This window comes from Phaethon aethereus (assembly GCF_964289735.1).
Source record: "Phaethon aethereus genome assembly, chromosome: 11".
NCBI classification, from domain to species: Eukaryota; Metazoa; Chordata; class Aves; order Phaethontiformes; family Phaethontidae; genus Phaethon; species Phaethon aethereus.
Genome location: NC_138587.1, coordinates 6704252 through 6992609, shown reverse-complemented (window position 1 = coordinate 6992609; position 288358 = coordinate 6704252). Strand labels below are relative to the sequence as shown.

Genomic DNA, 288358 nt, shown 5'->3' with positions numbered 1-288358 from the left:
GTAAAAATAACATTAGAATATGCTTACTCGCTTCCACGTTTATACAGATACAATATTAATCACATGTTGCTTTGTGCCTTTCATCCACAAATAAACTCAGTGGACTGAACAGGCCAAGCTATCTTAGGTAAAGATAAATTTAAAAGAAAAATCTTAATGTATTTGATCAACACACGATTAGGTGAAATTAAGTTTGTGGTTTTTTTTCCCTGATAATGAGAAAGACAAAATCTATTCCCTTGAAAGGAAAGATTATAATTTAATGATTTGTTCTTTCCAGAAGAGATCAACTCCCAGTAGCCCCCACTGCTGACCAGACTGACCTACAAGAAGGTGAGCATTTACATTGAGTTAGTTAACACAGAATTACTTAGTGTATCTTTGTCATGGTGACATCAAATTTTCTAACACAGACAGGAATTTATGCTGTTTTTTTAAGTGGCTTAAGAGATGTAGGCACTCAGCTCAAATTAATTAAATTTGCAGAAAGATGTGGTTTATATTCTTATTTCTGTTGGCACTGTAGTGTACTGTAGAAACCATCTGTGGGTGAAGATCATCTTCTACTGGGTATTATGGTTATGATTTGCAAAGGCAGGGACCTCTCTGAGGTGTTTGCAACCTAAGTATCATCTCTAATCTAAATATAATACATTGTGAGGTCTGACGTGAATCTGCTGTAGAACTATTTTCTCTTTCTGTGCCTCTGCTCTCATCTTCTGCCTGTCTGGTTTATGTAACTTCTGCACCCTGCTGCAGGAATTAACCTTTATGGTATGTCGACACACTAACTAGGAAAAAGGGGTGTTAATCTCAGTGGGGGCCTTCGGACAGTATCATCTTGCAAATAAGAATTTAATCTGTAACATGCCTGACCCTGTTGTTATCAATGCTTCTATGCATCCAAAGAAAAACTAATAACAAAGGGAAACAGACTCAGTTGTTGTATAAGAGATGTGAATACTTAAATAGCTGCTTGCTCTCTTTCTTATTTTTAAGACTTAAAGGTTCATGGTTTTTTTCCCCTGCCTATGTTAAATGAAAACATCTTTACTTGATATTCATCATTCTACAATGGCCATTTCATCACCTAGACAACATGAATAAAAGTTATTATTCTTACTCATTAGTCACTCAGTCAGGGAAAAGAGAAAAATTGAACGTTTTAGAACATTTTACTTTTCTGTCATTTTAGAGTAAATGACACTCCTAAATGATGGCCAGTCAAACCTACAGAATCTATTAGTAACTTGATAATAAGTGTGAAGGGATGCTGAGACCCAAAGGAGTCTTAAAGTGGCATTTATCAGGCATGTCACATCATTGCTACTGGTAATAAAAGCATTTTTGTTTTATGCTGCAGCGTCTATAGAGAATAATATTTTTTGTGCTATAGCCAAAAGTGATATTGCTACATTCATCACACTGTTTGATATGAAATAGCCTAAAAGCACTGGAAATTGTCTGTCATTATTTGTTTCTTCCTTTTTTGTGCTAATCAAGGAGCCTGCTACAGTGGTGGGAAAAGTTTTCCTTGTCTTCAAATTAAGGCACACAGACATACAACAATTGTAAGATTTCTCCATGTCCTGGAGTGTCCTCCACGACACTCCATCAGGAATCTAACCCTTTGCTTCTAACACTGTCTTAAAGTTTTGATGTCCTTTCAAGAAGAATATTTATGATGAACTCTTATCATTTTCATTTTGTCTCTCCTTCTGAAAGTAAGGCTCAGTGTGTTTAGTTTACTATTCAGTTTTTCCTGTTAAAACCTTCATTGGCTGTGGTGAAAATTCTGTGCGTTTGGGGACTTCAAGATGATGAATTTTGATGTTAGCTTCCAAGTGTTAAAAATCACAAAGTAATCAGTTGCCTGCAAAAGTGAGAAAATTATTTGGTTTTCCCTCTTTATTCAGTCTTTTAAATAAGATAATTTAAACAAGGACAGGTCACAAAGTGCAACTATGAAGGTCTCTGTGTTATAGTACCGTTGTGGAAACTCCTGGTGAAGCGATAGTGTATACTGCTGAAAGTAGTTTTACCTGCTGGCATAGGTACTGATGATACAAAATAAACTCTTTTGGTGGGGATTTTTGATGTAATTTTTTTTCAGGCCTGAAAGACACAGTGAGACCAAGCTAAACTTTTGAGTGTAGTCTTGGCTGGTGGCACCATGCAAAACTACTGCTGAGTCATGAACTCAGTCCGTGACTATGATGGGTTCTGTTCTTAAAAAACAAAAAATACTGGTAGCAGTAATGAAATGTTAAAAGTGAAAAAAACTAACAACCCCAAAACCCACAAAATACCCTAGAAGAGTCTTTCTTCTTTTCAGCTGACTTCCTTGGTAGGAAAAAGACCCATTAGTTAGTTTTGATTGATGGGTCAACCCATCATGGCCTTGTGCTCTGTGTCCCCTATACAGCTGCTGCAAATTTGCATGGGAAAGCTTGTGCAATTTCCTATGGAAATGTAAGGCTAAGATAGGCAAATGTATTACAGGAGCTCACTTAATAGCAGAGAGGAGACAGAGCACATTTATCATATTGAATTCTTTCCCACTGATATTCATCATTTGCATGTAAAAATGCCATCTGATTTTCTCCCTCATAAACCCGGTGTGATGTTTTCCTTTTTTCCTGTTGTTGTTATTTTGGTTTGGATTTAAATCTGTCACTTTTGAAAACTTATGCTTTTCAAGCCCTGCTGCAGTCTGGAAGTAGAAACAAATGGGATTCTGAAGGACTGGGGAAGTTAAAATACTCTTTGTTGAGTGTGCTTGTGCAGCACGATGGATTTTATAATTACTCAAGCCTGTTCCTGGTGGTGGGGTTGCTCTTTGAAGCTAAGTTCTGCCCTGACCATTTTTTTCAAACTACAGAGTTTGTCATATTGACTGACTCTGTTAAGATCTGGCATGTCTTATTAACACTCTTCAGCAAAGCAACACACTCTTTGTCTGAAACATATAGTCAGGCAGGACTCTTTGAACAGCTAGAGCAACCTTTGCACTTTGTGGGGACACGATGGTGCCAATATTGTGAATAGCTCTCTGCACTTCCTTCACATTAATCTTAGTCTGTCTTTATAATATGCAGACATATCAGGTGACTTCATGGGACATTCAGTCCAGTAAGAGTATGATGCCATGACAACTTAATTCAAGTTTTTAGAAGTTCATGAAGCCGGATAATAAAAAGAGGCATACCATGCATAAATGTAGAGAAGCACCACAAATGCAGAAATGCTAGACCATTAGTACGGATGGCCACATTTAAACTGGGCGAACAGCTGATGCCATCCTTTTCCTCACTTCTTATGTGATTATTGATGGTTCTTTGCACAGCAATTAAGGACTTGCAGATGAAACAAGGTCAAATATATCACACAGTATGGTGATATAGTATGACTATATATACTAACATATATAGTTAGAGTATGGTGCTAAAGAATGGCTCTAAACAAATAAACTAATCTGTAAATAACACTAATTTATTGAATTTAAGAACTCTCTCTATGAAGCTGTTTAGCCTTCCAGAAGATATGACATGCCTCTAACTACTGGTGAAATATTCAATGGTTGCAACACCCTGCGGACCACACTGAGAAATCATAGAATAGTTTGGGTTGGAAGGGACCTTTAAAGGTCATCTAGTCCAACCCCTCTGCAGTGAGCAGGGACATCTTCAACTAGCTCAGGTTGCTCAGAGCCCCATCAAACCTGACCTTGAATGTTTCCAGGGATGGGGCATCTGCCACCTCTCTGGGCAACCTGTGCCAGGGTTTCACCATCCTCATTGGGAAAAATTTCTTCCTTATATCTAGTCTGAATCTACATTCTTTTAGTTTAAAACCATTACCCCTTGACCTATTGCAACAGGTCCTATTAAAAAGTCTGTCCCCATCTTTCTTATGAGCCCCCTTTAAGTATTGAAAGGCTGATATAAGGTGTCCCTGGAACCTTCTTCAGGCTAAACAACCCCAACCCTCTCAGTCTGACCTCAGAGGAGAGGTGTTCCATCTCTCTGATCATTTTATGAATGCCTTCATGAATAAACACTCACATCACCTTGCTCAGACTTAATATCTTCTATGTTCCTTTTCCCCAACAGCATTTCTTTCTGAAGCTGTTCTGGCAGAGAACAGTTTGTGTGGCCTTAGGGTGACTCTTGTGGGTTCTGTTTTCTGCCAGTGGCTGTTTTCCTAACCGTTCCCTACCCCTTACTCTGGTAGTATTTGATGATTTATTTCTGAAAAGGTAATGCATACACTAGCAGACAGTTCTGCAATAATCATGTCTCAGCAGTTGTCTTTGGTCACCAGTAATGAGAAGAAAGGAACGAGCTCAAGAAAATGGTCTAATTAGTTCCTGTAGATCAGAACACTTCTCAGATGAAATAAGCCATGTGTCTTCACAGACCTAATGTCATTGCACTGAAATGTGGGCTTTTTTGAGGAACGAAATTGCAGTATGTTTTAAGGGACAAACCAGAAAAATGTTATTATGCAAAACAAACAAACTGCACTAGACTGAGGAGAGGAAGTTCAAGGTTTGTATCTGAAAATCTCAAAATCAAATATGTTTGTATTTATGTATTTATATTATTATGTATTTATAGCTCACATTTAGTTTGTCACACTCTGTGCTCTATGGGTATTTTCAGACTGGGTTTCTTATGTTGTTAGCAAAAATTTTCCTTTTGTTTTTTCAGTCCTCAGTTTCTCTCTTGCTGGTTTCAAACATCACTCCGTCTCTTACTGGATTTGAAATAAGCAAAATGACCCACTTTTGCTTTTATTAGTATTTGCATGCAAAGCTAGAGATATTTGCAAAGAATCCATGAATTTATTCTATAAGAAAATGTGGCTCTTATTGTGAGCAAAGACAACTTTTCTATGTTAGCACAGTGAAATTTCACCAGGAGCAAGCCACAGATGTGTTTCACTAAGACAGCTTGCCATTTGTTAGTGGAAACACTTTGCAGCTTCTAAAATGTTTCTTCTTTTGGGAGAGTAAGGTAGGTGTGTGAATTGCTGACATCCATTGCATACACATATCTGCCATATATATGCACTCACTCTAACTTACCTACCTGTACCCTCTTTAAAGAGAAGAAAAGCAGAATAATGACATTTTTCTGCCCAGCTATTTCTTGGAATACGTTTACCACCTAGCTTCAGGGCTGTATCCCCTACCTCTTGCCATAAAAATGAGTTGTGCGTCAAACTAAAGGTCCATCTAGGCCAATATGTTGTCTCCAACAGTTGTCAAATATGATTCTCCTCTCTAAACTCTTGCCAAACTCCAGACATTCTTAGTATGGGTACTAAGTTCTTTTTAAACCTTGGTGGATTTTGATTCCATGAACTTTTCTGTCTTCCCTCAAACCACCCTACACTAGCATCCACAATACTCTCTGACAAAAGATTTCACAGACTGGATGCCTATTGCAGGAAGTACCATTTAGCTTTCTTCTAAGCCTGGCTCAGAATTGCATATTTCCCTTTTTTTTTAACCTAATTTGAAAATAGCTCTAGCATAGCATCATAGCATTTCTATGACCTCTTTCCTTCTTTCCCCCTTCTGATAGTATCAAGCTCTTTGTACTGCTCTTACCTTCTCAACTCCAACCTCCTCCAAGTATTCTCCATGGAATTAGTAACCAATTGCCTGTGAACATAAGATCTTCCAAAGTGTATCTTGCTTATGAGGTTCTCTCCTTTAGCTCTAATAGGACATAAGTATTTAAGTAAGGTATGTGAAGCCTATGTCTTTGAGGGTTGTCATTTCACTAGGACATGACAAATAAGATCAACTTGTTCCAGGCCAGTTTGATTTTTTTCTGCCACTGAATGCATAGGAATTAACTTCTTATCAGCCATTCAAAGACTATCCTGAGGCATTTCAGAAAAATGCATTGGAATGACTCAGCAGTAATAAAATATTCCAGGCTCAGATGCAAAGTCAAATACAAGAGCATTTCAGGTTTAGCTAAAGTCTTGGAAAGAGCATCCTAGCTTAGGAGCTGAACCAGGCTACCGGTAGTGTATATTCAATTACTAAGGTCTAATGCTTTTCCGGCTGACTCTGGTAGTATGTCTGACATTGCTTTGAGCACACACAATATTTTGTGACACTTGTAAGGCCAAAACAACATATTTTGCTGTTGTACATCTTTGTAAATACCGATGAACTACTCTAGAATAATTCATGTGGTGTTACCAACTTCCTACATTCCTCTCTCCATTTAAAGGACCTATCCTTGGTTATTAACCTATGGACACTCTGAACCCTAAGGATTTTGGAAGCTTGTCACGCACATGAATGTGAAGTATGCAGGACTAGAAGTATTTAGCTGTCAAAAGGGCCAGAGGAGCAGTTAGCTAGCAGGAGTGCACATGGACGCTGGAAAGACATTCACATAATGGTTAGGAAAGGAGAGAAAAACCAGAAGTGGGGAGTTGACTGCCTGAAAAGAAAAAGCATAAAAGTATATATGAAAGCCCTTAGCATCACAGAAATCACATTGTCAGAGCCACTAGAGGAAAGATATAGATGTGAACTTTCATTTATGCTTAGCACTCAGTGAATTCTTTGGATTCCTAGGTGTTATGAAAAATACAAACAAGAAGCTTAACTCTCACACACAATATAACCAACAGAGGGAAAGTCACAATGCTCACTGTAAAATAGAGAAGCTTAAAATTTCTGTTGAAGTTATTTTTCATGGTCACTTGAGTAAGAGAGAAAAGCAGTCAGGAAGCGTCTGAAAGGCAGCAAGCCTATCTTGTTTCCACCTCTGTCTACAACGTAGGTGTTTCCTCTTCAGTGAACCAGTGGAAGGAGCCTGGTACTCCTCTGTCTGATCTTTCCTGACTCAGATGACATTCCTAAGGTCTTTCATAGTTTGGATTCCATGGGGATTGGAGGGGGAAGGAAAGTTCAGGGACTCAACATGTTCCATCAACAAGTTTAATCGAATTTAATATCCAAACAAAAAATGAAACCAGGTCTATTCTGTATGTAAGAATTGTAAATATTGTCCTTTTGTGATCAATGGGAAATACTTTTTCTGATACTTGGCTGAACGTTTTGCTGCTTCTGTTTAGTTAGTCTGGTTATCTGCCCCTGAGAATGGCTTATAAAGTTCAGACATAGCAATCTTATTTCATGCAGGCAAGTGGACACTCTCTGGATCTGGACAAATATCTGAATTCTTAAATTCTTCATTCTTGTGAAACTTTATGTAAGAACTGATACCCTAAATAGTTCAGGTAATGTAGAGTTAAAGCTGTAAGAAAGCTAGAAGGAGTATTTCTAAGTCCTTAATTTATTACTGGATGTTTATAACTACAAGGCAATGTTTCCTAAATAAATGGGAATGAAGGCTATCACTTACAGTTCATCAGTCTATACTGATAATGTATCACTGTATTTATTATCCAGCCTTACAGAGAGCATTCAATTAATTTGGTAGAGGGTAGAGCCAGATGCACTGTCTTCCGTTAGAGTTGTGATTTTTAAAAAGTCATTCATCTTTAAAAAGAATACTGAATGTTTTTGCATGTTCACCAGTTTGCTGCAGTCTTGTATTACTTGTGAAACTTAAGTGATGGCATTTCTGGGACAATCCTGCATGCAAGAAACTCAGCATTTCCATCTTCTAGAAGAGGCACATCCAAATGGTGACATTAACAATGATGCATAAAACAGCAATGATAAAGTAGGCGTTACATTTCCTAGTCCAACTCTGAGTGATTATGCTTTGAGAGGCACCTAGAATTCCACAGTTGTTTCTATAGAATCTGTGTATTTGTGTATACAGTCTGTGTGTATGTAGTTCCAAATCAAAGCTGATGAAGGTGGGAGGAATACAGAAAGATGGAAGACTAATGTTTGCAGGAAAAGAGCTGAAAAAAGGAGAATTTCACTTATCTGGACAGCTGGATTGCTGTGGAAGGCAATATTTGATGGAAGACCCATGCAAATGTCAGGCAACAAAGCAATACCTTCTGACAGCTATCAGAGATCTAACAGAAAGATGCCTCTGAAAAGTAAAGTAAAGTTCTACAGCAGCAACATCTTCAGTGTTTTCTGTAGACTGGAGATGTGGCAGGTAAGACAGAGTAGAAATTGGATGCTTTGGTGCAACATTTCTAAAATGTCTGGAACTAGAGAGCAGAGAGGGGAATTGTTAAGCAGATTTTTTGCAGATCTACCAACCAGATATTTGAGCCAGACATTATACAGCAAAAAGAGATACAATTTCTAGTGAATTCATTGCTTTTCCATATCACTCAAAGCTTGAATAAGCAAGATGTCAACTGTAGCTCACAGGGACAGTGAAGAAAATGGAAGACAAGACTATGACAGGTTGGGGTGTTAGGACTGAATACAGAAAGGGACATATCATGTGAGCTGAATATGAATAGAGTCCAGGCAACTGAGATGCAAACATCTCACCTCCCAGTCTCTCTGCACAAAGGAACTTAAGTAGTCAAAATCATCTGATACTGCAAAAAAGTGCCCTGTTATTACACAATGGTTTGAAGAGGTACGGTGTTATGACCTTTCTGCTTGGGAAGACTGATACAGATATAGTAGCTCAAGTAACCACTGTTTCCACGGCTGCAGTCATTCTTATATCAAAAATTAATCAAGATTCGTGCTTATTTTTCTGGATAACAGTTTATATTGTAGTGGGAAGGCCTGTGTAAATTAATTATGCTTCAAAGCCCTTATCTCCTTGTTTAGTCAATTCTCCTAGGTAAATAACTGATGATATAATGTAGTGCCTGCAGCTTACAGAGTATCAGACACCCTGCTTTGCTAATTGTAGGAAGAGGGCAGTGTTTCTTTCAGAATCACAGAATCACTAGGTTAGAAAGGACCTTCAAGATCATCAAGTCCAACCATTAATCCAGCACCACTATGTTCCCTAAACCATGTCTTGAAGTGCCACATCCACACATTTTTTGAACACTTCCAGAGATGGCGACTCCACCACCTCCCTGGGCAGCCTGTTCCAATGCCTGACCACCCTCTCAGTGAAGAAATATTTCCTAACATCCAATCTAAACCTCCCCTGGCGCAACTTGAGGCCATTTCCTCTTGTCCTATCACTAGTTACTTGGGAGAAGAGGTCAACACCCTCGTTGCCACAACCCCCTTTCAGGTAGTTGTAGAGAGCGATGAGGGCTCCCCTCAGCCTCCTCTTCTCCAGACTGAACACCCCCAGTTCCCCCAGCCGCTCCTCATAAGACTTGTGCTCCAGACCCCTCACCAGCTTCGTTGCCCTTCTCTGGACACGCTCCAGCACCTCAACATCCTTCTTGTAGTGAGGGGCCCAAAACTGAACACAGTATTCAAGTATTCAAGGTGTGGCCTCACCAGTGCCGAGTACAGGGGCACGATCACTTCCCTACTCCTGCTGGCCACACTATTGCTGATACAGGCCAGGATGCTGTTGGCCTTCTTGGCCACCTGGCCACACTGCCGGCTCATATTCAGCCAGCTGTCAACCAGCACCCCCAGGTCCCTTTCCACCGGGCTGCTCTCCAGCCACTCCTCCCCAAGCCTGTAGCGTTGCATGGGGTTGTTGTGGCCGAAGTGCAGGACCCGGCACTTGGCCTTATTAAACCTCATACAGTTGACCTCTGCCCATTGATCCAGCCTGTCCAGATCCCTCTGCAGAGCCCTCCTACCCTCCAGCAGATCAACACTTCCACCCAACTTGGTGTCATCTGCAAACTTACTGAGGGAGCACTCAATTCCCTCATCCAGATCATCTATAAAGATATTGAACAAGACCAGCCCCAGAACCGAGCCCTGGGGAACACCGCTTGTGACCGGCCACCAGCCGGATTTAACGCCGTTCACCACAACTCTCTGGGCTCGGCCATCCAGCCAGTTCCTCACTCAGCGAAGAGTAAACCTGTCTAAGCCATGAGCCACCAGTTTCTCCAGGAGAATGCTGTGGGAGACGCTGTCAAAGGCTTTACTAAAGTCCAGGTAGACAACATCCACAGCCTTTCCCTGATCCACTAGGTGGGTCACCTGGTCATAGAAGGAGATCAGGTTGGTCAAGCAGGACCTGCCTTTCATGAACCCATGCTGGCTGGGCCTGATCCCTTGGTTGTCCTGCAGATGCCCTGTGAGCACTCTCAAGACCAACTGCTCCATAGTCTTCCCCGGTACGGAGGTCAGGCTGACAGGCCTGTAGTTCCCAGGATCCTCCTTCCGGCCTTTCTTGTAGATGGGCATCACATTGGCAAGCCTCCAGTTTTCTGGGACCTCCCCTGTTAACCAGGACTGGTGATAAATGATGGAGAGTGGCTTGGCAAGCTCCTTCACCAGCTCTCTCAGTACTCTTGGGTGGATCCCATCAGGCCCCATAGACTTGTGGGTGTCCAGGTGGTTTAACAGGTTCTTAACTGCTTCCTCCTGGATTATGAGGAGTATATTGTGCTCTCCATCCCCATCTTCCAGCTCAGGGGGCTGAATACCCTGTGGATGCCTGGACTGACCTGGACTTCAGCTCAGAGGTTGTTTTTTTAAGAAAGGAAGGGGCAGTATGAGTGAAGTATGTAAGATGTTAATCTGGAGGAGGATTTATATCACATGTAGACATGCTTCAGATGGAATAAGAGAGAAATTCTCAGTCTTGCCCACACAGGGAAATACCAGGACCATAGTTTTAAGGGAGGAAGCATGTATCTAGCTTATGTGCATTTCCTGGTATTTTAATTTTATAGCTACATAAATTTCTGTGTGCTTTGTAGGTAACTGTTTGCATCTACCCATCTGATTAACCCTTGGACAACTTTTACCTACAAATGCAGCCAAAAGGATAATTATTTAGAGCAGCACTTTGCATTAATACTGTCTGCCGCTTAGCGATGAGTGGGTATTGTGTAGACACTAAGATATAGGTCAGGCTATACTACTAGATTATGTCAGATTTTAGGAATTCAGGGATATAGTCTCAAAGTGTGTGAGTATTTGAAAAACTGACTCTAAGTATAGTTCTGCCTCCCATCTCAGTTTCCATCACTTGTCATCCAGGGTATTTTGTAATATGAAAGTCTGTCTGATATTCAATTTTTTTTTTTCATTTTACTCTTGAACCTCTTCTCCTTTGAAAAACAGTGTTAAGCAGATGTTACTGGGTAGCTTTTCTGTCAGGTAAGCTACCATGTTATTTATAACAATTTATCCTGCCCCCCTGTCCATCTAAATCTTAAAGATCACTGTTAAATAGCATATTTTTATAACATAAAATAGGAATGATTGCTCTCTGGCCAAGTGGAACTGAAATAAGATCCCACAGTTTGTGATAATAGCTTCATAGTGTGTCCTGAGGGCTGCTGAGCCACTGCAGTTCTATTGATTTCAAGATATTGCATACAAGTTCTTAAAATGTGTTATTAAATAGGATTTTCTCCTGTTATTTGTTATAAGTAGAATGTGAAACACCCCACAGAAAGTCACAGTGGAAGGACAGCTAAGGAGGGAGGCGAGTATGACTTGAGTCACTATAATACTGATGATGCCCACTTTAGTCTAATGGAACCAGGTTTGTGCAAAACACAGACATAGCAGTTCACAGGTGGACTTCTCAAATTTATTGTATGCCAAGTTCAGACACTTTCTTGAGATTTTTAATCCTGCAATTTAAGGGAAATGAATTTCAGCCACTGGCTTTTGCATTGCTTTCTAATAACTGTAAAATTGCCCAGGTTCTTTGGAAATTGCCCAAGGATCATGAACTACAACAAACCTTTGGAAAATATTGTTATAAGTTCCAGATGCTCTTAGGATTGTTTCCAACAGCCTTCAGTGATAAAGCCTGGAAAATTTCCAAAGCTGGTAAATGCATCTAATTCCCCCCAGGTCCAATAGCTACTACAACCTCCCTTGGAGCCTTGAACCGTAAGCACACTGCTTTTGTTGGGTAACTCAGACTTTCCTTCAGCAGATGATCAGAATGTAATCATGTTAGCAGTGAATTTTAGATTAAAGGAATCCCAAAAATACTACCAATCACTTTAAGTTTATGAACCACATCTCTCAGAAATGAACCTGAGTAACAGGAATTGTGTAAGAGTCAGATAATCCTTCCAGCTGCAGGGAACTCTGCTAGCAATTGTTTTAAGCTGTTATAGGGGGATGAAAGCACTGCTTTAGCTGTCAGACAGTAATAATGGGGTTTTCTCATACACAGCACTTTTTTGTTTTCTTTTATCTGGCCATCACGTGATCAACTGTGTATTTTAATCAGATGCTGTAAAGGTTTACCTCAGTTTTTCCTCTTACTACTTTTCAGCCCAGAGGCGTTTTATTTCATTTACTTCCATTCCCTAACACTTCCCTATTATGTATATCCCATTACGATGATCACTGTTGTTTTGAATGGTTCTTGATCTGAAGGATAATGCAATTACTTTAGCCATATGAGTTTCAGCCTTGATGGGGTACGGAGCAGGACTGCTATTTTGTATAATAGTAGGCTTCATATATTAAATCCTTTCCTTTGACCTTTACCATAGAGCATTCAAAACTAATAGCTGTAAAAATACTTGTCCGTGGGCCCATGACTGACTGTATTCTAGTTGTAACAGCTAACCAAGCCCACCTGCCCAGCCAAGGAATAGCTGGGGACACTAATATAGACTCTGACAGCTAAATCCAATTGGGCTATCTGTTGGGAAAACCAGGAGCATACCTGTTCAGCTTCAGAGCTCAGCTAAGCTGTAACTGCCAGTCTGAGGTTTTTCTCACTGGATGGGGCAACCTAGGCGTTGCAGCTTGGTATGTGTACAAGTCCAAAGCAGCCAGCAGAGGCTTCAGCAATCATCTGGAGGGTTAAAATTGGATTGCAGCCTAAACCTTCCAGCTCTCTGCCTGATCCTGGTTGACATGTGCTTTCATTCTATTTGCAGGGAGACCAGAACACCTTATGAAAGACTCCTAAAACTATTCCATTTCCAAGTCAGTGTATTAGGTGAACCAATCTCAGGTTATCGAATAGACCAAACAGAAAACTACTGAGTCTGATGGTTCCTCACAAGCCATACAGTTACCCTCACAATGGTGACGTCTACCATCCATGTGCTAGGTGAAAAGCTGGGGGCAGTGACCTCTTGGTTAGGCAGAACACAACCCATCCTGTCACGTGGGGCACAGTCCTGTGATTTACATTGACAGTTTAGGGGCTTGAGCATCCATGTAGACAAACTTCCAAATTTATAATCCATAAGGGATCTTTTTCAGATCATGGGTTATGATCAGTTTCCTTCTAAAGAATTTTATCTCTGTGGATCTCATGAGATTGTGGAGAGGTTTTCTTACTTCAGTGCCTTTTCTCACAGAAACTTCAGGACAATAAGATGATGTGTCTCTAGTCTCATCCAGATGCTATTTTAATCTCTCCTTATAGGAAAATTCTAAAAATCACTAAATGTTAGGAAATGATGAAAACTTAATTCTGTTAGCATAAGTTTTTAGGAATTTTTATTTTCACTGCTTCCAATAGCTTATTGGTACTTGGATTATTAGGCTGCGAAGCTGTGTATTCTGCTTGGGGTTTAGGTTTTAAATACAGACAGGCTTCAAAATGGAGTGTTAGACTGCATCAACAATGTTTTTCATCACACAAACTCTAAATTTTGTGTGTAAAAGTATTTATTTTTTCTTGCAATTTTTCTTCAGTGTTTGTGGTGACTGTAATGTCACCATCTGTTCAAGAAGAAAGAGAATAAGGTGCCAACTCAGATGTGTCAGAGAGATTAAAGCCCTGTAATGTTCCCAAATTTCATATTATGATAAATCTACTTGGTTTCATTTAATATATGTCTATACTGGTTATTTTTTATAGTCAGAATGCGCAACTATAAGACTCATACGTGAGAAGCTCAAGACTGCCTGGATACTTCGGGTGAAATCTTGGCTCCAGAGAAGTTGAAAGCAGGTTTCTTTTCTGACTTCAGGTTGCAATGTTTCTGAAGTTGGCTCTAAAAATTACCTGCTTGTTTTGGGCCTGCTTAATAAAACACTCCAGCTCAGAATGAACATTGCCTTAGCAGATCAAGTTGTGGTAGCTCTAGTCCTGCATTTCAGCTGTAGTAATCATCAACCTTTGATGCTTCATTATGAGTGATGCTTCTGTTTTACCCTTGTCTGAGACAGTCTGTCAGAGATGGGATTATACTACGTGTAAGGTCTTACACCTTGGCACATGCAGTTTTCAAGTCCAAGTGTTGTGACTAAACAATTAACTGTACACACTTGTTTCATCTAGTGACTTTTGGGTGGGTGCTGACCCCTTTGAAAAATTAATCATAGACAATATTTTTCTGCAATAACTGTTTCTATTATTAAAATACTTATAATGGGAATTATTTAAATAGGTCTCTTTATGTAAAGGGATATTTGCCAAGCAGATTGCACAGGAAGCAATGATTATGAGATCTGTATGCAAGCTGCTTATTTCTGTAAAAATACCCAACAGGACCGATGTCCCCTTTGGAAACACTCAAACCAAACTGGAACCTGTGGGGGGACCAAATCCAACTATGTTTTGACAGGATCCTTTTCTGGCATTCAGATCCATTAATCTATACAATCTGCTAGTTTCTAAACTCTTCATGCAGTGTCCAAAGCACATATGAGATTTCTTCTGCCATGAAGAATCCTCTCCTCTGACAGTGAGGATTAGCTGAATGCATTCGTTTGCCAAGGCCCAGAGTTTGTCAGAATGTTAAATTTCAAATGACAGAAAAGAATGAAACTGTGGTAATGGTGATACTTGCATCAACAGAGCGTGCTATAATCTCTGTGCATCTTGGGAGGTTCTCAAAGACCTCTGGCTTCAAAGCCTTATTAGGATCTTTCCTATTCTGCCCCTAATAGAGTTTCAACCTGCACACTGTGATGTTAAATATATTGTCCTGCCAGCATGGAGCTAGTGCAGCTCCTGCAAGTTCAGAAGTAACTGTAGACATCAGAACAGGGCCTGAAGGTCTAACTGAGGAACTGTTCAGCCTTGCAGATATTTTTAGTTGGATGAACATCTCACTTACTTAGTGTAACTTTTAGAAATACTTTTAAGGAGATTTACATAATAGTTCACTTTTGTGTGCAGAAGGAATATTTCTGGAGATTAATGTTGCAGAAGTTATAAGCAATTCCTGTACTGAGTAACTAACAGTGACAGCCAGTGAAAAGTTTAGTGTTCTGATTATTCCAAGACTCTTCCCAGAAGTGTTTTCTTAACTTGTCTTCTGAATGTGGCCATTGTTGGATAGAAGGATCAGATGTACTATAGGAAAGCCTATTCTTTGACATGACCAAATAGAAGTTGAAAAGACACAAGAAAAGAAATAGGCTTCCACATCTAATGGAGATAAGTAAAATATTTGACAGTAAGCACCTCTCTAGAAGTTATCGTATGTTGTCATTCTCCTTCAATAAACAGTTTGAATTTAAGGTTTGAATTCAAGAAAGGTTTGACAAAATTGCCAAGCACTGAATAATATGGAGATTTGACTCAAGCATAGCTAGGTAATAAATCTGATTAATTTCACTCTAACATAAACCAGCCATCAGGTTCCTAAATGCAAATAAATGCAGTAATTTTCCTTCAGGCAACTAGGCTGATTTGTGAGAGTGCTATCTGGGTAACAAATCGATTTATCTTGATAGCAAGTACATGGTATTGAAATAGTTCCTCATTTTGTGTATATAGCAGATTCAGGAGCTAGTCTGTGTACATGTCAGATACCTGACATGTATCCTGGGATCAACCATTAGTTGCAGAAATAGTTATGTTTTAGAACAATCTGTCTCACTTTGGAGAAGAATCAGTGCAACTGAAATGATCATTCTTTCTAGCTGGATGATCGGGTTAGCATGGTCCTCATGAAAGGCAGGAGGTGGGATTAAAATAGCTTGTGCAGTTTGGAGGGCAGGAATGCTCCTGAGATACTGCATCATGACTCCTCTATTAAAACGAGCAAACAAAGAAAAAAACTCTACAGTAGCAATGCTAATAAAGTGCAAATCCATGTGAGTTGTGGTATTTAAAGTTCAATCTGAAATATAAAGCATGCTTTGATAGCTTACATTACATGTAATACTTCAAGTCCAGATACTTTAGTATCTCTTCAAAAAGAAAGTAGGAGATGATGATCTTCGAAATCCCTAAGGCTACTTTTTATTGAGCATTTTTAACCAAGAGCTTAATCAGTACAAGGAAATGGGTGAAAAAGGCTTTAGGCATATATAAGACAACCCAAAACTCAGAGTGACAAATCTCGTGCAATGGAGAGGATCAGATGATACATACAACACTGTCAAAATCCTTTTTTACACTGAATGAAATAGAAGCCTCTGGGCATGTGAACTCAAGCATGTGAAGAAGCGAGCAAATGTTTCTAGAGCAGTTTAGTTTTTTCATAACCTGTTGAGTTTATTCTTTTAGTTCACTTTAGAGTAGGATACATACAACTGTCCCATGCAAAATAATGGGTGCTTAAAAAGTGTAAAGTAATTATAGAGAAGACAAGATCTGAGGTCAGATCTCTACATTTTAAAATAGTTTTGTCTTCTGTCACGCTGTCAAATATGTCTCTATTAGTGGTTGGAACCTAAAACAAGAAGGACCAAATATAAAGTATAATGGTGTAAGCCAATTGTTCATTGATGTAAAAAGTGGGGAATTAATGTTTGACTCCTGTGAGCTGACTGGCGTATGTCTGGAAGTATAAGATTTAATTAAACAGATGGTAGCATATATTACTGCTTTAGAAATTAATCATTATAAATGTTCTAGGTCCTTTAAAAGAACGACTAGAGCATCTGGCTATCCACACTGAAACGGTGTACACCCACCTGACAGAAATCCATCTCCATAACACAGACAATACTTGTGTTTATGTTAATTACTCTGCATCTTTATGCTTCAGTTGAATGGAGAAGTGGTGGCACATTCTTTTAAATAAGGCAGATCCATTCTGAACTTAGACTACATTCAGATTCTATTTACTGTTGAATTTTAACACCAACAAAAAGCATGAAGCAAAAAACCTGAACCTTAACCCACTAGTTTTTCAGAAGTCTGGAGATGAAATTTGGTGTGAACTTTTAGACTAGGAAGAGGCAAAGTGCCTTTGCCTGTTGTGGGAGTACTTTTCTTCATCAGATCAGTTAGGAACTCCATCACTGTAATCTTGGGCAAGTGCACTAACATTAGTCCTAACATGTTCTAGCTGACATGCTCACCAACTCATTTTAAAATAGCTCACATGCTACACATACGTGTGATCCAACTTTATCAGCAATCAATGAACAGAAAAGCTGCCTGTCTGAAGCCCTCTACTTTTCATGTATGTCATCCCAACACTCGTGACCACAGACCAGGTGTCTTAGGAGTATTCCTTATGCAGGTGCTTGGCAAGTGCCCAACAACTTGCCCTAGTTTTTCTGAGGGGACATGGCATGAACTCAGGAGGAATTTGCTAATGCCAGTCAGCCCTTTCTGGTGGGTACCTTTCCATGGATGGTTATGAGCATGGTGATTTATTTGCTTCAAATAGATATTATTTTTTTTTAGTCCTCTATATTTATCCATGTTCTGTCATTTAGTTCCATCTGCTGTACATGGGAAATTGAGTCTTTATTTTAGAATCCAGTTCTGCAAGCTGCTGTCAGCATGAGGCTTTCAGAGATTCACAGTGCTTAAAGCGGAGAGGACCCTCGTTTCTAGTCTCTAAAGTGCATGCCTCTTAACTTAATTCATTTGTGTTCTCCAATTGCACATTGCTGGCTGATTTCCAAAGTATATAGCAATCATGCAGGAGATGTTTGGTGCCTTGCAGGATGGGGAGATTCCCATGCAGCTCTCTGAGGTTCCTCATCTTAGGAACTTTTCAATCATGCTCAAAGAAATAAGACATAAGACCAGCTTGAGGCTGAATGATAGCCATCAGGTCAGTAGCTGATGTTGCAAAACAAGTACTGTAGGCTTAACTGATAACCTAACTATATAGGTTTCTATACATGTTTTCATTTGCTGAAAGTCACATTAAGAGTCAAAGATACTCGGACAAGCCAGGTTGCTCTGTTTCTCTTGTTCAGCAGATAAATGGATTAATACTCTCTATCATTTTCATGTGACTCTGAAAGGCTTACAGAAATAAACTTACTTTAGAGGATTACCTTCTAGTTTCTGTGCATTTATAAATGCCATCTGTTCATATCTGAGAGCTGGGTGTTATGGTAACCTGAGTCTTTTAAACTTGAGCTAATTGCAGTGTACATGCCCATACTCATGGAGCACATATGCATGTGGGTGCGTAACGCTGGCATGAGGAAGGCGACAGGGAAAATCCAGAGTGCAGGAAACCTTTGAATGGATCTTGCCTGCCACAGTGGTCCGGTTGGAAGCAAGGACATCCTCTCCTCCAGGAGCCCAAGAAGCAAGGAAGGTTACTTGTTATACTACAACATGCCCAGAGGCCAAGCAACAAGGGCTTTTCTCTTTCGACAGCATAAATCAAACTGTGCGGAAAAGATGAGGGCAGGGTGGAAGTCTCTATGCTGCAATTTTCTCTTTCGTATAAACTTTGAGATATCTTATGGGTGATTCAATGCGAAGGTGAACCTGTTCAGTTCATTCCATCTGCACAAAGAAAATCTCATGATTACTGTGACCATCGAGTGAATTTGAATCATCATGCCCACAATTCCATATGCATTTACTGAACGTCTTAGGTTATTCTTCATAGAAAGTAATTTGGCATATGTACACAATATTTTCTCAAATGACTTTTGCTCTTAAAAATGTATTTCAGAATGTGGCCATGTAGATCTAATAAAAGTTAATAAAACAATTCCACAAAGTTAGACAGGTACACAGCCTCATTCCCCGTAGTTGTGTTGTATTAACTAGTATCCTGCTACTGCTTTCCTGCTCTGTGCATCCATTAATTATGGATCAATTATTCAATTCTTTAGGAACTCAGGTGATGCCTGGGCTACTGAGTTGTGAAATTAAAGCAATGCCACAGTGAACAGGAAAGAACATGCATTTACTTCAGAACCATCATCCTATGATACTGATATTCCTAGGACAAAAGCATTTTTCTTCGATCAATAATGAAGCCAATTCATATGAATGTCCTTTTCCCCGCACTGCTTCTAACTCTTCTAGCATAACGTTTATCAAGACATTCCTTCTGAGTAACAATCTTTGCACATTTTTTAATGGCACAATCAAAATCTGAAAGCCAAATGCCTGTTCTCACTATAGATACAATTCACTGTGCTCTGCATTTTTCCTAAATAAAGCACAGCACAATTACCAAAAGAACACCTGCTTTACAAAGTGAACCTTGTAGTTGAGTAAAATTTAGCCACTGAGAATCAGCTCAACAAGTAAATTATTAATTTGCTATTTGACATGCTGGAAAAAGTATCAAGCCAAAATGAGAGCAGCGGCTTCTCGGTTGCTGGGACCAGGAGGAGCAGCACTTTCCAACACATTCCTCATTTTGCACTCAGTCTCTTGCTTATGATTTCACTTAGATTCCTGTAATATTTTGCTGGTTAAGTCAGTTCCTCTTTACCTTTGGGGAGTGAAATGTCTGATGACAAGTCTTTTGTTAGTAAAAATTGTTTGCTTTTGAAAAATGTTCTCTAGTGTAAGAACCTGAATAAAATCAAACCCAAATATTTATACAAAATAAAAATACGCTGACAAAGATAATGGTCTGTTTTTCATTGCCTTACACTTTGTTCAGTTATCTACATCAATCAAATTAAGCAATTAAGCAAATTACATGAAAAAATCTATCACTTTACAGCTTTTTTGCATGGGGCAGAAAGGGAAATTAAGCTACTAATGTTTTCAAATATCTGTCATTTTGCTAAAGTGCCAAGTCTTTAAAGAGTACTGTACTCAATGCCCAGCCTCTCTGGCATCTACTGCCGTATTGTAAATTATGTTTAACACTGCAGTGCGAGGCCATGTTCGTATATATAGGTGGGAGGGGTCTGCATATACGTCTCCATCGGCACTGAGACTGGTGGCTATCTTACCAATTTGTTGCATTTACCCTGAGCCTGTGATGTATGACAGACCACACAGATTGCCGCTGCCATGAGCACAGGGTACAACTGCGTCTCCTAGGAGCGCTTGCAAGTACAGCTGGTGTCATTAACCCTGGGAAGTGTGGCACTGATGTCTATGCTGCTGAGAACCAACCTGCTGGTGTCAGAATTCTTTAAAACCTCAGGACAACGGCTGCAAACCAGTTTGTGCCAAGATCTCCTCCAGTTCCATTACAAAATGCCGCTTCTCTGCGCTGTAGCAAAGGGTCCTTCACACCCCCCTCCCTGAGACTGCCTTGGTCATCTCAGCCAAATGCTACTTAGAGCCCCCAAAATTGAAAGTCCAGCCTTCCTCTATAGCTAGTGAAAAAAAAGTTAAGGGCTTCTGATTCATTCATGACACCGAAGATAGATACCTGATGTTGAGTGGGTTAAACACCTCTTAACTCTCTAAATCTTCTAGATGAACACATTTCATGTTCGGCTCTTGCCAAATATTTGAGCCTTCAAAAAAGTTTTTTAGTGCTCAATCTCTGACGTATAGTTTAAACTTATGACCCAGAAGGCCAGGCTTAAAAAAAAAAGTTGATTTTCTTTTTTTCCTGCTAGGTTGCCTGGAATTCTAACTTGAATAAAGCAGAGTTGTGGACTGAAAGACACATTTGTGATTCAAGCTTAATTAGAAATAAAAATTATTTTTGGACTTTCTGTTTTGTCTTGGTTTGTTTTCTTTTTCCAGAGAAGAAACCATGACCTTCTGTGATGGGAAAGGTTGTCTTCTTTCATGTGGTCTGTGAAGGTGTGAGGTGTATAAAATGAAAGCTCAAAGTCTTTCTTTCCTTCCTTTTTTAGGTGTTAGCATTTTAAATGGCAAGAAATCTTACTTCAGGGTAGTCACATAGCAATGATTTTTGGATCATGTAAGGAGACTACAATATTGTGCTCTTTTGACTGGGCTTGTACACTTAATACTTCCAGAGGTTCTTAGTGAGCAAGAAGCAACAATGTGTACTAGGAATTCAGAGCAACTTTTTGGCATGCATGATTTATCATTGAGTTACAATGTAGAGAAATTTTTAATGGGAAATCTTCAACCTTTGAAAAAGCTGTGTTGGAACATTGTTTGTTAATTTAGAAATGAAAGGGTGAAGCTTCCCTTAGTTTCTTTTGAAAGCTTCAGCCTACATATATTTGCCAGTTTCTTCCAAAAAATACTTCTCAGGTGTAATAGCTGCCAAAGGATGGTGACATGGTGCACTGCTCTCGTGGTTATCCATTCATTGACAAACTGCCTGCTTTTGGCACAAGATTTATATGGCCATTGAAAGAGAGAAAATTCAGTACCTGCAGACTAGACAGGAGCATCATAATGTACTATTTCTCCATCTAATGGAAATGTCAGCTTCCCTGGTCACTCTTTTTTCTGCCCATGAAATTCTGTGCCTTTGAAGGGCAGGTGTGTTTTATATAGGATGAATCTAATGAAAAGGGCTCTTTGTTGCCTCCTGAGGGAATATTTTTTGTCTCCGTGTGTGGAGCTCTCTAGAGAGGGACACACCTGGAGGGGATCTGAGCATTTATTCATTCCTGTGGCCTGGCTGGAAGGAGCACCAGGAGCTCAAGTCCAGTCCCCTTCAGGTTTCAAACCCACATCTTCCTGAGATGAATACAGACATCTTCAATGTACCTGTGCGATCCCATGGATGAGTTTGCCCAAATCCACTCCCAAACCTGGAATTCATCTTGCAGCACTGACACTGTAGAATCACCTTTGATGTGAAGTTGATTGTTCAGGAGCCAGGAGCTGCAGTCTTAGAAAGGCTGCACCTCTGGACCTCAGTTCAGCAGTCCTTTTAATGGAGCCAATAATATCATGTTTAAAAAGCAGCTAGAACAATTTAGATAAGTTATTTAATAGAAAGTATTATTAATAGACTTATTCTGACAGCCAAACAGGGATTACACTTTTCATTGCTATGTATTAAATGAGTTTTTCCCTTTTTCACGATGAGCTGAAATAGTGTTAGTAACCATGACAAACGTGTTTCCTGATGGCTTTTTCCTTTCTTTCTAACTTCAGAATACATCACTTCAGGGACTCTGTATCATTTACGGAATTGCCTCTTTTTGCCTCTCCCTACTGCCTGCTTTGTCAGCAGCCTGGGATCCAGCCGGTGACATTTTTCACTCCTTGTCTCAGAGGCACATGGTGCTAAGTCCTGCCCAGATGCTCTTGCATGCCTTTCTGTAAAGTCTAATGATAGAGCTGTTCAACTAAGCGATACTCATAGCAAGACGAGCAGATCTTGAGAAGGAAAATCAGACAAAAACCAGGCTTGCCTCAGATGTTGAAAACAGTTGGGGAAGAACTTGATTTCCATTTAAAGGGCACTTCTGCTTTGCCAGTTCTGAAATGCAACGTGTGGTAATAAGAGATGATTAGGCGGCACAATAGCCTGAATATAGTCACTGAAGCAGTGTAAAATTAAAAAAGGTTTCTTCTTATAAGGTGTGATGTAATGATTTCTGTCACGCTTTACAGCTGTAAATGAAAATAGCAATTCATTATATACCAAAACTAAGCAAATAGTTGAGGCTGCAGGTAGTACATAAGTAATAAAACCAAAGCCAATCTAAGGACCTGGAGGCTGACTGCATTTTCTACTTTATTTATTAGTTTTGATCTAGACCAGAATAGGCTAGACTAGAAATAACCATCCACCTGCTCTGAGCACCCTGCCAATTATTTCAATCTACAAAACCAGAATGCAATATGAACAGCTCACTGCTTCTAGCAAAGTGCAATACCCACTCAGATATTCCTACTCCTCCTTTTCCACCAGTACTTTAATTCATTTCTCTCTCTCCCAGTGCCAGGTCACATAGATGAATATTGCAAGCACTGCTGATATAACAAACTATTCTTTTCTTTTTGTCATTTTTCAATGAAAAGTAGGGAATGTTGCCTAAAGAGCAATGAAAATGCTTTGCAGTGTCTGTTTTTAGAAGCAGGTTTGTAAATTATTAGGCTTTTGTTCCTTGTTCTGACTTTTCTTAAGAGGCTGCTTTTTCTCTTCTTTTCTGTGCTTAGCTACTTTATGTAATATTTTGACCTAACAACTTCCTCTCTTTGCTCCATTCTACCTTTTAACTTACTAAAACTCGAGAGGATGAGTAGCAATATTGCTTTTAGTAGGAGAAAAATATATGGAAACCTACCAATGTTCTAGCTGTTTAACCATCATGTCTTTATTTATTTTAATCTCACTAGAGGTTAAATTCAAGTGTAAATCATATATTATTCAAAAAGGATTAACACCTTAACAGTTAACATCCTTAACAATGAGTTTAACAGGCGTTGCTGTTGTTTAGATATAGACCGAGAAAACATTTTCCCAGACACGTAAGAGCGATTCTGTGAATGTTAAAACAGTAGTTGTGAAGCCATAGATGAAATCTTAGCACCCTGGAAATCAATGGCAGAACTTCCTAGAGTGCCAGCACCTAGAATTTCAAACAAAGTAAGTGACCAAATCCTTTTGCAAATCTCAAATCAGTCACAGGCAATGTCATCTCAACATACAGGTGGGTTTGGGTCTCTTACCTCACTGTAAATCCAGAATTACACTGCAAAGTAATGCCACGGCAGTGAGAGGAGGCTTTAGCAAAGGACTGCTGAAAGAATTTAAGAGACTCAGATGCCTGTGTCCATGATTACTCCTTCCACTCCTGCTACAAATATTATTGGTTCACCCACATCTGACTCCTCACAACTGTGTGTAAGGCTGCAGACACACATTCTCTTCTGGAGCATCTGTACTACTTAAAGAGGTTATGCCCCCATTCCACATCCATCTATCTCCTCTCCCTCTTGTGCTCTCTTTAGTTTTCACGAGTCAGCTGGTACCCTCCAAGTCTTCCAGCTGTCTGTCCAAATATCACTGCTATTAGCAATAGCCACTGAAGTCTGGGTCACAAAATACGAATTCTTTCACTGAAAGAGAAAAACAATATTTTCCCTTTTCCAAAAATGGAAGATAAGTGGAAAGGATGAGATGTATTTTTTTCAGCCCAAAGTCCGAGATGAAAGGTGGATTCTCATTAGCTTTACCTTGTAGTTTCCTTCATTTCTGATATAACAGAAAAACCAGCATGGTTGAACGTATGTTGCATTTCAGATCTGCTCTCAGTTATGCTGCAGGGGAACTCACCTCTTCTCCAGTGGATGCACAGGATCCCCAGGGATAAGAGTCTCTGTATACCTTCTCCTCTCTCCCCCACTCCAGTATGCATCCCTTAGGCTTTGGTACAACATATGTCATATAAGCTCTGAGCTGAAACTTGATGTATGTATTTTTTGCTGTTTCATTTCAGGAGACGTGTTAGCTTGGTACATAGGTAAATCTGAGGGTGATTACACCAGATGAAATATTAATAAAAACTCCTCCCTCCCACTTCTACCATATCTTTGGTGACTCTTGGCATCCAGACGAACCAGGTAAGTGAATTTCTGAGCTGCAACAGATGCTGCCGCTTCCCTTCTGGTCCCTCATCAGCCCCTGCTGTAACTCCCAAAGCCCGGCTGGCTGCTCCCAGCGATCTTGGTCTCTGTGGGTGCTGCAGGCGGCTGGTGCCCTGCTGTGCACGGCTCCTTCCTGCTGGCCACAGGCTGTATTCCCTGAAACCTCCCTCCTGGTCCAGCTTAGTTGCTCCCTCAATCAGGAACAATGTTCCCCTTCCCAAATGGCCACCTGACAATGGCAATGCTCTTTCAAAGGATCTTACTGCACAGACTGAGAATAAACAGATGCTATCACTCACAGGAAAAGTGAAAGCCTTTGCTTAAGCAAAAGGTGCCGTACAGCCTACCTAATATTAATAAAATTGTTTTTAAAGCCTAATTCAGAGAGAGATTTGATACACAACTTGCCTTATGTGTTTTATAAAAAGCTGGAAAAGTGCTTCTGCATTTCTAGACTGTTTCATTCCATTGTTTTAGTACCAGCAAACAGTGATGCATTGTTCCCAAGTACCTTTGTTTGTATGCAAACCCATATTTGAAATGGCATCAAGATCTCCTTTAAATACCCTGGCAAATAAAAGGAGATGAAATCCAATTTATGGATGCGGATTCTAAAATTCCATATTCAATGCCCTTTAAATATTGCAATCCTATGTTCTTCAGATTCCTTACAGATATATTATCAGGCTTAGAACTGAGTAAAGGTGAACTTTATTAAATAAGTTCATTACAATGGTATTTCATAGGTGTGGGCTGGCGATTAATGGATTGTAAATTTATACTTTAAGACTAGAAGAACATGATCATATAAATAGTCTTATTCAAGTTAACAGGGCTGTTCTTTGAAGAAAAAATGCTATTCAGCAGAACACTAAAATGTATGCATAGCTCTAAGCATATGTTTAAGTTCAAATGAAGTCAATCTATTTGGTTTTAAGAGGGCTTGACTGTGCTTAGGTTCCTTGAAACATTTATATTAATTTATAGGGTGGCTGCTGCAGTAGCCTTGGGATGTCATTAATGTTTTACAAGCAATAGTCTTTCTAAGCACTCATGACCATTAGCTAAGAGAACTACTATTAGTTGGCAGCCAGGTTAAGTCCTAAAAATCTCTGTCATCTGATATGTTTATTAAACTTTCATATGTATTGTACAGATGCAAAGAAGAGAATTTAACTGCATACCAGTTGCTGAAGACTAGTCCCTACTGACAAGTGTTGTAGGTAAAAAGTTGCCAGAGTGCGGTTCAAGAGTGCCTGTAAGAAAAGGATTTGCTATTTCTAATTTTTTTGCCTAAATATTCAGAAAAAAAATGGTGGATTTGCTCTGGAAGTAATTTTCCTTGGGTTAATTTGGACTCTTCCTCCCCTCATAGCCTGTAAGAGTACCTTACGGAAGAATGGGAAAGAAATCTCTATGGCCATACTTCCCTGCATGTGGGCACAGCACAGGATGATGTAGGATCATCGCTGACACAGCAGCCGCTTCCAGGTATCTCCCTTACAGCAAAAGGCTGCGCTGTATGAGGGTCGTTTGAAGGCCCAAGTTAATTTATTATATTTCTGTAACAAAGGCATATAATGTCTTATTCCAAGAAACTGATACAAACCAGGAACATTGTACATTATTAATCAATAGTATAGAGTTTGAGTGTATTTTTTGCTCTATACACGTTAGGACACTGTATATACAAGGAAACTTTTATCCAAATCTAAATCTCAAGGTCATTATCATAGGTAATCTATCAAGAAATGCAAAACAGACAGCACGCTTAATCCCCCTGCTTCTTAAGTGTATCTGTGGTTTACTTGGCAGCATAAAGTAATCACATGATCCTCAGAGCATCATTTCCCTGACTGAGAGGAATCATCCCATAATTTTTTTTCTCCGCTTGATTTCCAAAATATTTTTTAGAAGAGACTCAAAGTCTTTCTGTATCTGCTGCCACCACTCTCTCCAAAACTGAAAAGTACTGCTACTGTCCCATTGGTGTCCATAGTCCAGTTAATACCTTAAATCAGACCAAAACAGACTGACTTTCCTGTACTAAGGAGTTTCATTGACATCAAAGAAGTGTTAATAGTTCCTTTGGCCTTATGATCCTTTTATCTAAAGTAAGAATAATGAATAAAAGAACAGTAGCGATGATGATTGATGAAATCTGGCCCCTTTATATTTGAGCAAACCTTCTTGGATGTCATTTTACATGACCGAGATTTGTCATACTTTTGGTAATGACCAGGTACATTCATAAAACTAGAGAGAGAGGGAGTCTAAGCATATAACGCAGGAGTCTTTCCTTGCTGTTTCTCATCTGCAGCCTGGACTCTGCTATATAACGCTTGGTTCCTGTTGTCTTGAATAACAACATTCTCATTTGCATGCATGGGCTAATAATCTGACTTCTTTTAAGATAAGTCTTACACTGAAATGCACAAAAGTACCTGATTCATATCACCATGCTTTACGCTGGACACAAAATGGTGCAATTCAGAAAGCAGTCAGTAGTGCCTTTTTTAAGGCCAGGCATAGATACTCATGAATTGAAAATAGCAAAAGTCCTCATCTTCCTGTTGGTATTGAGATCCAGTACAATGGGTAAATGTTGATTAAATGTCAGATACACTACACCGGGCAGTGCTTTAATCAGTTGCTTTTATGTATTCCAAAAATAGATGCATACTTTGAATTAAAAGCTGGGGGGGGAAAAAAAACCAGGCAGTAGTGCTCTAGTCAGTAGGTTGTAGAGAAATACCAGAAGTCTCATTCAAACATTTTCAAGCTTTTGTACGGCAAAGCTATGCAGGGCTTAGAAAAATATAATTTCAGAAATGTAGGCTTTTCACATGGCTGTTCTGCTCCACTGAATGCCATAAATATGATATTTATAAAGTTTTGTGTTTGTCATTCAGGGATCCAATATAAAACCTATTAAGTTTATAATTAGAAATATATTCTGTTCCCTTCTCCCAATTCCAGCCTGTACTCTGGAAGCCAAGGTGCAAACTTTCTATCACATGCATTGAAAATAAAAATGAAGGCTTTGTGCCAAATTAGGCCCAAAGTAACACCTCAACTTCAGCTTCTTTCTGTCTGCACAAGACTAAAACTTGTTAAACAGTTCAGGTGATGATGGTTCAAAGGAGATAACTTCCATTCCATTCTTACCTCTGATCTGGTTCTCAGGAGCTGAGAACAATCAAAATAATTTCTGTCATCATAGTCAGCAGGATACAGCAACTGGTGTATGAAAAGGACACAGGGCACAAAAACAGGTCGTGTTCTTATATGTTCTTTTCCAACTGGAACCTCAGTTTGACTTGTAGTGGATACCCTTTTTTCCCCATACAGAAAATTCTCACCGAGCTGGTGTAAGGGAGCTGTGAGCAAATTATCCTCCGGATATTAATGTTTGGTTGCACCTAGAAAGGTGGAAAGTAGCTGTAATCCACTAGCAGCTGACCGGTGAACAGAGCTGGCTAGTATTGATCCTTAAAAACCACTGGTATACAAAAATTAGGCAAGTGTGATTTCCATTCCTTTGATCAAGCAATAGTGCATACACATGCTCATTACTGTCAAAGTTCAGAGTTGGTCTAAATAATTTTCCAACAAAAGGATGTAGATACTTGTTTTGGAAGATCTCCTAGCTTAATGTTTGTTACTTTACTTCTTACCGGATCATTTGAACAACATTTGGGAATCAATTGACTGAGTTTTTTTAAGTTAAAGTTTACAGAAATGATGTAAGGTTGGCTTATGAGTCTTCTGAACATTCTTATAAATTTCTTTTGTTTTCAGTTCTTCCTTGAATTAAAAATAAAGTTCCCATGAATGGAAATTTCCTCTGAGAGTTGGCGTTTAGAGAAGCATTTCTCTGGTAGCAGCTTAGCATGGATGTTAAGAAATAACAGAAACTTTTTAAATTATAGAACTAATTATCTACATGCAGCTGATCAAACACTTTGCACTCCTAGCTGTGAGCACAACTCACCACATCTGTCGGCCTCTCCCTGGGAAAGTCTACACTGCAGTTGCTGCTGTGAATGTTATGGAGTGGAGACACACCAAAGGCAGCATTAAACTAACAAGCCTTGGATTTGTTATCATGATAGCACAAAGCTTAGTGGTGGCTTTTTGCCTGGAGTCTTACCCAGTCACTTGCTGGGTGTTAGAGACAACAGAGAGTTTGGGGGTGCCACAGAGCTGAGCAGCTGCCACTGCTCTCAGCTAAGGCTAGTACTGCTCTGTCCTTCACAATCTCTGTCCTCTACTGTTTGGTTGTTGGTTTTTTTAAAGTTACTTTAGTTATACAAAAAGCTCACTGGAGCTACAGATTGCACTTAATGTTCTTAGAGGACAAAGGGATGACAATGAATTGGCACGACATCAAATAGGAAAAGAGTCCAAGCAGTCTATGAGGTAAATTACTCCTCTATGAAAAAGTTGAGTATCCTTGGGTTGTAGTTAAGTGAAAGAAGAAATTTGTTGAAACAGGCACAGTGTTCTCTTGAGTACATTATATTGTGACTATTATTTAGTATTCAAAATAACCTTTTCTCACTTAGATCATGAGGACTCATAGAGTTGCAGAATATACGCACTATTAATGTACAATGCACTCATCCTTGCCTATCACATGGATGGACTGTATGAATAGTCTTTCATACAGTCTTTTAGACTACATGAATAATCTTCCTGCAAACATGGAGATTGCCACATGCAGGAGTGGAAACACTGTCATCCATATGCCTTGGAAAACCCTCCACTCGTATCTTCTTTGCAGTCACTAACTTGTGCTGTAAGTCCAGCTTTAACTATGCATAATAATAACAATAGAAAGGCATGTGATGTTCCGTTTCATGTTTATGTATAATGGCAGTACTAGGAAGCTGTATGATATGCTGTATTCTCTTTGCAAGCAGAAGTGAAGAAGCAGTTGAATCCTTTTTGTTCAGACTCATGCCGTTTTTCAGCTTTCAGGATCAGCAGTTGTCAGCCCATTGTTCAAAAATCCCTTGTACTGGTTCTGTTCACGGTGCCTAAAGAGCTTGCTTTCTCTGACTAACAAAAAAACTTCTTTTTATTATTATTTTTTCCTCCACTGAATGAGAGAATAAGGCCAAGCAATTTTTGATTTAACCTTCTGCTGCTGAGTTTTCAAATTTTAAAGTGTTAACAAAAGGAACTGCATGTTTTCAGTGTTGAAAGCTCTGGCACAAATTTATAAAAATCAAACACAGGCCGAGAATAGCAGGCTAGAGATATGTGACTCTCTTTAACTGCTGGTCTCCTATAATAGAAATTGAACTTTCTCAAGAAAGCAAGCTGTAAAAAAGAGACTGTTTTACCAAGTCTTAGTCTGTATCCATTTTTGATAGATTTAGTTAACTTACAAGGGAACAACAGTATTGACATACATCATGCCAGCTGAATGAGATATTTTTGTTTCCTGGGTTACATACTGAAGCCATGTCATTTGTTCTGATTTTTTTCTGTCCCTGCTAACACACTCTGTTCCTGTATTTTATGATTAGATGTTCACACTCTGAACTACCCCAGAGATACAGATTACATTTTTTGGTGAGCGAACAGAATTTCAAACAGCCTACATGAAACTCTCACTTTTGTTCCTATTTGCGTAATTGTTTGGACTAGAAGTATAATTAGATGAGTAAAATTATTATCCTAAGGAGCCTCTAAATGTGATAAACAGTTTTTGGTGGGAAGACTTCTGGTTCCATAGTTTTCCTCAGCTGATGCCACACGTGAGAAAGAGTTGCCCCCAAAGGAGAAAACTAATGAGATTAGTTAAATTTGGGTGTTGGCTCAGTGGGTTTTTCCTAAGAATTAATCACTGCTTGATCTTGTGCCTTTCGAGTCTCCCTCCTGGTAGGACAATGAATATTAAGGAAAGGAACCTTTAGGTCTTTCGAGTCTTCAGTAAAGCTGAATACAGCTGCCTGCTGAGGCACCTCACAATGCAGACCCAGGTCTGGGATTTTAAGATTCAGATCTGTTAAGGTTCAGAGCATGACCAGAAAACCAAAACTGTATGGACAATGTCACCACTGCTTTTATTTACAGCTTGTTTGGCGAGAAGAGTTTGGGTCAGGTTTGTCAAGAAGGTTTGATGTGAACAAAGCTTTTACAACAGAGCTGTTGTCCTTTTCTTCCATTCTCTTTTATTCTATTTCCTACATGTGTAGGGAGCAGTCGTCTATGTGGGCAAAATCTGCTCTCATTGCGGTTTGCTGACACCCCATCAAATCTGTGTGCACAAGGCACAAGCACTTGTGTGATTCATGCTGGTGTGGCTCAGGATGCTGATTTGAGCTTACTGCTCACTGCTCCCTTCCTGGGAAAGCCATCGCTTGTTATTTAGGCAGGGAGTTGATAGTGTTGATAGCAGCTCAGGGCAGCTTTGCTCCCAGTCCAGTGCCAGAAAACAGATGTGTGATGTGCCATATCCTTAACAGATGGACATGCCATATGCCATTAAAAGCAGTTATCCAACTTTCTCTCACATTGTGGGTGAACAGCTCTTCTCTCTTTTGCATCAAAGCCTTAACAGGCAAAAAAAGTGTTAGTTCCTAGGAGAGGTCAGTAACTCAAAGGAATGTTTCCCAGGTGTCTTCCAGAGTTTCTCAGTGCTGAACAGTTGTGTGCCTTTCAAGGATCTGTCTACCTGAGAGTTTGCTGTGCCCGTATTCCCAGCTGTGGGAGGCATCTTCTCTGATTCACAGTCCTGGGATTACGCTAATGCATGTCCAAGTCTGAGCTAATTTACTTTGCTCTTCCTAAGGCAGGCTTGGGGCTGGGCTAACATGGTTACGGGGCATCTGGAATGACTTGGCATACAAGAGGAGCAAGCTCCCATCTCCACAGAGCAGAGGCAGGACTTGTAGAAATAAATGTGGGTGTATAACTGAACTCCGGCTTCCTTACAGGAAGGAGTAGAAAGTTGCACAATAGGCTAAGAACAGCTACACACATAATTTATGTGCTGGTTAGGTGTCTAGGTTAGGTGGGACACTTCCAGGCCATGTTCCATGAGAACATAGGTACTGAACCACTCCTGTGTCTTAGGCTTACACCTAGTTATGGACCCATGAGTGATGCTATGGCATTGTCTGCTTAAGTGGTTTGGTGGACCATTATATAGGTTCTTTTTGATATTCATGAGGAAAAATTGTCATACCGCTAGTCACTTGTGGCCTTAACAAGAAAGCTGAGATCATCCAGGTTTTATCATTTTAGGGTATGAACTGTATCACATAAACAACTAAACCCATTTTGATGAATGGCTGAAAATGTTTATAATGGTAAAAAGTTGCAAATATACTGAGAAACATTTTTTTTGTAAAATAATTTGCGCTTAGAAGACTAGCCTCCTACAAGAAGCATAGAGTTTTACTGGAAGTGTGCCAAAGCAAGACTGTTTCGAAGCTGACTGGCATATTGGTTTTGGTTTCCTTCTCACTATAAATTTGATTCATTCAGATGAATGACTGGGCTTTGGGCTGGTTGATATTTTGGGTGGAGATGGTACAGTATGGGAGTTGAGAGGAAAATATTTGGGTAAAGTCTTCATAGATAAAGTCTTCTTAGACCCAAGCCAGCTCCTGAGCGTGGTTGTTTTTCTGTCCCAGGTTATTGAGAGCCCTGAAATGCAGGAGGGTTACAATGAATGGTTTTGATTTGCAGAGTCTACAGAATAATGTGAGACAATGGCCACAATAAAACCTATATAGATTAAATAATGCAGAATCAATACATGAGCGGAAGTGTGTGACCGGGGTTGCTATGGCATCACCCTTATTTAATAAAGGAATAAATAAAGGAATGGAAATCTCCATAAATGGTCTCAGCACGAATTAGATCTGTTCATAACAGCGCTAATATATGCAGTAGCATTTTTGAAAAATTAATTATCTTCCTCCATAAACAAGAAATTTTTTTTTTGATCATACTTAAAATTACTTTAATTTGTCTAAATATATGCCAATTCCAGTTGAACTGTCCCTGAAGCTTCACTTGGGGAGTAGGGAAGTTATGAATAGAGATATCTGTACAAGTGTTTTGTTCAAATGCCTTCTGCTGGTTTGTTCTGAAAGTGTAAGAGGATAGGCATAAATACACCCCAAAACGCCGTTCCTTGGAGAATATGGAACCTAAATCTGCAAGAACTTAAGCCCTTAATTTTATTACTTGACAGAGAAGGGACAGTAACAGGATTTACTCAGTGTGGCAGCCTACTTGTGAATCCCGAACTGGCCCCCAGGCCAGGATGCCCCTGAGCTCGAAACCCCACACTTGGGTTTCAGCTGGATTTGCCAGACCACATCCTCACGTGTTTAAAATCAGGGTGTCCAAGGAATTAACAGGATTACACAATTTGGGTGTGGAGAGATGAAAGGGCAAGCAAGTTATATTCAATGAATAATTAATCTATGAAGTTAAGATCTGGTTTTGCTTGTCAAACATTGATTTTCTCATTTAGCCTTACTAGGACTTGATAATATCACACACATTTAAATAGTTTTGCTTGATCTGTAACTTTCAGGGTATGTTGCTTAATTATGTGTCGTTAATGATATGGTATAGTTCTTCATCTTGACAGTGCTGAAGTTGTGCATCACATCTTTTAGGTGTTCAGATATGAAATTTATTGAGAACAAGTATTTTCCCAGTAACATGTCTTATTGGTAAAATCTGAATTGTTCTAACAAACAATTCCATGCGAATGAATACCACAGGGGCATATTATGACAAAAGGTAATATAAAGAAAATTTGGATGAAACTTCTTTGAATGTTTTTTCTTCCATTTAAAGGTTGAGTGGAGCTTTCTTTGTGCTTGAGCATTTGTTATCCCGTAAACACCCACCGCATCTCCTACTGTTCCTGGAGAGTGTGTCAACCTTTAAACAAACAATTTAAAGCTAACTTAACTTTCCTGAGGAACAGTCTGATGCCCACTAGTTATCACATTCCAGGGTACTTGGTGAATAAATTATCTTTTTCCTCCCTAGCATGAAACAGTCCTAATTTGTGGAAATGCATTTGCCACTCACAAATATCCCTCAAAAAATGCGTGCAAACAAAATTATATTTGTAATGTGCAAAAAGACTGCACTCGCTGGAGTCACAGGCAGGTTTGTACTTCAACAACAAAAAGTAAACACCAAATGACTAATGATTAATGTTTGCTTAGGAGAAAATATCATTGTTTGCTTGCAAATTCAGGCATTTTTATAGGCTTGATTTAAAGCCTGCCAGTAACCTGAAAGTCTCTCACCTCATGCAGGCCAGGCAGCTGAAGAACACATCTTTCCCCAGATTTTTGTAGAAAGAGAAAACAATTTATGGGGATATTTAATAACAGTCAAAAGTAACAGGTATAGACAAGCAAAATAAAGATCATTTGAATAACTTCAGCTCTCTTGCTGTTTGTCTCAGTTACAACACAGGAAAGTAGAGCAAATAGGTAAGAAAACACTTCACCTTGTGAGCTGTGGGCCTGTGTAGCATCCTGGTTATGAAGGGCACTGCACTTCCAGTTACTTAGAGTCAGTGAGTTGTTGAAGTTAATTAAAAGTATAAATAATTTGCAACGAGAGTATGAATGGGACTGGGGAAATTATTTGTCCACATATTGATTGCAAGTGCATTTTTCAAACACCTTATGATGTTATAAATCCCACAGGTAGTAAAAAAAATTGGGCCAGATCATTAGCTGAAAACTCAGTACCGTTTACATAGAATTCAGAAGTGCTGAACAGTTTTGCCTGACTGTAGCTCTGCTCTGTAAATCAGCAATCGAAATTTGGCAGCTATTTCATTCTCAATAATAAACTATACTTGAAAATGCTTGTACTTACTCTCTTCTGTGGATTTGCACAGATACACTTCTCTTTCACGTCGCTCTTCAGCCAAAATGTATTTTGAAATTTAATGAGAAGCTAAAAGACGCTTATTAAGTTATTAATTACTTCACTGCAAAAAGCTGCATTTTCGCCTTTTAACGAGAAGCTATTTAAACACCTTTTGGCCAAAAATATACAGTAGGAAAGGTTACAGCCACCCTGATTCACAAGGGGATTTTACACGTGCCGCAGGTAGGGACAAACAACTGTATTCACTATAATATCACTTCATGCAACTTTCTCTTGCCACCACTCAGGCCTTAATATACTTAGAAGGTTGCTCTTCTAATTTGAACTGTGTGAGACTTTGGCTGGAGGCTACTTCTGTGTCCCAGTGATAAAAGAAGACATAAAACAACCTAGTGCCTGATCATTCTCCCTGGCTGTCAGTGAATCATGTTTAATAGCATCTCCATTGCAGTTTTGGCCAATTTGCTTGCAATGGCATCCTTTTCCATGGGCTTACTGCTCAGCAGGCCCCGAAGCAATCTATGAATAACTTCCCAACAGATGCTGTTTATGAATTGAAGCAAATGGCTTCCCTGTTTCTCTTTTTTCTCACTTCAATAATTTTCAGTTACATTACGATGAATATTTATAGTCCTATAGCAGTGCATAAAAATGGGAACACGCAGACCTGTGCATTGTTTCATACGTGAGTGCTGTTCTAATGGGTTTTGGCTCAATGGTTTTAATAATGTTCTGTTGATGGACTGAAAAGAGAATGCAAATTGTAGATCAGTCACTTCCATTCACTGTTTTAGCAGACTGGGCATTGATGGAAGACTATATTAGGAGCGTGTAGAGTGTACCTGATCTTCTGGAAATAATAAACCCCCTGCAATACCTCCCTGCTCGCGTTTATTTCCAATGAGTAATCCCAACTAACTGCATTGTTAAATGCAGGATCTTAGACTACTGCAGCCAGTCCTTACTGGGTTTGTCAGGCTCTGGCTAAAATGTCATGTGATTTACAATAAAATGAATGTTTATTGGCAGAAGCAGCCAATGTTACAAGTACGTAATTTCTTCAAATTAAGTTGGAAAGTGCAAAGGAGAAACTCATCTGTGATCAGCCATCTTTCCTTAACAGAACAGTGCAAAATTCTTGTTCAATGCTAAATAGGCCCCTTTACAACATTTTCTAATTCTGTAACAGTTCTTCAGCGTTGTTTTGCCAAGAAAAGTGGTTAGATTTACAACTGTAGATGTTTATTACATTTTTTCCAAGGCAACTGTTTTTGGTACTGCTTCATTCATCTCCAAACGTCTGATCTACTTGTCATTTCTATTAAACAAAAGAGAGGCTAAAGAAATAATGCTCTTACTATCACAGTAATTTCAAGATTAATAAACCCCTCTAACTTGCTAGATACACTTGTACAAACATATTGTCTATAAATATGTACTAGATACAAGCATGCATATTTAAATACAGAATATGTCAAATTATTGCATTTTCCATTGTGCTATAATAAATTCATTTATACAATAAAAATAATTGGAAATATGAATGACCACACACATTATTGACACTACATATGTTTAACACAGCATTTTATTCCCCGGTACAGAAGTTGGAAACAGGAAACAATCTGAACAATTTCTTGTATCCTAATATGATGGCACTCATGTGGATTACAGCTTTTAAAAATCCATTGTAAGTGGGGCACACTAAATAAATATGACTGTTGTGCGTAGGAAACTCAGACCATGTGATTTCATCACTTTTGGCTTCCCATAAATGAATAAAAAGCATATACCATGTTAACTTCTATTATCAATTGCTGTCTCAGGAAAGTAAGCTGAGACATGCACTGTGTCCTGAGTTCTAGGCAATTAAGTAGCAAAATAATATAATTACAGCCATACCAACCTACACTTCTAGAAGCATTTCTTTAACATTCTGAAATCCCTTCTAAAAGGCACGTATTGTGGAAGGTTGGCATTTCTAATTGACAGGATAATTTGACATTTGAAATTGTGTATTTGTTCCATTTTCCATCAAATGAATAACTTGAAGAGTTGTCATGTTAGAGGATGAAGGTGGCCAGATTCGGGCATCAGGGTCAGGCCTGGCTCCCTGTGTTGGGAGCTGCTGGTGGTGGGCCCAGACCTCTGGCTGTTTGGAGAATTTGGCTCTACCTTCTCTCTCCATCTCTTGACCCACTCTTCTTCCTCTCTAGCCTGTGCCATCTGCTACAATTTCTTTATAAGTTCTTGGCACTTCTTTTCTGCTTCTTTTGAACCAGAAGAGTGCAATGTACTGGTGTCTTTCTCACATCTTTGCTGACGGTTTTTTTGGTCTCCTCTAAGCAGTCCTACATACAGTATAGAATCATAAACAAGTCCTTCCCTTGAGACTAGATTTAATTAAGAAAGGTACCAGAACCACAGTAATTGAAAGGCCTAATTTGAATTTTTCTGTATCTTTTAAGAATGAAAAAAATGCATTAAAATGTTGACTAGATAGTCACAAAAATGTCTTATTCCTGTCAATCACACACAGTGCTTTTTTATTTAATTATTCCATATAATTTATCTTTACAGTTCCCTCTATAACTCATTTCCACAGCTCCTTGCTTCTTGGATGGGTTATTGATCTAATGTGTACAGAGGAGTTTTTTTTAAAGGCAGTCTTTTAATAATAATCTCCTACGCACAAAATCAAGGAGCTTTTTAATGTAAGCAGTAGTAGAAATTTGATCAATGCAAGCATTACAGCATTAGGCCGTAAATTAATTGTTTCAGCTTACGCTTTAGGCAACTTTGACATCACTTCAGTTCTGCTCTTTTCAGAGTTTTATCATGTAGGAAACATTATCTTCATAAATCACTGTCAGCTAAGACATTTTACTGGAGACATAAAGTAACTGGTCTGAACGATTTTCCAGTGGAAGTTGGGGACTGAACTAGATACTGGCCTAGTTTTCAGCCCATGATAATGGTTTAGTATCTCAAAAATCCCCAGGGAAAGCAGTGAAAAAACTCCACCCAAAACATTTGACAAGAAGTTTATAATGTGTTACAGAAGCTTCCCTCATAAATTGCCGTCAAGACACAGAGATTAGCTATGCTTAATAGGAAGATTGGGCCTATATCTAAGAATTTTTTTCTTTAATTCACCATACAAATTCCTGCTGAGGAATATTGCTATCAGTTAAGTTCTAATTTAAAAAAAAATGGTGGTTGTTTTTTCAACCAGTGGACTAAGATCAAAAGTGTAGAGCCAATACTCCCTCCTCATTAACCTCAATCAGGGGTGGTAAGTAGATGCTTTCTCAGATTAATCGTCAAAAATTGATTTTTTAAAAGAAACACCTGAAGTAACATCTAGACAGTGAACTGTGGGGGTCAAGCATGAGCACAGTTCGGATCACACACTGGTCAGCTTCCCACTGGTCCTCGGGGACCGTCGCTGCGTCGCTGCCGGCTGCGAATACCCTCAGTAACAGGAATAATGGAGCAGGCAGTGGGCCCTAAGAGGTGCGAGGGAAATGGGTGAAACGGGTGTCCTTTCCAGGAGGAAGAGATATGTCTATAAATGCACATGTAATCCTTCGAAGGGATGTAATGATTTGCATGTAGTTGTCAACAACTTTCTGCACATTTAAACAATTCTAATGCTTAGTGTTTCTAATGAGTTATTACTGTGGACCTTCAATCTACCATGTGCTGAGCAGGCTATAAATACTGCTCCTATATAAATTATTAATTAAATCAACATCTTTTATCACTTCCTTGCCTGACATAAACTATGATGAGCTGAAAATCCTACAAATGCTTTTAAGCATTTCCCCCTCCCCTCCGCCCCAGTATACACGAAGGAAATATTTGCTTTTATAGAACAGTGGAAGTGCTTTTTCTGTGGCTAGAATAAATTTCCTCAGTCTTTCTATAGTGGATACTAATAACCAAACTGGCTTTGTTATTACCTAACAAAAGGCTAACATGCTTTAACTTTAAAAAATCATATCTTTCCTATCATCCTTTTCATCTCAGCCTTATTTTCTGCTATAGTTAATTATTTTTCTCATAGACAAAGTAAAGCCCATTAGTACTAACAAGGGAGATTCAGATTAAGGGCTCACATAGGCTTGGATCGTAATGTTAACGTTAGTGCGTGAGCAGAAATGTATCCATTTAGGATTAAAAATTAATCACCAAAAATGTTTTAGGCGCATGATTCATAGTCTAACCAAAATACCAGAGTGTTTATTTGATTACATAGAAAAGACAGATGTCTTTATCTTAAGCCTATGGGTATTGCACTGGAAAATGAAAAGGAGTGTGTCTTTAACAAAGTTAAATTTGAACCATCACATGTGATAATTTCATTTCTTTTTTTTCTTCTTTCTTTGCCTTTCTCGGTGTGACATGACTCAGACATAAATAGCAGGATAATATCACAGATGTTCCTTTACACCAATCACTGGTTATTGCTTACCCAAATGATGTTTTAATACAAACATGCAACTGCTCCTTCTGTTTTATTGCTGTCAAAATTTTGTTTCAAATTTAATAAATGGAGAAGTGTGAGCAGATGTGTCATTGACAGTTTGCTTTCTTCACTGGGCTGCATGGCAAGCTAGAGGATGTTAGTCACATCTGCATTTTTAGAATATTTAATCCTGTGCCTTTCCCGCCCTGTCTGGCGCTCCTCAGGTGGCTGTTTGGGCCGTGCAAACGGGCCACGGCTGCGCGGCAGATCTGGAAAGCTATCGCAAACTCGGAGCCGTACCAGCAGTCAGCACCCATCGCTAGCTCCTGCCACCTCACGTACCCCACCGGCTTCTTGGAGAGCACTGGCTAAACCCCCTTTTCCGGCCACAGATTGTCCCTGAAAACTTATCGATGATTGCGTTTATCTCAGGTTTTCCCAGTGTTGGATGTAGCACCGTAGCATCCTTAACTGCTGCATGACTTTAGTTTTGGTCCCAGCTGTGGTCTGGTAAAGCCCATGATAAAGCTGGCCGCCAAAATCAGGTCAATGGGAGTCTGCAGCCTCTGGGATGCCTGGGTCACCAGCAAAAGGGCTTTTCTTGTCAGGTGGAGGTGTTTCAGGGCATATTGCGGTATGGCGAAATTTGGGCAGGAAAGTCAGCTAGCAAGAATCCCCTGATCTATTGAAATGGGTAGCTTATGATTCTGGGAACCAGGCAGAGAGGAATCCCAAGGAAGAAACTATTGTAGTATAACAACAGCTGAGACCATAAACCACTGCGAAATAAATATAGTTTATAAACATAAAGTGAAAAAATAGTCTCTCACCTACCGTTTTTATGTGATTTATGTCTTTAATTTATTTAAATCAGTGACCCGTCAAATGCAGACACAAAATTAGAAATTCAGCAAAAATTTCAACTGCCATAAGAAAATATTGAGTTTTTATTTGCTCTCCTCCTGCAGCTGCCTCTCCACGTTACATGAATTTATCTCAAAATGAAGCACAATGAGGAATCATCTTACCAGAATATTATCGATCAGTGATTTGGGTGCCAGGCTCAATGCACTGTAAACACAGATGTGAAAGAGAAAATTTACTCCCTCTCACCCCCAAATTTTCCAGACAGTAGTTGATTTCAGATATATAAATCTGTAAGCCTTTCATAGCAGTTTTGTGACAAAATATATGCCACATATTACTTATGGGATTTTTCAGTAAACCAAGAATGAGTCAGTATCTTGTATTAGTCAGATGGTTGTGGTCTGAAAGCTGCTGATGTCTGTGTCACATGGCCCAAAGGGGTCCACACACAGCAGGTCTGGTCTCTAAGGCACTGAAGTGAAGGGTTTTCTTTTTTTCTTTTCCCTTTTTTTCCCATTGGTTACAGTGGGATTTGGTTCAAACTCAATAAATTCAACGACAAGTACCAGACCTTCAGCAGGTATAAATTTCACACATTTGCTTCAAAAGCAGTCGCTGCCTTTCACGGTGGGAATTTTCTTTCTATCCTGGGTATACACAATTTGCAATTGCTGAAGTTGGAAGAGTCCAAATCTGTAACTTTGAAAAAGATACTGAGATTTTCCATGTGTTACTGGTGGCTGTACTCTGAACAGTTCTTTTCTCCTCCTTTTTGCTGTCTTTGGTGTTGACTAGTAAAATGATTATTTGTACAGAAATTTTCCAGAAATATGTGACCGAATTATGACCGCGGCATTTATGAAAAACGTGGTCCATGTATCAGGATAAGGCCAAACATTCACAGCATGAGATTTTCTTTAGCCAGATGTGCTTGATATTCTTTTAGGAAATCAATGTTTGTAACAGTCTGTCCCTCCCTGCCAAAATAATCCAACCCTTTTTCAATATTTGCCAGGAAAGCTACACCAATATATCAATCTTTAATTATAGAAAACCATGCCTGAGCACAGGAAAAAGGGAGGGTTTCAATTCTCTCCAAGACATTGATTTCTTTTGTATGTTCTGAAAAGTCAATCAACCTTCTTGCCGCTGCAGTAGCCACTTATTCAGAATATAGATGGTGGAGGAAGGAAGGGCTGATGGGGCAGAGTGTGCATATGGATGTTCATGTCTTCAGTGAAGCCCCTCTATAAATGGGTGCCTCAGTGAAGAGCCAGTTCACTTTTGCAGGTTGGAATTGTACAAGCATTACTTGGAAAAGCTCTTTTGTCTTCCATAGAAGGGGGTTAGTTCAAATCATGAGCATATTTATTCCTTAGGAAGATATCTTTAGGATTAGGCTCTTTGAAGTGCAGTAAAGACAAGTTACACTTTCTAAAGGCTATGACATTATATGTAGAAGCTCTTTCTGAAGTTTGGTTATTTAAATTATTTTAGAAATAGTTTTTGTTAATAAATTGAGCCATAAAGATGAGATAATGGCATTCAAATATTTGTTCTTGTTCCACAATGATTATGTTATTACATTATCTATGTCAAGGAAAAGCTCTCATGTTCATGCTGCAAATTTTCTGCAAGTGATTATAGCTACGCTCAGCTCTTTGCAAAGATAGAGGCTTCTCAAAGGCCCATCAAACTCTGCTCTGCACTATTCTGTGACGGTCACAGAAATTTCTCTCTCAGCATGATAGGACAAGATAATAGAATGAAACTGTGATGATTTCTGCAAGATAAGGACCAGTAACTGCTACCTGTTGTACCCTACCATACTATATGGCATGTGAGTGGTACCCTGCTATTGTAGGTATATCTGTGCAATCTCAGTCTAGAGATATGTGCTATAGCCACTAAGCATGGACCTTGGCAGGTACATGTTACTTCTCATATGTAAGCCACACTGATAGCCACAGGAGATAGAAAAGGCAGGCTAGTTTGTCAGTTATGCCAAAAGATAACCCAGAAGTATTTAACCCAGGTTCTAGCATGAGTTTGAGAACCTTTATGGGTGTAAGATGGGATACTGGAAAACAGACTCTACCCTATCCTTATCCAGAGGGTGATCAAGTAGTGGCTTGCAAGTCCATTGCCTTGACCTCAGGTTTTTTTCTTTATTGTCTCAGAAGCTTTTCAGAATTTCCCTTCTGAACATAGAATCATAGAATCATTTAGGTTGGAAAAGACCTTTAAGGTCATCGAGTCCAACTGTTAACCTAACACTGCCAAGTCCACCTAAATCATTCCCTACGTGCCACATCTACATGTCTTTTAAATACCTTCAGGGATGGCGACTCAACTACTTCCCTGGGCAACCCGTTCCAATGCCTGGCAACCATTTCCATTTGAAGAATTTTTGAACCATTTTGAAGAAATTTTTCCTAATATCCAACCTCTACCTCCCCTGGTGCAACTTGAGGCCCTTCCTCTTGTCCTATCACTTGTTACTCGGGAAGAGAGACCGACACCCACCTCACTAAAACCTCCTTTCAGGAAGTTGTAGAGAGCGATAAGGTCTCCCCTGAGCTTCCTTTTCTCCAGGCTAAACATCCCCAGTTCCCTCAGCCGCTCCTCATCAGACTTGTGCTCTGGACCCTTCACCAGCTTCGTTGCCCTTCTCTGGACACGCTCCAGTACTATTCCCAGGCTTTCTGCCTGCATGCTCCTGCTCTAGTGCCTGGTGTCATGCTGCTGTGCTGACAGCTCCTTCTACAGCTCTGATAGTGACGGACGACCAGCATGGCATGCAGCTGTGTCTCTGCAATTGTTATAGCCAAGTTTAGGTGCAGATTTAATCTGTATCAGGCACAGACACTCCCTGCATTTGTGTCTCATTAATAGGATCCTCTTATAGACAGCATATGCCTTGTTTTGCTGAGTCCTGGGAAGATAGATGATCCATGATAATACAGATCCATCAATACAAGAGAGAGGGTTCCATGATATATGATCTACTCTTGGTAAAATCAAGCCCCACTCAAACTTTCTAAAGGAATAAGAATGAGTAGAATGATTCTATACCAGACCAGCTCTTCACATTTTCAGCTGTTATGCTTTTGACTTAGTACTGGAGCTGAATTTACAGTATCATCAAACCACAGCTCCAACAGGAGTCCATAATTCTCTTTCCAGTGTCATCTCTATTGACCTCAAAATGAGACTCGCTTTTGCCATACTCCGTGGATTATGGAGCCCTCTAATGTCAAGAAGCTGCACTGGGTGAAACATGTCTTCCACAGCTCAGCTCCTCACCTTTGATCTTGTTCACGTTGTGGATACTGGCAGTTTCATTATACTATCTTGAAACACAGGATTATATACTCTACGAATGAAAGACATGTATTATGTATACTAACTCTACATACAGACTTCCGAGTTGTGCTCCTGTTTATACTCTGATAACTGCTGACTCCAGTGACACCTAACTAATCAGGCCAGAACTCAGCATTGTATCTTTAAGAAACTGGTATTTTTCTTATTGTAGATATTTTTACTGCAGCGGTGACGTACACCATTCCATCAAGTACTGACTGGAAAATGAGGTAAATAAGCACTCTATGTTGCATGACAATTTTCTTTGCAGAATAGATAAAAAACAAATTTCTGGAAGAAGCCAGCAAGTTAAAGTTAGAAATTAAATCCTGCCAAGCCCTTGAAGTTGGGAAAAATACAGTGTTACCAAAAAAGCAGAAAAACATGAAGAGAGCGCCATGTCACTGAACCTCAAACATTGTCCAATTGACAAAAGCAAAAGAAAGCTGTATTAATAGTAGAGAGTTTAGCATGTAACAATGAGAAAATCTGTAATAATGGCTTGAAAAGCCAGTCTAATTTTCCATGACGCTACATAAGCCTAGTAATACTCATTAGTGTCTACATGAATTTGTTAAACCTTCTCAGTATTGAGAAAACATGACTTTCGATTTGTGTTTGTTTGCATCTAAAACTTTCATATGCTATAGCTTCTATGGGAGTGACAGTATCTTATATTTGAGGATTAAGAAAACACACTCTATACTCCATACCTCAATAAGAGCAGCTAAATAGTGTAACCTACTGCATTTCTAAAAGGAATCAAATGGACAGGTCCCTGCCCTTTTAAGTAAGCAATCTGGCTTGTAAGAGAAGCATTCTGAATTTTCATAATTGAATGAAAAATTAGATCAATGCAAGTGAGACTATGAGTTGATGCAGCTTGATTGTAACAACGGGGTCATTAATAGTTATTAATGATAACTGGGATAAACTGTCAGATATCATCCATGTGTAAATAGGTAGACATGAACAAATGATTAATAAATGTGTCTTAAAGAAAAAGAATCCTTGGGTGAGACTTTGGTGAACCTGCAAGCTAGGAGAGTAGATACAATAAAATACAGAAGCAAGGGATTTGTTTTACTTTTGGATATACCATATTTGAATAAGGCACCCCGCATCGCAGAACAGCCCGCCATGGAGACAGCGGTGTTACGGATTTTAGAAGTAAGTTGCATTGAAATGCCCCTTTTGTCTCAGAAGCCTATATTCACCCCTGACTAATTTCATTATGCTGCTCAAGCTGACATACTGATTAAAAGAAAGTCATTCCATTTACTGCTCCTTTTAATCATTAGGTAAACATAATAGGGAGTGCTTGGTACGTTTGGTAAATATGAAGCAGATCAGTTATTACTCCTGAGGTGCTGACAGCACTATCATACCGGATTATCTCCTGTGTTATCAGCACCCCATTCTGCTATATAGCAACTTCCTGAAATTGCAACATCATAAACAAGAGGCCTTTGGGTATTTGCTTTTCTCTCTTTCAAATATACATAATCGCTCAGCAATACCAGAATGGTTAAATTATCCTTAGAGCCAAATAACTGTGAATTAGATTTCTTTCTTAACTACATCAATCCCCCATGCACCACTGGTATCTGTGGAACTCATACTCAAAAAGATCTTCTCTGCTGGGGCCATGTTCTGCCACCCATTTCCAGACTGAGGTGGATCTAAAGCATAAAACCTCCTCAATAGCTCATGCTACTGTGCACAGAGTACACGCTTCTCCAGATGAAGAGATGGCCGAGTCTTCCCACACTGATGTTCTTTTGATGGCTGTCAAAGAACCTTCTCTGATGTCAGTGCTGTCACCCCTTACTGAAGAGTGACATTTTCAGCTTGCGTGTATGACACTGTTTTCAAGGCAGGTGAAGGCATTGCAACAGCAGGGTGGGATTTTGCAGAGCGCTGATACAGGTCTAGCTCTTCTAAAGCAATGGGAGCTTTACTATTTTTTTCCATGAGAGTGGAATTGGAGTACAGATTTCCAAACCTCTTCTGTGCAAAAAATGCAGAACATATTTTAAAGTTTAAGCATGTTGTAATGAGGGCTAATCTAAGCCAAGCTGGAGCACTCATGGGCCTCCTTCCTTTTATCTCGGTTTTGGCCATGGAGAACCACTCCTTTTCTTGCACTTGCACTGACACCATCTGACCTGAAAACCCAGGAAAAGCAATGGACAGGGTGCTGTGCAACCTTGCTATGCTGCCTTGCAGGGGCACCACACAGCAGGGTATGTGTCTAAGTCATGGTTGACGCTACTAAAAGGATGTTCTGTCATTTGGCAAGAAACAGCCTCCAAAGGTCCCTCGGGTACGACTTTTGGAAAGCTCTAACTTTGCAAATTAATATTTTTCAGGAAGTTCCTGTCATTTTTATTATTACAATCACTATTACTTTTATTGGCATTTTTGCCCATAATTGCTCATGCATTTTCACAGAGCAAGGGTAAAATTGCAACCCAATTAATTTTTCCAATTCTACTTTCACACCTCTGAAAAGCAAAAAATTCAGAAGTTGTCACCAGTCTGCCTATTATTTTGTTTGCTGTTTCCCTCCTGAACACTGGCATCAAGATGAGCTTATATTTGATACCTTGTTGTCATTTCTCTTTGTTTTCTGTTTGCAAGACGCTGATGGCTCATCGCAAATTGGAGCGTGCTCCCAGCATGTCAGCTGTCTGGACAAACTGCAGGAGCACGTTAGCTGGGAATAAAACCTCCCAAGACTCAGGTTTAATACTGCTTGCATGGCTTTCCCTCTTGAGTTTCCAATCACTCTGACTTCAGATAAGTGTTTTACAGGTTCCTACATTCAGAGCATTGTAGACGAAAGTATTTGTTCATTCTTCCATCAGCTACTTCCAGAAGCAGCCTTACAACAGTCGGTAAAGGGGAGGCATTTTACTGGTCTGATTCCCTTAAAGCAGCAACACCTTGAAAGACTGCAGGACAATTGTAGATGCTGTGATTTTTTTGCTATCATCCTTCCTAGCTTGTGTATTCCAGTTTAATACATCCTCACAGCTGTGGTATTCCGTGGGCATAATTAATATTTTGCCTTCTGAATGCAGTAAGATTCATTTGCTCATCTGTTTAGAGGCTGAGCCAGGAAGCATTTTTTCTCACCTGGTAACATCTTAATGTTCTTGGGGAACACCAACCTATTCGTTAAAATTTTGTTCAAATAACACCTCAGCCAAAACTGCTGTAACTCTTTTCACATGAATCTTTCCAATGGCCTTGTTTTAAGCATGAATTATCTTCAGGAGCTGTTGTATTTACTTATTTGTTTATTATTAAGAACATTGCAGATTGAGAAAAATAAAGGCAAGCAGGCAAACCTGCAGACTGCTGAGCTGAGAGACTCATATCCTAATAACAACATACAGTGAGGGGTAGAGTCCGTTTTTAGAATAAAAGTTTGGCCATGAACAATGACAAAACTCTCATTGTCTTCAGGAAGATCAGCATTTCTCCCGTGTCTGTCTCATAAGAGCAGAGGTTCTCCTTCTGTGACTGCACCTTGTTTCTAAATTAGTCACCATCAACACTTTCTCTGATTTCAATCGCGTTATGAACTTCATCTGTTTTTTCCCTTCCGCAAAAAAATTAGTCTTCTTAAAACAAACTATGAATTCTACAGAAACATTCTGGTTTAGACAAATTTGTCATCGAGTAACTAGGTATTTTTTGTCAAAAAGACAGTAAGATCATGACACTGATTTTACACTGGTGCTGAGAAAATTTACCCTTCAGGCCCATGTCTGAGTCTCCTGTTTGCTTGATTCATTGCAGATTTTTCGCTTATCAGGTGAGTAGTTTGACCATTTGATTTTATTGTTGGTTTCTTTCCAGATGCCAGAAGGACTGAGTATTTAAATATATATCTGAAGTTCAGCAGGAAATTGAAAATTGATTCTCTACAACAGTTATCTGAGATATGGTTCAAGTCCTTGCTTCAAGTTAGTCAGAGCAAAGAGCTAAAGCAGTCTCAGCAGAATGCCAGCTTGGCAGATATTCTGCAGTGATTTCTGTTGCATCTTTGAAGAGAAATTCAGAAATTAAGCTTTTTTTAAGCAAGTCTCCTGTTTACTCTTGGCTTTACTAAGTAAGCATGGAGGGTAAGAAGAGAACAAAAAAGATTTTTCATTACTTGCGTAATATGTGGGCCCCTTTTAGTGAAGACGTGGGTGATGAATAGTCAAATACGGTGATGATCTGATTACGACTCCTTATGACTTTCTTTAGCTGTGCTGGGGCATGGCCACAGGCTCTGCTCGCAGCTCAGCCTCCCGATGCTAGATCTCATACACGCAGGTACAAAGGAGGTGGCTTCTGCCCAAAGTACTATCCCACAGACTGCGGTACGAGTTAGTGGGTTGGGCAGGACAAAAAGATGGGAGGACAGAAGATGAGAGAACATGGCTGGAGCTTGGATAGCCACGGAGACAGACACCTGGTGTGTGGATGGCCGTCCTACATGCACACATCCACTGCTGACTGGTGTTGAAGACTTGTGGCTTGACCTCTGCCATGAAACTGAATTTAGCCTCCTTTAGTTTTCCAAACGGGCCCCAAGGCTGCTGGGTACAGCTGAAGCAGAGGAGACCACTCCTGTAAAGCTAAGTGCTAATGGAAAAGTAAGTGGCAGGACATAAAGTCATGTCTTTACTAATGCTTCTATGAATTCGATACGCTAACAGAGATGTACTGGCTCAAAATGGTAACCTTTGTCATTCGGAGTCGTATAGAAATGAATGGTTAAAACAGCATTTGGGTGTAGAGTTTAGTGATTTTTTTCTCGGCAAAATCAATGAAATTAATCTTAGGCAAAGCATTTGCAAGAATGTAAAAGTGACTTAGACACTTGTCTGCCTAAGCTTAAGCTTGCTTCAGCAGCACCTCCGGTGGCAGCCTGTCAAACGTTACGTGGACTCCAGAAGCTGTGATACGCGACAGCTCAATGCCCCTCGTGCTCTGGCAGGAGAGTGAGTGCAATTACGATTCACTATAACGGACCAGTTTTAGTTCAATACAGGTTGATTTGGGTTCTGTACATTTTTGTTTAAAATGCATTTCCACACAAATGGATCTAGTGTGTTCAATCTTTATAAATAATAATTCCACCAAAATTCTGTAAGAAATAAATTCCTCTCAAAAATCTACTGGAATTAAAAATAAATCAGCAGATTCTCTGTTCAGCAACAGCAATAAATCCTTCCTCTATCACAGCATACACTGTTTACATTTGCCTAGGGGCTCTAAAACATTATGAGACGAAATTATTTTCCTGTTCCTTGGTGTCTGGCTGCCATAGAATTTAAGTGTTTCATGAATTTAATTGTGAAGAGAACAGTTTAACATTTTTCAGCCCCCTGTGGGGAAATGGAAGGAGGAGCCAACTGGATATTATACGGCCTGGAAAATTATTCATATTTAAAATTCAGCTATGATGACTGTATCAGGTGAGATTCAGAAGGCCAGCAAATGACCCCATGTCCATTAAAGACCCATGCAAACTGCCAGAAGAAGGCTTTGATATCATAAGTAGGGCCTAGCCTTCTGCTTGCGGTAGAATTTCATTCCAGGTTGCATAAATATCTTTATTTATGCAACATTAAGCCAATTTTCAGCATTTTCCTGAAAATCTATTAGTTGCTTTCAGGCTCTCTGAAAGGTATTGTATTTCATTGCATGAGAATTCATCTGTCATACTTTGGAGAGAGAGTGTATATCTCTAGCAACTAACAGCTTGTAAAAAGGCAGTTGCAGTCTTTTGCTGGAGCATAGATAGAAGACACAAAAACGACTACCGTTGCTTTGATGTAAAAAGAATACTTTTTTTCAATGGAAAAATTGTCCTGGCTTACCTCGATCACTGAAATCAAGGAAAACATATAGCATAAGCCTACCAAACCATTTTTGTACAATTTAGGGAATGAGAGAGGATTGCTGTACAACCTGGGAAAAAAGCAAAACTACTAGTTGTGCCTCCTTTAAGCATACATCCCTTTATATTTTCATTTTCCAATCTCTATTTGCTTTTCTTGGTCCTCTTTTATTCATTTTCATGCTTTGCAAGCAATATGGGAAGGATATCTGTGCCATTGTGTATGCTCACTTATTCTGACTTCTCTGTTCGGTGCACAGAAGTCAGGGTGTGACATGAACAACAATTTGATGTACAGAGCCTACAATACCAAAAAAATCTAGTATTTTATTCAGAAGCAAATGACAACAAAGTCTTTGAAAACCTGAGAAGAAGGTGGGGTAGTAAAAGGGATGTGTGGGAGTAGAAGAATATTAAAAAAGGATCAAAGCAGATAAATTTCAACTGGCACATGATAACATACTCCTCAGTTTCCTAGAGTTAAATTTGTAGCTTCCAATATATTTTAGTGATGGATCCCGCATAGCAAACTTAACCTAAGTTATCCCTTATAAATTTATTTCCTAACAAAACAAAAAAAAAGGAATTAAATATAATCATAAATTTTGCTAATGTGCTTGATAGTGAAGCAAAATCAGCAGTAAGACAAAGAGTACCGCTGACAACCTCAGTGAAGAACAAAATCAGTCAAGTATAATGTCCATCATTCTTTATTTACTATGATAATTAGATCCCAACATTCTGCACTGTGATGTGGATGGCTTGCTTTGCTCAAGATGTTACCCAGAGTATTTCTTTGGGTGTTGTCTTCTTCCCTTGCCACCAGCTGAATACACCTGCTTTTAGTATACGTACACTGCAAATGAGTGCTGCGAAAGTTCCCGATCGGCCCAGCACTCTCTACGTGCATACTAGATGACATGGAGACAAACGGATCTGCTTCCAGGGACACCACCGCATAAAGCATCGCTTTGGTTCATTAAAGCTAATGCCTGGATACACGTTCAATAAATGTTCTTTATTACTGCATATTAGCAGTGGTGTGAATGGGTCTCTTGAACTTTGTAACTACAATCAGGGTTAAGAATGACAAAATCTGAGTGTTGGGAATTGGAAGAAATAAAAGAGTAAATCTGAAAACAGAACAGATCGGAGACTGGAGCATTCCTGCATCTCTCCTAGGGTGGAACTGTGCATTAGCAGATGGCAGCCTAAAAACAATATGTGCTGAGAGAGCTCGAGATGTATGGCAAGATTTTCAACACCTACGCAAACGTTCAAAAGAGTATTGTCTGTCAGGGGTGGTGTAGGAATTTACAAGTTGCTTTGGTGTGGATTTCTGAAGCTATTATCTACGAATGATTAGCTATGAGATGTTGGAGGCGAATTCAAGGCAAATTTTTACAAAATGGAATACGAGAAGTAGTCACAATATTAATCCGTATGTTTTGATGTGAGCATTGTACAACTTATATAAAACAGCCCAGACCCTTCTTATTGGTAGATCATGTAGCTAGGTTGCTTGTGAGAGGCAGCAGAAAATTGCAACTGAAGAGCAAATCGTGATCTTGCCATCTGCCTGGAAGAAATTATTATATAGGGTTTGCTGTCAATCAACCAACCTGTTTTGAAGCAAAGGCAGAACAGTGTGTGATTTTTTTCCATGCTCATTTCATGCACTAATTCCTTACTCAGAAATGAACTGTTTCCAGCACTAGTCCAGCACGCAGGGCTCTGGCTGCAGCTCTCTGCCCCACCCTGCAAACAAGTAGATGAGGTGTGGGAGAGAGTGCTTGGGGTGTTTTTCTTAAATAATGACAAAGCCCGTAGCTGGGACAAGGAATTAAGTGTTAAGGTATTGTTTAGTAAAGCGATGGCAACAAGGAAGTATTGGCTGCTGTATATCACATATTCATGCTGATTCTCACTTTTTTTGTTCCACTGGAAGAACTTTCCCCAGTCTCTCATTTCTGCCTCTTTAAGGAAAGTGTTGCTTTCTAATTTTTTCGTTTGGTTGGGCTTTTTTTTAATGAACATAATCTAAGTCAGAAATTCTCCCTGTCTGCCTGCTTTATCTTTTAAAGAATTTTCCTACAAACTCTAGGCTATAGTATTGCGCACTACTGTATTTCATCCATAACCACATTTCCTTACATAGCACCTCTAATCTGAGGATCTCCAGGCATGCTCAAATAGGTGTGTGGAAGCCACACCGTGCTCTGCAGATTCCAGGGCATTTTAGAAGTAATAAACTGAAATATAATTTAAGATCACATAGTGAATCCATTATAAGAATTCAGACTGCAGGGTGCAAGGAGCAAAGAAATCTCTCAATTTATTAATGTTTTTCCACCACTGCCTTTCTTGGTGATAAAGTGGAAGCAAATACACAGGTTTAGCAAATGAGCTATTTGGTCAATCCCCTAGTGTAATATAAGAGCTGAGATTTCCTCTGCAGCTGGGGCTGATGCAGAATTAGTAGACTTTAAAGAGCCATTTTCAGGGTAGCACCTGGAGTTACAAAGACCAGCAGTGTAATACAGCAGGGCTGAATTGTCTCCTTGCATTTTCCTTTTGGAGAGGTACCAGCCAAAGCTTTCTTTTGAAAATAAGATATTTCTGAGCACAGGTGCTGGGTTGTGCCAGGATGTGCATTTGATGTGTGCTGGAGCACCCAGGCATACCTGGATGCCTGAAGGCATTTCAGAGCCAGGAGAGGCTTTAAGCTCGTAGCAGAGCCCCGTGCAGTGTTCCCTAGCACATCGCACAACTATCCTGGCGTATTTCCCAAATCGGCCTGGTTGTGCCTTGTCACTGGGATTTACACTAAGCAAAAAATATTTTGCACTTGGTAGTTTTTTGAGCCTTTAGGCAAGCTCATCCTTGTGTCAGGTTGTGGACCCTTTAAGGGCTCAGGTGGTTTGAGCTTCTAAAAGTTCCCAGTCTGTGGAAGGAGGTGAAAAGAGTAGGGTGGGATGATGGAGGTGTCTGCTCTAGAAGTGGGGGGGGCAGCAGCTAAATATTTACAGAAAGAAGGGTTTTAGTTGTGGGTGGGGGGTAGAAAAGAGTGAAGTCTGCCTGTGAGCTCAGACCCCTTTTTTCAAGCTTGGTGCTTGGCAACTAGGCTTTTGGGGCTGGAGGAGTGGGTTCCTGCTTGTGTTCATGATTTGGGCTTTCATGGTGTGTTGGGGAAGCTCTTCCTCTTCCCAGTGATGTTTGGGAGGGGAGTTGGTAGCCAGGAAAGAGTTGATGTATTTTTGAGCTCTGGTCTGTGTGAGAACCTTTCTGCTATGGCTCCTGGCTGCTTTTTCTACTGGTTTCCCTATGCCAAGAGAAGGTGGGAGACTGGGCTGACTGGACTGGGGAGAGTCTGCCACAGCACAGCTGGTAAGGAGGTGGGGTGTTGAGCTGGGGGTGATTTGCTGTAATGTTATAGGGAGAAATTTGTTTCCTACATAGCCCCATTCCTGGGCTGCTATCTGAAATATGTGAACTTTGACAGAAGAGGCTTACTTTAGCTGCTGTTGAAGTCTCCTTTTTTTTATTACTTGGGGATAATGGAGAACTATTGTTTGTTAAGTTTAACTGAAAGGTAGGAACATAGCAAGCCTAGAGGGAGTGAAGAGAGCCCAGTGACCATGTCCGAACTCACTGTAGTGAATTTGCTTCCCTGAGTGTCTCAATTGCTTTGCTTCTGTTGGATTTATTTTATTTATGTTGTGAATATTGAGAACACTTGTACCTTCATGTAAAAATTTACTTTTCAGCAGCAAATGTAAATGCTAAATCTGTGCCTGAGGGCTGATATTTGACATAACTGATAAATCAAATGCTGAGTGTCCTCTCTGACTATAGATATACTAATTTTCTGTTCATGCACTCTGGCCCATGAGTTGTCTGCTGTAGATGGGTCTTGCATGTAATGTGGTTTCAGCTGGTCTGGAAAGGCAACTGCAGACTGACAATAGTAATAGGTTGTTATGAAACTAGGAATATTTCAATGGTATTTCATTCAATGGGCTCAACTAGGCTAATATAAGAATGTACGGGCTGAAGTCTCTTGAGTTTGTGTTATGCAGAAGTTGAGAATCAATGAGAAGAGGAGATTCAGGATTTTCAGATCGGGATGATCTCTTCAGCTAATGTATAGCTGATAAAGGATAACAGTATCGCTACTTGACAAGAACACCATGACCGCCATCACTCTAGGGTTGTTTTAACTTAGATTTCTTTGCTTTTTGGTATCTCTGAACTGGAACTGAATAAACAGTTTGTCTCCATTATATGAAGTTTATGTTTACTTGCAGTGATATCCCGAGCAGAGTAATGTTTTTATGGATATATTTTAAATATATTAAGTGCTATTGAAATTTTGGTTAATGATGATAATGTACTATACAGATAATTTGTCTTGTTAATCCTTAGCAAGTACTGATCTTATTGGCTAATGGCACGTTATAGATAAGGGTCGAGATTTTTTTGTGCATTGTCCTACATACTTTAAAAATAACTAGGACACAAACTTTTTGATATAAACTCCCTTGACAAATATAGATGTATTCTTTTTTCTTTCTCTCCTTTCTTAGGCATGGAAAAACTGTAAGAAGCAGAATCGTTGCCTCCCAAACACAGTAATTGTGAAGACTAGACATCCCTTTAACAAAGAATAGCAGCACCTTTAAGGTAGGCTGGGAAAAATAACTGTGAAAGTCTTTCCTTTTGTGCTCTGCTCTCACTTCTCCCTGCTTTTGTCAATATTCAGACTTGTTATTTAATTCTTCATTGTTTTCTGGTACAAGCTACTTATGGCGCTCTTGTGGTTTGTTTGGGTTTTTGTTGGTTTTTTCCCCCTATGGCTTTGGCTATGTCATCTTGCTGGTTGGATCTTCCCTGTTCATTTGGGGGTGGGGGATGGCTGACGAAACTGCTGCTTCTGCCAAGCAAGGTTGGTGTGGCTGAGGTAGCAAGGAGAGAGGTATTGCAGCAACGTGGCGTGTGATAAGAGGGTAGGAAGGAGCCACCAGGTTTCTGGACGCCAAGCGCAGCAAGTAGCACTTCTTCGCTGAGTGTGTTGTGCTGTTCCCTGGTGTCGCTGTGTCCGTGGCCAGTCCCCTATACCTATGTAGCTGCATCTATGCTGGGAACAGAGCAAATTTCCCAGTACCCTGTGCTTGAGGTGAGACAATAACTATCCAAAGCAGCCCCTGGGCTCCCATGGGAAATGTTTTCCCTGAGCATGTTGTTTAGCTCTGCTTCTTTAGGCTTTTGGTGTGTACAGTCTTTGTGTTTGGCCAGCAGAGGCTGTGGTCACAGCCAGACGGGTTGCCAAAACTTTCTTTGTTCTTTCCTCGTGAAAAATCGTGTAGCTTTCTGGCTGAGCTTTTCATGGTCAGCATGGTTGCCTGTAGGAAAATCAGTGCATCTTCTCTTGCCACTGGAAAAGGTAAAGGAGATAAAAGCTTGACAATATAGACTAAAGGATTTAATGCTGTCGCAGAAGACATTGAAAGTAAAGGTAATAGATTCATTTCAGTCACTGAGGCTGGACCAGACCTCCTTCAAGAAAGGAAGAAAATTGATGGGCACTGAGAAAAGGAACTGTCAGGGCAGGGAGGGTTTTCCTGGGAACATATCAGAAGTGCTAGAAAGGAAGTGGGGCACCACTGTGAGCATCTGGCTGAGCACAGGGGATGTGCCTGTAAAATGCCAAGCAGTGCTACACTCGTGTGCATCGAACATGGCATATACATGTTTGTCTGGGAAAAGCTGTGTCCACAGCTGGTGTCTAGGAAGCCCATAGGTCTTGTGCTCTCCCTGTGCCAGAAGAATCCTACTTCAGTATTTGTGCTGCCTCTTCCACTGGGGAAAGAAACCAAGAGCTAGAAACACACAGGGAAGCTTAGGGCCCTGGATGAAGGTTTCTTCTTGGCTGGTTTTTACTCTGGGCTTTGTGGTTGCTGTTCAGGCTATTGCATGTAGGACAGATCAATCTTCACACAGTCAGCTGCTGGTTTTCCATATGGGCTGGTTTTCAAAGGACAACAAAGTGCATGAGGAGGCTAAGGGGCCAAGGAAAACTTCTGCTCTGCCAGATTTAAAAAAAAAAGTTTCCATAAATGTTGTGGACATTAGATGAAAGAGTCAGTAATTTGGCTTTCAGGGGAGGTAAGGTAAAAACATGCTGTTAGACTACACTTGGCTCACCTGGGGTAGGAACATGTAGGTACGGAGGAGCTGCAATGTGCACTGCCTATTGCCCAGGCAGCAAACAAGACTGAATTTGGGTCTATAGGAAGGATCTTTGTAGGGTGAGTGGAAGCAGCTGGGAGGGATGGAGAACATGGTCTGTGAAAAGCAAAGCTTCATTGTCCTAGGAGCACTAGAACTAATGAGCTTTGCATTTCAAAGGTGGCAAGCCTTCTTCAGACTCTAAAAATACATGCCTGGGATTTGTTGTGTTAAGTCTCTACATGGGGAAAAGGTGTGGGGGGGGAGGAGGAGGAGAGAGGCAGAGGAGGCAGCATGCAGAAAGCAGAGGCCAGAGGCCTTTATTTGGGTACAAGTACCAATCTGCTGTCTGCATGGGTCTGCTTGACTTGCATACGCTCTCCTTTTCTGTGTGCACAGAAAATTGTGATAAATAGAGGTTCAGGCAGTGCCGAGCATTTATTTTTATTTGCCTATTTTTGTCATTTACTTGGCATCTCTAGATGAATGGTGGAACCAGGAGGGAAAAGGCTATTCTCCTTTTGAATACAACCCTCGTGTGTGTGAGGCAGCCTGTCTCAAAGGCAGTTTGGTGCCTGCTGACACCTTGCAACCTACCTTCACCTTGGAAATATCACACCAGTGTAATGGTCTCCTTCTGGCAACACTGCCAGCAACCCCATGGCATCTTTCAGTCAGAGCTGTGGCTAGGCAGTTTTCCATGCTCTTGACTAATATAGCTCAGGTCCTGGTCTCTGTCCTTTCTTCCTTTTGCCATCAGGTATCAGAGTGGAGGTGGAAGGACTTCCTTTTAACACTTCACCTCCCAGTGGCCCCATATAGACCATGTAACCCAAAGGCTGTCTGCCCCTCTGCAGACCCTGGATCCATCCTGCCCCAGTGCTGGAGGGAGCTGCCATAGCACAGGATGGTTGGCACAACCTTTTGCCCTATTTATCCTCTTTCTAGAGACAAACTACCCTTTCCACCTTCCATTTTGATGGCAAAGGATTTTGTAATGTGCAGACTGTTCAGCAGTGTCTTATTTTTCCTTCCTATTTTTCTTCCCAATGTGTTAGTTTTAGTAGCCCCATATTCAACACACGGGCCTGTGGGCACATGTAAAGTGTCATCCCCTTCCTGTCAAAGCCAGGGACTCCTGAAGTGAGGAACCTAGCCGAAGCATCAGGTGAAGATGACACTGTGCCTAGCTCAAAGCAGGGTAAGAGGAGCTGTTTCATGTCTTGTTGGTCCACTGAAAGTTAAAATTGGCAGCAAAGACATCAAAGCAGGTGTGAAGATGCTTCTGCAAGATTTGCCAAGGACCCCTCTGTTCCTGCCTGGGAGCCAGGGTAGGGAAGAGACTGCAAGCACAGCCTGTTTAATATTCTCTTCTGTCCCTCTGATCTGCCCCCCACCCTGCAGAAGCAACATGTCCCATGTTTCTACAGAGCTTGTCCTGAGCAATAGCAGCATCTGTCAGGGGTTACTGTGGCATTAGCCTCATGGAGCTGGGAGTTAGCAGTGCTTGGCAGAGTGACAGTTCCGCTGTACCTTACATAAATCTGTGTCTTGCATAAATCTGTCTCTGCCTACTCTGCCAAGATGCGTGGTCACAATTTGTCTGATTCCTCCTGCTGTCCACAAGGCCTTTCAGTTTCCTAGAAGATTTTATTTGCTTCTTGAGACCCCTCTCCCTCTTGCTTCACACCTCCCCACTCTATACTCTTACCCTTGTAGTTTCCCTGTGAGCCATAGGGGGAATATTTCTTGTTAAATGGCTGTTATTTTAAAATAAATTCCCATCACCTGTCCCTCTCAGGTACTGTAGAAAGCTCCCCATATTCACCTGGAAAAAGAGAAGGTCTTGAGCTTCTTTGGCTCAAGCCAAAACCAGCAAACTGCAGCAGCCTGCTGCCCACCACTACCTGCTATGGGCAGGTGATCCCAGGTCCTGGTTCCTTCCTCATCAGTACTTAATGGTGCTTGGTGTGCCTTAGTCGCTTCTCTCTTGGACACTTCTATACCCTTCTGAGGCCAGAAAGCAGCAGCAACTGCCCCAGTTCTTGGCCTTCTTCCAGCATCTAAGGAAATTCTTGGGGAAAACAAGAAAACCTTTATCAAACCCTAGCCATACTTGTGCCATGTGTTTTCATACAAAGCACCTGAAGATGTTGACCTCTTGGAAGCATCTCTGGTCACCACAAGGCTTGTCCTGAGCCACCCTCTCCTCCCCAGCACTGCTCAAGGACCTGATGGGAGCCATACTGCAGTGGTGGTCTGTGGTGTGGGGAGGGTCCATTGCCGGTGCTCTCCTGTGTCGCTTTGTCAGCCCCTCCCCAATTACTTTATTGTTTCAAGGCCATAATAAAGAGCTGCTCTGAGCACTGTGGCTGAGACCAGCATAATGTTCCTGTCAATCAGCATCTCCAAAGGGGTGTATGGTCTGTCAAGTAAACTCATCGCACATCTTGCTGAGAGGCTCCACTGAAATATGCCCTTGGGTGCTGAGGAGGAGGTACTTGAGAGTGAGGGTACTTACTACTGTTATTATTTACTATCATTTGGTGTCTGGAGCTGGTAAGCAGTGAAGGTAGTACACTTTCCTACTACAAGTTATTAAAAACAGGGGAAAAAAACCCACCATTCCACATTGTGGTGTAGCATGCACCCATGGCTCTTAAAATGGAAGTTTCTGGTTTGTCTCCAATCCTTTTTGTAGGCAGAAGTGAGAGCTGTAATGTAAGTGAATGGTATGTATTAAGTCTATACAATGGATCTTTAAAAAATAATTACATATGGTACAAGGGGGAAACCACTCCACTCCTGTAAATGGCCACTTAAGATATGGACAATAAATAAATAACTGTAATAAATAATCTGGTGCATCTGAGAGATAGCATTTAGGAGGAGTAAATCAGAGCTCTTTCCCCATTGTCTGCCGAGATGCATCGGAAACGGAGTTGGAAGGAGAGATTTCACTGAGTTGTGGCAAGGTGTCGGAAAGCCCGTGGGAGTGTGTAGGAGTCTCCTGCCCTCCCCTGACTCTCCCGTGGGTTTTGTTACACTTCCCCTGCACCACCCCTCCCCGTTCACAAGCCTGTGCTGCTCTCCTGTGACATGGAAGAGACCCCCTTAAGTCTCACTTGCCTCTTGCGAATAAATGCAAGAACAACGCCTGGGGAGTAAAGCCTCTGCCGGCACAATTAACGCATCTCCCAGATTGCTCATTGGGTACTGCCAGCGCTTCGCCTCTCCGACGGCTCTGCCTTTCCACCAGCTCTCTTCCACCCTCCTCTGCCCATTCATACTTGTTCCTCGCAGATGAAACCAGCTGCTCTTCTGCTCTGTGCAAAGTCTGAGTGCCGGTATTTAAATGCAGCTCCCGTTGCTAAGCCTCGGCAACTAGCGGGGTGCCTGGCTGGGGTTTGCAGCCAAGGGCTGTGTCGCTTTAAGGCATGTGATACTTTCCCGAGCAGGGATGTATTGAAATAGGCTACGGTACTTACAGCATCGTATAGCAGTGTACGTACAGCTGCCTTACTCGGCACTGCCCGCGCTGGAGTGAGGCTGCTCTGTCGTTAAACATAAACTGCTCCTCATCCTTAAGTATCCTGGAAGCTCAAGATCACTTCAAAGGTCTCATCAAGCAGAAGGTGATGCTAGGAGATGATTTAAAGGTGAAAATGAGAAGGTTTCCACCCCTCAAACCTTGGCCACTTTTCTGACGGCAGAGTCTGAGACCTCAGATGTCTTCTTTACTCTGGGAACAGGATTTGTAACGACAGAGACTTTTTTTCTTCTTTTAATCCTGATAAAGAAGATTATTGGGAAGCTATTAAAAATCCTTTATTGTGATACAGATGGATTTTAAAAAGTGTTAGATCTTTCCAATGAACACTAATAGAGTGCTCTGCTCTTGGTTGGATTACTCAGGTAAGGAGCTTCTTTAGGATTTAAGATTCAGAAAGCAGATCTGAATGAAATAATAAGTGGAGGAATACTCACTGCTGTGTTTCTTACTAATGATAAGATGATCTGTGTGTAAAAGTGTGTATGTGACAGCAGTTTGCTGACAAACAAGTGCATGAAGAAATGTTTGTAAGAAATGCTGGGTTTTGAGCAGAGGTAGTTGGGAATAATGTAGTTTGAGAAAGGTTTTTATATATTAAAAAAAAAAAAGGAGGGGTGGGGGGGAAGCAGAGCGCTAATAATAAAGCCTGAGTGGGTTAAGTCAGTCTGCTGTCCATGTGGTTAAGAATATGATGCACAAGGAAAGACACAGGAGCATTTTAACAGGCTGTAGAAGTTTGGCTTTGCTTTGCTGTTTGGCTAGGATTTTTAAAGTTCAGTGTAAATAACCTGAATATCTGGAATATCCCTCTGTGGGAGTCGCCTTTCTCTCTTACCTCATTGTATAAAAAGCATGGGACCACCAAATATGACAAGAAGGCATTAATTCCTGAAGATACGAGAAACCTACTGGGAGCTCCCTGATCTGAGGGGATTGACTTTATTTTGCAAGATAAATAGGTCTAAAAAGAAAAAAGAAAAAGTACACTGTATACTGCAAAGTAAACACCCAGAAATGAAATTAATTATATGCTAAGCAATGCATCAAACGGTACAGAGAAAAGAGCCTTATGCTGATCAAAATAATGTTTTGGTATTTTCTATTAATTATACTTGTCAGTTTATGTGGTTCTTTTCAGCCAATTAGACTTAAAAACCTTCCCCAAAACTGTCTGCTGCTTTTAAAATAACGGCAAAAAAAATCTTATATATTTTGCATATATTGCGTATATATTGTATATATGCATATATATATGCATATATTTTGTTACCACTGTATTTCGCTATTTTAATACTGTTAATTTTCCTACTGCAGTACTCCTCTTGATATATCACACACAGACTTTTTATTTTTGTTTAAGGACATGATTTTTCTATGTGAGATTTAATCCTTCAAAGTCTTTCTTTCTCTGTGAAAATTATGTTCAGCTTATTGGATTATTAGATAGAAAAAGGCGTCGTGTCATAGGCACTCTCTTTATTCAGCCAGAAGTTTGATTAATTTGGCAATATGAAATGCAGCAGAAGGTGTTGTTAAGGGAACTGGACGATGTGTAGCGTAGCTGAGCCTTGCAAACCTCCCGATCCTTGCAGGCATTGAGACAGAGCTGTTGAAGTTAAAAAGTCAGAGAGAAATTTAGCCAGTTAGTGCAATAATGAATACAAGTGTGAAAAATCACAGTTGTCTATATTGGATGGCCAAGTATGCTACTATTGGGAGACAAAGAAATTGGTTTTTCCCTTTGGAATAGGAATCTTTTTAAATTTTTTACACAATCTGCTTTGTGAAAATATCAGATCTTCTTTAGAGTACAGATGAAATTCAGCCCGGCCATGCTCCAGTCACTTTACATGCACAGGTTTGACAAAAGGAAGCTGATTTCATCTGGGTATTAGAACATAATTCTGAGAAACAATTTTCTTTGTTTCACGGACAGCATCATGATTAAAAATTAATGCTCACAAAAGTCAAAACCAATAAACTGTTACCTTCTGGGTCAGTATTAGCCTTCCAGTCTTGGGGCTGGAGTATTTCTGAAATGCATCTCAGCTATCTGATGATGATGTATGCCTATCTGTGATGTGTTTAAAGTAGTTTTGATACTGTCTGGACATCATGGGTTTTTTTTAGCTGGCTGTGTGATTATTTGTTAATTTTTTTAACTCCCTTGTAAATTCAACTATGGACCAGTGTGGGAATATTTTCCAACCTTCTGTTTACATTGGTTTTGTTTTTTTGGTCCTCAGATCATTACAGTTTCATTTTTTACCACTGAATTATTAAAGTTATCTAAGCTCCTGTGTTGACATCTTGTTACCTCAACTGTCCTTTTTGGACATGACCTTTGTTGTACGACAATTGCATCCTGCAGGGGGGAATAATAACCCAGAGACAAAAAACATTTAGTAAAAAAGAAAAAAAACCTAAAAACTCTGTTTATTGGAAGCTGACTATTCTGTGTGCTGTAAGGCAATGGATAATAATGTCTGTCTAATATTTTGTTTAGAGAATGGCAGTGGTCTCTGCAATGTCCTGGGTCCTGTATTTGTGGATAAGTGCCTGTGCAATGCTGCTCTGTCAGGGGTCCCTCCATCACACTTTCCAGCAGCATCACCTGCACAGACCAGGTAGGACCAAGATCAGCTGTGGGATGCCATAACATTGCAGGCTTTCTGCCCATGCTTATGTCTGTCTTGATAAATGATTGAATAATCGTAAAATCCATTTTTATCGTTTAACTTTTATGAGTTGCTTACCTTTATATTGCACAGCATCTTTTTTTAGATCAGTCTAACACGTGTTGTGGTTTGCCAATCTGATGTTGGAATATTTGTCCTTTAACATTGTCTTCTAGCAACTTCCCGACACAGGAATCCCCTTTTGAGTAACTGTTTAGTTTCTCTGTCTTTAGTTCTATCTCCCCTTCTCCCCATTTCATGCAGTTCTGGAGTGGGTGTATAACTCGGGAAGACATCATGACAGGATGAGTTTGGGTAACTTTGCAGTTATCTGACCCAAACTGAACACGGGTTTGTTTCTTAAAATACTGGTGTCAAATCTCACTCATAGTCACTTGCGTTTACTGGAGGTCGGGTGTCTGCCTTAGAATAACTGTCTCTCGTTTATCCCAAGGTTCTCAAGTATACCTCTGAAAATTGATGGGGTTGCAAAAGTGCACCCCAGAGGAGAATTTGGGACTGTCTTTCAAAGGAGTTAAATGCCTGTAAAATCAGAATAAATCCCACAGGTTAGAGGTGGAGAATGCAGCTCACTTGGACTGTTGTCATCCACAGAGAATGCATATTAGTAGTTTTATTGTGTTTTTATTAATAGAAATAGATTGCATAACTTTTTCAACTGTTAATTGTGCTTTGAAGAATATGTGCTGTGTTAAAAATTGAGGAGTTGGCATATTCTAGCACAGTCTTATCGTCTGGTTAAATTAGATCGGCCAAGAATGTCGCTTCACAAATTTGGATCCAAAGAAAAGTGGGAGAGGTTTTAAGAGCTTTAGAAATGAAAGATGAAAATGTTAACTCAGTGATGAATCATTTAATAATGTGGGAACTATACTTCAATGTTCTTTAATCTAATGGCATACCTTCAAAGATGGATGGTCTTGAACTGCAGGTCTTTAGCAACCTGAACAACTCAAAGTTTTCCCAGCTACTTTCCTTCTCCAAAAGTCCTGGATATTGGCATTGTCTTGCTTTCTTGTAATAAAACATGCACAGTATGAAGGAATAGACCTAAGTCTTTGATAGACCAGCTCTCTGTAGCTACGTTAGAACATCAGATTAACTAATAGTCTTATGTTTACTAGCTGGCACTGGAAGTTTGAAAGTATTTGAAGTTTGTGTGCCGCGGTTCTTACTTGGGAGTTGCAGAGAAATGAACAAAATATTTATTACAATGCAATTGTAAGTAATGCTGCTGGTTATTTGAGTCTGTCCCCCAGTGAAGGAAATAGGGGAAAGCAGCCTGGCTAAACAGAAAGGTAAAAGGAAAATGTAATCTCGTTTTGTAAAATCAGTTGAAACAAGTGACATTATGAGAAAAAATGAGAGCTGGGCAGATTCAGAGCTCTGCAACATTTGCCTAAGCTTGAAAAATCACCTTTTTTATGAAGCAAGAACAGCAAGACACCGAATGCATACCAAGTGTTGGGGAAATGTGAAAAATGACAAAATCTTTCACTCGGAGATGTGATACAGATAGAGTGAAGGTTTTACAGCTGCCTCCTCACCTACTTAGGCTCACAGGAGGGAAAGCTTGGCTGTTTCTTCCTCGGGCAGCTTCTCCGCACCCTACGTGAATAAGATTGATGGTGTTCTGATCCCAGGCAGCCAATTTCAGTCTCTCAAGAAATAATCCACTACATTGACAGATGAGTGGAATTTGACATGATGTTCACCTCTTATTCAGATTGTGCTGCACCTGGGAAGTACCAGCTAGTGAGCATCCTTTAGGGAAACTGTTAGAGATTTTGGACAATTTCTGCTGTCACAACAGAAAATCATGATAGTGTTTTTTATAAGGCCGTGAATTTGCAGTCTGCCAGCTGAATGTGAAAGGTTGTACATAAAAGGGATGGAAATATGTTAACTAGCAAACTGAGTGATTTTAATGTATTCAACTGCAGTCCCTGAGCACACCCTATTTTTCATATTTATAATATTAGGAATGCGTCATTTACTTTAGTTAGTCACTGTGTAAGTAAGATTAAAACATTCAACCAAATAAAAGTGAATAAAAAATGGATGCAGATGAGCCAGTGCCTAATTTCAGTAATTTAATATTTGGTATATGAAATTTCAACTTATTGAATCATGGCAAATATAGCTGTAATCAATAGCATGCTCAGCATACCTTTTCTTTCAGTTCGTGACCTACCATAGATAATGACACGCGCTAAAATAAGAGAATTTGAGCTGTTCAGCTCCATCGTGGGGCTACTTTGGTACAAGATAATTAAAAAGGCAGGTTCCACCCTGTCTTGTGCTTCTCATAATTGATGAATAGAAGAGCCTCACTGAGCACAGGAAGGTGCAGGTAAAAGATAAAATCCTCATGGAGTGTATTTAGCATAATAAACTTGAACCGAACTGAGTGGATTAGCGCAGTGAATATACCCATCTGCACTACTGCGGTTAATCCAGTTTTGAAACCCTGGAAATCAAGGGCAATATATGAAAAGGTTAGTTTATCATCAGAGATTTCTGAGCTTGTTCTTTTTACATTTTTTTCCTGAAACTTTCTTAAGCAAGTGTCTGAATGAGTTGAAATACATTTCTACACACTGAGCAATCACAAAAGTTTAAAGCTTCCTTTCAGTGTAGTATAATTTTTCAGTTTTATAATTCAGTACTTTATTCAGTTAGGTGACTTAGCAGAAGGTACGAACCTGAAAACAAATGTGATAAACCGCTTTACGTGACAGTATTTGTAATTGACTGTGCCTTTATTTTCTGTGAAATGTTGGCAGGTGGGCACAGATAGCAAGGGCGTAGTAAATATTGCTTGAATATAAGATGGATGATGCTGTATTATTTGTACCTGTTCATGAATTTTTTCTTGTCTTATTAACACAACAAAAAGTTTGAATGTGGCTGTTAAGCACCCGTAAGTATTGGTGGCTGTTCCTTTTGATTCTGGTAGGTGAGGTGGGCAGGGTAGACTTTCAGGTTTCTTTGGGATCTGGAGGAGACCTTTGGAGTAAGCTGGCTGAACACCATTGCAGTATAATTCCCCTTGGGTAATACACGTGGCTTTCTGCAGGTTTTTATGACTATATTTCATTTTCATGAAAACTATGTTAGGCAAAGGACGTGTGAAAGCATTCACAGGAAATAACTTTGTGGAAACACATCTCCCTTTTTTCAAGCACGTCATTTCTGTCTAATTTAATAAGAAACGGCAGTAATGAGAAGAATTCCACATTGGCCATTTTTGGCTCCGTGATACACACAAGTTGTAAAGGCGTTGAGTTGGCCCGAGGATTAGAGTGGACAGGTTGTGATTTGCAGAGTTAGCCGAGTGCCTGTGACAGTCCGTTGATCATCTGATTGACAGGATTGACCTCACCCAGAGGTAGGAAGTAGATGCTGGCATTTGGCAAGACAGCAAGACATTAACAAAGCAAAGGGTTCAAGTTTAAAAGATGAAAAATAAACACTCCTCCCTCAATCATGCAATTCTTAGTAAATTTTCTGGCTTTGTTCCATAAATGAGGGATGTTTTGCTCCTGGTGAGGACCACCAGGTAGTACTGGATCGCAGTGGACAATGCTGACCACATGTTGCTTAAAAATACAGGAAAGCACATTGGATTCACCTGTAAGTTCTTGCAAAATAATTAGGTACACATTAAGGATGCTAGAGTAGTCTTGCATATAGTGTAAAGACGTGAGGCAGACACAAGCAGAAACATGTACCCACTGTAGCAATGCTGACATTTGCAAATATGTTAATTAAAAATAGGCCTGTTGAGAGGAGAAATCATGGACTGAATCAAGGCTGGAATTGTGTGTCTACTAAACATGAAGTACCTTTTATTGTGACAGTAGTTAATGATGTGCCCATTAAAAATCATCTCAAGAAGTGATTTCCTATTCCTCTTACTACGAGGAGGAAAATCAGTCTCAAAGCAATTCTACACAAACAAGCAATATCAACCTAAGGATGCTCTGAGCATGTTTCTCAGTAGACAGCATTTTGCAGAAACTTGAGTCTGTGGCTGTGAGCAAAAAATTTCTTAGTTCTGATCTTGGCTTTCCCACTGATTTTTTTTTTTTTAATAGCCTTGGGGGAAACCACATACTTTCACAATTCAAAAAGTCTGTTATTTTCAGATGCCCCATATATGTGGCTGTTCAGTTCAAAACAGGCTGGGAATAATGTTAGTCTGAATCTAACTCCTCAGGAAAAAGTAAATAAAATACATATCTTTACTTTGCAGAGCAGCTGAGTTTTGGAAGATTAATTCTACAGGATTTTTACTCTTGATATCAATAGAAGCAAGTGTTGGACTAGGTAATTAATATATGAATGTATACAGTTTCTGTAATTAGCAAGAATTGTATTCCATTAATCATACTGCGTAAATGCAAACTGGTGGCTTCAGTGCATGATGTCCCAATTGCCATGCAATAACTTAGCTAGTATCCAGTAGATCACGTCATGGACATGAAAAATGACAACTGGTGTTTCTTGCTGTGTTAATTAAAATCACAGAATAGTTTGGGTTGGCAGGGACCTTCAAAGCTCACCGAATCCATCCCCCCTGCCATGGGCAGGGACATCGTCAACTAGAGCAGATTGCTCAGACAACCTGAGCTGGAATGTTTCCAGGGGTGGGGCTTCTACCACCTCTCTGGGCAACCGGGGCCAGGGTTTCACCACCCTTGTAAAAAAGATTTTCTTCCCTATATCTAGATTTTCTTCCCTATATCTAGTCTGATCTCCCTTCTTTTAGTTTAAAACCATTACCCCTTGTCCTGTCGCTTCAGGCCCTGCTAAAAAGTCTGTCTCCATCTTTCTTATGAGCCCCTGTTTAAGTACTGAAAGGCTGCAATAAGGTCTCTCTGGACACCTTAAAGAACAAATTTATAAGCTCTGAGGCCTGATTCAGATCTTTTACACCAGTAAATGCACAGGAGGCACCATATATACCCTGGTTTGTTCATGATCAGAAAAACCTGCTCACAACAAGATATTCCAGTCACTCACTGGAAATCATCTCTCGTGGTAATGGAAAGGTGTATATACTGCTGGCCTTCACAGGCTGGTCTTCAAAATGTGAAACTACCAAGTAAAGAAATCCAGGCTGGAAGTACTTACTCTGTTCCTGGTCACATACAACATATATTTGGGTGTATGTGGACAAACATTTGCATGTATTTTGTGTAGGCAGAGACCAGATGTAATGAAATGAACACTTAAGGACGAGGTAGGATTGCCAGCAGCATGATGGCCGTGCATTGCCTGCTGCGCCTGTGGGATGCCCTTGTTTACAGCAGTAGACTTTGTTGGAAGTATTGTACCCTGGGACTTTTTTTTCTGAAAAATCAAACCTCCAAACAAGAAACAATGTGGCCGCAGGGTGTGTTTGCAGCCAGAGCGTTGGTGATGTGGTGGTTTTTTCTGGGGTGTGTAAGCCGTTACTTCAGTGGGCTCCTGCCTTTCAGGTAAAGGGGAAAGCGTGGGTGGGCATTGCCAAGGAGCAACGGGTACCCCATGGAGGGGTGAAGGGAAGAGGAGACCTCCTTCACCACAGAAGGGCACGCAGCCCTGAGGCCCGCGGCTCGGTTGCGGGCGGGGGAAAGCTGTCACCAGCCATGCTGCCGCACGTGACGCCTTGTGACTTCTGGCCTGGGGAGGCAGAGCAGCCTGGGGGGAGCAGGTGCTGCAGCTCGATGGGCTGTGAAGAGCAGCATGGCCGAGGTGCGCCGCGGGGCACTGAGCAGGCCGCTGTGCCCGGCACAGCTCTGCGGGAGCTGCCCGAAGCATGGCTGCGTTCCCTGCAGTCGCCCCTGCCACACACCTTGTGTTAAAGAGCAATGGCAAGGTGCTAACGGTGGTATTTTGGGGAAAGGACGTGCTTCTTGCATGTGTGCTTTGTGCTGGTGGTGTCTGCGCTCCATTTTGGTCCCTGCTCTGCCCTTCCTCCCAGCCGTGTTCCTATCCCCAGCCCATGCCAGGTCAGCTCTCCTTCGGGCCCGTCAGCAGGCAGCCATGCAGGCAGGAGCAAAGCATGTCCCTCTTTGCTTGGCAGAAGCTTCTCTGGGGAAACGAGGACTGCAAAGCACCTCGTGTGATGACCCCGGAGGACATTTTCTCTTCCCGCACCTGTGTGCTGAGCCTTCATCTCCCAGTGCAGCCTTGGGGCCTTGGTGAGTCATGAAGGGACCTCTCCGTGCACTGCGCTGCTTGTAGCTCGCTGTCGTGGTATTCAAGGCTGAGAATTCATAGCATGGTGGTGAAGTCCCAAGGAAAATTTGGCACATACAAATATAAACCGCAAAGGCAAACTATGCTGCTCTGCGCTGAATTATTTCTGCTGATAACATCAGAAATCAGCCTTTAATGATTAGCCTACTTTAGTCCAAGGCTCATTTATATTTTAAAATGCAATATCCAAGTGCATTTCCTCATAAGATAGATGCGTTTTCTCCCATTAAGTTTCATATTGTTTTATCCTATCCTGCCTATAATCTTTGTATTTCCTTCTGAATGTTTTCTTTTCTACTCTGCTGTGAAATCAACCTTTGCTGTGAGCAAGATTTATTTTCCTGATGGGATTCAGCATCTTTGCTATTTCCAGATGCTCTGTACAGAACAGTTCTCTCCAGCTAAACTTTTTTTTTTTGCATGGGAGCAGTGCTAGGGATTTCTTTTCATTGTGCTCTAGGCAGGGACCACGAGGACTGCAGCACAGTTGGACTCAATGAGACTCAGTCAATGAGACACAGTGGGGAATTGGGGGTATAAATTAAGCTGAATGAAGTTACAAAGCCCCATGTACATATCTGTGACTTGCATTTCTATGCTCTATTTAGAAAATTGTTATCTGGCATCTCTCTCTTGCCTTCTGTATTGCTTTCGGAACAACAGTTTTCCCCTTTTCCTTCGCCGTGGGTGCAGAAACCAGTCCTGCCTTTCTCGAAAGGTCACTTCAGTGCCAGCAGGTGCAGGATCACTGTTGCTATCATATGGTAATCAAAAATCGTGCCGCAGTACTCCCTTGTAGTCCTTATTTCACTTTGAGGGAACAGGAACGGCTTTGCTCAGGAACTGAGTTGATGGCAAGAATGGAGGACCTTACCAGTTTTTGGATGATGTGAAAGATGGTGATGATCTCAAGGATGATGATTTCTTGAGAATCACCAAGTGGAACACATGGCTGTTATCGGGGATGGCTGAATTTCCTTCTACCAGGGTGCTCTCATTGTGGTGCCTTGTCTTTGAGGTACAAGCAATCTGGGAACATATTGATCTACACTAGCAGCTCCCACTGACAGTCACATGTGCTGGGTGCTTTTAAAACTATGCATAAGTATTTCTCCTAGGAGCTGTGAACTTGTATTTGTATATCATGCACCTTACATTCACTAAACGAATAGGCAATTAAAAAGCTGCTTAAATGAGGATCCTTGTTCCTTCATGACTAGAGGAGCTGCTGGTTCAGGTTAAAATATGCATTTAATCCATCTTCATGCATGAATCAAAACTTCTGTTGGATTAATTTTGTTTTCTGTAGATGACAAATCTGAATCAAGAGCCTTCATTGTGAATCAGGTGAACACAGTGAGCAAAAATCACTTCTGAAGTTGTGTGCATCTGAAAGTTATATTGATTGAGAACTTGATAGGAAAACTCCTGTGAGCATGCATGTCAGTTTATTGGAAAGTTGGGAACTTGGAATTGTGATTTCCTATGCTGTAAATAATGTTAGCAGCCAACAGACTCTATAGATCAGCCGGAGAGCAGGCAAGAGCCTCAGGATGTTAATGGTACACACTCTGATAAAACTTTATTATCTTTTTTTAGTGTCCTTATTAATGCTTTTCAAAAATGCTGTTAAATATTTCTGGCAAGCAAAGCATCAGTTTAACTTCATTGTATTGTTAAGGATTTATTAATTATAATCTTTTCTTGCAGAGTCTGTTTATATTTGATGATGACATTAATTGGTTGCCAAAACAAACTAGAGTTAATTGTGTTTAAGTGGCTGGGAGCAAGCAAGGACAGTTTATTTGGAAAATCATTTTCATTGATTTATATGTTTATTTTTTAAAAGAACATGAATAAATTAAACCTATTGTTTAGCACCTTTCCCTTATGTGCTGCCCAGAAATCATCAATAACACAGTTATGACTTTGAACAGATTCAAGGATGGAAAAGTATCTGTATTTTATACATATGTATTATTTTTTTTGCCTGTCCAAGCCTATTAAGAAGTAAATGTTCTCATTCTGAATTTAAATAAAACCTAAAACCAAATAGAAATGAGATCAAGCAACGCTGAAACTAACAGTAGTGTTCAGAACAATGCTTTCTGGAAAAAGCATTTCAGAGGAAAACTTACCTTCCTTTCGAATTTAGCTAAAGGTGTTTTGGATAAGGAAGCTATGGTAAAATACACTAAAATATTCATAGGTAAATATTTTCTATAGTAACGATATTAATATATAGTTATATTGTATTTCTATGACATAGTGATTGCTCTATTTTCTCTCATGCGTTTTAAAAATGGCTGATTTTACGGTTCAGAAGCTTTTGAACACCAGCATATTTCATGTTCTAATGGTAAAATCATAACTAAGTGGAGCGTTCTGAGGACTTAATATTTTTTGAGGAATCAGTTTCCTAAGTTGAAACTCTTAATTTAAATTTTAAAAAAAGTTTGGTATTGTTGTGCATTCCTTTCTGCCTTGATATTCCTCATTGAAAAAAAAATTTGCGTAAGATTTCTCTGTTATCCCAGCAGCTACCTAAGAGAAGTTGTCATCGTGTTAAATGAATAAATCCTGTCTGTAAGCATATATTCAGACATACCAGCAGCTGCCTCTCCCAAATGAAATGAAGCCCTCACTGACATCAAATCCAATGCCAACGCAAACACAAATGGGGTCTTCTGTGTTCTTCTAGCTGGTACCATCTCGTTTGATTTGCAGCAGCACTGAACTTAAAGGAGGTCTAGTGTTTCCAGAAGTTGCCTTTTTCCCCCAAATCTCTTCTGTTTTAATAAAGTGTATTTCCCTTATCTAAAAATCTTGCTTATATCATAAGCTTTAGGGCTACGCAAACTCTGTTTGTTGTGAATATCATTGACTCGTGAAGTTCCTCTTCTTGGTTACTTGCATGGGATGCTTTCAGATTTGGGTGGTCAGTCAGCCAGGAGTCACTATTGTGCATTAAAACAAAAACTCAAGAGGTGATTTGAAGTTAAAAGTTGGTTTTGAGTTTGTAATTGGTTTCAGTGTGCCAGGGCAGGATCTGACATGGAATGATTATTTCTACGCCAGTTCCCACATCTGTAGTATAATTATGTCCTAGTAATATCCTATTTTTGTGATGTTTTAAAACGCAGCTTCCCCCCCGCCCCAAGGTAATTAGAAACTGTCTTTCCATGGCTGAAACCTTTGTGCTTTCTCCATTAAGTCAGCCACCCGGGTGGTGTTTATCTTAACCTTGTTTTGAGTTTCTCCAACAAATAGATGACTCCTTTAGTTCTAATTTATTTTCTCTTGGTATTTCTATTATCTCTTTCCAGTAGGCAGGCAAGGAAATCAGATGTGCATCAAATGAAACCATTTGTCATGGATTAGTGCATGCAAATGCCTTGATGACAGCAACAGACAAAAGCCGTCGAGTGTCTGAATGCTAACTTTGGAAAGGAAAATTAACAGGGCCAAACCACCGGTGATAGCAGTCTGGTAACGAGATCATTCAATGCCTAAGAGCAAAGCGACACTCTTCTGTCCCCTCCCTTGCCTTTTTTTTCCTCTTAATGAACTCTTAAGACATTTTGGGGTAATGCACAGTGACCCCTGCTAAGTGGAGAGGTGTCCATGGCAGCTCCCGGCTTCCCAGGGCTACTTGATGTCAGGATCTTCCCTTTGTGTATTAAAACCCATCTGCACCCACAGCAGAGGAAAGGGATGGGACTCACAGCCAGGCAAAAGTAGAGAAGACCATTAGTCTGCATACCCCAGTTTGTCACAGCACGCTGGGAGTCAGAAGAGCTGCCAGGCAGGATACTTAAGTGAATCATGTCAAGGTGGAATATATCCTCCTCAGTGTCTTGGTTGGAAATGTTTTGCATTTCCCTTTTCCCCGGGGACAAAATTGGTAATTGTTTAATGCTGATCTCCTACTGTTGATAACGCACTGAACTGAATGAGCTGACAGCAGTTATTAGATATTTATCTCATGCTTGTGATTGTTACTCCAGTTTCTTTATGAGCCTGGTTGGACTCTCTTGAGTCCTAAAAGGTAAGTGTGGGCTCTGCCAAGTTCCCCACTCAAAGGGTGGTGTGAGGAAGAGCTGAGATGCACTTATGGGAAGGGAATTTTGAGATGCCCTGAATGGGAGCAGGCCGTGGACAACAAACATCCTGTGCACATTTGCACATTGTATTTCCATTCCTCCCAAACCACCTTTAGGAGAGCACCAGACACAGAGGCTGTAGTTTAGTGAAAGGACCACAACGGAGCCAGATTACCTGCTCTCTTTAGGTTTTCACTCCATTTCAATCTTCACCCCCTCACCCCGGCTTACTTTATTTCTAAATCTGTCTCACTTTGTTTAAAAATCAGTTTCCTTTATTTTCTTTTAAATCTTTAGCTGTTATAGCTCTCACTTATAGAAAAGGCTATCTGAACCTCCTCCTCTTAAAGTCAATGCACCTTGATGTGGTGTTTGCGCAACAAAATGCCACTTGATTTCATTCCAATTAGAACACTACCCACGTTTTTATGAAATAAATTGTTTCAAACATTGCTATTTGGAAAGAATCAAAATGGAGCTATTTGATCAAAAGATTTGAAATATTAAAATACATTTTCCACTTTCTGATATTGACTCAATATTTTAAGTGTTTTCTAACAAAAAATAGGGAGAATACAGATTATAACTTTTTTTCATCCATAGAAAAATTATTTCTGTTGCTCAGAATTTTCCAATGGGAAAAATTTCACAGGTACTTTGTGCCTGTGTCTCCAGCAGACTGTATGCAAGGCAATATGCTGTCATAGTGGTTTCTATGTGTGTTTTTTTTGTTTCCCCCATCTGCCCTTATGCTTTGTTTTTTGTGTATTTGTACTGGAACCAGATATTCACCCTTTATACACCCAAAGTTTCTTCCTGTTTTGATGCTGTATTTTAGTCAAGACATCTTGTTGAGGCCATGATGTTACCACAGCATAAGCATGTTGGTCAGACTTAGTGAGGCAGGCTCTGGAAAGCAAACTCTTGACAGAGCAGGACCAGTTCTGAAAATGAACTGGTGATAAAAATAGGTGCAAATGAAAAGAGGGATTTCTGCTTTCAGTGTGAATCATTTGATGGTTTCTCCTAGTAAAGCAGTTCCTTAACTTTTTAGATTTTATTTGAATTAGCTTTGAGCTACCTGGTGCTGTACGGTGTTTTGTGATGATGTACCTCCTATGAGCAGTGTGGTATTAAAGCGGTTCTTTCATACCAGTCATACTCCTCTGAGGTTCAGGCTATGCAAGTCCCCCCTAAACCCTGTTCTTAAGTAAATTGAATTATTTGCTTATGTTCTCTTTTTTGTTGTTGTTTGTTTTCTAGTCTATCAAAGGAAAAGGTGTAACCTATAGTGTCTAGAGATGAAAACAAACTACAAAACAGAATCACGTTTTTACTGAAGTCCTTCTGGTGAAGACTGTATGTCTTTAATATGCTGCTCCCTACATCTGAGGGGCTGTGCTCTTTAACGAGTGAAAAGAGATTATCCCTTAGTCCTGACAGAATCTATAAATCAAAGTCTGTTAAGGGAAATTCATAGAGTTTAAAATTTAAACCTGCTTTTAAATGTAGCTATAACAAAATAATTTCCTCTGTATAATAGATGTGCATTGTATGAATTAGTACCTAAAATTTCAGAGGTCCTACTGTAAGCTGTGTCCTGTCTGCTTTTAAAGAAGTGCTTTAATGTCTGGGTTTCATATAGGAACCAAGCAAAGATATGAACAAAATTCAAATATGTCTTTGTCAGGAAGGATTAATTCCATATTCTGGTAGCACATACAGATCTCAGAACATCAATATTTGCTTAAAAGGAGCATAGTTTTACAGGACAGCCAACCAACACCTGCCTTTCTGTTTGGTTCTTTTCTTTATCTTTATACCCAACCAAGGAACAGTCGATCCCCCTGCGCAGTCTGTGCACAGCATCCAGCAGTGGAATAGATCATCTGAGGAAACTGAGAGATCTCCATCATGAGCATATTCAGGGCAGCTGAGACATGAATAAGTGAGGTTTTGTTATTCTGCTCCTCATGTAGCCTCCTCAAGTGAGGCTGGTGGCAGCCAGACACTGTCTTCCCAGCTGGTATCCAGAGCAGGCATCCCGTCCCTAGTGCTCTGTCCTTGGCATGGTTTGGTGTGCAAGTACAAGTGTTGCTGTGAGCCGGGTGATGGATCATGGAGGCTCTTAGCTCCCTCTTTTCATGAAATCAAGTGCTTTACTGTAAGCCAACTTCACGCTGGCTTAAACTTTCACGGTGGTTAAGCTATAATCTATCAGACTTCCCCAGCTGTGAGGTGTAAAAAGCCTTCACGTTCACTTACTGTTACTCAATTGACAAACAAGTTGTACCGTTGTAGTGAATTTTTCCCCGGTGTCCACGCTCTCAGCTGAACCACAGGCTCAGCGCATGCAGACAGGCAGTGCGGCTTTTTCTTCAGATGTGGAACTTCCCACTTTTTACTTAATCGCTCCCTTTAAAAGATGATAAGGTTGGGCTTGTCTTTGGACAAAAAGGCTTCCGCTTTAAGTGTGTTTCTCATTTGAAGGCTACGCATCCCACCAGAGTTTTGTGCGATATTTCCAATTGCACAGGCAGCGTAACATTGATTCTGCATAACTCAACGTAATTTTTGTAACACGTCTGACTTGCAAATCTTGTTAACCGCATGCTGTTATCTCAACACACTTGCAGGCCAGCTACAGCAGCATAAAAACTTGTAAGATAAATCATGTCTTTTTTTTTTAATAGGGGGGAAAAAAATTCAGACTATTTTATTTGCTACAGTTGGAAAAAACCTAATCTCTTGATTGCTTCTAAAGACACAGATTGCTCTGGGGAAAGACTTAGATCAGTCCCAAAAGAGGACTGTGCTGTGGGGGCTCCTAGATGGAAAATCACCTGTAAACGATGTCTTGTTTGGTCCAGCCAAAAAGGCGAGGGGGGGCGGCTTGGTAGGGCTAGGATGCTGTTAGGGTCCTGCATGTCCTTCCCCACTGATGGCCCTTTTTTGGCTGCTGCTGTTGAATTTTCAGCCAACTGCAGGTTTTGCTTCTCACTCACTGGAATCTAGAAAACCTCCAAGCTGGGGAAAGGTCATCTCCGTTATTTACCTCTTTTTTGGCAACATAGAAGCTCAGAGGTCTTATAGCTACATACCGGTATTATTATGTTTCCTGGCAGGATTTCCTGCTGTCATAGAGCACAGCAGTAATCCTGTGTCCCAGCTCATGTTGGGGCCACCTGGTTGGACTGGGGAGTCCTGGCAAAGTATCTTGTTCCACAGGATCCTTTTCCTCTCATGCGATGAAAAGGCAACTGAACTTCAGCTGATGTCCCCTGCCTGGCTTGCAGAGGGTAGGCCTTGAGAATCAAACTAGGTCTTGATTCCATCCGTATTGCTGAATTAATGTGAAGACTGCAAATTTTAACCTCTTGTGGTTATAAACTTCTATGTGCTTGAGGAATTGTAGCAAATTTTCTTTTCTATTGTGACAATTGTTTGTTTATTTTTGTAGGCTGAAGGAATGCAGGGTAACATTCTGCATTTTGCAGAGCAGTGTTTCTTTTGTTGTGTGACTAAAGCAGTGTAAATAATTGAATCTTTTCTATTTGACAGCCAAAGCAAGATATCAAGTGTTGGTTTGGTGCAGTATTTACATTTTGAAATTAGTTTAGAACAATTTGATTGTTTTTCTTGCTAACTGGAAAAGAAAAAAAACAAAACCTGGAACAATTTTTTGTATTTCTAAACACTGAAAGAAAAGCAAGGAAAAGGCCAGATTATAAATTAATTTTAAAAGTATAGAGAAGGTACTGCTTCTTTCCTTAAATAGATGTAAATCAGAGTCTCTCTAATCAGAAGCTATGTTCTGCTGTAGAGGTTGAGTCTTCATCTTCTCTCTCCTGAAAGTAGAGTTGTGGTGTCAAGATAATGCTGGTAGGAACTTCCAATACCTCTTGAGTTTTCCATTTTGAATAGGTAATTAGGTAATCCAGAGAGCAAAGATGGGACACCAGGATTTTTCTCTCTCACTTGTTATGAGAGGGCAAAAAAACCCAGTCCGTTGCTCACAGTCTCCATGGCTAATGTGTTTTATATAAGGTTGAATGGGCTTTGAGATATGCCCTACCCCTGCCAAAAAGCGAGGAGGTGGAAGGGGCAGTGCTAAACTCCCTGCCACTAAAACTGAGTGCATGGCACTGCTCTGAGCTGGTGGGGGCTCTTGGATGCTGGTGGCAAATGTTGGTCATTGAGAATTAAATGCATGGGAAAAGGAGGTTTTAACAAACAAAGCACTGGTATTTTAAAAATACCTTGTCACAAAATTTAACCTCTGGGAAGGGCATACTTTGGAGGGTTTTCCTTTTCTTTCTTTCAGAAGAAAGCTGAACCACTGCCTGCTAACTCAGCGTGGTGCAGTGGGTGTAGATTTCTGCCGCCTTCTGCAGTATTTGAACATGGGCTTGAACTGTGGCTTCTGTCTCTTTCTGTTTGCATTTTGGAGGAGGCCAAGGCTGCACCCAGCCACAGCAGAGCACTACTCATGGCTCTGTTCATCCATTCAGAAAGCAGCAGGAGCCCCCAGGGACAGAAAACAGAGCTTTGACAAACTGATGTTTGTCTGCGGCGCTATTGAGGTGTTTTGCTGACTTCTCAGTCATCTCAAGATCTTTTTCTAATTTAATGAGCCAATTTCACTCGTCAAGGTGACATCCATGTCAGAGACCAATACTCCTCCTCCTTTAATATACATCTGTAGCAGTTATTTTGCTGTCCTTGAAGAAACACAGACTGGAATATCACTTCATTTTGAAAGATGTTTGTATGGTGTGTTTTTTTTAACTGAGGCTTAGTATTAGAAATGTGTTTCTTTATCGAAGTGATAGCATCTGCTTTTGTCATTTTTATGTAAATTCAGCTCTGCTTTGCAAAGCACCACTGTTCTCTTCCAGAGAAAATGTTGTAGTCTGTCAACAGTGAAGCTCTGTCTGTGGACTCTAAGATTAATCATTGAATCCAGCTGTTGTTTAAACTGTACCTGCTTGTGCTTTTTTCGTGACATGCTCTTGGGATGATGGTGGGGATTGTGGTGGGATTCATAAGTGGCCATATTGTATTTTAAGTAAGAGTACTTACAGTAAATGAGTTAGGGATCATGTACTAGAGCAGAACCTTAGAGAAATATATAGGCTTGTCAAAAAAAAAAAACAAACTTCTGGTAGGAACACACCAGTTTTCACAGGATCCAAATTTTGGTAAAACAGAGCAAAAGAGAGGTTGAGATCTTATCAACAATATGATCAGGTGGTTCAGACATTTCCCTGGAAGCTGATTCAGATGAAGGACTTGAATTTCAGTCTTTCCCAGAGTGTTGAGTTTGGCTGAATTTTCCCTTTCCTGGGAAGAAAGTCTGATTCAACCAGTGAGCCACTTGTTCAGCACACAGGGAGCTGACAGTGTGGCCTGGCAGCAGCATAAAGACCACGGGTTGTTTTTCAGCAGCACACAGCACAAACCTCTTTCCAAAGCCTCCTGATTTTTGTGTGTGATGTCTTTTCATGTTGTTACGCAGATCAGTTGTCTATCTGTAGCTGTCAAATCTTGCAGAGCCCCAACTTTCTGCCAGCAGAAATAGAATGGGGTGTAAAACACTTAAGATTGGTTTTGATGGCCCTTCATGTGGAATAGAAAATGTAGATTCATTTCATAGCTGACAAAGAGCTGATTATTTATGTTTCTTAGAAAACAACTAAGAATGTCTGAGAATCTTTTTGTAATATTATGGATGCTTTCCTCGTATATTCACATCGTTCTTTTTGAATCATGACAAACTGAGATTAAACAACGAACATCCCCTGAGATCTGTCATTTTTTTCAATGATTTACATAGGATGGTATCCATAAATTTTGAAAGAAGCTACCAGATACTGTGAATGAACAAGTACTTTATTTGTGATGTAGTTTTGAGAAACATCAAATTAATTGTATCTGCAGAAGATAATAGTGCCATCCCATAAAAAAGCTGCTTAACACTTTCAGGACGCTAAGCCATGAGGCAAAGGTGCTAATTTTTTATTTATTTTTAATATAAACCCATGAGTTTTTATGCTGGATTATTTCAGTGCCTGCCTATCTCTCTTCTCTTTACTTTTACTGTGTCATCAAAGTGTCAAAAGAACAAAAATCTACCTCTTGTAACAGGAAAAGGATGAAGATTTTCCATCTTGTTCTGGTGCTTCGAGTACTTTGACATCTGTAATGTAACTATTCCTCAGTAAATAATTCATCCAGTTTTGAACACCCTCTTTTGTCTGAAGCATCTCTCTTCTGTAACGGGAAGTTTTGGAAAGATGCTACAAGAAAAGAAGGCTTAACTTTGTTCTGCTCCAAAGCCTTCTTATTTATTGCTACTATTATTTTATATATTTCCTTTCATTACTCCTTCAGGAGGATGCAGAAAGGTGGCAATGTATCATCTCCCAAAACTGAGAATGTGTGGATACAGATATAGCCAGACATGTCTAACTTTTTTGTTCTCCCTGGTGCAGGCATATTTGCACACAAGCCTCTGTACGTTACCTCATCTTGTAGGGCAGAGACCCATTTTTAGTGTACAGAGCTGAATTCTTCACTCATTTTCTTCACAGAACATTGTCCTTTGCTCTTCCCTTATTTCTCATCTTCTCAAAATAGTCCATAGTGGGGATGTGAGCAGCAAGGTCTTAGTCACTCTCGTGGATAACTAAGTGCTAGATGTTTCCCATCAGCCAACGAGGTCTTGCAGTCAGTTATTCAGATAGTCACAAGGGTTTGGGGTTTGGCTGTGTTTCTGCTGGGTCTTGATGAAGACTGAAATGTTTTGAGTTTTGCTATGGCTGAGAGCATCTTTCCTTGTTGTGCAAGTGCCAGTCTGGAACGAGATGCTTCCCCCAGGACCATGGTTCGTCATGGGCCAAAGTAGCAGCAGGAACAGCAGAAGGGGCAGCAGAAAATCCCTATGTTGCATTGCCCAGGGGAAATGAATGTTGCTGCCTTCTTCAGACTTCTTTTTCTTCCCCACAGAGAGCATTTTTTCAGCACCCCTAATAGCAGTAGAGACATCTGTTTGCAGCCGTAGAAGCAAGATGTGCCAAGAGCTGCCCCGGGCAGGGCAGCAGCAGCAGCAAAGCCGCTGCAATGCAGGAAGCTCAGCACACACCAATTCTCTGTGTTTCTCATCCACGCACTCCCCAGGCCAGTCCAGCTTCGCCCGTCCTCAGGGCACAGCACTGTCAGGCTTGAAGTGGTGCTGGCGAGCTGTTGTCCTGGTGGAGTGGACGTTGTGCATGTCTCCTGCCACCGCAAGGCAAAGACCCGGCTGACCCGGGGGAAGCAAATGTGCCATCGCAGGCACAGGGTTTCTGTCATTCTCTTCAGTTTATACGTGCTTGTGATTTGCTCTTTTTAATTCCTGTCAGTGAAAACATTCAGAAATATCACTCCACGGATTGAAAATACTTATCAAATTCCCTGCTTTTTCATTGTTTGTTTTGTTATCTGCCTACCCCCACCCAAAAAAAAGAAGATACCCCCTTCTAATTTACTTCTTTTATAAATCTCTACCTTCTATGCTCTGGTGGCCACAGTTAGGCAGACCTCAGCACTTAGATGGATTGTGTTTTCTAAATGAAGTACTTAAAATCATAAAGGATAAATGTATGAAACCTGGCAACAATATCAATTATCCTGCCTTTCTTCTTCTCTAGAAACATTTTTGTTATTACAGTTTGAATTACGATTGCGGTAACAAATTCTAAAGTATATGTGTCAACTCAAGTGCAGAAAGTGCCCAAAGTGTCATTAAGTTGGCCATAGCTGTTTCTGTCAATGTTTAATATTCAGGTAAGTGTAAACAAAGCCATGGTAAATCGGTGGAAGGTAGTGCTGTATGTGTACACATCCATACCTTTATTGTAAGCCCACTCATCTCCCGCTTTACATTCCCCACATTCATATGGATTTCTTGGAGGTTTCAGGCACTATATGCTACTGTATGTGTGGTGAGATTCAGAAGCTTCAAATCCATAAAATCAATCCATTTGGTGATCTTCTGGTAAATAACACCTGAGAGTTTATATATAGTTTGTTCAGCTTTGTGATAGATCATAATTTGGATTTAGAGCAGAGACGTAAATACCATCCCCTCTGGTATTACTTTCTGGCAGCACCAGTGAGTTATGCTGGAGTCCAGCAGCGAGGGGATGCTACGATCTCCTTGGGGAGGGACCAGTGCTCCCGTGGCTGCCTGGCTGCCCTGTGCTGCCGCTGCCTTTTGAGATGGGGTATAAAGATCTGGTAGTTAGCAGAGAGTAGGGATCTGAGGTAGTTACAGGTTTTCTTTACAATAAGCTTGCCGAACATTTTGGTTACATCACACTTCTTCTGGCAGTGATAGAGATATTAATTAGCATTTTTATTGCATAATAATCTATAGCCTGAAAATGTCAAATTGTGAGCACGTTTGTAGATTAGGTTTAACTTTCAGTGCTTTTCCAGGAATTTATATATAGTTATGTATTATATAGATATATATACATATGTATTATGTAGATATTCTTTATTGGCAATATTAAATCATTGTAATTGGAGAGCTATACATCTGTTCTTTATCCATTTTTTTCCCTGCCACCAGAAACAGGGAGACATTACAGCATCTCACCCAACTGTCAGTATTTGAAGATATTTTCTCTTTTAAAGTCTTTTATACAGTTATATAATATGGGGGAGTGGAGGATATAAAGGTTTCATCAGTATGCTTTTCTGTAACTTAGTTTATATTTATTATTTTTTCAGGGAGGGAAACTTCCACACCTATGAGGAGAAAAAGAGGTAGACTATGACACATTGTTCTTAATGGCAGCAATGAAAGTGTTCTGTGATTTGGGATGTTAGGGCAAGTCTGTTGGGAAATGGATTAGTAGGCCAGGAGAGGGTATTGTGATCAAAGTGCATAGTAAATTAATTTACCTCACACTCCTGCAATTTATCATATAGATATAACCTCTACACCTGAAAAGATACACGAGTATGGATGCAATATTGCTCTAGTGCTTATATCTTATTCCAGAACCTAAATTATTTAACGCTCCTGCTTTAACCTTATTGAAATATTAAAACCCTGCAATCCCTTAGGTTTGCTTTTGTTACAACTGTAACATTACACTTTTGTGTCATTATGACACCGGTTTATAATTACAGCCTAGACAGGTCTTTGGCCATTTCAATAGAAAGCAAAACTGGTTTTGACTGGTAAATGCTAAACAATTTCATCATGAACAAGAACATGCGTTATAAAGAAGGAGGAATTACAGATTCACTGACATCAGGAGCCCTTTTTAAAAGAACTTTTTCATTTGCTCACCCTTGCAACTTTTGGCTTGCAGTCAATTCCAATCTATATAACAGTTCTGAGTGATTTTTCAAGTTGCAGTAGTTATGCTTCACAGTTAGACTTGGCTGGTAAACAGTTCATTAAAAATATCTACTTCAAAGCAAGATGAAACAATTCTTTCAGATGTTTTGATGGAGAATGGAACCCAATAAAGATCCATCTATTGTTGAAGGGCCTCTAGGTTGGGGTGCAGTGATGCAGTGAAGTTGAGCATGGGAAATGCATAGTTATGTCCTGGCCTGAATCATGGGGGCTAAGAATTCTCCTTTGCTATTCATGGTCCAGGAAAGTGCCCTGACAAGGCTGATCTGCTCTGTCTGCCTTTGACCAAAAACTGCCTTGTTCCTGAACAACTCTTTCCCATCAAAATCATTGCCAAGTGGCTCTCCTTCTCAAAAAGTTTCAGCTGTACAGAATGTGTGTTGTCAGATTACAAAAAAATTTCCTTAAAAAAAAAGTCCCAATTAGCTATAGTCACTGTGCTTAATTCAATTAAGCTAAGCTGATCCCTGCTGCTCGTGGAGCTGGCAAGCAGAGTGTTGCAGAGGAGAGGGTTTGCTCCTCTACTGCTGTCCCATGTCTTCTTTTGAATGATTGCTTGGCTCCTGTCTGCAGAGCCACCGACTTCTTTAGTTGGAATCCCTTTATTGCCTGGGTTCCTCTAACTAGTTACTTCTCTCCAGGTCTTTTAAAAATTTGATAATTGGTGTCTATAGCTGTCTGTTTCCCCTAAAGTCTGAAACCATTTTATGTACAGCTTTATCCAAGTGCACAATCATCTAAATTAACTCTAATTACAGTTTCTGAGACTCCCATGAATTGTTAATTTTCTGAAAAGTTTTCTTGATGGTTATTTATGGGTGGAGGTCCTGAATATCACTGTATTAATCTTTTTTGATTACTAAAACCTCATAACTCAGATTTCGTCTTCCTAAAGTATTTTTTGTTTAATTTGCTTTTACTGCTAGATCTAACATACGTTCTGCTGTAGTAAATCACCTGCTAACAAGACCACATCTTTTAAAATCAGTTTAGACTTACTTGTGACTATGGTCACACTTCCATGTGAGGAAAAATGTTTACCTGGAAACACAGAAAATTTGGATAAAAACCGTAGTTATTCAGACAGTTTACCTGAAATCTCTGAAGTTAAATATAAACCTCTGAATTTTTTGAGACTTTGAGACCAACATGGGTGGGTTTGACCATCCTTTGCTTAGTTTTTTTCTGTATGTTTCTTTAGCATAGAATTATTAGTGTTTCTTGGAGGGTTTTTTGGTTTATTTAAGTTGTAGGACTCAGAGCTGTTACCTTCAGTATGAAAATGCCACACACACCAGACATTGGAGTGGATATGCTGAGGGTGCTCTTTGCATCTGGCAGTGATGTAAGATCAGCCCAGGCTGTTGTAGCTTGGCCACACAGAATAAGACAGATTCGATCAGCTGCAGGGAAATGTGCAGGAGAACAAGCTAAACCATGAGGGTGGCAATGTTTCCGAAAGCTTGTTGAATTGTGAGGTGGTGCAAACATTAGAACTCAAAAACTGGCAAGAAAAAGGTGATGGAAGAAGTTGCTACTCTTACAGAGAAGGAGGAAATCTTTCCAAAACAGGCAGTTGGCTCTCAGTTGAGTTTTCATCATAGTGTTACTCCATCAGCAGAATGTAGGCACAAAGTAAGACCATACCAATTCAATGGCATTTTATGAGCATTGCCCAAATGATTTGGGGCAGTAGAGAGATATTTTCTAGGGTTATCTATAAAATCAACTTTAGATCCTCTTACAAAATGAGTTTCCCTGATGGCTCATGTGAGGGATTTCAAACGAGCTAACTGATCCATCACAGAAAGGAGTAAATGGTTAATCAAGACATTTAGTCTTAACCAGTGCAAAATGAATATCTTGCACTGAAGTAGAAAATTTGTCATGACAACTTTTCTTCAGGTCCACAAGAGTAAGTGGTATACAACTAGCTCTGCAGGTGACAAAGAAGTGTTTGGATAGTCAAAGGGGAAGAAAGAGGCAGCAATCTTCTTAAATAAGAGGGGGCCAAATCTACAGAACCACTTTGCAAAGTGTTATTCTAATAAAAAAATCAAAAATATGCTGGGATTCAAAAAACATATTAGTGACATAGATGATTAATAAAACCATTGGTAGGTATATTTGGATAGGATTTTTTAGCTTATAATCTTCATTTTAACAGTATGAGCTTGCTATTCACCTGTTAACTTCAAGTCTCTGGGGCAAATCCTATTCATGCCTGCACTAAAATCCGCGCCTGTCTCCCTGACGTCCATGACATCTGGCTTTTAAGTCTGATGCAATATAACTAGAACCAAATTCTTCTCTCATGGCTAAACAAGACTCATTGTTGCATCAGATATCACTTTTCAGATTCCACTATGAGTAAGTCCATCCTGCCTGTAACATGAGTGTCATCTTCAGTTCCTCAGCTTGTCATCCTGGCCACCTCCTAATCATGATGCAGGAGCTGTCTAAGATGCAATCATTCAAATCTATATGTGAAGCCAGAATTCTTGATAAGGCTCAAAACAGATGTCCTAGCTGCAGTCTATACTAGCTCCAGAGCCAATATAGCTGCATCAGGACATACTAGCTTGAACTGACGCTACATTCATTTCGTACCCTGCGTCCCTAGCTGGGCTAGTGTCTGAGTTGCTCCAGCATCATGCATGCATTGATTGCAAATCTACCTTCTCTGCTTGGGTGTTCAGTGTAGACTAGTTTTAAGCTATTATGTCAGTTTAGGTGCTTATTAGACCAAAATTCAATGTTTTAAAGTTTATCAAAGATTACCTTAATTACACAAATATGTTTGTGCTATCTGTTTCTCAGATTTTTTAATAAACTAACAATTATCAACAACAATTATTAAAAGGTGTAGCTAAAATTTAATATTGATTGAACCACTTATGCATGTGAGTATGTATAAGATGGAGCGCCCCTAGCTTATTAATCTGAACCACACTATGCTGCTCTGAAAGAAGGAAGATGTTATTAAAAGTGAAGTGTATGTGTATAGCCAAGCTATTGCCTTACAAACTGTGGTGATAAACCTTAGGCTTAGGTAGTCTTGAAAATATCCCCTATAGAGAAGTGCATGCATTTGTTCATAATAAGTCAGAGACTTAGAACAGGATTTCTGCTGGTGTTTGTGGCCCATGCCCTGGCAGCAGTCAGCAACACTTAATTAGCATCTAAACCCAATGTCAGGGCCTCAAGGGTGACCTTCAGTAGAGGGCAGCAATCAGACAATTTTAATTTCCTAATTACTGAGTGGGGCTGATGGATGCATGGCGACATCAATTCCACAAAAATTATTCTTGTTCCTCTTGGGTTCCTCAGACTCCTTTGCTTGTATTGATTGCATCCTTGCCCTGAAGAATGTATAGACAGTGTGAAAGAAAGCTGTTTTGTCTTGAGGTGCTGCAAGATCAACACTGTCATAGTATACATAGTGATTTAAATGTGATATTCCAAACAGAGGGTGAGATACTGTGTTCATTTCCACTGAAATAATATTTATTAATAGCTGTGTTGTGTTTTTAAGGAAATAAATGTGGAACAAGGAATTCCCTCACAGTTGAGGGGTTTAAAATTCTCCAGTTAATAGTATGCATAATACCATCAGTAATACTGACTAAACACAACTCTCCAAAAAGGAGAAGCTAACATATTTAAATGTCCAGAGGTGCTCACTACTTCAGTAGCTCAGCTACTAGTTTATACATAGAGCGTGCTGACAAAGTACCCCTTATCCACAGAGAGCTGCTTCCTAAACAAAGTGGCTTAGGTCTGGTGTAGGGCAGGCAGGTTCTGGGTTTCAGACCTTGCTGCCAGCTGGTGCTATGGGTCAGTGACCTCATGTTGGATTCAGAGGCCACACAACAAATTATTTCTTTGGCAGCACTGGGATACGGGGTCCTGATTTCCCCTCTGGCTTTTCTACACCTCTTGGTAGGATAGCTCAAGCTTCAGCAGTGACCTAGAATGAAGTAATTACCATGCATAAAGGTACATGGATTTACTGGAGCAAAATACTAGTAAGTATGCCATATAGAAATTACACCACTTTTAAAGTTATCCATCTAAATCAGTTTTGTATGTGAAATGCTTTTCACCAGTTTTGCATTATAAAGAATAGTAAATAACTGCTTGGACTTTCCATGTCACTTGCTATTTTTCATGCTTTCCTGTGTCTCTCCCCTTTATTTGTTCCTTCTGGAAATGAAGTGTTTAAATCTGTTTAGTGCCCTTGATTCCCTTTGGTCCTTCTGCTGGTGTGTGTCTCTCTCCTGTTTTTCCCACTTTACCTTTTAACTATATTCCTTCTCTATTAATTTTGTCCTAACCTATTATTTTTCTAGCTCTCAAATTGTCTGATATTACAGCTGAACTATCATTTTTTTCCAACCTGACATTGTTTACTTTAGAAATATCTTAGAGAAGGTACAGCTAACTCTTATGACTTGAAGTGGAATTGCATCTGTTCTGTTAAGTCTTGTATAATTTAATGATCTTTTTCACCTCTTTAAAAAAAAAAAAACAACCCTGAAAAAAATCAATTGAAATGCAGTTGAGCAAATGCAAATAACAATTAATGTTGGCCTTCAAAGTGAAGCAGGGGAAGTTAGTGCTGGTATTCCCTCCAGAGCCCCAGTGCTATTTTTCATCCCTTGATAATACCAACAAAGTGGAAGCAGCTTGGGCAGATTTGTGTGGGGAGGTGTAAAAGTTGTGGGAGTGTGGAAATAGCAAAATAAATTTATCTTCATCCCACTACAATGTGTCATTGCAGCTGTTTATTTCAGTAGTTTTTCCACATAAAATACTGAAACAGAGCCAGCTTCTCTGCTGCCTCAAACTGGCTGCGGTATATGGATATTTTCAGGTAACGGGCCAGTGAGCAACAACAGGCCTGAGCGCTGCCGGTATTGCCACATGTGCCTTGGGCTCGGTGCGGGTCCTGCTGCTTCATCACTTCACAAAAAAAACACTGCCAGGAGCTGTGCCTGTAAACAGCAAAAACTGCAAAGCCCTCTGAGGAACTTGAGGTTTGAAGATGCTCTTGCCTCACAGACTTGGAAACCAGCATCCTGTAATTTTTTTTCCCCATGTCCCCATTCCTGAGGGGAGCAGCGGGACAAATGCTGAAAAGGGTTCCCCTGTTCCCCAGCTACCTTCTCCCCCTCACCGGGAAAGCGCCGCAGTGAGTCACTTCTTTTAAAAACAAGAGGTGACTCTAGGAGCGTTGGTGCTGCTGCTGACGGTGTGTGGGGTGAGCAACGAGCACCCCGATGAGCCGGCATCCCTGCCTTCGCAGGGCTCTGTAATTTTGGCTTTGATGTAAATTCAAGCCATTAGCTCTTTCCCAGGCCTCCTGTGGCACCTGTGAGTTGTTGCATTGGAAAGCGACCTCACCATCTGCTCCCAACTCCATTGTACCTGGCCAGAGACAGACTTTTAGCTGAGGTGTGACCGGGAAGAAAGGGGAGAAGAGACTTTGGACAATTAAATAAGGATTCTTTGGTATTTATTAAAATATAGTAACTATCAAATTTAAATAGAAAAATAGCTGTTGCAAATGCTAATTTTTCTAAAGTTCAGCTGCTGCTAAATGAGATTCTGGTGCTCCTATACTTAGAAATGCTTAACATAAATTATGACCTAATTAACATTTGCATGGTAATCTAGACTTCCTACAGCTTATTCTGCTAATTAACACATGACAAATGATCAAGAATTAATATTTCATTGAAACATAACTTGTCCGAAAAAGCCCATTAATGCTGTAGAGAACATCTCATTCCCTTATAGTTTTATACCTGAAAAGCGTTCTGTTACAGTTAAGATTGTTATATAATTTTTGTCATTAAAATTATTTGTTATTAGAAAAATTACTGTAGTAAGGATGACTGCAGGTGTTTCAAGTTTTTCTCAGGTCTACTTAAAAATAAATGAATATCCTGACATGATCAACTGGGCTAATTAGGGTTTGGGGTAGTTTGGATTCTTCTGTAATACCCCACTGGACTTCAGTCAACTTCAAACAGGTTGAAAGAAGTGCAAAACCCATGTGCTGTTCTTCTGTTCTTGTTTATTTGTAATGCGATAGTACCGAAGGGTAATATCCGTTCTGTGTCATGCAGTGTTGTGAGCAGATCTGCAGGTTAGCTCCAAGCAGGCCAGTATCAGCACAGAGCACAGCGCAGTGGCATGCGGAGATACCAGCTTGGGTCTTTAGCTGCTGTTGCCACATTCGCTCTGCGTTTCATGTTTTCCCCTTTTCAATGCTGCAAAACATCCTTGTGCTTATTGCTGCCACAGTGGGGCCAGACTTCCAGCAACCTCAGTGGGACCCAGATCCTTCTCCTTGCCTTTCCTGGGGAGATGGCTCACCTCTTTGCATGATATGAAGATCTGAGCTCCCACTTAAGGGTTTCTCGTCTTAAATGGATGACAAAGTATGGCTAAAACAAGAAAGCTTACTCTTCAGAAAAAATACTTTCTTTAGATGCACAGGAAAAGGAAAAGAGCCTGAAGATTTCAGTAAATGTTTATAGGCTAAGGATAATTAACACTTAAATAATAATTAACTGCTAACTCATATAACCAAGAAACTGAAGTTTTAAATCAGGTTGTAATTAGGGTTACATGATCAATGCAGCACAAAAATCCAAAGAGCTAATTCCTTGAGTTCAAAGTCATTAAGTACTGGCCATTTCCTGCCATTTTTTTTCAAACGTTTATATTTCTGAGCACCGCTCTACCCAAAATTTGAATACAGATGTGTCTCCTTGGGCTGAAACAGTAAGTCTGATTAACCTTAAAAGAACAAAATTAAAAATAATCAAATGAAAACAGATTATTTTCTTCTGCTTGTATTTCTATGCAAATAATACTACTTAAAGCAATAGGTATCCTTTTGCAGGAATGTAAGTCTCATCTTCGTTCTTTGGTCATCTGACACCTCTACAGACACCATTTGCTTCATTTCTTTTAGATAATATATCATCATTTGTTCACTAAGCAATAAATCCTTAGGGATTAATCAGTCAAAATGCCTATTGGTTTCAGAAGGAATCTCAACTGCTTGCAAAATACAGTATCTGTTCTCGAAGGAAAGAGCAGAAAACATGCACATATTAGACTAACATTTGCTTTGTTTTAAAGTCAAATTAATTTTGCCTTGCCTGAAGCCGAGAAGGAACTTAATCATATATATAGAGTTTGTAATAAATCCTGCTTGACATATGGTATTTCCCTATGAGCTTCCGAAAAGGAGGTGGACGCAGCAGATACTTTGTTCAGGGACAAAGGCCTGGTATTTTCTCGAGCACCAGTTGAACTCCGACATTTTGTATTTGCTTTTGTACTCTATTTGTGTGTGCTTTTCTTGGAAAGAGCTCGGAACTCAATTTTGTTGCACATGGTTGCTTGGCACTGCTCTTGGATGCAAGCGCAATGCAGAAATATGTATCTGAAAAATCTGTTTCATAGATTGCCAGACAGCTTGTCTCCAATGTATAAGGTCAATGTCTAAGGTTTCAGCTTTATGACTATCATCTTATAAAAACTTGAATACTCATCTAATTATAAATTACTCATAACATTTTTAATTCAATCCAGAGAGGTAAAGATCTGTGGGTCTATATGTTATCAGTTCTGAGGTTATGAACATCTATCTTAACAGTTCAACGTGCTTAAACTTCTTCAAATTAAGAGTGCATTTCTCAGAACTATGATTATGAGGAATCATGACTGTTCAGGTTGGGGAGTCTATTTTCTCCCCCACCAAATGAAAAACACAGTGCAAGACTATCAAGGGTTTTGGAAAAAAGGGAAATAACTAGGTTTGTTTCTGAATAGTGGTATTATGGAGCATATCAGCCCAACTATCAAATAAGTAGTGAAATGCTGAGAATTCTTGTGCAGTAAATCTCCAGTTGCATTTTTAGGAGAGGCCTTAGTGAGTACTGGTGAGTACTTCTGAGTACCCATTGTGTAATTAACCATTATTGCTCTAATATTGTAATGATATGAGTGTTATCAGAGTCGTATGTTTGAATTTCTGGTAAGGGTAACTATTAGAAGAGTTTTTTTTGTCCAGAAATGGGAGTGCAGATAGAAATTTGTGATATTGATGTGCCAACAGTGATATATTTTACAACTGAGTGTGAAGCATATAATCCTTTTGAAGGTCTCTTTCTTGTTTAAGAATTTTTTTCTTTGTTCTAGGGTTTTTTTATGTTTTGACATTGATGCCCACAATACTAAGAGAACTGCGTGAAAAATCCTTCAGAAATCTAGCAGTTTTTACATTCTTTTGTTCTACATTAGATACTCCAACACATTTGACCCTTAAAAAAGGCTTCCTTTAAGGCACTGGGACTCAGCAGGACTTGTTACATATGTCCGCATTATGCAGGTGGCATCAGGGCATTTGCCCTCTACCATACAGCTGGAGGAGAAAAGTAGTAACATGAAATTTCATGTCATATACTTCAACTGTATGTGGCCTTTCAATGCTCCCAAAACCCTGATGTGCATAAATTTGCCCCCGCCCCCAAACTTCATGAGAAAAAATAGAAGGTTTCTAGCATAGGACTTGGTTTTAGTTCAAAATATAGTACCATGTTGTATGCTTTCTTTGACTAATAAAGCAACTGACTCCCTTGAGTTTGGAGAATCTTTGAGTCTACTCTAAAACTACAGGTTTGCTACTGTTTCTGCAGGAGAATCCTGTTAAATTTCTGTTTCTCTGAAATCCCAAGGTCTTCTTGGGATCTTGAACTTGCAACAGTCTCTGAACCTTCATGATTTGCAGACTTAAATGATGTTTTAGTGTTTCCCTAGAAGAAGTGGCACCTGAAGCAGGATGTAACTTGGATGCGCCATCCTTCTGAGCCCCAGGCTGCCCTGGATGCAGAAGCATGTTGATGCTGATGATGTTCCAAAGGCCCAAAAAATTCCCTATTCAGATGCTACATTTTGGATAAAAGCACATTTATCCAGGCTTGTGTTGCACCATGTAATTCAAGCAATCTGATTCATGCAACAGAGTGACACTGAAAGCCAGCGGCTCACTTCTTATAAAGTAGTTTCCTTTTGAATTACTAAGAAAACATCTCAAATGTCTTTGATCTATGACAAAAGGTCAAAAGTTTGAGTTGCTGGGGATACTGCATACCACCCATGGATCTGGGGATGGCAGAAGTGTCAGTCAGGCTTCTGACTGTTTTGCAGTAAGAGCAGTTTCATGTCTCCAGTGGTCCTACATCCTCCAAACGTGGAGCTCTCTCACGCTTGTATCCTTCAGCTTCTTTGAACTTCTGAAGGATGATGGTAACTTGGCCTACTGACTGAAATGAAACATTAATAATTAGCTCTTGGCTTATATGGTTATTTTAAAGCAAACAGACTCTGGTTCATATAGGTTGCTCAGCTCTTTTATTCCAGAGTTTGGGGATCAAGTATCTTGGCACAATTTTCTTTCTTTTACACAATGAACAGCAATCATTTCCGCATTTTGTTATATCCTAGCTCTGTTAGATCTGAATGTAAAAACACAGCCCTAGATGCTTCAGAAGAGGTTTTACTTCTTTCTAGTTGTTTGAAGCAAAACCCATTTGCAAATAAACAGTAAGTCACTAACTGTGTTCTTTATGAAACTCTGGTCAGTGCTGTAAGGAAGGAACTGCTCTTCCAATTTGGCTGTCTAAATGCAATTAAATGCTGCTAGATTTGCCATAACAAACTGCTAAATTGTCACTGTCCTCTACTGAGAGAGACACCTCAAGTTATTGAGGGCACTGTTCATTTCCTCCTCGCAGATAAGGGATCTGTCCGGCTGTCAAGTGTCAGTCGTTGTCAGGCGATGCTGCTGTGTGCCTGGACTTCAGAGCGTGCAGCGCGGTTAGTGCTTGGATGGCATTTTTACTTAGTCTTTGGCTTGGGTTTGTCGTTTTGGGAGTGCATTTGCATTGTCAGCTTCCCAAAGAATGACTTCAGGTTGTAAAGGGTGGGGGTGATTGCTCAGGCAAAGAGCAGGGTGGAAGCAGTCTTTTGAACAGGTAAAAATTTGGGTTGGGATATTTTGCAGCACAGGGCACAGCTCAGTTCCCTGGCTGTGGTGAAGGAACAAGCCGTGGTTTTATTGCTTTGGGTCTGGCTGCATGAGCTCGTAATCACAACATTGTTTTGTTTCCTCCACTCAACCCCTTGCTTTATTCTGAATATCTCCGTTTACACAGACCATTGCAGTCACAGTGAAGGTTAAACTGCGGGAAAGAAAAAAATGTCATATTTTTTGAGTTAGCAGCAAATTCATCATGTGATAGGCTTTTATTGCTGAGAATAGAGGCTGTACTACTTGAATTTAGCCTGTCTCTAACACTGAACTCTATTACTCTAAGCTATTTTACCTTTTTGCTTCTTGTTTCCCTTTTGAAATGGAAAGAGTCCACCAGAGGGTGTTTTCAGCATTAATTAGTTGGCATAATTTGAGATGCTGAAGAAACTCATGATAGTTCAGACACTTTATTTTGGGTTACTGCCTCTCGTTGATTGATGTTGCTTTTTCCTCACATACTAATTTAGTGGGGAAAAAACAAGTCCATTTTCAGTTCAACGTTAGACTGACACTTCTTTCTGTCTTCTCCTGTCCAAAGCATCTGGGGCTCATGGAAACGGCTGCCTGTGTGCCAGGCCGCTACCAAGCAAAAGTGGCTGTGCACTGATGCACACATACATTTTTTTCTGACATGTTTAGCTATATTGATGTTAGAAGGCAATATTTTTGGCCCCTGGAGCTGGTATTTACATTTAGAGCTGTACTGTCAGTTTGCTGTTTGGTTTGGAGATGTGAGGTTGTCCGTCCGTAGACCCAGCATGAGTGTCGGAGAGCCCTTCAGCTCTTCACGAATGCAAAGGGATTGCTTTGTGGTGAGTCATCCAGTCATATAATCAAAATGTTTATAGCGTCTGTGTCTTGGCAGGGCCGTTGCAGTGCCCCAAACACAAATTCCATCAAACAGATTGTTGCAGAGCAGCCATGTGTATTAACTCTATTTATCAGATAATTAATTTTGGTAGCAGAGAGACGGGATGACCATAATTTACAATGCAATTCGGGGCCACGTGCAAGAAAGAACAATGCTGTAGTACTGTGGGCTGCAAACAGGAATTTTAAGTATGCCTTAATATTTCAATTAATATACTAAATGCATTAGGTAACCTTCTAACCAGAAGGTTGTCCTTATGGTAAGTTTAGCTCATGTCCTGCTTCTGGCAGGACAGGACTAATTTCCTTTTGCGAGTGTCTATTTGGTAAAGGGTGGGGTTTGTTGTTTTGTTTGGTTTTGTTGGGGTTTTTTTTACATTTAATATTGCATAATACTCAAGAAGAAATATTATTAATTCTCTGGCAGTAATTGTATTTTAATAGTTGTAACCAATATGATGTTTATAGGCCAGCAAAAAGATCTGAAAATTATTTTAAGCCACAAACCCTGATTAGATGAGGAAGTGTGGAATTAAATTGTTCCAGACAGGGCCTGAACCCTATAAATGTATAATCAGCCCCCGTGCTAATTCCTGGATGCATTTTGTTGCCGAGTGTCCTACCAGGGCCTTCTGGATGACTTTACCTCTCTCTGCCTGCTCCTTGCAGACATCATCTGTATCTTCTCCGGAGCATATGGAGTGCTTCTGCCTTCTGCCCCTTAGCAGCCGCGCGGATCCGAGGCACTTGGGCAGGAAGCGCGTTTATCCTGGCTCTCTCTTCAGTCCCTTAGTACTGTCAGACTCTGAGTACTCCCGTTTGACAAAATGTGTACAACATGCAAAACTTGATCTAGTTTTTCATCATTGGGATGACTTCTGTTTATCAGTAGCTCAATAATTATTGATACTACATTTCCTAATATCTTTTAAAATTTGTTCTCCCTACTTGCAGTTTTCCTTAATTTTCTACACTATCTAGCTAGAGGGGAGAGAACCAAACCAAGCATTCAGGTTTATTTTCCAGTTCAGGATCCCTTTTGCTCCTGCAAGCAAAGTGCAGGTTGCACTGCAAGCACTAGATAAAAGGCTCGTTTTACCTCATCACCAAATGAAGCCTTCTTGCTCACTTTTTTTCTCTGTTACACTGCGTTTGGTGTTGTTCCCTTTGCAGCATTTGTAACAAGTTCCAGTCTGATGGCCTCCTGCAATCCTCTCAGCAACGCTTGCAAGTGCTGTTTTGTTATAGCAGAAGAGGGATTGGGCAAAATTTCCTGTACTGCTGCATGACTCTTCAGAACTGCCAGTGACTTTGGAATATGCTGCATTGTTAGTTTGCCTTTTATTTTATCTTGGTTACCTGCGATCAGTTGCACTGACTGTTGTGAACAGCCAAGATGAGGCAAGGCTTATGCTGGTTGATGTTTTAGCACCAAGAAGTTGACTGTGCTTTAAGACATGACCTGGGAAGAGCAGCTGAGCGGGATGCTCTGGGCTGGCAGGTGCTGTAGCCCAGGCTCACAGAGCGTCCCAGCTGGCTTTTGCCTCTTCCCCTCTGTGGATGGTGTATGAGTGTCCACTGCTGCTCTCTTCCAACAGGATATCAGGACTTTGACTGGTTAAAATGTGGGATTTTAATTTTTTATTTGAAATGGGTTTTGTTTTCCTGGTTTTTTTTTAATTCTATTTATTAATTTTGCAGTACTTTTTTTACAAGTGAGTAGTGGTTCAATATTTCAACTCATTTTTCATGTTGTATCTTCTTTCATGTTGTTTTGCAAATCATTATTGCCTTTCATTGATCAAATCACAGTACCCTTTATCTAGAGCAAAGTGTCTACTTTAGACACAATGAGGGGTAAGCTTGACACTTGTACAAAAAATCATACATTAAGGCACGACAATAGTAAAGTAGTGCAGGATGTTACTACCATCACGTTTGAAAACGTGAGAATAGTAGGAACCACGCAAATTGTACAATATATCAAATTATTTTAATACTCAAATGAAATTTAGGGATTTTTTTTTAAAATACCTAATTGGAATACATTATATTTCACAATATCTTTGCTGAAGTTTATATTGAAGTCAATAGAATCTATAGAAAAACATTCCCCCCCCCCCCATTTTTTTGACAAAGACCAGCACTTGGATCCAATACCCTACAAAGAAACAACATATCATAAGGGGGAAAGGCCCTACATGTCACCCAGGTCCTTACCAGAAACTCCAGAAGACTGGTGCTAAACACACTTTTTATTCTTGCTAGCCTCTTTCTCAATTAGCCTCTATTGTGGGAGAGAGGAAAAGAAGACATATTCTTTCCTAAAGCTCTTTTGGATTTCCAATCATGACGAGACAGTCAAGTCTTTCTATACTAGAGAAGTGGGAGGTAGATGTCAACCTAAATAGATTAGATTAATTATTAACGTGCATGTTTTTGAGATTGATGATAATTGGTTGAAGACAACAAATCTATTTTCATAAGTAGTGTGCCTCTAGACACAGCACCAAACTGAGGGTTCCTCAGTTTGGAGGGAAGAAGATTGAGCGGGTCATGGACATGGCTTACCAAATCACAAGGGCAGGATAAACAGCCAGTGTGGAGCCGTTCACCATGGTCTTAAAAATTACAGCTATGGGCAACCCAGCAAATGAGCAGAAAACTAATTTTAAAAGGACATTTGTCCTCTTGAATGTCCCCAGTGCTGGGCTGTCGGTGCTAGGAGGATGAGGGGATGGGGTGGCACAAAGTGTCAGAAGCTCCTATGCTCCCCTGAACAGCACCTGATTGCCGCTGTGGGAGAGGGAATGTTGACCCACAGGGCAATTCCTGTGCTAATATGTTATTGAAACAGTCCTGAGCCTTTTCTTGTTTTCCTGCCTTGGCCATATATTCTGGGAAGGGAGAAGGGCATATGAATTTGAGCTGAGAGGGTGCTTTGGCTGTTTTCTGAACTCCTAGGAAAGTACCATTGTAATGATAATTTGGAGGGGAAAAAAATCCTGTCTCAGTTTTCCATCTCTTCTCATGTACTCCCTTGCTAACAGCAGCCACACTGACTCAGCTCTGGTCATCACCAGAAGCCAGGTTGCTACTTTTGAAGAACTGAATGACATTTCAATGATATGGACAAATACTTTTGAGATTATTTTGCAATGTGCTTAGCTTGTTTCCAGAGCTACTTATTCTCAGATTATCCAATATAAAAGATTAATCTTCTGTTTAGCTTTCAGATCCTCTCAGTGTATCTTATGTCCAAGCTTTCTGCAAGGTTTGCAGCTTTTTAGGGTGTAATACTAACATGGCAAATACATGCATAATGTATTAAACCTGTTCATGAACAAATACTGCATGGTATTTACCAACATTTGCTTTGTACCCAAGCCAGTCTTGTCAACTCAATTAATATTGATCTTGCAGCCTGATTTCTACCATTCCCATTAGGTTTTTTGAACCATTGCCCTTAATTTTGTCCTTTGGAGCCATAAGAATGACAGAAGTGATGCTCTTAGGTTGCTGTTTGGAGAGCTGATGGTGACAGAGGCAGCTTTCAATTCAGGTTCCCAGGAATCTTCAAGTGTGTGACTGATATTCCCATATTATTTTCATGTCAGGTCAATTCCATAAAAAAGGAGCAACTAATCAAAAAAACTCCATCACCCCCAAAAGGCAAAGAGTGTACAATGGAAGCATTAACAGTTGGTACAGCAGACACCTCTGCTGCCTTTTAGAGCTTCTTATTGAAGAAACAACATGGAAACAGCTTTATGCTCTGATCAGAAACATGGAGGTTAAAATTTAATGCAGTTGAACACTATCCCACTTACAGGGTTCTTAGGAATTTTATCTGCAGCCTGCAGAATGAGGAGGGTCTCCTTGACAAGACACCCACTGAATCCCAAGGCTGCATTTACTGACTCAGAGGTGGGATTCTCTGATGTTTGTTTGCACACATTTTCCAGTTTGGCACTTGTGGCTTTAAGAACCGTATGAAATATTTATGTGTTGTGCAAATGGCGCTGCTTAGTTACTATTGGATACCTGTTGTGGTACAAGGCTTGAATCAGAATTGCACAGTCTGAATCACAAGATGCAAAACGAACCCTGAAAACAACCCCATTTTGTTCAAAGAAGCTGATCCTTTAGTTTGAGGCTGAAGGAAATTCTTAATTCTGTCCTTTTCCAGAGGGATTGTGTTCTTGTCTGGATTTGCTGTATCAGGAGAGAGTGCTTGGCAACATGTTTTGTGAGAACAGTAAAAACACATCTTGGCTGGTGTATTATATATTCTTAGATCTACTCCACAGGGAAGAGCAGGTCGAAAGGACCATCCTGCTGGCTTTTAGCCAAGTGTCTCACAATGTGCTTATCAGTTAACTGATGAAGAACCACACTCTGCAAGATGCAAGATTTTTTTTTTTATGGAGGGGTGATTACCTTCATTTTCCTCTGGGTACTGAAACTACTGAGCATCTCGGATGTTCAGTGCTTTACAGGACTGTCTCTAAAAGTGACATAAGTATACTAGGGCTAATTTTAGGGGCAAAGACCCACGGAGAGGGGCTAAAAATCATGACACTGAGATGATAATCTCAGCCCTGCAGCTGTCCTACAGCACCTGCTTAACTTCTTGGTCTTCTGTGGAGACTGGAAACAGGGTCACAGCTACAGGCATGTATGTAGGTACCTAAAGATGCGGAAAAATGCTACCAAAAATCTTTCTGAATGTGTTTTCCCTTTTATTAAATGTTCTACTGTTGTGAATCTGGCCTTTGAGTTGTGGCTCTTTCCTAAGCCTTTCCAAGCCCTGCCTAAAATCTGGTTTTGTTATTTTGAGTTAAATTTTTGAGTTATGTTTTTTCTTTGGAAGGTTTTTTGGTGGTGGGTTTTTTTTTGTTGTTCTGTTGGTTTGGTTTGGGTTTTTTTGTAACATTGTGAATTATTTCCTGCCAAATCTGGGGTGTTGTTTTTTTTCTTTGGAGCCTTCCAAGGTCGCACAGGCTCATTGTAGTGTGATAGATACGTACAACTGCTGTTGCCACTTGCTCATTCAGGGATGAAGGGACCTTTAATAATGATAAATGGTTAATAATACCAACCTTTAATGACTACTACCTGGAATTAAAAATCTCCTGAAAGCTTTTACATGCTTTCAAATTGTAGTCATTTAGTGCTTCTGTACTTCTACGTGCTAGAAATCTAGCAACTAGCCCCTTTGTGCCTGGAAGATTCAGAACCACAGTTGTCTGACTTCAAAGTCATTAGTCAGAATGAAAATACCAAGATTGCTAGAGCGCTCCTAAGCATTTGCTTAAAGATTTATTTTCATTTATATTGCTCAGTGATTCTAATCTTTGTTTCAATTTTAATAACATGTTGATAATAAGATACCTGAGCATGGTTATAAACCAAAATTGAGGTATATGCACATTTAATAGGTAGATCCTATCTCTTTATCTGATGCAGAAATATTTCTGTGGCTATTAGTTGTGTATACAAAGTAATACTCCTGCATAGTTTGCAAAACTGATTAATGCATGGTGTTACAATGCACATTTTTGGTCATCCTCTCTACAGTCTGTTCACAGAGTTCTTTGTTGTGGGATAATGCTGGATAGGCTCAGCCTCTTTTACCTTAGATGCCATATTTAAATCAAGATACCCTGGAAAAGCTCTCTGGTATCTCTGTCAGTGTGGAACAGGAGGTGGAATCTGTCTGACCAGGGCTGCAATGGAGTAGCAGATGGAAACAGGGTCCCTCTTGCCCAAATGAGAGGTTGTTCTGTCAGGCTTCAAAGAGTCATATGTTATCTACCCTAAAATAAACCACTGGTGTATGGAAAGTTTGGTGCAAAATCATTTTCTGAAATCTTTCAGGTGGGTGTAAATATACCCCTGGTACTAATTTAGACCGGGTATTCAGCTGAAGCAAAAGAGAAAATTATCACAACTTTTAAACACTCTAAATTTTTTTTTCATGTTCAAGTATATTGCTTGTAGTAGTATGGATTAAGGTACTCTAAGGAGTTCACAGACATTACTTTAGGATGACCTTCATAAATTCCTTGGGAGTTTACTATCTGCAATGGAGTCATCCCCAGTGAGTGCCAATTAAATATTTATACCACAACATAATATTGCACAGATACAGTGGTCACCATTAACATTTCAGAATTTGTTTACAGATGCTACATTCTCACCACAGTTATTTGCTAATTCAGGCATATGCACAAACAAATGGTACCTCAAATAACTCTGACTGTTGGAGGAAATACTGAATTTTTAATTGTGAGCACTGTATATACGTGTGGCATGTATTGTTATTCTTAAATAATTGGGCCCAAAATCCCCAACTGAGAATAGCAATCCATTGTACAAACTTGTATAGGAATGTGGCCAAGTATCATTGCAACAGAAGAGAGCTTTCAGAAGCTTTTCAGCATTCAGAAGACCTTCAAAGATTGTTGGGTTAATGAAGACATCTGCTAATTGAAGGTAAACTGAGGGCATTCATTCACAGATTGTGTCAGAGTGTAGGACGTGAGTTTAGGTAACAGCATCGTTTCTCCAGTCATGTTAAAACAGAAATAATGCAAAGTGGAAAAAGTTACTTTAAAGCTGGTAAGTGATGTGTCCTTACGTTGTTTCTTCTCACTTTGGATTCAGAGTTAAATGCAATTCACAGTCTAGTGCCTGTAGTGGAAATGATGTTTCTTTTAAGTTGCAGTGATTCCCGTGCTTAAAGGGTACAGCTTAATAAAATGCCACTTCTCTTTGAAATGTCTCTTGTCAAAACTAAACACTTTGGAAATTTTCAAACAAACATCAGATGAACTCACTCTAATTGGCACTAGTGTGTTGAATATAAAGTATTTTACTTTTGTAGGATTTGTTTCACTCTACATTCATTTCAAGATACGTGGTTATTCTGCACGTTGAAAATGTTTGGTGGCAAGAAAAATAAGTGGCCAATGGAGAGATCATATCCAGCCTAGTGATGAGCAAGTTGTGGATATACAGGTCTCATCTATTTTGACTGTGTTTTAGTCCTCCCCCCAGATTTCTTAACAACACGGTCATGGTATCGCTCACAGTGCCTCCTCTTGAGTTTCTCTTTTGTCAGTGGGACTGCCTCCATCTCTTATTGTTGCGAGCAAGAAGCTTTGTGTATCTCCTGTCCATATGTCTACCTGCAAAGATACATGCCAGCTCAGTGTTAAGACTAAATTGCCTTTGGTTTAATAATTCATGTATTTAAGTACCTGCTATTATGTCTGGCTATATGGCTTCTGGGTGAGAGCTGGGCCACAGTGGAAGAGCTCTGGTCTATCTACACTGTCCAGACAGGTATGCCCTTAAGGGGGCACGGAGTATGGCAAGACTGGTAAAGGGAGATAGGGTGTGGCTGAGAAAGGGCTAAAAAAAATCATAGCGGAAAGAAAAGCAAAATAAATCAAACCAACACATAGAGAAGTGAAAAGATGACATAAGAACTGAAATTAAAATAAATTTCTGTAAAGTATTACACATGGAATATCCCTACTATCTAGTCAAAGAAGGAAGCAGGGTTTCAAGGAAGGCCAGTACTGATCTTGAAAAGGAGAAACAAAAAGAAAAACCCTGTCTCCTGAAAAGGAAAGCCATGCCATGGCATGAACACCTTCAAATATTTCCTCTGTTGTAACTCAGGGGTGAGACCATCTGCCCCTTCAGAATATAATTCAGAAGATTTTTTTTTTTTTTTTTTTTTTGGTCTGGGAGGGGATGGAGGGTAATATCAGGGAGCAACACAGTAAATTAAATGAGTGCTGTGTATGGAATAGTTAGGGTTGTCTCTTGATTTCTGCTTCAGCTTGAAATTAAGCTAAACTTCAAAGGCATTCATGCTTAGTGGTGCAAGTCACCTCCCAGAAAAATGATAGGTATTGTTTTGGGGTGGGTGTGTTTATTGGGTTTTTTTGTTTGTTTGTTTGTTTTTAAGAGCTTACTAGCCAGGCCATACAATGTATTTCTACAAAGAAGATGGCCCAGTAGAAATCACTTGTTAAAAAGATTTGGCCGCATAGCAATCAGATTTGACTTAGCCAACACATCAGGAGTTGGAAAATAAATTTCATGGCTCATCTTGATGGCTGTTGGTGGTTTTCTGCACCAGAGTGATAACAGGCATGGAGGTTGCATTGACGTGGGCACTGTACATCACCCAGAGATGCGCGGCATTGCAGTGGTTTTCTCTTTGGTGCCTGATAAATCCCAATTCACTTCATGGGTTATGCAACAGGAGTGAAAATTTTCCCTGTTGTGCAAAGGACGGTTTTGGGTTCTGTTTTTTTCTCGCAAATATTTTAGCTGAAAATGAGCATAGTATGTGTGTCCTAACTCCGCTCCAAATAGGGAGAATTGTTGTAGAATTAAGCCATTTCAATACTGCTGGATAACTAGTCTTCTTTCACAAATGATGCTTATGTTATCTTTTCACGAAGAAGGTCTCTCTCTGCATGCTCACCTCTAGCTGCTCTTTTCCTCCCGTGCCGTTTGTAGCCCTCAGTTCCAGCCTTGCTTCAAAGAGCTGTTGAGAGCAGGTACCTTCATGGAGGCACACAGCCTCTCGCGCGGGCAGGCAAAGAGCTGAGCTGGGAGGTGGTTCTTTCCAAATTGAAGATGCTTTGCTCATGACAGGTGAATTTAAGCTTTTTTTTAAAATAAAACTTAACTGGAAGGACTGCAGGCCAGTTTCTAGATCCCATCTCAGACTTGTCACTGATCTGCTCCCAAAGCAAGACCTGCTTTTTCACTCTTCCTCCCCGATATGCAGTACAAACAGAGCACCTCAGCCACATGCTCTCCCTTTCCCAGGAGTATGTCTCTTTAGGGACACACAAAATATGAAGAAACACTACCCCCGTCGCTGAAGGTATACCACAGGCCCCAGGAAGGATGCAATCCTCGTAGCTGTGCATTTGCCAGCTTTAGTCAGGCTGACATGGGGAAGGTGTAGCATTAAGTTTCAGCGCTGTCCCCTCTGCTCCTGGGTGTGCATTTTTGTTGCTGACCTGTGTCACTGTGCTGTCAGGGTGAAAGCCGCGCTCTGCCCCGGGTGCAGAAATGCACCTCGGGAGAACAGGGCTCTCTGTAAGAACCAGACGTGCTAAAGCTGAATGAATTTCATTCCTGTGCAATTAATCACTCGGTTCTCTGAGAATAATAAAAATTACGTGCAGTTGCATTAAAAAAACCTCCTCCTGACAGTGCTGTTTAGAAATAAGTCAGCTTCTGAAATTAATGTTTGAAGTCTCTGGTTGGGAAACCTGCCTTTTCAGAGCTCTTTTCTTGCTAGAAGACAAAATCAAAAGCTGGCATCTTAACCTCCTACTAATTTGCTTCTAGTCAGTCAAATGATGAGTTTAGCTCAATTCTTCTTCCTAGTAACTGGCAGCATAAGTTAACATCTACCTTTTCTCCCTACACAGACCCAGAACCACACAAATGCCTTCTGACTAGGTGTATGTATATTAACAATATAGCTTCTTAGTCTGTTATCTAAAAAATAGCAGTAAAATCTGTTGCTTGTGGAGTTTCAGCATATTTAGTTTAAAAAACTTGAGCAGTAAGCATCTGGGGTTACAAGCTTCTGGAAGTTTTGTTTCAGTACAAGGGGTTGTTTTTGGAAAAATTGTTATGGAAAAGTGACATTTTCTTCAGCAGTTTTACTCCTGAGATGTAACCTGAATCACCTCTGCTGAAGGTGGTCACAAAATAAATTTATGCAGTTCAAAGTCAGACATGGCCTTTCCTGTACATCCATTAGGAATGGGGCAGAAATGCTTCTTGCAGTCTCATCTCTCCAAATAAGCATGCCTGGAGTGGACAGGATTACAGGAATATTAGGAAGGGCAATCAATTTAATACTGGTGCTATGAAAGAAGTCAAGTACTCGGGATGCCTTTCAGCTCAGAAGCTGAGTTTGTGGGGTTTGAATTTAGGAGGTTTCTCAGGCTGTTCCTGCCTGGGAATCATGAACTGGTGACGTGGAAGCCCAAAACAAGAGTAACTTTCATTTATCAGAGATTTGAAATGAGTTTGTTTGTCCTCTCTTTGCATTTCTGGGTGTTTTAGAGGGCCTAGGGAGAGGCAGATACACAGCAGAATAATTAGTTTGTGGTGCATAAAGCATCCACATGGTGAAAGGAGGCAAATGAGTGCCTTGGGGAGGATGTGGGATGCACCTGAATTAGCCTGGCTGCCCAAGGTGAGCGATACAGCTGACCCTGGCCTGGCATCGGGGTATTAACCACCCATCGTTGAGAAGAGAGCAGGGAGTCACACTGCAATTTGCTACAGTAAATCACCCAGTAAACAAGAAGCAAGCAGGTGAGCAGGATTTACACAGTGCTGATATGTCATCCTTTTACACGAATAGGCACTTAAGACGTTTGGTGCAGTTATGTCTTGTTCTCCTGGGAGGCTGGAGTCATTTTTTGTGGGGGTAGTTTAGTTCAGCTCCGAGGAGGTTTGTCTGTGCTCTTTGTTTTATGGCACAGTGAAAGCTGCTGATCTACGTTAGCCTGTCTTTGCTCACAAGTGCTTGCTGTTGAGCTGCATGATACCTCTGTTTCCCCAGCAACTCCATTAATCCATGTAAATCTCTCTTTAAAAGTAACTTTTGCTGTCTACCTTAAGATAGGGAAGTGTAGGGGAATTACAAAATCAATATGCAAAACAAACACCAACTAAATTTAGAGAGATCTCTGCCAAAAAAATGCATGTTTGTGTTCCTTATCTAAGACAGATTTATTTTTTGCATTGTTCACTTTTTTCTTCCTGCATCTATTCCTTTATCCAGCATATCAAGTGTAGGAAAAAATGCCAAAGCTACTGAGGTGTGAATTTATGCATATGTTTTTGTGTGTGATGGGTCCATGTTTTTTTCTTCATCTATCTATTTCTTAGAAGTAGATCCCAGTTTGTGCAGTCTAGAAACTGTATGGTACATTTATATATTTAGGAGATACAGCGAATACCTTGAATTCTGTATGGCTTGACACAGCACTGGATGGAGACACAATCCCAAAGTCCAGCCAGGATGATTTACCTAGTTACAACCATTACATTAGAAATAGGGATGTCTGAATCTATTTTATTAGTGAGTAACTAGAGTATAAGAATCGCAGTTCTGGGAAACGGTGATATTTGGTGGATGCACAGTTAAGTGCTGTGCCTCTGTCTCTGGTTTAGAAAACATTGGGATTGAGATGAGAGGAGTTTCCCTTACAGGGCTGAACTTCCACAGTCTGCCCAGTTTGATTCCTTAGCACTCTAAATAAACACCCCAGGATGCTGGCAGAGCCTTGAAATTTCTTTGGAACTTGAGAAAATATGAAAAATAATGGGAAATAATAGGCATTAGTCTTTAATCAATTGGCACAAATCCTTACAAATCAAATCCTTTCCCTTTCCAGACTGTGTGACAAAGCCTCTTGGGTTGCAGGAGCTCTTCCAGTCCAGACCTTCATGATGGCTCAACCAGAACCAGGCTCTGAAGATGCACAAGATGCCTCCTTGTGCTGAGTAGATCCCGGGCCTTGTGTTGTCCATGTTTGTTTCCCAGACACTGGAGAGTGATGGCCAGCGCTCTGCCTCACACCCTGCCCCAGAGCCAGTGGCATTTTCAAAACTTTTCCAACGTCAACCACCACCGCTCTGTGTTTTACAGGCACTTCCAAGAAAACAGTGTGGGATGAGCTGAACTGATCTCCCTAAGAGGCAAAGCTGGGCTGTGTTGTCTCTGTATCCCCTGTCTGCTTGTAGGAGATGAAAATTGAACTTGCAGTAGTGTATCAATCCTGAGAAAGCTGTGCACAAGCCTCATGCCTGTAGTCTGCATGGGAAACAATTTCACCCTATGTTTCTTCATAGCCCAAGGCTGACAGCTCCATGCCTTCCCTGAGCCATGAGGATTCAAAGGAAAAAGTAAGATAAAATAGCTTTGATTTTTATATTTTTGCTACCACCACCAAACAGCATATAATTAGCCTTTCTTTTACATATTAAAGCTAGTCTGATGATGCAATACCCATTATAACTCTAAAAGCTTAATCTTCAACAGAGAAGAAAAAAAAACCCAAAACACAACCCAAAGGAGGATCATATGCCTGGAAATTAGCATAGGGTTTTTTCCTCTTTAGAGGAATGTCTGAGCGCATGGATGCTGAGAGGATGTGACTCACACAGAATGAGAATGAGTTATTCTTCAGCCTCTTGATATAGTGCCTGGGATATCAAATCAAGTCCAAGTCCTGATTTGAAACTCCCTTGGAGGACCAATTTTTAATTGGATGTGAACTACCTTTAATGATGGAAGGATACCACTTTTGGTGTTATATTTATGGGAAAAAATGAAAAAGCAATTTTATACCAGCAATAACATACTCCAGGGCATGCAGTTGTAATCAAGTAGACATATTTCCTGACTGCTGGATTCACAGCTGAAGCATAGTGTATAGAGTATATAGGCTACACATTGCATTTCACAGCTCAGTCCTGTTCATGCTGCTATCGGTATTTTATACAGATATCTTCCATCTCAGAACAGGAGTATTTTTGCTATATTTATACTAAGGAAAGACTAGACCTCCCTCAAATTTCCTCTTTTCACTGCATGTGAAGAATGGATAACTGACTGGCCTTCAGTTCTTTTCCCCTTCCATCAGACACAATTTTTTAACATACAGGCTGCACATTTCATCTTTGCATACCCTCATTACCTCCCTCGTTAGTACAGCGTGGAGGTCTTGGCACCATCCCCCTGGGAATGGGGTCACGTGTTTGTGACTTATACCTGTGCACCTCCTCTACTTAGTGGTTTTACTATGTAATGTTTTGTTTTAGCTTTCAGTGCTAAGGATGCAAGCTTTTAGAAGATGCCACCTTCCATCCTGTACTGTGTTAGAGTGCAGGCCACGCAATCTTTCCACCCACTAGTTGTAATCAACGTATAACGTTTGTCACATAACTCATGGGTAATTGTTACTCTTTCTTAGAAATCAGATTGTGCTGTTGGGTTTTTTTTCCTCCTAACCAGCTGAAGAATGGCTTATACAAAACAGTTAGGACCCCCCTTTTTATTGGTCATGACAAGCATCAATTTGAATTGCAGAACACTGCTTTTGAAATGAAAAAAAAACCACTTGGCCTCTGCCTTGTACTTTTTCCTTTATTCAGAAATCATCAACAAACAACTACCTGTCTATTTAAACAACCTTTCATTCTAGTAACTTAGTTATTTATCTACCAAAACATCCTTGTTTAACATTAACAGAAGTGTTTTGTTTTGCAGAGTCTCAGTGTGTTCTTTCTACCCGTTGCTGCTGTTCTACCAAGGAACCCTCATACTAGTTGATTTTCTGTCTTTGTTTTTGCAATATAAGTGAGTTTAATATTCTGCCCTATGCCTTTTGTGCCCTGGATGTCCTTACAGAGTTGTTATAGAGTAGCTAGGGCAGACTACATTTATAATTTGCTTCTCAGTAATTTTCCTGTGAGGACAAGCCCTTAACAATTATTTTTGAGCTAAAGGTCTTGGAAACTTCATTTGACTATCCAACATGCAAAGACCTGATCTCAGTGTTGACTGCATCCATGCAGTATACATTTTCCATCTCACTTGCTCCTTTGGAAGGGAACTGTGGCCCACAGAGTGCCTGGGTGTTTTTATTTGGTTGATTTATGCAATATGCATGTTCCTCTGAGTTTGTTTGACTCAAGTGAATGTTCTTGAAAAGATGTTGAAGGATCTCAAATTTCTGTTTCAACCTGGCAAAGCTCAGCATCCTGCACACATGAGCCTATTTCTCCCTACAAGCATTTCTTTTTTCCCCACACAATGAAGTCCTAAAACATGGGTTTCAATCCACACAAATCATATGCTGGCATGTGCTGCAGAAATAATGAAGCTCAGTTGTGTCAGGAGAGGGCAGTGCTGTGTGCGCTAGTGCCTACCAGGTGGGCTCTCCGAAGCATCATGGCCATGTCAGAGAAGCACTCTATTGTTTATCCTGGTTATTTGGAGAAACTAGATATACTACTATGCTGATAGAGGTATTTCAATTCTAGTCTTATCAGTTTGGTGGGCACTGGGTGCCATGGCTTCACACCTTAATGGGGGTATTCAATTGGGATTCAGGCTATCCGTGAAGGACTTTAATCTTTCTGGGGATAGTGGTGTAGAAAACAGAAGACTAACCTGATTTCCTTACAGTGGAAGCTAAAGGGACTGTTGCATCTTTCTGTCCTGGATGGGATTCTCTGATCAGATCTTTCTGTACAGGACCCTTGCACCACATGCAGACCTGACTAGGAAAGACCGGGCTGGGACTAGAATCCTCATCTGCGCCATTGAGGGGGACAGAGAGCAACCTTTGTGTGTGCAGACGCTTGTAGCCTTGAGTTTCTTCAGTCTCATAACCACTGTGAAACTCTTCTCTAGACAATAGGACTCTTGAATCCTATTTCATCTTGGCCACAAAGGAAAACTTCTAACAAATTTCATTATTTCCTCACTGAGAGTTGAGTAGACCTCATGTTAATTGTGACAGTGCTTCAAATTTTCCATTAGTATATGCTGTATCATTCTTTCATGCCAGTAATTCTTTGTTCAGTCTGCCTCACTGCAGGAATATATTAAGAATCCTTATAGCTCAGATTTAGACATGCTTAGGCATGATGATTTTTCATTTATTGCTGTAAAATGAACATTGCAGAGCAAGCACAAGGCTAACCATTTAAAACCAAGTGTCTTATTAATCACCTTTTGTTTATTTAATTTAATAAGTAGCTTTTGATAGCTGTGAGAGTCTGGTTGTATATTTAATTTAAGCAGCACTTACTGCTTGGAACACACACAACTTCAGCCTTCCTGATACTTCACTCCTATATGGAGACCTTTGGATCTCAGAAAGTTTGTTTCATCTTTTCTTCTTTTTCTTTTGAAAATACAGTAAGTGTTTTCTCATTAAGATGCCAGGGAGTCCACTTTTTGGGGATGAAAGTTTTACACTGCTTTCTTTTTAATTTTGGGAGGTGTGTGTAGGCACACAAAAGCCAGGCAGCTGCTTGCCTTTTGGCATCAAAACCCAGAGAAGCAAGTGCTAGAACCTCCTGTCTTTGAATCCTGTCTGATACTTTGGGAAGTTATCAAACCTTCTTATCATCCTCCTCTCCCTCCTGACAAAAATGAGGATTATCACATCTACCTCTTGAATAAGTCCCAAATTATTTCAAAAACAGCACTGTATGAGGTGAGGACCAGAATCCACCCTAAGATGTCTCTGTGTCTCTGTCAAGGAACTCTAGTTGCAACAGTCCATGGCTTTTATCATATATTTGTTCTTAAAGCCATTTAAAATGCTTCCTAACATGCAACATACTGTGTTCCTGTGCCTGGTGCTGCAAACCTTGTCTCCTTTAGGGATTTGGGGTCCAGGAGATGATTGTCACTCTGGTCCCACTCCTCAAAATTCCCCAGGACAGAAATCAGAGACCTGGAGGGTAACAGGGCTCTGGGAAGCCTTTCTCTAGTTTCATTTGCATTTCATGTAATCATTACTTATTTATTAAGTATTTAATCTGGTTTTATTTTTCTGAACTAGAAGAATGCCATGTGGGTTTCTGTCTTCCATTAGTTTGATCATGTCATATTAACAGGATAGGTTTGCATGTACAGCCTGTAGCTCCAAGTGGCCTTGGGCATTTTTTTCATGAATCCAGTAGCTGAAGCTGGACTTTGCTGTATCAAGTGAAAACTCAAGAATTCACCTTAATATCCAGTGCAACTTGATTCAGTAAGATCCTGATAAACGGAGGACAAAATAGTACTGAAGCAAATTTACCTATATGTAAGTTCTAGGATATTCTATTTCAAGCAAAAAAAAGGATATAAACCCCCCCCTTCTGTTACCCATGATAGTCATATTTGTGCATTTTTTGCAACACTAGATTGACATAAAGACCATGTATTAAATTGACTATATGTATGTCTAATTCTATTCACTGTGCTGTGGGCTACAATACTATGTTTTGAAAGACTACTCAGGATTAAATTTCCTATTCAGGATTAAATTTCTAACTTCACAACTCCTTGCATAAATTATTTAAATACTATGGGGCTGGGGTGGGGAAGGGAGTTTCAGAAAAGCAGATAATTGTAATTGTCTTTGTGAAATATATATTGGCAATATTAATGTTTAACTATTTGATAAACCCTTTGAAAAAAGGTACTGTCTGCTGCAATCGTCAGATCCTAATGCAAGTCTGTTCCCATAATTTTTTTTCGTCCTTCCAGGAACAGGCACTCATATAGCATTCTTGTTACTCAGCTCCCTCTATTCCCAGATTTCCAAAGAAAAAGAGCACTGTGCTCAGGAGCAATGTAATGTTCCTTTATCCAATAATAGTGGGACTTTGACCCATGTTTCCAAACACGATCTGAAAAAAAGACCTTAAACACTAATGTTGGAGACTCAGCTGTGAAGAGGGCTGTTACGTGGAAGCAGTCATGGAAAGTTATTTTCATATGTCCATCAGCTACAAGAATAGGCCATCTCTCAACTATTATGCTTGTAGGGCCTATGTGGACATCTAAAACATATTTCTCCTGCAAATAATGTCAAAAGGTCTATAGGCTAATTATCTCTGAGCTTTAAAGTTCCTTGAGGAGGCATAAGCACAAAACCAAATGCTGCTGTGTGCATTAGACACAGCAAGTACAGCTGTAATCTTTTCAGCACAGAAAATGCTGAAGTGGAAAGCTAGCCCACTGCCAAGCCTTGGGTACCTTGGCTTTCCCAAAAAAACAGTGGCCATCTGCAAATTAACATGAGATGGCTCTGCACTCTAATGGAATTGCTGATACGCAGGAGGATCAACAAGTACTCTTTGACAGAAGAAATCCTTGACAAAAGATGTCAGAAATAGTCCCTGGGGAGGGGGGAGAACAATCAAAAGCTCAGGTTGGAGGAGGAGTTAGCTTTGTACAGCAAAAGGCAACACCAAGCTCTCTGCATGGGATAACAGGCGAGAACTGATCTGGAGAAGAATTAGGGCCTGTTATCCTTTAGTGATCTGAAGTGATAAAGGGCAGTGGAGGCTGAGGAAAGATACTACTTTTAAGTTAGAAATGAGTCATTTGAGGAATAAGTTGGCTTTTTTTTTTTATTTAAATGCTTTTCTCTACGTCTCTATTAGCTAGGTATCAGCTCTGAGAAATGTGCTGTTTGAGCTTCTGGGAATTTGTCGGCAGTATTTCAAGTTTGTTTGTCTATCAGTTTTATAGACTTGTCAGCAGAAAATCATGGGAGAATGCAAAGCGGGAAATCTTTAATTGTGTGTAACTTATCAGTTTGTTTCCATGCGCATTTCTCAATAATCTTATTGCCACAACACTAAATGCATGTACGCATATTATTTTCATTGTGTCTGTTCATTGAACAGCTATGTTATAAATAGAAAAGTGCTTTCCTAAATGCCATCTTGCTAGCATTGTAGTGTCACGTCTCTGGCACTCTCAGTTATGCCAAGAGGAGTATTTACTACTGCCAGTTCCCCAAAGTTGTAGGCTGCCTGTTTCCTGCATCGGGCTTTTTTTACCCCAGATCTGTATAGAATTCCCATGAGAGCTTCCCATATCCTCTGCACCTTTTCAGCCCATGCCTGCTGTTGCTGAACGCTTGCTATGCAAAACTGCCATGCAAATCAAATCACCTTTCCTCCTCCAGTGAGACTTCCCCAGTAGGACACCAAGTGCTGCTCCAGGCTAGGTCCCTCCCTCGTTGCTTTTCTTCTTGTCCATCCTTTGCCTTTTTTATTTCTTGTACTCTTCCAAAAGTTTTTCCCTTTCTCTTCTAGACATCTCACTGCTGTTTCTCTTTCCCTGATCACCTTGTCCCTTTCCTTTCCCCTATTCCCATCCCTTACTGTCCTCTTAAAGGCAAACCCTTGTGTTTCACCTACTCTGGCTCTCCCTCTCCCCTGGTGTGTGTTATCCCAGTGATAACCATCCTCCTTTCCTTACCTTCTCCTCCTTTTTCCTGTCACTCTAGTTTCTTTTCAGGGCAGTGGCTGACAAACAGGTTTACACTGCTTTACCCAAACTAGATGAAATGGATGTGCAGCTATTTCTGTTCTTAGCAGCTTATTTCAGTTTACATCAAAACTGCTCTTACACTCTACCATGGTGGAAACGACACAGAAGGTTCTTCAGCTTTTTTTTAGTGCTGAAGAGGCTACCTGAGGTGTTCTGCTGGCTGATCCCTGATGTACCTTGAGTAACCAGATGTAGGAGCATGTAGGCAGTCTGCGAGGGCCGTGCTTCAGTTCACAGCCCCTCCGTTATCTGCTGCTTCTTCCACTGGTTTGTTTGCTGTTGAAAGAAGCACTTGTCTTCTGATTCAGCTATCTGCCTTGGTCTTGCCACGCTTTTTCTCTTCTATCTTTAAATGGGATTTGCACCATCTGGACCCTTCCCCTCTTAGTGGACAGGATTTGTAATTATCGTGATGGGTTTTCTCATTGGTTTTCTCATTATTTCCTTCTTTCAGCAAGAGCATGGAATCAGCAGAGCAGCTGCCTCTGAGTCACCCTCCTCAGCACCTCTTCTGCCCCATCTTTTCTGCCTTGATTTGTGTGCTTGAGCTGGGATGGCTTCCTCAGTGTCTGGGCAAACCTTATAACATTTTATAAAAATAGTAGTTAATAAGAATAATACTGTTAGTTCCTCCTTGCTATGGTTTGATTTCCTTTGTTTTAAGCATAGCTCATTAAGACTGTATTTCATTTTTTTATCTCTTATTATCTATTAGTTTTCAGCTTAGATACAATCCTTCTGCTGATTTTCTTTAACCTCGATGGCCTGTTGCAGCTCTGTTACTGTCTTTCTAAGTCTCTGGGTACTGCTGAGGGCTCCTGTCTGACAGCAGCCAGGCCTTTAACATGCTACAATCGTATATATCAGCCTGATTTACCTGATTTTTATTGCTGTCGATGGAATGCAATGTCTTAATTTGTAATGATAAAATATACATTTGTACCCCCGGCCTCGTCTTTGCCTTGTCTAGCTCAAGCCAACGATGTTATTTCTCACATCACTCAGTTTGACATAGAGGGCAACTGTTGTTTTGTCTATAACTCTGGTTGTGAGAAGAATATAGAAGACACCTGTAGGACATTTGCTCATTTGCAGAGGGATGGATTACCCCAGCCAGCCACTTGCAGAATCCGATGAATGGGCTTGATGCCTCCTTCAGCACTAAGTATTTACTGCTTCACTGAGCTGGTCTACTAATCTAACTGCACTGAGGGCTTTAAAATAAGTATCATTGCCTTCAGCTTAATTAATTAAATTTTCTAATTGTGCTCCCTCTTCACTGCTGTACAAGGTAATAACTGGTGCTTTAATTTGGGTAATTCAAGAAAAAATAATCCTGTTCTTATTACTGGGTTGTGGGTTTTGCTTGTTTATTTAAGGTTTCCCTCAACATAATACCCATAACGTTAAATTGCTTAACACTGTGGGGAAGCATCTGCCATATACAACACAGGAAAGATGCCGAGAGTCCTGGGTGACGTGGCTGCTGGGTCAGGGCCTGGCTTCCTAACAGCCCTACGGTTGGTAATGTTAGATTTCATACCTGCTGGGAACCCCTGTACCACACACTCCTTTTAGGATTAGATTGCAGGATGAGGACCACGGGTTATTTAAGCCTGATCCAAATTTGTAATGACTGTATTGTTCCTCTGAAATGGGTATTGGAGGAGAGAAATAGACCCATCTGGGTGTGTTATGATCATAGGGTATGTACCACAATCCAATCCTTGTGTCTGTTTAATAGAAGAAAACACAGCAGAAAGATCCATTTGAATGGTTTTAAGATCATCATCTCTCTAAGCGTTGTCCTTATTTTCCAGAGACGTTTGATAAATGGTAATTGCTGCTTTGGGAACAGGCCATTGAGAGTTTGTGGCTATTTGGCAGTGACTGGAGTAAAGAGGCTTAAGGGCTTTTCCATATGGGGAAATTTTCTGGTGTAATTACACCAGTGTAACTTTACAGCTCTAATGGTACCAGCATAAACACCCCATGTTTTCCAGGATGAGGGTTACTTTCTTGTTTATTGTGCTTCCACCATGACGTGCTTTGGGTAAAAGGGAGCAAACTTTGGGGGGGGTATGTTCACCCTTACCAGAGCGCTGGAGCTCAGGCTGTGCCAGGTCCCAGCAAGCTGTCCACAAAGGGGCATCCCATCATCTGCCATACCCATAGCCACACAGATTTATGTCCCAGCACCACAGTAAAATTAGGAAGGCTGTGTTTCACAGACCAGTGGGATTATTTTGTCCATCGGCTGTGCTTCAGCCAGCTGTGTGGTAGCTGTTAGCCCACTACTCTGCAGAATAATAGAAAGGAGCTATCTAGCAGGGACGTGTCTCTTTTGGTACCACAGATTCTGAAAAGGGATGGAGCAATATGTGCTTTCAGCAAGATGATATTATAGTGTATTTATGGAACAACCAAGGCATGGTAGTCTTTTGAGAAATGTAAAAGCAGCACACTTGGTGAGTGTTGCCTTTGGGGCTGGGAGGAGAATACTCCCAGACTCAGAGCTTTGCTTTGAGGCTGGGTAAGTTAAGGAGTAGAAGAGGCAATGCAGGTGGAGTTAATTAATTTGCTGGAGTTTCTGTGTGAGGTACAGTTAAAAGCATTAGGAGTCTTTGTGTAACCACCATTATTTGAAGAGACAAAACTAATTTTGGAGTTATGTGTATTCAAGACAAAGAAACGTTGCCTCTTTCTGCAAGTCAGCATCAATAGTCAGCTGTAACCTGCCTAAAAATGTTTCTCTTTGGATTTGCAATTATTATTTTTGATTAAATAAAAAAGAGGGACCTCATTTTGTTTTAAGTACACAGTCTGCAATAGTTCTGAAAGTATGGGAAAGAGCATACTACGCACTTAAAAATTACTGCTCATTAATTAACTTCTTCGATCCGAAGAGTGAAGACATCCCACCTTTGCTACAAGGTGGCTTGTAGAGTCATCTTTAGAAAAAAGACTTTTGCTGAAAAAGCTTATCCCCTCTGCTGTGTTACGCAAACTTTTTTTTTTATTTAGTAAGAGTGAAGTATGGGTTCTTTTTCTTTTCCTGACTTGCTAAAAATGTGTGATAACAAGTTGACTTCAGTGGGAGTTTTGGACGGGTAAAAGCTGAAGGATCAATCCCCATATTGTATGTGAATTTGCCCTAGTAATTATTCTGCAGTTGAACAGCTTCTCCATGGCAACTGCTTCAAATAAGTCTTCTGTCTTCACCTATTTTTAAAAAAGGACTTATTAGGATGTATGTTTTAAATTTTTTTCACCCTAAAAGGGGAGACAGGAAAAGAATCAGACAGAAGCAGAAGCGTACAGGATTTGGCCAAAGACTCCTTTTCTTCCACTCTCATCCCTACCTTTTTGCTGTCACAGGAGGGGGAAAAGAAAAAAGCATATACAGTTAAAAATAAATTCACTACCTTGTCTTTCCACGTCCCCTTCCTGAGCCTCTGAGACATTATGATGCTGACTTGATCAATCATCCCACATCCACCCCAACAGTTCCTTAACACAAACTTTTTTCTTCCCTCTTTTTTTTCCAGGCACAGCCTGCTTTCAATTTGGCAATTAGTTGTCCTACTTCTCCTGTCCTCACATTTGCATTCTTGTCAGATGGCTCAGCTGAAGGTCAGGGCCTGTTAGCTGCTTGCTTTGTTTTACACCCTTGTACTAAAAAGTAAAGCAAGCAAAATATTCTGTGGTTGGATGCTCTATTTCATATTGCACTCATCTCACGGATCATTGGTGATGCCTCCACATGCAGTTCTACTCCTAAAAAAGAGACTTTTCTAATTTTCTCTAGAGACTAGAAAACACATCTGTTGTCAGCAATACAATAGTCAGGAAAAGCATCCAATTATTTTAGACTTAATTTTCTATTTTTATTTTAGTACAGCAACTGTGCTTTCTAACAAACTCTAAGAGCAAGGGTTTCATAAAAAAATCAGTGGTTTTCTGTTGTTGGAGGTCACTATCTTCTGAAATAATATATCCTTTTGCAAGGTCTTTTTCCTCTATTCATTTTCAAATATTGGGTTATTGTTGTATGGGAGACATGGTGCCACATTATGCTGTGCCCCATTTTAAAGGCTAATAGGGTAAAATGGAGCCTTCTCCTTTCTGCTGAACACATGAATATGGAAACTCTGGCAGATAAGTTAACCTGTCCCAATGACATGATTTTTGAAACACTGCTGACAGTTTTGCTGGCAGGTTTTCACACATGATTTTTTAAACTGATATATAAAGCCATGTTACATTTGTGTCACCTGAAAATCCATGTAATGTGGCATACAAAAGATATTCTCTAATTGGTTTCAGCAGAACTACATCCCATGTGAGAGCTATTTTGTCATTTTTAAGGTTGCCTCTGAAAGTTTTTGCAGGTTATGTCTAATTTTAAAATCACTGCTCTTTCTTGTGGAGATCCTCAAATGGTGATGATTTTTAGCAAATCCGGGATGACTGATGCTAGCCCTGAGTTTTGCCTTCTGTAGTTTCTCACCCCTCTGGTTATATGCTAGTCTCATCCTCCCTGCGACACACGTTGCTTTTGGAGATCCGGTCTATATTATGACCCAATAAAGAGTTTTATCTGCAGGACTAAGATGGCAACAAACCGTGGCAGAAGGTGGGTAGAGTTTGCTGGAGGATGAGAACATAATAAACCAGCTTTCTCATTTAACATGATTTATCACCATACCCTGAGCCATAATACTCACACGTGTCAGCAGGTGCTGCTCAGTTTTCTTCTTTCCTTTGCAACTCTCAGTGTCAAAGGGGGGTCATCAAAAAGAGGTTCATCAGGCAGCACCCATAAGTTTGCCAGTACACTACAAAGCATTTTCTTTTGCTGTTTTCTGACAAAGTAGAGAGAGTGGTTAATAAAGCTAAACTAGTATTTTTCAGTCAAAACATCGACAGCCATTTTGCAAATGCCATTTTAGCTCTGCCATCTTGGGAAACAGCTTAATAATTAACATCACAGTGGAGATTTTAACTGCCTGCCAGTTCTGACTATCACCAAAACAACACACAAACTCACTAAACATAGCTGCGGTACCTCAGGTGGGCTGGACATCAGGCACTGAAGAGCAGCTGTCACGTTTGATATGGTGCCATCAGATGGAAGAAACTCTAACTGAATCTTAAGCAGGATGCATCTATTACGTTTTCTTGATATATATTTGGCTTGAACAGTTACAACACCAATTTGATTGTCTTTTGCCATTAAAAAATTATGCCAGCAATTAAAAAATGAAATAAACATAACTAGCAGGGAAAAATCTAAGATTTCTTTTTTTTCAATATGTCTTTGCTGTAATAGTGATGAAATGGTATACTGTCATTCAGGTTGGGAGAATAATTTGACTCTAAAAGGCTGTGAGAGACAATTTCTTGTTACCCTTCGTTCTGCACTACCTGTTCTGTCACTTACTCTAACAGCAGAGTAATTAATTCCAAAGAGCTCTCTTTGAAAAACAAATAGCCCTGGCTTCCTGCTGAAAATGATAGATATCACTCTACAGGGAGAATAAAAAATCAACAATAGTTGATTACAGAAATTTGGACCATTCTATTTAATTGATAAGTATCCAAATTCTCCAAGTACTGTCCGATTAGTGAATTCATATGTATACTTAATGGTTAAAAACAGGTGTGATTCAGTACCATTCATCACTGGCTGTACCAGTCTTTTGGCCAACAACCAGAAATTACGGGGGATTCCTGGCAATGTTAGCCCTATTACTAAACTTTTAACAATAATAATAAAAAAAAAAAAAAGGCAAAAAAACCCAAACCTAACCTCTACATTTTATGGCTTAATATGGTTCCACAGACCAAACTGAAATGCTTACTGGTGTCTTGTGGACCACCAGAGAAGGCTGGGACAGCAGGTGGGATCCTTGCTGTGGTCCATGGAACGCTGTTGCTGAGAGTGCAGGATTTCCACAGTAATGCTATAGGACCAGTTTCCCCACATGGCAAAGAGAAAAACTTTTTTGCAGCAGCAATAAAATGACTGATGCTGTTGTTTTTTATTACAGCTAGGTCTTAAAACATCCATTTATCCTGTTCATCCATCCCATGCAAACTTTAGACAAAGTGACATCTTCTCCATGAGTCTTCTGAGCTTGCTTCTCTCCCTGAGGTGAGGTTCCTTCAGTGCTTGTATTTTCCTCAGGATACTCATCTCTTTGCTTGTGTAAGTGGGATAGTGAATGAAGTACTCTTTGGTGGGGAATTCAGCAAGTTTATTGCTTCATTTATTGCTGGATTTGGATTTTGAGCAAAGAGTGAAGCAGAGGGACCGCACATTGAATGCTGAAGGGAAGAATAAACATTGAACTGTCTGCATCTCTGGCTGAATGACATACTGATTTGGGCAGGGTCCTGAGGAGCAGGTGGCATGGAGTTATGTACCACTCGTGCACAGGATTGATGTTGTAGGATTAGACCTGACAACAGATTGTATCCTGCTTTCTAAGGACTTTGCAACTTTAGCATTCTTCTCAGTCATTTTGTGTCATTATTGCTTATGAAAGAATATCTTTAGAGACCTTCTGGCAACTTTCCTGGCATAAATCCTTCTAGTCAAAACCTTTTCCACCTGAACTAGAACTTGTGCCCCACTGTATTGTGGGAATTATGCTTCCTGATTTCAGCTGACCCCAGGATGTGGCTATCCAAATGATGAATAAATGATTGGGAAGATTATGGAGCGGTTGGTCTTGAGAGTGCTCACAGGGCATCTGCAGGACAACCAAAGGATCAGGCCCAGCCAGCATGGGTTCATGAAAGGCAGGTCCTGCTTGACCAACCTGATCTCCTTCTATGACCAGGTGACCTGCCTAGTGGATGAGGGAAAGGCTGTGGACATTGTCTACCTGGACTTTAGTAAAGTCTTTGACAGCGTCTCCCACAGCATTCTCCTGGAGAAACTGGCAGCTCATGGCTTAGACAGGTTTACTCTTCGCTGGGTGAGGAACTGGCTGGATGGCCGAGCCCAGAGAGTTGTGGTGAACGGCGTTAAATCCGGCTGGTGGCCGGTCACAAGCGGTGTTCCCCAGGGCTCGGTTCTGGGGCCGGTCTTATTCAATATCTTTATTGACGATCTGGATGAGGGAATTGAGTGCTCCCTCAGTAAGTTTGCAGATGACACCAAGTTGGGTGGGAGTGTTGATCTGCTGGAGGGTAGGAGGGCTCTGCAGAGGGATCTGGACAGGCTGGATCGATGGGCAGAGGCCAACTGTATGAGGTTTAATAAGGCCAAGTGCAGGGTCCTGCACTTTGGCCACAACAACCCCATGCAACGCTACAGGCTTGGGGAGGAGTGGCTGGAGAGCAGCCCGCGGAAAGGGACCTGGGGGTGCTGGTTGACAGCCGGCTGAACATGAGTCAGCAGTGTGCCCAGGTGGCCAAGAAGGCCAACAGCGTCCTGGCCTGTATCAGGAATAGCGTGGCCAGCAGGAGTAGGGAAGTGATTGTGCCCCTGTACTCGGCACTGGTGAGGCCGCACCTTGAATACTGTGTTCAGTTTTGGGCCCCTCACTACAAGAAGGATGTTGAGGTGCTGGAGCGTGTCCAGAGAAGGGCAACGAAGCTAGTGAGGGGTCTGGAGCACAAGTCTTATGAGGAGCGGCTGAGGGAACTGGGGTTGTTTAGTCTGGAGAAGAGGAGGCTGAGAGGAGACCTTATCGCTCTCTACAACTACCTGAAAGGGGGTTGTGGCGACGAGGGTGTTGGTCTCTTCTCCCAAGTAACTAGTGATAGGACGAGAGGAAATGGCCTCAAGTTGCGCCAGGGGAGGTTTAGATTGGATATTAGGAAAAATTTCTTCACTGAGAGGGTGGTCAGGCATTGGAACAGGCTGCCCAGGGAGGTGGTGGAGTCGCCATCTCTGGAAGTGTTCAAAAAAACGTGTGGATGTGGCGCTTCAGGACATGGTTTAGGGGACATGGTGGTGCTGGATTAATGGTTGGACTTGATGATCTTAAAGGTCCTTTCCAACCTAGTGATTCTGTGATTCTGTGATTGTGTGGCAAATTAAGACCCAGGGCAAAAGGGAGACGGAGAACAGGGCATAATTTCCATGGTTGTGGGTCAAATGAGGAAAGGTTGTTGTATCTACCTTGCTCTCAGATAATAACATACACTGCCTGTTCTATAGGTTTCTGTAGGTTGGTTTTTCTTTCCTTCCCCTTAAAGCTTTCCATATTTGAAACATACAGCTACTTGAAAGGTGGTATTATTTAAGATAATATGGCAAGTACATCTCTGTCAGTTGGTCAACTAGCAAGAGGTGTCATAAACAAGGTGGCTAAAAGCATTTTCGTACTATACCATGTCATCTTGCTGTCACAATTAACATCCAGCAAATCAGGTATTAGGTGTCTCTTCAGATCAGAGCATCCCAGCTCTTATTACAAATTAATGATACCAGGGCACCAACCTAGATGGGAAAAACTAGTTTATCACGAGTCCAGCTTACAGTTTTGAGTGTTAAAAAAAAAAGTGAAAGCAGGGCTTTGTGTTAATATCTTCTAAACTTAAAAATGCCTGTTAGATGTGGTAAACCTAACACGTACTCCTGTCAAATTACATTTCTGGCTATGGGAAGGTACAGGAGTAGATTAAAGCTTAATGTTTTTCTCAAGGTATGTTTTTTAATCTACATCACAATGTAAGTGCAAGGTCTGCTGTCTACACATGTTTTGTTATATTTGAATCCTATGTCCAGATTTAGATAGCACATGAGTGAAATTCTGTCATTCATTAAGCAGTTAAAACTGATCCTAATTTTCAAGTGTCTATTAGAAAGCGAAAGGAGTCATGGCATTTATCTTGCAGACTCATGCTTTTGAGATATAAATGTATAGGTAATATCTAGTAAAGAAATTTTACTTGCTGGGCTGGAGTTTCAGGTCATGCTGAATTTATGCTTCTGCAATCTTTGTTGAGGGAAAGAGCCTTTGCTTATATCTTTGAAAGGATGTGAGATAATGGACTTTTACACCAAGACATTTGTACTTCCAGAAAACCTTTTACTGACCAAGAACAATGCACAGGCACTCCTGTGCTTGGATAAAATTAATTGGTGAAGGGGCATGCTACATTTAGTGAAAATGAAAAAAACAATGTTTTGATAACTTTAGGGACTTCCCTCTTTCCTAAAAATGACCACGTGAGCTGAGGAAGGTATACCATTATGTTGGTACATTGAAATAAGTCTCAGAGAAATATATTAGCAGGCAGGCAGTGTAGTTGTGGATGTGCGCTAAATTACATGGCTGTGATTATAGATATGGAGGAGAAATCCATGAGGTGAATTCCACATGTATCTGTGCATGCAAGTAAAAATAGCAAAAGGAATAGTGTATGCTGTGAAGTCAGAGTTGAAAAATAGTCCCACAAGCTGCCTCCTTTTTAGTTAATGAAGACAGAGGAATCTTTGTAACATACAGAAAATCAGGACTCTCTAATGTGTTGATTATCCTCCCATTAAACATTATCCTGGATGTAGAAATGGAATATAAGTTAACTTTATAGGGGAAATATTGACTAGACAGGCTGCTAACATAGAGATTGATTTTATTATTTAGGAAGGCAGAATATTAGGATACATGAGTGTTTCTTTTTTTAACCAAGATGCTATGCTGTCAGTGGTGAAATATTACTGCAGGAGAGTTTTCTTTTTATACACAGTGGTAAGAAGTATGGCTTCCTTTCTCGGCACTTCAGCCACAGATGCTATCAGCTAGACCATCTGTGGTGACAGATTTGTGTTATATCACTTAAATTCTAAGCGAAGCTGGTAAAGCCTCCTACTGCAGGATATAAGTAGCTCCTGCTAGGGCTGGGATGTATTACGATTCTGTCTTTCTTTGGGGGGCAGAGGAGTGGGAGGATTGCGTGGACAGAGGCTCACAATAGCTTTCAATCATGTCTTCACCAAGTCTTGAAATGTTGCTGTGGATCTTCTGGGGCAATGTTCACGTGAAGCTCCTTCCTCTGTGTCCCCACAGGGGCTAGATCTGAACTCTTCTTGTTCACTGTGAGTCACCAGCAAACCTAACCGATCTGTGGAGGTCAAGGAGTACACTAAATCTAACCTCAGAGGAAGTCTGTGTAGGTGGTACATACCAGGCTCTTATGTGTTCCATATCTCCTCCAGAGGAATGACTCTGCAGAAAGGGCAATGTCTCCTCAAGGTTACATTGTCTTAAAGATGGTGACATTTTGGGTCACGGTGGGCTGCTTCCTGCCCAGTTGTAATTTTTTCCTCCTCCTAATCTTTAAAATGTTCTTAATTGGTATTCTGGGATTTCCCAGAGGATGACAAGCTTTGATGAACATTGCTGTTAGCAAGTGCCCATGGTGCCCATGAATACCATTTGAACACTGCTAGGCCTGAAATCATTACACCACACAGGGAAAGCTGGCCACACCAGAGACAATTTTTCAGCCATGCAAGAAAGAGATGTTGATGGCATGTAGTTTCACACAGCATTTCTGTGCAGTGAGGCATGGTACAAATAGGTGTTTTGGCAAAAACATTGCAGAAAGCTTTGCTGAGCCAAGGATGGAAACCTTTAGTGTTCACACCTGTGACAGTCCAGTTGAAGTTATTCAGACATGTATATAGACTGGAAAGATAGTCTTTTCATGTCTCCATAAGCATAAAAGAAATGTAGTTTTAGAGAAACAATTTTTGCTGCTAAGAACATTGCAATATCCTTGTTCTACATTCAGAATCGGTGGGCGATACTCAGATACCAAATGAGCACAATAGGATTTAGCAGCATGAAAGCTCTCCAAGTGTCTTGTGCTGAGAATTACAGGTTCCTTATCCCACAGTGTTATCCACTCATTCCTCATCTCAAATTCTAACAGGTAACAACAAAGCTAAAGGAGTTGAGCACCTTTGTGGGAGTCGGCATTTCAATCTCAAGTTCCCCACCTACAAAACAGAGAGATCATCCATTTGGTTATATAAAGAAGTGTCCATGTCTTCTATCAGTAATAGAACCCATAAAACAACCAAAAATAAAACTATGGCATTTTACAAAATCTAAGTGGTAACAAACACCTACTTGTCAGTGTAAATTTGCAAAATTGTCCTTCCGTTCTTTTAAAATAATATCCTACTGATAACTTATACTTTAAATCCAGAAAAGAGACTTTCAAACAGATGATCTCAGGAAATTGTTTTTATCTTTGTCTTTGGAAATTTAGGCTTGCTACACCTCACCCACAATAATTTTGCAAAAGGAAATCATAGCAGTGGTTTTCTGGGTACTGTTCCTGCATGCAGTGGAGCCCGCTAAAATTTTCCAGCTAGTAAGATAAATACTGAGAGAGTCATAAAATGTACAGCTCTTTTTTGTGAAGTCAAGCATTCCTGAAGGATAAATCAGTAGTCGGTTAAGTCCCTAGTTGGAAGACGTAGCTTACATCTTGTAGCTTATTGGCATCTTAGGTGTTACTACCTCTTTTCTTAATCTGTCTCCTTTTTATTCTTTCCTTTATCTTTCCTCCCTTCTTTCATTGCTCTGATCATTTGGACCCTAGCTTTATTAAGATTTAGAGTAATGCACCCAGAATAGCTGTATTGATTGCAGTGGTTACTGTATGTATGGCATCTGTGGTTGCCATATGGCCTCTGAGCAAAATCTCCACTCAAGTTTTCTTCTTCCTTCTTCAAAAAGTCCCGAGACAGGGCAGAGAGCATAAGAAGAGGTTGCTGAGCCTGTAGGCTTTTTTTTTACCATGCTTCTTTTAGGCATGGTAACAGAGAGGGCATGCAAAGCATGGGTCATGCTCTGATTTTCCCAGCTGGCTTGTTAGCCCAACCCCTGCAGAGCTGGCCCAGGCGTGTGCTGTCAGGAGGGTAGGCAGGCAGCAGGTTTGCTATTGAACGTGGCTCAACACTACACCTGAGGAGAAGGGACTGCATGTGAAGTTACGCAGGTTTCACGCTGCTCCTGCACGAGGCTTTACCAGTGCACCACAACCCCTACCTAAAGCTCTCCTGTGTTACTGTTTCAGGGAACGCAGTCATCACTGCATAGAGTAGGAAACAACCTTGCCCTTGACCCAACACCCTGAAAACCACCTCTGAATAACACTGGAAGAACCAACCTCTTGTCTATTTTAGGCACCGGCTTCTTGGCAAAATCTGTTGGGACTTGGTGCTGAAATACTTCGGAGGATTTGAATAAAACTGCTTAGTATAATAGAAAGATAAGATCAGCCGGTGCTCCATCGAGAAACATTTGAAATTAATTCTTTTTCCTTTTTGATTTCCAGAAAATATTTTTTGTTTTTAAAAATGTGAACTTGCTATCATCCAATTTAAAGCAAAATGAAACCACCAACAAAGACTGCTCTGTTTATTTATTTTTTTTTTAACATATCAAAAGTATTGCCTACAAAGGCTGTGTATTATTAAAAAAGAGAAGAAACGTGATTAGTTTTACTTCAGGTATCCCTTTAACTAGGCTTTTTTCTTTTCCAGGCATTTGTCAGGAGGGTTTGTTGTATGTATACGCATGGTAGGATTAAGCTAAACTGAGACACAGCAGATTTATTCATTTAACAGGTTTTCTTGTTTATCGGGGGGGTGGGATGCAGTCTTCAATATAATTAACTTGTTGCTTGCTAGCTCTCTGCCCTGCTGCCCTCCACGCGAGGTGAGGGAGCTTTGTGGTGTCTTCACAATACCTTGGATCTCTAGAAACACACAACAATGTGACAAAGTCAAGTCAGGCTTCCCGGTCCATGCTTTTGGGGAGTCTTTCTATGAAGACCTTGAGTTCCTGAGCACTTTCTTGATGCCATCATCCAAAATCCTGCCTTGGCAGAGGTTCCCGGGTGTCTGTGTTTGTCTAGTTCTCTGGCCGTTAGAAGTGTGCAGCATGGTGGGGTGTGGTCCATGGGGACTTGCAGGAGGTCTGTCTGAGTTTGTCTCCAAAACTGAACAGAGTTCTGTACTGAACACTCAGCTGCCAACATGCACACAAATGTATTTTCTCCCCAATAATTCTTCATATAGCTAAAGCAATCAATACTGGAATCTAGCTGTCCCTGATCCCCGTATCCAGTGTGCTGTTGAATAGACAGTATGTAGCCCTGGTAATATATTGCTATATGGGGATTGTTGCAAACAACTGGAGAAACAGGATGTTGAACCATGGACTCTTGTAAATTGGAAGGCATCATCTAGTCTAGATGCCTATGGGCGTCATCTAAACTGCTGCACGTAGCAGGACAGGTAGAGCAGACTTCTCAGGAGCGTCTCCAGTCGAGGTCTGATAACACATGCTGTGTGAGGTCCTAACGAGGTCTGTGGGTGAAATTAAAAATAAATGTAGACAGGGGTTACTGCAATAGAAAAGGTCCTGCCAAAAAAAGAAGAGATCATCACTATGCTGCTTGTAAAAGGGGAGACAGAAGAAAACCCAAATCTTTGGCACAAATTCTGCTCTCTGTTGTGTCCTTGTCATGTCCTTGAAGCCAGAAAATCCACCCACTGGGTAACTCTGTTCGGAACCCAGTTCTGCAGCAGAGACATAATGATTCTTCTGTAAGGAAGAATACTTTATTAACAATAGGTTTAAGTTATGTCAACTATCAGCCATTCATGAACTTTTATTGACGGTTAAATAGAACCTGAATGATTTGGGTTGGGGCTGCCATTCAGGGGTGCTTTTGCTTTCAGGTCTATCTTAACCTGAAAGCATGTAATTTGTTTCATTTGTGGTGCTGCGTAAGAAATGAACCTAGGTCTCTAGTGCTCAAAGGCAAATGCAGTAATCATCTGCATGACTTGATTCCTTATTCTAGTAATATGAAAATTGTCAATTATGGATGAATTATGGGTGCTACTGATACCTGTAATTTGGTTTTGCAGTTTTGTAAACATATGCAGCTGCATTTAATTGTATTTTACTAGTCATGTAATTCATTAAGGTGCACCTGCAGTCACCTAAGATACAGATATTAATGAACTGAAAAGCTGTATTTCATTGTCTACTACTTATATTGGTATTTCTTGCAACTGTTTTTAATCAAGTATCTGAGATACTGGCATTAAAAAAAAAATAAATGATTGTGAAATAAACAGACAACATAACTAGCTACTATATTTTAACTTACTGAAAGTACTTGCTTAATAATTAATTTAAATAATTGCTTTTCCATGCAAAGACAGACTTTCCTCCAAGACTGAAGGAAAGCTGTAGAATTGATTTTTGCAATATTGTGGCAAAGATGAATCATTAGATAACTGATTCCAGAGATGTGAGCTGCTGAACCCCTACTCTGTATTTCCATGCTTGAGTGGTGATAGATGTTGTTCAGCTCTGCCTGAATATAGTACCTTTACCTTTCATCTTCCAGTCCAATCTCTTGGAGAAGTTATCTTCAGATTTGGGAATACGTTTTTAAAATAGACATTATATTTTGCACAAATATGTGTTTAATATGTGTGGCCTGTTCCTCCTCTTCTGCTTCTAGTTATTCATATTATTTTAATTAAAATAAAACCCAAGTTGTTTTATTAGCCATATAACCAGTCCTTGGTTCAGTGCATTTTGCAGAATGTACAGGTAGAGCACTGAGAATCAGATCATACAGGTCATACCCTGGATTTCTCTTTTTCCCTTCTTTCAGCATGTATCATTTTGCCTATGATTATCAGGGGGGAAAAAATGGTGTTCTGGCAGAAGGCTGTGGCTTCAGCAGGTCTGAGATAAACTCTGGCTTCATAGGGAATCATAACAACTTTGCTGCACAGGATAACGATGGAAAAGAAGGCGACACAGGGAGCTTCAGTTACTGTCTGTGTCCCTGGGAACATTGCTCTGTGGCTGCTGTCTGTATGGAAGCACACGGAGAAGAGTGATGAGCCCATTATCTGCAAGCTGCTGAGGGGAAACTCAAACCTTTCCATCAGCACAGGAGACATACTCTGATCTCCTCTCAGTGTTGGTGTCTGCCTGCTCCTGCGCTCTGTATCAGCTACCTCTTGTCGCTGATGAAGTACGACAGTCAGGTACTGTCTTCCCATAGTTACTTTCTCCTTGAACAGAGTTTCAGTCCTCCTTTTTCCCTCTACCCTACCTCAAAGGGTTGTCCCCAGTCAATCACACTGTTACACATGTGAAAGAAGCCACACCACTAAAGTTTAATAGCATAGCAGCTAAACAGAATAAAATTATTGAGTCTGAGAAAGGAGTTGCTTATCATAGTTTACAAATGTTGTAGTTCCCATCCCTGAATCAAAGGTATTGTGTTTGTTGAGGAAAAAGCCTCTTTTCCTTGAAGGACTTGTTGTTTGTTTGTTTGGTTGGTTGGTTGGTTGGTTGGGGATCTTTCCTGGAAACAACATTCACTTGTTGTATATTCCATTTTCAGTGAAATATTTTTTGTCAGGAAAGTTTTCCCAGCTCTGGCTATTAGAATACACTTTCTGCCTTGCATAAAGTTGGTCCTCTGCCCTGTAATGTAGGTCCTGGGACAAAAATAGAATAAATCCTTTCCATACATCTTGACATTTTTAAGGATGTGCAAAAATTTTTGTTGCAGGTTGGGAGGGAAGGGTGTTAATTCAGTATTTCAGGCGTTTCTGTGATCTGAGTGAGTATGATGATATTATGCTAAGAAATGTTTTCTGGCCTTATCATGAGATTCTGTGATAGATGCTTTTGCAGTAGCAATATTTGTCACAAGGTGGACTAATCCCATCGCTCAGATGATGTACTTCGTGGCTTGGCACCATTTAATTGCACAGTGATGGTTATTGACGGAGAAAGCTAAATATTCTTCAGCCTATTTAGGTTATTAAGTGATACCAAGCATCACACCTCCATTTCTGGAGGTTTTTTACAGATAGTTTCCAGTTAGGAAAACATCAAACAAGAAGAGGAATTGGAATCTGAATAGCAGGACTTGAATAAGGGGACGTGGGCTCCTCAGATGGAAGAAGCAGATATCAGGACGGATGCCTTCAATTAGAAAGAATTAAGGATTAATAGTGTAAATAACTTCCAAAAAACCACAGGATTTGCTGGAATGAATAGTCTTGATTATGTCTGTCCTGACATCTGTGCAAGTGTTGGAGTGTCCAATTGTTGGAACAAAGTACTCATGTTGTTCTTTTGCTGGAGTCTGAAAACAGATGAAAAAGTTAATTGTGTGTTTCTTCTGTTTCTTTGTAATGCTTATTAAAAACATTCCAGACAGCTGAAGAAGAAAGTAAAGAAAAAAGAAAAAGGAACTGCCATTGTTGGGGGGAGGACTGGGAGATGAGAAAAGGTGTATGGGAATTTATTGTCCATCAGATTAGGATGGTATTATTCACCAGGGGAGTACTGTTCAGAAATCTGAGTTAATATGGCAACTTGTTTGTTTTATGATTCTGTTCTACTCACTGTATTGAAATGAGGTATTAAAAAGCAACTTAAATGCAGAAAAATGTTAACAGTAGGCTACATTTTGAAATCACTTTATTCAAGCTGTTCTTTCCAAGGAAGTATAGAACGAATGAAGCATAGTTCCATTAAATGAATGTGTTGGTTAAGTCATTTTAAAGTCCTCTTTCTGCGTAATATCAGGATTTGTAAGGATAATTTGTAAGGGGCCCAAATCCCACAAACTGGTTCATCTACTAGGCCTTGCATTTAAGCCAGTTCCAGTTAGGGTCATTTTCTTCCTTAGACTCAGATGAAATCTCCTCCAAAGCTTGGCTTTCGCTGGCCTTTGAAGTTCTTTGCACTACTGACATCTTAACCACTTCACTGCGCAAGGGAACAAGATTTAGCCCTTATCTCTGCCTATACACATCATTTGAAGTTGTCTTTAAATGAGATGTTCTTCCAAGCCACATAGGTACCTAGATTAGAAGTAAAATATCTTTACTCATTAAATGGTTCTTTGTCTTGCTGCAAGTCATGCAGTGTTGGAGAATGGCTCAATTAGTTTTGAGTTTGCAAACCTATTGATTTTCTGCTCCTTTCCCCTCTGTCAAGTAACGGACACTAGTTATGACAGCACCTATCTCTATGAGAAAGTTCCACATGCAGCAACAAACTTCAGAAATTAATGGGTTTATGACAAACTCACAAACTTGTATGATTATGTTTACTTTCATCATTGATTTGCATACAGTCTGAAGTGTTAGAAGAGAGCAGAGGTGTGTCTAACTCTCAGTTGACCAGTAAGTGCCATATATAATTGATTCTCTTGTGCCAAGTGGAAATTGAAGTTTCTTGGCTCAAAAAAAAGTACCTATTTCTGGAGTTTGCTACCATCTAAAACACTTCTGTTTATGCTCATGATTGCTATTGCTACATGGTATTGTTTTTTGCTGTTGCTTTCTAAGCACGCTGAACTAACGGCCTTTAGTTTATAACTTTAATGCTTGTTTGTATAATTGGTTCTTGCTACATTGAACATTTACTGTTATATCTCAGGTCTTTTATTGCTGAACTCCACTCAAACTCTTCAATGATGTAGGCTTATCCAGACCACAGAATTGCTCGATACACAATATGGGTAATTCAGTGTTTGTTTTCCTGCAATACATATCAAGAATAGTTATCCTAAACTCAGTTTGTCTTGAATAAGGACAGAACTATGATTATTTTTGGCATCAACAGAAGGCCAAGGGGTACAAAAATAGAATAATGTTCTCTTTTTTAACAGTATTGGCAATTTCAGATCCTATAAGACAAGCCTTTTGCTAACTTTCAGCTTCCTGCTATCTGTTGATGATTTCTGAAAGGCTCTCAGAGCAGAACTTGCAGTATGAAACACACAATGGCTGTGTATTAAACACAGCTTTAATTTGAAAATAAGTGTGGGATAATTTGTAGTTTAATTGGTTTGTGGCTTCATCTGTCTAGAGAAGGTAGGAAGAGAGTCTATAAACCACCCTGCATTCTGCAGCTTGCTTAAACCTCCACTCGCAGTGAGTAGACAAGGAGATGGTAGGTAGCTCCAAGAGCTAGATAACACCTTGGCTCAGACCTCCCACTCACTGGGTCAAAATAGCTGAGCCAGCACCTGCGTGCGGGGAGGTAATAATTTTGTCCTGTTATAGGTCAGTGTTAAATCACTACCCTTTCCCTCCCACAGGGAGTAGGTGACTGTGATTCAGAGATACATCTCTGAGTCAGGTGGCCTCCTGGGGCTCCTCGTGGGATGTTCACTCTCGGTTTAGCTTGCAACAAATGCAGAAGAATCGATGCTCACCAAAACTTTGCTGGAGGGGGCTAATTGCCTCCAGTTTGAGAAAGAGGTGTAAGGAACTGTTTTGCCTTTTGGTTCCTTCTATCCAGTATCCCATCAGTCCTTTGGTGATAAAGAAAGGTTTAACATCTCAAATTTGAAATTTTACATCCACTATTTCCAACTATTTGTTTTCTGACGTACATATTATAATGCATAGGAATGCAATCGTAGCAAAGACGGTGTGCCTGCAGTGATGTCGTGTCTTCTCATGCCTGCATTTGAAAAGGCAACACTACTAAAGATAAAGGAGGAATCTGAAATAGCTGAGGTAGTAGGAATTTTCTGGCAAATGACTTTCCAAAGGAAAATATTGTTCTTCCTAAATCTGAAAATGCCCATCGTGAAAAATGTCAGCTTAATGCAAATTAATGTGGAAAAGAAAATTGGAAGTGTTCTCAGGTGTATCCCTGAAGGCTCTCCTGAAGGACCATAATGTTACTGTCACTGCCTGTCTGCTGGAGGGAAGGGAATGTGCAAGAATTTTTCCCCAGGGCAACAATTTCAGCCACGCTTAAATGGAGTTTTTATCTTTTTATGGAAACTCTTACTGGGGAGCACAGCAAATTATGTTTCTTTATAGTTTAGGATAATTTTTTTAATTTTAATTTTTTTTTTTTTTTTTTTTAACCAATAAAATGAATCTCTACTTTCTGGCCAACTAAGCACCCTGGCCAAAACAGAAAAGTCTGGTCAACAACTTTGTTCTGAATGTGTCATGGGTTATTCTGTTACCTCCTGGTTTCCAAATTCTTTTTTCTAGTATAGGAGCAAATGTTCAGGCATGAGCAGAAGTGCCATGATTGTAGTACTGCAACAGGAGCGTGCTGTAGGGTTGTTTCTTGACACAATCTGTTTCTGAGATTCTTAAAAAAGATAATGACATACTCTTGTTTCTGACCACTTCTGCTCCAAGACTAGCAAACTTGCAGGAATAAGATGACGCATTTAGAATCCACCCAAATAGCCAAGAAATTTCTTCTTTCTCCTCTACTGGGCCCAGTTATTCACTAACTGTTCCTAGACAGTCAGCGCCTGTCTCACTTAAAGGGAGCAGCAATATTATTTAATGTAAATATATTACAAGTGAACACTTCATTAGCTAAAATTAAACTGTACTCAAAAACCTTCCTTTGGCAGGAGTGAAAGCAAATGAAAAAACAGGAGAGATTCATGATTTTGATATGTCTTAACAGTAAGTGACTCGGACTCGCATAAGGTACCTTTTATTCCTTCTTTTGTGCACTCATGTCATGACAGATACTCGCATCTTGTTCCCTCTGTAAAGCAGCAGCAGTACTTGTGAAAAGGCTGTCATCAGTGCCAGAGAGAGAGAAATGCTGCCTGAAGTGTCAGTGGAAGTTTTTCCGCTCCACAAGTGTCCTTGTCTTGATTTTTTAGGAGCCGCCTACTGAATTAAAGTAGTATCTCAGCTACTATGGCATTCAAACAAAACTGACTATAACTATCTCTGCCAGCCTCCAGTATAGTGTAGTTTTTCACTGGAAATGTTTGTTCAACCAGTATCTCCTGGCTGTCCCCAAGCACCGCTGAATAATGTCTCTGCAGAGGAAGGGCTGTTCACCAGAGCAACACTTGCCTGCAGAGCTGGAAATGTAGTCTCTCTTTCCCTTGCTCTTAAAGACTCTTGGTGAGAATTGTGGTCACCTCCATCTCCTAGTATCTCAAAAAGGATGGCTTGCACCTCTGAAAGGATCTGATCACTGACGAGTGGCTGTACTGTTGGCTGCTGCTAGTGTTGGTGTGGGAAACCAGGGGTGGTCCCACAGCTGTTGTTGCACGACTGCTGATTTCCCAAACAATTGCTCAGGGAATCCATGCAACCCCCTTGCAGATGATTTGTCAGGTGTTTCCTACTGTCCTTACCCAAGGAAATTATTTTTATGCTCTTCCGTTACCTCTGAATGAATCCTGTAGTTCTAATCTTAAAATTCAGATTGAACATTAGACTAAATTTTAATGGTAATATAATTGTTTCATATGAGATAATTCCACTTCATAAAAGGTGCCTTCTGATGGTCTGGAAATAATGCTATAAAACAGAAAGACACCAGAAACACTTATGGATCACCATCTCTAGAATTGTGTTATCTAAAAAATACTTGAAGTGCCTTTCTGCTGTACACTGCGTCCAGAATCAAAATGAGGAAAGACAAATTTTTAAGATAAATTGGTTTGTGAAAAATTTATGTGCACTTTACTAGTGCAGGCAGGATGTAATCTGTTTTGTATTGAATCTGCTTGGAAAAAAAACCCACAATGATAATGAGATTTTTTAAAGGCACTTTTAAATTCATGCTGGCAAAAGACAAATAGTCATGACTTTTAATTTCTATAAACTTAACAGCTGGGGACAAAATAAAGTGTTATTAACTTAAGGGGTGTAAGGAAGTTGCTTTTGTTTCAAGGACGAAATTAGTTATTCTGTTCTCAGTGTTATTCATCTAAGCCGTCTGTCTGATCTTTCTGCTGGTACAACCGGGTCAGTGAGTGGTTTTATTTATGCTGCTTTTACTGTTAGTAGTGAGAAAAGGGTCCGCAAATATCTCCTGTGATGTCTGTGTTCCCGATCCTTGGTAATGCCCGTAAAAACATTGGTTATGAAGGAACTATGCTTCAGGGACAAGTTGCTCTGCTACTAAATGGGATACTCCTCGTATTTAAAACATAAAATGTATTACCAAATAGTGAGGAGCTTCTTAACTTCATTTTATTGTTTGGAAAAATATTATCTCTTCTATCATGACAGCCATTAATGATAAAGATACTTCTCCTTGTCAAACTGAGTTCTTACACTAATTTTAAGTGCATTAAGTGCAATTTACTGTTATCAGAAGATAAATAACAGTTATTTTTCTTTATCACCATAAGTCTTATATTACAACTAAGAAGTAATCTGTTGGGTTTTTTTTATTTTATTTTGATTATAAATGTGATGATAATTCAAAGGCCAACTACAGTTTCTTGGTTTGGTATTCTTACATGCCTGCTGTTTCTTTTGCCTGTTGAACTCAACCCCATTTATATAAGTAATTTATTTTTACTGTGAACGTGTATGTTTGCCACCTGTAGACTCCTCCTGTATTTTCCCAGACTTCACCATAGAAGTTGTAGAGTATATTGTATTAACAGTAAACCACAAGTTCATGTTTACATACTGAGGGGTTTCCCTTGAGTCCCAAGTCTCTACTAACTTATTTGTCATAGAGGTGAAGGGCACAACCTCTGTGTTTAGGAAATCAATATCAGTTGCCATTTCCATTAAGGAGCCTTGGCTGAAGTTGCTCTATCTCGCATATTACACTGCTGTCAGTATAAGCTTTTGTTTGCTCATGGCCTGAAACTAAACATGGAGACAGAACAGAAAAGGGATTTTTTTTTTTTTTTTTCTCAAATAAACCTGTCCTCTCTGTAGAATTGGGAAAGACTGATCTGACGATGGCTTGAGCGAAGAGGGGATACAGAAGAATTAGTGTGAGTAAATGTTATAAATGGTGTACTTACACATGCTCAGCTAAACCAAAACGGTGGAACAAAGTATAGTTTGACCTAGTGTAGAAAAAATGAGCAGAAGTGCCAAAAAACTCCCCACAAAAACCCCAAAGATCCCTGCGCAGGGAAGATTTCTTAGGACATTATAGGAGTAGCAGACTAACAGCTCTCTTCAATAGTTGCTGAATAGCATCTGATGGTATTCCAGTATTCCGGGGCATCCTGAAGAATGACCAATGTTTGAAATAGCTGTAGGTGGAGCAGGAGCGATAAGCCATGTGCCAGTTTGGAGCAAATCTATTGTTGCCATTGTTTAGCTATCAAATTATGGCTTGCCCCAAGGGCTGATCTGGGCTACAGCCCTTTATTGGTACCCGGACTACTGTCCTTCTTCATCACTTCTGATCACCAAGACGTGTTTTCTTGCTGCTTACCTTTGAAGTGCAGCAATGCACACAAGTGCACCAGCATGATGATGTCATTACAAAATGAACTTACATCACTGTAAATTCTGGGGAGAAAGTGGACTGAAGCCAACCAAAAAATACTCTTCAACTCAGCATGTGAAATTACAAAACACATCTTTCATGATTTCGTATTGGCACATCCCATTTGGCACTACCCATTTCCTCTAGGCAAGTGTGTCATTTAAAAGAGATTAAACTGCACATGATAAACTCCCCTTCTCCTCTCGGGGTGCTACTCAAAGCTTACCTGCTTAGTACCCTCTTCCCTCACTGTGACATCAACTTGGTTAGACCCTGAGGTGTATGTGGTAGGACTAGAGAGATGCTCAGTGTGTGGGAGCACCATCAGCAGTGCTCCTCAGGACTGTGCCGAAGCACTAGGGCTGCAGGAGCCCAGTCCATGTGTGCTTGTCTGGAGCATCCAGCACCCAGTTAATAACACAAAAAGATTTGTCCCCCAAGGCAGTGCTAAATTCACAACAACCGCAGTGGTGTGGAAGTGAACTAGTGGAAAATTTGCTAGCCCTGCTTGTGTTTTATCATATTTCCACCTGAAGGAGAGCCACTGTGCTATTTCTAGGTCTTAGGCACTCAGTGTATTTCAAATACTTTACTTTTAAATACTGATGGCCAGCAGAATAATGCCAGTGCTGAATGCTGTACTTACAGACAGGATAATGTTAAGAAAGATACATTTCTATCAAAATTATTAAAGGGGCATCTGATAGCAGTGTTTCAGTTAAGGCTTATTAAACACTCTCCATTTTATCCTCCATTTCCAAGGATTTATAATTTTGCTATAAAAATTCATTCAACCTTGAAACTTGGCACCCATGGTTTCATTCCAGAAGATATTTTTAAAGATACAAAAGCAGAAATATCCTTATTCTGGCAATAGCTTAAATGGATATTAATTTTCAATCCTGCTGCACAGCACATTGGAAAGTTGAAAAAAATGCTAAAAATCACTGCTAAAAAAAACCAACCCAAAAAACCTTTACAGGAATATAGCTTGGATTATCCAATGAAGTCTTCATTTCTTGAATGTGGTCTGGTACATTTTGATGGTCGTTGTCCAGTTTCGGAGAGAGCTGCTGAGGTGCAGATACCTCTGCACTGTACTTCTTACAGGAGCTGGAGCCACATGCTCCTTCTAAGGAGGGCTTTATAGACAGGGAGGATGCCCAAGTCCAGGCAGTGTAAAACCAATGTGAACTAACAATTTAAGCAAAAGAACGTTAGCTTTGAAGGGTTGGAAGTCCTGTATCACATGAACGTCTGGGAGTTTTATAAGGTTGGCAATGGGTACAGTTGCACTGAGTTGGAGTGCTGTGGAGAATTACTGGAAAAAACTTTCTAATTGTTAAGTCTTGGAACAAATTGCTTAGGGTCATTGTAGAGTCTCCATCACCAGACCTCGAACTGGACAGGCTGGGCTAGGCATGTGTCAGTAACATCTCGGGTACAGTTAATTCTGCCTTACAGCCAGAGGAGAGACAGACTCTCTCACATGCCCTCTGGACCATTTTTCAGTCATTTTACGTCATAAAATTTGCTATACACTTTGTCATTGGTGCTGCTTATTCCTCTCCCCATTTCACCAGGTGAGTGCTTTACAGTTATCTTAAATGGGTCCTTATTTCTTAATGCAGAGCAAAGTTTTATGTTCTCAGTAGAGGTCTCCATTTTCCTGTCCTTTTTACCTAACATATCTGAGCCTGGTCTCTTCTTGATTTCATTGGCATTTAAACTTCTTGACATCTTTAGCCTCAAGGATGCTCTGAGCTGTAACGACTCCGTGCTGAAACTGTTGTTCTGGAGTTATAGGTGATGCACGATTGGTTGGCTGCTTCCTGCACTAAAGAAATCAAGCAGCGTGTAGCTTCTCCCATTAAAAATTAACGCTCTGCAGTAGGCAGTAAAGACCTTTAAATGTTTTGTTGTTAAGGAGCAAATAATGGAAAAAGATCACCTTTTTGTTAAAGAATAAAGGATGCTTCAAGTTGGGAGCTTTGTCTTGTTACGTGGCTATTGCCTCCTTGAATCAACCACTGGAGAACGGTGGCCAGAAATCCATGATCATCCATGTGGGTTGCTCGGGTTTTATTCCACCATTCATAACAACACTGCTTCTACCTGAAATGGCCAATGCGTGTATGCAGTATGTTAAGAGATGGATAAGTACCTATGTGATTTGATAGTACTTTGGGCATCCTTTCATATACCTTGTGTGCATGTAAAGCTTCACACGGCTGCAGATGGCTAATTTGAGAAGAGGCCTGTGGGAAATTTGGCACAGAGTGCATTTGCTGATGCAAATAACAATAATTCATGTGGGAAAGAATGAAAGGATCATTTAAAACGGAGCACTGATTCCAAAAGTTCCCAGACATCCGTGCATATCCTGGGTTAAGCGGCTAAGCTCGTGGTGGGGGAACTGGGGATTTGGTAATTGGAGTTATGTGAAGATGAATTGTGGAGTGTCAATGTTCATGTCTATTTTACACACTGTTTGCAATGGGAGATTTGCCTGGTGCATGGGTCTCTTGTTGCCCTGTTGTAGCTGTCTCAAGCTGTTCTTCACTCTGCAAAACAGCGATGACTTGAAGCCTGAGAAATGTCCAGAGAGTGGGATGCAGTGATTAGAGCAGACCTGTGGAAAACAGGCACGTTTCCTCTGTCTGCCTGAAATGGAATAATGTTTTTGGCAAGGACCACAGTGAAATGAGAGGGGGCATTCTGTCCCGCCAACTGTCGCTGCTCACGTCCACCTCCCCTATGCTTATGTGGTACATTGGCCTTCTTTCACTTACACCATCTAAATGCTAAATAGCAAGGCTGCTGCATGTCTGTAACTATGCAGCACACTCTTATTTACACTCCATACTGCTATCACATGAGAAAGAAAAATAGTTAGTAAGTAACTGAAGATTTAGGAGAACTGTGAAGCACTGCCATGTAACTAAGAGGAAAAAATACAATGTTTTAAGAATGAAGTGTTTGTCTGGAGAAGCTCTCAAGAGCTAATATAAAATTAAGTCTATCTATTTAACAGGGTTGCAGCAATGGGGTCCTTCAGCTCATCTGGGATGTGACAGGGGCTTTGCAGTGTATAAAAGCTGGTGTTTACCATCTCTGTCTAATTGGGAGTAATTGCAGTAAACTAGTGGTATAATAAAGACTACTTAGAATAAATGCTACTAATGACAGTAACACGTGTTAGCATTAATATGATGATTATTGGGTATTGGTGGGTAATTGCTAGTTTTAATTTAAATTTCACAAAAGAAATGATCCATTGTCAACAACCCACTTGTCCAATACAATGCAAAGATAGTTAGCTAAGAAAGTCAACTATGTTCAGACTCCCCTGGTTGCTTGACCCATGTTGCACCTCCTCCTCCTGTGTGTCCACAGCCTCCAACCCGCGTCCTCTATGGAAAGAAAAGAGCAATGTCACTTTGACACAGATCCACAGGGTTTAGATGAACTTTCTATTTCCTCAGTTAATTACCAACATAATCTCTAGATAATCTCTTCTCAAGTCTATGAAGATTGGCTGCCTTTGAATTCAGAGGACACTTGGTCTTTTTGGATCATAGCCATAGATTAAACTTCTTCAAAGTGGAGATAGTTGTACTTTCCCTCCGTTGATTGAGACACGCTGCTGAACACTTCTGAAGTTGAATAACCCCTGCAGAAACGCAAACAAGTGCTGGCCTCTCTGTGTCCTCCCAGCTCAGAGGTTCCAAATCCCATTATAACTCATTTCTGTGCAGGCAGTCAATTATAGCCTTGTTGTTCAATGTGTAAGAGGATTGTCCAGTTACGCTAGGATGCTTTATCAATAGGAAATCACACATTATGAAAGAGCTATTTCCACCAGATTTGCAAAATTGTGTCCATAATTGTATTGTTATGCATTGTTATTGCATAACCCTAAGGAGGGGAATTTTCTAATTATGTTTTCTTATCTATCCTCATTATGACGGAGTTCTAACACCTCCCATGAAAGGAGCATTCTCACATCTGCAGAGGTACCACTGTCATTTGCACACATCTGCTATCTTCGGTCCCAGGCATTTTGGCATGCTCTGCAGCGAACATCTGCCTACAAAAATACTCACAAGGTTTGTCTGATGTCACCTCTGGGAGTTTTGCAGGTCAGAGAACTTTCAGAGGAAAACTAAACATTTTCCGGGGGGGCCGGGGCGGCGGGGCAAACTTATTTAAATGAACAAATTTACCCTATCCTGCATGCTTTCCTTCTGTATCACCCACATCACCCCTCCAATTCTGTGCAGGTATAGATTATCTAAGGAGACATTCGCCTACTGCATGTTATATGGCTGGGAGTGCAGACTCTCAGGAACCAACTTGGTTTCTTGTGAACCACAGAAAACGTTCAAGCTTGTGCTAGGCTGTCCCTCAGTAGCCTTTAAGACCATTCCTGGCCCTGTCCTTCTAGCTACGCACTTCTGATCTTAATGGGCTCACTAAAAAAATGATGAGATCTGACAGCATAAATCCATTTTTTGTTACTATCAGAGAATAAAAATAGTAATTTTTAAAAAACATTTAGTAATTCATGAGACAGCAAGAGAATCAAAAGTTAATATATGCTTTCCTGTAGGGCATAATTTTAAATTAAATTCTGCTTTTGAATGGGCCTTACAATTCCAAACTATTTCACATCAAAAAAATGCAGATACCTCATGTTAGTGGGGTTTGTCTCTGGTTTAAGATCCGATCTCTAGCAGCAAGTCTGTCATTTAATTTGCTGATGTTTATTTACAAACGAAACCCAACCTGTATCTGAATGTAACTCAGTAAATGTGTGTGTGGTTTCAACACAAGGTATGACCCATTGTTCGGATAGCCATACAGTAATTTCCCGTGAGCTCAGAGGAAATCATTGCATCTCCCAGTGGAAATCCAGCACCATTTTTCATTGCACTTGAAATTTCTTCACTTGCGAGTATTGCATTTCTCCTGTATCCCAGACACACACAGTCATTCCAGCTTCTGGTAACAAGTTTTTGATCAGGTTTTCTTTGTACTCTCAGCTTTTGAAAGTTCACCAGTGGGGTAAATTTCCCTTTCATCTTCATGTAGCCTTCTCCTCCCCGTTTTCTCTGAAAACATCTGAAATTGGTAAGGAAGAATGTTGCAGTGCAAACACAATTTGCTTGTTTAGCTTGAAATTGTAAATCCTCTTTTTTTAAATTCTGCCTACAGTGAAAGAAAGGAGAAAAAAAATAATTTTTTTTTATCTTGTGACATTAAAATCTGGAATCTCTACTTAGGAAGAATAAGACAGCTCTTTCGTTCACCAGCTGTACATGTTTTTACAAATGTCAGGCTTAGTTTTGAATGAATGAATGCATGCAAATATAACCGCATACTTAAATATGGTGTCATAAAGGCATCTGAAAAGACAGAGTTGGGGTTGACACTCTGGGGGGAGGGAACAGTGCAAGATTCACTTCTGCCCCATCTAGGCCTGATATTTTGAATGTTATCTGCAAAATGCAACAGCTGAAGCATTTGCTAATCAAATCCTGCGCTCTCCCAAAGTGCTATAGATGTTACTATGGCTAAAATGCTTATGGCTGTGTGAAATGTAGAGAAGTGGATGAGAAATTGCTTTTAAAGAATGACAGTGATTTTGGTTTAAGACATAGGAAGCTCGGATTTGGCTTACCGTGACATAAATAGAAAATGGACTTAAATGCAACCTCTGAAGCCACGGACCTAACAGCCAGCAACATGTGTGTTATGAAATGGTGGAAAGGTTGACTGCATGCTGCCATGGGATGGAGCCATCATCCCTCGGCCACGTTGAGCCAGCACAGCCCTGCCCGTGTGCCCCAGCTCACTCTTACCATGCAGCTCTGGTTTCAGCTTGGCCAGTGCCTTGTCCAACTGCACGATGGAAACTACTCCAGCATGACTTTCCTGTACAAAATGCTTAGAAAAACTATAAGCAGTTAGGCTACCCTTTGCTCGTGTCCCCCCTTCCCTACCACTGCCATGGAGCATCAATTTTCTGCAGTTTGGGAGAGTCTGTATGAAACACTGTTTCAGTAACTTGCTGCTGGTAGAACTGTATTTGCTCTCTTCTCCTGCCATGCCATTTATTTTTCTAAGGCTATGAACAGCATCCAAAAATCCTGTGAGCTGGACCTATCCTATTAAGGACTGTTCTTTCTGAGTCCAGAAAGAATAAAGGCTGTAGCAAGGAAAGGGCTTTCAACTCAGGCAGATGAGCTCTGCTGGCACTGGGGCAGCCAGGTGAAATGCCACCAGATAAAACCCTAATCCAGAGTAAGGTGTAAAGCCAGTTGCTTCAGGCAGGCATGTCAGCTGCCTTTTTGTTTTCCGAAATGAGGACTGTGAGTAATCTTGAGGTTGCCATCTCATGAGAGTGTCAAGAGTGGAATTAGTAAGATTTTGGAAAGCAGTGAGTGCGTATGGAGGTATAAATTTTTTTAATTATTTCTTGTGTTTAGCTTGTTGAATGTAAAACCTCCCAGCTCCTATCTGCTTTGCTACGCTAATCACAGTTTAAAATAGAGCTTATGTTTTACATCTACCTATGCATGTGTGTGTGTACACTGAACACTTTAAATATATGAATTACCTCCATTTGGTGGTTAATAAATTCTTAAGGTAGAAAGGACCCTCCTGAATTTCCAGGTCAAACGTGATCAGTACCTGTAACATTGTAAGGTGAGCCAGATCCCAGCTCGTGTAAACTGGTAGAGTCTCAATGAAACCAAAAGAGCAGTTTAGATCAGAATCAACTGAGAATTCAGCCTGTTTAATAAGCAAGTTTCAGAAATAAACTCTTTAACCATTTTACTGTTATAATATTTACTGTGGCAGCATAGTTTCAGGCAGGAAAAATAAGCAGCTCCCAAACTTGCTAAAAACATAGAAAAGACTTGAGCACTGCTAAAAGGTGTTATTTTTACTGAATGTGGTTTATTACTGGCATAATTAGCATAAAATAGAAAGCAGTTCATGATTGTAGTATTGTTCATACTTCTGTAATTAAGATTGTATCAGTATTTCAAGGACATAATACCCAGTTACAAAAATGCATGCAATTATTAGTTCCTTGGGAAGTAGATCTTTCGCCAATTTTCATGGAGAAAACACTGCTTTGGTTGGTGACCAGGTAGAGGAGTCCAAAGAAAGTGATTCTGGGTTCCAGCATGGCCTCAGGTGTGTGGCATTCCTCACGCAATTAAAGCCTAATGTGGAAGTGATGCCTTAACGGACTTAACTGGCAGAAATGCAAATGTTAGACCGACTTAGTATGTTCCACTTTTACAATGTATTAATTGCTGTAAATATGCAAAGGTATGCAATTAAAAGAGCAAATTAGTATTTCTAATTAGGATGGAATGGTAGCACATTTCATCAAAGTAGGACACAGTGTGCTACCTAGCTGTGTATATGTTTTTGCCAATTAGTCAACAAGGAATTCTCATATGAACAATTGAGCCTTATACAATTGGAAAATGAGCACTGAAGAACCAAAGTCCAAAACCAACATTTATATTACCCTGTAACACAACAGCGTGCTTTTGGCCTTCTTTGCATCTTGGGAAAGGGATAATTCATTGACAAAACCTGCACCTGGGTGTGGGCATGTGGCCTCCTCCTTGCTATCTGCACTGCAGCGTGCTGGTGGGACCTCCTGGCAGAGCCGTGGGGACAGAGCAATGCACGTGGGATGGGGAAACCAGGTGCCCAAGCAGCACAGGGGCAGAGCGCCTTTCTAACCCCTTGCATTTGTTCATTCGGATGTGTCTGTCAGCGTGCTGAGCACCGTGGCGAGTGGCCACGGTACATCGCAGCAGAGCCTGGCTCTCCTGGCAGTCCCAGCAGTGTTACAACTACCCTATTCACAGGGGCAGAATACCACTCAAACGTATTACTTGCACTTTCCTAGAAAGCATTTAGAAACAAGTCCAAGCTGGGAATATAATGGAAATGTAACTCTTGGCTAAAATAATTTTGATCCGATCTCCACCGTAGCGCTGCATCTTTGTGGATGCACGTGTGGGAGAGGGGCAGTTCCATGGGGCGGCTACGCATGGTACGTGCCAGGGCTGCATGGCCGCTTGCAGCGTGGCAAGTAACCTGCGGGAAGGCCGGGCTAGCTGAGCACACCATGCCAGGAGTACACCCTCAGACACAGATACCAAATTCATGTGCTGAACCTCACGTGGTGAGGAAGCAAACCAAAGTCCCAGTGAACACACCACATTTTGGACGAGGGGCACTCAGAGCAGGTGGAATTCCTCTTAGTTGATGCCATGCGGCACACACACTCCCATGGGAGGATTTGTGTTTGAAGATTAAAGAAATTAATTATTTGGAAATTTTGAGACTAGATCCCTTGGTTTTTTCCTCAGTTTAGTGGGATAGGATTAGAAGGGGAATAACTTCTGTTCTTAACTAACATCTTTGGGGGAAGCTGTATGGAAAAGGATGCTACCGATACAAATTGGAGCCACAAATATATTAGCCCAGATGTCAGTTCATACTGATGTGGGGTTTGCTGGAAGAAGAGTTTAGTCTGCCTGGCATGGGGAGCTAAAAATCTGAAACTGCTTTGAAAAGCCCTTGAAGGGGCAGCAGAGCATGAGAAGGATGAGGAAAGCAGTAGACACGCAGCAAAGATCCCAACCCAAGCGCTCAGTGGAGCTGCTCAGAACAAGAATGTACCTCTAGTTTTCGTAATGTTTTACTGGGTTTGGGGCTGCTCTTCCTTTGCTTTTGGATAAAGTTTCCTTGTGTTTGTGATAATTTAGAATCTGTGCTATGGATTCAATAAGTTTAGGGGGTTAATTTGGGGGAAAGAAGACCCATTTCTCCTTTATATAATTATACAAATACACTTAGATAGAGGTTGTACTTAAAGAACTGACAATCTCTGTGACAGTTGAAGTAGAACATTCTGGCGTTGCAGAATAAAATAATTCATACTGTACCAGGCAGCCTCCTGCCCTGAGCCCTGACCCCTCAACAGATATTCTTCCCATAACCTCCTGAAATATTCCCAGAGCCTTTTTCATGGTGAAAGGTACCTTGCTTAGTGCTTCTCCTATGCTCAGAAGGCACTGGCCTGTAGCTATAAATAATTACTGACTACTCACACTGCCTAGCACAAAGTTCGGATTTGCACTTTCATTCAGATACCTCTGCGCCTGTTCGCGCTTGCTGTATGTGGGTAGAAGTTGTATTTTCTACAGCCACCCCATTCGCTCCAAGTTGAAGTGATTATGTCATCTGGTTGAGATGCTCAGACAGGGAATTAAGTTGGGGGCTTTTTTGATGGTGGGGTTTGTTGGGTTTTTTTCTTTCTTTCTTCTTCTTCTTTTCCTGAGGAAAGTTTTTAAAACCTTGTTCTTTCCAAAAGAAAGGAGGGAGTTAGTCACCTAACTCCAGGTCATTGGCATGTGAGTGTTTAACTCCCTTGTGCTCCATTGTGAAACACAACCAAAAGACCAAGGTGTGCCCTACAACTGCCTTTGACAGCTTTCCTCAGGAATTAGGGACATCCCTTGGCACCCAGGTGAGGCAGGGGTGGGGATGAGCAGACAAAGGTGGGGAACATCTACAGGTCTCAGTCCTGAACACCTCCAAGTCCTGTCAGCTGCCACAAGGTAGGACATAGCCCTTCATGCCATCTTTGCAGGAGGTCAAGCCTGTGGTGGCCCAGCCATAAGGGATCCTCTCTGCTGGGCTTTGCTGAAGGAAGTGTCCCTCCAGGCTGGCCTCCATTGAGGGTGTGCTAACTGATGGCACTTGTGTATAAATTTTTACACATGCCCATGGGATTGCACCTGTTTCCTTTTAAAGGACCAGTTATATCTGGTAATGGCAACAAATGCCTCTTGCGTCATGGCTGCGTCTGATGTGTTGATAACTGCACTCACAGATGATGCTTCTGTGGAGCGAACAGTTTTCTCCAGGTTTCGACAAACTTCAAGGAGTTTTGCATCTGGTTACTTGCATGTTGTTATTTTGACAGATCTCCTACCCAAAATGCTCTGCATCATTCAACCTTGCTAGATATTGAGCTTCATATTTTGAGTGGGGGTAACTTTCCTGATGTATTGAAGGTGTTTAGTACTTTCATTTGACCTTAGCTTTAACTTGATCATATTTGTCACTGGAAAGAAAGGTGATTAGGAAGATATATGGCACTCTATACTGATTGCAGACAGCAGTTATGCAGCACTGTCAGAGTGGGCAATTGCTGATAGAACTGTTTCAAGTTTAGTACAGTTTGGATCTCAGGCTCACATCTCTGTCAGCTCTATTTGAATATCTCCTAGCACAATTTCAATATTTACTTCATGCAGAACAGAGAACATCTGGGATTTATGCGGCTGCTCACAGGAGTAAAGAAAAAAAAAAAAAAGAGGAGATTCTGGGGTTTTGCCTACAAAAGCTTCAACTTTCTGAGCAAAGCTAAATGGTGTTTGGCAGAGTTATAGTAGAAAATTAGAATGAAAATGGTATAAAGGCTCCTGTTAGTACCAAAAGAACTTGTATTTCTGCAGAATTTGGCATAGCAACATCATGCATTCCCAGAACTCTCCCCCTGTATTCGAAAATAATGAAGTGAAAACAAATTGGGTTTGCAGAGTGCATTATATGTGCCAGCAGGCTTGTTTGTGTGTGTCCGAGATAAATGTGCATGTGCCTGTGTGTATGTGGGGTAATTGTTATCTGCTAAGTGGTGCGTGTGATCCCTCTCCCTCCACGAATTCACATCACCACTGTATCCTGCAAATAACAAAGAAATACTGGGTACTACCATTTGTATGTCTAGACGTAGTTTCCATGTAGAGGCTAATACTAGCTAAGAATTAAGTGGTCTTCTCTTCCTGCTACTTTTGAGGCATTTGGGAATATTTTTAATCCCTTTTGCTTTTAATTGCTGTTATCCTTGCTTCATCCTCTCCCTTGTTGCCACTTAGTCCTTGCTGAACTAAAGAAATGGCTTTTACACAATGTTCTGTAACTATTGAGATCTTTGATTATAAAAGGTACATGCTGTTTCCACTGCCTTGTGTAACTGTAATTTGCACAGGGAAGTAATGATGAAGATTGCAGTGAGGGAGTGGCTGGAGCCGTAGAAAATCCACTGACATGAAAGTGCTACTCTGCTTTGCACTGGGTGAGGATCTGTGTCTCTTCTGTCCTCTCAAAGGTGGTTATTTTTGTCTAGAAAATAGGGCTTCCCTACAGTGTCAGGGCTTTGTTATCCCAGAGAAAATCAGCTGAATTTCAGGACGGCACAGTATCTTCCCAGATATTTGATGCTGTGATAATATACACTCTATTGACACCCTGCATTAGAGCTGAAGCTTTGCACTCAGTATATTAAGAGCCTAATGTGCTGCAATAATTGCACAACAAGTCCACTTCTGCGCTGCTTTTCTTTATTCCATGAATCCTGATTCCTTACCTAGCTCAGAAAAAATTATTAGTGTTGGGCTATGCCTGAACCAGCTAATCTGTGTGAGGTAAAGCTGAGCAATGCAAGAGTTCTTGCAACAAGTCACAGCACCTTGCTGCTAACTTGGAACTGCTGATGATACGAATTTCCAAATTCTACTATCTACCCCATCTCCCATATACATTATGTACTTAAAGGTACACATAGAATCACAGAGTCATTAAGGTTGGAAAAGACCTTTAAGATCATCAAGTCCAACCATCAACCCAACACCACCATGCCCACTAAACTGTGTCCTGAAGTGCCACGTCCACACGTTTTTTGAACACGTCCAGTGATGGTGACTCCACCACCTCCCTGGGCAGCCTGTTCCAATGTCTGACCACTCTCTCAGTAAAGAAATTTTTCCTAATATTCAGTTTTAAACTTCCCCTGGCACAACTTGAGACCATTTCCTCTTGTTCTATCCCACTAGTTACTTGGGAGAAGAGACCAACACCCACCTCACTACAACCTCCTTTCAGGTAGTTGTAGAGAGTGATAAGGTCTTCCCTCAGCCTCCTCTTCTCCAGACTGAACAATGTCTCAAATTTTCTCTATTTGTTTTCTTTTTCAATCCTATAAATTTTTCTAAGTAAATTTTGGCTTGTATACTAAAAATTTTTACAGCTACAGAGTAATCTGTATATCCAGAATTCCTGTGTGTCTTACTGGTATGTGTCAAGGTCAGGGGCACTGCAAGTATGCAGTAAGTCAAACTATCCCTTTAGATGTTGACAATACGGTGTATGCACTGTATATTTATCGCTAACCCATAAAGCAAGCCCTGGTCTTCATGAAATATTTGGATTTACTTTGTATGTCTGGAAAGTCAGTCATATATGAAAGTGCTAGATCTACTGCACATGCACAGAGCATCTTTATTGTACATACACATTAGTAGCAATGTTTCCCTGGGGCATCTGTGCATATGCAAGACATGCATAGGGTAATGGTCGCAGAGCAGGAATCTTGGTCTTGCAGGAAAGCTTCCTTGGAGCATACGGCCTGTGGCTCCATGGTATGGGGGATGCCCATGCTGGCCCCTCTTTCAGAGTGGTCCTTCCTGAAAGAAGACCAGCCACATCTCCAAATGGACTGATCAACAAAAGGTGATAAAATATTTGTTGCTGGGGCAGGGGGGTGTGTGTGTGGAGAAAAAAGTATGTAACTTAATGAGAAAAAGGTATATAATCACAAAGGAAAATTACTTCTGCTCTGGAGTTTTCTAGAAATGCATCATTATACTTAGGAGTTATCTAACATTTCTGTAATTGCTATGCAACTGTGTCTTACATTGCAGTGGAGTAATTCTGCATGTGTAGGTGCATATAATATAGAGCAATCTCAAAGGAGTGATAAAAGTCTAAACTCTAAGCACTGGCATATATCAGTTGAGTGTTGTCCCTTCCACATAGTCCTCTCCTCCGTTCCTAATAACTCTGACACATTTTTTTTTTTTTTTTGACACATTTCTCTGTAAGCATAATGGTAAGATGTACCTCCCTACACAAATCTTGGTTTGTACAGACTTCCATACTTGGACTTCAACATTAATTTTATCTTAAGATAGTTTCAGGTTGTCACTGTGCCTATTCTAGATATATTATTTCCATATCATTTTTCAATGGATGTGGTGGTATTTATTCATACACAAATAAAGCCAATAAAGCACATATCTAGTGCATATTTTATTACTAATGTAACATTTACAGCATTTTATTGTTAACATAAAATAATGGTACATGTACAAAAAGCAAATGTTTCAGCATAAATCATGCTAAATCTTCAGCCAGCATGACCATCTCATATAATGTTTCCATTTATCCATCAATATGTCAACATGCCTTGATGCATCAGATGTAAATTATCATCTAAGGTATCTTTAACTCCTCAAAATGTCATCCATTGAACTAAGCTTATTCAAGTTCACCTTTTCACTTTTTTCCTGAGATGCTCACTGTCCATCAAGTATGTGAAGGAGGTCAGAGGTTAATGAATCTTAATTAGACTTCATTATGTGGTAATATAGCACCTCAAGTGCCTAATTATGCCCTGGTACTGAAGAGCAATGTCATCATGTAAGGATGTAACGAACTAGAAGCCATGCATTATCATGCACTGTAGCACTTCATGACTTGTTATGGTTCTCTGCATTGTCTCCAGTGAGGTATAAAGCTTGGTGCATACTAATACAGTCAAATTTCAGTTTTGAAAAGTATTTAAAACACATTTTTAAGTATGAATACTTCTGATTGATTAATGCTGTAAGGCAAGCCCAATGCTATATAACTTCTAGCATTACTATAATCTGTTTTAATTCATCACTTGTGATGCTAGAAGAGAAATTGTATTCCTTTGCAGCAGGTAGGGCAAATCAAACTGAAAAAAAAATCCTTCACTCCCAAATTTTACATTGTTAATTTGCCACATATTAATTTTCATGTATCATTTGAGAGCAAACAAAGAATTAAAGTAGTTCATTCAGTAATAAAACTGATTTATTCAGAGTTGTAATTAGGCTATATTATTTTCAGTTACCCTTTGGAGGATCGGAGGCCATGAGCAGAAAATGATTGTACTACTGTTTCATATGTCAAAAAGTCTGCTGATACACTCGCTTTTAGCAAAAATGCATGTAAGATACTAGTGAAGTTAGCAGGGCATTGAAGGATCCAAATACACTGAAGCAGTAATGTATTTTAGGTACATTGTAACTGTCGCTGTGCATAAATATATTTCTTTTTCCCAAAGTTTCATGTTCTGCATCAGTTACATTTTGCTAGTTCTTTAACAGTTGTCATTTATATAATCACTTTGTCCTCTTATTTAAAAGAGGAGCCATGAACAATGTCTGGTTGCTAGAAACCATATTCTATTAATGAAAGTTGTAGTAGAGAACTTGCAAACAGCTCTTCCCAGAGCTGTGTAAATAATTGATAGATCTGTTTGCTACTCTGGGTTTGATATTTTGTTTGGCTTTTGGGTTGGGGTAAGGTTTTTTTTATTTGAGTCATTCTGGAACAAAATATTTTTTCTTTAAAAAAAAAATAAGTCTGAATTTAGGTTACCTAAAGCATTTTGTTTGAATAAAAATGATGCTTTCTATTTCTAAGGATTTTAAGCTTCTTTAATTGTGGTTTTGTTGGGTTTTTTTAAGTATTCTGGTATTTTTTAGAATCACTAAACTAGATTTTAATGTGAAACAAAAGAAATCAAAAATTTTCCTTTTGAAAATATTAAATGACTACTTCACATTTAAAAAAATAAATCCCTCTTTTGGCCAAAGGAGGACTTTCATGGACTTCACCTCAGAAAGGCAATTTTCTTTGTGTAAACTATTCACTTTTCAATTTTTCATTTATTGGGTCATTCATTTTTCATTATTCTTTTTCTTTCCACCTTCAGAGATTTTTTTTTTCCCCGCCCCAGGGGAAAACCCAAACATTTTAACTCCTAACATTATCTGTTTGGGCTAAATCTTGCTTAACAGTATGTGTTGTCATTTGCAAGAAGAAAACAAATTCAGCCCAAAAGGTGAGAAACAGCAGGGCCACTCTACACATCACTGCAGAGAGAGATAACTTTTGTTTGGCTTAAGACATGTGCTGATTTTTGCTGGTATTGCAAATGGCAGCTGATTTAAAATTGTTTCATAAAGAAATGGTTTTCAGTTAGCGAAAGAGCACCTTCATTTCTAAGCTGAAACTGATAATTTTCTTGTGGACTTTCAGTTGTTAGGAAAGGAAACCGAGTTACACGCTGCTGCCTGTACCGTCAGGTATCCTGCTTTGAAACCAATAACTGAGTTCAAGAGACTCAAAAGGGTGTTAAACATCAATAACCTTTCCTCAGCGAGAACTAATCAGTTCCATCTCTCTAGCTTTTGGGATAAAATGAGACTGCCTGATTGCTGCAGGATTTATAATATTTATAGCTGCGTTTTATAGTCTGTGTTTCCTTCTCTCTTTGTTTCCATCTCTTGTTCCCTTTATTTACATAGGATTCACCTAAGCTGAATGTAACACTACAAATTGGTTCAAGCAACCGGCCTGTAGGACATTACCTGCCTTAGGAAAGGTCTAGTGGTTTCACTCAAGAACAGAGTCATGTATCTATCTTTGTTTCTTATTTTCAGTTTATAAGAAGAGCCCGTGGAGCTAAATGACCACTGGGGAGACCCTTTGGACACGGCAGTGACCAAGTACTCTGTAGTGCTCATATCTCCTGGGAGCCTGGGCTGCAGTGAGGGCAGACCTCTCCGGCATTCACAGTATTTATGGTCAGATGCTTAGGGATGGTGGGCAATGCAGATTTCTGCTATCACTAAATATAAGCTGTGTCTGCTTTTCTTCTTCCCGGGATCCGTTCTGAGTTAAATGCAGCAGTGAGCAATGCCAGGTAGCAAGCCTTCCTTTTGCTGTGTTCTTACAGCCCATAACGCAGTGGGACCCTGGTCTTGATTAGGCTGTCGCAGCACTCTTGTAACGACGTGTCTATTTTTCATTGTATCAACTGATAACTTAGTTCAGATAAATGATTACATGAAGAAAAAAAAAAAACACCAAAAAATCCCCAGGCATATGTGGTGTATGAAAGCAAATCTCAGCCCCTATTAATTTTTAGGCCGTTAAAAAACACTTTCCTAGAGCATTACGCATTATTATTATTGTCCCTAAAATGTGAAATATAACACAAAAAAACAGTGGCAGCGAGGGATATATTTGCTGTATGCTCAGGTAGGGTTCATCTGGTGGAGTTCTATCACATTCTGAGAGATTTATGGCAGTTCAATGAGAAGTACAACACTCGTGCATGTGTGCTCCATACCCACGGGGACGATCCAGGTTTCAGGAAACACAATGAGCATTCCAGCAACAATCACAATTCAGGACAACAGTGTCTTTGCTCTGGGTATCAGTGGCAACATCTAATTATAAAGAAGAAAATGTCAGTGCTTTCCCTTTATTACTAGCATTGTGGCTGCATTAAATCTAACTTTATTTGACAAGGACTACTCAAAATTATCTCCTACAGAAATGTGCTATCAGACAGCAAGAGTATATCTTTGTCAAAACAGCAAGTAGTAGCTGCTGTTAAGCAATTTTGCAAATATGGTACCTTCAGGCACATATACTATATTTCATTCTGCATTTACTGATATGACAATTAACCTTCAGTGTCAAGATAAAAAAGATTATGGATGCAAATATGGCTATTTCTTTTCTTCCAGATGATTGTATCTGATCACAGCCAGACACTAGTTCTCAGAGTGATGAGTTTAAATATGTTTTACTTTTTTCTTAATGAAAAAATGGAAATTGACAGCAGAGTATTTAACTGCTGAGATTCATATGCTCACTTTATGTATATATGAAATGTAATTCAAGTGGCTGCAAACATTGACTAATCCAAGAATTCAAGCTTATTTGAGTTTTCTGTAGAGCAGCTTAGATTAGATCAAGTTGAGTTCTTCTGAGTTGCATATTACAATGTCATAAAAAGACTAAACGAATTCACACCAAATGCAAGCTGGGCTCCTGCTCTCAGCAAAGAACAGAATCAGGATTTGCATCTTCTCTCACCGACAGCAAACCTCCCTTTTGATTATTGGAGGAGTTTTGACAGATTGTCTCACTCTGAAGCAGCAACATAACATGAAAAAGTCTTATTATGGAGTCAGTCCTTATACGTGGATTTTCTTATTGCAATTTTCTAAATATGAGGTATTCTTCAGTTTTGCAGCCTGGAGGTGGCTTAAACTTCTCCATGAAGTTCAGTGACAAATTTTTCATAACGATATTCTGGAAAACTAGCTGGAATTATAAAAACATATAGTTAAAATTAGTCACTTCAGACTCATCTATCATGCAGTTTGGCCCTGAGGAGCTCTTCTGAGGTACCAGCCCAGCCTGAGCTTGAGTTGGTGCTTTGGTTGAACCCAGTGGACTCATTCCCAAGTGTGCCAGGGAAGGGCAGAGCCCCAGCTCTCTCTTGCCATCCTGCTCGTGATGGTGGAGACAGCAGAAATTGTTGTGGAAAATGGGCAGTCTTGAGTACAGTCTTTGTAATCAGAGACCTTTTCCATTGTATCTACACCAAAAACCTAATTGCATTATTTTTGCAGCTTATTACGAGGAAAACAGTCATAACAATGGAAGGAGCACATGTGATAGAGATGGAGTCAGGAGCTAAGTAAAGAGAACAGTAAGTGTTGCTGAGATTATGCTATTGGCAAAAGAGCCGGATGCAGTCAAAAATCCAGCAGATCAGTTCCGTAAGATGGAATTCACTGAAAGATGCTAGGCAGTAATCAGAAAATTGTGTTCCAACCACAACAAAAACTGAAAAGAAAATGACGAGATGGCCACAGCAGGTATACTTTATACTGCTGGTGCCTGTGAGAACTGCCAGAGAACATTAGAGACATGTGGTAGCAGAGCATTTGAGTATAAAAGGAGCATAAAGTTGCCTTGGCATTCACATCCAATTTAAAAGAAAAGCACTGCTCGGATACATAGAAAATATATGTCTTCCAAATATTTCATATGGAGATTGTGGTGTTTATTCTGTTCCAATCAAGAGGACATTCATGGAAGAAACCAGTAAACAGCAGGCTTGAACAAATGCTTTCCCAGCTCCCAAGTAGGAATTATTTTTAATCATAGGATATAAAGCATACATTGGAGTAAACCCCTGATCGGTCTTTTGCTGTCATGTGAGTTGTTCTGTTGATTTCAATGGAGCTATTAAAGATAAGCATGTGCTTAAGTGCTTGGCTGGATTGAATGAGGGTATGTTATTTTTGCAAAGATACCTGACAAAATCTGCACTCATTTGCAGCTTAACTCCCATTTCATAGTTTTGCCCTTGAAGTAACATTAATTCACTGAGAATAAGAAAAGAAGTCATAGACCCAAACTGCACCAAAATAGAGGAAGACTGTTTTCCCCGCAGAGATTTCAACAACGTGCAGTGACCTCCAACAACTCTAATTAAAGAGAAAATGCACGCAGAAGAAAACAGTACAAAGATATAGCTAGGGCTAATAATTTAGTTCAGCATCAGAAGTCAGAAAATCAGTGTGCTTCATGAAAAGCAACTGTCAGTCCTTGGCCAAGGACTACAAAACGTGCTGTGATGCACTGAAACATTAGGAGAAAAAAAAAAAGAAATTTTTCCTGACTTATTAAAACTGGACACATAGTTCATATTCCTTTTAACTACCTAAGGGAATTAATTAATGAGGGAAAAAAACCCCACAAAACCGAAGTCCACCAGGAAGTTAATTACAGGTATCTGCTTTCCAGATCACCTGCTGCTTTGGCTGTTTCTGTCCAGGACTGCCATCGTTAGCTGCTGCTGACCTCACCTTGCAAGGCAGTTGTACAGACTTGCATAAAATTCAGGATGGTGTAACCCTGCGTGGCATTCCCCTGAGCTGGCTTTCCAGTGACTAATCCAGGGTGGGTGATTATCAGGGAGCAGCCACCTTTCCTTTTGCATTAGCTGCAAACCTACAGAATTTCCACCTCCGTTAACAGACACAGGGCTAATGGACTTCTCCTCTGCTACGGGGTTTCATTGTGTCTCTGTGCCTCCAGCTGCTGCTTTCATTGATTGCACCTCAGTCCTCTTTGGAGACTCCTCACTTCCCCCACAGAGGGATGGAAAGGCCGGAGCTGGCTGAGGGACACTGCAGGTGTTTCATCCTGACCTCTGCTTATCAGATCTGCTCAGGTGCAGCCACAAAAAGCCATAGAAGCAACGTGTCTGTCTTGACTTCATTGGCAAATGGTGTCTTCTGCTGTTGAGGTTTTTTTCACCTTGAGCCAACATCATTCAAGAAAGTGGTAGGGCATGCAAATATAGACTGCTTTGTCAGTTTTTCTCCAATTTTCAGGAATTTTTTTTACCCCAAACTCTACTCTGTATTTAGATATTGATTGTTGGAAACTTCTGTGATGTGTAGTGATGATCAGGACATAGCGCTCTGTCCAGGATGTCTAAAAGTCACACGAATTCAAAGAAGAAAGGAAACAGCAGTCAGCAGCTCATGCACTAGCACCTTTCCTGCTTTGGCCCAGTGCAAACACTCCTGCGGGTGGAGAGATGTTTGTTTGGATAGGAGGGGATGGGTACTGCCAAATTATGGAATTAAATTGTAAGTAACTAAGTTGGCCAAATTATCTGTGGTTACTGCCTGAAAGTTACTATTGAATTCAAGGCATGTTTGTTTGTTTGTTGGCAGCTCTCAGTGGAGATACCCTTTCTAGGCATTATCGTAACTGATAGCATCACTTCAGTGGTGTCAGCTGAAGTGATATTTCTCCTTCCTTCACCTTATTGAGGCCCCTTCAGGCCCTGGATTCCTGGATTTAGTTGTGTGAAAGGATCAGGTATGTAGGAAGGAAAGGAAGATAGGTGTAGGAACCAAAACCACTACAAAATCAAGTGTAAAATAAAGATCAGTTCATGCAGAATTGGAGCCTGCACGTAGCAGAACTGTCTAGTCGAGGCTAAGCCAGTATGGAAGTTTAAAGATATACTATAAAAAAAAAAAAAAGGCTGAATCTTAGGCTTTTATCTACATATTGCATTGCTTAGCTACAGATACACATGACTACAAAGGCTCTAGTATGAATTGGACTTGATCGTTTTCTTACAAGGATGCTTAACATATGTAATTTTGGAAATGCAGATAGCTTGATTACAGAAAAGTAGTTGGAGAGACCTACTGAGAATTAGAGCAGGTAACAGCACCAGTAAGATTTGCTGTACTCTTCATTTTATTTACAATGCAAGGTAAATTTGTTTTATTTGAATGTCTCACTCCCATACAAAGTATTACTACAAATACTGTGGCTGAAACTGAATAGCCAATAAAGTCCTTGAAGTATTTTTTGACATTTTAATCTATGTGTGTTGATTACATTTTACAAATTAAAACATCAAAGAAATACTTTTATTTCTTCTGACTAAACCACCAAACTGTGTTTTAATGTAAAATTTCAGTTCTAGTTCCAAGCAATTTAGTAGAAGTTTTACCAGTGTAAGGATTCAAAATTGAGCTCACTGATTGCAGACTGTCGCTTGTCTGGTAGGCACAATGATCTCGGAGAACGTCTTCTGGCTGTTAGCGTGACATCTGTAGTAGTACAACCCTATTTCTTGTTTAAGTGTGTTTCATCTAAACTGTATCATTTAGCAAATAAAAACCACTTAGTAAGATACAGTAGGTGGGTGCTGAAATTGGCCTATTAAAGATGCTTTAACAAATGGCATAATGAAATTCTCTGCAGCTGAGACACTACGCTTAATATGACTCAGAATAGATAAAGCAAATGGTGACTAAGAGTAAAAGCACTTTATAGGAGATAATTATCATTTAAGTAAGGTACTTTGCAGATATGAGGAATTTCTGCAATACATTTCTCTTTCTGCCAGCGTTAAAGGTAGTTTCCTCTCAGTAGTGACTCAGTGTGGAGCAATTAGTTTCACAACTTGAGAGTTTAAAATGTAGTTTGGACTCAGACTCTTCATTTTGTGATGTTTTGAAATAGGCTGTGTATTTATGAATGATTTTCCCCTGAGTCTTTATTAACTAACAACCACAAGTCCCCCTTATCTTCCAATAAAAACTCCTGTGAGTAGTAGATTTTCTTGTTGCCTGTGCAGTATTTTCATGTGCTGCAAGAAGCTATGCTTTACAGACAGATGCCCCAGTAAAATTCAGGCTGACTAAGAAGCCATATGATTTAGGGTCAGATTTCAAGTACAGGTTGGACCAATCCCTTTTTTTGATTACATATAATAGTTGAATGAGTGTACTAGGTCTGGCTTGGTTGTAAGTATGTGTTTGTGTTATAAATATGTATTTGTTCCCACTGTTTATAAGGATGATCTCAATAGCCTTGTAGCATCAGCTTGATAGCTCTTTCAGTCACACGGAGACCGTTGTCAATTCTGTATCAGCCAGGTTTTCATTTCCAGAATCAAATTCATTCTAATTTTGCCAATTTTCCCTCTCTGCTGTGTGTTCAGATCAATGACTCTGAAGTTATCCTTGTGGATTGGTGACTGCTTAACTTTATCTGTAGGTCATAGTAAACTAAAGTTTAAGAGAAAGGCTGTGTCTGGATCATACATGGTCAAGATCCAAAGCCTGGCCTAATCCAAAGCCCAGTGAAGTGTCAGAAATGCCTCATGAGCTGTTCTTCACAGTCTTTTGAAGTCATGGTTTTCTTCTGGGCAGAGGGACTACTCCTGGGTAGGGCTCCTGGCAGAACAAGCTTCCCCAGATGTGGTGGAAGAGGTTGACACACACAAATGATTTTACCTGCTTAAGATGTCTTCTGAGATACATGATTTCTGAGGCACTTTTTAAGTCTGTGACTAACTTGATTAATTAGTTTGCTGCAATACATGTTATTAATGAGCAGTTAGGAAGCCTTTCCACTTCATCTCAAAGCACTTTTATTTTGCCAGACGTTATTTTTGTTTAATGTGCAATGTAGTCAGCAACAGGTTGCAGTGCCCCACACAAGGTTTTTATAAGTGTTGCTGTCTATTTTAGTAGGTAGTATAGTTATTGTAAGGTTTACTGTTCGCAACACTTCTGAAACAAATGGCTTTTCAGTGTCCATATTATTTTATCGTATCAGTAAAAAAGCTATTACATCAATATGGAACAAGTTTTACGTGACACAGCAGAGAAACAGTATTCATCTCCTGTACCGTTACATTCTCATTTTGAATTAGCAGAGGTGTGACTGAGAACCATTTCTAAAAAACCATTGTGCCATAGATTGCCGTATGAGGAATGTCCTGGTAAGTTGCAGTTATAGGGAGGCTAAGTGAACTCTACTTTTAGATGAGTTCCCTTCTTTACATACCTTTCTCCATCTGTGATGCTGCAGAGTAGAACATGACCATGATGTTTAGATACTGGCCAGGTGGCCCACAGAAGTCCTGCAGTAGCCCCTTGCACATTTGATTTAATTTCTCTCGGGGTGAATCCCATAGCAAGGTCACTCAGGGATCCCTTACGCACCACTTTCCCATGCAACTTGTATAGTTTTGTACCGCTGCCTGTGACATGTCTTGCCTGTGGCTTTGCACCTTGAAAGGGCTCCATGGCTTGCTTAGTGTTTCAGGTTAAGATTAAATTTAGGGTTAGGCAAATGTTTTTCATGGATTAAGTTATTCACACACAAGGGATGGAGCTATTCCAAAACTCCTCGCTGAGAGGTTAAAATCAAATCTGCTGAATAAAATATTTCAGGCTAAATCCAACTGGGGGCTTGGGCTATCAGCACACAAGGAAAACTTCTGCATTTAAATGAGAGCAGAAGGCAGCATGAGGAGGAGGGCAGGGGCTGCCCTGCCGTGCAGGCTGCCTGGGTAAGCATCCCTCGGACCTCACTCCACGGAGCAGCCCATGCTGCTCTTCACATGCTTGGTTGACGATGCCTGCGCAGGTTCTGCCCTCGTGCAGATGTCCACAAAACCTGCCAGTCTTCCCTCATTTTCAGTTTGCGCTGCACTGTACCTCCAGAGCCAACTGTGCCCCGGTTCATGTTGGGACATCTGATTTGCCCTCCACACGGTAGCACTTCGCACTTGTCTTCAGTGAATTTCATTTTCTCCATCTCAGTCCGTTCCTTCAATTAATCAAGATCTTTTTTCTAAGCCTCTTCCTGAGAGACTTGCCCACCTCTCCCGGCCTCCTCATGTGCGTGTTTCAGCAGCGGGCTCTCTTTTCTAATTACTCACTGTGTAAAAAGCAGTACCGTCACCGCTGATAAAGAATGGTAATAATTTCTTTGCAGCCTGCAGAATTTAACGAGTGTTGCACTTCTGCTCTAGAAGGCTATAAACAGGCTTAAAAATCTCCAGCAAGTGCATGATTATTTATTTAAATGGAGTGGGTTTATCGATTCCTGTGGAATCCAATTGATTTCATCCCTGTTAAAACCCAGGTGACTAAAGAATGTAGCCTCTTTGATAAATTAATAATTGAATATAATGAATTATTAATCACGGTTCTTGTTCTGCCTTTGGTGACACAAGGTGCAAAGATCCCAATTAATTGCCCCCCCATTTCATTCAATGAGCAGTTTCCACACCAAATTCAGGTCTGTTCTAAATCTAGAAGAGGAATAATATTTGATATGCTGTTGGTCCATTTAGTTTGTAGAATGAACTATCTCTTTGCAGTGTTTGAGGCTTACTGAAGTTATTTCAGGTTTTTTTTAACATACATCTCTCCTGTTTTTCAGCAGCAACTCCTGTATTCCACAAGTGTGAGTTTCACTACATGCATGCTACCATTGCGTGTGAAGGTGTGCATTCATTCACCTCCAAATTATGGATAAAAATTACAAGCATCCTAAAACAATCATTAAAATTATAAATCAGGTATTTATGTGGCACAAATAGCTGTGTGAAAAAAAAGTAGCCTGAAAATCAGGTCTTGAACATTGTGTAGGCCAGTGAGTGGAAGTCATCTATGGTACAAGAAGAATTGGTTTAAGGAAGCCCTGCCCGTGTAACAGGAGAAGTCAGCCAAATGCACTGCACTCTGCTTCCATTTCAACATCACTATTTGCTCTGAAGACCCCATTTACTGCAGCTGCACACATCACTTTTTCCTCATGATCTTGACTTATCTTCTGATTGACCTAACGGGGAGAGCTCAATATATTTTCTGGGAGATGGGATTACAGACAGCACTGAACAAATGATCGCTCCTTCTCTTATCCTGGCCTTGGGTATCTGGTGGCTCACAGGCCTAGTGACCAGCAAAAGCTGCTGCTCAGTGTCATCTCCTTGCCCTAGGGAGTGGCAGCCCTCCTAAGTGTCCTTGATTTTGCCAAAGGATTTTTAAGTAGAACTACCTCATGCCTAAGATTCTTTTTTTTCCCTGAATTATTTTAAACCAAGATATTCTCTAAAAGGATTTATAACTTACCATTAGAAATCCTCTTCATTGCTTTTTAGCCCCTTAGGATTTTGTCAGGATTACTAACGGGATTTTTATCACTAGGGAAATATGACTTCAGACGTTATATCTTAAAAAAATAAATCTGAAGCATAGACTGTCAATGAAGCAGCCAACACATTTATATTCTTAACCAGAGTACCTTGTCTTGTAAACCAGAGGATTCTTTAGCAATGTGTTTAATTTTTTATGTGTCAGAATAAAGCAAATTTCTGGCTGAGGAAAGCCATCTGTAAGGATGACAGCTTGACCATCCTGGTTTACTATTTTGCTAACATGTGTCTGCCATATAGGTTTTAAATACTTCACCATGTTTTGCTGCAGCTGCATTCTTACTCGTTCTGGTCCCATACCTAAATATATTCTTACGCCTAGCTTTGCTCAGCAATTCACTCGGGATTACAAGCATGGACCTAAGTAAATCAAACAGCCTTTCAGGTGTTTTCCTGCATCAAGGCCTCTCTTCTTGTGTATAGAGGATGAGTAAAGAAGGAATTAGGGACATTAGTTCCTGCTATGCTGGACCCAAGAGGCACCGTAGGGTAAAAAGCATTCAAACTCTCCTCTACGTTTATCTCTGGGTGTACAGATCATGCAATACTCAGGGGGTAAAAACTTGAGTGGGCTTGACTACAAAAGTGAATTGTATATACAACTATATTTAATGGCTTTTCTGTACAGGCTTCTTTGTCATGACTTAAAGTTGTTATAATCATCCAACCTAGAGGAAGGATGATCAGCAGGTTTTTGCAGTCGCAGCTTACTGCATATCCATTGTGAACTCCCTGAGCGAGCCATGGAGGCAGTTCACCACCAGCATTTATGTGGAGACCTGTTCATGACTTTGTTACGTCTCCATGCTATGTCAATAGCTGGGGAATGGGAATCAAATTAAGAGGGAAATGGGCCTGAGGAAACGTTGCATTGCAGAAGAAAGTGTGTTGACCTTAGATAGGGCCTTCAGGGATGCAAGAGCTGAAATCCAGGTGAAATCAGATTTTACTTCAAAAAAATGCTTCCTGATGACCAGATTCCTTTCATTGTTTGACAAATGAAGCAAGAAAAAAAATACAGTTCCTTTCTTCTCCCTTTGAAACTGCCCTCACAAGGTATGAAGAAGAGCCTTGTGTCTTCACCAGGCTCTTTCTGCCTCCGTTCCCCCCAGTGCAGACTGTTAGTCTGGAGTAGGAAAGACTGAACCGCTGTGGTAGCAGCGTGGTTCCAGGTCAGAGCTGGGGCAGGCCCTTAAAACTCTCTGTTTCTGAAAGTATTTTTCCGAGTCTTGATTTTCCCCAGGAGGTAGGCTCCCACGGTCTCTGCTCCAGGTTCACTGAGACTCTGCACGTTCTCGTTGTAAACTGGTTAAAAAAATTGTCTAAGTAATTGCTTTATTTAGAAAAATCCTGCAGGTTTTTTTTCTGTTGTTTGTCTGGGTTTGGGTGTGTTTTTTCTGTTCAGTAAAGAGGATTTATTGGTAAATAAGCTAGCCATCCAGAGGCTGACTGACACTGAGTTAATTGGTTAAAATGCATGACACTACAGAGGTTAGTGTGTCACAAATCCTTTACAGCCAGTAGCACTGGGTTTTTTTAATGTGAAAGTTTATTTAAAATTGTGTGTCTGGGGATGTACTGTCAAGGCTATTTTAATTTCATATTGACTATAATTATTTAAATGACCTCTAATCTATTATATCTTAGAAAGTCTAAAATGCAATAATAGGAATGAAACCCTGTGAGTACAACCTTACTAGCCACTTACAGGATTACTCTTAGCAGTTCCCCAGTGCTTTGGGAGGTGGGGATGGACAGACCTTTCAGAGATATTTTCCATTTTGATTTCTAAAAACTTTCTGGATCACTTAACAACAAATTTAGATTCATTAACAACACGTGCAAAATGGAGATTCCTGGGAATGACAGAAAATCCAAGCAATAATAAGCATGATCCATTCAGATCCAAGTGCCGAGGGCTTTGTCAAGCCGTGACCATATGATGTTTGTGAGCTGCATGCTCATCTTCTGTTTATAGCAGTATTTAGGATGTTCTCCAGCTCATCTTCACTTGCCTTAAGAATATGAAGAGGTTTTGCAAAAAATGCTTACAATAAAATACTATATAATTCTTAAAGTGATGAGTACAAGCCTCACAACTGCAGCTCTATGCTGTTTACAGCAGAAGTGATCTGTTTACATATTTATAGCAGGGCAGGTAGTGACCAACGTCTGGGGACTGGGGAGCAGCTTGCCTCAGCAGGCACTGCCAGCACAGAGCCGCTCGTCCCCGCTCCCCCGCCTCGCCCAGCCCAGGGCACCTTTGTCCCTCCATGAACTGCACGTTCTGCTTCTGCACCGCTAAATTATGTAATTCAAAAATCATGCAATAGGATTAAATGCCTATGATCTTTAAAAAGAAGTCTGTGTCAGGTAACTTTTATTTCCATCCTTGGCTTTGACCCTTCAGGCTTTAATCAGCTTTCATTTTCTAGCTCATCTTTGAACCCGCAAAGGCGCTCTTGTCAAAGGCGAGATATTGTATCTAATCACTCGATTTCAAGAGCTGGGCTTTAAAATCAAAAGACCAGATATTCAAGTTCATGGTAAGGACAGGAAAAGTCATCCTTAAACCAGAAGTTAGCAGGACTTCTTTCTTCCTCTTCCGTGCTGTCCTGCGCCGCGGCGCAGCCCCGCGGCTGGTGCCAGCTCTCGGCAGCACACCCGCGCGGGGTGGGTGCATGGCAGCTCCTTTCCTGAGTCAAATTTCACAAATACTGAATTTGGCAGCTCGCCTCGTGCACGTGGTTTGTTTTAGCAGGGGAGCGAACAGTTTAATTGCTCAGATTCCAGGCCCCGACCCCAACTCACCTTAATTAATTAATTAGATATCAGCACAGGTCATCAAGCCTGTAGGTGAGAAGAGGAAAAAGCTTCTATTTTGAGGCCTGCTCTAGGACCTTTTTGTTTGTCTTTGCCAGAGGAGGGGAGTGGGAAGAGTGCCTTTTATTGCTGTTAAAAGAAGACCTGGCGTGGCTCAGGTGAGGGCAGTGTGAGCAGCAGCGGGCATGACTTTGGACTCTCCTACAGCCCCCATCATACAGGAGTCCGTGTGGCTCCTGTCACCTCAGGGAGGCTGATGTCCACACCCAAACTTATCTGCTCATCAGCTGAACTGATTTTTTAGAAACTAAACACACATCAAGGCAGAAGGGCTGCAGCTGGAATGGATGTTACATACTGTCTCGTGCACGGGTTGGTGGTAGGCTGTCCATCGGGGCTGGCTTGCTACGGGGCAGACTTAACCCCAGGTAGGGGATTGTAAGTCCCTCTGGACAGTGAGGAGGAAGAGGTCCATCTGGTAGGCAATTCAGGAGACAGGTCCAACTGGACAGAAACCTCCTCTCTTGCTCACAACAAGTGCCTGAGCTGCCCTCCGGGGAGCAGCAGCTTGTGCGAGGGTGTCAGTGGATGCCAAGAGGGAGGTGGAGCCGTTGCAGCAATTGCTCCCATACAGCTTGGGGTGGATGTAACTCAGCAGGACACGGGCTTGTTTGTCTGCAGGCTCAGATTTGGGACATAAAAGCTTCCTTTGGGAAGGGAAACACAGGTCCTCTGAATAATTCATGTTTTTTCCTTAATTATTCAATAATAGGTGCCCATTCTTTGGTATTGAGATCCCTGATAAAATGCAAATAGTGTATTATGTCTTTAAATCTCATTTTCAGGAGTAGTTTAAGGCCAAATTTTCAAGGTTATAAAAGCATCTTAAGATAGAGATAGCAATTTTCAAGACCAGTAATTAAGCCGGGCTTCTAAATCCCTAGGAGCACAACCTCTGTAGGCATTTTGTAAATGTATCTTTGGGCACCTAATGACCTTGGCATCTTTCTCAAGAACAGAGAACAGAGGGAGTTAGGATGACTTCCTATGGCTAAATTGCAGCAGAAGCCTTTGTTAAGCAGGAAACTCAAAAAAGGTCTTTTAGCATGTTTATTTTGTTAGTTGCTCTCTTATGATACAGCAGAAAAGACAGGTCATGTAAAAACCTGAAGTGACAACTAATGTTGTCATTTTGAGGGTGAAAAAATAAGTAATGCCATGTTTTTCTTCTAGTTCATTTAAACTTTTATGTCTGAGACTATGGTACTAACATTATGTGGCATCATTAGAATAGCTTTGCTTAAAATAACTTTACCCTACCTATTTCTTAGAAAGTCTGAAATGCAACTAACAAATACTAAATCTTTTAAGCACAGTCTTCCCAGCGGCACAACACTGCTACTTGTTTTGGCAGATCCCCAGCACGGCTGGGAGTCCTCTCTTTGCTTTCTGTCCTCAAAATGTTTTCTGGATCAGAGATTTTGACAAGTAGTGAGTGTGGGAGTGTCATGTTTGACAACTCCAAATCATTAGGAAGAAGTTGAACTGGAGTAAATCAGCATTCCTGCACTGACCATGGTAATGTTATATTTGTTTTGGTTATCTGGGATCCTGATCCGTTTAAGAAAAGATGAAATTTAGATGAATGTTTTAAAGTGTTAATTTAGGGCTTTTGTATATAAACAATCTCTTTTGTAATGAAATATTGCTTTTGTTTACAGATTTATACATGTGCATCTTTATTTTATAGTCAATTAAATTCATAACAAGCTATATCAACTTGATAGAATGATTTAATAAATAATAAAAAGTAGTGGAATTTGTGATGCTTTGATTTCCATTAGACTGGAGTCTGAGCACCCCGCTGCTATGCTCCGGCCTGCCAGCTGCCTTGCAGAGGAGAAAACCCTGTCCCCTCTCTGCCTTTTGGGGACAGGGAGCGGGGAACTCTCTGTATTCCCGGGTCCAGCACGGTGAGCTGGCTCCCTCCCAGGAGAAGCATGGCCATGTCAGCAGGCACTGGAAGCAGAGTTAATTCTGCTGGTTGGCCTCAGCCGGGGGATCAATGCGTTGGATATTATCTATAAAACAGACTTGCCCTAAGGCTAGAGTCTTCAAATGTATTTAGGAACCTAACTATGCAAGTGATTTCCTGATCGACTTGCCCAAGATCACAGATGAGGACTGTGACCAAATGCTGTAACGCCTTCTAGTCCCCAGAAAGAGAGAGTGCATTTCTGAAATGGCAAAGTGTGTTGGACTATGTTAGGATTCTGGGAAAAGAAAAATACTTAATTTGCAAAAGAGAACAAGAAGAATTCACATAACCCTGACATGAAGATTATCTAGCCCCTCTGAGTGTGTGCTAACCATACCTCACTCCAACTTCTGATATTATAAACTTGGAGACAATCACTTACAAATAAACTAAAGAACACTAATTATTTACAGAAATTGTATGGTAAGTAACTGTGCACAACAAAGATACTTGCTTAAATGGTAATCTGCTTGTGGATGATTCACGAATAGGAAAAATACAATACTTATGGCAAATTATTCACTACTGTGAAGTGATTTGATGATGAAATGCTGATTCTTGCCAGATATTTATAGAGCTGTGTCCAAACTTATTAAATATTTCAAGAAAGAGCCACAAGAATATTGCATAGCATAGTTAGTGTTTGTGCATAAAACTCTGGTAATGATTGCATAGCATGAAGATTTGGCTCAAGAAAATCAGCCGATACTCTGCACCAATATTAGGTTTTCTTTACATAAATTTCAGATCAGAACAGCACTGCCTTCCTAACTTTACCTTGTATGTGGAAACGAGAGGAAAGCAAGTGAAATGACAAATCTCATTGTTTGCTAGGCTCTTGCTTCAGAAGTCCCTTTCACAAACATCAGCTTTTGCAATAGATTTTTATGGTGCCCAGATAAACAGCAGTGATTCCTGATAGTTGAATTGCCCTGTGTGTTACCTGACAGCTGTCAATCAATCACTGCTGAAATTTACTTCTTTGTTACATGTGTTTTATAAAAAATATAGATCATTCACACAACCTAAGTTGACTTCATTAGCATAATGACAATACTGTAGCACTTCTAGAGGAAAAAAAAGCATCTTAAGGGAAGTTTAACCTGCCTTACAGCCCAGTTTCTGAATAGAATGGGAGTTTTGTAACCAAAGGTTTGGTTATAAGCTTGGGAAGTGGGCCTGTGTGAACCTCATGTACAAGGTGAAGTGCAGGGTACTGCCCCTGGGTCAGTACAGGCTGGGGGGTGAAGGGATGGAGAGCAGCCCTTGTGAGAAGGACTTGGAGGCACTGGTGGATGAAAAGCTGGACATGAGCCCGTAATGTGCACTCGCAGCCCAGAAGGCCAACCGTGTCCTGGGATGCATCCAAGGGAGAGTGACCAGCAGGTCAAGGGAGGGGATTCTGCCCCTCTACTTTGCCCTGGTGAGACCCCACCTGGAGTCCTGCATCCAGCTCTGGAGCCCTCAGCACAGGACAGACATGGACCTGTTGGAGCGGGTCCACAGAAGGCCGTAAAAAATGAAAAAATGATCAGAGGGCTGAAGCACCTCTTCTATGAAGAAAGGCAGAGAGAGTTGGTGTTGTTCAGCCTGGAGAAGGCTCCAGGGAGACCTTACTGCAGCCTTCCAGTACTTAAAGGGGTCTTCTAAGAAAAATGGGGACAGACTTTTGAGCAGGGCCTGTTGCTGTAGGACAAGGGGTAATGGTTTTAAACTAAACAAGGACAGATTCAGACTAGATATAAGGAAGACATTTTTCACAATGAGTGTAATGAATCCCTGGCCCAGGTTGCCCAGGGAGGTGGCAGATGCCCCATCCCTGGCAACATTCCAGGTCATCTTGGACGAGGCTCTGAGCAACCTGATCTAGTTGAAGATGTCCCTGCTGATTGCAGAGGGGTTGGACTAGATGGCCTTAAAAGGTCCCTTCCAACCCAGACTGCTCTGTTAATTGAATCTAAGTTCCTAAATCTCTAAACTGATAGTGGAAATAGTACAGGGAATAGAGAAGTGATTACTTCATGTGGATGGTTATTGTCATTTGAATCTGAGTAGGATGCTTGTGAGATACATGCCAACAGAGGCTAGCTTCTTAGTTTGAGCACTTCACCTTCTTACTGTCCAACTTAGTCTTGATTAAGAAGGTTATGGCTTTTGTCTCCATTTTACTTCATTCACCTGGGAAGTTTGCAGAGGAGGCTTGCCTTGACTCAGCATTTATACTTACATGATTCAGTTAATGTTATCAGGATGTTCAGAACTAATACTACATCATGTGGGCTATATATGTTTATTGTTACTAGATAAGTCAGCAGCACTAAGGCAGTAAAAACAACAATGCTGTTCATACCAAAGCCCTGTTCAGGTCAGTAACCATGTAGTCTTCAACTTTAGAGTTCCTCAGATTTCAGCTTGCGTGAATTGGTGTGTGGTAAAGCTGTTTTTTTAAGGCTTTAAATACATTGACCAAAATGTTTGTGACTTTATATATTGCAGTGAATACAGAGCTGTGCTGATTTTTTCCAGTGTTGTGGTTTAACCCCAGCCAGTAACTAAGCCCCACACAGCCACTCGCTCACTCCACCCCTGGCGGCATGGGGGAGAGAATTGGAAGAGTAAAAGTGAGAAAACTCTTTGGTTGAGATAAAGAGAGATTAATAGGTAAAGCAAAAACAGCGTGCACAAGCAAAGCAGAACAAGGAATTCATTCACTGTTTCCCATCAGCAGGGGTGAACCAGGCCATCTGCAGGAAAGCAGGGCTCCATCACACACGTAATGGTTATTTGGGAAGATAAAAAGCTGTCACTCTGAACGTCCTCGCCTTCCTTCTTCTTCCCTGAGTTTTATGTACTGAGCATGATGTCGTATGGTACAGAATATCCCTTTGGTCAGTTGGGGTCAGTTGTCCCAGCTGCGTCCACTCCCAACTTCTTATCCACCCCCAGTCTACTTGCTGGGGGGCTGGTTTGAGAAGTAAAAGCACGTGTGTTCACTGCTCAGCAATAATGAAAACATCCCTGTATTATCAACACTGTTTCCAGCACAAATCCAAAACATAGCCCCATACTAGCTACAATGAAGAAATTAGCTCTATCCCAGCCAAAACTAGCACATTCTCCACCTCTTATTCCATACTGTTTACATCATGCTCAGGTCATGCACTATCCAATACATTCTCATCTATCTCCCTTCTCATCCTTTGTTATAATACACAGATATCATTCCCCTAGTCTATGGAACACCCCCATAAAATGTCTGTAAAATGTCCACAAATATCCATAAAATGTCCATTGAGTTCATTTAGTCCATGAATTTGGGCTCCATCTCTTATGGTGGTCACTGAGGACAGAAGAGGTGGTGTGTTGCGTGGAGTTACTGGGTGTCAAAGCCAGCTCAGGTCGGGTCACTGCTGCAATTGCACTGCTTCTTGTAAAGTTTGTCCTCCACTGGTTCAGGTGGTTCCTGATATAGTAATTCCTATAATATACAATTCAAATCATGGGTTTCAACAATTTAAAGTTATTTCCACTACAGTCTCCACCCCTGGTCCCTTTGAGCCAGGTTATAGGGTTTAACATTGCAATGAACTCCTCCCCTTGCCCCTGCTCCGGCTTGGACTTATCCACAAACTGCAGTCTTTTAGGGGTGTACCTGCTCCAAACGGAGTCTCATCTATGAGACACAGGCTCTCCAGGGGTATACCTGCTGGAGCATAGACTTATCCATAGCCACAGTCACTTTGAGATGGACGTGTTCCACCGTGGTTTTCTCCATGGCCACAATGCCTTCAGAGGCGTATCTGCTCCAGCATGGTATACCCGCAGCCATATTCCCTTCAGAAGTAAACCTGTTCCAACATGGCTTTACCCATGGCTGCAGTGTCTCCAGGGGTGTACCTGCTCTGTCATGGGCTTATCCATGGCCACAGGCTTTGAGGTGCTCCAGCATGACTTCATGCACAGCCACTGATGCTTCACAGTGTACCTGCTGCAACATGGATTTATCCACAGCCACAGACGCTTCAAGATGTACCTTCTCCAGCATGGACTTATCCTTGGGCCACAGTCCCTTCAGAGGTACGCCTGCTGCGGCACACTTAACCACAGACATAGACACTTCAGGGTGTCCTGCTCCCACGTGGCCTCATTCACAGGTCACAGTCCCTTTGACTCGAGTTCACAGGGGAGTTCCAGCCTGTCCAGTACAGCAGCACAGAAACAGCAGTGAAGTCCCGGCCAGCTGCCAGCCCAGGCGCATCGCCATTGCTGTTATCAAAACGTTCCCAGGCACAGCGGAGTAAGATGATAAGCACTAAAGCAAGCAGCAAAAGCAAAAAGCAGCCGCTAACAAGCACTAGACTCTAATATACAGTGAGGCAAGCAAGCCCCATGGCAAGCACAGTTAATAGCTAAACAGTGATAACAGCTATAAATTCGATCTAGCACATTCCAGTCAAATCTGTCGTTATCTTGAACCCTTCAAGCCCCACATAAAGACGGAATACCTAGTCCCAGTTCTTTGAAATTGCTTTTCTGACTTTTTACAAGGCTCCAAGGGAGAAAGCCTGTGATGAGAGGCCCAGCTTTGAAAATGTAGCAGGATTCCTTTTCTGTGGTAGCTAGGGAACAGTCTTGAAAGTCAAGTTTATCCATATATGTGCAAATATATGCACATTTGAAATGTGTAATTTGAAGCTTTTTCATATATATTTATAAATTCACAAATTTGTATTTGTGTGTATATGTTGCACATATACGTTTTTTAAAAATCGGTTCATGCTATATTGTTTATAATTCTTAAATGAAGAACCGAAGTTTTCTTACTTGCACGAGACACAACCTGTATAGTGTGCCAAGCAAAACACCAGTTTGTGTGCCAAGGTATTGGGGTTTTTGCTGTTTCAAGGAAGTTAAATATAACTGATTTCAGAAGATGTTTAATGAAAATGCTTGCTTTCTTTCACACTGGTGCTGTTTATTTTTATCAAACTCTTGCTGGTTTGTTAAATATCACTAAATGATATTTACAAGTTTGCAGTGCTCCCACGGACCATGTGCAAAGATTTTGACGTATCTATCTATGTATTACATATATATATTCTTGAATATACATAATCAAAAGGAGATATTAATGAAAAATTCCCACCTGCCCATCATTAGGCACGTCACTGCACAAATATCAGCTCATTTTATCTCTCTTCAGTTTAATGGTCAGGGAAATGGATCAGACATTACAGCCCAAAAGGCTGAATATCAAGTAGTTGCCAATGAAACTTTCCAGCAGATTAAGGTCTGCATACCTGTGTTATGGACTAATCCCTTTATTTTACCAGAAACTTCATCTCAATTCCCATACAAACCCACAGCTGCTGGTGTTTGAATGTCCTCCTCTTTGCAGCCCCCACAATCTGGAAGAACCTGGGTGAGTCCCTCTACTGCTCTACCTCTCCATCTATTTTCAAATATCAGCCATAAATATCTTCTTCCCCTTGCCATAACCCTCCATTTCTCACTCCATCTGAAGCCACATTTTAAGTGTTGATTTTGCAATTGGACTATCTAATTGTGGATTGCACTTTGAGGTGCGAGTTGCCGTCCCAGGCGTGGGGGTACATGTTTGGGTTGCCTGCCTGGGGACCACCCAAAGGAAGGACCACAGACACCATGGAAAGAGTCGTTTTGACACAACCCTGTTAACTTCAACTGCTGCCCGGTGGAAAGCTCAGCACTTCTTGAGTATAGTGATGCTATATGATACTTGTTGGGTATAGTGATACTATATGATACTGTTGGTATCACTGCAAGCTTTCTGTCACACGCGGCTTTTGCAGTTACTTGGGTGCTTCTTTTAAGTACATGTGAAGAAAACTGCATTTTCAGACAATTTCCTTTGTCATCCTGAATTATAGAGAGCAAATAATTATAGCACAGTTTTTCCTGAGTTGCCAAGTAAAACTATTTCTGAATTTTCTCATAAAACTGATGATGTCAGTTTAATTGATTACAGTATGGTATCAATGAGACACTAGTCTTAAAATTTTTTCAGATGCCAAACAGAGTAAACATAACGAGTAAGTTCCTTAGTCTTTGCTTCTTCAAAGAACTCTATGGGTGTTGCTAACTGGCATGTTGGTCAGGACTGCCCAGGATCTTACTACACATGTATGACTCCACCTGCATTTATTTCTTAGCAAGGTTACACCACCTTTATGGTGTGGTCAGTGCCACCTCAGAATACCTTCGAGCGTGTCAGTAACCAGTCTCCAAGGTCAGAGTCAGATTTTTCTGCTTAATTCTAAGGCATTTTGGATGGCCCAAAGAACAAGGTATCACATTCATCACATAAGTGAAAAATTCTTAATTCTTGCATGAAATTGTGGTTGGTATTATCAAACGCTGAAGATAAATTTATGGCTGCAATTCTAATTCGAGACACGTTCTTGAGTTCAGTCCACCTGAGCACAGAGACTGATTGATTGATAGAAAAAATGTGTGATCTATCTGTCTCTAGGGTCCCTTTGAGCTCTCAGTTCTGACACAAGTGAAAACAAGGGGTCAGGTTACTGCTCAAAACGGAATGATTTTATGCCACTTACTAACGCTGTTTCCTTGTAGGCCAGCCAAAAAAGATGGAAGAGTTTGACATGCTTTTATGCCCCTTGAAATGTGGTATTGAAGACCATATTAGCCTAGATATAATTGCTCCATCTCTTGTTTCTAAACATGTTACAAAATGAGTCTGAAGCAGGTTTCTCATAGAGTAGGAATATGTTTATTTGAAAGATTTCTTGCCTTGATTCCTGACATAAAATATCTGAGCTGTATTTTAGATTTAGTTACTAATAGGTACAGCTTACTGATAGACAAATGACAGCCCTGATGCTTTGCCTTCCTGTTATTTTGACATTTTGCTTGTAATTGGTGATTGCGAAACTTGAAAATTAGCGAGATGGAATTATCTGGTACAAAGAGAATACATTGAAATTTGTGATACTGAAATGGAATAGAAAAATATCTACAACCGTTTTCCTGTATTTTTTTCCATAATCATTTCAGGTGGGTGTTTGTGTTTCAGAAACTGCAATTTGTTCTGCATAGCTCCTTTCATCCAGAAGAAATGGACTACAAGGTGGTTTATAGACTGTGGTAATTTAACTTACAGTGGTAATATAGGCACAACATGGCAAACAGACCTTCTAACTGCCAGAGCACTTAATTAATGCCGAACATTAAGCACCTCAGTAGTCCCATGATGAAATCCACTTTGAGACTGCTGACAGGCCATTTTAATGTTAATCACATGCTTACAACCTCTGCCATACCAAGGACTTAATTTACCCACACCTGAACAATATGCAGCAAAGAAAGGAGAAAATAGGGAAGACGGTAAGAAATTGTTTCCAGATAGAAAGTAGTACACTTCAAAAGTTACTGAAATGGTCACACTTTCAAAAATCTTATTGACGCTTGACTTTATGCCAAGATGTTGTTATTTCCCATAAATCCCAAAAAGATAGAACAGGTGAACTAAGGAAAGGCAAAAGCTTACTCCTTCCATCCAGAAACCGTTCGGTGCAAAATTTGGCTCCATTTGGCTTTGTCACAAGCACTGAAAGAGTAAGATCTTGCTCACTCTTCCCTTTATGGTAAGCAGTCGCTCTTGTGGCATTAGTTGCATTAGTTGAATCCTAATATTCTTGAGCTCATTCAGAATAGTCACATCCCAGCTGTTTCCCCATAGCTCCACCAGCCAACAAAATAAAAATGCAACCTTCTGTCAACACAGCAGAAGGGGTAAGAAGTCATCCTTCGCCTTCATGGAGATGGGGCTCCATTGTCACCAGTCAAGGGGAATGGAGGAAATCTCCTAAAATACCTTTTCATTTAACATAAGTAGGTGAGAAAACGTGTCCTTCAATAAGGGTGATTGCTTATAGAGATGAGGTTAAAACTGTCACACGTTGAGTTTAGGGCTTTGGTGAGGAAACAGAAGGGAATATGGTGTATCAGGATCAGATTTGATTCTCCTAGAATCACATGATGGAAAGATTTCAGGCAACGTATGAGATTTGTGCATGATCAGTTGCTTCTGAGAGATTTCTGAATCCTTAAGAGATTTCAGTGACAGAAGCAGTTTGAGATCGGTTTTGCATCCTATTGTATGTCTAATGCGTGTTTTATAGATTTTTCCTATCTGGGGCATGAATGAAAGATTGTCTTCAGTTTCAGGGGGATAAATTCAGTGATGTTGGCAGGTCCTTACTTGTTTCATTTTAAATATAAATATATACCTTTTTAAAGATACATAGATTAATCTGCTGGAGAAAAACCCAACATTTCTTCTCTTATCATTACAAATACAAGTGCAATCTAAAAGAAATATCACACAAAATGGAAGATGGAGAGAAGATGTGTGATGACTCCATGCTGACAGCAGTAAAACTTTTGCAGAATACATTGAAACTTCTGTCACTAGAACTATTTTATTGCAGCTGGGAATAACAAGAACTGTGAAAACTAATCATTAGTTTCAATGAAAACAATGCTTTTTTTTTCCTCCAGATAGGTAAATCACATTTTGAGAGGTAATTGATAAACTAATGCTACACAGCCAACTGTAAATAAAACACTCATCCCAAAGATGAAATATATACTTTCTTCAGTCACAATCCTAAACCTCCATCAAAGATCTAATTTCCTCCCTTTAGCAGGGGAAAATAAAAGCCTTTATCAAACAGTAATCCTTTTAACAGAAATGCCGATTAAAGCTACCCTTTTCTTTATGCTATATGGGTTCTTACCATCTGTCTTGCAACTCTGTACTGTAAATAAGAAGGAAAATAAAAGGATTCTCAGTTTATTATAGCTTTAACTGTAGGAAACAAAATTCAAGCATTCCCTTGATGTCAACAAATATCTCTGTTGGCACCCAGTGGAAACAAGATTGTACTCTTGCACATCTGCTTGAATTAATGAGTTTAAGCAAAGCGCTCAGGGTGCAGGGCTGAGTGCCAGAGGCTTGTAACCTATAACCCAGGGCTGGAGAGACTTTTCTTTGCCGAGGGCAAACAGGCCTTCGAAACACCTTTGGCAGACCACACAGCAACACCTAACTGGGGGGGTAGTCAGCTCTGAGAATACACAGCAAAAATCCTGGAAGGGGGAGCTGCAAATTGTAATGTTGCATGGAAGTGCAACATGGAGTTAACAGCACTTTGCACCCTCAGTTAAAGTTTCCTTGCAACAAATCAGTAATTTCTTATGAGATACGTAAACGCCATGACTTCTTATTTGGAAATGGGATGTATTTCCATGGTATCAAAGCTAGGAGAAGTCTTCTGCACTTTTCTACGGAGTTGTATGTTGAGTCGGAGCAAGGTCCTGGGTCATATTTCAAAGTAATATCTCTGTCTCTCTCTCCCTTCTTTATCATGCCTACATAAATGCCTATCCCACTGCTCAAAATCAGGAGATGCAACAACCAAGCCCATACAAACTAACAGTTTAAAAATGAAATGAGGGTCACTACTTCTAGAAGCTGCAGCATATTTTCAGAATGGTACCATGAAAATAATGCAACACTTCGTGAAGATGCTCAAGCCCTCTTTTCTTTCATGTATAAGCATATTTTAAGTATTCTCTGACCCCTTTTCTTTCATTTTTATCATGTGATTCATAAGTTTATTTCCATGTCATGTGGGACTGATGTCCTCACAAGCTTTTTCTGTTCTGGCAACAACCTGATCAGTTGGCCAAGAGGACTCTGTCTGTGTGCAGTAAAGCTGCAAGCCTCCAAATTTGGATGAACTGTAAACTGTGATTAAAAATGGCATTAAATGTTACTGAAAATGGGGTCCAAAGGTTTGTTTTTCTTCCTCACTAATTTAGTTCTGTTTCCCAGAAGTGCCCTTGTGGTTTGGCAGTGGTACACAGTAGTTAGACAGTGGTGGCCTATGGTCTGATATGGGAGTGTGGTGAAAAGGACTTAACATGTGGCCCTTGCTTAAACTGTGACATTAATACTGGTTTTGACAAATGCATCCTATGGACCCACAGCAGTGTGGTGAGTTTGGCAGCTTATTTTTTGCTGGGTCCTATGGAATTGTTATAAATTTGCAAACATAAGTCAGGGGGCGAAGGCTGCATTTGGTTGTGTGATCAGGTGGAAAACTAATCATATGAAATTTCTCATTTCAAGTAAGATAAAAATCTCTTTTTTACCCAAAATACCTTTTTTTTAACCCTTTTTAATATCCAGGAGCACATAAATTATGTGTTGCAGCAGGTGCCAGACTGAATGTCAAGGAAAAAAGTGGTTTTTCCCACCTGCATGAACAAGAGGGATGTCTACCTCAATGCCTTTATTCAGGACTTAATTAATAATGTGCTTATCAGCATTATAAATCTTAACAAAGTTACCTCTTTTTCCTGATTTTTCCTGTTCTTTCAGCTTTGCCTCTGTTGGTCCCATAGTTTTGCAGATTATTAATTCTGCTTCAGATATACCTCGTGTAGACCAAACCAGCGGTTGTTACAAATACTTTGTAAGTCAGCGCCTTCTCCTCTTGGACTGGAGTGGCAATACCTAAGTCCCCTTTGCATTCAGGAAGTACACCGAAAGGCTTGCTGCCAAACTACTTCCTAGCCTTTTAATAACTCCTTTAATTCTCCAATCTCTAGTTTGATGGCTTGTGTTTTACTGCAAAGTGAGCTTTCCTCTTAAAGATAATGATACCCTTTGGTTTCTAAGTACCTAGTAAATTGGTCCCAAGGTGTCTTATGAATTTGACTTGTTGAAACATCCACCCCATTCTTTGTACAGCTTCTCTCATAAAAGTATCCTTACCAAGTTTGTGGCAGTGATGGAGTTTCTGTGTTACTCTGGTGATCATGTCGTAATTGATTAATAATCTGCACATCTGCAATGCTGAGACGTGTTTGCTGCAATGTGTACACATGCGGTACTCCAATCAACAGGTACATTTAACACAGACAAAAGTTTTATTAATGGAAAAGACATTATATGCAACATAGCAATTATTGCTTGAATTATTTGACAGATGCTTCTCATTAAAAAATTCTAAGAAATGGGAGAAAAAGAAGATAAACTATTCAACGTGAGTCAATGTATTAAAATAGACGAGAGTCCTATCTATCAGATCATACTTGCTTTTCCACCATAGCAGCCCAAATATTACAGTGAGCCTGAGGAATATGATATGTTTTTCAGACAAAAGCAGCCTGAAATATCAGATCCATATTCTGGTTTAATTGTGCTGCCTTGGAGGCTTGATGGTGTATAAGGGTCAGTGTCATATGCAATCCTAGGTGGCAATAAATGTTAGGATGTTCCTAATCCATGAATATGTGTAACCAAAGATAACCAAAACTGTGCTATATTTATCTCAGAAGAATATAAATGACTTCAGTTCCCTTTCCAGTAATGTGTACTAATGCACTAATCATTCATGTAAAATGTGAACCAGAATGTCTCCACGATGAAATATTATAGAGTGTCTTAAAAGGACTTGCATCTTTCCTATGGAAAATTTAAACCAACTCAGAAAAGTTCAGAAGAGGAGATTTCTCCTTCTAAATGCTTTACCTTCTCCACGGGACACATAGGTTTCAATTTCATAGGAATTTCGTAACAATTGCTACAGGTGTCAACTTACTTCAGACAAATGTAAACAGAAATTGGAAATCCTCTGGCAGAGTACCAGTTCTGGTCAGGAATGCTACTGTCTTTGGGGAAATTTCACCATATCAGTTGGCACTCATAAATAGTAATTAATTAGAATAATTTACTACCTAACAAGGAAAGTGGCTTTCTTGTGAACACTTACATAATGAATATAAATAATACCACACTGAGGCTTTTGTCAGTTTTCCTCAGTATCCCTTTCTGAATACTTCTCTCTGAATGATCCATTTGGCCTGTCATTCACGTGGGTTTTGAAATAAAACAATTCTCTTCATACCAACAACGTAATTACTAAGGCCACTGCTTAAATAACTCTACTAGAGTAACCCCATCTGTGAACTGCATGAGCCTATGTAAAATCATTGACTATACGTGTAAAAAGAAAGGGAGAGACACACAGGAAAACTGCAGATAACCCCGGGGCTCAGCAATAGGTCTACTACAATTAAATAAAAGATTTTCCGAAGGTGACCTTGTGGATGTTCATTTCTTACTCTTGTCAACAGTGGGCCATGATGACAAGGCAGGCAGAAGGTAGTAATGAGACAGTTTGATTGATCGGTGAATGTCAAATTAATTCAGCTGGAATCTTGCCAGACCAAAACACAAAACTGCACGGTGGAATAAACAAAAGAGTGGATTATGATACTCTGGCTAGAACAATGCCCTGAAACCATTGAAAAGATGGCTCAGGCATGGAAAGGTAAAAAATGAATTCTGTAATGAATTATTTGTCATTCAAAACAAATTTAGTTTTACAGCAGGAGATAAAAAACTATACGCAAATCTTAGCAGCTTTGCCAAAAGGAGAAGCAATATATTAGAAAAATGTTAGCGGGACAGATGACAAATATTCATTTATCTTTAGGCCATCTGCAAATTCAACCTCTTAGATTAAAATCAAAGGCACCAGCCTGGAGAATTCAGTAATTTAAAACATGAAGGAAAAGAGCCCTATTTTATTTTATTTTATTTTATTTTATTTTATTTTATTTTATTTTATTTTATTTTATTTTATTTTATATGTACAAGCATGTATCATTTTATAGAGCTTCTTCAGTATCAATCTTGAGAAGATTGGTCGATTAAATGTATTTATTTGGATTTGATTGCAATCATTTATGAAATATTTATGGTCTGCTGTATACAGAGAGGGAAGCCCTGGCCTACTGAGTCAATAGCAAAGCCTCCTTGACTTCACTGGGTATTACTGCTACATGTTCAAGGAAAAATTGTCCCTACTGAAATCAGATTTTTATCCGATAATCAAAAGTGTCTATTTTCAAACCTACTTAATTCAACCCATTTCACTGCTATCAACACAAAAAATAACAATCACCTCCTTAGCCACCTTTTGAGACCCCACCTGGAGCCGTGCGTCCAACTCTGGAGCCCTCAGCACAGGAAAGACATGGACCTGTTGGAGTGGGTCCACAGCAATGCTCCGGGGGCTGGGACCCCTCTGCTGGGAGGCCAGGCTGGGAGAGCTGGGGGGGCTCAGCCTGGAGCAGAGAAGGCTCCGGGGAGACCTTGCTGCAGCCGGCTGGTACTTAAAGGGGGCTTCTAAGAAAGATGGGGACAGACTTCTGAGCAGGGCCCTTTGCAATAGGACAAGGGGTAACGGTTTTAAACTAAACAAGGACAGATTCAGACTAGATATAAGGAAGACATTTTTCCCAATGAGGGTGGTGAAACCCTGGCCCAGGTTGCCCAGGGAGGTGGTAGATGTCCCACCCCTGGAAACATCCCAGGTCAGCTTGGACGGGGCTCTGAGCAAACTGATCCAGTTGAAGATGTCCCTGCTCATGGCAGGGGGGTTGGACTAGGTGACCTTAAAAGGTCCCTTCCAACCCAAACTGTTCTATGATTCTATGAACAATATTCTTCCTTGAAAATAAGTACACACATAACTTATGCTTCCAAACAGCATGGTGCTACTGTTGGGCATCTCCCCCCTTTTCAACATGGCTGCAAACCCAGAAATCCTTCTTGCTCCTGAATGCAGTTTTTTGATGTAACGGGGCTGGGAGGAAGGGAAGTGGTGGGGTTATGAAGAGATCGGGACAAGAGGTGGGAAAACCTCCAGCATAGCACTCTTAGCTGTATCATCCCATTCTGCTTTTCCCCAGAGCTGTTTTCCGTGGATGTCTATGCTGTTGTCAGGTGCTGTCTTTACAACCATCTTTCTTTAAAACGAAAAAGTAAATGTGAAGTCTACACCACAGAAATGCCAGCACACAAGTTAAATCAGCTACCGGCAGCCTGTGATTACATAGCTGTACATTGCTAAATGTTCTTCTCCATAAAATAAGTAGCATTTTCCTATTTAGACTGTAAAGGTACTTATATCAGCTTTGTGGTGTGAACAGAAGGCCGAGAGTCGGAATTTGCTGCGGTTTCACACAGGATCAGTATTTATGCCGCAATTGCAAGACATACTTTTACCAGTGTAGAAAGGTATGTAACTGAGCTTCGTTATCAGCCCTTTATGCATCTGCTGTTCTGCTGGAGGTAGAAAGATTTTTCTTCTAAGTATAATGCTGATGTTGAAAACACAGAAAGCGGTATTATAACCAGGGTTAGTTCAATTGCTCGGTGTCTCCTGGGAATATTCATGCCATCACACTTGTCAATGAATTTCCTTTGGCTATTCTGTGTTCCACCTGTGTTAATTTTCTATGTACATTTCTACAATATCATTTTATCAATACAAATATTCATAGAATGTCTGTTTCTAAACCAATGCATATTTGGAAGCGCTACTCTTGGTGCTCATGCATGTACCTGTTCTGAAAGCACTGAGTGCTTTTGTATTGTTTGTAAGAAATTCTTGTGTTTAAAAATGCCTACTGAAAACAATCACAGCTTAGATGAATAATTTTGCTCCATTGTTAACAGAGTTTTAGGGCTGCAAACATAATTTGCCAAACGCCAGGAAAGGCTGATAGTAATGGTCTTTGTGCAGTCACAATTCCATCACTTTCCGTGGATGGACTATATATACACTATAAATCAAGTTTTGTATCTTGAGGGATAGAAGCACATTCCTCCAGGTGAGCTGCTCATGCTCATGTTCGTTTGCACCACAGGACTGGCCAAACCTGGAAGTTTGACGTTGCGAAGGCTCAGACACCAGGAGCTCATTCTGCACGGTGCATGGGGACCAAGGGGAGAGTACGCTGTGGTGGGACATGGGTCCTGCGGATTTTCCCCACAGGCACCGCTGGGAAAATCCGCTGGTGCCAGCGCACTTATTCTAATGTGACACCAGGACTGCTGCGAGCAGATCTGGGCTTCACAGCACAGATTGGACAGTGTGTAGGAGCAAGACATGGGAATTTTGCCACCAGCTTCAGTGGGAAGAAGCTTGAGGTGGTGTCTTTTTATGCATTTATCTGCAGTGATTAATTTTTTAGGGAGTCAGGGACAGCAAGCTGCCACTGAGCTATCTGTTCCTAGGCTCCAACTGTTCAATAACTTCCCAGCCGGAGAAGCCTTTGTCCCCACCTCATCTCTTTTTTGATCATTCCCATTATCGCTTGATAAATATCTCATGACACAGTGCTCTCTCACCCAGACCTGCGCCTCAGAGACCTCCCCGCAACTTCTGCCATCCCGACTCCAGGAATATAATGCATCAATAAAATAAAAAAAAAAAGACTTGATGTGACATGAAGTGAGACCTGAAATACCCTTGATATTGTGTTAGGTATATTTCAAACCTTCCCATGCTATGGGGTTTAATGGCTTACTGTTCTATTGAAAAACTTTACTTTTTCATCTAAATAGAAATTTGTCATACACAGGGGAACAATTAGGTAACCTGATAGATGACAGAGTCTCTTGATCTGATCTATATGATTATATGATGCTTATTATGTTCTTAGCTCATTCTTTTCCTGCAGCTATAAGTGTATCAAAGTACTTGTTTGGGCACTACCTGCCCTTCATGAAAACCCCTCTTTTTTTAATAGAAGTCAGCACACCCTGCTAGCACAGTGAAACACTCCATGGGTGAGAAACTTCAATGTAAAACTTTAGGCACCCAGTTTGAGTGCCCTGAGTTAGGAGCCTGAGCTGAGCCTGACCTCTGATGAGCAGAACCACCTTCAGGAGGTGCCAATTTCTTTCCACCATGAGAGGAAGCTCACAAGTCATTTGGCTGCCTGAGCAAAGTGCTTAAACTATGTATTCTCTACAAAGGGCCAGGATTTTGAAGTGGTATCTAAAACTGCACAGCCCATCTTTCCTCCAGGAGCAGACATTTGCACATCGATAAATGTTACTTGACTAAATTTTGGCACAGAAATGGACTCTTGTTTTTAGTGATGCAGATTCCTTACATGTGCAGGGGAAAGCACCATCCTGCAATTGCACTTCCAAGGATTTCCACAGCAAAGTGATCCCTCGGAATTTCTGATCTTTTAACTCTCAAGGCTGGAAACATGCTGCTTTTCAAAGCAATCATTTTGTTGGTGTGATTTTGCTCCTCTTGACGTCTGTCATTGAATTCAGTGGGAAGGATCTCAGCCCACCCACTGCCTTGAAATTCCACCTATTCTTTTTTGGAATAGCAATAACTAACTTTTTCTCCACTGGGATAATGCTATTTAACTCTCCAGTTCATTTACAATAATATCCTCCCCTAATATTTATTGCACATGTTGAGAATTTTTACTTGATCTTCATTTCCAGATAATGTCTGTATGTCTGTACGATAACATTTTGATTTTCCAGCTGATGTACATTTCTTAGTAAAGCAGCTCTTGAATGCATAGTCATTGCTCTGAACATTGAAGAGGCATCATAGGACTGGAACGATCCTCAAAGTTGCTTTTAAAGCCTCTCTCATCTTTAAACAGTTCACACAAAAAATCAAGTGCAAAGCGTTCCATTGATTAAAGATTATTTAGCATGTTTGAATAGCTTTCCAAAAAAGCCACATATCTAAAACTTAGTCATATTTCTGTAAGCCTGTACTGGTGTTTCTGACATGATTTTTATTAATGTTGAAGGAAGAGAAATGGTTTTGATTTTTCCCAAAGGAAATACCAGGTTTTAATGTGGTGAAAGGGCAACCATCGTTTGCTGAGATTTCCGTTGCCGTGACTCATTTACTTGTCCTACTCCTTCAGTAATTAGCCTGGATGAGCTCTCTTTCTGCCAGTTGGCATTCCCAGAGTGTCTGAGGGGAATCCTGGTGCTTTCTGTTTGCATCAGCTGAAACGAGAAAGGTCCTGGGTCACCCCTGAACGCAGACTTTGGCATCGTACCCCACTGTGCAACCAGCGCGGCTCGCAGAGCTCGCCACCTTCGCGGCTCGGCGCTCTTCCCTCCCCGCCGCGAATTAAAGTGTCGACTCAGTAGCAGGATGCTCATGCCAGGGACGTGGCATCTCAGAAGGTCACCCTTGGGGAGGGAACATTTAAAAACATATGGGAGGAAAATGCTACTTGGGAGATTTTTGACACCTTGAGTTTCTAAATTGGCACTTGGATATGAGGAGAGATTACTGCAGTGAGGTTTTCCCCTTCCCAAAATCCTTTGCCATAACGTTTTGCAGTACAAAGCATTTTTTAAGTGCAGGGAGGGGGAAGGGAGGGAAGCATTAAAGATAAGGATTATATTAAGGGAAGTGGCCAACTTTGGAGCCAAGCAGTGTGACAAGATTGAGGTAGAAGAGCAGACACTGATTTTTGATGTGGCATAATTTAACTTAAGACCATGACTATCGCTCACAGTTTTACACATTGTAATGAACACAGGCATGCAGCAAGAACAGTTTGGGAGCATCTGATACATGGAAGCATGAATATGACATTAGGCACTTTTAATTGCTGAATTTTTGATGTCTCATGCTCTTTTTTAATAATTTCCATTGTTGTTATTCTTTCTTAAGGAGCTGTAAGTGTGCTCTTTAGCTCTACAAAGTGTGTTGGACGTGGAAATGTAGAAACCAATGGAATTGTTTCTATACTTTATACTAGTAAACGATTTATTTTGTATGAGAGCAGCTTTTGTAATGCATCTCCCTAATTAAGCTACTTCAAGCACCCTTCTAAGCGCAGTGTATATTGGCCCAGATTCAAGATCTGCTCAGTGCAGGAGGGGTACCAGGGAGCCAATTATGGGTCTCAGACTCACAAACCCCATCTGCTCCAGCCTTGATTTCAATTAGAGCATCTGAAGGGGCGGCTCCAAGTTGCCCCCAGTTGTTTTGTGGCCTCAGAGACTCTCAACTAGCTGGGAACTGAGAAAATGGAGATTTCTAGATATTCTACACATTGTGACTATGTCTGTGACAGCCGAGTGTTTCTCCAGCTGGGGCTGTACTGTCTGGATGTGCTCTGTCTGTGGTTGGGATGAGCGAGACGAAAATGTGGCCTTTTTCGTATAATCCTACTTCACGGCTGTATCTGCCATTTCTCGGCAATGTCTGTTGTCTGTTAGTCCCCAATGGCCTTTATGTGAGATGAGTGGATACTGTTCTCCCCAGCCTTCCATGCTTACAATGAAGTAATTACAAATGGTATGAAAATTTAGTCAAAATACTGCAAAAGTTTCATTAAGGTACGTTTCTAAAGGAATTCTTTCATAAAAAGAACAGAGAAAAAGGTGCTGGCTTCACTGAATTCAAATGGAGATCTTTGATGTGTTAATATTCTTGATATATTTCTGTCAAAAGCATAAATTCATCTGTAACTATTTTTGTCAAAAAAATATTTGAGTTACAGTGTTGGGGAGATAGATACCAATCTTGGAACTGGGGGAAGATGCGTTTATTGAACAAATGCTCATTAAAAAAATTATCCACAGAGCAGTTCAAATTATAGTGGATATTTTCAAATACCATATTCACTTTAAAAAAAAAAAGAGAGAGAGAATCTGTTGTCCTTGTTTAAATTAAATCAAGTGGCTGGTAGGATGCCCTTTTGTAGCTCATTTGCTGACACCTGAGACATTTAAACTCACCTGTGAAGGATTCTTTCCAAAAGAAGGGTTGTACTTGAGCAGTTCTGAAAGCAGTGCTGGTGATTTGAAATTGTAAAATTGCTTAAAGAAAATCTTCCTGCTGGAAGAGTCAAGGACAAACCTGAAGTTAAAGGGAGTTGAATCCGAAATTTTTTTGTAAATCATACTCCCAGGCTACTTAAAAAGAAAGTTTTACAGATGTGAGGAAAAATAACTCCTTGAGCTTGATATCTACCATTTCAAAGATAGCTCGTGAGTGCTTTTATTGTGAATGTGTTTATGTTTTCATGACTTGTGAGGAGATTCAAAACTTTGATCTAGTTTAACAAAATAAAATCATAGTGGAAATGCTTGAGGATGGAGCAGGGAGGCCACTGGGGAACTTTGTCAGTGGTGGTGGGTCTGCTGGAGAGCATCCCTGCACACTTCACACAAAGAGCAGCTTTGCTAGCGGTGAAACTTCCAAACAAACATCTCTTTCTGATCTCCAGAAGTCTTATTTTGGATAGGGCTCCCAAGTGTCTTTTGGTAGAATTCCCCAACACACCGTAGCAGAAGCATCTATGTTTCAGTCTAATACTGACAGATTATCCTTGCCAGAGACGCCTTACACCCGAGCTTGGAAAAAAAGCATTTATCAAAATTTTCTTTTTCCTTTGTTTTCTTTTTTTTTATTTATTCTTCAATAAAGCAAATGAAGGGTATGTACAGTAAAATAAATCACCAGAAGAAGGTGCTTTCGGTGCCATAGTACCCAGTTCTTGACCATCAATATCCACAGGATGATAACCAGGTCTAACATACAAATGTTAATGAAAAAGAGGTTCTTAATAAAAGCAGCTTTTACATAATTGTTTTTTTTTTCAAGTTGCAGAGTTATTGCTTTGCAAAAGCCATTAGAAGGCTCCTGTAACTGCACTGTCTGTTGGAGAAGGATGTAATGTCTAAAAATGTTGTCACCTTCAGAATACTGTGAAAGTCAGGGGCAAATTATTTTAGTAAGGCAGTGCTAGAAGTTGTGGATAGAATCACAATGGAAAAGCAACATTTTCCTTTATATGGCCAATGCAGTAATCTCAGCTTCTCTGGGGAGATGCTAAGAATTATGTGGATGGTGAGATTAGTGTATTACTAAAGAGTGATTACAGCAAGAACAGCTACTGTGTTACATGTCTAATACATTAATAATACTTAACATGTCCAAGTTTTATAGCCCATTTCTTTACAGGTTTGTTGTACCCATGCTGCCTTCACTGCAGTCAGCTCTAGCTACTTTGAGAGATGGAGAAATAGGAAGGCTTTCTTAGGAAAGTGATTGATTGGGGTGAGATTGGGGTTCCTGCAGGAAACGATGGAAGCTGCCAGGCTCATGCGGTGGAAAATGCCACAGAACAACAGTTGAGTTTTCATAAAGGAAGAGACTTTCTGGTAGAGGAGAGAAGTTGCATTGTGCAGGAAGAGCTCGATTGTGATTCTTGGAGGAAGGGTTAATAAGAGAGTTGTTTTGTAGCCAACATAAAATTCAGCTTGCATTGATAGCTTCTTCACTTGGAAAGCTCGCTCTTTCTGCAGGGGAAATCACAATAGGTGACAGTTGGGAATAAAGAAGATTTCTTACCCATTCCCCTCCGACTGACCCCAGGCCTCGCAATTTCTGCATTGCACTCTTTTCTCTCCCTTGCTCCATTAGCTTCCCCCACCAACTCTGATGCCAGTAGTTAAACTGCTTCCAGTCTGGGTTTTTCACAGGCTTTGCTTTAAATTTTCATCTCACTTGTGGAGACTTCCATCCCGGATTCCCTGCACTTATTTATTTATGTATAAAAGCTGCTTCTCAGCAAAAGCACGGACTTGGGCAGGAGGCACGGTGACATGTCTAATGTTTCCACTGTCTAATAGCAGGATTGCTGGAGGGGTCAAGCCAGCACAGCAGAAGCAACACACTTCACACAGAGACCAGGCGATGCAGAGGAGAGCTCTGCTCAGGCTGGGCTTTATTTGCAGCCTCCAGTTAACAGCATTACCATCCCGAATGTCCTGCTGTGCTGTGTCTTGCTTGCCTCTCTGCTCTTAACTGAGACCCAAAGAGCATCATGTACTCGCACAACCATGGTAATTATCCCAACTACCTTGGCTCCTACCTCCCAAGCCAAGGCTGCCAGTCTCTTTTCTATCACTTACCAACCAGACTTGCCTTGAAAGTCCCCTTAATTGGCTTTTTGGGATAACTGAAGTTTACCTATTTAGCCTGGCCAATTTGCTAACAAGGCTCAGCTGCCTTTTCTGGGCCTCGACAAGCTGGAGAAGGATTTTCAGGGCTTGGCTAAGCTCAGAGGCTTTGGGACAGCTGCCAAGAGGACTTGAGGGTTGCTGGTGGTGGTTTCACCTTTCCTGTGATAGCCTTCTGATGCATGTCTAAAACTGGGATTTTCCTCACTGAAAAAAAGAGGGGTGAGTGCTCCTTCATCTCTACCAAGGAGAGTAACAAACCTGTGTGTGGTATTTTACTGCTACTTTCTATCTGTGTATACTATGTCGGATATATTGAAAGTAATGGGATTTATAACACTATTATGACTCTGATAGTTGGCCATATCTATGGCTAATCTTATTTTTTCTCTGAGCTCCACTGTCCTTTGCTGCACTCTGATTTGATTTTTTTTTTAAATGTAGTGATGTCAATCTCTAGGAGGCAATGTTCTGTCATAATTAGAGTTATTAGATGGCACTGTGTATAAAAAGAGGCCAAAGTGACTTGATAGTTATTTCCTTTTTTTTTTTTGGTAGCTATAGACTCATTAGGAGAGCCTCATCCGCTTGTGGCAGACAGGCCAGAGCACACCTCATTAGTGTTTAGTATGAGAAAATTCTGGCATGCAGCACCAAAGGTTAGTTACAGATGTATTTCATGATAGATCTAAAGCTCTCTACTTTAACACTTGCTCTAAAGTAAAGCTACTGAACCATGGCTCTGTATTGCAATACATTAAAATGCAATGATAATTACCCTCATTATGAAAACATCGCTTCATAGCTCTTGCAATACTTGCTTCAAAAATGTATTAAAGGGGAGTACACTTGGAACGCAATCCACAGGAGCGGGGGACGAAGGCTAGGAAAGCAAAAGTACATTTATGGTCAGGAGAGGTGGTGAAGAGATGTCCCTCCCTGACTGAATCCTATTCAGAGTGCTGTCTCTCAGAAAAGGTCTAATTCAGCCCTTGCCAGTCAGAGGTTTCCCATAGTCCTTCCTTGAAACAGCACTGGGTGAATCCCAGTGGTCCCAGTGTGTCTCATACAGGTCTGGTATAGGATTGACCAATTAAATGGGTTTTGTGTAGGTGTGTGCTTACCTGGTATTCCCTGACACGGAACTTCTGCTTTTGGTAGTTTTGAGGTGACGAAGTGAAAGGTGTTTTAGCTGAAAACAGAACTCATTAAAAGTTGGGTTTGTATTTCCAGCCTGTCTGGGCATACAGGGGAAAAAATAATTCTTTTACGTAATATGTAACCCACAGGATTTGGTTTGAAGCGCTGTATTAGCCTGGAGACAAAAGAGGGAAGCCTTAATTAGAAATAAAACAAACAGGCTTTCAACCACCCTGAACTTGGTGGGGTACAGAATAGGCCTTGCAGTAAGAAAACTCCTTGCATCTACCACTGCCTAGAAAAGCCATTATATAGAGTAAGAGAACAAAAACAGGATATATCTCCCCATCCCAAGCAGTGGCAAGCTTTTCTGCGATGTGTTTCTTAGCAGGGGACAGCAGTTTTATAAGGATCAACATCTGATCCTTACAATTCAGTGGAAAACTTTGCTGATGTATGTATGTCTTTACAGTTTGTTGCTCGTTTGTAGCCTCCGCGAGGCATATGAGCAGAAAACCAGTCAGTTGGGTAATCGTGGTAATTAAGAGAGATGTAAACTTTCAAAGCAGATGACACTTAGTCATTAGGCCAAGCTGTCATGCTTGAAGGAGCTAACATTAATTCCGATATCCCATTATATCTAGCTGCTATCAGCTTAAAACGTAGCTGCTGTGTTTCTTTAGCAACTTGCAGCTACAGTCATAAAAGTATTGATTGCAGTGCACATTTGACAGATATGAGATGTATTTAAGAGAAATTGTACCATAGATACTCTTACTTAAACTGCTCAATGCCGTATGGATTCCAGATACAACCTTCTGGACTTCACTGGTGAAGTCCTGTGGAATCTGCCTGAGAGGTGCAAGATTGAGGAAACACCTTCTTTGGGCCTGAATTTTTAGTTTCATAGCATAGATCTCTTTTATTTTGGTACCTGACTACAAAGATGATGGAGAAAGGGAGAAAGAGCAGTTTTTTAGCCAACATCACCATTTTCTTTGAGTCTTCACTACATGCCAAGTTATAGACCTTGGCCAAAGTGAAGTCTTTTTAATTGACTTCAACAAGCTTTGATGAAGGGGCTGAGCACTGTAGTTTTCTATTCCTTGGGAATTATCTACGTATTTAAGAGTTATTTTATCTTGTCTTTCTTGCTGGCATCAAATTGATTTCCCAGTAGTGAATTATTATTTTTAAGACCTTGTTAGATTTCATGAGATACTAAAACTGCAGCTAGTGGAAGCTACTGGGAGCTGCAAGGAAGCTAAGGAGAAGTTCTTGCTTGCAGGACATAAAATCTGTGGAAGTGGCACACAGGGTGCTCACAGCGGACTTTGTTCATACAGGTGACTAGAGGACAGGACATTTCCTTGTTCAATCCTTAAATGTTTTCTGTATTCTTTTCCTGAGTATCCCACCCTTTGCTATCTAGTAAGTTAAAATAAGCTTTTATTATACGATACATTCTCCATTTCTTCATTTCTGCATGCAGTTTTGAATTAGTCTGTGTGCCCACCCTGAAGCATGAGGAAAATGCTGGCAATTGTCCTAGGATAAGAAAACATAAGAAAAGAAAAAGAAAAAAAGATTTTAATTTTCTTTAAAAAAATTAAAAATCCAGCACCTTGAAAACCTAATAAGCCTACTTTTATCTTTTTCTTTAAAATCGTGTGCTAGCTTGTATCATGGCAAGAAAAAAATCAGGAGCAGGCCCACAAACTTGCATGGGAAGTGGGAATAGTGAAATGAAATGGCAAAAGAATTATTCATAGATTTATTTATCTGTGTTTGGCAAAGAAATTGTGACTCTGAGGGCTTTCACAGAGACGGGCAGGCTGGCATTATGAAAAAAAGGCCAAAGTTCAACTCTATCTAAAGATTCAAAAGCTGTCATCAGATCAATGTATGCCTTACAGTGTAGCTTGCAAAAATCATTTCTCAGCTAATATCCTCAAGGACAAGATATAGTTTGATTTGGCTCTTCCAGGAGGTATTCTTGATTGCTTTGGAAAGCAATATTTTAAATGGGGGCAAGAGAAGGTGGTGTGGAGTTTTATTTTTAAAGCTCAGTCAAATCACATCAATCAGCTGTGAGAATGGAGACTTTCTTTCTTTCTTTACCGTATGAATCTTGAATCTTCTATTTTTCACCTAATTGGAAATTGGTTTAATGAGTTTATGGAAATCAGTCTGCCTTACAAAATGTTTCAGGAGTTGTTTTTATTTGGGTTAGTGCCGCCTTCTGTTTGTTGGTTTCTACTCTGTGGTACAGATGGATTTTGGCCTTTTTTTTCCTTTTTGTTGGTCAGCCTTTGTGTTTGATTCATATGTGGCTAGACAATACGGTAATTACATTGGCTAACAAATTTTATCAAAAACTGCATAGAAAAATGCTAGAGACAACAATCTAGTAGTTCAGTGTTCCTGTACTGAGGCGTTGTGGAGATCAACAATTCAACTTTTTTTTTCCTTTTTTTTCCTCTCCAAAGCTGATTGACACATAAAATTAAAATGGTAAATAAATGCTCATGCTAGTTTATTTAAAGAAGTGCACGAGCTTTTGGTATGCATCCCACAGGCTATTTAATCAGTTTTGTGTGCAAGGTTCCCAGACAGCGCTTACCCCTGATGGGCAAATGTGCATGCTACATGGCTACTCCTAAATGCAGGAACCTAAGAGGCCTAATTCCTATTTCTGTGCTCAGACAGCAGTACCATTATTACTATGGAAGAAAGGGATCCTACATTTTTAAAAGCCCCAATCTTTCCCCCCATCCCCGCGCCAGCCCTACCCTGGCAGCAGTAGCCCCAGTGAATCAATCGCATGCGAGGAATTACTGATGGAGAAGTACCGGTTTTAAAACTTCTCAGGAAAATGCTTACAGAGATGCTTTTGCACAGGAGACCCTACAAAGATCACTAAAGTTAGAGGCAGCTCTTACAGGTCAGAGTTTTCTTTATTTTGCTCCTGGTCTGATGGGAGATTTGGTCAGAAGGCAAATTCACGGTGTGCTGGTAGTCGACTTCATTCATGGAGCAAAGTATTAAAAGGGTCAGGGTCCCAGCTGACCTTTGCTTGGCTCAAAAAGGGAAGAGATCTTGTGAATTTAAAATGTTTTACAGCATAGCTTTACAGATGAAACTAAACCAGGGACAGGATTTGAGCACACCCATAAATGGCTGCTGATAGTGGGAGAGCTGTTTTCAGGGGCAGTGTGACCCATTTTTATTTTTAGATTTATCACCTTAAGTGTTTCTAGCAGTCCCTTTGCTTGGTTTGCTCCCATAGCTGATAATTTTATAATTTTACATTCATTAAAAAATAAAAATATTTGGCTGCTCTGCATCAAATGGAGCAAGCCATTTTTCTCCACTTGTTCTGGCTTAAAAGACATAATGGAAAATGTATCTCATCACTGGATGTATCTTCCAGACACTCCAGTTTACACAGCTGAACCTCAGCACAGGGAATCGGGAAGAGCAGGTGCTGTACAGCAATCCTGTTAACCAGTTAAGATACTGGTGGACTGTTATATCAGGGCTGAGCAAGCCAGATTTGCAGAGTACTCATTTATAACATGAAATGCAGAAATAGCATGCCGCTTAAAGGAAACAGTAGGAGAAAATTCCTTTCTCTTCAGATTTATTGGCATATAGCCTATAGTGGAACAAATCAACATTGATTTTTTCCATCTCTCTACTGAAGTGGATTTCATCTGCCTTTTGGGAAGGTGTGGAAATTCCTAAATGCTCAAAGGTGTGAATTAGCATGGAAAGCATGTTGGTGAGAAAATGAAGCACATGTTTTTAATGGCTCTGTTTCCTATAGGTAATTGAAATTGTATTTATTTCACTTAGGAAAAGCTTTGAAATGTGTGCTCTATCCTGGCAGTGCTGAGTATCAAGCACATCCATGGAAGTGAGCTGGTTTCACCTCTAGTCCTGGCTTTGTCAAATTAACTCAGGCCGTGGTTTCCCAAGTCTCTGGAGCTGTGTTTCTGCCCCAGGTGTGAGCTCGGAAGAGTGTCAAGCCTACAGTGCTATTGATTAAAGAAAAAAACCAACTTGGTGTCTAGCTCAAAGATGGTGCAAGTTACTGAGAAGGATAAAACCTGTAACTGGGCAAGGCATTCTTTTACAGCCACTTCTCTGAGTGCAGCTTCACCTTACTGGTGTGAAGGATGTTTGTCCTCCTGGTGCTTTTACCATTTAGGGAGGGTTGAAAAACAGATTTTATAAAACTTGATAATTCGGACAAAGATATAATCAACTATAAACAACGCAACCTTAAAGGTGTGGGAATCTTTCGTTTAGTGTCCTGTGCAATGATACTGGGCTGATAGCTGTAATTGTTTATCCCTCTTTAACACGGTCGATACGGTAGCTAACCACAGCGCGCTCTTTCAATACCATTGATTGTAACGGCTCCAACTGACAGTCGCTTCGTGTACATTACAGCTGTAGCAACATATTAACATGACTTCTGAATGGCTGGGGAGATTTAGACTCAAAGGATGCTATTCTTCACTGATTTACAGCCCTTAAAGCATTCCTCAGGCTACATGGGATGTAAATCAATGGAGAAGCTGGCCTAGGTGATGAGCTATTCCATCACAGAGTAATATTTCCATTTTGGTGTATTTACAGTACAATGCACTTAGCTCCTCTGGTGTTACCTCTAATGTGATGTAGGGGTGCAATATTGGGATTGAAAATTTAAAAAAAAAAATGTTCTTTGAACACAGTCACTTACAAAGTTATTACTTGCCTTTTTCATAGTGATTGAGTCAGCACAAGTGCACAAACATTAGAAATGCAGTCCTGGCAAACTCCCTTTTGTCTGATGCTAGTTCACTCTGTGCCACCTTATTTGTATACTCTGTACTTTGCTTACTTGCACTTGGAGGATTATACACATGGGTGACTGTGAACCCTTCTGTCCAGATTGCTGTCCTTCAGCAGGAAGATCCTGAGACACACCAAGGACCAGTTCAGTTTGCTTTGAGCAATTTCAATCTGCAGTCGGGCAAAGGGGTCCCGATGGATCTGCCTGGTGGTAGGGTCTCACAAACAGCTGGGTTTACGGCAGTGCTCAGCCTGTGATACAGGCACTGGGGCAGGATTTTGATGTTTGAAGGTGACTGAAGATGCTTCATTGTACTGTGGTCCATGCCAGCTCTGGATATGGGAGCAGATGAGACTATTCAACCTTTGTTTCCATCAGGATCACAAAGCAGACTTGTGTTCTTGCCACTTAAAACTATTCTGTGTTGGTTTTTTTTGTCTTTGACAATGAGTATAAATAGTGGTAGTTGATTCCCTGTCAAGCTGAAGCTACCATTATGCTCTCTCTCAAGCCCTGACCATGAACCAAGCTGAATGATTTGATGGTAGTGCCTCAGTTGTTCATCAACAACTGTAAGGTTTCTCCTCAGCCTAGGCGTGATGCTTATCTGGATTAGTGTGGGGATCTACTAAGTTCTCCATTAAGACTTCAAGTTATTGAAAGACCACCTTGAAACGCTACTAAATTATTTTCATGGGAGTCAGCCTACAAAAAATTTACTATCAGAGTTTGGAGAAAAAAAAAAACCCTTCACCCTATCCAGTATAATTGGTTTCCATGCACTGGACAAATCAAATCAATCAAAATAGTGTTGAGCTGCCACTGGCTGACAGGCTGGTTGTGAAACAGGTTTGTGGATGCTTGGGACTGCCGGGGCTTCGTGCAGCCTGCTTACCCTTCCCATGGGTATGATGCCGTTCTTACCTGTTTTCAACAGGTCTGCAGGTTTGTCGCTGCAAAATGTTGCAGTACGTCCCCTCCCCGAGTGCCGGGAAATGCAGGACTTGCAGCACACGCAGCTGTTAGAAGCTGTAGTAGGGGGAAAATGGCTTAGATTTTGTTGGTGCTGTTGCCACCAGTTTTGACTGAGCAAATAATGAAAAATAGATTTGCCTGCATCATGGATGTCAATCTAATCGTGATTTCTTTTTGCCGCATGCCTTTTCAAAGCTGGCCCATGTCAAAGTTAGATCCATGGTACTGAGTGGCCCAGAACATGAAAAAGCAGCTGTCCTACATAAAATAAGTTTTGTTTCTATTTTTCTTTTCCTCGCTCTTCTTACCTCCTCAAATTACTAATCACAAGCACAAAGACAAAACCTGCCCTTGGCTGTATCTATAGACTCCCACTGACTTATAGTGAGATATTATACAGTGGGACCTGAGGCAAGAGGTTTTGCCTCAGTTTTATTTTTCATTGTGCAAAAAACCAAAGGGAGACACTAGTCTGAGATCAGAATTGGAAATTAAAGACCTCAAATAAATTATTTCTGTGCACCTACAACTTGCAAAACAGGTTGTTTTCCTACTTTGTGTTGTTGCCTCACATGCTGATTGCCTTATTAACAAGCTGACACGATCTCCACTGCTGAATAACAGAACAAATTAGCATAGTGCTACATGTGTGTTACTTGAAGGACATGCTTCAGTTGGGATTTCCGTCAGCATCTCATGTCTGTGAGAATCTAATGAAACTGCTTTATATTTAGTGCTTGTGATGGTACTTATGACCTTCTCTCCCGTCTTGAATAAGGCACCTGCATTTTGGGCTGACTTGCCATGCATGTAAATCACTGTAAGTGGTGAAATGACTTTTTCTTGATTTGACAGAGCGCGCTAAGTATTGTGCTTTTGTTCCCTACACCACTGAATATAAGAGTTGGCTAACTATACATACTGTGAGAGCTATTGTATCACGCTGTTAAAACCTAAGGAGCTTTTTATTGGACTTTCATGCTAAATAACTTTAAAGGTACCACCTGGTGTTTTTATATAAATTATAAATGTTTTAAAAATACATCAGAAAAAATACTTTAATAGCACAATTTCCCACTGCGGAGTCTCACGCTACGTAAACTTTCGATTACGGCTATTTATCCCTTCCCCCACCAGTGACAGTTTGTTTCATGGGATTCAATTATAGCTATTTATTCAGCTTGAATAAAAGATTTCTTTAGATATTTGGCCTTGGAGCATTCGTTTTTATTTTGTAGGTTTGGTAGGAAACACCCACAAATATGACCTCTGCTGCAGTCCCCCAGATAGTGGTTGTTTGTTAAACTTGGCATAAAGACCATCGTAAAATAGAATCACCTGCAGTTTCAGAGAGGAACACGGAGTTTTCTGTGAGTTTGATCTTGCTCGGTTTTACCGGGAGCCGTGAAACTAGCAGCTCTGGTATTCAGAACTGCACAAATACCGGGAGTGTGGACCTGCAGCAGATCTGGAAGGTTGGGTTCTGCAGGCGATGCACGGTTTTCCCATTGAAACAGAAATCCAGGGGCTGATGCGTCTGCTGAAGGCTCCCCCATAAATTAGTAAGCTGTAGTAACAACACAGCCGGTCAGCTGAACCCCTGTAACTGTCTACAGTCTTTGTGGTGAACACAAGGTAACACAACTCCTCCTAAAAGCTGTTTCCCTAAGGTGTAAGAGAAGCTGCATTAGCTCGCACCTAGATAGCTGCATCTAGATAGCTAGTGCTCCTCTGCTAGCCTGGTCTAACTTGTTAGACCGCAGTAACTTGACTGCGGTCTTACTTTTAGTAAGTCTAAAACGCAAGTCACTGGTGCTCCTCAATGATAAAAGAAATGTCCTGGGGTCATGGAGTGTTTCCTATTTCCCTTTTATGTGGGGCGCTTGCTTGATATCCTTCTGCTAAGGATCGTTTCAAACTGTCTGATGTCTCCTAGGATGAGAGAAGCTGAAAACCTTCCCGCTCCAGGCGAAGGCAGCGAGCGAGCCCTTCACCGCGCAGCCCTGCGTGGGGTTGGGGGCGAGCGGCTTTGCCCCTCGCCTCGGGCGCGAGGGAGGGCTTTATGTGTAAGTTTCTGTGTTGAGTTGCACTGCCCTAGAGAGAATATTCGTGCTGGCACTTCTGAAAATGGCAGAGAGGACAAAACAGGTTGACAAAAGGCACTTGGTGTGCTCATAGGTGACACAGGCTGTGCCGTTAAGGGTAGCAAAAGGATGATGCTCTCCTGTGAGAGAGGCTACATGGGGCCAATGTTCAGTGTTCTCACTCCTAAATAGGATTGAAGTACTGTCCACAGAGCAAAAGTTACTTGTCTTTTTAACGTAATTATTTCAGCTAGACAATCGTTCTTTCTCTACTTTTCTGCTTTCCTTATTAACACTGACTTTGGGATAATCCCTTGTACCCCTTCTAATGAATATATGGTCTTCCATACAAAAGTAGTCTTCTGTGCTGGCAATTCTCTTCTTTGCACATAAGTCATTCCATCAACTGCAGTTTGTAATGGAGCTTCAGCAAGGAAGGGGGATACTTTGATCCATTTCCAATATGGTCCACAGCCTCCAGGTGGAATTTGGCTGGTGGTGAAGCTGGATCATTTCTATACTATTGAGTTTGGTGGTGAGGTCAATGGTGACCAGTGATGAAATTGGAGGGCAGAGAAAGGCCTAATCCCAAATATTTGTATATCACTGGCCTAGGTGGTCTTGTGAATTCAACAGCGGAGGAGACTTAGCAAGGTAGCTGGGCATTTGATTCCAGATAAGGGTTTGTCCTAGAATAGTTAGTTATTTTCTGTACATAACTCTTGTGACCATCAGCTGTGCATGGGCTTACAATACACTACAGATCAAAGAATTACTTCGGAAGACCTCGAAACTGCTGCCTGGAGTGAGATAATATCTGCAAATGATGCAGTGTAACTGTTGATGGGGGAAAACTGTTTTGCAATCTAGTACAGCAAAAATAAATTAAAAAAGCAACTGCAGAACTTGCAAATGTAACAATCCTGGAAATATTATTTCTCTTTGCCTTCCTATTTATTCATACATTTGTAAATGCCAAAATGTCTTTTATCTGCCCTTTCTCAAGGGCGGTTCCCTAGTGTCATAATAATTGAAAATTAAGAATTTACAGCATCGTAATTAAATTCTACCCTTTGAACTCTTGTAGACTGTAGATGCATATTAACAACATCCCACTCGGATCATGAGTGGCAAGAAGTATTTTGAACACCAACTGCTGTAAGATAACATAACAAGCTCTGACAGCTCCCTAATTACCAGACTACCCACTAGTTAAAAACTCTTTAATATTGTAGCAATTCTCTTCTTTGCACATAAGTCAAAATGTATAACTAATTTGTCCTTTAATTGATATCTGTATTGCTGTTTAAATAAAGGGCACATGCTCCCCCCATATGCTTAAGCATTAATTTGTCACCTATGAACTGCATTTGGAAAAAAATTGGAGTGACTGTAAAGGCTTCTTTCATTTTATTGATTTTTATCACTTTCACCATGAAACTTTTAGCTCTGATTTGATCATTAGTCATGTTAAGTGATCAGCAAATCATGTAAAGTGATCTTAAGCAAAGCTGAAGTTCAAAAGCTTCTGGACATGTAAAAGATTCCCACTGTGCCATGTCCCAGTGCTTGTGGCTGAGTTGCAAAATAATCAATAAATATGTCTGAAACAAAGGTTGCAGAGCCACGGTGTGGGCAGGCCTATCACCTGAGCAGCAGCAGAGGGAACAAAGTCCTGCCTGCAGTATGACACCCTGTGTCTAGTCTACAAGCCCAGCAAGACTATACTGGTGGCTCATTAGCAGTTCGCTCCCCACACCAAGGAGCGGGCGATGGCACTGCTGAGCTCAGCTGCTCCAAACCCCACTGGAACCAGCCCCCTGCCCAATACCCATGGCTGTCTCTCTGCTTCTCCTTTTGGTGTCTATGATTTAGGAGGGAAAAAAAAAAAAAAAAGAGATGTTCTGGTGGCTTGCCAGTTTGGAAGGAAGAGTGGGAAGGTGATATGGAAGCTGCTGTAACTCTATTTTCAGCATAGACACAAGAAGTGAATTCTGGAGGGGTCTGAAGGTGGAAGAGGGTAAAATCAGTATGTCTTGCTCTTAGGAGTGTAGTTATTTCCAGAAGAGATGAGGACATACAGAAGATGTGACCAGGACTGATGTGCAGCATCTCTGAAGGAGACAGCTTGTACATGCGTCTGCCTGAAAAGCTGCTGGAGAAATGCACATCTCTTCTAGGGCTATTAAGGAATATGCTGTGGATTTCTGAACAACTTCTGGTTTTGTGTTCTTCAGCACTTTGATCATGTCCTGATTGAAGTCTTTCCTTAGATTGCAGCCAGAGGAGGTGGGAGACCGCTGATGAGGCTGGTTTTTGGGATGTTCCTTATGCTGTGCAAATACTCCTCAGATAACGTACTATAAGCAAAGAAAGTAAATGCTGGTTTAAGTTCTGCTTGTCTCTTGTTTAATACCTGGCATAAACTTAATAGAAATGTTGCCTTCAGTGCATGTAAATACAATGTGATGTTTTGATGATCATGACTACGGTTACTGACATTATTTAGGTAGCTAAAGATGCAGGCAGGCGCTTCTGAGAGCATCACTCTGTGCCTCGCTCCCATTAAGGCTGAAAGAGCAGAGGTTCAAATGAACTCACATGTCCCAGCTGTACCTTAGGTTGCCTCTGACTTTAAAACCGCCCCATCCTTCTCCTCTGCCTTTCATGATACAGAAAACAGACTCAACTGTTTATATGAATCTTCTCCCTTCAACAATACCGTCTCCTTTGCATGCATTCTTTTAATGTATCACCACTGAATTCAAACTGCTTGCATTCAGTGGGTGAATGGCACAACAGACTCTTACATGATCTTACAGTGCACGAGGAGATTTGAGTTCTCTGAAGCCCAAGAAAGGGCTCAAAATATCTTTCAAAACTTTTTTCATGCTTCAGTTTCTCAAAATGGCAGGGCAGAGCGTTACCAATCTAGCTAAGAAAAGCCTCCTTGTAGCTGAAAAATAACATGTTACCCAGAACAAGAATATGGTGACCTGTATATAAGTTATTTGGGAGAATCATTAGTTAAAACGTTAAATTATTTTGGCAGTCATTTTTTTCTCTATAAGGAATTTCTGGGTCATGCACAGTAGCACCGTGGCTGTATGTAACATCTGTCATTAAAATGTTTTTGACAAGCTGGAAAGAGATAGGAAACATCAGCACAATGTAACAGAAGAATGGCTGGCAGTCTTTGAGATTTTGGTAAACATTCACTCATGCCAAACAGCAAAAAGTCCCCAAAATTCATTTATGAGTGAGCCAAAAGCTGAAATAGAGACCTGGTGTGTAGATGACACTGTGGAGAGGAAGAGTGGGTGCTCACTCAAGTAACAGACTTATATGCACGTATTCTAAGATTAATGTTATCCCAGAGTGGCACTGATGTTACTGTTACGTACAGTATATTGTAGATGATGTATGCACGGGCCCAGCCCACTGGTCTGGTTACAGAAAATCTAATGAAAGTCATCTCTGTGTCCCCCCAAAAGAAGGATTCTTTCTATATAGTCCGTGGCAGAAAGTTCATAGTCATGTGGTTTTCCCACTACTTCTGTGTTTGCTTTGGACCCTTTCAAAGCCCCTCTCCTCCTGTATGCCACTGTGGGTCGTGTGAAACTCCTTCTGTGAAAGATACGTTGTCTTAATGCCCTTGTGGGGTGACAAGTTGGTCATGGCCCATCAAAATAACTTTCACCCAAACAAAACTAGCAGAACCAGATGGAGGGAGGGAAGTGAGGAGATGCCACTGGTTTAATGAAAATCCCAATTCTGGCTGCTTTTCTGGATACAACCACCTGGCTTTTTGTATCAACTGCTGGAATGTGCTGTAATTGTGTAAGAGGGATCTCTAGACAGAAATCTATTTTTTGTTCCTCTTCTCCTTTGTATTAAGTGAGCTCTTTTGTAATGTTACTTTTTATAGCCTATAATCATGGTAATTATGTTTTGTTGAATCTTTCACAGTAGTCTAACATTTAGTAACATTTATCTCTCTGTGCTGGGACTTGAAATCTTCCCTGCCATCAGATGCTAATATGGTAATATTATTGTGGCAATATGGGAGCTAAGCCTAAGTACAGTTGTTATTTCTTACCATTGTTACCTTTGGCAAATTGCTTCTGGTTATTATGAGTAGCTGAAATCAGAAGGTCAGTGTTAAACAAACTGTGAAGAAGATATAAGCAATAGATATGTTTAAATATCCACACAAAGCACATAGTGGTTGGGATCTCTAATGCATTGGTCAGCATCCAGTAATCAAGAGGGCTTGCTTTCAGCATTGTGCTCATTGCATAACATGAAATTTTGCAACACGATTATTTCTTGTTGAAGATCCCCTCGTGTGCTTTTTCAACAGAACGCACATGTGTCCAAAGCTAACTCAACCAGATAAATTCTCCTAAATGCTAGCATTAGTATAGTCCTGCCAGCTTATGTCTATAAATGCTGGACTAGTATCATCAAATCAATACAGGGAGGTAGCTCAAAGGAAAGAAGTTTAGAGAATTAATACCGTAGTTTCTGTAACATACTCTGGGAAAGGGAAATTCATATCCCTTTCTCTCCCTGTCATCTGCTCACTTGCTCTCCCGCTTTATGACTGGTATTGCACTCTGCTGTAAACAATCACCATTAAACTCAATTGAGGCACTTCAAGACAACAGCGGAACTTACACCAACTGTTTATTCCTCATTATGTTCCTCCAGCCTGGCCTGCTGTCATCGTTCCAAGGCAAGATCCTCAGCTGGCAAAAATCAGCTGAGTAAATTTATGTCAGTTAGGATGTACCCTGTAATAAATGTGCTTTTATAAGATGTCTACCAGGTTGTCAGGTGCTGTTTAGAAGTCACAGATTCTGGACCGTCGGTGAGAGAGGCGTGATCCACCCCAGATCATGCCTGCTACTCATAGTTCATAAGTTACAGCATGGACCTTAATGGTTTTACGTTCACATCAAGCTGTAATACGATTGATCAAATGACTGATATTTAACTAAAAGCATTGCTGCTACTTCTTTTTCTCTTCCTTGTACAACCTTTTCTCAGATGCTCATTAGCTAGGAAATGTAGTCACTACAGTCTCTGCCCTAAGGCAAATCCTACGATATATCCTGCACACGTAACAGAGAGATATTGCTTCAGCAGGGGAGCAAAGTGAGACATAACGCTTCTGCCTTAAATAGGATGACGCAACAATGGTTCAGAACAGTATAATTTTGAGCTTTTGTGGGTTTTGAGTGACAGAACTGAAAGTCTTTTGAAGTCATAGTTCTGTATTTCCAAGTGGACCCCACAGGTCCACAGTGCACACAGGACGGGTGGCTGGGAGCTCCTCTTCACCTCGCAGAGTAGGGCCAGCTTGTACAAAAACTCACAGAGGGCTGACCTGACATCTTGTGTAATTGTAAATTACATTTAAACTACTGTAAAGGGTTCAATGAAGGCAGGTTGCCACGGGTGGCGTGCACAGTGTCATGAATGTGCAAGAGTGAGAACTGGAGAGGAGTGCCTCCTCACCTTTTGCAGCTCCTTCCAGGCATTGATTGGCATTCTTTCACCAAGAAGTTCCCATTCCTCCAGGTTTTTTTGAACTTGTCACTCTTTCTGTCTTGAGGCAGCAACGCTTCTCCCTGTAGGGTTTTGATTTCAACTCAGCGAGGAGAGGGAAAGTGAACTTGGTGTTCCCTGAAGCTTCTGTAGGGAGCACGGTAATTTGTGACATGCTGGCAGCAAGATGATCTTTGCAGTAGAGCTCTAAAGAAACACAGCAGAGAGAGCACTGAGATGCATTGTAACCATGGTAGATAATTATTTTTTTTTTTTCCCCCCCTTTTGTTTTGGTAAGGACATCATTCTGATGGCTTTGTTGCTGCTGCTTTCAAGAAGAGCCTGGTGGTACCCTGGGAAATGCAGATTTCCCCTAGAACAGCTGGCTTCGCACCAAATCTCCCTGTGCTCTGTTCACCAGTAGAGTTCCCATGCCTCCAAATTTTCAAAAAGAACAACATGTGCAGCATCTGATTGCAGAGCTTTGTGCTGCAACCAACTTGTAATGCAAGAAAAGTTGTTATTGATTTGTGGTGTTATTGGAGTTTCTTTGCCCTCCCACCACTCTGCTTCAATGCCTCTGACAAGCAGCTGGCGCTCAGGTCCCAGAGTAGGAATGAGCAAGACAAATCCAATAAAGGATTTAAGTGTCACTGTAAGGCTTGGGCAAAATTCAGGTTCCTGTGTCTGACATTGCAACTCTGAAAGCTCATCCAGCTGGGTGAGCCCCACTTCTGGGGATACCTAAATGCTTTGATTTAACAGTATACCTTGAGTGATTGGATAAAATGTGCTAGTACTTCTGGAAGCAGGGTCCAGGATCCAGGGCTTCTACCTTTCCAGGTGTAGTTATCAGCTTTCTTGTTATCTCAATGTCATGGTTTAACTCTATCCCAGCTGAAACCAGGACACTCCACCACCCAGCAGCATGGTTTTGCTCTGCCCGTCACTTAGTGACCAGGGTGTTCAGTAGAGGTGGGTGATGAGGACATCTGTGTCTCTGCTTTGCTGGTTGAATGCTTTAGCTACAAAACTTCCGTGCAATTAAAAGGAAAGCTCCATCACCATCAACTACATTTTAAAAGCTAAAGGACTGATCAGAGCCCATGTTCTGAAAGAAAGACTGTGGATGCATGTGTTCAGAGAGGGTCCTGGGTGGGACCTTACCACAGAAATGAGCTGGGATTAGAGTGTTTGAGTGAGGGTCAAGGTCTGCATCTGGCCCACATGTGCTGATATCTAGCTAGACGTGAGTGCTCCAAGCATGGGATGTTTCATGATCATCTGGAGGCACAGTGTAAGCGTAGGAGTTGTGGCACCAAAGTCCTTTACTAGATCTGCTCAGAAAATAAAAATATTATTCTTGCATCTTATGTGTCCAAGAAATTCTTCCTCATTTCATGCTTTCTAACTGTACTTTTAAAAACATCTGAAAAATATTAACTACATATGTATTAGTGAAGGACAAATCAAGTTGTAGCATTAGATGTAATTATTTGCTTGTTTTCCTTGAAATGGCATTTTTAGCCAGTTTTGCACATTTTACAAATGCCTTCGGTGCCAAATCACCCATGGAATGTACAAATCATCTCAATTGTTAAATTCATTAACCTAACAAACTGTGGACTAAAAGCCACATTTAAAGCATGCGTCCTAAATAGTATTCTCATTATGTGGAATCAGATTAGTCCCTAATCAAATTTGACTTGGAGCTTGGAGCAAAAGGTAATGGAGTATGACCCCTGATGTAAAACAAGGATAGGTGAAGTAAGTATCTAGCACCGTGGTACCTCCATTTTGTGCTGTGCCAACTAATTCCATTCTTTCTGAGCATTTTCATCATTTTGTAAACAGATTTGTACTTATTTAGCTCCTTACCTCAGCTTCTTGCACACACATGACATCTGCTAAGATATTTACAGACGTTCTTCCCAGCAGCTTGATGTTTTTGCACATTCATATCACTGATGTAACTTTAATAGCATGGACCAATAATAATTATCAAGTCTATTATTGTTGCGCCAACAGACTGAGCATTGATGGGACACTGTGGTTTGAGACACAGAACAGGAGTTCAAAAAGTTCGCTGTATAAATAGTAAAGGCAGGAGAGGGTAGAACATGCAAGAAGAAGGGGGGGGAGGGAAAGCCTAAATGGAGACAAATATCACAGTCAATTACTTCTATCCCAGCGAGAGAGCAGGAGAGAGGCTTGCAATAGAAAGGAGAGGAAGGGCTGAGAAAGACTAACCAATGTCACATTATGCATTTCTATAGTGGATTTTCTTCGGGGATTTCCAAGCATGTCTTAAAGACGTCCCTTAAAGAAGATTTAGGAGAGCTGGTGTGAGGTCTTTTCCCCATTTGCTGAGCAGTTGGGACTCCAACATGTGTTGCTCACCACCAGCACCAGCCTGGTTTAAGGGGACTCCACAACAGTAGGAGAGGTGTGTTTTACCCCACCTGCTCCAGACTGGGCTCAGTAAGCTGACTCAGGTACGTGGTGGGGCCATACTTACCTGCCCTTTCTCCTTCCAGTTGAAACAAGAACATTCAAGGGGACAGCGAATAACATCCACCACGAAGTGGTGCACACCAAACCCAGGAGGTGGGATGATGCACTCTTAGGTCCCCTAGCTGACCCACTGGGTTGTCTTATTTCATGCAGTGTGTATTAAAAAAAAAAAAAAAAAAAAAAATCAACATCTATCCTGTAGCTATTGTAAAGTACCTACATACTAGTTTGTGTTGAAGTTTTCTACTGTTTTTTAAATTCTTCCTTTATGAGAAACTGTGGGTTTTTTTTTTTTCAAAGGATGCATTCCTAGAGCATCCTTTGAAACCATCCCATTTCATGCACTGCCATAGGTAATTCTTTCATTTGCCAACTACCCGTTGGCTAATTAAAGCTGTAGCTGTTCATGTGATAAATGAATAGCATATTCTAAAGTTGGTTTAACTCTTTAGTTGTGTATCAGTAGTAAGCAGAGGAATGGGCTGCATCTACACAGACAAAAGCAAGACTAGTTAATAAATTTAAAATTTTTTAAAAATCATCTTTCTGATATTCAGAAACCCCAAAGAAGGACTGTCAGCTCTTTGGAAAGCAAGAGACAAATACTTTTAGAAGTGTGGTCAAGGACATGAGGCGAGTTTACCGCAAAGCAATTTAGCAGATAAGAGTGTGTGCGACGGTGCTGAGGTCATTGCAAGCCTGCTCGTGTGCCGTTACCAGGCTGATTTGTGATAGAGTTTTAGATACCTAATATTCGTTGCTGTTCTTTTGCAGCATTTAATTCTCTATCAAGGTCCTATGCATATTATCCTGCAGTAGGGTAATACACAGTTCCTTGTTCTACCTATTTGCTGCTACTGACTTGACTGACAGTGTAAATGTCTGTTTATAGATTTGCAAGGGCTCATTCTTTTTCTTTTGGGTTTTTTTTTTTTTTAGTTTTTGTTATTTCATATAACACTGATGACTTCAGTATATAAACAAATGCTTGCAAAGACTCCTTGTTTTGGAGGCAGTTTGCATTATTTAATCAGAACGGCAGTTGCGGTACAAGGTTATAGCTGCGTCGTGTGATTCTGAAGACAGTCTCAGTGTGACGTTTGGTGGGTCTGGGGTGTCGCAGCCATCACAAAGCCATCGTTAGTAACCCAGTGCAGACAGCAGCCTTTGCTAATGAAAGGGTAAGGACTGAATTAGTACAAATTACAATTATTTTTCATAACTTGCACCTAAAACTGCCATCACTTCCCCCCCCCCCCCCCCCCCCCCCCCCCCCGTAGAATTTAAAAAGTCTTCCAATTGCTTTCCCTCTTTGGTCATTTCTTTTCTTCAATCTTCTCAAAAAAATTGGAGGTTAAAAAAAGCTACTCAGACCAGACTCTTCAGACAGATCCAGTAAATGAATGGAATACCTGGCTCTCTTATGATTCTCCTTTTTAAGCTGCAGAAGTTTTACTTAAAGGGGCCAAAAAGTTAAAAATCTAAATAGGAGTTTTGATTTTTACTTCAATAAGGTCTGTCTTTCTCCTTCTGGAAGGAATTGTGGTTATGTAATTTGAACTATATCAAAACCTTTCTGCTTGCTAAAATAAAAGAACCTGCTTCTGCCAGTTTAGCAATTACCCACAAGTAGTCTTTGTGGCGACTTCGAGAGTGCTGTTTGGTGTCAGCGTCTAGGCAAGAATTTGGCTCCAATAAACTGCTTCACATTGAAAACCAGGACACAACATGAATATGGAAAAATGGTAGGGATAGCAAATAACAAAAAACGTGTGCAAGCATACCTCAGCAGCTACTTTGCAGCTCCTAACACAGCTCCTGAGCAAAATCCAGATTGCACCTGGAATATCTGGTTCAGTTAACATATCTGCTAGGAGAAAACTTGGTTGCTCTCATACCCCAGAACTCTGTGTCATTGCCCATAGAAATATGGCCGTTCCCACTCAAGTCCCCACCCACTGCACAAGTTGCTGTTTAAATGCACAGAAATTCACGTGAATTAGTTGCGTGCGTTGCAAAGGAGGACGCGTAGCTCCAAATCCCAGCATCAGGGCCTGGAGGATGGTAGAGCAGGAGCACTAACATGGTTTCGTAACGAATACTTGGGCTTCAGCATATGCATGAGGCATAAAAACTGTCCCTGTAGGCCGACGTGGTGTAAGGAATATGTCGTCAAACAAGAGAAGCTGCATTTGAATAATTGGTCTACTGTGAAGGCTGCTCCTTAGGAAATCTTCTGAAAAATAGAAGTGCAGTAAGGATAGGCTTCTCTTCCGATTGTTATCTCTTTCTGAGGTGTCAAAAGGGGGGTTTTTACTGCTTTCTTTAGATAACTGAACTGATGCTACCTTTAGATCTGGGCACTACTTTACTGGACAAGTAATAAATTAGTTGAACAATAGAAGCCAGCGTGGGATAGAAGAATTTGGGTCAAATCCTATAAATAGCTCCTGATGAAAAATATAGGAACAAGAGAGAATTCAAAACCATTTCATGGGAAATGCCAGAATGTTTCATTTCAGCACTTTAATGATCCAACTTCTTAGCTTTTTGCTTCAAATCAGCATTTTTTAGTTAAAAAAATAAAAGCCCTACATACTAAAAAAGGAAACAATCCTTTGTTTGGGAGTTAAATAAACCAAAAATGTAATAAAATACTTTATTTTAGGTTAAATGAAGCATTTCAGATTGTTCCTATGGTAAATGCGGAGATTTTGTTGTTGTTGAAAAAGCAAATATATATTTTGACCTAAACCAATTTCCTTCTCAATCTCGGAATTGGCTGGGAAACTGAAGAAGATATCTTTTTTTCTCTCACCTTCTCCCTGTTCCCGCATTCTTGAAGCAATTTCCTTAGCAGACTTTTTGAGAGTGCTTTCCTGAAAGCAAATCTATCTGTCTGTGAATAGTGAGAGAATTTCTTCTACTGAAATATTTTGCAGGTGTGTTCTTTCCGAGACAGACTTTTGGTGCAAGATACTTTTCACAGCGCTCCCCTTGGCCTTGCACTTGATGAACAAGTTATTCCATGTGTATTTTTGTTAGTTTTGATTATTATTGCAACAGTAGGATTTAAATTCCTGTAATATTCTATGAGCAGTGGAAACATCTCCGTTGCCTTTGGACTGCGGTCCTAGGAGCCAAATGATGTGCATTTGCTGACGACCAAAGCTCACAGGTTAGGACTGGTTAATCGGGATTGCTACAGAACCCCTGCAATCGCATCCATTTCTTTTCCAGCTAAGTTGGCTTTTGGCTGGAAAATACACCTCTAATAGCTGCACTGACACTTTCAATGATGTCCAAATGCTATAAAAGTTTAGTGCCACACTATGGTATCCTTATCTCTCACTCTCGTATCTTCACCTCTTTCAATAATGCTGAAAAATACTTCAGGACTGTGAAGAGCAAGGAGTTGCGCAGGCAGAGAAGGCAAAAATGGAATGTTTTTGCTCGGGACGCAGCTGTTCAAGAGGGTGTCACATCTATTGCTTTGTCTGCGATAGAGTGAGAAGCCGGGCAGAGCCTGTCCTCTATTCTGCTCTCTGTAACTTGCACACTCTGCAAACGGAGAAAAAACAGCGCACGTCTAGGACCCTCTTTAGGTCCTCTTCTTATGATGGCTGAGAGCAAGAGGGTGTAGCAAGGTGGTGGAAAGAAAGGATAGATAACATAAAAGAGGGCAGCTGCTGTTGACCTAATTACTTACAATATTTCCCTTTTAAATTTCCCATACAACCTCGGACTGAGGGTACTGGGGGATGTGATGCAGGGAAGCTGAAGTCACCTTGGGGTCCAGCATCAAGCTTATAGCCAGCCCCACCAGGCTCAGGCTCACACCCAGAGGGTCTGGTATAAAGATTAATTAGCCCCAAAACTCCAAATGATGTCAATGATGCTCTTTCTGTAGCTCTTCTCTGGCATAGCTGAACTCCAAAATACAGCCCTAATCACACAGATGAGCGCTGTGGCAATTCAGGGAGTCTTATCTGTGCATTCACATGCCTTCATAGCACAGGATTCCTTTTAATACAGTCTTTGCACCATCTTACCATTTTTCTGATTGGAAAGAGACAGCTCCATAGCTGAAATCAAATTTCTGCCTGCTCTTTGATGCTCTGCTGTGATTACGTGTGTAGGGAGGAAAAGAAAGGAGAAAAAAATCTAGACTCTTGTGATGTTATGGGAGAAAGAAATAGAGAAAATGTTCATGAGAAAAAATAAATTATTTGTGCAGATTTACTGTAATTTAGAGTAAAACATTTCCTAGATGTATGTTATTATCTAGATCAAGAGTATTATATGAAAATATCATTTAAGTTTCATGCCCAAATCCCAGTTTAACTTCCACTAAGTCAATAGGAAAGATTGCAATGTGCTGAATGGAAGCAAGATGTAGGTCTATAAAAGAGGTTTTCTTTTCACAGGGGACATGCATTGCTATTTGTACTTTTTGTTTCTTAGGCACATCTCTGAGGTACTCACTCTTTCATTTCTCTCGTCAGAAACGTGTGATTAATGATCTCTTTTTAAGCTTTATTATTCAATTCAGCTCACTAATCCAGTACACATGTGCATAGTTCTGAAAACCTGAATTGTCACCACATTCACCCAGGCTGGTATACGTAGACTTGCAACCATCCTGGAATTCGACAAATCAAATAATTTTAATGAACCACAGCAAACAGTTCATGTTGAAACAGCTGTAAGCACAATATGCAAATCATGTTTACTGGTAGCTTATGCTCCAGAGAAATAATCTTTATATGACTGCGTTATTATTTACAGTAGTTCCAAAAGTTAATTTTAGTCAACATCGACAGATGCCATCCATGTTGATACTTGGACTGCTATATATGGAAAATGCTAAACGTATGCAGAGATCGTATGTTTGTGAGTTGATAATGTGGTTGACAAATGGGTTTAACAATATCCACTCATTTCTGAGCAGTTGGGTAAAATTCACCTGAGGTCTGTGGTAACAGAGTGAAGAGGAAGGTCAGAGGAATATGAATGAATAAGAAATAAAGGAATGACTCCAGAGAGAAGTGGGTATAATAAAAGCATGACAGAGGATGATTAATTATATTTTAGAGTCAGATAATTCCCAGAGAATATGTGTGCGTGGTAAAACTTTCTAACCTTTTGAATTGTAATTAAATGAGAGAGACACTAATCTGACCAAGCAGAGACTATTCTGTTCCTAAAACAGCATTAACGCATATATTAAAAATGTGTTATTTTAAATAAGCAATCCTACTTTCCATGAATAAAGTTAGAGGAATTAAATGCAAAAGGTAGAACTGAGAGTAAAAGAGCTAAATTAAAAGAAATATAAAGGAGACTGAGATGTGAATTACAATGTGTAAGCTGCAAGGAACAGAATTAGTAGAAACAGCTATTGCTGGAAGAGAGGTAGTAAAACCCTATAAAATTCTTCTCTACTTTTTATCCCGTGTCCGTTTTTTGAAGATGCCCGTTTAAGTCTCTGTGTACTTGCTGTCAATGAGTTTGGCTCTGTCAGAAGCAATAGGGGTTTCTGTTTGGTCTTGAGTTGTTGGCAAGTTGATTTAGACAAAAAACCTGGAAAAGACTTGAGAGTGTAAACTAGTTCATAGGAATTCAGCAAAAGTAAGCATTGATCATAAAGAGCATGGTTTCTCCTCTTCGATTGGTTATTGCATTTTAAAAAGTATCTTAAACGATTTCTAGATCTTGACATTAGCAGAACTGCTCCTTTAGCTGAAATCTTAGAGCAGGTAGGTAGGAGCTGTTCTGGATTGCCTGGGGTTGGACCTTCAGATTGCAATTATTTTCCATTTAACTCTATTCCTTAATATCAAGTACTGAGATGTTGGAATCTCAGGTACAGAACCACAGTGCTTCAATTCTTTTTTAACCCAAAAGGAAGAGCTTAAGGACAATGAGCCGTGACCCCCTATTTAGTGACCTTCACTTTGGTAAGAGTCAAACCGTTCGTTTGTAGTTAATCATGCAAGAGATATTGCAACCCTCATTATCCTCCCTTGCCTTTAATACAGGGGCTATGTAAACCACATTTGCAGTGGGCTGGACTGCTCTTGAGCAGGTCTGTCTGCCTCCTGAAACACTCAGCTTGCTCCCGAGGGAAAGCCGGTTTCAACTTTCATGCTCTCTACTGCACTTCATGCTGATTTTTGAAGGGGAAGACTATGAAATCGGGGGTCATGTTATTTTGAGGTGGATGTGCTAGTGATAGACTGGTCTTGGTCTGCCTTCGTAAGAAACTGTTTATTGCCTTTCTCTCTATGTTAGCTGAAAATGCGCAGGGAAAAGTGGCCATAGCAAATGACTCTGGTATTTCTGTTCTTGCTTCATTCTGATTTGTTGGGAGTCCTTGAGAGAGCAGCACCTGAAGGAGCTCGGTAATCCCACCCTTTTCCTCCAGATGATCTTGGAACCATCCCCTTTCCAGGCTGCCATCCCCTCTCTGCCTCCTCACTCTTCCCATGTTTGTTTTGCTGCACGAGACGCCAGCTGTGTCTTGATGCTCTTTATCTTCTTTTTCAAGTTGTCTCGCTCATCTTCTGTACAATGTTTTCCTGGAAGCTCAAAGCTGTTCGACCCCTGCTTTGTGGTTATGGCTGCAGGTCAGAGAAAGAAGAGATGCTCCTAAGACATTTGCAAGAAATTCAGGTTGTTATCTTGGGCTTTTCTTCTTAACAAATTAATATTAAATTACTAATGTGCTATTGACACTTTTTTAAGCGGATTGAAATAGGAAGCATTTTATTGAGGTGATTGGTCACCCCATAAAAGCAAACAAAAACCCCCAAAACCCCGAACAGTTGGATTTGAGCAAGAAGATTTCCTTTTTAATAGATCTGGATGTATCACAGAAGCACTGGCATACAGCAAGCCTTTATATTCATGGTCTGCTTAAGAGAAGCCTATCATTTGGCATTAAAATCTGAATCTCTGAAATGGTTAAGCACATGTTTAATCATAACGGATTGTGGACCCACTCATGTATATCACCCTAGCATTTTTTCAGCTTTCTGAAGCACATTTTTCCTTAAGTTTTAAAATAATAATGCAGTGAATTATGCTGATTTCACCCCAATCTCACATTTTTAATGTTGCAGGCTTGATCAGCAATTTTTAAGTCAAAGCATTTCCTGTGGCTTCTTAGATTAAAGTAAAAAAATGCAGCTCAGCTGTTTATATACAAACATGCAGCAGTTATAATGAAAGAATTACCCACAATGCCAGTGTAACTATAGTAACCTGCATTCATAAAGATCTACATTTAGCGGTGGTTAAAGCCGAATACATATTTGTTTCACACAGACAATATCATTCCTGTAATAGAACACAACAGCAAAAAAGGACCTGTGGATGCAAACGTTGGTCAGGTGTGGAGCTTCCTACAAAATGAACTCTGCCTGTGCCTTTGCTCACAGTGTGCAGACTCCCAGGCTGCTCCGAGCATGTCAGAAGTCAGAGTCATTTAAAGTGTTATTTCAGCACAAAGTCAGCTGAAAACCCGGTTCTCTAAACCCTCGTCCACAGTCGTGTCCACCGGTGGAGGTCCCGTTGTGCCTGGGGTACCACGGACTTCAGCGGGATGGTGCGGGACTGGTGCTCTCTAACTCCTGCAGCTTCTGACTGCTCTAAGTATCAAAAATCAGGTGTTTGTGGCAGAGTTGTTATTGATTCTAAGCGATGGAAAAAGGAAATATTAAAAAACAAACAGAAGGCAGGTAGAGGAAATAAAATAACAGGTGGATGTACGCTGTAATCAAAGGTCCTCTCTAGTTTTGATGCACTTTATGATGATGCTCTGTTAAAGAGAGGTGGGGGTTTCTCAAGTCCATGGCTGATTGCAAGCAAAAACAACTACTGATCAATAGAAACCTCCACGGGGAATGGAACATTGCCTGGAAATGGTCTTAGCAATACTATCTGGCTTATTGCCTTGCAAGTTTATGCAACTACGTCATAGTTGTTTCAATTCTTCTTGTATGCAAAGAAGTCACTACTGGCCTATATCCACCTTTGTAGCTTGGTAGTTTCAGGGAATGTAGGGGTACAAAAGATGACTCTACTTCGACTACTCTTAAGTTCAGGATATGAACAGTGCATGGTGGGCAGAGGGCAGGAGAAAGCTGGGAATCCAGGTACCTTCTGATAGTGGGAGGTACCTGGATGATGCCAGCAAGAAAACCTCACCTCTCCTAAAGAGAAAGACACAACCATCCTGCAAGCTCTGCAGATCTGACACAGAGAAAAAAAGTCATTCCCAGCCCCAAACCTGGTAAGTGAGGAAAGCACAACAGGCACTCTGTGAATGCGTGTTCTCTGTGCCACCTCCGTCACTAGTCCACAGTAGCCCCTCTTCAGCAGCTGCGGCCCACCACTGATCCTTCAGAGCAAGACAAAAGAAAGCCCTCAGATTTTATCTAGGCAGTTTTTTGCTTTATAGAAAGAAAGCAAAATAAGTACGACCAGGTTTAGCTGAGATGAGTGGTTTCAAGCCTGAAAATACCCATACTATGTTGACCAAGGATTCTCAGTGCTCAGAATAATTCTGAACCAGTGTTTGTTCCAGCCAAACTTAAAGCAAGCTGTATTTTTCGCAAGCCCCTGTTGTTATAATATTATATCTTTAATGACTGCTGTCAGATTCGTGTGTGCATATCTCTCTATTCCCAAAGGTTGGGTTCCTATTCCCGAGTATGTAGACAAAATGTTAGGGTATAAAATGGGTACATGAAAGGTTAAAATCAAGCACCTGCCTTTGTGGATTAACACGCATTTTTTTCTGGAGTTTGGTACGCCAACCTGTATGTTTAAAACAGTTTCTGTAGCGGGCTAACATGTGAGATCATGGGAGCTGGCACCTTACCCATCTTCCTGGTCTCGCTGATGTGGTACCCATTTACCGCTGCCTCGGCTGCCGACATTCCCTGATGCAAGGAGACACCATCGCACCAAAAGGCTCTGTCCCCATTGTCTCTGTGACTTTGAAATAAAAAGCAATATAAAGCAACTAGAAATTAGCTGCATTTTGTTATAGCTGAAAACAAGAACATAATTTCAAATGGACAGTACAGAGCTGTCTGTTGCTATGTTCTTTACATCTCAAAGTTTGATGTGATTCATTGCACGTGGATGAAGAAAAAGGAAAGAAAGCGTGGGTACGTGGAGGGAAAGCTAAGGGCCGACAGTTGGAAGGGCCCAGTTCATTAGTTCGTTTCCATCAGAGCTGAAGTAAAACTGAGACAGTGAGGAAAAACATAAATGACATATAAATAGAAAGAGAATTGAAAACAGAAAAGTCGGCAGTGGTACAGCCGGGCTATAATATTTATAATGACGTGTTCACAACATAGGACAAAAGTTTAAAATCTTGTTACTAAATCAATAAAGAATAAAAAAAGGCATTCTTTACTCCAGTCATAGCTCTTTGAATTTCCACTTCAAATAAAGCGAAAGCAGGTTGCCATGACTACTGAGTGTTATTGAATGTCTTTGTATCTGTATAATTGCTGAGTATTTGTAGACAAACAGTTGAAATGCATCTTTCACTTGAAAACTTGGTAGCGAACTAGTTGTTAATGTGAGTCTCCTGGTGTCTTCGTGAATAATTGGCTCACCATTAAGCTATAATTATCTATCCAGACAAAAAGATAGCTATTCAAACAGCTGTCATGCATATATCAGACCTGACTGTCGTTATGCGTTAATGTACAGTATATCTTCATTTTACAGAGCTTTCCCCATTCAGATAAATCAAGGGCTGCTAACACGGTTGACGTGATTTCATGAAGCTTGTCTTTGGGCTGTTTGATCTTTGCTTCCAAAACTCGATAGCTTTTCACAGAGCAGCGGATCTCTTCAGCAGAGCTGTGGAGGTCTTGTGTGTGGAGAGCTGATGGCTTTCTTGGGCTTGTCAAGGACCGGTCATGGGGCTGTTTTATACAGTGTTTGCCCAGTGTCTCCTTTCGCCTGGTAGGTGGGAGATCAGATCTAACAGGCATTGCTCGTGACTTTTCTTTTTTCTTTTACATTTGTACTGAAGATTTCAGTTAAACTGCTCACATGCAAAACGAGATGTGGAATTTCCACTGTCTTCATATATTATGCATATATACTCTATGCCATTTGCCTGCTAAATGCAGTACTTCCCACTGTCATGGAATTAATTGATGCTTAATCCTGCATAAGCAAGAATTGCTCCCAGTGAGACCAATTCAGACACCCATAACTTTCCAGAACATTACAAAGCTCAAATTTGGTTAACTTGTAATCCTCTGTAAACTACCTGCACAGTCTGTACTCAGGCAGAAACATTCAAATTCTTTTTATATTTTTTGCCTGTGACATGCCTTTGAGAAGATCTGGTCCTAAAACTGGAAGGAAAATATTTGGAAAGAAAAAAAAATCTTTAATCATTTCCCTGCTTTTCATCCAATTTAGAAATATAATTAAATATTAGGAAAACCAAAAGCACTGTTACTCGTGTCCCCCTTTTCTTTTAACTACATCTACAGTAGCACATACGTGGGAGTAAATAGGAGGAAGGTGATCCAGAAAAACAGACTTCATGTTGTGTTGAACAGTTGCCTCTGTCATACAGCACCTGTAAAAGAATTGGGAAAACACAGGATAATAGGGCACAGTTCTGTAAGGTACCAAGAGCTTTAAGCTCAAAGTTGTGCAAGTAAATCCTTAGGTAGTAAACGAATATGGGAAGCAAATTCAGAAGGAATGTGGAAAATGCTGAAATATTCTGGGGGGCTGTTTCCCCTTCACTCCACCAGTACTTCTCCTTTTCTAGAAACTATGTTATTTGTCATGAAATTTTTGAACCAGTACGTGTGTGTTGCTTACCAGCAGTGAAAGCAGAGTATAGTTCTTGGTAATTAGCTGTTATTAGCAAAATGGCAGAACTCCAGATCTGAGATCTCCTGGCAGCACCTAACAGTACCAATCTGGATCAAATTTTGCAGCTACTCCCTCGATACACAACTAATTACCCAAAATCCAACTTAGTCTGTACCCCAGTTCTGGAAAATAGTTTAAACATATACTGAAATGTAGTACTAGTAAAATTTTTACTTGCAGCTTGCTTTCTATTTAAAAAAAAAAATTAAGAAATTGCTAACCTTAAAGTCAGAAAGCTTATTTTATTTCCACTAGCTGTACTAGGATTGATCCAATTTATTTATTCAGGACTTGAGGTCTACACATAAATGAAGTTTACTTTTTCCTCTATTTGCATAGTTCCAATCAACTAGTAGTAGAAAAGAAGTGCTATATGAAAGTCTTTGGTCTTCCTACTAAAGATCATTGTGTCTGTAAAGAGCACTTGGTTAGTTCTCTAATCACTTAGATGTTTTCTGTCAAGCTGTATTAGTCTCTGTTCAGGTTCCACTAGATTTAAGGTTCTCTTTCTTGGCGTCTGCTTAACCGTATGAGTGGAATTCCTTTCCTCTTGTACAGCCTTTTGAGAAAGCTCCACACTTTCAGCCTCAGCATAAACTAGCCCAGCCATCCCCAAGTGATACATATTTTATTGCTGCTCTGGCTGTAATTCTCAGCTCTTTCTATTTTGCAGTCTTTTCCCTTTCATCATTGAGCCCACCCACACTTCTTGTGTGAGGCAAATGGTTCTTTTGAAGAAGAATAATTTATGCAAATAATGTTCTTGTTCATTTTTCGGTAGTTACTTCATAGTCCTAGATTTTCCTTTGTGACTCTGCAGAAAGCAGCTTGGGCTGCTCCATGTACGGTATGCCTTCCACTTCATAAGCCCGTGTCATCCCCTTGTAGCTCTGAAAGCCACTGGAGTATCTTTGTTGGCCTGGTTTAGGCCAAGAGAAACTCAGTCCGTTGTACTAGGAGCTGAGCTGTGAAACTGTCTCGCTTCAGCACCAGTATGTGCCAACACCAACATTTCATACGTGTAACTCAGGCGTAACTACGGAAAAGAAGTTTTTCCCAATTAATGCCAAAAGCGTCATACACTTTTCCATTTTTCATAATAAACAGCCTCTGACTTTTCATTTTAATGAGTGTAATTTACAATGTTTTTAAGTTTTTCATTGTATTAACCTCAGTGAATTAGGCAGAGATATAATTACATCAAATTCTAGACTATCTCCTTATATATATAAAAATGTCTTTTAACATCTGAATAATGGGAAAAAGGAAATAAGCTAAAAAAGGGAATACATGGAATTAATCCTTTCAAGGTTCCTGGACTCAGCATTTCAAAGATGTGTGAAACTACTTTTTTTACAGTTACTCCATTGACTCTAAGATTTTTAAGGTCAGAAAGTGTCACTAGAATTCTGTATTCCATTCTTTTGTGTATCTCTTGTGTAATACCAGTCACAGGATTTCATCCAGCTGTTTCAGTGCTGAGCCTCTCAAACTCTGTTGAATAAGCGTATTTACTGACGCAGAGGTCAATGAACTGGAGAGGTGAACAGAGTTCTCCCATCTCAACCTGGTAAATCCCCTCTGCCCTGTTCCATTTTTACTCAAAATGCCAATCTTTTTATAAAAAAGATATTTACATACATAGAGATTATGTCACTTCTTTAGAACTAGCATCTGATGTGTTCTTTATATTGAAAAAATAGATTTTATGTACTCCACTGAATACACACGCGCACACACACTAGTCTCGTCCTAGCTTCTCCACTTGGTAAAGTGTCCCTGAGAATAAATAATATTAGTTCTGGAGACATTTGTAATCACTCTGTCATGATCATCTCTACATCTATAATCCATTTGTTTTAGCCAATGGAAACTCTTCAGACACTTCACAAAAGCTTTATAAATTCAATTTAGAAGGTGGAGAAAATTCTAACTTACAGAAGTAATGCTGCTGGAACAAAGAAAGTATGTTAGTGGTCTGTGCTTATTTGTATAATTTTCTGCGAACAAGTCTTTGGTGAACCGTTTAGCACATCTGCATCTTGAAGCACTGCAGTAAACTGCAAAGAGAAAGATTTTTACCCTCTAATTATATTGAGCTTCCAACATGGTAAAAAACAAAATGTGTCCCTTGTCAAAGGTGCTCTGCGTATTGCTAATCCTGTGACCTGAGAGCTGCTAAACGCTTCTGAAAGCTCCACCATGGTTCCCCACGTGCCGTGGACAGCCAGACGTCCTCTGTGTGCTTGCTGGCCACGAGAGCTGCCCGGGTGCTGGTGGCCAACCTGGTGCTTTCCAAGAGGGTGAGGAACCTTTGGACCTCAGGTAGGGTCCTTCCCAGCCCATCCCAGCTAGGGAGGTGTCTGGGATTTGTTAGGTGTCAGGCTGGGGTTTGAAGGCTTTAGGTGAGAAGCTGCTTCTGTAACCAGAGTAGAAACTCCAACGTGGCCGTCCTGTGGCCGGTACCGTGCACGTGTGCCGCTAGAGAAAAGCGTGCAAAGGGACTTTGTTTAGTTCTGATGCGGAAGGGATGTTAGACAACTTGAAAAAATGCCGCACTGCAAAACTTACTGGTTGTGCATGGCGAATCATAAAAAAGAAAAAAAGAAGGAAACTTAGGCCCTGAACTTAGGTCTGTATGATAAAACTCATTTTCAGTAAGTCTAACACCTCGGGAAAATTTCAGTACAGGTTCAGATACCTGGAAAGCTCAAAAGCTTGCAAGCTGTTTTGCCCGTAAATAAATAGGTACCATGTATTTCTCGAGCATATCGTTGTACCATATTACACTGCAGCTCTGTGGGTGTTTGGTAGGAATGCTGTCGCTGCCACGTACCCCAAAGGTTGTCGCTGCCCCCCTGCTACGTGTCTGCTGTGCCGGCTCATCCTGGCGCTAGGGAGAGTTGCCGCGGTGAGCAGCTGTGATGTCAGCTGGAAGGCGCGACGTTTGTGCCAGGGAACCGAAACGGCGCGGCGAAGGCTGGCGGCGGGCCGTGAGTCGCGATCCCGCAGGTCTCCCGGCTGGCGTTCCGACGTAATGGCGCGTTTCTCTATGGAACAGGCTGTGGCGGGGTCCAGGTCGCTCCCTGAACGCACGGGCTGAAGTGTAGCTAGTGCTAGAAAAGCTGACGTCAAGGCTAAGCGCTATTTTAAAAAAAGATCTTTCTCTTGTGTTAAGCATAAAATCTTCTTGAAAATAAAATTTTCCATGTCTTAATTGTAATACAGAAAGTGTCTTTTATTCTTCCTATGCTTGAGATAGCAAGGTAATTTCAGAACTGAAACTGATTGTCTCAGACGTTCACGACTCAAATATTTAATCTAAAGGGTAAAATTCTCAGCGTACTTCTCTCATCATTCCTTAGTTCTACAGAGAATAAAAGCTTCAGTTTTATATGATCTGATATTATTTCCATTATTGGTATTATGCTGGAGGCAAATATTCTTCAAAAAGCAAAACCCTCTTCCCCAGTGCTCAGTAAGTTGTGCACCACAAAGGCCCAAATCTCTCCTTTTCACTCTGTTCTGGAGGTGCCTTGTAATCTGCTGAGAATTTAATAACAATTATTTTACTTCTTGTAGTGAAGAGCCTTTAAGATGTGAAATAAAATATTCATCTGAAATCTGATGTATCCAAATTTCAGGGGTGATGTAGGACCGAAGGATGAATTTTCCAGCTAACTGAAGAGTTTAAATAGTAGTATGCCTCTCTGTATATGCATCTGTGTACCTCTCCACAAGGAGGGGTACACAAGTCCGCTCTGTGCAAGGACTTTCTCTGGGACCACACTGATTTTACTGTTCTAAAATATGCAAAGTCTGTGGTAAGTAATAGCTTACTCCTAAGTAGCTCATACATTTTTGGAGCTCTGCCTCTGGAAACAGAAATAAAAGTAAGCATTTGCCTCTGTGGTAAGCAAAGACATTAAATTCGTTTTTTCCAATAACCCCTCAAATTCTTTATCTCCTTAACAACATCTTAAAGATTTTCACATGATCTGAGTCCAATTGCTTCCATGTGAAGGTGGTAAGAGCTGCTAAATAAGAACTTCTAACAGGATGCAGTGTAATACGACAAACCGTAAAATATTCTGCAGTTGAAAACAGCGGGTAATACAATGCACCTTACTTGTAATACAGAAAGGGCCTCTTAATGATATCAGAAAAGTTCCTGATGTCTTTTTTCCAGTTCTTACTAAGCAGAAATCCCATTGACTTCATCACCTCAGTGGGACTGCGGGATTTTATCCATCCTGCCTGATGCCATAACAACATGAATATGGATTGCTTTCTCTATTTATTGTAATACAAGGGAATATGCTTCGTAATTATGTGTAAGGAGGTCTGTAAGGCTATGAGGTGTGTGTGTCTGCGCATTAGCCACAGACACGCAGGCAGGAGATGGATACAATTCCTCTACTATCGGTCGTTTCTTAAACGCAAAACGAGACGGCAGGGAAGATTGCTTACCGCAGTTGCACAACACAGTTACTGCATTTACAGAAGGAACTTGTGCAAATAAGCATTTGCATGAGTGAAAGAGTGAGGACTTGAATAAATACATGACAATTCAGGGACACATGGGTGATAATTGTATAATGGTGTATGCATGGAGCAGCAAGATCAAAGATTAGACTGAAACATGGAAGTAGACAAAGTCTTTGCATCACTAAAACTTGTTGCTTTCTGTATCCAAAATACCTTTGAAAAATCTGCTGCGTACAATTGTCACATCTAATTTGTAGATGACACAGTTGGGCTTGGATCAAACAAAGAAACAAGGGAATTGAAGACCAAGAATAAGGAATCATGACTCAGGACAGTGCAACAGGCTGAGAAAAGAGAAATCGGAACCTGTGCCAAAGGATGAGAGCATAAATTTGTGCTTAGTCTGAATTTTCCATAGCAGTCCAAACCAGGAAAATGAGAAGAATTCAGGCTAGATGCTAAACAGTCGCACCAAAAAAATGTATGTTCCCTTCTCTGTTATGATGCAGAAAGGGGGATTCATTTCATGGTGGTTTGAATGGTTGCAATACAAATGTTTACACCCGAGCTCAAAGATCCCCTTGCAGTCAGGTTTTGCATGTCCCAACGCAGAGAATGCTGCTGCCGGGCAGCAGGTGCTTGGCAATGTTGATAATGTCATGTAGATAACACATGACAACCAAATAAGCTGCATAAGTTTTGTATGTGTTGACATGCTAAGGCAAAAACCTAAAAGACACCAGTAAAGAAGAGAAACACCACATTATGTTAGAAAAGGGAATCATTTTGCAGGAGATGATGCATCCAGTTCATGGCAATGTTAGCTCTGTGGACCAGATATTAAATCATTGAAGCTATATAAAATAGACAGATCAAGCAATAATAGCTGTGATGATCCACATTAGTTATGGATACATCTCAGGATTCTGATTTTGATATTTTCAAGCAGTAGCGAAGAGAAAAATAATCCAATGAGTTATTAACTCTGGTAAAGTTAATTAACATAATAGATCATCATTTCTACTGTCAGGTTGTACGTGAAGTTAGCGTTCGTTCAGTTAGTATTATCACCAAAATGTGATATTTTATTATAGAAAATTATCTGTATATTCAATTTTTTACCTAACTTGCAATAGCTAGTAAATGTCAGAATACGCCAGATGACATTAAGATGGTTATTCAAGCAAAGATGGTTTAAAACACTTACTAGTGCCTGTGGTGTTTTTAAATGGAGAGTAGAAGACATCACGCAGTTTCCTCTTGTTTTCTGATAATAACAGCAGGTAAAGGCAGCGCAGTTGTTCAAATATACCTCAAGCTATCTGCTAACTGCACGTATCTTTCAAGATAGTCAGGGACTCCTGAGGAAAATACAGTTGAATTTCAAATTCTAAGCTAGCTGAACCTTTATGCATATATATATATATTTAAAGATGAGTATGTGTTTATACACATGTACACAGATTTTAAAGAAAGTCACTCTGAGTGCAAATACATCCTTAAATAGCATTATAATCTCCACTTAAGTAAGGAATATGCCCTGCTTCAAAGTCAATACATAACACTTCTCTCATTCTCATTTATTTGCTTTTTTTTCAAAGATTGTAGGAATGAAGTTACACTCAGTCTCTGATTTTATAGTTGAAAACAGATAATATCATTTAGCATTAATTAATGACCCTTTTATTATCTTCCATTGCTTGACTTTTGAAAAAACATAATGCAGCCTACTGTTATACGAAAGTCATCATAATAATTGCTATTTGGTGATTTGAAACAGGTTTCCTCATCTTTATCAGAGCTGATATTTCTTAAATGGTTATGTGGTTAAGCATTTTATTTTGCACTTATGGCAGCTACTTGCTGCATTATCTGTCTTTTCAAGGGACGAAGACTCTAGGAGACATCAGTATTCAGGAACAATTGTAGGATAGTGCAAAGATTAAAAAAGAATTAGAGGAACAGCAAGAAAGCAGCAGATAAATAATAAGAGGCATAGTCAGTAAGAAAATGGGATTGCCACCTGTGATGGGAAGAATGATGACTAAATGTTGTGCTCCATCTGCAAAATCACAAACAAAAGGGCTCATTCTGAGTTTATTATTCTGAATTATTTGGTGAATAGGCTCTATGGTGACTGACACCATGCAAATTATCTTGATGAATCTAAAATATCTAATTAGTGAAATTACAGAATAATTTCATGAAGTTCCTGGGGATGGGATTGTATTAGTTGAGAGCGTGTTGCCATTAAACAAAAATTAAACTTTCTATTTTGTGGAAGGGGCAACATCTCTTGCCCTGCTGGACGGTTTCACAAGCTACTCATAAGAGCATTTATGGGGTCAGAGAAGCAGTGGACCTGCTCGGCAGGGAAGCGGCTCACCCATGCTGGGAAACACTGAGAGCTAAAGAGGGTCCCAGCCCAGGCAGGAGGAGGTCCTGCAGGGAGGCTTGACGTTTGTAGGAAACCTTCCAGGGGATGCCAGGCATCAGTCGCCTTTAATGAGACAGGGCTTTTTGTCTGGACTTAAAATAATAAATGGCATGAGCCCAATAGAAGCCATTACCAATGTTCTTGTTTCTCTAGTTAAGATATAATTATTACTTTATTATAATAAAAACAATTTTTTGGACATGTTCTAAATGAGCTTTAATAGGCATTTGCTTGAGTTGGAAAGCAGTGAAACCAACTGAAAAACATTCATTTTTTTAACATTTTGCATTACTGCCCAACTCTTGTAGTAAAAAAGGGAAAATCTCAGACATACAAGCTAAGTGCAGGAATGCAAGAATCAAGCCCATTCTGAAACTCTGCTTTCTTTCCAAAATAAAACAAGCTGCCAAGTAACTTCCAGTCATTCTTGCTGTGGCAATAACCTTTCTCAAATAAATCGATGCACTGTTACTTTATTAACCCATCCAGGTAGAAAACTGTCTCCAGCCAGCCAAACAACTGCTCCTTTAAGAAAATACAATAAACTTAAGCATGTAGCAGGCACTATGATGGCGACAGTAGATCACTAGGAAGAGGTGATACAGTTGTTCATAAAGCAGTTAGTGCTGGGTTAGTGTGGGATATGCACTGCTAAAAATGTTCTCCCCTAGCAATGATCACCGCTTGTAGCCATTAAAGTCGTGACAGACCTCTTCATCTAGGCATGAGTATGACTCTACAATGTCAAAAACTAGCTGATTACATAACATTATTTGCAATGAAAATTAGATGTTAGGGGTCTACGGAGAAAGTTTCCTGGTTGTACATGATAGTCAAAAAGCTTTGGGAATTATGGTTCTACAATTTTGTCCAAATGGGTAAATACATCATGCAGAACCAAGTGGTTTCAACCTCTTATACCTGATGCCTATGAGTTTTCTTAGGAAAACCGTGTTCTGTTTGGAAGTATTTCAATTTTTTGCAGTATTTTTAGCAGACTCAAAAAAGAAATGCTATGATATCCAGATAATGTTCATTATTTTCACCTATACTTTCACGTGGTTTTGTAAGGGCTGCTGAAGGAAGTTGTGAAGGAGTTTTGCACAATTAGGACACTCTTTGACCATGTTTTGTACATAATTTCTGTAATGTTTAAGCTGTTCCATAGTAAAGCTATAGACTGGAAAGCAAACATTAAAGTAAGTGGTCACCTGACCACCTAAAATGCCTTTTCTGAGAACATGTACCTTGTCAGGGACTGAGCTGATTGCTGCCTGGTTAACTTCTGATTATTACTTTATTCCAGCTGTAAGCGACACGACTCATTAGTTATTGTATCTCAGTGGTGGTATTGTCATGACTAATTCAAAACTTCCTTCAATAACAAGATGCCAACTTGCATTGTCACCTGATAAATATTGACTGGCAAAAGGGTCCGCAGATGGGAGAAATAGGGCAAAAATTGATTCATTAGTTACTCAGTATATTTGCCTCGTGATACAATTTTTATCACAATGGCTCACTCAGCAGCTTGAGACTTTGCTAAGCTTGTATTACTAATATTGTTCTAGTTAGTCACTTGAAATACCTTCTGTACAAATAAATATGACATATGTAACCATTTAAATTCAGTTTGGCATCATACTAAGACGCAAAGATGTTTAAAAGACTGATTTAAGTGGAAATCTTACTGGTTTATGCTGAACAAGAAACCACTGTGCTACACATTAGTATGTTGACAATATAATAAAAAAGGGAGAAAAAGTTTTATTATACTTCAGTGAAAACAATAATGTATTTACTTCTGTAACCATTTCCATAGTTTTGGACAATACTGTCTTAAACTTTTGCAATCAAATTATTAGGGGTTTATAAATCAACTGTGGTTCTGTTTCTGTTGCTCCTGTATAAGATTTTAGTGATGGAGAACGGAAATCCATCACGTAAAAGCTATCCACAAGTTGTGGGAGGAGGCATCCCTTTAACGGCTGTATAGCATGGCTTTATTCATGTTACCCTTGCTTGTAGTTAGAGTAGGCACCAAATTTACTCCATATTAAACGTTAATATAACTAATAAAGCCTCATTGTCTATTTTACTCAAGCAAAAACTATCGGGGCGTAATTCAATTGGTATTTTATATTGCAGTTAACAATTGATATCAAAAGGGAAGCTCTGCAAAGTTCCTAAGAATACTGTGGGTTTACTGAAGTTTTCAGGGAACACTGACTCGCATCAGTTTTGGGGGGTTGTTCTACAAGCAGCAAAGGGATGCAACACTGCCTTTATTAGAGTAGGCTTTTTGGCTGGATCCCTCAGCTTCAACAGCCAGACCCATTGATCTGGTGTTGCATCTTCTTTTGAACGTTTTATTTCATCCTTTCTTTCTCGTCCTTGAACTATTTTACTAGAAATTGAAAACAATAAACCCATCCAATCTTGGAAGTTAAAACATAGGGAATGATACCATCACCATCACTGGAAGTGTTCAAAAAATGTGTGGATGTGGTGCTTCGGGACATGGTTTAGGGGACATGGTGGCGTTGGGTTAACGGTTGGACTTGATGATCTCGAAGGTCCTTTCAACCTTAATGATTCTGTGATTCTGTGATTCTGATTCTGTGATACTTCTGTATGAACTTCCAACCCCAACTATTCTATGATTCTATGACAAAATTAAGTAAGGAGAGACATGGGTTCCTGGGAGAGTGGCAGATGACCTTTTTGATGATGTCCTGGTAATTGAATCATTTACAGCCCAGAACAGGGGAGAAAGGAACAGTTCTCCAAAAAGGACTTTCAAATTCCGCTTACCCCTTTGCATTTAGAGGCTGGAATCCTACACCAGAGGCTGGAAAAACGCTGCACAGATAAAATGAAGGCAGATTAATTTTGTGCAGTCCACATTCCATAAATCAGTCAGTTTTCAGTTTAAATAATTAAGCAGATAGAGTGAAGCCCTGTCCACATTTGCCAATTTCTTCAGTGGGACCAGGATTTCACCTTGAGATTTTGTGTGGCATACACAGACCAAATCTCCTGTCAGATTGACCACTATGAGCTGTCTTGATGCGTTAGGTTTCTTTGCAGCTACATTTATTCCTGAGAAGCATCTTAGAAAGGTACTTTAGTGAATTTTGCTACATAGGCTCAGAATAGCTGGGGAAATTCAAAGTGAGTGGGAGCTGAGCCTGAGACAAATTCCTGATGCTACTGAATCTGAACTTCAGCTTTTTTCCTTTCTCCATTCCTCTTCTTCTGTGTGTTATTACCATTTGATTAGTTAATTATTGCTATTGATTCTACCGTATTATCAAAGAGACAGCTTGAAGAAATGAAGAAATACCTCCTCCCTCCATATGCAATACCTAGCTTGAGACTGAGAGGTTGAAGCTGAGTTGAGTGCTACAGATATTTATCGGTGTTGCTGTTCAGTTAAACTGATGTGCGTGTGACCTGCTGTAATCAAAGGAAAAATCAAAGTGGACAGGAGCTAGTTTGTGCAATGGCCCAAGCACAAGGGCATTAACCTGTTACCGTATTTGGGAAAGGCAACCAACGTTTCTTATCCACCATCTAAAGTACGTTTTAAAAACCATATACAAGAGTGATAGTATTTTACCTTTTCTCCAATTGCTCTTTGATGATTGGCATCAAGAATCAAGCAGTGTGGTAGAAAGACCTTGACATATCCCTTAGTGACATACAATACCTTGTAGGCATGGCAGCACAATTGGCTTTCCATGAATAAAATTCTAACACTTCCACACAACCCCCCTGATGTCAAATATCTGCCCTCCACCACTTCAGATGTAATACATAGCCTCCCAACAATGGCCTGAATTCATAAGGCTGTCTAAAATATTGTCACTCTGGCAAGTAAGTCTGTGAAGCTCAAGGCAGTAATGCTAAAAGACAAAATACGCAGTACAGTACTTAGAATTTTGTGCTTAGAATATTGCTTAGAATTACTGTAACAGTAGCCTAGTGGAATTATAGATATGTGAGCACATTTGTGCATGTATTTAATGAACTGAGCTAAAAATATATTATGGAACATATTTTAAGGCTCTGAAAAAATATAGAAAAACGTACTGCTCATCCCTAATGAACACAGATTTTCTGTAATAGGCCCTATGAGTATAACATGGAAAACTCTTTATATCTGCACACAGACCACAGTCAGGCGTGTTCAGCACTGACGGCTGCAGACCTGGGTGCATGCTGATAGGCACAATTGCCCACCCCGTGCACGCACATCCAAAGTTTTTACAGGCTGACATGCACAACGGCTGCGAAAAAGTGTGTGTGCTCCATACTGTGATATGAAATTCTTTCACACTGCGTGCAGACCGGTCTTAAAATTAAGACCTCCTTATGTTTGGGTAGCCAATATAAAGACAATATAAACAGAAATAATGCTCATATAACAGTGTGTGTGCATGTAGGGGTGTGTATATGCGAATAATGGAATTATCTTCAGTCATGCCTTTAATGTGCTAACACTACTTTCAAGTATTTCCAGAGGTAAACAGAAGTATTTGTTACAGTTATATCTTATTTTTAATGTTAATTAATTAGCACTAAGAGGTTTGCTTACCATAAATTAGTTTTACGAAAGGTTTGGACAATGATCTGGCAAGTCTGGAAAAGTATGGCATAAAAAAACATTTCTATTAAGCACATGGAGAGACTTAGACAGATACAGTTGACAGTCTTGGGTGATGGAGAACATGACAAAGAGTTTCACAGGGACTAAGAAAACTAGATGAATGGGTTTTAAAAGGAAAGATGATTTTCAGTGTTGATAAAGGCAGGAAAAATAGAACAAAAAATGTGTACACAGGAGGAAAATCACAAAGGCTAACTTTAGCCTTGGAGCATTTATTTTGCCTTTGTATTCTATGGAGAGAGATGGGCATTTAAAGTGCCACTTAAACAATCATCTCGCGGCTAAAGCTAGTCCTTGTGGATGTCCCTCATAGCACTGGGCTCTGATTAAATCCTAATTACTCAATTCAAAGACCAGATTCATCTCCTGAGCAGAACATCCGCTCACTGTGCACTATAGTTAATGTGATCCAACCTGTGGTGGTGAGCACCATTGTGCTCTGAAAATTAATAATGGATCCATGAGGGAAGGGATCACTAGGGAAGGTGATGTTGTCAAGATGTAAACTGCAAAGAGACAAGAGCACCCAGGGGAACGTGTGGTGGATTGTTTCTAGGGGCTAGCAGAGACTGCAGAATAGCATAACAGGAGTTCAAGCCCAAGAGGATGGGAAGAAAATAGAAAATGAGGCCAAGATTATTAGAAAGCAGAGCTAGAGTAGTCCCAGGAGTGAGTCACCTGGGGCCACCTACTGCTTTTGTAGTCATGAGGGAAAAATCACCCATCTGGTGAAATTGCAGAGGATGATTCATTATGAAAGCATTGGTTACTGGAAAAAAACAGCATCGAAGTGGAATAGGTGTGCCCAGATTGGTGACTGCTGAAATGTTTGCTCCAGAACACTGGGATAAAAATGGGTTGGGAAATACTGAAATGAGTACTGAATTCCTGAATATCATTATGAGAATTTAAGATGTGTCTACTGATGGATTCACATCTCCACTTCTGTCATCAACTCCAAAGCACCGGTGAAAACTTAAAGAGGAGCCACATAATAGCTTTGAGAGACAAGGAAATAGCTTTATATGAGCAAAAATTTATGTGCCAATGACCACATACAGTAGAGAAAAACTCATGAAGAGAAATGAAATTGCAGAATAATAGTTACATTTGCAGCTCTCTTAATGAATGAGTGCAGACACTCAAGAAATTTATGAAACTGGTGTAGGGAAAAAGGTATAAAATATTTATTAATACGGTGTGTAATGTATGTGAAATTCATGGCGTACTAGTAGCGCAAGGGACATAAGATAATACGGGTATTCTTCTGGATCATTTTAACATCCTGAATTTGCCTGGGATCAAAAAATGCTTCCAAAGGAATAGGAGCTCTTATTCCCCAGTATATAAGTGTGTAAGCAGGCTATATTATAATTGTCCCATTTTTGTACTCCTTTAATATTCCTTTGAAACCATTTGTGTTTCAGCTGTCAGAACGAGTGCAGAACAGATCATGGACAATTGTTCTGATATAGTTTGGCAGTATTTATGTTCCAGGTTTGTACATGTTTAAGGGCCATTTAGCAGTGAACCTGGGAAGCTCTGAAGATTTCTCAGATGCATGGGAGATTAGCATCCTTAGCTTGAAGCCTAAGCACAAAGAAGTTTTGGAGTAGGCATGAATAGCAGCAGAAATCAAAGAATTGGGAAATGTGCATGACAGCTTCGATATTTCCTTGCTTGTTCTGTACTGTAGCAGCGAATCTGGACATGGATCTTCAAGGCAGGCTGTCAGATGATGAATGAAATAAATAAAACTTTGAGTGTGTACTTCTGATGGCATTTCATAGCTCAAGTCTTCTTTTGAGAGCGCACGTCAAAACTGATGTCGTTTGAGTACAGAGAATACAGGAGATGTAAGCATGAAGGAAATTGGCTCTGGATAAGAACAGAAATACTGGACTTGCAAGACCTGCAGAGGGATATGAAATTCCCAATATATGATTTACATTAGGAACACATGTCCTAAATAACTTGGTGATTCTCTGCAGCAGGTTACTATTTTCAGAGAACTCGAAGAATGACCTTTGGGACGTCAGGACCATCTCTGGAAATTTAAAAACAAGCATACTGAGTCAGGCCAGGAATCCAGTATCTTGTCTCCAGTAGCAGTCACAGCACATGCTAAGGCAGAGTACAGGAGTGATAAACGGGGAGAATCTGCCCCTAGACCTTCCCAGTTTTCAGTAGTTTGTGATTCGGGGATTGTGTTTAGTAGCCCTTAAAAGAGTTTTCTTCCATTTGCTTGTCTAACCACTTCATGAGCTCATGGAAAACTTTCAGTTCATGTACCTTGTATGAGAAAGTCTCTTATTTGTTTGAACCTTCATAACTCCTGGACTCGGTGCTGCAAGACACAGTGAAAATTCATATTTCCCTGACATTTAGCAGTACCCTGATTACACATCATTTCAAACCACACCTCTTGTTCAGCACTCCTAATAACAGTCTTTTCCAGAAAGTCACTCTTATTTTGGTTAGAAACGTTCAAATTTTGTTCTTAACTGGTATTAGTCACTGACAGTTTAATATTTTTACTTCTTGCAGTTGGGCAAACCTAATCTCCTCATATGGGGCTTTGGGCATTGCTTCAATGAGTTGCAGTTTACTTTTTTTGTCCTCTTCTATTAACTTTACGTTGCTGTTTTACTGACGTTTGTTAACAAATGTTTATCGGCTTCATTATGAATAAAGTCAGACCTAAGGCAAACACCTTCCAGAATAGCAAGTCATTTTGGAGGACTCTTTTTGGGGGCCAAAATTGATTTTTCTGAAAGGTGCCTGGGTTTCAGCATATTTATCTTTAATCTGTTCTAGCACTCAGGTCTCTTAGCCCATCTCCAAGCAGACACCCAAAATCAGCAGCTACTGTGGAAAAACTTGATTTAGTTATTCTTTTAGCGAGCAGGGTCAGCGGAACTGTCTTGTTCACAGGAGTTAGGTGCTAACTTGTATGCAGGCTGAGAGCTGCAGAATTGCTGTTATACGTCAGATCAGCTGTTCAGAGGACTGTCATGAGCAGCAGCTGCCCTTATAGCTGTCATTGACTGCTCCTGAGAAACTAAAAGTGTGTTCAAAAATTTTTTAAACACAGAATTATGAACCTTCCCTTGATGATATATATGTACTTTCTTGCAGCTTATATTTTTTCTTTGTGCATTTTGAATGAATTTTAAGCCTTTATTTTTACACTTCTTTCATAGTGGCTTCCATACTAAATATCTGGCTTCTACAAATAAAAGAGAAAGCATTTTGTATCTATAACCGCAGCATTTTGTATCTATAACCGCATTCATTTAAGACAAATGACACCAGGATATGCTAGGTCCATTTGCCAGTTAAGCTTTATGAAAGGTGTCCTACCTCATGCAAAGGAGTAAGAAATACATAACGCTACTGTGAGCCACGCTACGGTGCAATCTTCTCTTGGGTGGGACATGATGACACAGAGCCAACATGAATGCAATTCCAGGAGTGAAGAGATGAGTATATTCATCTGCATCATGAATTCAAGTGCAATGCAATTATCCAATTCAGAATCCCATCCCTTTTCTAATGGCTTATATTGGCATTCACCATCATAGTATTTGAGCATCTTCCATGAGGGAACATTCCATAATTCCATTAACAGTGCTACCTTCTTTGCCTAGTGGAAATAAGCTACTTGTGTTTTGTTTTTCTTCATTTCAATTCTTATAGCATACAGAAGAGTGTGAGTGATATCTGGTTTGGCTTTATGGTGGGAAACAGGGTAAAGCGGTTGGCTCTTTTGTGACTGTAAATGTTCCTAAATCATCTGGCAGTGAATTTTACAATCTGATTAAGCTCTTCAGTTTGTGTTTCCCCTTGCACCCACACCAAAGCCACCTGCTATCAGGAAGCACTGAGTGAGGCTGTGATGGATGTCATGGCTTGATAACCATGTTAGTGAAGCCTAATTCTGTGGAAGGCTTTCAAAAATCTGCAGGGTGGCAGCCAGTAACTAGACCTTGCTATCTTACTGGGCTGGTACCGAGAGCAGTGGATGATACTTCTCAGAAAATAATCTTGATGAGATGGTGTCTGCTACTTTGTAAGTGCCTGGAGTTTTCTTAGGACACTGTTTCATTCTTACTCAAGGTAATTTGACTGAAACAGGATATTTGATTTCGTATCTTGCCATTGACTTTTGCAGTCTTGCATCTTTTACAAAGACGATCGCCATCATCTTTTGCCAAAATGACTTACCTCTCTCTTTTCTTCCTGTTTTTTTAATCTACAGCTAAAAGTATCTGGGGAGTTTAGCTTAAACATTCACTTTAACTAAATCTGTATTTCTTCAAGAAATTTCAGTGCAGTTTTACACTTCTTTGTTGCTTTGTTCTGATGCCTAAGTGCGTTCTCTCTCTCTCAGATCAGAAACAAAGCCATAAAACCAAGAGCAGTTGACTGGAAAGCCCATATGTTAGATAACTGGCCAGAAGGACGCAGAGCTATCATCAGTCCATCATGCTGATGACCATCTGATGAAATTCACAGCATGTAAAAAGAATTTCTTACTGAGCGAGGGTCAGTGAGTGAGCATCAACAGATAAGAGCTTGTTTGTCTAGGGCATTGATCAGTGCAGATTTTCAATCATCTTAAATATCATCCCTTCTGAAGCAGTCACACTTAGTAATTTATTTAGGACACAAAACCTCTAACATAAACAAGGATTAATCTTAGAAGAAAACTAACAGAGACAACAGCTTTGTGCCATTTCTTTTGTTTGTATAATTAATGTTCAACATTAAGTGTTCACTCGGCTGATACATGCATGGTACCAAGCAAAGTAAATTCAAATGCAAACAGTTTCTCTTGTATTGTTTTCAGAACTATATGGTACATTTGTTCAGCTCCCTGGTAATACTTTAAAAGCTAATTACTTTGAAAAGTAAACAAGTATGCAAATATGCATCAAGAAGTGCCAATTGGTTGTTTTTGAGATTTTGAGTTGAAAGAACCCAAGAAGAGAGAACCATGAGTTTGCTGAGTTACTGATGCTGCTGTATTTTCTATTTTCTATTGTAGCTCTCTGCAGTAGTTTTTTCTATTGTCAGTCTCCACAATACTTTCTTTATCCAAGCTAGTTTAAAAAGAATTGGAATCAATGCTTCAAGATCATGCAAATTTTCAGCTGAAACAAGTCAACAAAATAGTGATAGTGGGGTGGAGACCACAAATGCCCACGAGATTTGATCTGTTTGGAAAGCAGCAAGCAGTGGAATATTTATGCACAAATTGAATAGACCTCACAGATAGCTTGCCTACATTGGCTGGGGATGATAGGTTTTTGATTGCTGCAATGAAAATATGAACGAACAAAGCAGGAAAGGCGAATGGGAAATTTGGGGCAGCTGTGTCCCATTGTGCCTTTTCCCAGACCAGCTTTCTCTTGTGCTGTGCACTGAGCTAAAAAGTCTTGGGGTTAAAGATTCCCTCCGTGGCTCTGTCTCTGCTGCAGCTCAGGACCAGGAGCTCAGGAGCTCAAACGTTACAAGCCAATGTGCTTTCTGCTCCACGCCCTCTGCAACCAACACCATTATCTTAGATGTAAATGGGAAGGTACAGAAATTTGTGCTTCAGTAGTTGCTAGTTACACCAAACATCTTAGTATTCAGTTGTGGCAGTGAAACATCTGCACTCAAGTGCTCTCAGCAGTCTTGCCTGGGTGGAAGAGATCATGAGCTCATCTTTGCTCATTGTGGGTCATCATCAGGAGGATGGGAACCACAGTTGTTTCTGGATGCCACACAGGCAGTACTCCATGAGGCTGCTCCCTGAGCATAACCAGTAAGCAGAAGGACAAAGTTTAAGCCTTCAAGCCCTAGCCAGAACCGTAGATTTTTCAATGATAAAACTATACATGTAACACTTAGATATAGACTGGACAGTGTTCAGTAACTTCTCAAAGGAATAATAACAATAATAACAATAATTAATTTATGACCTTGATATAAGGAAGCTCCTGGTTCATGTTTTTAAGGGAGCAGTCAGATTATTAAATCCCTCACTCAAAACCTCTGCTGAGCAGCCTCAGCATCTTCTGACATGACAAGTGTTTAGGACCTAGTGCTATCTCACCGAACTAGAAAATTTCTCACAGGACCTTCTCCTGGTCTGAGAAAGCCCTGCCATTAGATTTCTATTCCAACATCATTAATTCGCTAGTCTGTCCCTCAGCATGATCCTGTGCTTGCGCATCAATTCCACAGAATGGTCTTCAAGACTAAAATTCCTGTTCCAGTATGGCTGAATATTGTGTATTGATGTGAAAAGAAGTATCTGATCCTGAAAGTAACACATATATTCAGATATTGAAGAGGTGGTTTGTCCCAGAGAGAATTATGCTTTCTAAATAAGAGAAGAGCTACAATGCATGAGATTGTGAGAAGGTGATTGCAATATCAAAGGAAGAAATTCAATAAATAAACTTTCCAATTATTTCAGTAGCTTACCTGCTTGATAGAGTGTGTAAATTATTGTAATATATTTAGATGAAATTTGTGTAAGCAAAAGTATTTTTCTAGATACGCTAATTTATCAGAAAAACAATTTTTTAGATGTTTTCTGTGGATTTCTTTTTTTGGTGATTGAAATAAGACCCACGTACTGAAGTTATTATTGTAGCAACATGGATTTTCTGGCTGCATTACTTGTTCGCAGATGGTTAGCCTTTGACATGGCAATGAGATTGTTCATTTCTGCAAGATGTTAGCACAGATCAATATGAAAACTGTCTTACAGAGACAACACCTGTTTGTCAACCAAGCCTGCCTTAAAGGTATTTCTAGTATTATATTTTTGTTTGTTTAGTGAAAAGCCGGTAGTTTCCCTGGCTGCAGGGCTAAATTCCCTCTTTTCCCTCTTTGTTCATGTGCAGTTTGATAGCAGTAAGGAGAAGACTCCCTTTGGAAAAAGAGTGAAACCCACATCTTTGCAGCACTGGATATCTTAGCAGGTTGGGCTTAAAACTCTGTTGCCCTTACTCCATTTTGGGCTATAGAGGTATTGAAAGTGCTAGTTTAGTTTTCTGCCAAGCAAAAAATCACTTTCGTCTTTCAAGTTTTAAAATAAATATTTGGGGACTGCTCAATCCAGGTTGTGGCTCATAGGAAACAGGGCCTTTGCCCATTTACCAGTGGTATTGAAATATGTGTTATGACAGATGTCACCGAAGTCCAAGACTCATAATGAAAAGGAACAGAAAAATTTGAAGGCCCAGGAAACAATGTGAGTGGAACTAAAAAATGTGAACTAATATATATGGGGAAAAGAAGTATTGGAGTATTAATGCTGGAAAATTGCTAGTGCTACAATGGGGATAAAAAAATAGGAAAGAGATGGCATTTTCTCAAAGAGCAGGAGGTAATAGTCTTTTGCTTGTTGAGAACACTGTTGGAAAGCACAGAGCACCATTTCAATTAGATATTGCATTCCTCTTCCACTCAGACCATTGGCTAGATTTTCTATCAAATAGCATCTGTCTCTGTTTCTATCTATCCCTTGCTTTTCATTCCTTGTCTACCTCCATAGTGCCTACGTGCCTAAGCAGTAATAGAGAAATGCCTGTGTATCTGGTAGTTTATACATTGTTGCTCAAATATTTTTGAAACTTGATTAATTTGTGTTGGTCGTCTATGTTTCAGTTGACAGTACTGAAGAACAAGACTAGAGATAAATGCTGGGTTGGGAAAATAGGGCAGATTTCCTCTCTTAAATGGAGATGATAATACTCACCAACTTAAAAGCACAGTATTTTTATCACTGTTAATAATAATGTTATAGTTAAATAGTGGCATTTTAAAAACATCAGTACCAGTGATGTCAACGATGCAGGGAAGAGCTATAGACATAATTAAGGTGATGGAGGCAGGCTTACAAAGAAAGATGAAGAGAAGCAGCAAATGCACAGCTTGGCTAAGTGGTGATAATGATGATGGGGGATGTGATGACCGTCTAAAACATAGCTGACATCTGTAAACATAGAATAGGGAATAGTTGTGTTCAGTTGGTCATAGCATTACAATTAGGGTTAATGAGGAAAACTGAGCAAAAGAAAACACAGAACATTTTTTTGCTGCTCAGCCCAATAGTAGATCACATTAAACTCTAGAATGGTATCTTCAAAGGATCCCCTGTTGCATCAGCAGAAGCCCAATTGCTTAAATAATGTGAAAATAAATTGAGCAAGATGCTCATGAGTGGGCAGAGGGAAACATTTTGATACTGGGAAAGGACTGGGCAAGATGACCTCTTCTGCTTCCAATTTCCAACACTCTATTAGAAAGAGTTGGCAGTGATGCCCTATTTCTAGTTTGCAGGCATTTCTCTTTTTTTTAATTTGTAATGAGAGCCCAGTTTATATCCAACATTATCCAAGACTTTGAAGATTGGAAATTCTTGTAGCTGAACTGAGGGATCAGAGCATTAGGGTAGTTTCTCTGGTGGGGCTCACCTGGAGCTGCACACCCCGGATGCACATGAACCCCATGGCATGGCAGTTAAACCTGAGCTATCTGAAGCAAAACATTTGGGGCTGAATAAAATGGCGTTTTTCTAATGAGCTCAAAAGCAGAAAAGCTGACATGCATCAGGACAAGTCTAAGAAGAATTGAGGGAAGGAAAAGCATTTGTGTTCGATGCTGCAATTGGCACAGCATCTGCAGCACATCAGACTAGCTGCTTTTCCTTAGGAAGTTGCGGTACATGCGTAAGGACACGTGCATATGTCTTTTTTCTTTTTGCAGGGCTGCCTCAAAATGTGTTGCTTGGTTTATTTTAGACTAAGAGTTTAATTTCTTTTTTTTTAATGTAAAATGGCTCCTTTGTGATCATAAAACACAGAGAGTTCAAATAATTTCCTATTTCCTTCTCTGTCTGGACTTCAGCTTTCGAGACAATTTCCCCTTTTTGATGAGGATATGAGTGGGGCATAAAGTTTCTTTACTGTAGTAAAATATATATAGGAAAGAAACTGGCAATCATTAGTTAAAAGTAGTTGAGTTACATGAATTATAGCCCCCCCAACACATAAGGATTTTATCTTGAATTGAAATTTATTGATGTTTGCCAATGAAGTGTCAATATTTTTCACCAAAAAGGTTTTAGTTTAAAAAAAAAACCTGTTTATAAAGCAACTTTTAATTAAAAAAGCCTACTCCAAATTCTCAGAGATAGTATTTGGATGAATACTGATCATTACCAAGAGTAAACAGGAGAGAGAAAAATAAATGCCTTTTCTTCCTGGCCTCTTTGGTTCTGCTAACTGCAGAACTCCCTGCACACTGCTACTGTTTAATAAAAAATAAATTAATATGAATTTCAAGACAATGCTGTAATGTATCACATGTTGCTTTCAAAGTAGGAAATTATTTGCTCTCTAGACTTCATGTATTTCCACTCAAGTATGCAGCTCTTTTTATTCATATTATAAGGGAACAGAGTGAACTGAATTGCACATGTATTCAAAGGAGCAGCACAAATCTGAACAGGAGCCAGATGATCAATTATGAGGAGGTGGTACTGCGTTGTGTTGTTCACCAGCAGCTTCAAGAGAGAAGAGAAAGAAATTGTCAAAGAGAAACATTCAATGCAGTTACAAAAAAGGTAAAAAGAGAAAGGAAACAGAATAAATCACGGTTAGATTTGTATGCTGAGAGCTGGAGCGGAAAGACAGAGCAAATCAAGGTGACAGGAAATAAAATATTGCTCATCAACAGGAACAGGGAGGAGAGAGACATCGAAACATGGAGACATGCAAAAAAGCTCAGGGTAGTGACTATGGGAAAATGTGGAGGAAAGGAGGACTTGGGAACGTTCAAAGTAGTTTGGAAAACGAGAAAATGAATCAGACTTGTTTTGTTTGAGATGAATGTCACCAAAACAAAACAAAAAGCAGAAAATAAGAGGAACGAAAAGTTATCATGAAATAAAATATTGCCACTGTCCTCTCCCTTAAGATTTTGGTGAGAGGAGGCAACCACCTTTCCACTAAAGATTTCCATAGGAGTAGCCACAACTAAGAGTTAAATTTTGAGAACAGTAAGGTCTGAATCCGACATCGGCCTCTGCCTCCCTCCCTCTTCCTCAGACGTGGTTTGGTCTTGACCAGTAGTAAAACAGCTTAGTCATGCTTAGGTCTGGATGGAACAGATTGAGAGAGAATTTTTTTAACTTGTTAATTTAGAACCACAGTATAGTAGTCTGAAAATTAAAATATTGCTGTTCACATATCCAGTCTGTAACATTTACTGAAGTGATTGACTGTGCTTGAAGCTAAATAAGGATCAGTAATGAGTGTGCTATAAATTCCTTAGGCTGGAGACTACCAGGTTCTTCTGCTATGGATAATGTATTCATTGTAAAACGCTTTCCATGCAAAAACAACCGATTGCTTCTGTTCCTTCGCTTCCTTTTGTCCTTCTGTACCATTGCGCAGTCAGTTCCTCGCAAGAGCATAATTTTCTACTCAAATGTAGGACCAGCTGCTGGTGGTCATGGTGTGAACGACTCTAGGAATATATGGGGTGGGATAATGTACACATATGTCCACTGAAAAATGGCTAAGAAATGATTGCTTGACATTGCTTAGCTGCAGCAGAGTATAGAATTTACTGCTGCTGCTCGTGGCACACAACACCTGTACAGTGACATTTTCATTACATATGCCGTAACTTATAGTCCTTTGTTTTCCTTTTCATGGATTTTGTAACACATGGTCAACCCCGCTGACAAAAATGTTACTGCCACTGTAGCAGGAAAACTCATCTGTAAGACATCCCATTCAAAACATCTTCATTTTGATCCCACCATAACATCTCAGTTTTAGGCATTGGCCAAATTCTTTTAGTCCTGTTCCTCCTTGTTATTTTATTTATTGTCATGCTTTGGAAGATTAATGCAGCTTCTGCGCTGGGTATAATTCTCTATATCAGTCTGTATATAGTATTTCTGCAATCCTAGCTCTTCATCACTGTACATTCTTTATGGATCACATTACTTTCACCACCCTTTATCTAACTGCTTCATAAAAACCATCTCACATATTTATAAAGCATGACAAGAGCATTACCATAAACTATGTTACTCTGCTCAGTAAACACATCATAGACTCTCCATAGGCTAATCACCTTAGTGGATAAAATTATCTGGGGATGAATTTATCTGTAGCAATCATATCAAAAGACAATATGAATAGCATATTGTATGTAAGAGCATTGTTCTGCTTTTCCATCATTTTGTCTCAACTGAAAGCCTGGTTTTTAAGTTGGTTATTGCTGATCTTCTTTGTAATCAATAGATTCATTTGTGAATATTTAACAGAAATCCTAATAGTGTGATATTTTCGTGTATCATATGAAACAATAAAGGACATATTATGAGTGTAATAAGCAATTTTGGGTCTCTTTTGAAGTTGGTGAGGAAAGTAATACAGTTTCCCAATTTGGAGAGGAGGCTGAAGATAAAGACATTTAATAAATGATTAGGCAGTTTTGGAGATCTGGAAACATCAAGGTGCTTGAGGAAAGCCTGTTTTGCAAGAGCGAGAGTCTGGCAGGACCAAACAGTGCTCGCATGGTTGACATAGAATAATTTCTAAATCCTTTCTTAGTAACTACTTCTTATGCACACTTCTATGTTCATTTCTCAGCAGCAGCCGTGCCTAAATCACATATTTCTTATCAGTCTAATTATTCCATCTGAAAAGAGTTATCCTATCTTTCTTTCATTGTGTGCCTTTTCTAAGACTCATTTAACTTAACATCCTTTCTTTGGATGCTTTTTGCTGGCAGCAGTTAGCAGAACAATATGTTGAGGCCCCAAGAACAATATTCTGTGGTTCACCCAAATTTTGTTGTTAGGATATTTTCAGGCCTAATTCCACTTTGGATTTTCACCGTGCTCTGACAAGGGACTGGAGATGCCAACATGGGAAACATTCATTTCTATTCAGCAGCAGCAACGTTCATTTCTCCACAACTTCGTTACCTAGAAAATTTGTTCTGGGGAAGAATTGTGCAGCTGCAAAGCAATGATCAGAACAGCGTAGTAGGTCTTTTTATCTCTAGTTTTATACTGCTGCCTGCAGTTTAAGTTATAGGAGGAGCACTGCTTCAGTACAGGCATATTACATCCATTTTGCCCAAACTGTTTTTTTTTTTATCCTCTCTGACAAATCAAGTATTAAATTTTCTAAACCACCCAAATGAATAAGGGCAAGATTTTTTTAAAGATACTTCTAGATTTTATACTCAGCCTTAGTAGGCCTACATCATTTACACCAAGAAATCCCATTTACAAGTGATATAGACCTTTAGGACTCTCATATATCACTGAAAGTCAATGAAATTTAGAGTCATAATGCCTATTACTTTTTCATACAGAACTTAAGTTATTTCTCAAAAATAACATTATTCTCTTTCTGAATTTTCAAAGTTCTGCCCCTTTATATACATCTCTTAATGGCATTCCAGAGCTGTAAATCCCACCAAAACTTCTAAATTCTAACCTCCATTTCTCCAAGTTGTTGTAAGTTGATCTCACTTTGAAGTAAAAGAATCTCATTAAAAGACTGAAGATCCCCACTAAGAGAACATTGGATTCTTGGCTGCCTCATGAGTTACATATCTGCTTTTTGCAGTTCATCAATACAAAAATGTGAACAAGACCTGTTACAATTTGCTTTTAATGCTTGCTGTGACAAAAAAGCAATCAAACGTATGGGGTATACGTATGGTCCTCTGCAGGCAGCACTGCCTTATTGCCTTCACTCTGCTGTCCATCAGGAACAGCATCACACACACAATAGGTGGGATTTTCTCATAAACTCTTGTCATTTTTGTGTATGTGTATACTGTCCAGGTGCATGCAAAATCGTAATTAAAACTACCCGTAACTCTGCTTCAATAACAGCTAGAAGCAAATTCCTCATCGGCATTCCTCTCCAGCCACTCTCGCCCTGTTGTCCTCTTGAAAACTCCAGCCAAGGCTGGCTATTGCATTGCCACGTGAGATGCAATGTGCCAGAGGCAGTAGCTGCTAGAAGACACTCTTGTTTTGCTGGATACCATTTTTCCTTTGATTCATCTTTAAAAGATTTTTTTTTTAAATATGCATAAGAATAAGGTCCTGTGCAAAATTTCTCAGGAGATCAATTTGCAAGGCTCTTTAGTAGAAAGACCTATTCTCTAATGTGTATATTGGTTTGATATGGAAATCCATAAGCCTGCCCTAGATCCACCCACATCTCATACACTGGTGTGCTCCGGGTTTTCTTTGTGAATTCAAGAGTAGAATCCGTACCATTTCTCCTTTACAAAAAATACTTACTTTTAATTTCTGTGAATAAACCAGAGGATCTGGTTCTTGAGGATCAGAGTCTGTTCTGGGTGTAAGTATAAGAATCTGTAAATCTCTTGGATAAAAAGCCTCCTGTGGCTGATGGCAGACAGCATTAGTAGAAAACCATAAAAGACTACAAATCCATGTGCTAATTAGAGCTTTGCATATCCCTGCTTCCCCTATTATACTGAATGAGAAATAAAATATGAAAAAAAAAGAAAAAAAAGAGTTGGAATTCAAATGAAATATTAACATTCTGCTCAACAAAATATTTTAAAGATATTATTTTCTTCTAGAAATTCTTTTGTTATGGGTTTTTGTGTAAAAGTTTGATTTAATGGAAATGGCCTTTTCTGTCAAAACTGCTCTTAGAAAATTAGCTTATAGCACCATAAATAACCAGAGTTGCCTGTGCTGAATGCCCATTGCCCCTCTTAGCTTTTAAATTTATTCCAGAGTCTGTCAAACCTCTGGCGTTGGATGGAAAACTTTTGGACTGTAGCTGACCTGCTTTGTCCAGCAGTTCTTCTCCAGGCTCTGATCATGTGTGCAATGGGTCAACGTGAACCAAGACAATACATTTCTCATCTGACTAGAAGCAGGGTCATGGCATCAGTGATGCAGCAATCGGGGCCTGAACTGAACAGGACCATTGCACCACCCGCCAGGGAGGAGCCCCATGGGCTTCCAGCTGAGCTGTGTCCTCCATGAGTCCTCTTTTAAGTGACTTAGACATCAGAAGAAGCTCAATAAGCGTTCAAAATGAACCACAAGGTGCAAATCCACGGGAAACACAATTTCGCTCACCACACTCCACTCTTCATGAAACTACTTGTTCTGGTCTTTTGTAAACAAGTAGTGTTTTCTTTAGAGGATGTACCGTGTGTCTCCAGAACCCTTTCACAGCAACAACATTCGAGATAATAGTATCTCAACTTAAAACTTAATGACCCACAGCGAGAATCACTTGCGTTGCTGCAGTTGCATAGAACCTTCCCAAACTGAAAATAATATATATCCCATGTAATGAACAATGTAAATACCTAATATTAATGAAAATATCAATATAAATTTAGGGAACAGACCCCTGCGGTCTATTCTGACCCACTGGGCAAAAAAAAATCCAGTATATAACCAGGAGGCTTGCAGAGAAAGCGTGGTGCATGACAAATTCCCACGGTTACTGTAACTCCATATATAATGAGTAGCCCATGAATCTATTTGTGTCAGTTATCGTAATGAGAAAGAATTAAGTATGGCTTAATGCTAACTTTTTATACCTGGGTCCATTTTTTTGATGGTACCTTTGTGCTACTTAAAGTTCATGGGGCAAATTCAACTGTTTTGTAACTTCGCTGGACCTGATGGCAATCTGGCAGCTGAGGTGCAGTTAGCCTAAGACCTCTTAAAAATCAGTGAAAACCCTAAGCCCCGTCTGATCGCTCTGCAGCCATTGCCACTCTCCATGTGCAGAAATGCATCCTGTAAGCTTGATCCTTTTCCTTCTGGAGCAGATACAGAGTGTCAGTGGATTACACGTAAAACAAAAATTAGAATGTAATTGCACTGTGGGTATGAGGAGTCTTTTATTTGTTCACTTATGAAGTGGCTCGTGGAGTAGCATGGGACTTTGTTTTTCCATCTGTTACATATTCCCGTCAGAAGCAAAAATGTTATTTTGTTAGTAACATAGTAGTGGCTTATTATTTCTTAAAGTAAAGTAGAGTATAGTATTTTCCCCTGAGTGCAGTGTAGTCGGTAGTTCTGGCACATTAGCTGGCATAAACATTTTGATTAAAGCTTATGAATGTATTAATTATACCTGGGAAGTTTCCAAAGCTTATTCGAACTGCAAACTCTTCAAACTGCAGGCCCCAAATCTGAATTCTTTTTAGCAAATGTAAAAATGGCTATCACAGGGTTGCCTTTTCTTTCTCTAGGATGTTTATACAGTGACATGAGGTGGCAAGGGTGCAATTTTTTTTTACCCATTACTTTCTGTAGGCACTTTTTCAGAAAGTCTTCAGGTCCCTGAAGAATTTTTACTCTCATGTTAAACATTTGCTTGAAGTCTAAAGAACTTCAATTCTCTTTAAAGCTTTCTCTGATCTCTTAGGTCTAGCAACATCTGCATATACTTAAGCATTTATCAGAATAACATCACTGGGTATATGACCCCAAACAGGATGACAACACTGGAACATAGACTCTCTAGCTGAGGCTGTATAAACAAACTGAGCTAGAAAAAACAGTAATAGTTCTAATGAACTGTCTGGAAATGTTGGTGGAATTGGTCCATATGATTTCCTTTGCTCATATTCCCATGGTGGGTTGCTTATGCTGTAACACAGGGCAAAATTTGACCAGCAAAGCCGAGGAAGTTGTTTGGGTATGACTATTTTTTTGTGGGTAACATGAACAAGTTCTTACAACAACCTTCAACTCGATCAGGTTGTGTGGTGCATTGACGATGAGATAGAAGCAAATGTAACAGACCACCTGAATTCTAAAATCACTGGGCGTACGACCCCCCCAAAAAAGGCATCTCTTATCTATCAACCGTCTGTGCCTCTGCCAAACAACCCAAGAAGTCTCACCTAAGTGATGCTTTGCTCAAGCATTCATGCACACATGCATTCATTATGACTGACCTGCCCTAGGAAGGTCCATTAAGTGGAACTCATTTCAAGCACAGATGGTCCTGAATAGCTTAATGTCTGCCTGGTGGCCAGAATAAGTGAATTCTTGATGGCCTTAGACTTCTGATCACATACATGCAGCCAAGGAGGAAATGAAAACATGTTTATCATTTTGATAAACAGCATCTCTCATTGCTGCAGGATGCTCCATGTAACTCAGCAGAGTCAAATACTATTAAATTGTCATCACTGTCAAAGACAGAACATATAAGTTTTGCTACCTGAGTCATAGTTAATGACTTCCACAATGTATAACACAAATCAGTATTGCTGTTTGCCTTTTTTATGTTTGTTTACTGATAAGTTCAGGCTTGGCTAGAATACAGAGGCGAGTTATAATTTTGAAGTGCAAAATATGCTTTTATTATTACGTCTCAGCTAGAGGTATAAAAAACAGAGATTACTAGAAGATGGCTTTTTGGCTTCTGCCAGGCGTGCACTCAGACCCTATAGATGATTAGATATTTTAAATCACAGCCATCCACAATAGGTTCTTTCTTATGATAAAATATTTCACTCTGCAGTGTGTTAGCTCAAGGTGGCTTAATAATAGAAATAAAAATGAACATGTTTTCAGGAGTCTGGTGCCCTCCAATTAGAATTAAACCATTTGCAGGAGTAACAAATGGTTGTCCCTGTTTTATAGTAAGAATTATGGATAATTTCTACAGTTTCATATTTTAAGCTTATGCAGAACATTTTGGAAGGCTCGGAAATATGAGCAGAGACATAATGCCACAGACAGTTGCCATCTTCAACAGCCCAGAATCCTTCCCAGCAGCCAATTCTTTCCCTCTTGCTTTGGTAGGCATCACATTTCCTTCACGCAAAGTTCAGGGCATCCTGTGAACTGAGCACTCAGAACGGGTTAGCTGTTCTTACTGCCGAGTCCTGCTAATGTTTGGTGTGAAGAGGACATAAGTCATGTTAGGACATAGCCATTTACCTCTGAAGATTCTTGAAGAAACAATAAAACTATTCCTGATTTGCAAGTTTGTATTTCATTTCTAAACTTTTTTCTTATTTTCTTGGGGCAGGAGGGAATTAAAAAAACATAAGCTATTTTTATTATCAGGTGGATAAAGCAGCCACTTCATGAAATGTAACTCTCAACAAAACATTCAGAAGACACTTGCTTAGAGGATTTTGGGGCCCTTATCTCTCCTTTTAAGATCAACAGCAAATCCTCGATCAACTTGAATGAGTTGGATGAGGCTGTTATTGTGGAAACAAAGCCAGAAGCTACCTTAGCTCAATAGACCATAAGCTTCTAAAAAAAGACATTTCTATTCTTTATGACGAGGATTTAAACTTTTGCTGCACTGACAGCCTATCAGGTCAATAATTCAAATTTTTTCACGACTCCCAGCACTGTAACATCTCGCCAGGTCTTCCCATAATCTAGTAGAACCAGTGAGAAAAAATCACTGGTTGAGGAGCAGAAGTCCTCAGATGTCAGTATTACAGCATCTCTTGGTGCTCTGCCTCCCCTGGCCCCCTTCCCCTCCAAAGAAGGAAGTTGGAAATAAAAAATAAAATTCACAGAATAAAAAGGTGCTTCACATATACATCTGAACACGTTAAAATTGTTTTCAGTGGAAACTAAAGACTGATTCTTGTTCCTCTCCCCGCTCTAACTTGTTTCCTCATTTGTACAGCTGAAATAGAGATTTAAGTTGAGCGTGTGTGTGTCCCCCAGTATATTTGTGGTATATATATTTCTGTGACTAACATAATCGAGAGTGTGCTTTTTCAATTAGGTTTTTTCCTAGTCTCGCTGGGTCCATTTGTATTTGTCTGGTACCACTATCTATTCCTATTTCATATATGGCTTTTAAAAAGTCTAACATGTATGCATGTTTGGCTAAAATGCATACCAGCAAAACACATTGCATGCAACGTTATCCAGCGTGTTAAACACGCTTTAACAGAAAAATCTGATCCCACATAACAAATTTTCCAGGAAAACTGGGTATGTAACATGCATAACTTTCTCCATGTGAGATGTTTTTTTTTCTTCTATGTCAGCACTGGGAAGGGTCTTTTTATTAATGTTATTATAATTTGCATTACAGTTATAGTCCATGCAGGAAAAAGTTCCCATTAGTGTACTTAACCGTTCAGTGGTAAAAAAAGTGTTTTGTCATTGCTTTTATAGTTTCATTATGTTTTGCCACTCCTAAACAACTGTAAACTTCAAGTTAAATTCTTTATTGCTGCAGGATCTTGAGCTTCCACATAACAATTAAAGGTGTTATAAAGCTCATCCACCGCAACCCATTATTTTGAATAGGTAACGAAATAAGCAAGACTAGCTCATGCGGTTATTAGTACTTATACAACAAATTAATAGAGAAAATTAAGCATTTACCTTATTTACAGATATTTACCACACTCTATGTAGTCTAAAATTAGAAATGCTTATTACTGCATACGTTATCTTTATTGTTGAAGTTGTAATCAATAAAATCACAAATCTTTCTTCTCTTAGGGCATGACCATAAGATGAATTAAACCAATGAGAATCTTTTCATTGCTTTCAATATGATTTGGATGGGGGAACAGGGAGTTTGTCTGAAGAATTACTTCATAGAAAAATGCAAGCATTTGGGGCTGAGTTGATTGTCACAATTCCTCTTACTCCTAAGAGACACTTAAGAGACCATTTGTCAGATGATGGCCTTCTGAATTGTTGGGATCTCTCTTCTCTGGTACCTATTGACTTTCAAAAAGCTTGTGTCAGAAGGCCAAATGCACCTAATAACAAATACATGAAGCAGCATTTCTCTCCACATGAGTTAAACATTTATTGCAGAGTTAGTCTTGTCTCATGCTTGCAAACTCATCAGTGCTTGACCCTATGACCACACAACCTAAGCTCATTTCGCCTAATGGAGGTTCACAGGCTTCTATCCACTGACTCACCCTGGAATGTCTGGTTTGAAAATTTAATATTATAAAACACTTCCATGTTTCGTGGAGCCCCTGTTCAGTGGTAGTTGTTGTACCGCTTAATACTATGGGTACATCTTATAGCTCACCACCATATGACCTTAACAGCATACAGTCAAGGTAGATTCCTCCCTGCCCATCTACCTACACTGCACTACAGAAATAGCTCATTCGTACAATCACCAGGTAACAGGACTCGCTCCTGCGCAAGGTCTGGACTCCCAGACCTCTTCTGAAATCCCTTGTTCACAGCCAGACATGGATCAGCATCTCCACGCTGCTTATTCTCCTCCCTGGCTGCAGGGTTACCATAGTGTTCAAAAGCTCCCGAAGTTGTTTCCAAAAGAAGAGTGAAAACCAAAGACAGGAATAACGCTTTTTATGCTATAGTAAGAACAATGTACAGTTAGCATTTCATAGTGGCATAAAGCAAGAATGCTTTTCTAGCAAACCTAGCCAACCTTCTTGCACATACTGCCCTTTAGTAGGCTGTGCACGATGTTTTGTGCTAAGTTTAAACAAATCCTGCCAAATTTATGCCGCGATTTCATAAAGTAGCCAAATATCTGTGGGGAACAGACTGGCACTATTAAATACTTGGTGATTATGAGCTAAATACAATCTGAACTGAGGAATCAAGAAATTACTTGGGCAGTGCATTATCCCACTGTGGTGTCTCATCTCCTTGCACTGCGCTGCTAAGGTGAATCGGAATAATACACTTGACACTTCATTTCTGTGCATAGCATATGCCACGAACACCAAGTACGCATAAACCTTAAGTCACCAACTATCTGTCTATCACTCCTTTGTGTTCTCCACCTAATCAAACCATTGCAAATGTTCATAAAGAACAAGGAATTAGGGACAAGACAAATTAAACCTGGTGATCTTGCGCACAACAGGAATGATTCCTGCCCTTAAAGCTGCCAGTTTACTGAGTGGGGTAGCAAAGGGGAGTGCTGCTGGACCATCCCGTAATTTGCAGAGGCTGATTGTCATTCTCTAAGGGCTGAGTACTGGTATAGAATCAAATATTTGGAGAAAAAGCTTATTTCTAGACGGATTCCCTTAGCCTTCCCTTAGTCCCTGCCCTTGTACAAGACAGTATTTGGGGGAAGAGGCCTCCAATATTACAAGCATTAAATCAGCCAACGTTGGTGCACATTTACTGCAGTATGTTACCTACATTTCTTCAGGCCCAGACCTTGACACAGTCCTTTTTAGGCCAAAAATTCTGCTGATGTCAGAGAAGCTTCTAATATGACAGGCAAGCTATTTCTACCGTAGAGGGTCATTTATCTGCATTTCCTATTAAAACTGAAGTATAGCAGCACCTGGCTTATTCAGGAGCACGCATAATGGAAGAAATAATGTTGTAATCCCACCCGTATAGAAGCTGTGCCGACACATGGGTAGGAGCACACCTGGGTGCTTTGATTAGCCACTGCTGCTCTTTCTAATCAGAGTGTCAATATTCTCTTTTTCTTTTTTTCTTTTTTTCTTTTTTCTTTTTTGCCAGAAGGAGGAACGTGTGAAGTTATAGCAGCACACAGATGCTGTAATAAGAACCGAATTGAGGAAAGATCACAAACAGTAAAATGCTCCTGTCTACCTGGGAAAGTGGCTGGGACTACAAGAAACAGACCTTCCTGTGTTGACGGCAAGTAGCTCCTCCTGCATATATGTCTCTGTGTACCATCCAGGAAATAGCTTTAAGTCCATAGATTATGTGTAGGAATTTTGTTGTGTTCTCTATTTAACAAAATAGAAAAATCTATAAGCATAAGCATATATCAATTAATATATTAATTAATATAGTAATAATTTATTATATTAATATATTAACAATTTATTAATATAGTAATATATTAATTAATATATTAATTAATTAGGAAAATTTTCTTCACTGAGAGGGTGGTCAGGCATTGGAACAGGCTGCCCAGGGAGGTGGTGGAGTCGCCATCTCTGGAAGCGTTCAAAAAACGTGCGGATGTGGCGCTTCAGGACATGGTTTAGGGGACGTGGTGGCGCTGTGGATTAATGGTTGGACTTGATGATCTTGAAGGTCCTTTCCAACCTTAGTGATTCTGTGATTCTGTGATATTTACACCATCTTGCCTGCTACTTTATTGCATGGTTTAGTGCACATGGATCACGTTAAGATTTACTCACAAAAAAAGAGAGTATAGCATTCAGTACAGGCACTTAGATAAGTATAACAGATTCTGTGGCAGGATCAAGCCCTTAATAAATTAATGGGCAAAATTATCTCTTGCGTCACTTCACATGGTCCTCCCGGTGCCACATTAGTTTTGATTCATAAATATTTCAAAAGACAACAGTCATTCATTTCGATTTAATTAGCCATTTGAAAATTCAGTGACAAAAAAGATGAATAAATGAATCCTGTGGTCTTGTGCTGTAGCAAACATTACAGAAAGCTGCAAAAAAATCTTTGTCTTTTGAAACCACTGGTGCTGTTTCTTGTCATGGGGATTTTTTTGCTGAAGGAAATCCACCATGTCATTTGTGTCTGGGTTTCATATCAGGTCTAGCTCCACAGCGTGTATTCCTCTCCGGGGTTCCCCTGCCACTGCTGCAAGGTGAAACCGTGCAGCAATCCGGGAGAGAGACACGGCTTGGAAGTGCTTAGCAAAATATAAATCACATAAGAGCACGGGGAAGAAGTGGTACTAATCCCATCAGTTACCCTTGCCAAACAAGCCGCTCCATGTTGCAGAATCCCTCTGTGCAGCAGCTTTGTGAAACAGAATATCTCATAAAAGTTCCCCACTATGTTTTGTGGTCAACGTCTGGTGCCATTCTTTATACCACCCCACAGCCCGAAGGTGCTTCAAAGGGCCGGGGGTTGTTTTGCATAGAGTTGAGGTGGGCACTGCCCGGGGCTCTCCTCATCCTTCCCGTGGCTGGATGTCCAGGGGTGGTGGCATAGCTGCAGGTTTTGGAAGCACGCGACGTTTTCTCTTTGGGTCTGTCATGTGGCACTCGGCTTCCCCCCAGGTGAGCGAGAGGGGGGAGCTGTACAAGCGAACATTGGGGAAAATGGCTCCTTCTGGGTAGCTTTCCTCAATCACGTGCTGCAAAGGCAGTAGCGAGGGAGCCGGGGCTGTTCCAGCTGTAGCCCAGAGTCAGACAGGAGCGCCGGTGGGCATAGTGGGCTGTGTAGGCAAAGCTCAGAGGCTTTCACATTCAACACTAGAAAGGTGAGAGATTGGGGGTGTCTTGGAGGAATGCGAACCTCATGTTTTCTCAGTGAGTATTTGTGGTGTGTACATATGCAGTTTATATATTAAGGATAGAAAGAAAATGTTTTATTATTTATGTATTTATTATTAAAATCCTTTCAATATTTTTAATTATGAGGCAGTAATTCATAGCTTGTTACACTGGGATGCGATTCAGCTTCTGACCTCATGACTGAAAACATGCTATGAAGCCACCTGTGAATGATTATGCTTTAATCCACATTCTGTCATTCTGTTATTGCTTAGTTACCCTGATTAAAAAAAAAAAACTTTTCTTTTTTGTTAAGCAGACTCATAAAACCCTAGGTGAAACCTACCGCTGGTCTTAGCTGTACAACCCTTGAAGAATTTCATGTTCTTCAGCAGGTCATGAAAAAGAGAGGTACCAGGTAGAGCAGAGAGACACCATTAATTCAGATCTCATAATTCTGTTCAGAGAAGAGGAGTTCAAAGAATGCTGTGTTAAGAAAAAATGTCGGGTGCAGGTGTGGACTGCAGCCTAATTGCTTTGTCAGGATTATAATAAAAAGAAATGTTATTGTCTGGAATTTTGAAAGAAGGAAGGATAAAACAATGGCTAATATAAAAGCGCAAAGCTAGTTCCATTGAAGTCACTGGTAAGACCCACAGTGACTTCAAAGCCAGCAAACGTGAACTACAAAGGAATGTCTTCCCCTTTCAAGTTTAGTTGTTGTAGTCAGCCCGTAGCTTCTTTTGTAGATGGCTGATGAATGGTTCAAAAGCCCAATATGCTGCTCATAATAGTTAATAGAAGGGGCATTTTCTTTGGCCTTTGTTTTATCCCAGACTTTGCTTTGTGACTTTTGACATACTGACCTGTTTTAAGTCAAAACTTTGACCTATTTAGTGGTTCTGTTCTTGTTAAGACAAACTCCCAAAACTTCCCATGGGAATCCCATTGACGTCAGTACTTCAACTCACACAGAGATTCAGGTTTTGCTGTTTCTTTTGTACATGAGGTCATTTTAAAAGGTCATCTGCAGCTTTTTACCTTCTTTACCTTACATATTGAAAGAATTAAAACCATTTAATCTCACAGTGGGTTTTACACTGTATACGATTTCAAGCTATAATGTCATTAAGAAAGCTTGCTTGAAACCATTAATTAAAAATCCATGGGTGTTCAGGTACAGCAGTATACTCACAGCCAAGCAGACTGATCACCTTTGAGCGGTGACAAGGACTGGGTGATCCCATGTTAGCAGTCCCATCTGTGGTTGATTAATGCCTCGAGCCGTCTACGCCTATTTAGTTGTGTGTATAAAAAGAGCTGAACCTCAGTCTTTCCCTGTTTATACCATTGGCCGAATTGTGACTTAATGGGATCAGAATTAAGCTTTTGGTGTTTCTCAGTCCAAGTTCATCAGAAAACACCTCATCAAGGCTGATGCTCTGACAACTTGAGTTCATGTTTCAGAGGAGAGATAGCATTGCCTTCCACTCCTACCAGCCATTGCTCCAGGACACAACTCGGCTGTGTAGGTGGGACTGTGTGGAGAGCTAGCTTTGTTTTCTGTTTGAGAGAGAACACAATTATACGTGGGAGTCAGCTTAACCTTTTTAATAAATATCAGGGGTGATAAATGGTCTTTTTGTCCTCTTGTGGTGAGATCTCGTCATGGGTAACACACCATCATAGTACCTAGGATGCACATGTGCAATCTTCCTCCTGAAAGAGCTGAAATTCAGGCTGAGTATGTGTTATTTGTGCTATGAAGGGCAGGAAGTTGCCATGTATTCCCAAGCATTGCCTCCTGTCAAGTCCAGCAAACCTTTTTCTTTGGGGGTTCATCTTAAAAAAGTATAGTGAGGCCAGGCTGTGGCAGCCTCTGAAGTTATAAATTATTCCTTGCCACTCGTTCAGTAGACACTGTCCTAAAACCTGCCTCAGTCACCAATGAATTATGTAGTAGCAACAGTGAGAGCAAAACAAAAGCCAAATCTTGTCATGAAAGAGAGATGCCAGTCTCTGTTTCTTTGCCTCTTCTGTTGCACTTTTACTTTCATGATTCCCTTCACTACCTCAAGGTCTTTTTTTTTAATTTTTTTTTTTTCTGAAGGATGGTTTGAATGCTCCCTTCCCTCCCTACAATTTATCTTGTGTGTCACTTGGCCGTAGCACATACTGTGGGCATCAGTCCATTCAGCTCTCTGTCATGGCTGTTATTATTTTCTCCATTTGCCCAAATAGCTCTGCAGAGCAAGTCCCAAATGGATTTACTTCATTTGTGTTACATCAGCTTGAGAGGGACCCTCTTTTTTTGGGAAATCACGTCCAGGGAGTCTCTCTGTCTCCAGAGCACAGTAGACCTGTGCAGCTTAGAGTGTTACTAGCCTACTCCGCAGCAATGCTGTTGGACGCAGCATGTGCCTCGGCTCTCTGAAAGTACCTGATCTACCATCTACCAAGCTCCTGATCTACCATCCTGCCTACACACTTCAGATGGCCAAGGCCAGCACAGGCCTTGAGTTTGCAGCTCAGACTAGCATGCACACCCTTCCAGCTTCACACTTTGGTGGACCTGCTCCCTCTCATTTTCCTCTTACTGCAGGCACTTTTTGTGTGACGTGCAGGTTATTTCTGCAAGGGTTTCTCAGCCATGCGTCTGAATTCGCACCTTCCCTCTCCACTATGCTTACAAACAGCTTGTCTTCCTCGTTTCAGAAGCCCATGAATTTTCCTCCTTCTGCAATAGGCTCTGTGGGCTTATGAGGGCACTCAGGTGTCAGTACAAATAGCTGGGATTTGTCCCCTTGCTAGCTGTCGCATGGCTAGTACAAGTTCTCTGGTGGGTTGAGGTTTCATGCCTTTGTCTTTATTAACTGATTTCTTCTTTTGGTACTGTGGTTATCAGAGAGATGTTCCCAGTAATGTCCTCTGCTTCTTTATAGCAAGACCTCTTGCATCTTCGTGGTAGCGTCACTGAGCACACAACAATTGTCCTTCCAGGTGTCAAGCCCACAAGCTTTAGGAAATCTGTTCATCTCTGTGAATAAAGAGTCGGTGGCTCCAAAATTTTAGTTGTTTTTCTTGAGTTAATTTTCTGTTATCCTGCATAAAAGTAAAAGAATACACTAAAATGAAAAAGAAAAACACCCCTCATATATTTCTCCTTTTTTTTAATAGATATTTGTCTTTTTAAATAATTTCTCACCATTCCCAGTACATCTTTCACATTAAGTCAGACCAAGATTTCTTCTTTGTTCATGCATAATGTGGAGGTATTCTTAATCTTGTTTATTACTTCCTCAGAGCTTTCTTTTCCTGCCCCATCTTCCTTCTCAATATGGAACACACTGAGCATAGTGAAACCCTGATGAAAAAATGTGACTTTTAAATACCTTTAAAACTGCTGTTTGAACCTTTTCTAGACATACTCAGCATATTCTCAAAATATTTAAATATTATTGAGGGATTTGCATTCACAATGCCTCCAGAAAAGTCATTGTTATTTTTCTTTCTCTTTCTTGCAACCCAAGACACTTTCTTCAAATAAATGGCTGCAGACTGATCCAGGTTTGGTGGTTCTACCAGACCTTGGCATCATAGGAGGTTTCATAACATTAAAATAACTTTGTTGTGACAATATCAAATGTGAAGGTTATACCAACACTGTCATATTTGGGTCAGGGCTGTAATGTCCACCTCTCATTCTTCATTGACCTAATCTTCACGCAAAATTGATGTCACCGTTCTCAATTTTCCTCTGCGGCATGAATAAAGTGAGATAGAGAGCAACAATGAGCATGTGGCAGCAGTGAATTAATACACTTATGTCTTTTGTTGTTGTTGTTTATGGCTGATCTACACAGGACTTGCAGTTTTCTTTGGCAGCTTCCATTAGGAAAAACAGTCTTGTGGCTACTTTTGGTTTGGTGGTTTGTTTTTTCATTGGCTTGTTGTTCTACATTTTTTTAAGCAGTTCATTTTAGTACTTATTGTACACGACATAAATATTTGATTGGACATGGGAATCACCACCTTTTCTACAGTCTAGTTGAAAGCATGTGAAAATTCTCCTATTTGGAAGTTTCCCCTTCTCTGTAAGGATACACATTTTTGGTTTTTACTGCACTTTGCAGCAGCTGCTCACATTCCTCCCAGGGTATCAGTAAACAGGACTGGTCACAAATAGCCAATGAAGGAGGTGGGAACAGAAGCCAAGTGAGCCTGTGGGGTTACTGAGTAAATCTTAACAGAAAAGCTCTGGTAATACTCTCTCAGCTCTTATACTTCACACAATTGCTATAAAAATGTAATAGGAATGCAAGATATTTATAATTTTAATACTGTCACTTTTATACTGTGAAAAATGTGCTTTACACCATATCATTTACAGTGGTATTGAGCCATTCTGTACAGTCCGTAGGTGGTCATCTCCATGTGCTCTTCGAGACCTTTGAATAATACATAATTTGTTCATCTATACTGAAGTTTACTGTGTTACAGTTAACGACGCTCACAGACACACTTTTTTTAATGCTTGAATTTTTTGTTCCCTTCTCTTCAATCTTCTTCCAGTCTTTTTTAAACTCTTTTAGAGGCAACCTCAATATTTCTTGCACAATTATCTGTGAAATTTTTTGGACCACAGAGTATGGAATAGCAGAAAAGCACCTGCACTGGCTTTTGAAATCAGTCACAAAGGGACTTCCGTGCAGGTTGTGCATGTTAACAGTGCTTTTAGGAAATGAGGTGGTTTTAATACTGGTCAAAACCAACGAGGAAAAAGGAAGGTGCTACTAAAATGCTGTGCAGTATCTCTCCCTCTAAATTATTCCTGTAAGAAAGGTCTCTGCAGAGATCTGAGATGATCCTATTCCATGTTGTCTGCAACACACGATTTGAAGCATTAGCTCTCGGGCAGCAGGACTAGTGTTTTCACTCTCCATGGCCCGCTGTTGTCCTGGTTTATACCAGTCGTGCATCAGGGGAAAGGGAAATCACTCACTGATCCAGAACAATAAAATGAAATTAATCCAGCCTTTCCCTTTCTCCCAGACTGGCTTTGGATCACATCAAGTTTCAAATCATTCCATAATATATGAAATATTAACGTGCATGTACGTTCCTCAGATTTCTATTAGTTTGAGGATTATCCATCACTAGCCACCGTGCGGCCCTGTGAATTTACATCCGACTTCATCAGGACAGCATTAACGAACTAAACACAAGCCTTAACGACCGTTGAGAGCGCTGTGACTTTTCATGCCTCTCTGGGCCAGCACCTCGCAACTCTCCAGTCGTGCTGCTGGGTGGCTGGTACTGCACGTCTTTATTTTGCCACGTGCAAGAGCGGGAGCAGAGAGAGGACGGCGCTCACCAGCGCTCGTTCCCTTTGCTGGCGTTTGCCCTCCTTTCTCTCACCCAGGACCTGCCAGGGAAGAAGTCATACCTGCTATGTCCCTCCTTGGGTAGACAGTAAGTGCAGCCGCGCTGTTGGCATGACCTCATTTATTTTATTTTTCAAATCGTGGCTAAGACGCCGACTGTGGAGTGAGCATTCAGAATCCAGGAGCACTGTGCTCCCGCGGTACGGAGGTGTAGCACATCCCCTCGCGGGTCCCTGAGCTGCGCTCAGCCCGTGCGTCCTCCCGTAGCACCCGTGCTACCCCAGCTCGCACCAGCTGAGATGGGCACGGGAAATACGGAAACTTCCTGGCTCTCCCCAGAGCCGGCGCAGGATTCGAGCCCTGTAGAGTCAAATGAAAGACTCCTCTTGACTTGCGGTCAGGTCCTTAGTAAATGCTTTGTTAGATATAATCCTGTATCTATCAGCACTTACATCAAGTGAAAATGGTTCACAGTCACAAAGCCAATAGTTTTCTATTTATCTAATGTGTGCTTCAGGTGGTATCACCAGAAGGCCTTTTTTTTGCACTCTGTGAAAATACTTTCAATCAATTCTTATTTCTTGAAGAAAGGGAGAAAAAAAAAGTTTTTTGAAATCCAAGAAGTCAGCCTCTCATCCCTCTAGCTGTGCTTCGGCCTAGATAAGAAGAGATCTCAGGGTCCCATATTATTAATGCACTGTCTATATGAATAATGAGCAGGCTTGGTGAATTATTCCACACTCCTGGGAAAATCTATAGCCCTGTCCTTCTGCAGCACCGCTGGAACTGAGCAGGAGACTCGTATTTTTTTGATTTGGTGAATTCAGATTACTTCATTTGTGAGGAGGTAAAAAATGTATCTGTTCCCCACTAACACCCATTTAGTAAGCTTAAGAAAAAAATTTCACAGCGTATCTCGTGTACTATCAAAAAAGGAGAGAGAGGGAGCGAGAGAAGCCTAACTGTGTACTGAAATATTTTAAGACTTTGCTTTTGTCCAGAAACATGTCTTCTTGAAACGCCCTTGCAGCCACCCCTGAAATTGCAGCCAGATCCCGAGAGGTGCTGACTTCAGGGGGAGCAAAAGCACAACTGGCCGTGGCGATGCAGAGTAATTAGTTCATTTACCAGGGCACAGCCGCTCTCATTACCAGTTTGCCTTCCAGTCTGCAGGGCAGAGGCTGAATGGAGCAGAGGGGAGGTATGTGCCTGACCTGCTGATGGTGGGCGAGTTTTGTGTCAGAGCACAGCATCGTCTCCTGAACCCAGACCATCAGTGAGCAACCTGGGGAGAGCAGAGAGGCCACGCTTCTCCCCAAACAAACGTGTGTGAGTGTGTACGTATATACGTGTGTGTCTGTGCACATACCGTAGAGTCAACCTGCCATGGGTGCTACACCAAAGCACCCAGTGTTCTTCAGACATGTACGTATGTTCCGGTGATTAAGGTACAGAGGGGGAGGATACCCAAGGGCCAAATCTGCAGCCAGCCCCAGCCAAAGCCCGCAGCGAGGGCTGCCGAGCTGGGCGCTCCCCGGCCCTCAGCGGGGGCCGCGTTGCTGTGCCGCATGCAAACATCCACCAGGCGTTAGGGAGAAGTAGACAGATGATGATGTCTTTCTGGTGTGAGGATGGTGCAGGTAATGAGATCGTCTGACTGTGGGTTTATGCCAGTACATCTTCATCCCAGCTATAATTTATCTCCCTACCTATGTCTTACATTTCTTTCTTTTCCAATTGACATTGCGGTTTCCTGCGTAGCAAAGCAACCACCCTTTTTAATACCAAGCCCATAGAACAGCTGACTAATCCACCCCCGATGAAGTGCAGAGAGCTCACTTAAATCCCAATTTCCACAGAAAAAACATTTTCTTTTTCTTCTTAAGAGGGGGAAAAAGTCATAAGTCATGGAACTATCTCCATCTGCGCGAGGGGCAGTCATTTTTCCAGGCTCCAGCTGACAGGTTTCAGTGCCAACACAGAGGGAGCAGAGCCCTTGCAGCCAGCAAAGGTGCGCAAGCAGCAGCCTTGTAGTGAAATTAGAGAATGGCACGGCCGCGTAGCAGTGTGAAGGCACACAGGAACATATAATTACTTCACCTCCATACAGAGGAAAGTAACCTTTCTCTAAAATACTTGCAATAAGCCCGCTAGAGGCTAAATGGAAAAACAGTAGGAGTTTTCTCCTCTTATAGGTAGCATTAAGTGTTAATCACAGGATTGGAAAGAGCCTGGTGGGGGGTTTTGGAGGCGGGGAGCACAGGCACAGAGGGCAGCCGGCCACTCCGGTTTTCGCTGCTTTTGCATACACGGATCTGCCTCGGTGAGCCCGGATTAGCCCAGAAGAGGGGCAGCAGCCGCCTGCGACCTACCTGCAAATCTACAGATGGTAGGTGTAGGGGGAAAAATGCTTCAGCGGTGCTAAGGGAGGCTCCTCTCCCATCAAGCAGGCATCCAGCAATGCGGAGCGAGGGATTTCCGAGTGTCAGGAGGCAGATGGAAGAAGCCTGTCCAAGGAGAGAGCACAGGGCTGGGGTGAGCCGCGCTGTGTCAGAGCCAAAAAGCTTTGCTTGGGGGGAAACACAGAATTAGCTCAGAAGAGTAAGACCTGGATATCTAGGAGGAACTTGTGTGTCAGACCCTTGACGTATTCATATCCGTCACAGGTACCGCAAGGTACGGAGCCCGGTCTGTCGCTGCCTTGCATGGCAGCAGCAAGAGAAAGAGCTTTGCTGCCATTTACTGCGTTTGTGTGGAGTGATGTTGCCAGCTGATACGGAGTGTGTGGTGTCTCAGAGCAAAGGTTTAAACCTTCACACCGTGCCTTTAAACAAACACTGGGTTTATTTGTGTCTTGTGCGACAAAGCACACGTGCGCGGTCCAAGTACGACATTCGAAATACGTTCAGAAAGCAGGTTGACACCCAGAGACAGATTTTCAGCTGGTGTAAACTGGCCCTTGAAATCCAGAGAGACCTGCTAGTTTGTGCCAAATGAGGACACGGTTTGTTAAGTTTAGGAAAACGAACAGAATGGCGACTGGCTATTAATCCTTGCTCATGGTCTTTAGGGAATATATGGGACCAGCATTCAGCTAATCGGTGGCCAATCCTCCTTTAAGAGGAGCTTAAAGGAACATTAAGTTTGGGTTAGCATCTGTGCTGTATCCCCTTTACACCAAATCTTTGCAGTAATTCAGATGATAATCTATCTCTGCCAGGAAGGACCATATTACTAAATGGCTAATTCTGCATAACGTCTCATCATACACCTTTTCTGCATCGGATACTGTATTTTCGGTGCACCAGGGCTGGGGAATGCTGCTTGTCTACAGGTGTCTCTAATATAGTGTAGAAAATACGTGATCGGAGTATTGCAGAGCATTAAGTCTTTTTTTTTCTTTTCTTTCAAAGCTACCCGCTATCTATAAACATGGAGCTAGTTCACAAGGCTTGAATGTCGTTTGTAGGATTAGGATTTGAACACAAAAGAAGTGGATGGTTGAGTGAAAACAGAAAATGCTGCTACATAGTGTGCTCTCTTTAAATTAAGAGACGAGAACCTGAAGTTATTACCCACTGAAATTTTAAAGAGACAACGACAAAACCTTTGTATGAAGAATACACATTATTAATCCTTTTATTGATGCAGTGAGTTCAAATAGGAGTCACTAATTTAGCACTGGGATTGTCTATTGTGTTGAACTCCATGAATTAATCTGGCAACTGCAACTAGAAGCAGACAAGTCAACAAGTGTTTAATTGATTTCAGAGAATTGATTATCCATAAAATTGATCACAGATGCATTTCCAGTTCCTCCTCTCAGAATACAGCCAGGTAGCTTCAGCAGTTTGTCAGCCCATAGTGTGTTCTGGGTGATTTTCATGCATTAACATTGCAGAATTGCCTTACTTTTAGGAATTAAGTAAGTACGTTGCAAGCAAGGGATTTATTTAAAATCTTAGACATCGTGCCGAGGAAGTGTACCATTCAGCACATACGAAGCCTGCAGATTTTGGAACAGGTCTCTATATGTAGGTGTCAGAAAGCAGTTTATTAATCCAGTATCTCAAAGAAAGCATTATTCCTCTTCGAGAGTTAAATGTTTCCATAGACCATTCAGTTTACTACAATAACTGCTCAAGGTTAAGCAAGCACAAGTGCTGATGTAGTATGGTAAAATTCAATAATATTCAAAAAGTGCTGCCTCTCCTTTTTGAAACCATCACTCAAAAGACAGTGGTGTGGAAAGGAGCTGTGCTCTACAATTTAAGCATTCTGCCCTGTGTCATTAGTACATAAAACCTATTCTGCAGGCAGATGGATTGTTTTTAATATGTGATCTTGTGTAATCATTTCCTTTTGATTACAATTCCTAGGCAGAAAGCATACAGCAGAGTTTTCAAGATGCATGCACATGGTCAGTACTTTTTTTTTTTATCTTCCTAATGTGCCCAGAACTCACAAACAGCAAGGTGAAACATCAGCACAAACCATCACTCAGGAATGAAATTGAGAAGTAAATGACACTGTCCTGACCGAGGACAATGGCAGATCTCCCATTAACTCGAATGAGAGTAGAAAACATATCTCTGTATTGGTTTTAATATTACAAAATGCCCTCTCCTTTTCCTTCAGACCCCTCCACAAAACACCATCAAATGCGGTTGTATGTAATATGGTTATGCAAATATCAAATGGACTCTATTTCCTTCGGAAACTTCCTTTCCTCCTCTTGAAAATTGCTAACTGGATGAACACATTTTAAAACAGGGGCACCTGTAGTCCCTCTTAAATAAAAAAATAAAGCCCATTAGTAGAATGAACACTTCTATCACATTAGTGAGACTGTTATCTGGGGACACAGAAACCCATTGCTCTGAGCAGGATGGGGGAAAGGAGGGTGGCCACTGCTTTGAACGACAGAGCACAGGAACGAAGCAGTAAAGGAGAAAATCCATACAGATTTTGACAGGTTGTGTTTCCTCTGGGATTCAGCTCAGTGGCAAAGGCCCAGCCTCATTATTGCACTGGTGCTATTCATTTCTCGTTTATGTATTGTGATGAATTTGGTTCATCCGAATGTCAGGCAGGGAATCAGGCGAGGCATTTGTGGCAGAGCTGGAAAAGCGTAATGCTTCTCTGTAGCACAGTGACGGGTCCTTTCCTGGGACGGATGTGCAGTTCTGGCCACTCAGCTTCAAAAAAAGGAGATGAATTAATTTGGGGGCCCAGGTGTAGAGAAAGGCTTTGGCTTCTCAGGAGAACAGGCAGCCTCTATTGAGAGAAAAGAGTTGTAGGGCAGCAAAGCAAAGGATGACAGAGTAATTGAATCTGGTGTCAGATCAGTGTGTGGGCACCAGGACTGGAGAAAGGCTAAGAAAACAGTGGAGGATTTATTAGATACAAAGACCCCATCATTAAACGTAGGTTGGAAATTAGAAAAACAGTCCTAACTCTTAGAGGAGGTTGGCAACAGCTTTCCAGTATGGATGCCAGCTAGTTTTGCAGAATTCCAGTGTCTTTTGCCATACCCACAAACAGCAAAGAAATGAGCGTTCTTTGGTAAAACAACACTGCAGCGTACTGGTGAACAATGGAGGTACCCCAGACTGACGTAAGTCAAGAAAAAGGGCTGTCGAGCAGACTCATAAGAATTCATTCGTGTGTTAGAGACACAAACAACCGCATATATGCTTTGTCTGTAGTATAGCGAGAGTTGATTCAATCTGGCCCCAAAAAAGTCTTATAACAAACAAATCACATTAGTTTTCAAGCAGCTGCATTTCATACCAACTAAGGGGTAGAGTCTGGAGGGATTGTGTGATGGTTTTTGAAATGCAATTTTTGAAAACAAAAAAATGTTTTGTCAATGTTCTGAAGTTATATAATAAAAGAAGGAGGGGGAAAATGGTCAAGCGGATATATGGAAAAGTTTCATCGCATTTTGAAGTCTTTAGTTACCGTTTGACTTTATTTGATACAGTAAATTGTTATTGTTTGGTTGGCCAACAGTAATACCTTTTTTTTATCCATTTATTTGTAATAACGTGCTGATAAATCAGTTTTAGCAGTGGAACCAATTAATTCTCCATTGTAAGTATTGACTCAGATTTTTTTAACCTATTCAAAGATAGCAGTGCTGGACTTGCCCGGATGAGCAATAATGAGGGAGTACTACAGAATCTATTTCTACTACTCCTCTGACACAGTGCTTGTAAGTTCTGTGTGGTCATTGCACAAAAACAGCATTTGCAAACACCAATTAAGTAAATTATAGCCTTGCTACCTGGCTTGCATTCTTCAAATGACCCCTGGTGCCCACAGTGGAGATTCTAGCAAAGTATATCAGTTTGAGTTTGCCGATTTCCCAGCTGAGTTTGCTCATTAAAACACTGCAGGATGGAAACAATGATCAGAAATGACCTGTGATTACAACGGACGTGGTCTAAATGTATTGTGTGTAGTCAGGTTTGGTAAATGAAATGAATGGGGAAGGTTTTGAAATTCCTAAAATTCAAATGTAATAACATACCACCCAGGTCTGTGTTTTACTGTTTACTGGCACTGAAAACTCTTTGAAAGCTGATACAATTTCCTAATAAAAGGAATAAATTGACAAACCAGGTTAGAAGCTTACGCTCCGAATGTAGCAATGCTTATGCAAAGGCCTTTAGTGAAAACCATAAGTGTGCTCTGTGTTGAACCAGTATATTTCTGAAATAATCAGAAACGCTCACTCATTTGTAACAAGCTTCGGGTTAGACCCTCTCCATGTGAACCACTCTCATTTTAAACTCATTATTTATGGTAAGCATAGCCACACTCTTCATGCATTTTGCATATTCAATTTTCAAGCCAAAATATAGGAGCTGCGTTAGCTCCAGTGCTCCCAGCAGGTAATCAGCCTCCTGCAATATCAAACCTTATGTCACCAACAGTAATAGGCTGAAATAGTCAGAGCCTCATAAGGACTGTGCCTGCCCAGTTCCTATTAAAATTAATGGGGACTGGGCATCCATTCCCTCTAGGCAGCTTTGAAAATATCAGTCAAAATGCAGTTGTGAGTATTACCCTTTAGGAAGTTAGTGTTGGCAGCCTCCCGCTGCTCGGTACTAGTTCCCAAGATCAGTAGCTCTGATTAGGCACGAGCCCTGCCTGAGAGCCTCCGGCTCGGCTTTGACGGGACCATGTCCTTAGCGGCCGCCGGTGGGGAGCCACGAGGGCGAGTCACACCTTCGGGTTGTTTTGGCTGAGCAGCTCCTGGGGAGTCAGACGGCAAACGGTGAGGCTGCTCTCACCGTACCAGGAGCAGCCTGAACGGAACGTGATGGGTTTTTTTTTCCTTGGCCTTCAGCGGCAAGAAAGCCCGTCCCATAAAGGTCAATAGAGGTGGCGTCAAAAGGCTACTCTGACTCTAAACATGATGCAATATGGAAGTCTGGGGCAGAAATGCCAAAAATATTACAGCCTAACTGTTAAAATAAACATATTTGGTACAGAAAAAAAACTGTCTGTGAACGCTTTTATATATTAAACCCTGTAAGGAACTTCTGCCCTGCTGATTTAACCTTCTTTAATTAGGGCTTTTTTTCCTCTTTCCTGTCGGTATTTGTAAAGAAAAATAGTCTAGCATTTGAAAAGAAAAAGAGGATTAGAATATTTTATTATCGGATTACTATTAAACCAATAGAAATAGCAATAGAAATTCATGGAACAACCTCCAGGTCTCAGGTCTAGTCCATACAGATGATGACCTGTGAGGAAGGAGTGTTACAGGAATAAATTGGCTGTGATTTAGACTGAAGGATTTCAACCCAGCTAATAAACTCTCAGTAACGCATGCCTGAAACGTTACCACAGTAGCTGGGGAGCAAACTGTCCCCTTTTAAAATTTTTTCACCAAATACTTCTGAAATAACCAAAGCGGAATCAACACACTCAGCGAGCAGATTGTTTATGGACACAAAAATACATTCCTAAATCAAATAAATGGTTAACTGTGAGGCATTTGCTAGGCTTTGCTTCACACGGTACGAGATAAGAAGCAAATATAACACACTGGTCTCTATTACTGACTGCTACTAAAAATGCAGGGTGGTAAATGTGCTTTTTCAATTTCAACAGTGCATCATTAATAGAAATCCTGTAAGGACCTGTTACCCTCCACCCTCGCCTCCATTGTCAATGCCAGCTCTGTTTTTTTGGCGGATACCTAGGCCATTTTGGGAAGTACTAATGGCATTTTGCTGCATTTTGCTGCATTTTTATTCTGGTGTTCTTACTTTTTTACTTCCCCTTCCTTAATATGACTGTCTGATGATGGACCTGGAGGAAATGTGTAGCCAGGAACATTATTAGTGCTGGCAGCTCTCAGAAGAAGTAAAAGGGCCAGCCAGAGCCCTTCCTGGCTCTGCTGAGTCCACAGGTTTTGGGCAGAATTATCGGCAAGGCTTACTGCAGTACCCCTGTGCTCAGGGTGTGGATCATGCATTTGTTCTGCTAGCTTTTTCTGAAATATTAGGTCTTGCTAAATGTAGCTTTCCGTAGAATATAAATCAGCTACTTTAGTGTAGTGTCCTGCTTGTACAACATATTTTGGTTATTTCTAACCTTCTATTCACTCACTTCATGGCACACTACAGTATGTCAAAGAATGTAGATGCTGCTGCTCTCTACCACATTTTTCAGCTAAAAATGACAGGTGGCTGGAATTATTACAGTACTATTTTTGTTTGTTTTTTCACTAAGAAAACACCACCGTAGATGTTGAAGAGGTTCTTGCCAGGAGTTTTACAGAGACCAAGGGGGCTATACTTGCACTCCAAAGTCTAACAAGGAACCGCAGTCTACTAGTTTATGCTGCAAAACAAGGTAGGCATCCAGCAAGGGCAAGAGCACAGGCTTTGTGTAGTGAAAAAAAAGAAAAATGGGCTGTGGGCAACACAGGAGTGAAAAAAAGGTTACACTGCAGAGTAGGAGCAGGCTTGCTGTGTTAGGTAATACTGGATACAGTAAATAACCTCAAATATTTGGAATCATTTTCTTTCTTAGAAACCTGAAACAGTGTGCAGTAGCTAAATAGATTAAAACCGTACGCTGTTCAGATCACTGTTACTGTGCCTGTGAAGGATGAGATAAAAACATATATCATGGGGGGCAGAGAGGGAGCAGATACACAGGGTCCTTCCTGTTCTATGTGCGGTCTGGGGAAACCCTAAAGTAAAATTAGATATTCCTACAGCCTGCTTTCTATTCACATCCAAAAATACTCTTCCTTCCAATTTCTCTTTGGTGTCAAAATAAATGAAAATGTTTCATAGTGATTAATGGTGTGCTGGCTACACAGTGAATGCTGGTAGGGATACAGCTGATCAGTGAGAGGATATTTTCAGAAAACCTCATCATATTTTGTTTTGACTTCATGCTGACATGTTGAATTTTGGCAAAAATGTGATGAGATTCAGCCAGTTACATAGGCATGCATGTGTGCACATAGACACACAGGGAGAGAGAGTCACTTGATGATTCTTCTCCTGGAAGGAGATGCCTCCCCGGTGAAATGCTCCGATGCTTGACACAAGCTGGACTGCTGGTGATTATTTGCACCTGGATCGTCCACTTCAAAGATTACGGCTGTAAGACAGGACTGCAGGAGCATCCTGTGGTCCCCAAGACCACCCAGTGTTGCGTGACACTCTGGGACCCAGCAGCCGTTGCAAGGCAGGTTGATGGGAGATGAAGGCTTACCTGCCCCTCACCCTACCTCTGTGCACCTCCTCCTCTGCCACCTTTGAGAATAAAAGGAGGTGACAAATGCCACCCCATCCCTGTTTTCTTTAAGAAATTGGCTTAGTTATTTTAAAAGTGCTTACAAGATTTTGGAGAGAGGTCCAGAAAATGTGCTTCCTAATGCAAATCCACTCAGAACTTCTGGGTTTTGATAGAGCTTGTTATAGGTGAGGTCTACACTGTATTTATTCACGTAGAGACTTTAACTATTATGTACAAAAAAGAATGACTGCAGCATAATACTGGTTCTTTCACTACCATTGATATTCAGTTTCGTACTTCAATTTTGCCCTCTAGATTAAGGGTGCGTTTTTTGTACTGCTGTGTATGTGAGATGTTTAAAACTTGCTTAAGATTTTGATTTCCAGAGGTTTCTGCGAGGTTGAGGTTGTAGCTTATCTAATATTTTGACAAAATCCAAGCTCTCTGTTGTAAAAGTCAATTTATTTTTAAGCTGTTGTTTTCACCACTACAGTGAATAATCCAATTTTAATTATGTTATATGTTATTTTATTAGTTTTATGTATTTTTTGCTTAAAAGTTAATTGTTTGTCATTATTATAATTTTAGTGGAAGGGACACTGGAGGAACCAAGCCTTGCTGGAATAGATTGTTATCCAGTGTAATGTATTGATCAGGTCAGGCAGTAAATTAACAGGAGCAGAACACCATTAAATTTTGAACTTAATTGCCTTCTGCTCTTAATTTCTATTGGATATAATCAATAGGTGCCAGAGGAAAGTTAACAGAGTTATTTAGCAAGCTGCTATTTCCTGCAGCATAATGGAAAACTACTGTTTCATCCTCCAGTTGATGCAAATAATTTGCAGTTCAAGTGTGGCCACTTAAGCATTTTATCAAAGACTCACTTTTAGTTCTGTCATGATTAATCTTTATCCTTTCCAGAAAGAAATGCGATTTAGTGATGCAATCTGTTTTGGTTTAGCTGCCCTTTTGGTCTTTGCACTTATAGCGGTGTTGTAGCAACACCGTTTCCCTCCAGGATCTAGCCCGTATTCCTGTCTCTAGCCATGCACAGACAGATTGTCAGCAGGGGGGTGTTCTCAGGCCAGTATATCTTAATATTATTCCCATTTCCAAGGAAATGGAGTGTTACAAGCAACGGAAATGAAGACCATACCCTTGGTCTTGACTTTTCTTCTTGGTTCTTCTACTACCATGTTTCAGCAAGTTGCTCACCTCTCTTATTTTCCCTGTCTGCAAAACACTAACGTAATCCATCGCCTTCACCAAGGTCTAGTGCCAATGTGCTGATGTGTCGTACTCTCTTCTAGGACTCCCTGTGCTGATGATACACCTTGTTCTGTTCTCCAGCCTACTGTTCCATTTGTTACTCCTTGTGTCTCACATTTTCCCCATAGTAATATTTTAGATACTTTTTTTTTTGCTTGCTGTACAATTTAAGTGTCGCTTATCCTGCTGTAATCTAAAACCAGTTCCTTACAAACCAATATCTCAGTGCTATTATTATTTTTATACCTCTTTGAACACTCTTTCCATTACCTAGTCTCTTGCTAATAAAATGCTGCAAAGGAAACACCATGTTTCAGGTGGCCCCGTGCCAACGCTGTATGCCCAGTATCACTGCCCTGTGGAATCACAGGGACATTAAAAAGCCATTGAATGGAGGAAAGACATCTGATGCAAATTAGGGGATTATTGCAAACTTTGGTGGGCCTTGGAAGCTGTATTACTGAAGCAGCACACAGAGTAAAAACAGGCCAAGGTAATCATACCTCATATTTTACAATAGTGTCAGTTCTGTGCCAGTGGTGCTATTCCATATTTATAGCTTTATATTGGCATAAGGCAATTCACATTCAAGCTAATCGGAGTTTTCCAGGAGTGTTGATTCAGGTTCTTGATGAGAAATGAGTATAGCCCCTTTTGCACATCTTTACAGCAGAAATAGCAGTTAGAGTAGAGAAGAGTCTACTTGAGATTTTATGAAGTGGTGCATAATGAGGCACCAAATGGACAGACCTTTCATAGAAGTCTCATTTTCTAAGAGAGCTGACCTGTGCTCCCTCTGACACCCAAATATCTTCAGGAAATGGCAAGTTACCCACCTCAAAATAGAGTCAACACATCCAGTGAGGCCTGTTCTGAAATCTTGACCTACATCTGTCCACAATTCTCTCCATTATGAAATGCACATAACACGTTATTTTACTGTGAGCACATTTGATTTTATTCAAGTCCAGTATATTTGAAAAAACATTGCTTGCTGTCTATGCAAATTCAAAAACTGCCATATCATCAAAAGAGCTGTGTATGAATTTACCTCTTTGATAATTATCCCTTGTCACATTATTTTGGTTAACAGGGAATTCATCACAGGGGAGAAGAAAAAAATAAAGCCTCTTGACAGTTACAAGGAATTAACTGTGCTTACAGTGATATATTTTCCAAGGGAAGGCTGGAGGGCAGTGTTTGACAGTGCTGAAGCTGTACCACCTACGGTGATGTCCTGTGACCATCGCCGGCCTGGACTTAACACTTACAGAGGGAAGACTTGTTGGTCTGTGTTACAGACCAGCAGAAATAGTGCAGGACTCACAGTCCCAGCTCCCAGAAAAGGTTGAAATTCTGTTCTGGTCATTCCACCAGTGCCCACAGCATTACTGGTCCTCATATTATGAGCAGACAAACACAAGAGTTGGTGCCTATGGTATATTTAGGGAACTGAATCACAAAGCCCAGGTGCTGACAGAAGCCCGTGGCCAAGAAGGGAATTGGACATAGAGCTAATTGAGTATCTCTGGCCAGGGTGGTGTCAGCAATTATAATAGCGTTCCCCATTTCCCATGGAGGAGAGCTTCTCCTCGTGTTCCACGCTTCTGCCAAGAAAAGGATAAAAGGAGATTTTTCTCTGTGTCACTGAGGAGAATCCCCTTTTCATCCAAATGAATTATGCTGTCTCCAAGGCGCCAGATTAATCTGTCTATGATATCCCTTGTGTATTGTTTCTAGACTAACACATATCTGTGTTTCTTCTTTCATGATCAACAAGTACAAATGAAAGCCAGCTCACATGGTAGTCTTTCGCTGCTACCCACTGCCATGAAAAGCTCTACAGGAACGATTCAGCCCTGCTGAAGAAGGGAGGTACAAATATACACCTTGCTAAGTAAGCAATTGGGGTAGGGTTTCACTCTCGAGTTGTCTCGTGAGTAGCCTCTGGAGGAGATGTTTTAAGCATCTGACACGATTCCCTGGAAGAGCAGCAAAGAGAGGCAGCTGAGACGATATTTTGATGCTGTGCCTGATCCTCTCTTGAAACTCCCCGGGCTGCTTCTGAGCCTCTTGAAAGGGAAGTAGCTACCTATACCATGCAGCAGCCTAGGTCCAGTCCAAACTTCTACATGAGACAGACATTTACAACGATCCCCAACTGTTTTGGAATGAGATGTGGGTAGTTAGACAACATTTACGTTTAAGACTGATGACGAGTACAGTTTGGCTTACTTGAAGGTCCTTCTTTGGGTTGTTGTCATGATAAAAACTATCGATTATTGCATTATAGGTATACACACCAGGAAAGGCAGACAAGGTAGGAAGTCTCAGAGACACACATGAATTAGGATTAAATGGAGCAAAATAATTCTCAATCAGAACTAGTCGCCCCTAAAACAAAGAAGATTGAAAGAGACAGAATCAAAATTAGCAAGATAACAGAGTGCATTTCTGGTTACGAAGAAGTCCTGCATTATGAAATGCTGGTGGATTTAATGTTCAATTCTACTCTTATTTATCATGCACATTGTAAAGCATATTTGCAGTCATCACCTTCTAGTTGAATCAGGGCAGTGAGTTTTTGTTTTTCTTAGAGTACTTTATGTTTTATAGCTTAGAGCCTTGGCAGCAGTCCATCTACGGTACCACAGGAGCCACATCGTTGTTAAGCTGGGGACTGCAATTGTTGCTGTTCTGTCTGTACTCTGCTGTGTTTGTGGAAGGATCAGGATCAGAGCTGTGAGGTTTGCCTTGTGATCCCTAAATCCAGAAGTGTATTTGCACCATTTTTATCCCTAGAAAGTTATTTACTGCTTACAACTCACTTTCCTTAGAAATGGTCAGACAAGATACATCGGAAAGCAGCCTTATTTACCATATGCTAGTATATAAGATATTATATCAGACAGTAACCCTAGCTATGACCCGAAAAACCCACCACATGACAACAACAATCCCCCACAAAAAAACCACAAAAGATATGAAAGAAAGAATCCCCCCTCAAAACCCGGCTCTTTGGGGACTTTGCAAGACAGTTCTGGGAGTTTCACGTAAAGATAATATATTCTTCACATAACTGTTAGATTGAATGTGGTGCCTCTATACATAAATTGTCTTCAACTCTGTCTTGTCATTCAGTCTAAAGAGAGTTTCAGTGGCACCTTGGTGGAGTTTCTTAAAACATTGGTACTGGCAGATATAAGATGCCCTGCTTCAGCCGGAGGGAAGCGGAAGGGAAGCTTCAGCTTCCGGTGAAAACTTTGCCATTAATTTCATGGCCAGCAGAACTAACAAATTATGGATGCAGGAAAACTGTATAACATACTGCAAGTAGAATGTTCTTTACACTGCAACACTGGAAATACAATATGAATGTGAAATCCCTCCACCTATACGCACGCATCTTCCAACATTTTCAGCAAAATCGGGAGATTTCCAGATCTTTGTCCTGAATGATAAGCAAGCACATTTTATGAAGATATGCTCAACATCCCTATAAATAACAATTTCTCTTTTTGCCTTTGCAAGCCATCTTCAGAAGGTGAGTATTTCTTCGCTTCCTCATTCCTATCCTTCATCTGCCCACATAGCCAGAACAGCGTGCATGTAAAAATGCATAAAAACTTCAGCCTTGCAATTTAAACATCAAGTCTTCAATCTTATTCCAGTACGTTTTGACCCTCTTTTGCATACAGTCTGGCTGACTTATTACAAATCTGGTTTTCTTAAAAATGGCGGAAGATGCACCTGTGGCCCTTTGCAGAACAAAAACGTAATGCAGCGTGCTGTGCTGCGAGGTCGGTGACAGACAACCCCTTGGAGGTATTAAATAGATAGTTATATTGTCTTTGGGGGGCTGATCTGACTCCCTTTCGCTTCACTACAGTTTAGCAAGGTCTCACTGAAATGCTGCTGGGATTTAGCTTTCCTGTGATGTGACTGGGCATCTCTGCATGGGGAGGTGATGCTGCAAAGGTGTGTCCCTCTTGCCCATCTCTTTCAGTGCCCTGAAAAAGAGAAAAGAGAGCACAGAAATATATAGGTGTATATATATGTAATCCATTTCACAGCTATCTGGTTGTCTAGATTTTTTTTTCTTCCATCTTGTTTAGTTTCCTCAAGTATATGTCAAGAGAAGGTGTTTGCAATCATGCTGAGCTAGTCATGATTTGGGGGGGGTGTTGCAGACTGCTGAAGCAAGACCGAGAACACACACACACTAGGCTGCACTAATGAAGTTGCAGACATAGCCTGCTCTTCCCTCTTTAGTGCAAACTAGTATTTATTCAAAGACTGAGGGCTTCCAGCGGGTCATCTAAATTCTGCATTTGGGCACCTAAATTACTTTCCCTCAGTGGTTTTCTAAATTAAAAATTACAATTTAAAACAAAAAGCACTAACAACTGTATAATTCATTTTCTCAGACTTGTTCCATTTGAAAGTAATAGCAAGTACAATGACTTAAAAAAATAAGTTTACATAACCCGTTAGCTTTTGAAGAATTTCCTTCTAAACAGTAATAATAAATGTACATGTGTACATTGAGAGCTCTCTCTTGGGTCAGGTTTTTTTAGTATTAAAAAAAAATTATTTTTATAGCTATATAAAACGTTACAACCATTCGTAAAGAATTCATGAGTACACTTTTATTCCACTGCCCACAGAAAATGGAAGGGAACTTGCAACTACCCTCTCTCACCAGCAAAGAGGACACAACTATAGCCCAGTATTTCCACTGGAGGATAGTGGATATTTTTACCATTTCTGCCCATGTCCTTCGGAGAAGTTTGTACAATCCACAGTGATCCAGGGACAGGAATATAACTTCCCTTTCCACCTTGGCAGGGTTTTACTGTGTTAAGGCAGAGCTTGGAAATTTCTTTGAGATCCTTGCAGTGGCGGTGCTAAAAAGACATAGGAAACTGCGACGGCGTGATGATGCACCGACTTTGCTGCAGCGTCAACCTCCCCGTTACTACAAAAGCCTTTGGAGGTCAAAAGCTGTCCTAATTTCACTCTTTTTACCTGCTTTTTAATGAACAAATGCTGACACTGTTTGAATAATTCATTTATACTAAGATATGAAATCTTGAATCACATCAGCCACTAAAGACACTTCTTTGCAGAAGACATTCTGCACTTCCCTGGCCAGGACTGGCGCTCCCTGCGAGGCAGAGCTGGAAGGGCTCCCCATGAGCTCCCAACGCAGAATTGAAGCCTTGAATGTTCCCTGGCCACGAATTGAGCCCCTGAATGCACAGTGACTGAATATTCATTTTGCCCATTCTTCAAAAAAATACTTACAATTTGAAGTACAAGAATAGCTCCATTCATAAGCCACTATGTGAGACAAGTCTGTGTCACCAGTGCCGTATCTACATTTCTTAATAAGAAGCGAACAAAGCCGATATATTACCACATATAAAAATAATGAAGAAAAGATATCCAGAGCGAGAAATTACCTTTTTTGTCATAAAGTGATGTGGGTTGATTGTAAGCATACGTATTATTTCTCTTTGTTGTTCCCCTCATTGTGCAGTCCGGGAGAATAAGGAAGCCGTGCGCACCTGCAGTACGGCTGGATGATATTAGAGTTTCAACATTCGGAACAGCAGATACTTAGGGTAAAACTTTCACCTGATTTGAGCTAAACTATTCATCACACACAGAGCTGTCATTAGTCTTACATGCAGAGCCAGGCTTCTTATATTTCAAAATCTTTGGAGAGGCAGCTTTTTAATCTATATTTGGTTCTTCTTTTTTCCCCCTCTGAGATTGATTTCTCTTTGCATATAATGCTGTAGTAGTTTCAATTTAAACAGAACCCTGAAATAAAAGAGTTGAATATGAAACCTTAGCAGAGAGAAATGAAACAATTATCTTGAATTTTTTTTTTTTTGAGATAAAAAACTTCAATGACATCACTGCTGACTGAAAAAACTGGCACATATTTTAACTTCTGTTTCAAGCAACGGATTATCTTAATCACAACAAGAGGGCATACGCTCCTGGATGGGGCCATAAATTCAATTAATCTCAGTACTAATTCTCAAAGCAATTCATTTTAATATAATGCAGCGCCTTGAAGTATCTAAATTACAGCACCTGAAGCTGGTTAAAGATGGGAGGCAGGTGCAGAAGCTGCCCTGCTCCACCTCCTCCTCTTCCTCTGGCCTCCTCTCAGCCGCACCGGCTCGGGAAGACGGTGGATCTGCTGGAGTTGTTCCTATGAGCCTGGACAGGAAAAGGAAGGAAAAGGGCAAGGAAAGGGAAACGTCAGGGAAAACAGGGGGAAAAAGCAGAATGGCTGCGAGAGCAACAAACGGCAGAGGGTAAGGTCTAAGCTTATTCTCAAAAATATATGAACTACGGCAGCTGCAGGTTATGAAGTATTTGTATCAAAAGTTTCTGGTGACCAAATGCAAAAATTTTAAGTGGTTTGCATACCTGTCTGACCTCTTGAGATAATGATCCTTATTCTGTCGGTCATTTACACAGCTCATATTCTAAACCCTTCTCCCCGCTAAGACTCAGAAAGCATGTTATGGAACCCCAAACTCCGTGCCATTTTGCAGAGCAGAATCTGGACACATAACATCCTAAATTCAGCAAAGTGTGTCACTATGGGAACTGTTTCTCCTGCCAGACGGTGTTGGGAACGAACTGGGAACTGGCTGTTTAGACACTTGTGTGTGCGTGTGTCTGCCGGGCACGCACATACATAAACATTCAAATGCAGATATGTAAATTTTACCATTAAGTGTTTGCATTTCTTTGCTTCGCCATTTCTTCTTATTTTGCTTCATTTAGCATAGATTATCTCTGTAAGTCTGGCAACTAGTCAATTACTGAAATCCTTTTCAAAGGAAGGAAAAAGGAAGATTACAAAATTCATCAAGCTAGCGTAAATCACCATATCTTCCCCACCTGAGGATCTGACCCTCTAACGGTAGTTTCTTTCTTCTTTATAAAGGTAATTATTCTATTAAAATTAATAGTAAAATGAATACTGCTGTGACTGAATTACATGGGATAAGCGTGAAATACTGTGATCTGCTCTGCTATGAATTAGTAATTATAGCGTACCCAGGGAAATTTGCATACTTTCCTTCCTTGCTGCCCACCTTGGTTTAGTTGCTAAAGCTCTCTCCAGGGTTGGAGCTGGAGACCGCTAGTGGTTTACACAAAGACAAGGTGTTTGCAGAACGTAGTACCCCAGAGTTTTAAGATAGCAGAAGTTACAAGCATGGATTTGTTTGGTATTTGAAATATTTGTGATTGCCTTTCTAAATGTGGTGGAACTTTTTTTTTTTTTTTTTGGTGCTTATATAGATGAGGTGAGAAAAAAAGAGGCAAAAACAATCTGTCTCCTTTCCACCTGTTATTTCTGTGTGAAAGGTTTGACTTCATGATATGTCTTTGAGTTCACGCTGCGTGGAGCAGTGGAAGCAGTTGGTGTCTCAAAGGGAGGGCACCCAGAATGAAGGAGACTCAGTACTTATGCAGGAGCTCATGGACCTGCAATAGCTTCTGTTTCGGAGAGAGCTGCGTGCCCCTGTTTGCACTTAGGTGGTTCATGGAAAATTTGAAGTTCGCCTTGAAGAGGGTAAATGATACCGGGGCAAAAGGCAACCTTTCCAACACAGGTATTGAGAGACGCGCCTTGAGCCAGCCATGGTAATTACTTATTAACTAGAGGATGGCAGGAGACGATAGTTTTTCAGTGCTGTAAGGATGTAGCATCGGTCCAGGCTGGTTTCTGAGGACGAGACAGCGCCTGCCCAGCACGAGCAGGGAAGTTTTGCCCGGCAGCCCGGACAGCCCTGCCATGCCGGGGCACGTGCTCAGCTCGGCGAGGTGAGCTCTTGGCCACAGCACAAGCCAAACACGCCACGGCCTGAGGGAATGGGGCATACGGGGGAAAACTGGGATAGAGCGAGCTGCTCCCCTTCGACCCGTAGTAACCCGAATCTGACATCCTTGCGAGTGTCCCAGGAGAGCCGCGTGCTCAGCTTGGCTTCCGAGGCAGAGGGAGGAAAGCGCTGCTGCCCGGGCAGCAGGGGAAAGCCCGAGCTGGCTGGATCCCTGTGAAGTAATTGCTTTTGTTAATAGGATTTTATTGTTATTAACCACATTAGGATGGTCACAGGCTGGTTTAGATTGCTTGTGCTTGATTAAATAATGACCTGCTGTAGTGATAAATGCTAACTTGTCCCAGAGAATGAAAAACTGGTTTTGCTTTCCTGAGAATAGTGTGCAGTCACAATTGCTCAAAAGAAAAAAAAAAGAAGAAAGAAAGAAAAAAAGACTAGTATTGACATGCTTAATTAATGCGATGTATTTTGTTTCTTTGGATAAACCTTGATTTTAACAATCCCCAAGATAATAGGAGGTCGTTCTTTTTTCCTTCCTAAAATACTCTCTGCAGTGCATAGCTTAACCAGCTCAATAGAAGCATTTTTTCAGCCCAAGAAAGCAACCTTAAACAACTTGTAAAATGGTCATATAAACTTTAGATGCAAGCCATTATTTTTAATGCATGTGGTCCATCCACGTTTCCTAGCACCTGAACAGTCCATCCTGCAAATTACATTCTTTTTGTGAATATAAACAGTTTATTAAAACTCCTGTATTAATTATTTAAATTAGTTTATAAATATTTGAGGAAGCCCATGCAAAAGGCACTCATAATAAATTATCATATTCTGCCTTCATTGAAAGTTAAATTACAAAACCCTGAAGACTGCTTTCTGTAACAAAGACATTTCTGCTGCCTGTCATCACAAGGTCCGGGGTAAGAGCATTGTCTCTAGGTAGCATCAAAAAAATAAAAACAGCATCTAATGTTTAAAGGGAAAGAACAATGTTTCCGTCTTAGAGTGGTTGTGCTAAATGTGACACGCAGTCAAGTATGTGACTGTTTAATTACCCATGCTCAATGTCTTATGGGAGGAGTTATCAGTTTCCAGCCTTGACTTTGGGATCCCAGGTGTGGAGACTAAGTTAATGAGCAGAAGGGGAAATATAGGTATTGAGGAGAAGCCTGGAGCAAGTGAAACAAGAAATCTCTCCCACAAATCAATTGATTGAGAAGTCAGATACTGTAAGTGGTAGCGGAAGGAATATCAATCCTACAACCATATGGCAGATAAACCTGAACAGTGCAAGGGGATTTCTTATATGAGAAGACAGGTAAAAAATAAAATTCAATAAAAAATGGCAACAGCAGGATAGCAAAAACTTCTCTGGATGAATTGTTGAAATTCTTTTCCAGATGGGAGGAAGCTGCAGCTCCAGAGTTCTTAGTTTTGCAATGCTGGTTAATAAGGTGAAGACTCACTTTGTAAACATTCCCATCTTTCAAGCCTCAGTCTCTGTGCACGTGGTCATGTCTGGCTGTCAAGGACATTGCACATTATAAATGGCAGGTGCCAATCAGGACAGAAGCGCTTCTACAGAATATGGGTAATGGATAATTAAGCTGTTTAAATGGGAAGAGATGTCCAGTGATGATCCCCTTCCTAATGTCCTTCTTTCTTAACCATCCTGTATTCAAGGAGTCTCTTGAGTTGGACATGTGGTTTTCTTGTGAACTTGGTAAAGTCAGTTCACGGTCATGCAGGATAGACCACGAAATTCTCCTCTGTCAAGCCCCAGACTGTGAACTTGTGATGGTTGATAAAACTGAAGCACTTGTAAAGATGAACTCACATTTACGAAGAACGACAAGTCAGATTAGCTCCACATATCGAGCCTTTACAGTTTTCCCAACACTTGTCCACCCTCCTGCTTCTCCTGTCCATCCCTCTCATCTTCCATTGGTGATCACTGCTAAAGTGGAAAATTGGAGATCTTAGTAGCCTGAGGACTGAAACGTAATGCCCAGAATTAGGGGATTCACTACCTAATTATCTTTCCTATTTGATTTACTTTTAACTTCAAAGTATTTGTGGAGGTTTTTTATAATATCTGTTTAGAAAGAAAACCCAGCTATTTCAACGTTGTGCTGTTTTAAAGTGCTTTAAAAGGATGGACAAAGAGTATTATAAAAGTTCATCTAAAACAACTGCCTGTTCAGTTTGTTGAAGTAACTATAACAATTCTCAGTATCTTGGTTTAGCTATTCATCTTTGGAGGACTTCTGCTTGCATACATTTTGCAACTGGCAGAGCTCAACATATTCTGCAAAGCATTTTACTCTAATTCATGCTCAGATTTGTAAAAGAACTTACGCTGGGCACGCTCAGGCTCCATTTACATTCATTTTGTATGAGCGTTAATGAGATCAAGTAGAACAAGGACAGATGTTTGTGAAAAATAAAATGTTAAACTCCTGTTTGTAGCGATGAGAATAGAGCTTAGGGCTTCATAGCTAAGAATCATCTGACTAGAGTGTGCACAAGATTCCTGGAGTATCTGGAGCCTAAGACTCAGCTCCTTCCATCTGGTTATTTTTTCAAGAGCACATCTTGTGTATTACAAACATAGGAAATAATGATCCTTGTATAAATTCAGGATTATTCACTCTAAGGACAACAGAGTAAGGTCATCATATAAATTACTTGTAGCAAAGACTTACCTAGAAGTGCAATCCGGGGACTCTTCCAAGGTAAAAAAGAGGAAAAACACCACTGTAAATAGTAGCAAATTTTCATCCTTTAAAATAATACAACTCGGAGTTAAATTGAATGGAGGCGAAAAGACATGAGCTCTGCCCATACCAACACGGCCATGAAATTTCAAGTGCCCATTAACAGGCTTCTCAGCTCTGTAAAATGTTTCAGAGTAAATAAGCATTATGAGCACTGAAGGAAAACATAATTTCAAAGAAAAGCATGTCAGTTAAGGTCAGTTTAATATCCACTCATGAATTTCACTGGTTTTAAGTCTTGCTGATAAGCTTTTATAATTGAGATACTTCTCTTATTCCATGCATATTGGAGCAATAATTAAGCTATGATGTGAGATACAAAGTATCGTGTGCTCAATTCATCAATTTTTGTTCAGTCTCGCAGTTCTTGTTCCAATTGCACTGGCATTGTTGTACTGAAATATCTCCAAATCTATCATGTCAAGATTATGCATGATGTAATTTGTAATAGCAGCTAGGGATTTGTTTACAAAAAACAAATGTTCCTTTAATCTTTAAAACAAAATTAGACTTGTCTTACATCACAGAACAAAGAGATTTGAATGAATACAACACTTTTAATAAATCAGTAATTAACTTGTGGAGTGACAGTTGGCTCATTTAACACAACCTTTGAAAACAGCTTTCTCCACACAGATTCTAAACTCTGCCCTTCTGAGGTACATTTTGAGCGCTGGACTGTGGAGGTGTAAGTGCTCTATAGGTGTATTATTTACACCACAGCAATCCCCAATTCATGGAAGAGAATTTGGACCATATCGTCTCTTCACAGCAGAGATAATTGCAAGTTAACTAAACTACCTCCTACAGAAATTTGCAAGCTCTGCCTTTTGGTACCACCGTGCGTAAGGTGACACACCATGTGCAAGTTCATAGTACCATCATTAGGAGAATAAAACCTCCCTTAGGTTATCATTTCCAATTGAATTATTCCTATGACGAGAGCACAGGGCACCTGATCCTAGTTTGCAGTGTGAGTTTATTGGTAGGTCAGGGTTTAAATAACACTCCACCAGCTGTAAACCAGTCTGTCATAAACGCATCTCTGTAGTTGTTACTGTCTGAAAATAGCTGGTGGGTACAGACAACAGCAAAGGGCTGCTCCCCTTCTTTGGTAGACCACTTGGGGTCATCCATGGTTATACTCGTCAGGGCTTTGATCTACATCACTTTGACAATCAAACAGCCCCGTGCCAACAGGCGGCTAATGAAGGCTGTGGTTCTTCTGCATGTGTGTCCATTGGATAATACATTTGTGCAATTTGTATTAGGCTGCCAGGACACAACAGGCAGAACATTTCGGGGGAAAAAGAATATACCAAGAATGTGTTATGAGGCATCAGGTGAAGCACAGATGAAGTTCAGCTACCTGAGAAGTGTTTTAATCACCAGCCGTGGAGAAGTTTGGCAGCTTTACTGCTACTAGACAGGACAAATACAGATGATGGTGGGTGTTTTGGACGTAAGGATGACCGCACCAGCAGGTGCTTGCACTGGTGAGACTGAGGAGGACAAGAAGGTCCCTCCAAGAGCCATGTCCTGCCACCGTGACAATGCCAGCAAACAGCTGCTCACACCCCAACCCCATTTTCACATGGTGGGGTCAGCCTGCCCAGAAGAATGAGACCTCAGACAAGGGTCTCCTAGAAAATTTCAAACTTGACTCACTAAAGTGATGGCTGAAATCCGTATTTAATCACACGCTTGAATGTATTGCTGAATCTGCCAATACCACTCAACCCAGCTCAGGCCAGTGGTGATATTCAGAACTTTTTAGGACATTAGATTCTTATAACAACCTCTAAATTATGGAGTGTTTTGATTCAGAAATTTTCCAGCTCTGATTATTATCCTCTTCTGTACTTCACACTTCTTAGCAGTCTCCTTTTCCAGAAATTCCTTGACATCCAGATTTTAGGAGAAACATCAGCCTTTTGCTGCTCACAACAATCAGAGTTCGGTGTGCTTTCACTTCTTCTACCACTTCTGCCACCCTCACATACTTTCTTCAACATCAGGTACCCACCTGACAGCCCTCACTATTACTGAGAGACACCTGGAACCCTAGCCACATCTTTCAGCATTTTCTAAACTTAGGAATTCAGCCTTGGGCCTTTAAAGCACAGACACCTTAGTATTTTTCACAGAAAAAAAACAGTGACAATGTAATAGCTTGCATTTTTAAAAAAACAATCATTCTCCCCTGCAAAAACATACACAAAACTAAAAAAAAGGTGATTTTCATTGACAATAATGCATAGCACTATAATTATATAATAAGTAATGTAACACATAGCCCATAATTTTTAAATATTCAATGGAAGAATTTTCCTTATTTATTTGTTTACAGGAATCTTCTCTGTGGACTGGAAACAAGAGACAAATACTACACAATTTATACCAAGCAGCACACCAGATCTTAATTTCATAACTGATAACCACCCAATATGTTATGCATGCTTTGTTATGCCTTATAAACGCATTACAGTTACAGAATTTAATTATTTTTGGTGTTCTTTCATAGAGTGCTTTGCTGCTAAGCTATGTTTCTGGCACCTCATCCAGTCAAAATTTCATAATAGACTTTCACCCTTCAGAGCCCATTTTGCAGCTTTTCCCTTCCACCTCGCTCAGCGCCGCCTCCTGCAGCGCAGGGGATTCACGTTTGAGCAAACAGCAACTTTTACAGACATGGGATTTGGTCTGAAGCCTGCACAGACTAAGGAGGATTTTTTTTCCTGTTTCTTCAGTAACCGTCGGATCAGACCCTAAACACAGATCATTGGTTTCTAACGCGAAAACAGGCAATAACTGTTCCTCTTGGGTGCTCTCTTCCACCGTCACGAGGGACAGTCACAGCAATTATATTTCTGGTTCAACACAGTCGTTTCTCAGCGATGCTGGTTGTGTGAGCAAACGTCTCTACAGCAGCATCAGGACCACAGCAGCTCATGAAAGAGAGAGAGATCTGACCTAGGGTCCCTGCAGCCACCGGAGGAACAGCATTGCAAGGCCACCCATAAACCTCAACAAACCACAAACCTCTCTGCATTTCAACTCACTCATTTACTTTATTAATGAATTATTATTAGTGAAAAATTAACATTTCATGGAGACGTTTTTCTTCTTTGATGGCACATCAGCCCTCCACCCTGGTCTGAAATGTGTGTGAGTATTTATCAGCAGCTTCCTATTGTCTTTCAAAAAATGTATAATTATGCACAGTTCATTGGCATCTCATTAAATATATAACAATAAGATTAAGCTTTCACTAGGCTATCTAGAAGCAGTTCAAATACGGTGTGAATAACACTGCTACACTGCACAAATATTTGATCAATCAGCCTGCTCTCAGCTTTGCTCTGCAGCAAGGGATGGATTCAGCTCTGAACTTTAGTAATAAATAGCCGTAATGGGTCCCCCTGACCTACAAAAGATCGATTTTCCCCATACAGGTTGGGATGGGACCCTCAGTCACCTGCATTCATTTCAGCTCCCTACATATGAACATTTCATGTTTTCATTAGTCTCATTAGCACTCATTAGTGTCAGCAGGTTGCTCTCAAATGACCTACTGTCTTTGCAGTGAGGTTATGTCAAACACCAATAAACTCCCACGCATAGAACTATAAATAAAGCGGGCTGCTCAGCAACTTGCCTTAGGTGCATGCTGCTGTGCATGAATTCAAGGATCTCTAAGAAAAAAATTTAAGGCTGTGTCCTAGCACTCTGGAAGGTCATAGAATACACTACACACTTTTGGGGAGACAAGTTTATCATACATGATTTATTTTATCATTTCATGTCCTTTCTCTCTGCCACAGATATCTGCAAAAACCTCTTTTGTCCAGGTTTGCTCTGCCTTTCGTCCTAGAAATCAAATTTCCAGACAGATAATGCAATGAAGGGTCAGTTATAATATCAACTATGATCCCTAACTGTCAGAGAGAAAATGTCAAGTATTGTTCATCTCTGAACTCAGTGGAATGTGGAACAATTAAAAGAGCCAACGATGCCTTTTGAGTATAGTATTAGCAAATGAGAACTATACAGGAGTTGAGAGCCAGCTGCCAAGCACAATTCCAGGACCTGGGACCTGCTGATATCTCTGGGAAGGAGTGCTACAACCCATTGGCCTCCAAGCCTGACAGCTTCTGGTGGATTCATTTTTTTATTATCTTAAAATCTGAGACACTGAAAAGATCTCACAAGTCAAACTGTAGGGCCCAAGAAAAATTTTGATTGCTTTTCATTGGCCTGTACTTAGTGCTGCTGAGATCTCTGAGATTTACCCAACTCAGGAGATGATAATTATGCACATTCTACAGTTCTCCTTAAAATTTGGCTGTTTTTATCACAGAATCACAGAGTCATTAAGGTTGGAAAGGACCTTCGAGATCATCAAGTCCAACCAACAACCCAACACCACCATGCCCACTAAACCATGTCCCAAAGCACCACGTCTGCATGTTTTTCGAACACTTCCAGTGATGGCGAATCCACCACCTCCTTGGGCAGCCTGTTCCAATGCTTGACCACTCTCTTGGTGAAGAAATTTTTCCTATTATCCAGTCTAAACCTCCCCTGGCGCAACTTCAGGCCATTTCCTCTTGTCCTATCGCTGGTTGCTTGGGAGAAGACACCAACACCTACCTCACCACAACCCCCTTTCAGGTAGTTGTAGAGAGCGATAAGGTCTCCCCTCAGCCTCCTCTTCTCCAGACTGAACAAACCCAGTTGCCTCAGCCGCTCCTCATAAGACTTGTGCTCCAGACCCCTTACCAGCTCCGTTGCCCTTCTCTGGACATGCTTATCTGTGTACCTAGCTAACAAAACAGAGTTGTTTACCTCTGAACAGCTGTACCCACTTTAAAAGTACTCAGAAGACTTGAGTGCTCACATTTTTAATGCACTCATGAAAGTGAAGATGCACGTTGACTCACCATGAAGGTGCCACCCATGAGAAATCATGGTCCTCCCTCAGTTATGGATGCCCCTCAGCCATATGTCTAAGCAACAACTGTTTCCAAAGGTGCAAAGAAATGGACATGGAAAAATGACAAAGCTGCAGCGTGCGACTCTCCCAGGCTGAACAGCACTGAAGGCTAAAAATTCCTTTTGCAAGATCTATGCTATTTTGATGAAATCTGCTCTTTAACAGACCATCACTATTCAGCTGAAAGCCAGGCATGTGCTTAAAAACCTCCTGGCAGCAGACAGACTCCATATAATTTTAATGTTGTTATTTATTATTGTAGTACCTAGGAAATGCGGTCTAAGTCCAAGACACCGTTCTTCTAGTTGTTGCACACATGCAGAAGAAAGGTCACTCCCACATTTCTGCAATACAGTGTTGAAGCTCAACAGATCAGTAAAGAGAGAGGGGAACATGCAAGGAAAGAAGGCAAAAATAACTCATCCTCTTAAGTAAAAGAAATTACAAATGGAAAACTGGTATAGTAAAAAGGTGATTTACCTGTAGTAATAGAGAAAGTCAGAAGCAGAGCTGGGATTAAACAAACCTCAGGAGTTTCTGATTCTCAGGCCTTTAGCCAACACCACCTCTATTAGTCATACTGTTATGAGGGAAGCATACAACATGCTTATGTCATTTATTCCAATTTACCTAACAGTATGCCAACTGTTAGAAAATGGCAATGTAAGTGTTTTTTCACTAGTGAGTCTTCTCATGCTGTTGAATTAGCAACCTTTTTGCTGGTTTATGCAGATCTTAAGTGGAAATTGTTCATGGATTCTTTGTGTCTAATCTGCCCTTTCATATTTTATGGGTATATTTTAGTGCAGCCCGCAGGGTTCTTCAGACTTGTATTACACTCTTAAAATTATCCAACTCTGGCTGCTGAATATATTGCTATGAAAAATCAAGAATTCTGGATGGGAAAAAAATATAAAAACCTCCAATTCTTTCTAAAGTTTCTGCTGGTGAGTTAATAAAACATTGTTCAAAAACCTGGAGAATATTGCAAAGTTCAGGCTGTTCTAAAAGAAAAAAATTAATATTATGATCTATTTTTAATGTTTACTACAATTAAAAAATATTAAATTAACTCAACAAGACTGGATTTGAGGCAATTAGGAGATATGAAACATCACTTGCCAGACTGATTGCACTGTGCTTGTATTTTAAACTGGAGAAATGTCAGTTTTCCCAGAGTTATGAGAGGTCTGTTATCAAAGTCTGTGAAGTATTACACTGCGTGAGCATTAGATTGATGCTTCTAAAATTGAGTAAGATTGAATTAAAGCAGATAGTTTTATGGACTCCCTGTAGGAAGCATCCTGTATTTCTTCTAGACAGTATTATTCAACTTGAAATCTTTTGTTTCGGGTTTGTATTCTTTAACTTATCAGACTACTGCTTTACAACTCCCAGAGTAAATGGTATCTCAACCTGTTTATGAAATACGTAACCCTTCACATGACAAGTTCTTTCACTCTGGTTTTCTCATCCTCCTAGAAAGTGTGTTCCCACCCCTGTAATTTATTCTGCACCCCATGACATCCCAATAAAGTAAGAGAAACTACATGTCTCATTCAATTCTCTGAGATTTTGTTTTATAAGGAATAGCTGAGCACAGGGTTATAGATTCTCCTATTCTAGTTTATATGGGTTTTAAAAAAAAAAAAATGACCTGAAAGATTTTACCTACCTCTGTGCTATTGCCATTGCCAAAAGTCTCCATTAGTGCAAGAGTCTCTCATGAGGAGTTTGAACTTTCCTTTAATCTAATCCATTTAGAAAATGACTCACAATTCATTGAATAAAGTGGAGAAAATTGATATCTTTTCATTAAGCTGACAAAGTCTTTTTCACTGCTGGCATCTGTGAAATGTGTTCTCTATTTAAATTTTATTTATATCAATCTTCTCTGGTGGAAACTAGATTAAAATGGAACGTTTTATACTTACAGTAAGAACTTTCCCATCCTGCAACGAGTGTCATACTGGTTTTAAAAACGAACTCTGTTTCTTATTCCTTGGAGTAACATGATACCTATGATCAGGAGGAAGCGCAATCTAATACTCTATTCCTTTGTATTCTATTTCTGTATAAACAAAATGTGTACACTTTATCACAGGCAAAAGAGATAGGTGCTGTGGCTTTATAATGGCAAATGTAGAAGCAATCTTGGAACATTTTAACACATATCATGTTCCCTCTAAACTGTTGAAAAATGCATGATGATACTCTGCTCTGTTTTCATATTTCAGAGTCTTCCATAAACATGAATTAAGGTTATAGATAACTCTGTGAGTATTGTCATATTGTTATATTGTTAAATATAATGTCTTTATACTTATTGTCGTATATAGTTCGTCATATTGTTAAAGCAATTTCCTAAATACAAAAGCAGAAAAGTTAAAGGAGAATTCTATCTGCAAAAAAAGACTTTGCATTTTTTATACACACTGGAGCAGCAAACATAACACAAGCATGTGCCTGAGAGCTTCTGGACTGTGTGTGCACATTTTCTCCCAGACAACCCTCTGCCCGTGTCCTGTTAATCAATCGCCCCTAAGAGGGCACTTAGTCACCGCTTTGAACAACCGAGTATCTTCAGTTTAATGCAAGAACTTGAAGGCTGAGAAATGTGAAACTCAACAAGTTGGGGAGTTTCAACAAGTAAGGAAGTTTTAATGAAATGGATTGTGTATTTTTTTCCAGATAGTTCTTGATTCAAGAGGAAGATGATGGAATGAATCGTTAGTGTTTCCATGTTGATTTGATCTCAGTTTAGGTGTAGATATTTGAAGGTGTTCAGTGCCTTTGTACTGTGATCCCGTAATAGAATAATTTGTTACTGAAATTCAAGGGGAAGTCATCCCCGGCCAGCTCTCTTCGTGCATCAAACCTTTGTGCTCCAGATGATGCACAAGAACAAGTCAGAAAGCGGTCACTGCGCCCATGCAACCTACAAAGGTTCTCATGAACTTTGGAGGTTGAAGCACACTGAATTGAGTCTAAGCTGGAAGTTGTGTGCAGCCACCTCAGGCTTTGGGCATTATGCTTGGGAACAAATTCATTTTAAAATACAATAGAATTGTGTAAACACTAACAAGCGTATGCTATTCTCTTGCTCTTTCCCTATATTCAGTCTGATCACCAGATTTCTTATCCGTAGTTTCTTTCTCTGTTTGCTACACATGATTAGAAAATGCCATTTCAACCAAATGCTTTTTCATCTGTTAATTCATGCAGACTAAATACATCAAAAGTTAAATATTTTGATAAAAAATTTTCTATTGGTTTGCAAACAAAGCTAAAAAAAATGCCGTGTGACTCAGACTGGGAAAAAAATCTCAATAATTTTTTGAAGAAAGTTGCTTTTCTCCCCAGCTCCATTAGTTACATGCTTAGAGTTTAAAATTCTTATAGAAGAGGCATTTTCTTGAAAAGAACTCAGATACAAGCGATTCCTTATTTCCACTAGCAGGAGCTGGGGAACAAAAAAAACCATAACAAAATACAAACAAAGCAAGAGTAGTCAAGCCTCTTTTAAATCATGTCCTTTTTCTTTCCCCGTGGCTGAGGGTATCTGTCTCAGTCAAATCAGCCTTGCATGAAAAAAACTCCATGCTGCGTGTATTCCTCAGACAGGGAGACGAACACAATGAGAACCACTCCAAAACATTACAGGCATCTAATTCAGCATGATGTGAGCACTCACAGCCTGTGACGCCTGGTGACTAACGGGGGTCCGTAATTCTCATCCAGAATTAGCCATTCGGGTCACCGAGAAGCTTGGGTTCCTCAGGATCTCGGCGATCTTGAATACAAACTGCCCTGAGGGAAAGCATCTTAACCTGAACAATTCTCTCTCTCACACAACCGCGTCAGCACATCTCAGAGCGACACAACCGAAACATAGAGAAGCTGGATTGTATTCCCCAGGGAAGCTTCCCCCCTCCCCATACAGGTGTATCTAATCCCAAACACAGCAAACTGCGGTTCATTTTAAAGCCTTTTCCTGCCTCTTTGAACCGAGCTGGAGGTGTAAAACTTTGAAATCAAGTCAACCTCAAAGGATCAGCAGTGCTCAAGAAGGACAACGGTGTCCTAAAGATTAAAAGGCTCTTAATAGAAGAGAAAACCTATAAGCACAAGACTCAAAGGAAATTATTTTCATCGGGCTACATGAAGCTACTTCATGAAGCTACTACATGAAGCTACTACATGAAGCATGTAGTGCTTCAGACTGACAAAGGATTTTGCCCACTTACTTATATATTAGAGACTAACAGGAGCTTTTCATCTGCAAATGGCCTTATCTTCCCCCCTTTATAAAAGGAACCCTGTCTCCTTGTCTCCTTGTCTCCAGCCCAGCTATACTGGGTAGGGACAGGTGAGGGTACTCACTGGTGGACCCTTGGGTGGGCATTGTAACTGCACTTTGATCACAAATTTTTGTTATATATATATGTGTGTGTGTGTGTATATACACACACTAAAACCTGCACACTATTACATGAATCAGTTGACATTAAGGTTCAGCACTGACTTTGCATTTGATTAATTTTTCAAGGTGAATATCTGAATACTTGTGCTGTATTTAACAGCATCAATAAGTAGATAGATCATTTTAATTGCTATGAACAGCATTGCTTCTACATGCTCCCTCTCAATCTGTATTCATCCCGTACCTCTGTTTTACATTGTAAACTCCCTTGGCCAGGATGTTCAGTTTTGTGGTTTTAGTACCTAGCACCATAGGATGCTTCTCTATGGTTATCTAACACTACAGCACTGCTACTAGTAAATAATTATGGTCATCACTTTTGATTCCATATCATAGGATTCTCCTCACGTATTCTGAGGATGCTCTGCTCTGATGATTGCTATGAAGGCCAGTATTTAGCAGGATATGTTTTTTCAGTTTGCCCACTGCACAGTCTATTATTAGAGTGCAGATTCATCCCTTGTGTGCCTTTTCATGCATAGCAAAGTGAGATATCTCTTTTCTCCACTGTTAGCAGCATTAATGATAACCTTCTAGAAGTGATGTGTGAATAGCATCATTAAACTGCCTTGCAAGCGCAGGTGTAAAGGGTTTTTTGTGTGTTGTACATATGGAGAAATGATATATTACATGATAAAAATGAGGTATAAGCTGTAAGAAGAAATAGGAAAGACAACACAGAGAGCTAGATGATCATTGTAGGACCCTTCCAACTGAACTATTCTATTCTATTTTATTCTAAGCTTAGCTCACTCACTCCAACTTGCTCAACTCATCTTCCAGGTAAAAGGAGCTTCCAAACCCAAGGTGTTTCTCCCTATGTTTCAAGTAAACTCACTGGGTGAAAACCATATTCCTGTTGGGACAGGCCTTTTTAGAGATACTAACTTGGACTCCCGAATTGTAGTAGCTTGTAGTTAATTAGCTAACCCAGAAATATTGCTTCTCATTCAGGTTTATTTTGCACTAAAATGGGCTATCCTTGGGTGCAATCCAGCATGGCCCATCAAATACCTTGACCATATGACATTCAGATCAACCATGTACATCAACACGTGGCAGAGGCTGGTTTGTCCAGTTTATCTGAGGAAAAAAAGATCTCACCTTTCCAATACTTTACCTTCTTTACAGGATTTATCACCCTATATTTACCATTTTTATTTCCCAGAATTTACTACCAGCTTTATGTAAAAAAACATCTTCCTTTCTGGGCACATGACATACCTTTGTGTTCATTTAAACAATCATCTAAATTATTTCTCTCTGGTACATTCCTACCTAAAGAATATAGTATTTGGCTTAGTTTGGGTGTAAGCATGTGTACCTAAGTCCATTTGTAAACATACATTTATAGTATTATACACGTGCATGCTTGCATCTCCGTGTGTGCTGTTTGTTAGTCTACAGCAAAGGAAGCTGGATCAGAAAGTCAGTGGAGCATTAAGGAGAAGAGGGAATTACGTGAGGCTGCCAGAAGAGCTCAAAGTGGCTGAGGGTTGACCGTGTTGGCAGTGGTTCATTTTTCATGGACCGCACTGGAAAACAAAATGCTAAATTGGAACAGTCCTATGAAAAGGTAGTTTTCCTTTCAGAGCTAGATCGAAAGGGGAGCCTTTCCTAGTAAATTAGGATTGGAGCAATAAAGTCAGCTGCTTAGGTGGGCTAACAGCAGGTCTGGTAAGATAGTGTGATGGGTATAATTCTGTGTAGATAATGCTGATGATGCATAACTTTGAGGCTGTGGTCACCTAGTGCCCACCTCTCCTGACCCAACAAGAGGAATGCAGTTCAAGCCTTATTGAAAATGCCAGAGTCCCTCTTTTGTCCCTTGCTGAGTCTCTCCTACAGTCTCTTGCTCTCTGTGCCATGCAGAGCCTCCTCTTTCATGATGAAATGGAATAGTGATGCACACTTTCTAGCCTAGGAGTATCTGTGGGTTTGGTGCATTTGTTTTTCAGTGAGTTGGTCATATGTTAGAGATTAAAAAAAAAGGGACTCACAGCTTCATCCGTGTATCTGTGAATTAAAGTGATGGACATTAGTAGCAGCTGCAGATACAACTTTGGGTGTTTCCTTAGGATTTTGTGAGCATAAACAGATTACGACGAGATAAAAAATAAATCAAGACTTCAGTTATAAACTCTGAAATGTCCTTAAATCAATGCATGCACAACAGGTCATTTTCCAGAGCTGAGTGGTGTGATACAAGGTAGTCTGCTGCTTCAAAGGTATTTTATGGGCTTGAAGCAGCTATGTGGGCTGATATGAATGGGTTAAGCATCTCTATTTGCATGAGTGCACACTTTGACAGAGTGCAACCATGAAATTAATTCTTGCCAGGGAAAACAAACCACAGACAGAGCCACTCACGCACCAACGAGGCACAGTTCCCAAGGTTAGCTAAACTTTATCAAAATCCCCAGACAAAAAATGCCATTAAGATACAGTTAAGGCTATACACAGATACCAATTCCCAGGCAAGAAACTTCATTAAGGTACACTCAAGGTTATAAACATATGTGCCAATTAAAGTCAAACAAGATCCAAACACTGCCATTATTTACAATGCTAAATATTTGGAAATTTAAAGTTACTGCTAGAGATAATATGGTTTCTATAAAATTCAGAATCACGTTTCAACAAACTGAACTTCTGCTACTCTTCAGTATTACCTTCCCTTCTGTTTCTGGCTGTGACACTCCCTGCCATGGGATACTATGAAAGCTAAAAGTCTACGTGGGTTCAAAAACTTCTGCACAGATTTGTAGAAGAAAAAGCCAGCTGTAGGTATTGAAAGCAAAGCAAACACCATTTATTCTAGAATACACTGAGCCACAAGTCCTGAAGACCTGGAGAATATTCTGAGGAAAATCTCTTTCGACTTGCCTTGTTCTTATAAATGTCCATAAAGATCAGATTGGCCACTGACAAAGATGGGCTTTTAGGGTGGCTGGTCCTTTGGCCTGAAGCAGTATTGCTGCCATCACAGCATTCCCCACAGTCACAGCATGATAGTAGACTAACTCTTGCGTGTAAGGAAGCTATGGCAAGCAGTGCACTGTCTTAGAGAATACAGGATGCAAAACAGGTAATTAAATGTGAAATCCTTGCAACTAAATTTCAGCTGAAGGGTTTAGAAGGGACACTCTGCCTCTTCAATGCAGTGTTAGACCCTTGAGATACTATTTAATTAGATTTTTCATTATAACATAGTTGTGAACATTGTCTTTTCTCTTTTAGCTTCAATAGTGATTGGCAAATGGTGGTGTGAGATGGAGCCCTGCCTAGAAGGAGAGGAATGTAAGACATTGCCTGATAATTCTGGATGGATGTGTGCGACTGGCAATAAAATCAAGACCACCAGAGTAAGTCGTCTTTCTGTCTATACCCAGGAATTCTTAATAGGAAAGGGAGTCACTCATGATTGCTCACCCATATCTGTTCCATCATCATGTCTGCTGTAAAAGTCTTAAAGATCACTGCATAGCTCCCAGCCATCCAACACTTCTGGCCATAATTTAGTGAAAATTCAAATGGATTCGGGCTGGTCAGCTGGGTCCAGGCTTGATAACCAGCAGACTGGAGCTGTTGAATCGCCAAGTCACTTTCTTACAGACATTGTCACCTCAGAAACAAAACCTAGTGCACATCACTGAGTCCCTTTCTGGTCGCTAGAGGGAAGTATCAAGGGGAACTGCTGAATCCTACATCCATTTCTTGGCTGTTCCAGGCCACATCTGTATTAACAGCTGTACAGGTGCTTTGTAGCATGAAACGGTGCTGAGGACTCAGCTCGTTATCTGCATTTCAGGTCCTAGTTCAGAAGCAGCTCTATCCCCACGCACCCGTTAGTGACATACTCTTGAGATGCTGAAGATTCAGGTAATGCAGGCCAGCAAGTGACAACAACTTTCACCATGCGTTGCTCGGAGGATGTAGAGATATGGCTGCAAAGAGAGAGAGTGTGAATGAGCTGGATAAACTTCTCCCACTTAGATTACTTTGGAAGAAAGAAGCATTTTTCAAAAATAGATTCTAGCTTTTCGTTTGCATTGTTCAATTATATCACAACCATTTTCCTGAAACTACCACCTCTAGCTGTATTCAACAATTTTAATTAAATTAAAATTTCATTAAAATGACCACCATTGAATTCTTTTCCAAGAAAATTACATGGTTGTCAACTCAAAATATTTTGATAAATGAATAAATTTTGTTTTTCAGTGAAGTGAAAAATAACTTTTGAAACTTGCCAAATGAAAAAAAAGCAAATTTTCAAGACATTTTTCCCTGTTTATTAAGCAGTTCTACAAACTCATACCCAGCTACTAATTCACAGGAAGGTGAAGCTTAGTGTCATGATTTCCTGACTTCTTCCTTTGTCTACAGTGCTAAGTCTAGTCATTTGTCATGTCTTCTAGGCCTTTTATTGAAGGAGGAGATTTTACCCCAGCTGATCCTCATGCCATCTGAATTCTTTTTGTTCCCTCTATATGGTTTACCCCAGGATGGATGATTTGTATTGCAACCCTAGTTTCTTGAACAGTGTCTTCCGGCATGGCTCATCTCACCACCACATTAAATTACTAGGATACACACTAATTTAGGAGGTTTTCTTTGCAGAAGGCAGTAAGTGCCTTCCCTGAAAACAGGAGGCATATTATCTCTTTGACATCTCCCAAAGCAAAGGAGAAAGCATGGAAGGAACTGTGATTCCTTGACTCAATTTCTTCCTGCAGTGTCATTGTTGCTGCAAACCGCTCTGTGCTCACAACTGATCTCTCCACATTGAAACACCACTGGAAGATTGTGCCCTAATGTATCTGCCTTGCAGTGCAATTAAAAAAAAAAAACCCAACAAACTTACTACATGTCCTTTTCAGTGAGGCAACATTTTTCTCACTGATTTGGGGAATTAAAATGGAAGAAAATTATATTAAAGAAGTAATAAGCAACATGAAGAAGTATGTTATACTTTTGTTAAATTACAGTAATTCAGTACTTCTGCAGTTTGTCTGCAAATTATACAATTTAGGAATTGCATTTGCTTTTTTCTGTGAAATTGTCCTGCTCTTAACTCCCCCAACCTTCATCATATAAACTAGTTTTAGGCGATAGCCTGCATCTAGAAATGATTGCTAGAAATTTAGCAGATTCATTAATATGCAGATGTGTGGTCCAATCTATTCAGTATGCATTATTGTATTTAATTTAAATTAAATACTTACAGAGTGAGTGCTCATAACTGAAAAAATACTTCTTCATTTACCCACAGGAGTTGTTTTAATTAGCTTGTGAGGGGAGTACCTTATGGTGCTGCTTCCAGTAGAATTTTGCTGTGTTGCTTTAAAATATCATTACAGAACCCAACTGACAAAGGCAACATGACATGATGTGCTTACCAAATGTCTGTTGCATTTTCTAAGCAAAAATGCTACTTCATAATCCCTGAAACTTTGCTCAAGTCCCTACTGCTGCGTCAAGTCTAGCAACATAAATATAAAATAATAGAAGCAATCAGATCCTGAAACAGGCATTTTTTTTTTCTTTGTTTTGTCATTTCAGATGGCATCAGAGAAAGAGATTACACTATAATCTGTACTGACCCCAGTCCGGGCTGCAAGATTGGGCCATGTGTATCTAATTTATGTAGTTAAGGAAGTTAAGAAAGCAGAAGAAACAAGACAAATCAGTCAACATCCCAGATATATGTGTGGTGCTCAGCCAAAAAGCTGGAGCAAGTCACCATAGGCTGTAAACTGTCTCAATGAAGGCTTGTCCTTACACTAAATGCATTCACGTCAGGCAGCTGCTGTCCAAGGAAAACATTCACATTTATGATTCGCAAGATTGAAATACTATTAGTATATTCTTCAAGGCTCACAGTAAATCACATATAAGCATGTGTGTACATATGTAAATATATACATGTGTATACACAACATGCGTAATTTTACATTGTAGTATATTACTTCATGGTTGGTTCTCAGATGTGATTAATACTGATTAGTGTCAGAAGAAGGTGGACAACAGATCCAGTAAAGGCTTTGCACGCACATCCTCCACTCCTTCCTTTTCACGCATTTATTCCTGTGTTTAGTCCGTTAGCATAGCTCACTAATTAAGTTGTTAAAGCCGAAGATATAAAGCTCACAGCCTCTGTAAATCGATCTGTTTTCTATTGATGGTCAGAGCAGGTGACAAACACTGGAAAGAAATAATTTTGTAATTCAATTTTTGGAGCAGTTTCAACGCTTTTTAAACTCCCTATTTTTTTTTTAAACCCCCTTTTTTTAAGTTTCAATGCTTTCCTTAAAAATGTGGGGCTCTTGGAGCTGTACTAGGACCTGGCCAGAGATCATATCACTACATTTCAGCGGAGTAACCGGCACCAGGGGAAATGCAAGAACATGGTCTCGGTCTGGATGCTGGGAGATGGTGCCCACAAAGGCACATAAATACCCGTGAGAAGCAGAGCTGCTGAAAAACATGAAAACATGGCTCTTCATGCATCCCATGTTTTTTCACTTCCCATCTGAGCGAGGGAGTCGCTCACAAGCTCTTCACATTGGATTGGTGTCTACACACAACTCTGTGCATCACTTGGCAGGGCCCTTGAGGAGCGCAGTGCTCTTCCCCAGGGCTTTCTGCCCAGGCTCATGCGCACAGTGCACTGCAAAATGCCCTTTTTAAGGGCCTGGTTTCAGCTGGGAGAGAGTTACTTTTCTTCCCAGTAGCTGGTATAGTGCTGTGTTTTGGA

The 288358-nt window shown here is 40.4% G+C and overlaps 1 protein-coding gene across 1 annotated transcript; it reads left to right on the top strand.

The window, feature by feature from the left end:
• Positions 1–61008: 61008 nt before the first annotated feature.
• TAFA1 (TAFA chemokine like family member 1) lies at positions 61009–287193 on the top strand (the record flags this gene model as incomplete). Its single annotated transcript, XM_082004575.1, has 4 exons — positions 61009–61546; positions 243318–243458; positions 284839–284963; positions 287164–287193. The coding sequence occupies exons 1-4, from the start codon at positions 61429–61431 to the stop codon at positions 287191–287193; spliced, it is 414 nt and encodes a 137-aa protein (XP_081860701.1). The 5' UTR covers positions 61009–61428.
• Positions 287194–288358: the final 1165 nt, after the last annotated feature.